This window comes from Pogoniulus pusillus, chromosome Z (assembly GCF_015220805.1).
Source record: "Pogoniulus pusillus isolate bPogPus1 chromosome Z, bPogPus1.pri, whole genome shotgun sequence".
NCBI lineage: Eukaryota > Metazoa > Chordata > Aves > Piciformes > Lybiidae > Pogoniulus > Pogoniulus pusillus.
The window spans coordinates 13,253,828-13,532,676 of NC_087309.1; the positions used below are offsets into that span (position 1 = coordinate 13,253,828).

Sequence of the window (278,849 nt, forward strand, 5' to 3'; positions counted from 1 at the left end):
GCTTGAATTGGGAGGTTAGGTCTCTGTGCACTGCACCAGGTTTATGAAGGTGATTGTCTCCTTGTACTCAACTCTGGTGAGGCCACAGCTCAAGTATTGTGTTCAGTTTTGGGCATCTCATTACAAGAGGGATGTGGAGGTGCAGGAATAAGTGCAGAGGAGGGCAACAAAGCTGGTGAAGGGCCTGGAGAATAAATCTGACGCGGCGCAACTGAGGGAGCTGGGGATGGCTAGTTTGAAGAAGAGGAGGCTGAGGGGACACCTTATTGCTGTCAACAGCTACCAGAAAGAACATTGTGGAGAGGCTGCTGCTGGTCTCTTCTCACAGGTAAACAGTGATAGAATGAGAGGGAATGGCCTCAAGCTGCAATTGGGTAAATTTAAACCAGACATTAGGAAACATTTTTCATGGAAAGAGTGGTCAGGTATCAGAATGGACTGTCCAGGGAGATGGTTGAGTCACCGACCCTGGATGTGTTTAAAGGTCATCTGGATGTGGTGCTCAGGGATATGTTTTAGGTGTGAACCTTTTAGAGCAGGATCATTGGTTGGACTTGGTGATCCTGAGGGTCTTTTCCAACCTGAATGTTTCTGTGGTTCTGATTCTGTGACCCACTTCACCTCCCAGCTCAAGTGCTGCGCTGACACAGCTGAGCAGTCAATGTCTGGTAGCAAAAAAAAACCCCACCAAACAACGAGGCAATAAAGCATAGATTTGCTACAAGATCACAGAATTTCAAGCAAACCCCTTCTTTGTTCCCAAGTCAACCATCTGCCAGATCACACTTTGTCCAACAGCCCTGCATCACCCTCCAGAACAGGTTTCAGGTGTTGCAGTCCCTTCACCAGTTTATTTTATTCAACCATGCCCACATCCCAGCCTCAAGGCCTGCACTGCTGGGCTGCCACAGAAGCACAAAAAGAAGGCAGGGGTTTGTGGAATACCACACTTGGCTCCAGACTCTTTAAGAGAGGCCAATAAAAACAGCAGCAGACTGGTTACATATTGCACACTTTATCCAGACAGAGGAGTGACCCAAGAAGTCCTTTAGCACATGGCTTTTTTATTGCTTTTAAAAAGATGCTTCTTTATGTGACTATTTTGGCCTGAACTGATAAAATAAGCATTGAGCATGTCAATATTTGGAAGTGTAATTTCTGCAGTTACTTTATTCCTCCTCATTATCTCTCCATGGTGGGAATGGAGTCTGTTTAACAGAGCATATAGCTGCAAAGAATTAAGAGAGTTAAGTCACTGGAGCTTTAAGTAATAAGGTTAAAACCAGTATTCCTTAAAGGGACACAGTCAAGGCTGGCAGTCAAATTTCTTTTAAAGCTTGCCAACAGTTTTAGGCTAGAGATTGTGTCAAACAAGACACCTCTCATCCCACAGATGTGCCATTCCAGCCCAATTCATTAAATACTACACTGCAAGGATGACCATCAGAAGGCCGAGGTCAGCACAAGGTCGTTGAAAGACACATACCTTCTTTATGTTCCTAAATGCCTCAAGTGCCCAAATGCAGGCAAGCAAAAAGGGAATAAAACCATTTTTTAAATCCTTTTAGCAATTTGTAACCTGTGCACCTTGCTCAACCATATTAAGACCTTTATAACTTTAAGCTGAGACAGCAAAGGCATCACCTAGTTCCAAAGCCCCTTCCATGAGCAGGGACACCCTACCTACCAGACCAAGTTGCTCAATAGCCCATCCAGTCTGACTTTGAGCATTTCAAGAGTTGAAGCCTCCACAACTGGTCTGGGCAATGTGCTCCAGTGCCTCAGTACCCTCATGGTGAAGAATTTCATCCTGAAGTCCGAACTAAATCTAGTTCCTTCCAGTTTGAAGCCATTACCCTCATCCCACCACATGCCTTTGGAAAAAGTCCTTCTCTAGGTACCTTGTAGGCCCTTTTTAAATACTGGAAGCCCCTGTAAGGTCTCTCTGGAGCTCTGACTTCTACAAGACGAAAAAGCCCAACTCTCTCAGCCTGTCTTCATAGGAGAGGTGCTCCAACCACCTGGTCATCTTCATGGATGCACTCTAACAGTTCCAGGTCCTTCTTGCTATTCTAAAACTTGCAAATAGCATTCCAACCCAAAGACTGTTATAAAGGAGAACAACTATTTTGGAGCCCAGATGCAGTTTACTTCTACAAACTAATTTAAAGTTCCCTGCAGTAATAGTGATTAAATCAAATGAAATATGGATTGTCCAAAGACAATCCCCAACAATACACAAAGGACATTTAATAGGGGATTAATTTAATAAAGCTGAAGATAATTATTAGAAAATTGACCAACAAGAATAAATTTTAATGGAAATTGTGATATAAGATGCAGGAATTGAGGGTTTTGTAGGGAGGCCACATGCCACTACTCCTCAAAGACAGTTGAGGTCCATTCCACCCCAAAGAGCTGCAAACCATAGTAAAATATACATGACAAAAGCATCAACACAAGTTGTGTGGCCCTAGATGTAGAAAGTTAGATGCAGATGAAAACCAGCATTTTGACTGATCTTAATCACAGAAAAAACACCCAGAAGGATACTGCCCTTCTGTCTCACTAAGCAAGCTAACTGCTAGTGGAGAAGCAACAGATATACAACAAACACTTGCCCAGGGCTCACTGCAAGTATTTAGGAACCAGGCATGTTTCAGCCCATCAATAACTGCAGATAATGTTAAACATCCAAGACACAAATAATAAAAATCAAAGGTCTAGATAACCACTGCATAGAGGTCAGTGAAAAATTCTGCTTTAAAAGCATCTGCTTTAAATGCATCCCAAGAGGTTACAAAATATGCTCCAAGGAATCATAGAATCAACCAGGCTGGAAGAGACCTCCAAGATCAGCCAGTCCAACCTAGCACCCAGTCCTAGCCAGTCAACTAGACCATGGCACCAAGTGCCTCATGCAGGCTTTTCTTGAACACCTCCAGGGATGATGACTCCACCACCTCCCTGGGCAGCCCATTCCAATGCCAATCACTCTCTCTGACAACAACTTCCTCCTAACATCCAGCCTAGACCTCCCCTGGCACAACTTGAGACCGTGTCCCCTTGTTCTATTGCTGGTTGCCTGGGAGAAGAGGCCACCCCCACCTGGCTACAATGTCCCTTCAAGGGAGTTGTAGACAGCAAGGAGGTCTCCCCTGAGCCTCCTCTTCTCCAGGCTAAACAGCCCCAGGTCCCTCAGACTCTCCTCATAGGGTCTGTGTTCCAGGCCCTTCACCAGCTTCGTTGTCCTTCTCTGGACACGTTCCAGCATCTCAACATCTCTCTTGAATTGAGGAGCCCAGAACTGGACACAGCACTCAAGGTGTGGCCTGACCAGTGCTGAGTATAGCGGCAGAATAACCTCCCTTGTCCTACTGGCCACACTGTTCCTGATACAGGCCAGGATGCCATTGGCTCTCTTGGCCACCTGGGCACACTGCTGGCTCATCTTCAGCCTACTATCTACCAGGACCCCCAGGTCCCTTTCTTCCTGGCTGCTCTCCAGCCACTCAGTCCCCAGCCTGTAGCACTGCTTGGAGAGCAGAGTCTAACACTTGAGATGACCTCAGAGCATGCTCGTTGGAGAACAAGTACTTACAGATCACTGAATGCATCAGACAAATGTCTGAAATGAGTTAGAGATCTGCTTACTATTTGACACTAGTTTGGAAAGAGTGATTCTGTGATTCTGTACAGATTTAACACAGAGAATTTTGAGCTGGGTTACTTACTCCTGATGAGGTAGAGTGATTGAAGTGCAAAATGACACCAAATGGTAGAAAGCCAGGTGTGCTAGTTTGAAGCAGGCCAGAAGGTTTTGGTGAGAAGAACTAGATTACAGGCTGTGAAAGGAAAACAATGGTGATGTCTACTTCACTCATAGGCTTGCTGAGATGTATGGGGACAAGAAATAAAAACAAAGATAATCACTCTCACTTGGGCTGCTGGCTGAGATGCATCTCTCTAACCTCACCCTTCATTTTGGACTAATCCACTTTGCTTCCTAACCCCCTGGTCGAACCTCCATTCTTCCTTGGGACTGAGGTAAGGTTGAAAGGGGTAGGGGGAAGGTGAAGGAGTGGCTGGGACCCCCTCCTGAGGACTCAGGTTTCTGAGAGGGGAGTTGTGTTTCTCTATTACCTTTTACCTTGTATATTTCTGTATATACTGTATATATCTGCTTGTATATTGTGCTAGCTGTAAATATAAGCTTTGTTCATATTTCCAGAGCTGGCTGAGTCTAGTCTGGGTGATTTCTAAAGTGTGGGGAGGCAGGGAACACCCAAACCATCACACCAGGGAAACACAGTTAAGCACTTGAGAGACCAGTCACATTCAGTGGGGCTTCCTATGTCAAATTCCTGCCATGTTTCAAGTTTTTCACTCCTAGATTGGACATCTACCACCTACACAAACCCAAGCAAGGCACAGGAGCCAGTGAAGAAGTAAATAATAAAAGCAGCAGTACACACAGCAGCCTAGTGTGGTATAAGGCAAGCCTAGGAGAAAAGAAAATCCACCTGAAATGCTGCTAAATGCAGAGGGATCTGTTCCAAACACACAGGATATACCTATAGAATAGGAATTCATATCACAGGAAACATCTGCCAAGTTCTCCAGGTCACAGTAGGCAAGCAAAGTATTATTTCAGTGTAGTCCCTTTGCAGAGATAAGCATAAGCTGGCAAGAGGAATACAGCCGATTTTAGTTCTGCATTTGAGGACAATGAACATTAAACACAATTTACATTTCTACAGAAACTTTAGAAGAACAATCAGGAAATGAAGACTGCAAAGCACAGCAAGGAGAAACCACTTGAACCATAGTCTTCAGATGTCTTTCTGCCTAAGAGACAAGCAGAGCCACACTTCCACACCAAGAGAAAGCCAGGTACTAGTAAGCCTTAACCTAGCAACGAGGCAGAGCAACAAGAGAAACCTACAACACTCCAACAGTAGCTCTCAATCTGCTTGCAAGACCAGACAATGAATTATCTGAATGAAAAAGCAAAAGAGCAAGAGTTGTTAGGTACATTAAGCTCTCCTGGAAGAGCACTGAGAACATCTTTTGCCAAGGGATTAAAGTGCTTTTTCTAAAGAATGAGTAGAATCTTCTCATAAGACATTAAAAAATGTACAGGATGGAATTTTGGAGGGCATCTATGAGATAAAAATTTGCCTTCAGGCAAAGGCATTTCATGTGTCTCCAAGTCAAAGTCTTGAAATAAGACTCTGGATTTTGAAAAAGGAGCTTGATCTTCTTGGACTTTATATGCCATGGGGTAAACTGCAACTACCTTTCATGACTGCTAGCAGTTCAAACACAGGGTCTTTCAGCATTTGGATTTAAATCCAGCACTTTGTTGTGTATTAAAACTTTGCTGCATATTAAGAACAACTTTAATGAGTTTGGCCTAACAGCAGGTGTGGATCTGCTGGGGGGTAGGAGAGACCTGCAGAGGGACCTCAACAGGCCAGATAGGTGGGCAGAGGCCAATGGGATGAGATTTAACCATGAAAGTGGTGAGACCCTGGAATGGGCTGCCCAGGAAGGTGGTTGAGGTCCCATGCCTGGAGGTGTTTAAGGTCAGGCTGGATGGGGCTCTGGCCAGGCTGATCTAGGGTAGGGTGTCCCTGCCCATGGCAGGGGGGTTGGAACTGGATGATCCTTGTGGTCCCTTCCAATCCTGACTGATTCTATAATTCTAAGTGCAGGGTTCTACACTTTGGCCACAACAACCCCAAACACCACTACAACAGGCTGGGGACAGAGTGGATGGAGAGCAGCAAGAAAGAATGGGCCCTGGGGGCATTGGTAGACAGTAGGCTGAACATAAGCCAGCAGTGTGCCCAGGTGGCCAAGAGAGCCAATGACATCCTGGCCTGCATCAGGAACAGTGTGGCCAGTAGGACAAGGGAGGTTATTCTGACCCTGTACTCAGCACTGGTCAGGCCACACCTTGAGTACTGTGTCCAGTTCTGGGCTCCTCAATTCAAGAGAGATGTTGAGGTGCTGGAACGTGTCCAGAGAAGGGCAAAGCAGCTGGTAAGGGGTCTGGAACACAAACCCTATGAGGAGAGGCTGAGGGAGCTGGGGGTTGTGCAGCCTGCAAAAGAGGAGGCTCAGGGGAGACCTCATTGCTGTCTACAACTACCCGAAGGGAGGCTGTAGCCAGGTGGGGGTTGGTCTCTTCTCCCAGGCAACCAGCAACAGAACAAGGGGACACAGTCTCAAGTTGTGCCAGGGGAAGTATAGGCTGGATGTTAGGAGGAAGTTGTTGTCAGAGAGAGTGATTGGCATTGGAATGGGCTGCCCAGGGAGGTGGTGGAGGCACCATCCCTGGAGGTGTTGAAGAAAAGACTGGATGAGTCACTTAGTGCCATGGTCTAGTTGACTGGCTAGGGCTGGGTGCTAGGTTGGACTGGATGATCTTGGAGGTCTCTTCCAACCTGGCTGATTCCATGATCTCAGCCTGAAACTGTCCACTTAGAGGGCACCAAGTGAGCAAGAAGCAAGCAAACACTCTTCACGTTCAGGAAGCACCTCTCCACATTCCTTTCATCCCATTGAAAATTACAAGGGTTTCCAAATAGCTGATAACCTCCAGATACTTTGATGCTGCGTTATTTCTTGTAACTATTGCAGCAACAGCGTCCACAGGCAAAGGAGCAAGAGTTTGAAACAAGAAAACAAATGACCACTTGTACACCAAAAGGAAAACATGGCTTGTATGTTTTTAAAAAGGCTTTAAAGTTTAAAAGTTCCCTCTCTGATTACGACACTCAGTAGAGATGTACAAACTCGAATCTTGAGTCTCAATGCAAAACAGTTCATTTAGTAGCAAAGGCTCTTATGGTAGTTTTATTATCCAAAATTCCTAAAGCATTTTATTTTGTTTCAACACTACATATACTGGCAGCTTCCTGACTAACTGCAGGTGGAGAAAAGGAGTTCATAACACTTAACACCACAAATTCTTCTTAAAGTATTATATTTTTTACTAATACTCTACCTTTACAACCTGTATTACTTCTGCCTTTAATGTCCAATTCTGTTCTTTTCCATTTTTGATCCACAGAAAGACAGGTAGGTTTTTCTTCAAATTCACAACCATTCCAGAACAATTACCCTATTGCAAGGGCTACCATTTACCAGTGTGCAACAAAAAGAGCTCCAGCTTGAGACCTTCACCCTTGAGGCAGAAAAAGCTGGAGGGACTGTACTCAGCCTGACAGAGAACACCAGGGTAAATTATTGCATTGAGGGGGAAATAAAAATCTTTTCAACACAAGGGAACAGTCCTGGCATTTGAATCATGGAATGTCAGGGGCTGGAAGGGACCTCGAAAGCTCATCCAGTCCAACCCCCCTCCTGCCAGAGCAGGATCACCTATACCAGATCACACAGGAATGCATCCAGGTGGGTTTTGAACATTTCTAGAGAGGAAAACTCCACAACTCCCTTGGGCAGCCTGTTCCAGTGTTCTGTCACCCTCACAGGGAAAAAAAAAATCCTCCTCATATTTAAATGAAACTTCCTGTGCCTCAGCTTCCACACATTGCCCCTTGTTCTGTCATCAGGCATCACTGAGCAGAGCCTGGCTCCATCCTTCTGGCACTCACCCCTTACATATTTATAAACATTGATGAGGTCACCTCTCAGTATCCTTTTCTCCAAGCTAAAAAGCCCCAGCTTCCTCAATCTCTCCTTGTAAGAGAGATGTTCCATTCCCTTCACCATCTTTGTGGCTCTGTGCTGGACACTCTCAAGCAGTTCTATGTCCCTCTTGAACTGGGGGCCCCAGCACTGGACACATTACTCCAGATGCTGCCTCACCAGGGCAGAGTATAGTGGCAAGAGAACCTCTCTCGACCTACTAGCCACACTCTTTCTAATACACCCCAGAATGGCACTGGCACTCCTGGCCATGGGTTCACATTGCTGGCTCATGGTCAACCTCCCATCAACTAGGACCACCTCAAATCCTTTTCCCCTTTGTTGTCTTCCAACAGATCAGTCCCCAACCTATACTGATACCTGGGGTTGTTCTTTCCCAGGTGCAAGAGTCTATGTTTGCCCTTGCTGAATTTCATTACATTTTGCCCTGCCCAGCCCTCCAGCCTGTCCAAGTCTTGCTGAATGGCAGCACAGCCTTCTGGTGTGGTAGCCACTCCACGCAGCTTGGTGTCATCAGCAAACCTGCTGACAGCGCACCGAAGACCAAAGAGCTTCAGGTTATGGATATTTCTAACTAGCCCATAAGAACACATGTTCTTATTTCTGTTGTCATTAACATCCATTTTCCTTGTTTGCTTCCTTCATTTGTATGCTAGTTGAGTTCAGTTTGTGTTTGGCTGGCAGCATCAGGATGTACATTTAAGTTCACTGAGCAGTATTCCAACACACCAGCTACTCTGAAAAATGCTTGACTGGATCAGCAAGCTTTCTAACTCAGACAGCCAAATCTCACACAGATTCTGAGGAGCGGGCCACAAAACAAATCACAGAATTAACCAGGTTGGAAAAGACCCAAGGTGCATTAGATAAAAGCTCCATGCCCTCGTGGGGCTAAGCCAGGTATCATGCACAGGCATGAGGAAAGATTCCTCCCACTGTCAATATCCCTGGAACAGCAAAGCATGTCAGACATTGATAGGGTGAAGAGGATACAGACAAAGAGATACAGATTTTGCTCTAATTATCCCATCAATAAGGTTTAAGCCAAGAACTTAGGAATACAACAGCACTGAAGACGGTGCATAACCTGTTACAAAGCAGGGAGGGTGAAAACTAGAAGAGAATCATCACTATTTTGAGATAGCAGGAACTGGAGACAAGGTAAGATGTAATAAAACTGAGTAAATAAAAGGGTAAGGCAAGTCTCAGGATAATGATGCAATCAGAACAAAAGGATCTGAAGATGAGGCACCTTTGACTACACAATAATTCAGCCTCAGTATGGTCCTCCTTTGCCATGACAGTTGCAAGCTGTGCTCAGACAGCAGTTATTTCTACACAATGGAAAGACAGGAATGTCAGAAGAAATTAAACTGAGGTCTGAGGTAAAATTAAAACTTGAAAATAAGGCCCAGAAAGTTAAAAATGCAAGACTGATGTGAAAAACCATGGACTGCTTCACTGGGATTAGTTTCATTTAATATGTGCTATTTTCACAAATACAACACTAAATGCAAACTAATAAAGCAAACTATGCCAAGAGGAGATTAACAGACATAATCCAGACACAGCTGCTCTGAAGAGGAGTATATGCAACCTCTTTTGCACTTTAGCAGAAGAATCAAAATACAAACAAGCATCCTCTAAAAGTCACAGTCATGTAATATTCAAGATCTGTTTTCTTCTTCACTTCACTTACACCCTCTGCACATTTTCCTGCTCTGAAAGAACCCATTAATTTGCTCCTACAACAGCCTGCTACCACTGGCTCACTTCACACATCCTCTCAACACTTGTGGATCAGCCTAGACTCACAAATTCGTGCCAGGTATTTCTACAGCAGATACAGTGCAACTATTTGGGGAATGGGTGGGGAATGCAATGAAATAACCCAAATTTGTTCTCCAAGAAGAAAATGTAGAACAAATGCACCACTAAACACAAGATGGAAAAGCCTGTTCTTTCAGGAACAGAGGCAGCACTTGGGCACACTTGGTAAGCACACTCTTAGATGCCACATTCATTAAAATACTAGAAATGTGCATAATGCAAGGGAAAATAAAGAACTAAATATATTGCAACGCTATCTTTCCGGCTTGCCAGGCTTCTTTGTTACACTGACACTTAGGGGTTTTCCCACATTTCCCTTTATCTGCTTCACTGCAATTCAGAGGCCGTTAACAGTGTCCCAAATGCCTATTCAAAGGGTGTTTTCTTGTCTTTCCCCCCCCCCCCCCCCCCCCCCATCTCAGGTCTACAGCATCCAACGCCACCTTACACAAGTCTCACATGCGCACCATTTATAAAACAAAAGAAAGCAGCTTCGCAGCTTTTTTGTTAACAGCTGCACTGCTGTCTCAGCAAGATGAGTTCATTTCAGTGGAAAGGGAGCATGCAAGTGGCACCTTCCTTTTGTGTCAAGAAGTGACAGTTAATACAAGATTCTTCTAACCTCAGAAGTTAGTTATTCTTTTACCTTAGCTCACAGTACCCGGGGTGTTTTTTTCAGACTGATCGACCTCTTGCTTACTGAGCTTCAATGGTTCATACTTGTAAGATCTCATCAGCTCACTCTTTTGGTCACACCTATTTCAGAAAACACGTTTCTTCTAGTGTAGCAAATCGACTGCATTCTGCATTCTTGCAATAAAGTTGCTCACTGTCATTTACCTGAATTTCTGCTGGTTATTTTTCACTGGGTGAGCATAGCAGATGGAAATGAAAGAGGTCGTTTTCTCAACAACTCTCCATCACACACAGTTACCAACAACCTCAGGTTTCTCCTATAAGTCTTTACATGTGATCAAACATAAGGCTGCTGAAATGCTTATGTCTCAAAGACTGCAGACAAAGAATGAACACCCTGAAAAGAAGGCATTACAGTTTCCAGTTCCCGTTATTTCACTTCTCTTACTTAGGAGATGGAGTGCAAATACATCTTTAACACAGGCAGCTTCAAGCAGCAGCAAAACATTTCTTCAAAGGACAGCTTGAGAACATTTTGAGGACGAACCATCAAAAAGAAAGAAGAAAAGACCTATAGCATCATCCTTGAACTAAGAATTAGCTTCAGTGAAGACATTTTGGCAAAGCCTTCAAAACAAACTAAACAAGGTTACCAGAGATGCTATGTGTGCTTCACACCTTATACAGAACTGCATTAAAGACACTTTCCATATAAACCTCACACTTGGTACACCTCTCCTAACTCCTCACACACAGTGTATGTTTAAGGAAAAGGGCTGAAACTTAACTGAGAAAGGCTCTCCTGCAAGAACAGCCCTCTCCTCAAAACTGTTCACATTCAAGACTTTCTGCTGGCATCTTTTTATTGACACTATCATCAAACCAACAATTCTGGTTCTGAAAGGTGACAAATAGCCAGATGAAAGAGCTGATGTATCCACTGATGTAAGCATAAGAAGAGCTGAACTACCAGCTGCACACCAGTGCCAGTTTTTCTGTCATACCTGGCAAAGGAATTGAGAACATTAAAACTATACTTCTAAGCCGCAGGGCATGGCTGGTGTCTGGGGACAGGCTGTGACCATAGCTTTCAGCGCAGAACGTTGACAGGAGACACGTTCCAGTAGCAGGAGTTCTGGCAGATGGTTTTCTCCAGGGATTTTTTTTTTCCCCCTCTGTTTTTCTTTCTGGCTTGGACTTTTTTGGCTGGTTGGTTTTGGTTCTCTTTTGCCACAAGACGGCAAGAAATCAAAAAGCTGAACAAAAGAGAAAGCCGCCAGCACTATAACCCAGCCTGCATGCCAAGTGTTGGCTTTCAGTAACCTGCCCAGCACGGGAACGAGACTGATAGCAGCAGGCAAAGATAATTAGTAACGTAAATGAAATAATAATGCACGTTTTAGGCGAGCACACGGAGCGCTAAAAACTGCAAAGCCCGTGGCAGCAACCTGCTGTCTGCGAGCACAGCTTTGCTCGGCGGTAGCGTTTCAACTCCTGCTCGAGTGAGCTGCCCAGGTCAAACGCTCCTGGCTCTCACGGTTGAGGCACCGGGCGGGACTGCTGCAGCTGGGCACGGCGCCTGCTCCCTATCCTATCCTCGCTTCGACAGCTGCCCTCGCACCCGGGCAGCCCCGGGGCGCAGGTGTCCGCTCCTGCCCGGGTACAGCTGCTCCGCCCTCGCTGCAACGCGGGCTCAGCCGCAGGTCACCGGGACGCCCGTCCTCGCTTCCAAGAGCCAGAACTCCTTGGTTGAAAATAAGACAAACCCCAACAATACCCTCGCGTGCGAAGCCCGTAGCGGGGTGCCTGAGCTACAGCTAACTTCGGGGTCTTGGGGTGGGCACCTCCAGCCCTCCCTTCTGGGGTACAGCAGCTTCGCCCCACCGTGCGAACATCCCGGGGTGGGACAATGTGGCCGCCCAGCACGGCCTGAGGCTAACGTTACCGCCCACGGTCCCCGAAGTCCCCGCGGGAGCCCCACCGCCCTCCAGCCGCCTCTAGCCCCACTCACCTCGCACGCACAACAGCGACATGGCGACAACCGCCGCGCCTCAGCTGCGACCCCTCCAGCTGTCCCCGGCTCTCCTCATGCCGCCCCGCAGCCACAGGACGCTGCAGGCGGCGGCGCCGTCAGCGGTAGGCGGGGCCGCCCCACCGAGGCAGAGGGCGGGGCACACACACCCGCCGCGCCGCCGCCGCCACCGCCACCCCGCGGCGGCCGACAGGGGGCGCCGCCGCCCCGCCCCCGTCGCCATGGCACCCGCCCGCGCCTGGGTCTGCGGGGTGTAGGGCTCTGCGCCCGAACCTGCCACATGGAAGGCAGGCGGGAGCCGGGCACGCTGGTGCAGCCTGCATCGAGGCGGACCGGGCCGGCTCCCTTTTCCGCCGAGTCGTCTGCCAGCCGAAAGAGCCGGGGACCGCCCGTGGGCGCCGCCTGTCTTCAGGGCAGGGTAGCAGGGATAGGGCCTTGGTGCCATCCCGCTGCCGAAGGGTGCCTCGGCGATAACCTCACCTTTGCTTGTCAAGTCTTTCTCACACTCTAGTGGATGCAAAGTCCCTGCAACTCCATCTTCCAACACACCTGGTTGCAAGTCTGCTGCCTGCTGTAGGAAAACAGTTGTGTCCAGAGAAGGGCGACGAGGCTGGTGAGAGGCCTTGAGCACAGCCCTACGAGGAGAGGCTGAGGGAGCTGGGATTGGTTAGCCTGGAGAAGAGGAGGCTCAGGGGTGACCTTATTGCTGTCTACAACTACCTGAGGGGTGGTTGTGGCCAGGGGGAGGTTGCTCTCTTCTCTCAGGTGGCCAGCACCAGAACAAGAGGACACAGCCTCAGGCTGCACCAGGGGAGATTTAGGCTGGAGGTGAGGAGAAAGTTCTTCACTGAGAGAGTCATTGGACACTGGAATGGGCTGCCCGGGGAGGTGGTGGAGTCGCCGTCCCTGGGGCTGTTCAAGGCAGGATTGGACGTGGCACTTGGTGCCATGGTCTAGCCTTGGGCACTGTGGTAAAGGGTTGGACTTGCTGATCTGTGAGGTCTCTTCCAACCTTGGTAATACTGTGATACTGTGATACTGTGTGGCCTGGCCAGTGCTGAGTACACCAAGCTGTGTGGTATGGTGGACTTGAGGGAAGGGATGCCATCCAAAAGGACCTTGACAGGCTTAAGAAACAGGCCAATACAGACTACATGAGGTGCAACAAATCAAAGTGCAAGATCCTACAACTGTGTCGGGCCAACCTCAGGCACAAAAACAAACCAGGTATGGAGCGGGTTGAGAGTAGCCCTGAAGAGAAGGACTTGAGGGTGTTGACAGATGACAAGCTCAACATGAGCTGGCAGTGTGCTCATGCAGCCCAGGAGGCCATGTGTATCCTGATGGAGGAGTGTGTCCACCAGTTAGAGAGGTGATTCTCCCCTCTGCTCTGCCTTTGTGACACACCACCTCAAATACGGCATCCAGTTCTGGTGTCACAACTGTAAGAAGGACAGAGATCTGTTGGAACAAGTCCAGAGAAGGGCCACAAAGATGATCCAGGGACTAGAACACAACCTAGAGAAGAGAAGACTTTGGGGGGACCATATAACTGCATTCTAATTCCTGAAAGGAGCTTACAGGAAGGCTGGAGAGGGACTTTTTACAAGAGCATCCACTGACAGGACAAGGGAAATGGGTTTAAATTGAAGGAGAATGGGTTTAAGTTTGATCTTCGGAAGAAATTCTTCACTACAAGGGTGAAAGGTTCTGGAGAGGATTGTGTAGAAAGGCTGTGGATGCCCCCTCCCTGGAGATGTTCAAAGACAGGTTGCACGGAACCTTGACTAACCTGGTAAAGTGGAGAGGAGTCCCTGCCCATGTCAGGGAGGTTGGATTAGATGATCTCTAAGGTCTCTTCCTGGGGGTACTGGTAGATAGTAGGCTGAAGATGAGCCAGCAGTGTGCCCAGGTGGCCAAGAGAGCCAATGGCATCCTGGCCTGCATCAGGAACAGTGTGGCCAGTAGGACAAGGGAGGTTATTCTTGCCCTGTCCTCAGCACTGGTCAGGCCACACCTTGAGTGCTGTGTCCAGTTCTGGGCTCCTCAATTCAAGAGAGATGTTGAGGTGCTGGAACGTGTCCAGAGAAGGGCAACAAGGCTGGTGAGGGGCCTGGAACACAAACCCTATGAGGAAAGGCTGAGGGAGCTGGGGGTGTTTAGCCTGGAGAAGAGGAGGCTCAGGACAGACCTCATTGCTGTCTACAGCTACCTGAAGGGAGGCTGTAGGCAGGTGGGGGTTGGCCTTTTCTCCCAGGCACCCAGCAACAGAACAAGGGGACACAGTCTCAAGTTGTGCCGAGGGAGGTCTAGGCTGGATGTTAGGAGAAGTTCTTCACTGAGAGAGTGATTGGCATTGGAATGGGCTGCCCAGGGAGATGGTGGAGTCACCATCCCTGGAGGTGTTCAGAAAATGCCTGGATGAGGCACTTAGTGCCATGGTCTAGTTGATTGGCTAGAGATGGGTGCTAGGTTGGACTGGATGATCTTGGAGGTCTATTCCTACCTGGCTGATTCTATGATTCTTCCAGCCTAGGATGTTCTATGATTCTATGGTTGTTGTATTCAGACATTACATTATATTAATGTTTATAATTACCCAAAAGTCTACACAGAGGATACAGGACAAGAGTCCTAGGTGGATGTTTCAAAGACACAACCAGAATTGTCAGCATTCAGACCTATTCAGGAGAGACTTTATTTCTGCCCAGCACAGCATGTTTCACTCTGTCTCTATTTGCTGCACAGAAGCGTATCAGCCAAGGAAACGTGTTAAAAACACACACAAAAATTCTCCTCAAAGTGGCTCAAGAGTAACTGCTTGAAAGGACAAACCATGATGTTCCTGCCAACAAACAAGCATAGTGTGTGCCTAAGGTGTTACCCAGAGGTAGTCTCAAAGGACTGGGAACACTTCCACTTAGCAGCATGAATGGGAGCTGTCAGTAAAGGAAGCTGCAAGTGCCAGCGGCAAGGCAAGGCAGGGAAGGAATCTCCTCTTCTTCTTCTTGCACCTGAAGTGGCTTCAATGTGCTTGCTTTGTTGTTGAATTTAAAAGTTCTGTTTTGCTTCTTTATGTGTGCTCAAATATAGCCATGGCAGGCTGTAAACGTCCAAATGTATAGACCTTTGAATTCTGGCTGTAAGTCCTTAAAGCCTACTCCACCTGTGAGCTGGGCACAACATTGGCTTTTCAGATAATTTCAGGGGATGTTAGTGCTTTACTTTGAAAAGCCCTTTATTATTTGTCTCCCATGTGTCCTTAAGGTAGGACACTGGACCCTCAGCCTTTTCACTTCTCCATTGCTCCTCTCTATTCATCACAGCCTCAAAGATCAGCGAAATATTTCCTATGGGGTCCCTGGGCTGCACTGATGAATTTCCTGTCTTCCTGTCTTCCTTTGCAGCCTTGTTGCAAATGAAAACTCTTAAACTATGCATGTGCTAATCTCTGACATAACCACACAATCCTGTCATGACCATGACCATGCTGGTGGACAAGAAGCTCAACATGAGCCAGCAGTGTGCACTTACAGCCCAGAGGGCCAACCAGATCCTGGACTGTGTCAGGGGAAGTGTAGCCAGCAGGCCAAGAGAGGTGATCCTCCCCTCTACTCTGCTCTGATGAGACCCCACCTGGAGTACTGCATCCATTACAAGAGGGATGTGGACATGCTGGAGCATCTCCAGAGAAGGGCCACTGGGATGCTCAGAGGGCTGCAGCAGCTCTGCTATGAGGACAGACTGAAAGAGTTGGGGCTGTTCAGTCTGGAGAAGAGGAGGCTCCCAGGTGACCTTCTTGTGGCCTTCCAGTATCTGAAAGGGGGCTACAAAAAAGCAGGGGAGGGACTTTTTAGGCTATCAGGGAGTGACAGGACTAGAGGGAATGGAGCAAAGCTGGAGATGGGTAGGTTCAGACTGGACATGAGGAGGAAATTGTTGAGCATGGGAGTGGTGAGAGCCTAGAATGGGTTGCCCAGGGAGGTGGTTGAGGACCCATCCCTAAGGGTGTTTAAGGCCAGGCTGGATGAGGCTGTGGCCAGGCTGATGTAGGGTAGGGTGTCCCTGCCCATGGCAGAGGGGCTGGAACTAGATGATCCTTGTGGTCCCTTCCAGCCCTGACTGATTCTATGATTCTATGATTCTGCGACCATTCACCTGCCTTTGCTGAGCACCATTGCCTGTGTCTCCTGCTCAGACAACTGAAGCCATTTGAGGCCCTGGTCATTACCTACTGTGTCATGCCACACCCAATACAGTTAGTCCCTCTGTTGTCCACAGCTTGTAAATACTACCATAAGACAAAAATTGTCTCATCGAGGGCAGTGCCATATGCATTTTAAAATCATAGTAGTGTGTTGTTAGCAAGTAAGGCAATCAAGCAAGCATGTTATAGCTATGATGAGGGATCTTACTACCAGCAGTACCTGTGAAGGCCGGGGTTATCACAGGTGCTATGAATTCCCTGCAGCTCTCAAGTCTGAGGAGATGGAGGTGGTTTACCACTCACCAACAAATCAAAAGAGAGTGTTCATTTCTCTCCCAGTTCATAAAGAGAGTGACTGCTGGGGTGTCTTTTTGATCTTCATTTCCACTTCAGATAGGCTGTGAGAAGAACTGTGAAGCTATGAAATTCTGCAAGGTACCGTTTATCTTTTTTTAAGTTATGCTTGTTCTTTGAAATAAATTTTCATATGTTTTACCAGCTGAAGTGACAAGGGATGAGCCCATCTCTGACAGCCTCTCAAGGAGACAAGTCAGGGCAATCTTTTTGCACTGAGGATGTCATCAGGGTTCCTCTGCCTGCATTTTGCTAGGTTGCCTACTGCTAGGTCTTTGTGCTCAAAACCATCAGCCTCTTGTCACAGCAACTCTCTAGCCTCATGTTAAACCACCTAGCACCACAAGATAATGAGAAAAGAGCAAATGACCTTTGGGACACCTGCCTGTCTGGCTGAGCTGCATTTGGGGGGCAGCCCCAGAGACCCTGTGATGTCATCAGATGGCAGCAGTGACTGCACTGATCTCCCTGCTCCCCCATAGTTCATGTGAGTTCATGTGTACAGCATGCAAGCTTCAAGGTGGCTTTGGTCTTTTACTTGGAGGTGAGCCTCTGTGGAGAGCCTTGGCTGCTGGGGTGCTTTGGTCCAGCACAGTGGCTGTCAAAGGGCTGCAGGGATAAAGAGAGTACCAGTCCTCTCGGCACCACTGAAGCCTCCTAGCACCTCCTGTGGGTACTGTGTGCTAGCTCAACTAGTGCTGGTTGTCTGGGAGAGAGTGCAGGGCACTCTAAGGCATCTTGAGCTGGAGGACAGCCTGTCTGAGGTAGCTGAGTCAGACGTGGAAGCTGGCTTACCATGCTGAAGTTCAGCATCACCGGATGACAGGAGTGGTTGCTGCTGACACTGCTTTCCAGCCCCCAGGGAGGCCCTACTGCAACCACTCCTGCCTATGTTTCTCTCACGGGCCTAGTGTGGCTAAAGCTCAGACACCCTGCATGCCTTTCTTGGCAGGACATGGAAGAGCAGGCTGGCTCTGCAGAGGAGGCAGCCTCCGGAGAGATGCAGAGGACAGGGCAGGTGGATGCTCAGCCATGTGATGAACGTCACATCTGCCTGCTCCCCCTGAATAGCACAGCCACCTTGACTCCGTGCCTCCACCGCTCCTCCTTTGCCTGTATCCGTTGGCAGGTTAAGGCGGCAGCTATGTGGCTGATCTCCACTTGCTGCGCTCAGTGCGGGCGACGCCGGGACGCGGGAGCACGGCGCTCTCTCCACCGCCCGTCGGCGGGCGTGTTGTGGAACGGAGTTTAGGGGAATTTATGGGGAAAAACACGCGAGGCCGATTTGTAAAGAAGATTAAATGATTTATTACTAAAACACTAAAAATCCCCTTCCCAAACTTATTTATAACTATCCCACGTAAGTTCTTGATTCGCGGTCGCAGATTAAAACAGAAAATGGCTCAAATGAAGAGAGTCTGTGGTTTTAAGAGAGTTCGTTTGAGTCTTGGGAGATCATTTAGTCTCTAGATAAAGAGTTTGTCAGTTACTCACTGTCCAAATGCAGTTCAGCAGGGTCTTAGGGTATTATTCTTAGAGTATTATGAATTTCAGGGTGTTGTCCGAGCCTTCTGCAGGTTCAGGCCGAGGTGGGCCCTGGCTTCCGAGGCTTACAAGGATCGGGCGCTGCCGAGTTCGTGCCGAGCTGGCTGTAATTTTAATGCTGCCGAGCGATGCGTGTGCAGGCAGAGTGTCATTCAGAAGAGCAGGGTTGAGAGCGAGAGGGTCCAGAGGTGCAGAGGGATGCTCGATTAAGGCAAATGCAGCATTTTTATAGGGCTCAAAAGAGGTGTGTTTAGCCAGTTCAGGTGATTTTACGTTAATTTTACAGATTGGTACAAAATTATAATCAATTCATACAATTGGACAATTATTACTCAAAACAACCTGTAGGACCACCCAGGGGTCAGCCCCCAACAGGTGGTCAGCGAGCTATGGGAACCAAGGTCTTTGGCTCAAAACATAGCTAATGTTTACCTTCTACCCCTCCTGGAGGAGAAGTATTCTCAGGGGCCCTGTATCTGCTGGAACAGCAGATAGAAATATTGTTTTGGTTTTTGCTATGGTTGGCCTTCATGTGAGTCATGACCCTGTGCAGAAATGGGGCCTACTAAAGGGCTCTATTACCTGCCATGACATGGTGGTCAGCTGCGGTGTGGGGTCCCGTAAGCAGCCCTCCCGCACCCTCCCAGCGGCGACAGTCCCGCGGCCTGACCCCGCGCCTGAGTGGAATCCAGTGGTTGGAGCACATACAGCTGCAACGCGCCCGACGCCCCTGTACAGCCGACTGCAGGTGATGGCCCAGTCCGCCTGCACCGATTAACTCTGCCCCACCTGCCTGCTGCTGCGAGTGCACTCTGCGCGCACTGGCGTCCCTGGGACGAGAGCCGCCTGGTGCATTCCCAGCACGGGGTTCAAAATCCCTTAACCAGCAGCCAGGCTATGGATGCTGATCACCTGCACTGTCAAGAGACGTGACAGTGATGTTTCTGGCTTATCCTCTTGCCTCTGCACTCCAGCACCCCTCAGAGGCTTCTCTTTCCAAAGCCAAATGCTTGCCAAAGCAGCTCGGCAGAAGTGGTCCCAGGGCCCTTGGAAATGGTGAGCTGCAAAGAACTCGAAACAACATGTGGAGGCTCTGTATTTGCAGAAACTTGCTACAGGCTGGGGACTGAGTGGCTGGAGAGCAGCCAGGAGGAAAGGGACCTGGGGGTACTGGTAGATAATAGCTGAAGATGAGGCAGCAGTGTGCCCAGGTGGCCAAGAGAGCCAATGGCATCCTGGCCTGCATCAGGAACAGTGTGGCCAGTAGGACGAGGGAGGTTATTCTTCCCCTGTACTCAGCACTGGTCGGGCCACACCTTGAGTGCTGTGTCCAGTTCTGGGCCCCTCAATTCAAGAGAGATGTTGAGGTGCTGGAACGTGTCCAGAGAAGGGCAACAAAGCTGGTGAGGGGCCTGGAACACAAACCCTGTGAGGAGAGGCTGAGGGAGCTGGGCCTGTTTAGCCTGGAGAAGAGGAGGCTCAGGGGAGACCTCATTGCTGTCTACAACTACCTGAAGGGAGGCTGTAGTCAGGTGGGGGTTGGTCTCTTCTGCCAGGCAACCAGCAATAGAACAAGGGGACACAGACTCAAGCTGTGCAGAGGGAAGTCTAGGCTGGATGTTAGGAGGAAGTTGTTGCCAGAGAAAGTGATTGGCATTGGAATGGGCTACCCAGGGAGGTGGTGGAGTCACCGTCCCTGGAGGTGTTCAAGAAAAGCCTGGCTGAGGCACTTAGTGCCATGGTCTAGTTGACTGGATAGGGCTGGGTGCTAGGTTGGACTGGATGATCTTGGACGTGTCTTCCAACCTGGTTGATTCTATGATTCTTGACATGGTCAGAAGAAACCTGGTCCATGTCCTTTGTCTAGAGCAGGGGCAAGACACCCAGAGGACCCTTCTACTGTTTTGTATTGGTGTATACTTGGGGTTTTTATCTAAAAACAGATTAATGCACTTTTGTAATGAGAAGAGAGCAAGCATTTGATCAACCTTTCCCCAAGGGGCAATATTTTTTCAAACATGTCCTTAGCTTAGCTTCAGTTGAACTGAAGCTCAGGGTGCTGTGTTATTCAGGAGGGTGTCAGCTGTCTCAACATGTGACAGGTCCTGTCTGGGCTCCTCAATTCAAGAGATGTTGAGATACTGGAACGTGTCCAGAGGAGGGAAAAGAAGCTGGTGAGGGGCCTGGAACACAGCCCTGTGAGGAGAGGCTGAGGGAGGTGGGGGTGTTTAGCCTGGAGAAGAGGAAGCTCAGGGCAGACCTCACTGCTGTCTACAACTACCTGAAGGGACATTGTAGCCATGTGGGGATTGGTCTCTTTTCCCAGGCAACCAGCACCAGAACAAGGGGACACAGTCTCAAGTTGTGCCGGGGGAAGTATAGGCTGGGTGTTAGGAGGCAGTTTTTCACAGAGAGAGTGATTGGCATTGGAATGTGCCATGGTCTAGTTGACTGGCTAGGGCTGGGTGCTAGGTTGGACTGGAGGTCTCTTCCAACCCGGTTGGTTCTATGGTAATTCAGATGTCACCCCACTGTCCCTGCTGAGACCCTTTGGCAAGCCTGATGGAGGCTTCTACCTTCTCCTGCACACAGCTGGAGCCTTCACATCTCTCAGCTTTTGGGGCCTCCCCAAGGTGGCCTGCCATGAGCCTTACATTTCCAAAAGCCTCTGAACATCATCCCCTTGTAATGCCTGGGCATTTCCAAGGGCTCTAACCTTGCATGTCACAAGAATCCCCCCAACCCTGGAGGCATTGTTCTCATTTTTTTTCTAGCTCTTTTTATGGACATTGTTATTATAAACTGAAATAATGTAATGATAAAAGCTCTGCACTAGAAAGAGAGGAAAATGCTTCCTCTGCTGTCTTCAACCCCTTAAATGTGACCTACCTCTTAGAGGTCTGTTTATACAAATCCATTAAAGGGACTTATCTACAAGCAAAGCCCCAAATTCTGTTGGTTCAGACTAGATCTGAATTTTGCAGCTGGAGGCGTGCTCTGGTAGAACAGGCAGCACACTCTGTCAGAGGCATATTTATTTTTAATGAAGAATTCTACTGGATTGGCAAATATATGTAGTTCTATATGTTAAAATACACCGTGCAGCAAGCACACTGCTGTAAGCTTCATGAAACTATGTACCACTCTGAACAAAGAATAAGGTGCTCTGCAAATTCAGAGAGGAAGCATTACTGCAACAAAGGGATAGCCAGTTTTCACTCCCTGCAGATCGAGAGTTAATCTTCCTAGGCTACTCAGATCCCAGCCATTGGCTTGGGCTCACCTGCTGTTGGACAAGAAAGTAATAAATGAGTGATCCCCCACTCACTGCAGCTTGCCAGCTGTTTTGTACCTGTCTATTTGCTAAGCTTCCCAGTTCATAGAGCAATACTGTAGCTGTGTTTACAGTCATAAGAAAATTGTGTTTTCTTCTTGTTGTTATGCCTTTTTTTTTTTTTTTAAAGTTTTGTATTTCTGCCACTGGTGTTTCAAGCTGAAACTTGGATTGTAGCATACCCACATAGACTTTATTTTATATGAAACACAGACTTTATTTTATATCAAGAGGTCTTAACTTCTTAAACCACTTTTGTATTATGTAACTTACAAAACCAACCAACCAGAAAACCCAACACCCAAACTGCCACAACAACAGCCAGCCTCCCCAGTAAAACAAAAAAATGTTAGTTTTAACATTCAAAAATGCTCCAGTTGGATGGTACCTGTGAAATTTGAAAGGTCAGGGCATCTGCAACTGCAGGGAACTGGAATGCCATTCAGGCATTGGCACGGGCTGTCCAGGGAGATAGTGGAGTCACCAACCCTGAACATGTGCTGGAACATGTCCAGAGAAGGGCAACAAAGCTGGTGAGGGGCCTGGAGCACAAACCCTATGAGGAGGGGTTGAGGGAGCTTGGCCTGTTTAACCTAGAGAAGAGGAGGCTCAGGGGTGATCTTATTACTGTCTACAACTCCCTGAAGGGGCATTGTAGCCAGGTGGGGGGTGGCCTCTTCTCCCAGGCAACCACCAATAGAACAAGGGGACACAGTCTCAAGTTGTGCCAGGGTAGGTATAGGCTGGATGTTAGGAAGAAGTTCTTCACAGAGAGAGTGATTTCCCATTGGAATGGGCTGCCCAGGGAGGTGGTGGAGGCACCATCCCTGGAGGGCTTCAAGCAAAGCCTGGATGAGGCACTTAGTGCCATGGTCTAGTTGACTGGCTAGGGCTGGGTGCTAGGTTGGACTGGATGATCTTGGAGGTCTCTTCCAACCTGGTTGATTCTATGATTCTATGTTTAAAAGTCATTTGGATGTGGTGCTTGGGCATATGGTTTAGGGTGAAGCTTATAGAGTAGGAATGCCCATCGGATTTGGTGATCCTGAGGGTCTTCCACAAACGGAATGTTTCTGTGATTTTGTGGGAGAGAAGTGATCAAGGCAGTCAGGGGCAGCAGCCCTGTAGCAGTTTAGCGCAAGGACTACACATTCCCACTCTTCCCACACTCCCCCTTCCATCTCCTCTCTCCTTACCAGGAGATAAGAAAAAGAGAGGATAGAAAAGGCAGAGGAGGGATTTTCAGTTGACTTACACTTAGTATTTTACTTCCCCTGCTACAACTGTGTCAGATTACACCAGTGCATGTGGAGAACAGAAGGAAAAGGGAAAGGAATACCTGTTGGAATCCTGTAGCAGGCGAAAACACAGCTGCCCGCTCAAGGACTGGAAAAGCCAGCCCGACCAGTCCCCACTTTCCAGGGACATAAATGTGCAGCCATAAATGCAGGAGTCATAAATTCACAACTCTGAGAGTCAGGAATACACATTTTATGTGGTTCAAACCACTACGTGCTCCACTCCTTACTCCATGCTATTGTGCATCATGCTCAACTGCAATTTACATCATAATACATACACAATTTACTGTGCGTTCTCACCGAGACCGAGGTTGTTCTGCGGCACACAATAAACTTCTCCATCTTCCTGCATTACCCACCAGGTGCTTCTGGGTGCTTGGGCAAAAGCAATACCACAAATGGGTTTGCTTTTACCTGGGGCAGCAGTAATGCAAACCTTCCTCCCTAGGATATTCCTCATATGTACCATGGGAACTTTATCACCTTCTACAGCATGTGGCAGCTTGGAGTGGGCCAGGCTGGCCCAGTTAATAGATCTCCTGGTGTCAGCCAGCCAAGTGGTTTGTGCCAAATGTTCATCTCAGTTTCTGAAGGTCCCTCCTGCCATTGCTTTCAGAATGATTTTCTATCTGGTTGTCATAATGTTCATCTTTCCAAGCAGCTGGAGCTTTGTAAGGAACATGTCCAGAGAAGGGCAACAAAGCTGGTGAGGGGCCTGGAACACAAACCCTATGAGGAGAGGCTGAGGGAACTGGGGTTGTTTAGCCTGCAGAAGAGGAGGCTCAGGGGTGACCTCATTGCTGTCTACAGCTACCTGAAGGGACATTGTAGGCAGGTGGGGGCTGGTCTCTTCTGTCAGGCAACCAGCAACAGAGCAAGAGGACACAGTCTCAAGTTGTGCCAGGAGAAGTCTAGGCTGAATGTTAGGAGGAAGTTGTTGTCAGGGAGAGTGGTTGGCATTGGAATGGGCTGCCCAGGGAGGTGGTGGAGGCACCATCCCTGGAGGTGTTCAAGCAAAGCCTGGATGAGGCACTTAGTGCCATGGTCTAGTTGATTGGCTAGGGCTGGGTGCTAGGTTGGCCTGGATGATGTTGGAGATCTCTTCCAACTTGGTTTATTCTATGATTCTAAGGGATGTGGTGCATCTACTTGATGCCCAAGTGCCTATGAGGTTGTTTCAAATATGAGCTCCACTATCAGGCTCTTTCTGAGGTGCCCTGTTGCCACAACACTTGTTTATCGAGGCCTAGGATGGTGTTCTGAGGGCTGGCATGGGGCACCAAATATGTTTCCAGCCATCCAGCAGTGGCTGCTTCTACCATTGTAAACACATAGCATTTGCCTTAGTGGGTTTGTTGCAGTGTGATGTCATCAATCTGCCAGGCTTCCCTGTGTTTATATTTCAGCTATCACTCCTCCAATGCCATGAAGGGTTTGTCTGCTTGGCCTGTTTGATTACAGTGCACACCTCACATTCGCAGATAACCTGTGCTATAGTGTCTATGGTTAAGTCCACCCCTTGATCCCAAGCCCATCTGTGTGTTGTATTTCTCCCTTGATGGCCTGAAGCATTGTGGGCCCATTGAGCTAGAAATTATTCATTCCAATCATCTTTGTGGCCCTCTTCTGGACTCGCTCCTTCAGCTCCATGTTCTTATTGTGTTGAGGGCTTCAGAACTGCATACAGCACTTGAGGTGGGGTCTGATGAGAGCAGAGTAAAGGGGAAGAATCCCCTCCCTTGCCCTGCTGGCCACACTTCTCTTGCTGCAGCCTAGCATGCGGTTGCTGTCTGGGCTGCACATGCACATTGCCAGCTCATGTTGAGCTTTTCATCACCCCAGACCCCCAGGTCCTTTTCCTCAGGGCTGCTCTCAGCCATTCACCACCCAGCCTGGATTTCATAGAATCATAGAATCAACCAGGTTGGAAGAGACCTCCAAGATCATCCAGTCCAACCTAGCACACAACCCCAAAGTTTCAGTGACCAAGATAGGGGTATAAGCCTGCACCTTAGTTTCCAGATGGGCTCCACAGAACTCATCACTTCCCCAGCAGCAGGCATCAGGGAAGGGGCTTTGCTGTCCTTCTAAGCAGTATAGATGGATGGAGTCATAGAATCAAAAGATTATAGAATCAACCAGGTTGGAAGAGACCTCCAAGATCAGCCAGTCCAACCTAGCACCCAACCCTAGCCAGTCACCTAGACCATGGCACTAAGTGCCTCATCCAGGCTTTGCTTCAACACCTCCAGGGATGGTGCCTCCACCACCTCCCTGGGCAGCCCATTCCAATGCCAATCACTCTCTCTGCCAACAACTTCCTCCTAACATCCAGCCTAGACCTGCCCTGGTACAACTTGAGACTGTGTCCCCTTGTTCTGCACTTGGGATTGTGATGATTCTCTGGAAAAATATTATTTACAATTAAGACTCTAGTCCTAAAACTGTAATATATACCTCCAAAAATGGTGTAATAATTGACATATATCAAACCAGAGCAACAAGTAGAAGACACAGTGTCAGGGTAACCTTAAGCCATTTCGTCAGGGTGAAAAATACAAGCATCATAAAAGAAGCTATGGTCACCAAAAGGAGTGAGAACCCAAAAAAACCAGGAGAGCTTCTATGAGAGCTTATATAACGCCACCTAGGGGATCTCTTTCACAACAGTGTTGTGTCTTGTGAGCGAGTGCCCCTTCAGTAACATCTTGAAATGATGCTCTCCCTGGACTAGGTCACAGCCAACAACCAATGCACTGAGAAACACCATAGAGATGCACAGAAACTTGCTGAGGAGCAAACCTCTCATCTATACATAAACCAGAATGTCGGGTTTAACACTCAAAAATGCTCCAAGAGGGTGAGACCTGTGACATTTGAGAGGTTCAGCAATAGACAAGGCTTCTGCGGCTGAAAGGAAAGTGAGGTGAGCAGGGCAGCCAGGGGCAACCAGCCCCCACTGAACAGTCAGACAAATGTGGGTCTGCAACGTGGGGCACCGTCTTTCCATTGTTCCAAGTCTTGTCTTCTTCTAAAGATTTGCCACACGTGGAAGTGACAGTGGCCTGGAAATTTATGGCATAAACTCATTGTGATGGTTTGGGTGTTCCCCACCCCCCTACTTTGGCAATCACCCAGACTATACTCAGCTGGCTCTGGAAATTGAATGAAGCTTATATTTACAGCTGGCACAGTATACAAGCAGATATTTACAGTATATACAGTTATAGACAGAAATATACAAGGTTAAAGGTAACATAGAAACACAACTCCCCTCCCAGAAACCTGAGTCCCCAGGAGGGCTCCCAACCACTCCCTCACCTTCCCCCTGCCCCTCTCAACCTTATCCCAGTCCTAAGGATGAATGGAGGTTTGGCCAGGGAGTTAGGAAGCAAAGTGGATTAGTCAGAAGAGGCTAGAGAGAATCATAGAATCAGCCAGGTTGGAGGAAACCTCCAAGATCAGCCAGTCCAACCTAGCACCCAGCCCTAGCCAGTCAACTACACCATGGCACTAAGTGCCTCATTCAGTCCTTTCTTCAACACCTCCAGGGACAGTGCCCCCACCACCTCCCTGGGCAGCCCATTCCAATGCCAATCACTCTCTCTGCCAACAACTTCCTCCTAACATCCAGCCTAGACTTCCCCCAGCACAACTTGAGACTGTGTCCCCTTGTTCTGTTGCTGGTTGCCTGAGAGAAGAGACCAACCCACACCTGGCTACAGCCTCCCTTCAGGTAGTTGTAGACAGCAATGAGGCCAGCCCTGAGCCTCCTCTTCTCTAGGCTAAAGATACAGTTCAGCCAGTTCCCGAGCAGACGTGGTTATCTATTATTTTATTTCATGTTCTTATGCATCTCAGCAAGCCTATGAGGGAAGTAGACATCACCATTGTTTTCCTTTCACAGCCTGTAATCTAGTTCTTCTCACCAAAAGATTCTAGCTAGCTTCAAACTAGCACACCCATGTTTTAATTTTCATTGCCTCTCAAATCAGACTCTCTAACTGTCCTGTGCAACCTGCCACCAAGCCACCGAAGTTCATGAGCTGAGGCTTTTGGTGTGCTCAAGAAGTCTCTGCAGCTATTTAGCTTTTCTCCCTGCATAGCATGGGTACTGGGGGAGAGTTTAGTTCTTGTGTCTCAGTTCTGCACCCATAAGATGGAGGTTGTGATAATTCTTTAAGGAAGGAGGTGTTAAAGAGATTAAGTGCACCATCAGCAAGGTTGCAGAAGACAGCAAGTTTAGTTGGGGTGTTGGTCTTCCCCAAGGTGGGAAGGCTCTGCAAAGGGATGTGGAAAGGATGGATTGGTGGACTGAGGTCAGTTGTATGGACTTTAACAAAGACAAGTGCCAGGTCCTGCACTTGGATCACAACAACCCTAGGCAACACTGCAGGCTTGGGGCAGTGTGCTCAGGTGGCCAAGAAGGCCAACAGCATCCTGGTCTGTATGAAGAACAGTGTGGCCACAGGTGCACAGAAGTGATCATGCCTCTGTGTCCAGCACTGGAGAGGCCATACTTTTAATACCATATGCAGCTTTGGGCCCCTCACTGCAAGAAGGACATTGAGGAGCTGCAGCATGTCCAGAGATAGGCAACAAAGCTGGTGATGGCTCTGGAGAACAAGTCTTAAGAAGAGTGACCAAGGGAACTGGGATTGTTTAGTTTGGGGAGAAAAAGGCTGAGGGGAGACAAATCCCTGAAAAGGAATTATAGAATCATAGAATCAACCAGGCTGGAAGAGAACTCCAAGATCAGCCAGTCCAAAATACTACCCAGCCCCATCCACTCAACTAGACCATGGCACTAAGTGCCCCATCCAGGCTTTGCTTGAACACTTCCAGGGATGGTGACTCCACCACCTCCCTGGGCAGCCCATTCCAATGCCAATCACTCTCTCTGCCAACAACTTCCTCCTCACATCCAGCCTATACCTACCCTGGCACAACTTGAGACTGTGTCCCCTTGTTCTGTTGCTGGTTGCCTGGCAGAAGAGACCAACCCCCACCTGGCTACAGCCTCCCTTCAGGTAGTTGTAGACAGCAATGAGGTCCCCCCTGAGCCTCCTCTTCTGCAGGCTAAACAACCCCAGCTCCCTCAGCCTCTCCTCAGAGGGCTCGTGTTCAAAGCCCTTCACCAGCTTTGTTACCCTTCTCTGGACATGCTCCAGCACCTCAACATCTCTCTTGAATTGAGGAGCCCAGAACTGGACACAGTACCAACTCAGGAGATTGGAGGGAGGTAGGTGTTAGTCTCATCTTCCTAGTATCAAGTAGGGAAATGAGAGGAAATGGCTTCACAGGTCAGTTTGACCCAGGTTCCCTTAAGACAGCCATAGAATTCTCCAGGAGGACCAGAGGTGTGTAGGACCCTGGAAATTACATTTTTTCTTATTCAATCCCATAATCCTTCTATCACTTTATAAGTGGGCAGCAAAGTCAAATATTTCTTTTTTTCTCTCTCTTCCTTTGGCTTTCTGGAGGGAGTCTTATCTGGGCAACTAAGGGGGAGTGACCTGTCAGCAGAGACAGTGGGCAGGGGGAGAAAACAAGCACGGGGGTTTGATGGTTTAGCTTTGTTAGGGGGAGAAGGTTTCGGGTGAATTCTTGTGTATCCTGTATCTGTATTGGGTGTTAAGGATCCATGCATTCTGTATCTTTTGCTGTATCTTTAAATATATTTTTTTTTCTGTATTCCTCTCCAAATCAGCAAGATTTCTTTAAATTTTACTTCCTTTTAAAAGTAAAATAATCTCAAGTCTGTCCATTCCATAAACATCGACACCTCAAGTTGTATTAGAGAAGGTTTAGGTTGGATATCAGGGAAAATTTCTTTACAGGAGAAGTGGTCAGGCATTGGAATAGATTACCCAGTGTGATGGTTTGGGTGTTCCCACCATAGCATCCTGGCCAGCATCAGGAACAGTGTGGCCAGTAGGACAAGGGAGGTTATTCTTGCCCTGTCCTCAGCACTGGTCAGGCCACACCTTGAGTGCTGTGTCCAGTTCTGGGCTCCTCAATTCAAGAGAGATGTTGAGGTGATGGAGCATGTCCAGAGAAGGGTAACAAAGCTGGTGAGGGGCCTGGAACACAAACCCTCTGAGGAGAGGCTGAGGGAGCTGGTGTTGTGCAGCCTGCAGAAGAGGAGGCTCAGGGGGGACCTCATTGCTGTCTACAACTACCTGAAGGGAGGTTGTAGCCAGGTGGGGGTTGGTCTCTTCTGCCAGGCAACCAGCAACAGAACAAGGGGACACAGTCTTAAGTTGTGCCGGGGGAAGTCTAGGCTGGATGTTAGGAGGAAGTTGTTGGCAGAGAGAGTGATTGGCATTGGAATGGGCTGCTCAGCGAGGTGGTGGAGGCACTGTTGCTGGATGTGTTGAAGAAAGCCTGGATGAGGCACTTAGTGCCATGGTCTAGTTGACTGGCTAGGGCTGGGTGCTAGGTTGGACTGGATTGATTCTATGATTCTATGATTCTATGATTCCCAGCTCCCCACACTTTAGAAATCACCCAGACTAGACTCAGAGGCTCTGGAAATATGAATGAAGCTTATATTTACAGCTAGCACAATATACAAGCAGATATTTTCACTATATACAGTTTTATACAAAAATATACAAGGTTAAAAGGTAATACAGAAACACAACATCCCTCCCAGAAACCTGAGTTCCCAGGAGGGGCTCTCAACCACCCCTGCACCTTCCCCCTGCCCCTCTCAACCTTACCCCAGGCCTAAGGAAGAATGGAGGTTCAGCCAAGAGGTTAGGAAGCAAAGTGGGTTAGGCCAAAATGGGGGATGAGGTTAGAGAGATGCAGCTCAGCCAGCAGCCCAAGTGAGAGTGATTATCTTTGTTTTTATTTCTTGTCCCCATACATCTCAGCAAGCCTATGAGTGAAGTAGACATCACCATTGTTTTCCTTTCACAGCCTGTAATCTAGTTCTTCTCACCAAGACATTCTAGCCTGCTTCAAACTAGCACACTCAGGGAGATAGTCACCATCCCTGGAGGCATTAAAAAGATGTGTACACAGAGCACTTACAGACACACTTTAGTGGCCATGGCAGTGTTAGGTCAAGTGTTGGACTCAGTGAGTTTTTTTCCAAACAAAATGATTCTACAATCCTATGGTTATAAATACCTTGGTGATTATGAGATGCTTAGATACTTTGGCTGCATAACCACTTGAAACAAACAGCACAAAGAGCTTTGCCAGCTTTCAAATTACAAATCCACATTCAAAAGACTGAAGGAGTGACAAGCATCCTTTGATCTCAAGGTAAAAGCCCTTTGTAGATGCTTCCTTGGGCACTGTCACTTTATGTAGAGCAGCTCTGCAGAAAAGCCAGCTGCTCATACCAGATTTGATAGAACTGAGCCCATTTCTCATGCCACTATCCCAACATCCCAAGCACAGATTTTCTTGTTTATATTGGGGCTCTTTGTCCTTGAGCAATGCAGTGGCATTGCAATGCAGTTGAAATCCTGGGCTACAAACATGCAGCATTGGGGTTTTACCTGTCCAAACAATGAGCAGCAAAGCCAGCAACAAAGGATAGTTGTCTGGCATTTGATCATACCAAACCTGTGTCCAGTTCTGGGCTCCTCAATTCAAGAGAGATGTTGAGGTGCTGGAAGGTGTCCAGAGAAGGGCAACAAAGCTGGTGAGGGGCCTGGAGCACAAACCCTCTGAGGAGAGGCTGAGGGAGCTGGGGGTGTGCAGCCTGGAGAAGAGAAGGCTCAGGGGGGACCTCATTGCTGTCCACAACTACCTGAAGGGAGGCTGTAGCCAGGTGGGGGGTGGCCTCTTCTGCCAGGCAACCAGCAACAGAACAAGGGGACACAGTCTCAAGTTGTGCCAGGGGAGGTCTAGGCTGGATGTGAGGAGGAAGTTGTTGGCAGAGAGAGTGATTGGCATTGGAATGGGCTGCCCAGGGAGGTGGTGGAGGCACTGTTGCTGGATGTGTTGAAGCAAAGCCTGGCTGAGGCACTTAGTGCCATGGTCTAGTTGACTGGCTAGGGCTGGGTGCTAGGTTGGACTGGATGATCTTGGAGGTCTCTTCCAACCTGGCTGATTCTGTGATTCTGTGACTGGTGCTGTCTGCTGGTGACTCCTCACTTGGCTCCCAGGGACACTGCTACTGTTGCTGCTTCCCTAAAAGCAGATGCTGTACCATGTTATTGAATTAAGGGACATTTAGGTGCTCTGAAAGCCTCTGTTTCAGGTTGAAATGATCTTGACAGCCAGAAAAAAAAACACTCTCCTTTGAACAATACATATTCTTGGATGCATTTTATCCTTAGCTGTCTTCCTCAACACATACCTGCTGTCTGGCAGACAGGAGCAGGGAACAGAGGACAGAAGAGACCACCAGGGTCAGAGGCCCCGTCCCTACACTCACAGTGGTCCTTTTCCAAAGTCCTGCCTCTTTCACAAACAGCCTGGGGGGTTGCTCCAGCCACTATCTCCAAAATACTCCCGTTCTTCATGCTTTTGCCAGCTAAAACTAGCTAGACAGATCCACACACTTCTGTGAGATGACCATCTTCAGATTTAACAGCAATAGGTGACACCCATTCTGCTATTCATAGTCCACTTTGGTCAGATTCATACTTGAACTGAGCTGTGCCTTCCCTATTACAAAGCGGAGGAGGGAGGACAACTACCTTATTTTAAAGAAATCAGTTACTTTGGCTTTCCAAGAGGACTCCCTTTTTATTTGGCAAGGTGCAAAGCCCCTCACCCCAGGCAGGCTTGTTTCCTGCCTTACATCTGTGCCTTCAGATTTTGTTCTGTTCATATTAAAAGACATTCAAGGAGGGCTGGGGGTTACTTTTCAGTAGGGAACCCCGGGGGATTAGCTTAGCTTTTCTAGTGTTTTTGTAGCTCCTAATCATTGAAGAGGAGGAACATTTGTCAGAGATAAAAGAGGAGCTGTTTGCCGAAGTTCAAGAAAAAGCTGTTGGTGAATGCAGCCAGAGTGATGGGAAGCACCATGGGACTGCAAAGGAAGCTCCTGGTCAAGCTGGCAGCTCATGGATTGGACAGATTCACTCTGTGCTGGATCAAGAACTGGCTGGATGGCAGAGCCCAGAGAGTGGTGGTGAATGGTGCCACATCCAGTTGGCAGCTGCCACTAGTGGTGTGCCCCAAGGATCAGTGCTGGGCCCAGTCCTGTTCAACATCTTTATTGATGACCTGGACGAGGGGATTGAGTCCAGCATCAGTAAGTTTGCAGATGACACCAAGCTAGGAGCAGGTGTGGATCTGTTGGGAAGGTAGGAGAGCCCTGCAGAGGGACCTGGACTGGCTGGATGGGTGGGCAGAGGCCAATGGGATGAGATTGAGCAAGGCCAAGTGCAGGGTTCTGCACTTTGGCCACAACAACCCCAAGCAGCACTACAGGCTGGGGACAGAGTGGCTGGAGAGCAGCCAGGAGGAAAGGGACCTGGGGGTACTGGTGGATAGTAGCTGAAGATGAGGCAGCAGTGTGCCCAGGTGGCCAAGAGAGCCAATGGCATCGTGGCCTGCATCAGGAAGAGTGTGGCCAGCAGGACAAGGGAAGTTAATCTTTCCCTGTCCTCAGCACTGGTCAGGCCACAGCTTGAGTGCTGTGTCCAGTTCTGGGCTCCTCAATTCAAGAGAGATGTTGAGGTGCTGGAAGGTGTCCAGAGAAGGGCAACAAAGCTGGTGAGGGGCCTGGAACACAAACCCTATGAGGAGAGGCTGAGGGAGCTGGGGGTGTGCAGCCTGGAGAAGAGGAGGCTCAGGGGGGACCTCATTGCTGTCTACAGCTACCTGAAGGGGCATTGTAGCCAGGTGGGGGTTGGTCTCTTCTCCCAGGCAACCAGCAACAGAACAAGGGGACACAGTCTCAAGTTGTGCCAGGGTAGGTATAGGCTGGATGTTAGGAGGAAGTTGTTGGCAGAGAGAGTGATTGGCATTGGAATGGGCTGCCCAGGGAGGTGGTGGAGTCATCATCCCTGGAGGTGTTCAAGAAAAGCCTGGATGAGGCACTTAGTGCCATGGTCTAGTTGACTGGCTAGGGCTGGGTGCTAGGTTGGACTGGATGATCTTGGAGGTCTCTTCCAACCTGGCTGATTCTTTGATTCTATGACCCTTCTAGAAGTCTGCTTAACCTGCTTTAGCACCCCAGGACCACAGTCAAGAGCCACAGAGTCACTTTCTTTCAAAGAGCACTGCAGGCATAAGCATTATTGCGTTACTCCATGAGGATACTGTGTCCCTCTTTGTTGGAGGTAGCTGCGCAGCAGCTGGCCAGGTTTTCTTCTCTCTGGTGTGACTTCATATCACAGTGTGTTTGCTGTCTGAGATCAGCAAAGAGAAAAGCAGGACTTCTACATGAAAACAAAAAATGACTCAGTAAGACACCACACAAAAAACAGGGGAGGGTGTTTAGCTGGACGAGCAGCACGAGCTTTGTCAGGGAGATTTTTGGAGTGCTCCTAGAAACTTATTTCTAGAGTAATGAGATGCATTGCAGGAAAAGACCAACACACAACACCCCCAGCCCTCAAGAGTGCCCAAGTGACTGATACTTCTCATGCAAGCAGGCTATTCAACCTTACAGCAAAACTGATCCATAGATGCTCCTGGGATCCAAGCAGGGTGTGTGTCTTTATACCATGTCTACACCCAGCACAAGGAGAAAGCAGGCAGGCACAGGAGGCAGGCAGGCAGGGTCGCCCTTCCCCAGGCAGACACAGTCAAGCTTTCAGAGGTGCCACAGCAGAATAAAAGCCCTGTTGTGAATGGTTTCTGCTACAGGCCTCCGTGGAGGGGTGAGCAGAAAGCAGGCATTTTGCAACTCCTCCCTCCCTGCTTTGGCCAGGATCCTCTCTGGTTCTCATTTTCAGTCTCCCTTTTGTCCCACTTTCCAGATGATTCTGAGAAGAGAAGTTTGTCCGTATCCTTAAATGCTCCATCAGGTATAACTGAGGGGGTTTATGCTGTTCTTGGTTCAATCATCGCAGCTCCAGCTGCATCACACCTTAGAATCATAGAATCAGTCAGGGCTGGAAGGGACCACAAGGATCATCTAGTTCCAGCCCCTCTGCCATGGGCAGGGACACCCTACCCTACATTAGCCTGGCCACAGCCTCATCCAGCCTGGCCTTAAACACCCTTAGGGATGGGTCCTCAACCACCTCACTGGGCAACCCATTCCAGCCTCTCACCATTCCCATGCTCAACAATTTCCTGCTCATGTCCAGTCTGAACCTACCCATCTCCAGCTTTGCTCCATTCCCTCTAGTCCTGTCACTACCTGATAGCCAAAAAAGTCCCTCCCCAGTTTTTTTGTAGCCCCCCTTCAGATACTGGAAGGCCACAAGAAGGTCACCTGGGAGCCTCCCCTTCTCCAGACTGAACAGCCCCAACTCTTTCAGTCTGTCCTCATAGCAGAGCTGCTCCAGCCCTCTGAGCATCCTCGTGGCCCCAAGTATCATTTAGGAACAGTTCACAAGTATTGATTTTTGCATATTTGAATGAAATAAATTAACCAAAAGCAATTACAAGAGCAAAATTAAAAACTGTAGCTAAGAAACCCAGATATCCTCTGTTTCTTGGTCTGGACATTACCATTTTATGTTGCAATCAGAACAGATGTCTGTGCTAGTTTGAAACTAGTTAGAGTGTTTTGGTGAGAAGAATTAGTTTACAGCCTGTGAAAAGGCAAAAATGGTGATGTCTGCTTCACTCATAGGCTTGCTGAGATGTATAAGAACAAGAACACAAACATAGATAACAGAGTTACTCTCTGTCTCTCTGGGGCTGAACTTCTCTCTCTAACCTAACCTGCCATCTGTGTGACTAATCCATCTGCTTCCTCTAACCCCTGTGGCCGGCCCTCCAAGCTACCTTGAGCATAAGGCAAGATCTAGGGTAAGGTAGAGGGGTGGGAGGAAGGTGGAAGGGTGGTCAAGAGCCCCTTCTGGGGACTCAGGTTTCTGGGAGGGCTGTTGTGTGTCTGTATTACTTTTTAACTTGTGTATTTCTGTATATACTGTAAATATCTGCTTGTATATTGTGCTAAGCTGTAAATATAAAGCTTCATTCAATTTCCAGAGCCTCTGAGTCTAGTCTGGATGATTTTCCAAAGTGGGAGGTGGGGGGAGGGGGGGACAGGTAACACCCAAACCATCTCAACGTCCTTCACAATCTCTTTGAGCCTCACCCAGGTGTTAAGGATAAAAACAAGGAATTCTTTCTTAAAAGAAAAAATAAATGGAGGAAAACACTGCTCTTCCAACATGCTTTTCTACCATGAAACAACAACAACAAAGAAAAAGGCCATAAGCTTTTTGCCCTACTTCAACAGAAATCCAGCCTAGCTGGTTACATAAAATTGCTTAGGAGAATCAGCTAAGGCTGGGGACAAATAGCCTGACACAGATATGGTTGTTCAAATGCTGGGGCTCTGATTAGGAGACTGCAATAATCCTGCCTCAGTCAAGATTTGCCTTGGCAGTGTCATGGCTATTAATAATTTATATGAGGCAGGAGTTATGAAAATATAGATAGTTATTGCCCCTAAAATCCCACCCCTAAATACAGATAAAATTTTAGGGAATTATTTACAGGTTCTGGGTATTTGGTTGGGAGATGCTGTCCACAGTGAGGGAATATTAACAATAGCCATTAGGAAAAACTCAGAAATAGGGAAAGGAAAAGCCACAAGCAGGCTTTAACTTGATAGCATTCTATGATGCCATAACTGAATGGGTAGATTCAGGGAGAACAGTGCATGTAGTCTACCTTGGCCTTAGCAAGGCCTTTGATGCTGTCTCCCATGACATCCTAGTGAGCAAGATGAAGAAGTGTGGGATGGAAGAGCAGACAACGAGGTGGATTAGGGACTGGTTATGAGGTGGAGTTCAAAGAGTGGGGATCAGTGGTGTCAGGTCCAGCTGGAGAGCTGTAACCAGTGGAGCCCCCCAGGGATCAGTGCTGGGTCTGGTGCTGTTCAACATCTTCATCAATGACATTGATGAGGGGACAGACAGACAGAGTCTGCTCAGCAGGTTTGCTGATGACACCAAACTTGGAGGCTTGGCTGATACAGCTGAAGGCTGTGTGGCCATCCAGAGAGACCTGGACAGACTGAGAGCTGGGCACAGAGGAACCAGATGAGGTTCAACAAGGACAAGTGCAGAGTCCTGCACCTGGGGAGGAATAATAACCTGCACCAGTACAGGCTGGGAGGTGATCTGCTAGAGAGCAGCCCTGTGGAGAGGGACCTGGGGAATCTGGGTGGGTAACAAGTTATCTTTGTGACAGCAATTGCCTGTATTGGTCTGATTGAAGCTTCCCAGAGACTCAAAACCTAACAGAACAATGCAATAATAAGATTCCTTCCCACCTCCCCCACTTTGGAAAGAAAGGAATTAGATGTAGAGAGGAAAAAGGGGTGAAACACCCAGAGAATAGTCTTGCTTCAACGTGGAAGTTAAAATTAAAACTTTAACAATAAATAAATAAATGGTATTTAAGGTAAGTGGAGTTACAAAGAGGTACAGGGAAGGGAAACAAGGTACAAAATAGATATACAACCAGATGGATGGAGAGAGATGCAGGCATTATGGGAATGAAGTAAGAAAATGGGCAGTATGACTCAAATGCTGGGTTACAGACCTTCAGAAGGTGCAAAGCATTACGGAGTGGACAGGAAATTGTAACCTTTTGTTACTTCATTCCCATAATGCCTGCATCTCTCTCCAAGTGCTTGAGAGAGTCCAGCACAGAGCCACAAAGATGGTCAAGGGATTGGGACATCTCTCTTATGAGGAGAGACTGAGGGAGCTGGCTCTTTAGTTTGGAGAGGAGGAGACTGAGAGGTGACCTCATTCATGTTTATAGGTATGTGAGTGCCAGGAGGATGGAGCCAGGTTCTGCTCAGTGATTCCCTATGACAGCACAAAGGGCATTGGGTGGAAGCTGAGGCATAGGAAATTTCGTGTAAACATGAGGAGGAATTTCTTCACTGTGAGTGTGACAGAACACTGGCACTAGCTGCCCGGGGAGTTGTGGAGTCTCCCTCTCTGGAGATATTCAGAACCTGCCTGGATGCATTCCTGTGTGATCTGGTATAGGTGTCCCTGCTCTGGCAGTGGGGTTGGACTGGATAAGCTTCCGAGGTCCCTTCCAGCCCCTGACATTCTGTGGCTCTGTGGTAAAACCGGCTGCACAGCTGGCTTCTTCCCCTTCTTCACCCTCACTCTCTCCCTGTGCTGGCTTCTTCTGAGAGTCTAAATCCTCTCTCTTGTTCATCAACAAAGACAAGGGTTGCATCCTCTCTCCCTAATCAACAAAGATAAAGACTGCTTTTGTTAACCTCCCGGACTCAGACTAGGTGCTTGTCTGAAAGCTCAGGGATGCAAGCACTGGAATGGGCTGCCCGGGGAGGTGGTGGAGTCGCCGTCCCTGGGGCTGTTCAAGGCAAGATTGGACGTGGCACTTGGTTCATAGAATCATAGAATCATAGAATCAACCAGGTTGGAAGAGACCTCCAAGATCAGCCAGTCCAACCTAGCACCCAGCCCTAGCCAGTCAACTAGACCATGGCACTAAGTGCCTCAGCCAGGCTTTTCTTGAAGACCCCCAGGGACGGTGCCTCCACCACCTCCCTGGGCAGCCCATTCCAATGGGAAATCACTCTCTCTGGGAAGAACTTCTTCCTAACATCCAGCCTATACCTACCCTGGCACAACTTGAGACTGTGTCCCCTTGTTCTATTGCTGGTTGCCTGGGAGAAGAGGCCACCACCCACCTGGCTACAGCCTCCCTTCAGGTAGTTGTAGACAGTAATAAGATCACCCCTGAGCCTCCTCTTCTCCAGGCTAAACATCCCCAGCTCCCTCAACCTCTCCTCATAGGGTTTGTGCTCCAGGCCCCTCACCAGCTTTGTTGCCATTCTCTGGACACCTTCCAGCACCTCAACATCTCTCTTGAATTGAGGGGCCCAGAACTGGACACAGCACTCAAGGTGTGGCCTGACCAGTGCTGAGGACAGGGCAAGAATAACCTCCCTTGTCCTACTGGCCACACTGTTCCTGATGCAACAACAGGTCTTGCTGCTTCTTAATCTCTGTTCTCTGGACCTTGACACTTCTATATTAAGCCCAGAGTATGGCTTTTGCCTATTCCATATGGCTTGCACTGTAGCACAGTAGCACTGCAGTTTATGAATAGCATTTCCATTTAGACTTCCAATGTAATTCTGTAATTCCAACCAATCCTGTGTGGAGTCTTCTTTAACTACCATGAAAGCAATTTTAGATCCTGTTTTCTTCCACTGCTTAAATGAAGACACCAAACCAGTGGATTAACCAGTCTGCTTCCCTCAACACAGAAGTGACACACAAAAAAACTCCAGGATGAGACAAAAGGAGTGAGATATGTAAGATTTGTTGATCAAATCAGATAATCATGACACAAATGCACAATTACCTTAGCCTGCTCATAGAACAAAAACACAGTAGAAAGCAGCAGTAATCAGAAGCAAGCAAGCTAAGAACCTGAGCCAGGGAACTACTCCCCTATCCCTCCCTGTCCCGCTGCCAACTCAGCAGAAAAAAGCCAACACCCAAAAGCTGGAAACCAAAAGCAGCAACTGGAACAGGAAGCCTCCCATGTTACAATCTGAACTTCAAGCCCCATAATACTTTTCTCCAGCCAGCACTTTGATTTTGAGGCTGGCAGGAGGCAGGAATAGCAGGAGACTAAAACACAACCTATGACAGCAAGACCAGGCCAAACCATCACAGTCAGTGCTGTGTTTTCTATCACTTTATATACTATTTCATTAATGTTATTGTTCCTCCTGGTTGTTTTTCCCTCTTTGTGCTATTCTATGAAACCTCCTTATCTGAACTCATGGGACTCAGACTTTTCCTCCCAGTTCTTGCTTGCACCCCACCGGTGGCTGGGTGGCATCTGTGTGAGTGGTTGCATGGGCTTGGCTTTCATCTGGCCCCAAACCAGGACCCCCTCCCTGCTTCTTTTCTATGCTGGTTTGAGGCTGATTGGAACATTTTAATGAGAGAAATTAGATCATTGGTCGTGAAAAGAAAGATGGTGTTTAATTTATATCATTCATTGGTTTGCTAAGAGGGATAAAAAGTCAAAACATAAACTATGTACTCTCACTTCGTCCTGGGATGTTGCCCTGTTCATTTCTCTGTCCAGTCTGTGTCGTTAGACCTAATTTCTTCCTGTTAACCCTGATCTGCTTTGATATATCACCTCTAATCCCGGCAGATAACACAAAAGTTTTGCTGGCTGCTGTTGGCTGCTGCTGGCTTCTGCTTTGTTTACATTTGTCAGTCTGAGACAGAGGTGGGGAGGAACACAGAGGGCGTAGCTTCTGTCCTTCTAGTCAGTTTTCTTTGTCTGGGAGGCAATTTGGATCCTGTATTGTTCTAACTTGTGCATAATTGTAAATACTTTATATATATATATATATATATATATATATATATATATATATAATATTTTTTTTATATATATATAAGGGCAACAAAGCTGGTGAGGGGCCTGGAGCACAAACCCTGTGAGGAGAGGCTGAGGGAGCTGGGGGTGTTTAGCCTGGAGAAGAGGAGGCTCAGGGGGGACCTCATTGCTCTCTACAACTACCTGAAGGGACATTGTAGCCAGGTGGGGGTTGGTTTATTCTCCCAGGCAACCAGCAACAGAACAAGGGGACACAGCCTCAAGTTGTGCTGGGAGAGGTATAGGCTGGATGTTAGGAGGAAGTTGTTGGCAGAGAGAGTGATTGGCATTGGAATGGGCTGCCCAGGGAGGTGGTGGAGTCATCATCCCTGGAGGTGTTCAAGAAAAGCCTGGATGAGGCACTTAGTGCCATGGTCTAGTTGACTGGCTAGGGCTGGGTGCTAGGTTGGACTGGCTGATCTTGGAGATCTCTTCCAACCTGGTTGATTCTATGATTCTATGTTTGTATGCTTCTATGATATTGTGTGTATATATGCTTGTATACTTTGCCATGCTGTAAATACAGCTTCATCTTACTTCCAAGCCACTTGAATTAGTCTGGAGAACTTCAAATAATGAGGAGAGAAGGTTCCTAATCTGCCACATTTTCTTACTCATCCCTTCCAATATGCCTGAAAAAGGCTTGGCTGAAGCATGTCTCAGAACTGACAACAAGAGCATGGCTGCAGGCAGTGCCTTTAACTCATGCCTGATGCTGGCACAAGTTTGCTGATCTTGTCCTAATCAAGGAACTGGTGATTCTCACTGAGAAAAGGGACACAAAAGCAAAACAGTCCTAAGGATAAGGGTAGCAACATGGTAATGCCACTGAGACCAGGTCAGGTGAAAGAGTGAAAAGCAGGATAGTGTAGGTGGAGTGCAGAGCAGCTATAGCCTCCCAACATCTTCAGGCAATTAGCTTTCCTAGTCTACAAGATGCCATTCCCTGCCTTCATTTATGTACTTTTTCACATCTGAGCACTGAAACCACACAGCTTGTAGTTACATCCATCAATGTGAGCTTGTAAGATCATGACAGAGGACCAAAAATCTGGACCGAAATCTTCCACTGCCAATTAATAGTTGGTTTGTCTAAGGAGGCAGAGATGGGTGTCTAATTTCTAAACATAAGTAGCCACAAAGAAGAAACCTATAGGCAATGTTATTTGCTTAGCCCAGAGCATTTTGGGGGCAGTAAGAAGCATGCTTTCTGCCCTCCACGCTTCCTGCTAAGTGTACAAAGCCAAGATCTCAAGTGCACGCACTCATTAGAGACCCTTTCCTTAGGGTCCTGTTCTTAGTCTCAGCATTCTGGCCCAGTTCCAGTTGGGTAATTAGACCATGATTAGGTAAGTATTTGCATATGCCATTCCTCTTCCCTAGGGATCCTGGCTCTAAATTATTTGATGCTTTCTGGATTTCTAGTCATTAGCAAGGCTATTTCCCTTGTCAGTGGGAGACTAAATGCTAGCAGACCTTAAGGAATAGCTCCACTATATATGGCTTGCATATTGCCAACAGTAGTCAGAAGTCTTCCTGTCATGTGGGGAGACACAAATGCAAGCCTGCTAGTAGACCTGAGCAGTAAGCAGTAAGATCCCCAGCAGGCAAAAAGAGCCTAGTGTCATTGTTATGCTTAACATGTAGCAAAGAACCAGACTGGCAGAGTCATTTACATGTGCTAGGGATCATTTCATTTCGTGATTTGTCGGCTGAAATTCTTAATGGCACTTGTTACAAGTTGTTTGCTTCCAGATGCTGCCTGCTTTCATGTTCAGATGTACATGCATTAACACAGAAAACCCTGCTTGGAAAATTGTCAAGTACTGGCAACCGCACAAACCTAGGAGTCATCAACATCCAAAGCACGAGAAATTGAAGACAGATAATCATAATTTCCCCCTGTCTTTTGATCCTTAATGGATAGCCATTTATCTCCCATAGAATATTCATGGACCTACAAAAATACTGATGGCTCGCAAAGATACCAGGTAAAGAGAGTTTTGCTGCTATCACAGAGTGTTTTATCTGTCATATTTCTCTTCCTCAGCAGTTCCCCCCTGCTCCGTGGCTCTCATCCAGCCGACTATCACCTCCTGTTCCCATCTGGTAACACTGATGTTGTTTTCTGCATCCAGAAGCTCGTTAAAGCCAAGCCATGGCTAACACCCACATATTCTCTCATCCCTCTACAGAGCCAACACAGGGAAGGAAAGCACCCCTACCTAAATCTACCTTCATATAAGGCATCTTCCCTATCCAGACCTACCTTCCTAGAGGCATCCTGCTTTCTCTAGAGGTCTCCCATGAAACAACCAAGCAGCCCAAGTACTGTCTTGGGTTGTTTTGTTTGTTTGGGTGGGGCAGTTGTTGTTTGTTTTTTGTAGAGTGTTGTTGTTGTTGGGGGAGGGGGGGCTGGGTTTGGGGTTTTTTTGCTTTAATGGTGTTTTGGGGGTTTTTTTGGTGCAAAAAGTCTGCTAAGACAACAACTTTCTGCAGGAGCTGAAGGTTTTAGTGCAGAGTACTTTAGTACCAAGCATCCCTGTTGATCAAACCTAATGTGTTTCTTTGGAGTCACTTTTAATCTGAGGGCTTGCCAGAAAACTACCCAGTTTTGGTGTTATCTCAGGAAAGTTTCTCCCTGTGGCCTCAACAATTTAGTACTGGCACAGCAAATTTCTGCAGACCAAAATCTCTAACTGCAGGATGCTGTGAAGGCAACATGAATGCTTGCAGGTACCAAGTTTTAGTACCAGTTGCATCTGTATGGGGATGAATAAGCTGGCATCTCTACCCTGTCTCAGCTTTCTGGAAGGAAAAGCAGAGCTCTTCTAGCACTTTAGGTATGTTTTGGACCATCAGATAAGCCACGACCCCTTTCCAACAGCAGGGAAAAGAGGGTTGTGATGTTTCTCAGAGCCTCTAGCCAAGAGCTGAGCGGACAGCACATCTGGGAGCCAGCAGCTCTCCTCATAGAAACAAAACATGACAAAGAAACTTCCCCTCAGCGCATAGGGTGGCTGTGAATCTCAGCTGAGGGGAAGGAAGGTCTTAGGTTAGATTAATGCTTTATCTTTGAGTATAGACATCAATTCATACAGCTCTTTGCTTCTCTGTCCCATGCTCAGCTTTCTTTGTCCAAAATGAACCTCAGTCTGCTACGACTTCCTCCTCACAGATGCATGCCATGGCCTCAAGTTCAATTTGGCTAGAATAAAGCTCACCACATTTATCAAGTCCTTTCATTGTGGAGTACAAAACCATTATCCTGACAGTTTTTCAGGCCACAACCAGTATGTTATCTTCAAAACAGGTCCTTCTCCACTCCGAGGTCTTGCAGAGCCTTTCAGCAGAACATTGCTGATCTTTCCCTACTCCCTCACAAGACTGGATCTCCTCAAAGCTGCTATTCTGAACTGTGCAGCAAAGGATCTTCTCCCAGCCAAATGCTGGACCTGTCTTTTGGACACCGACCTTCTGCATGTCATTCTTCTGCGTTTGTCATCCAGCTTTCTCAGTTCTCCACTCTCTGCTAGTCTTAATTTCTGAGGTTTTCAGCACTCATCCACACTCATCTTGCACTGCTCCCAAAATATGACCTGACTGGTTAGCTCAGCTAGTGTGCTCAGATCCCTGCAGCACCGGCTGACTTTGGTTTTCCCCTGTGCCCCTCAGTGTTGTCTGTACCTACTGCTGTATTTCAGATCTCAGCCTCTCAGACACAGGTTTATCTTAAAATTGTGAGCTTGCACTGCAGCTGCTGAAGCACAACCCCTCTGGAGTGGGTTGTTGCTGCAATTACTCAGACTGCAAGGACTGAAATACACACTTTGCCTGATTAAATCTGAATGGGGATTAGTGACAGCGGAGGAAAGGGCTGCAGCTTTAATTCATGAACATTATCCTCTTTTCTTCCCTCACCCATTTGGCAGCAGCGTGGCTGTGCAGATGAAAAGAACTACTTTTATGAGAGCTACACATTGCCCACCTCCCTTCCCCACCATGCTCTCCTGTGCCTTAATTTTAGCTGTAGCCAGTGAAGATGAAGCTCCAGAACCAGCCCAGCCATGATGAGAAGCCAGCTTCTGGAATTATCTCATCCCTCTGGAGAATGTTCAGGTAGCACACCCTGGGGACAGATACCTCAAAAGCAACAAAGTGCTTCCCACCACAGTGCAGCCACCTGCATCTGGAACACAATAAATATAATATCTTCCTAACCTCACATTTGTGCTTTCACATTGGAGAGCTTTGTTGATGAAAACTACCCAGGTTGTGTCCCTTTTCCTCTCTAGCCATATAGATGTTTGGCCATATGATGGCCAAAAGAGTTAAGGGCATAAGGTGCATCAGCAAGTGGCATTTGTCACCATGAGATCATATTTAGGTTGTATTTTTCTTCTCTCTTAACTAAAACCAAACCAGCTTTGCTAATGGCACTTAATTTTGGTTTGTTTTGTTCTGTTTTTTCAGCTCTAAGTGTGAAAGTTACAGAAGCAAGTCCTCTGGGTTGAAAACTGCTGCAAAAAGCCCCAAACCACATTGCTGTGGCATACTCCACCAACGTAGTTCAAACCCCACAATTGCAAGGGCTTCATTCAATCCCTGGCCATGCTCTCATCTCCCTGCCACACCACCAGGAATCTACACCCCAGCAGGTGATTTCCTGGGGCAGGGGCAGCTGTGGTGCTCAGAGGCAGGTCTCCTGCCTCTCCTTTGATTGTTACCTTGTTTGCTTGCACAGCTACCTGTGCTGGGCTCATGAGACACACCAAAACAGCCTCATAAGGGCAGGTGGCAGGGATTTTTGCATCATTTAATCCTCAGTCCTCCCAAGAGACTACTGAGAGATTGAGTATTTTCACTGAAATGAAGGGCAGGCACAGGGGAACAGAGCTGGGAGCCATGAGCTGAAGGGGCTAAGCAGGAGCCATTTGTTCCCAAACACCCTTTTGGAACAGAAATAACACCCAGAGTGGACATTTCTCTGAGCAGCAAACCAGTGGGCTCAGCCAGAGCTGGAGCTCCCATTCTGTCTAAAAGCAGCGTAGCAAAACCTCAGGGAGGAGGATTCTAACCCACTGGCAGAGGTGGCAGGTTGTGAGCAGCTGTGTTCAGGGCAGGAAGGTTTATCCTCTCTGCTACCTGCCATATGCTAAGCACAGGGATGTCCATACTGTGGTGCTGGGTATGTTTGCACATCTGAACACAGGGAGCACTTGTACACACATTGATGCTCAGACAGGGCTTTTTGGGGTGCTGATGGACATCCTGGAAGTGCAGAAGCTGACTCATGTTGCTCATCCCTGCCTGATAATGCTGGCAGATAGCACAACCTCTCCTTCAGATCTGTCCCTTTGCTCCAAGGGCTCTTTCTGACCTGTTCTACAGATGCAGATTCAAGATGTGTTTAATATGCACAGAGGGGAAGATCAACTGCTCAGTGAAGCAAGTTTCCACTAGAGCTTCCTGAAGAAGCTAGGACCAGACTCTTTTAAAATGAAGGTGCAGGGCCTGCGAAGTGGAGTCCTGCAATAGTGGGAAAGGTTAGGCGTGCCCAGCTCCCAGCTTCAGGTAGCTGAGTCTTGATTTATGGCAACAACAAGGGGGGGGGAAATCTGGCATGAGATTCAAATATAATCCAAAGGAAATTGTATTTGGTGCAGACCTCTACAAAAGGCTATCACATCAGCAGCATTCATATGTGTTCCCATGACAGATGAGTCAACAGAAGATTGGAAAGGGAAAGGGTCTACATTAAGATGGAACCAGTCCAGCAATGTAGCTTTGGGTGCTTTGGGGATGTAGGCAAACACCAAGCCTAAGCCAGGCAGCATCAAGAAGGTTCACTGAATTATCTCAAGGTGTGAGCTTCACATTTTTTATTCTTACAAAAATGCATCTGCAGAGCATGAATGGACAGAAGAAAGAAATGGGAGCCTACCACCCCTTTCTCATGGCTGTCTCACTGAACACATCCATAGGGAATCCAGTACAAAACAATCTCCAACCTGCAATAGGCAGATGGGAACAACAGGATGCAGGATAGTGGTGAGACCAAGAAGTCAGACCTGATGCAAAAACCCAGTTTCCACAGCATCATGACTTTGTAAAAATAGCTCACTCCATCCCTTTGATGGAAGAGCATGGACACCTTTGGTGAGAAGCCTGCCAACACTTTTAATGCATCCTAACACCCCCACATTGGGCTGGTTATTACAGATCTCATGCTTACATTGCTCCTTGCAGTAGTCAGGTACATGATGTGGCCTCATCATAGAATCATAGAATCAACCAGGTTGGAAGAGACCTCCAAGATCAGCCAGTCCAACCTAGCACCCAGCCCTAGCCAATCAACTAGACCATGGCATCCCATTCCAATGCCAATCACTCTCTCTGCCAACAACTTCCTCCTAACATCCTGTCTATACTTTCCCTGGCACAACTTGAGACTCTGTCCCCTTGTTCTGTTGCTGGTTGCCTGGGAGAAGAAGCCACCCCCCACCTGGCTACAGCCTCCCTTCAGGTAGTTGTAGACAGCAGTGAAACCTGAACCCTCTCTAATTCATGAGCTGCAGGAGTCCACTGGCATATTCCTTGTCCCCACATCCCATCACAAAGGCAATGTGAAGCAAAGCCAGGACAACGGAGATGCAACCTAACCATGCCCTTGGACAAGGCTGAGGCTGCCCCAGGGACGTGTCAGATCTGATATACAAGTAGGCAGCTGCATGGGTCCTATGGTGACCTGATGAGTGTGTGCTTGTAAGGGACACACTCTGCAAAGCGTACCACCCTCTGATTTGTGCCACCATGGACAGTTTGGCCAACTGACTCAAGATGATGCCCCCACAGTGGTCTCTGTGCCTGGTAGGGTTGTGTCCTGGGTAGGGTCTTGTCCCTCCCATAACGCTAACCCACAGCAGGGTGGAGGACATGCACCCCAAAGTCTCAGGGTGCAAGGATCACCGTGGCAGGTTACGCTAAGAACCAGCCCTCTCCCCAAATATTCTCGTCGTGGCCTGGCTGAAAAATAAGCTTGGTTTTGGCTGCCACCTTGTGCCAAAAGGCAGCATCTACTGACCATGCCAGGCATGGGAACGGATTTTTCACAACCCCAAAGTTTCGGTGACCAAGCTAGGGGTATAAGCCTGCACCTTAGTTTCCAGATGGGCTCCATAGAACTCATCACTTCCCCAGCAGCAGGCATCAGGGAAGGGGCTTTGCTGTCCTTCTAAGCAGTATAGATGGATGGAGTCATAGAATCAAAGGATCATAGAATCAGCCAGGTTGGAAGAGACCTCCAACATCATCCAGTCCAACCTAGCACCCAGCCCTAGCCAGTCAACTAGACCATGGCACTAAGTGCCTCATCCAGGCTCTGCTTGAACACCTCCAGGGACAGTGCCTCCACCACCTCCCTGGGCAGCCCATTCCAATGCCAATCACTCTCTCTGGGAAGAACTTCCTCCTAACATGTTGACTCACAGCCCTGGGTTCAAAAGTCCCATATCTCTGCAAAGCTTGGCCCTGCCATCCAACAGCAACGTCTATCCCAGGTGCTGGGAGAGGCAGTGCTGCCAGCTGCAGCACCCCAGAGTGCTGGCACTGCAAGTGGTGCATCATTGCTGTGAATGCTCTGAGTTGCAGAGCTCAGTGGAAGGGCCCAGTCACAACTTCTTAGTGAGTGATGCCAAAATTTAGGAGCAGACAGGTACACTCAGTGAGAAGAGATATTCTTGCCCTGTATTCAACACTGGTCAGGCCACACCTTGGGTCCTGTGTCCAGTTCTGGGCTCCTTAATTCAAGAGAGATGTTGAGGTGCTGGAATGTGTCCAGAGAAGGGCAACAAAGCTGGTGAGGGGCCTGGAACACAAACCCTATGAGGAGAGGCTGAGGGAGCTGGGGGTGTTTAGCCTGGAGAAGAGGAGGCTCAGGGGTGATCTCATTGCTGTCTACAACTACCTGAAGGGACACTGTAGCCAGGTGGGGGGTGGTCTCTTCTGCCAGGCAACCAGCAACAGAACAAGGGACACAGTCTCAAGTTGTGCTGGGGGAAGTCTAGGCTGGATGTTAGGAGGAAGTTGTTGGCAGAGAGAGTGATTGGCATTGGAATGGGCTGCCCAGGGAGGTGGTGGAGGCACTGTCCCTGGAGAATCATAGAATCATAGAATCAACCAGGTTGGAAGAGACCTCCAAGATCAGCCAGTCCAACCTATCACCCAGCCCTATCCAATCAACTAGACCATGGCACTAAGTGCCTCAGCCAGGCTTTTCTTGAAGACCCCCAGGGACAGTGCCTCCACCACCTCCCTGGGCAGCCCATTCCAATGAGAAATCACTCTCTCTGTGAAGAACTTCTTCCTAACATCCAGACTATACCTACCCTGGCACAACTTGAGACTGTGTCCCCTTGTTCTATTGCTGGTTACCTGGGAGAGGTGTTGAAGGCAAAGCCTGGATGAGGCACTTAGTGCCATGGTCTAGTTGAATGGCTAGGGCTGGGTGCTAGGTTGGACTGGATGATCTTGGAGGTCTCTTCCAACCTGGTTGATTCTATGATTCTATGATTCTAAGGTAACTCTGGACCCTGGGGCAACTACAGCATTGGGAGGCATTCCTGGGTGGCCCTGGTATCTGCCACCTCCCCAGGGCTGCCAGTGAGAGCAGTGGCAAGGGTGACCATGGCTCTGGGCAGCCCTGGCATAACCCACACTGGCCAGCTGTTTGTAGTTATCTGGATGGGTAAACAAAGTTTATCAGCTCTTTTGTTTGCTTTTTGTTGTTGTTTTCTAAGGAAAACACAAAAGAAAGGAAGGTTTTCTGCAGGGAAGCTGCAGCAGAAAAATTCTATGCTTGAAGAAAAGGGAGGGACCCATTCCTGAATCCTGGGGCATAGTGTATCTCTCCCTGGGGCCCACCTGAACCAGCAACACCCTCCTTGAAGCTCGTAACTGATGCCATCCTAAACCCACAGCCTGTCTGTCAGCTCCTGAGATGCATATGAAGGTGGAGGGATGTGAAGTCAAGATGACCAGAGTTGAATCTGCATGGCATTTGGTCACTAGCAGCGTTCCCCAGGGTTCAGTGCTGAGGCCTATTCTCTTTAGTGTCTTTCTTAATGATCTGGATGAGGAGATCAAGTGCACCCTCAGTAAGTTTGCAGATGACACCAAGCTGGGTGGCTGTGTTGATCTGGTAGAGGGTAGGAAAGCTTTACAGAGGGATATGGACAGGTTGGACCAATGAGCCAAGGCTAATCATATGAGGTTCAATAAGGCCAAGTGCCAGGTCCTGCACCTGAGTCACAACAACTCCATGGTAAGCTACAGACCTGGGGGTGTGTGTTTAGAAAGCTGTGACTTAGAGAGGGACTTGGATGTGTTGGTTGATAATCGACTAAATGTGAGTCAGCAGTGTGCTCAGGTGGCCAAGAAAGCCAATGGAGGTGTCCATGTCCAGAGAAGGGCAGCAAGACTTGTGAAGGCCTGGAGCACATCACCTACAGGCAGCAGCTGAAGGAACTGCAGTTGTTCTGTCTGGAGAAGAGGAATCTGAGAGGGGGCCTCATTGCTCTCCACATCTATCAAAAGGGAGGTTGGTGCAATGAGTGGGACAGAATTTTCTCCTTGGTGGCAAGTAATAGAACTAAAGGAAATGAAAGCAAGCAGCACAGTGGAGGTTTAGGGTGGATATTAACAAATACATCTTCACTGAAAGGGTTATCAAACATCAGAGAGGTCTGCCCAGGGCAGTGGTGGAGTCACCATCCCTGGAGGCATTCAAGCAGTGTGTGGACCTAAGTGCATGGTTTAGTATTGACCCTTCAGTGCTGGATGAAAGGCTGGACTGGATGATCTTGGAGGCCTCTTCCAACCAGATATATTATATGATTCTGTGACCAATTCACTGTGTGAGTCCAAGGGGTAAAGTGTGAGCAGGGTGAAGTTTGCATACCTAATGGCAAAAGGTGGCTGACAATTATTTATCTGGTGCTGAGCAGGTGCATACCACCCCCAGGCACTGTTCCAGCAGTGGTTATGGGGTAGCAGCTGAGCAACCCCTGAGTGCTGCTGTCAGGGACAGGAAAGGACATACACAAGCTGACCTCCTATTCAGAGCTAGATGTAAGCAGCACAACAATCAGATGTGCTGTGGTTTTGTACTGCAAAATCCAAGGCCTGGAGATCCCTCCTCTGGGTACCTAGCCAGGGCTGAGCATCTCTCTCACAGAAGCTTCTTGCCAAGAACCCTCTGCCTGACATTTTGCAGCCTGCATCCTTCATGCCTTCTTACACTGCCTGCAGACTCAGAATGAACTTCTTGAGTGTTGCCTACAACCCAGACCCCTTTTTGGCTCTGAGAAGCCCCCTTTGAATCTCATGCACAAAGCAGCAAAGAAGTACATTGGATAAAGGACCAAACTAACGTATACAGCTGTATAGCTTAGAATACTCTTTTGCTCCACACTGCCTGTGTCCCACCAGGGTCCCACAGCAGTCACAGTGCCACAGTGCTTCCCTCCTTTGCAAGGTGCTGGGCAACAGCTAATGGAAGAGAGGCAACTCTGGAGCTATGAATGTAACATGGGATTTGGGAGGAAGACAGCAGCCCAGATTGACTCTACTGCCATTGCTTGTTAAAGTCATATAACATCTGTATTTTCTCAGTAGAATCATAGAATCAACCAGGTTGGAAGAGACCTCCAAGATCAGCCAGTCCAACCTAGCATCCAGCCCTAGCCAGTCAACTACACCATAGCACTAACTACCTCATCCAGGCTTTGCTTTCAACACCTCCAGAGATAGTGACTCCACCACCTCCCTGGGCAGCCCATTCCAATGCCAATCACTCTCTCTGCCAACAACTTCCTCCTAACATCCAGCCTAGACTTCCCCCAGCACAACTTGAGACTGTGTCCCCTTGTTCTGTTGCTGGTTGCCTGAGAGAAGAGGCCACCCCCCACCTGGCTACAGCCTCCCTTCAGGTAGTTGTAGACAGCAATGAGGTCCCCCCTGAGCCTCCTCTTCTCCAGGCTGCACAGCCCCAGCTCCCTCAGCCTCTCCTCATAGGGTTTGTGTTCCAGGCCCCTCACCAGCCTTGTTGCCCTTCTCTGGACACCTTCCAGCACCTCAACATCTCTCTTGAATTGAGGGGCCCAGAACTGCACACAGTACTCAAAGTGTGGCCTGACCAGTTCCAAGCCCCATCTTTCTATGATTTCTAGCAAATACACTCCAGGTCTGAATGATGCATTGGTGGGTGCTGGGATTCAGACTGGGCACTACAGTCACTTCAGCTGAGTTGTGACTGTGAGCCCTTCTCCAAGCCATGCAAGTGTGCTCCTGCAGTGCTAGGAGGTAAATCACCCCACCTCCAAGAGGCAGAAGGCTCCTCTGAAAGGAAGCTCTCTGAGCCTCATTTGCATGTCCAGTTTTACAGTCATTCGGTTGAGCAGGTAAACCAAACACGTTCCTGTGGGGGAAATGGCTTGCAACTCAGTCCACGATCCCCTGGGGATGTCCCCTGCAGAAGCACTGTGGGGCACCCATAAGACAGCTGTGGGGAAAGAGAAGCAGAGTTTGGCCTGGCTATTCTCCATTGCTAACAACAGGGAAGACAGTAAATGTGAAAACCCTGGGAGAAAATACTGCAGCATACAGACAGCTGAGGCTGTGGAAGATAAAAAACCCAAAGCCCTTTTGCAGCAGTCTGACACATCATTAGGAGGGGAAGTGACACCCAAAGCTTCTCTCACACGCCTACCCCTTGGGCTTTCCCCATTTCCCCTGCCAGCTGGGACAAGGCCATGAGTCACCACAGGGCACCCACTCCAGCTCCAACACTGCTCCACACCCTTCTGACCCGGCACAGCTCTCTAGGGGCCCCTGAGCAACGTGGCAGCTGATTTCCACTAGCTTGCTCCAAGGGCCTTTTAAAATTCCCTGCAATCACCCCTTGGCAGGGCTTCAGGTCTTTCAGGGTTTTTCCTGCACTTGGCTCCCTTAATGCTTTATCTGCATGGACTTGGATCAGGCATTCATGACACGGGCAGCATGTGGGCGATGCAAGGGTGGCATCAGCCCTATAGAGGAACATCTTGTCCCATCAGCTACGGCAGACGATGTGCATACTTTTTGACGGTGCTTTTGTGATTGCAAACTCCACCCACACCAATGGGGACATCACCATTCCGTGCTGGAAACTATTAAATTACAACTGCAGCAAGAGCCTTGCTGGTGTCAGCTCCTCAGCCTGCTGGAGCTCAAGCACCCAGCAGCCTCTCAACCAACCTGGCAAACAGGCTGAGCGGCCCCAGCCGGCAGCCAGCCAGGGCAGCACTGGCAGCTCAGGAAACAGCTAACCCAGCAATGAACTCATTGGCATTCAGTCACCTCACCAGGGCACCCTTCAAAGGGAAGCCCCTCAGGCAGCAGAGCTCATCACAGAAAGGCGCTGTTCCACCTTTTGCCACCTGAGACATCTCATCTTCCTCCTGCACACCCCCCCCCCCCCCCCCCCCCCCCCGGCATATGAGCCTCTGGAAGGTGGCCCGTCATGGTGCAGAGTCCTGCCCAATGTATTAAACTTTCCTGCTTGCCTTTACAGACTCTTACGGAGTCCTTTGCAGGTCCCCAGGGTTTGCAGGGAGTGGATAAAGGCTACTCCTAGAAATCCCTGGGTGGGATGTCCCAGTGGTGTGGCTTGTGCAGTAACTTCCCTTTCATTTCCACCTGCTCCAAGCTACTGGAGGTTTTCTAAACAGCTATCACCATCTCCTGCCTGTATTACCACTCCCCACCAAAAGGCCGTGGCTGAGGTCCTGTTCTTTGCCAGGGAAGAGCAGGAGCACCTACGCCCCGTCCAGCCTGTTCAAAGAAGCTCCTTAATCCTGCTTCTGGAACAAGGCTGTGTTTTGGCCACCAGGAGAGGTTGCTAAGAATCATAGAATCATAGAATCAACCAGGTTGGAAGAGACCTCCAAGATCATCCAGTCCAACCTAGCACCCTGCCCTATCCAATCAACTAGACCATGGCACTAAGTGCCTCATGCAGGCTTTTCTTGAAGACCCCCAGGGATGGTGCCTCCACCACCTCCCTGGGCAGCCCATTCCAGTGGGAAATCACTCTCTCTGTGAAGAACTTCTTCCTAATATCCAGCCTATACCTACCCTGGCACAACTTGAGACCGTGCTCAGCAGGGACATGACTCGCAAGCTCTCAGCACTGGGAAGCGGGAGGTAAATAACTTGGGATATTATTAATCCTTTGCTGCCCACACAACAAACAGAAATGTGTTATTCTTGTCAAGGGCAAGGGAGAACAAATTTCTCCACAGCCAAGGAGCCAAATCAGTAAATCTTTCAGCTGCAGCTCCTTGGCAGGTTCAGCTGCAGATGAAGTTGTTCCAGTTCAGTTCCTGTTCATGTCAATAATAACTCATTAACCATTTGTTAACCCTGAACTCAATTCAGCCAAAGATCAAAAACAGAGCCTGTGGAAATGGGTGTGTGATGAAGACAAAGCTATTTTTATCCCATTTCTGGGTTCCAAGATGGGAGCCTCTACTCCCATCTTGGAACTGGCTGGCCGGGGAGGTGGTGGAGTCATCATCCTTGGAAGCATTTAAAAAGAGATTGGATGTGGCACTTGATGCCGTGATTTAGTTGATTAGATGATGTTAGGTGATAGGTTGGACTTGGTGATCTCAAAGGTCTTTTCCAACCTCGTTAATTCTGTGATTCTGTGACCTTGGTTGGACACCAGGAGTTTCTCTCCAGCTCAGCAGAGCTTACACACAGGCCCACGATGAAGAAAAGCTAAATATTGTCCTGAGAGCATGTAGGAAATGTGCTCCTGTGAAGGGCATAAGAGAATAGAGTCTTCTAGACTCTTCTTCCCTGAAACCAGCATCCACACACATGCAGTTTGAGGCAGTGTCTCCAAAACCACCAGGAATGCTTGAGAATCATGTGTCCCTGTCATCACATTTAATAGACATTAAAATGTTCCATACATTAAATACCTTTCCCTGGCCCACAGCTTGAATCAAGGAACAGCCAGGGGATATTTAGCAAGAAATCTCAGACAGTGAGAGGCTGAAGCCCCAGAAGATGAGTTCCTACGTTGACAGCTGCTCCATGGCCATATAGCATAGTACCAAGCTGCCTTCTCTCTGAAGAAAAGCATGTGTAAAACAGGGGTGTGAAAGGTCAGACTGTCCTGTTGTGCTCCTGCACGTGGCTATTCTCATAGTACCTGGTTTGGCTTTGCCCATGACAAGGAGTCATGTGGCAAAGATGGTGTAATGTGTTACTCTTGGGGAGATTCCACTTGGACATGAGGAAAACTATTCACAGTGATAACAACTTGTCTGTGAAATAATCTCTTAAGGTGTTGAAGTCCTCAAAAATGGAGAATTTTAAGTTTTGGCTGGACGAGTTGCTGGGTTATCTAGTCTAGAATGTGTTTTTGCCAGGAAAAGTTGGATCAAATGAGCCCTGAGGTCCTTTCAAACCTGGAATTCTATGACTCTATGACAGTACCCCCCAAAAATAATGCCCTCGGACTGGCAGCAAGGTGATTGGTCCATTGGGGCTTGGCAGACAGTGCATTTCTGGTTCAAACCCTGCTCTCTGCACACTGCCCCTGTCAGAAGGCAAGACCTTGGTTATATTTATCATTTGACAGTACCAGTCCCTGTTATTTTTAGAGTGGCACTGCAGCTGTGGCTTGCTGAGGGGCGAGGTAAATTGTCTGGGGGGTAAATGGTATTCATCCCAGCTGAGGGAGCTGGGGGTGTTTAGCCTGGAGAAGAGGAGGCTCAGGGGGGGACCTCATTGCTGTCTACAACTACCTGAAGGAACATTGTAGCCAGGTGGGGGTTGGCCTCTTCTCCCAGGCAACCAGCAATAGAACAAGGGGACACAGTCTCAAGTTGTGCGGGGGCAGGTCTAGGCTGGATGTTAGGAGGAAGTTGTTGGCAGAGAGAGTGATTGGCATTGGAATGGGCTGCCCTGGGAGGTGGTGGAGTCACCATCCCTGGAGGTGTTGAAGCAAAGCCTGGCTGAGGCACTTAGTGCCATGGTCTAGTTGACTGGCTAGGGCTGGGTGCTAGGTTGGCCTGGCTGATCTTGGAGGTCTCTTCCAACCTGGTTGATTCTATGATTCTGTGATTCATCGAGCTTCACTCAAACTTGTTGGAATCAACACTTCCCTGACCCACAAAGCCTGTGATCATGCTCCTGAGCCCCGGGCTCCTGCCCTTCGGGGCAGTGGGTCTTGCCTGGGTCCTCACCGTCGGTGGCAGAGCCCCCACGCCTCACAGCCGCTCCGAGGTTCAGCATTTCTGAGCAACCACTTCTCGGGAGCAGCTCCCCATCCCGGGTCCGGCACCCGCGGCGCTTGCACTGCCATTTCCCAGGCCCAGTCCGTGTGTGGCTGGCCGGCTGGGCCTGTGGGCACTGGCACTGATCTGCGGCAGAAGGTCCACCCGTGTGGTCTCACTCGGGACATGTCTCGCAAGGGACACGCCAAGAGGCGCACGTATTGGGGGGAGGCCACGCCAATCGGGCCGGCGGGGGCCATGTCAGTGCGACGGAACACGCCATGCCCGCGGGGCCATGTTAGCGGAGTAGAAGGGCCGTGCCCTGCAGGGCCCTGTGCCGGCCCAGCGCCTCTCAAGCCAAACGTTAGAGGCCATCCGGGCCGAGGGCTGAGGCGCAGTCGGACCCCGGTACCGGCCCCGCGCCGAGCCCCGCCCGTCCCTGCCGCCAGCCGCCAATGAGGAGCCGCTTCGCTTGGCACCGCCCCCTGCCCGCTACCATCACACACCCGCACGTGGAGGGGGCGGAGAGGGGGCGGGCTGTCTCCTCATACGTCACCACCTACTCGTGCACCCATTGGTCTGGCCGTCGCTCAGAGTGCCTCGCCCAGCGCCGTGCCCCGCCCAACACACCAATCAGCGCGGAGGAGGCGGGCACAGGGGGCGTGTCTCCGAGGCACCCGGAAGGAGCCGCGCAGCAGTCGGGGCCGCGGCGGCGGCGGCAGCAGCAGCAGCAGCAGCAGCGGCGGAGGGGGCGCTGGTGGGTCCAGCGGAGTCTCGGCGGGCCGGATCGGATCGGGCCGGGCCGGGGTGGACGCGGAGTAGAGCCAGGCACCGAGGGGGACAGCGGGCCACCTATTCGGCGCGGGAGGGGTTCATGCGCCCTGGCCCCGCCGCCCTGCACTTGGTTCCAGAAGGTTCGGGTGGGCGGGTGGAGGGGCGCTGAGTCTGGGGGCCCTGACCTGGCGGGGGCGAATCCGAGCTGGGGAGGGCCGCGGCCATGAGCGGGATGGGGGCTGAGATCGGGGCGGGGGCTAGATTGGGTGGGGCGGGGTGGGGTTGGGTGGAGGTGGGTGGGGCCCGTGACTGTGAGGGGCTTGTGACTGGGCAGTACCGGAGAGGCTATAAGCGGGGTGAGGGGCGGTAAACTGGGGAAGGGGCTCGCGACCAGGGTGGCCCTGTGGCCAGGATGGAGGCCTGAACCGCGGGGGCCGCGGCCGAAGCCGAGGGCGCATGACCATGCAGTATCGGGGAGGCCATGAACAGCACAGGGAGCTATGAAGTGGGAGGAGGGAGACGTGACCGGGGGTGGTCGTGACCGGAGGGGTTGTAGCCGGGACTACCATGTCCGGCAGAGGCGGTCTGCGATCAAGGGAAGCTGTGGGAGAAGGCGCTGGCAGGGGGAGAGGGTGGGTGCAGGGCAGTCTGCACTTGGGATGCCCCTTATCCTGGCCTCCAGACCCCCGCAAGGGCCCTCCCGGCAGCTAGGGAAAGCTGTGCTGTCGCTGGTCTCGCCCAGCAGGGCCACGTCCTCCTCGCCGTGACATAGGCAGGGTCAGCCTGTCCGCGGCTCTGCTGACAGGGTAGGGCCGCCTCCTCCTCCCGGCCATCAGCTCAAACCCAGCCCCGGCCGGCGCTTACTGCCTGCTCTTATCGCCGGCAACAAGAGGGACTTGGGGTTGAGTGGGCATGTGCTGGAGACCCGGAGCTGCCGTGGCCCACCGAGGCGGACAGGAGGTGTGGTTCATCCAGCCCCTGCTTGGCAGGCACCTGCCCCGTGGGTAAATCACATCCTTCACGGTGGGGCTGTGAACACATCCTCGGGGCGGATGTGACCCCCAGCACCGGCGGCCGGGGGCCTGCTGCCCTCTGTTGACAGCCACGGGCGGAAGGGGCCGTCGAGTAGGACGTCTGGGACGTTTACCCAAGCCAAGTCAGCAGCCATATTCCTGGTGGGCTTTGCAAGGTGCTCAGAAACCGTGCTTAGCAATCTGCTGTGTGCTAGCCGAAGTGGAGGAGATGGCTGCGTGCTGGGAGCTGAGGTGGTGGGCTTGCTTGAAGCCTACCTGCAAGGTCCATCCGTCAGGTCATGTGTGCAAGGGGCTTAGACTCATCCCTGGAGTTGCCACACGTCTTTTAAAGGAATGTGCACAGGGTTTGTTGCCTGCTGTGAGAAGTGGTAGAGGAATGCTGTGCTGCACCTTAAGAGTGGTTAAAAAAAAAAAAAATCATGTCTACTCAGCGATTTCTTTTTTTAAATGCCTGAGTTGGGGAGGTTGGGACCTTGTGGAGGGTGTAGCAGGACTGAACTCTGACACAAAGGAGAGGTTTAGCAAACTTTGTAACGCAGGCAGAAGGTGAGTGAAGTCGAATAGGTGTGTGGTAGTACGAGAGTTACTTTTGGCTGGGCAGCGCTTTAGAAGGGGTTTGAGGACCGGGAGAATTGCCTAATCGCATATAGCCTCGTCACCACCTTATTTCACAGCAGCGCTCCTCATCGTGCGGGTCTGCACTCGACACATGCTGGGGACTACGTGTCCCAGCATGCAGCTCCTTCCGCAGAAACCAGCCACCTCTTAGGCATGGTGGCAGCAGCTGTCCGGGAGCTCTGCCTTGTGCTATGGGCAGGGGGAGTTGTACAGCGTTTGTCTTCACCCCATCTGCAGCAGCTCCTGCTGTAGCGTTTTCCCAGGTTCGTATCGACTCCTGTGAGGCCCAGATACATTGATTTTTGTGGACCCTGGGGTGACCAGGATTTGTGGAGATAGAGGAGCTCACCTGTCACCCCAGCTGTGGAGCTGGAGTCCTTAGGGAACTGGGTTTGTGGACCAAGATCTGGCCTACAAGCGAGGCAGGGCAGGGACTATTTCAGCTTTGCCACTTGCTCGCCTTATTTCTGTTCCCCACATGAGAGGTTTCTTACTCACCACTGGGAGGAAAGCTGGTGGGATCACTGAATGGACTCTGGGAACCCTGCTCTTCAAGTCACATCTTGCTGAAGGGCTCCACTGCCTTTGTGGTGAGCTGGGCAGAACAGCTTTTGAAGATGTGTTCTTCATGACTGCCCTCTCCAGAAAGACTTCAGGGAATAACATCTCATTTTCATGTTACTGATGAGATTGCTGTTTCACTCCTGGTGGCTTCTCCAAGGTAGATGAAGTCCCCTGCCTCTACACTTTCCCACTGCTGTCATGCTGAGTTTTCCCAAACCTTAGCAGTTTCAGGTCTTCTGAGCATGCAGAGCAGGAGGAAAGAAGGAGGTTTCTTCTCTGGGTTTGAGTGACCTCTGAGGACAGAGAAGCACATCTGTGCCACTGCTCTTCCTGCTTACTATCTACTAAAAGCTGTTTGCCCTGACCTATTTCTTTGTGGCTGCACTGAGAAACAGAGGGCAGAAGCCCTTCATCCTTCTCCACAGCTTCTGAGTCTGAAAGTGGTTCAAGTGGGATAGCTTCTTATCTGATTCTTGAAAGCCAATGATTTGGCTCTTCCTGATGCCTTTACCTGCCCTTACTCTTCTGGGCCTGTCCACTGCTTGACTTACCAGGCACCTCTTGTACTGTGTGGAAATACACACTGCTAGGCCAGGCCAGGATGCTTCCTGGATGCAGAACAAGAAAACATGTCATTCAGAGGTATGTGACCATAGATGTGAAAGCAAAAAGTGAAGCTCTCTTGGTGAGAAATGTGGTGTCACACTGTCAGTGGAACTGTAATCAAATCATAGGAGTGTTCCATGGCTGGAGGAATTACTGACTCGTGTTTGAAGCAGGGCAGGTGTGAAGGGAAACATAGTAGAAATCCCAAAGGCAGACGTTTCTGCATTAATAGGTGAATGGGAAAGATGTTGTTGTGGGTTACTTGGCAGTAAGAGTTTTCTGTGGAAGGATTTTGCTTGGTGCCTTTCCAGCTTGCCTCACACCAAGGGATCTTCTGCCAGGCTGTCTGGGCCATATCATACAAAAGAGTCAACCAGGTTGGAAGAGACCTCCAAGATCAGCCAGTCCAACCTAGCACCCAGCCCTAGCCAGTCAACTACACCATGGCACTAAGTGCCTCATCCAGTCCTTTCTTGAACACCTCCAGGGACGGTGCCTCCACCACCTCCCTGGGCAGCCCATTCCAATGCCAATCACTCTCTCTGGCAACAACTTCCTCCTAACATTCAGCCTATACTTCCCGTGGCACAACTTGAGACTGTGTCCCCTTGTCCTGTTGCTGGTTGCCTGGCAGAAGAGACCAACCCCCACCTGGCTACAATGTCCCTTCAGGTAGTTGTAGACAGCAATGAGGTCACCCCTGAGCCTCCTCCAGGCTAAACACCCCCAGCTCCCTCAACCTCTCCTCATAGGGTTTGTGTTCCAGGCCCCCCACCAGCTTTGTTGCCCTTCTCTGGACATGTTCCAGCACCTCAACATTTCTCTTGAATTGAGGGGCCCAGAACTGGACACAGCACTCAAGGTGTGGCCTGACCAGTGCTGAGTGCAGGGGCAGAATAACCTCCCTTGTCCTGCTGGCCACACTGTTCCTGATGCAGGCCACGATGCCATTGGCTTTCTTGGCCACCTGGGCACACTGCTGCCTCATCTTCAGCTACTATCTATCAGTACCCCCAGGTCCCTTTCCTCCTGGCTGCTCTCCAGCCACTCTGTCCTCAGCCTGTAGCACTGCTTGGGGTTGTTGTGGCCAAAGTGCAGAACCCTGCACTTGGCCTTGTTCAGTCTCATCCCATTGGCCTCTGCCCACCCATCCAGGCTGTCCAGGTCCCTCTGCAGGGCTCTCCTACCTTCCAACAGATCCACACCTGCTCCTAGCTTGGTGTCCTCTGCAAACTTACTGATGCTGGACTCAATGCCCCGCATCCTGGTAATGCCTTCTTGTGTTTCTGATTCCTCATTCTGTCTGTCACACCTGGCAGCTCTGCTCCCTGGAGCCTGTTTTCTAACCATCTCTCTTGCCCTGTTTCTCCATTTTTCTTTCCTTGTAAGCAGGAAAGCCAGGTGAATGTAACCTCTAGAGAACTTGATCTCACAAAGTTTGAGATTTGCTTTCCAGAACACTTTTCAAGCGTGCTTGGAAACTTAAGTTCTCCTTTTGCCTTTGCTTTTTGCTTTCACAGTCTTCCTTTCTTGGCCTTGTGAGTGCCCAGCTGCCAGTTAACACTTTCCCCCCCTATTTGTTTCAGTGTCTTCATCTGGTTGTGAATGCTGAATGAAAAGCAGCAGAGCTCATACCCTCTGCACTTCAGAGGACTGGCTGGTAGTTTGCGGTCATACTCAGCTGTGTTGTGGTCTTGACAACCCTTCAGCAAGGCACCATGATGGTAGAAAAATACTTGTGTGAGAAGTCTCCAAAGGAGACCTGTGTGCTGCAAGAAGGCAGTTAGTGATTCAGATGGAAGTGCTTTTTAGTAGTGAATCCATGTCCTGGGCCAGGGCCGTTGTCAAGCCTGTGAACAAAGGTGCAGTGCTGACTTCTTGGGTGGTTTTGTGACTGTTTTAAGGGCCAGTGCACCAGTAAACTAGTGTGGGGTGCTTCCCTGCGTGGTGATGTGCAGGCTGTGCTTCTGGGGGACTGGCAGTATGACTGCCTTCAGCAGTCTGCCCGCTAGCACTGCAGCTCTGGTTGGAGATGAGTTGTGCTGACAGTGGTGGTACTGGAGGGTGGTTGGTTGTGCAGAAGGACAGGCTGGAGAGTGAGGACTGCCCCTAAGCAGCTTTTAGTCGTTGTGTCTGTGGCCAGGCAGATGCCAGACCTGATTTTGGGGAGACTGATAATGTTCCCTGGTTTTCAGAACCTGCTGGGTACAAGGACCGAGCCCCCACACAGTGCTGTCTTCACTAGTCTGTAATTACAGCACTGGATGCCTGGGGACAAGTATTAAACAACATCTTAGAGATGGTGTTGTTAGGCTTCTCAGAGATTTCTATTTAGCTGTCATTTTCTCCCTTTGCTCTAGCATGAGCAATGCTGCAGTGTTGGATTTGGCTGGGGCTGTTTGAGTTTTAGGGAGTGATGTCTCTCCAGCAGTGGAGTTCAGCCCCCTCTGCTTTGGCCGCCTGTCCCTGCAGGGTGGTTTAGTGAGTGCACACCACAATCAGAGCTTGTTCTTGTAAATAATGTCTGGGCTATATTAGAAGGGGTGTGGTTAATAGGTCGAGGGAGGTTTTCCTTCCCCTCTACTGTGCCCTGGGGAGGCTTCATCTGCTGTATTGTGTCCAGTTCTTGGCCCCCCAGCTCAAGAAGGACAGGGAGCTGCTTGAGAGAGTCCAGCACAGATCCACGAAAATTATTAAGGAAGTTGAACATCTTCCTTAAGAGGAAAGACTGAGGGAGCTGGGGATCTTTAGCTTGGAGAGTAGGAGACAGGAGACCTGATTAATGTTTACAAATATGTAAAGGGTAAGTGCCAGGAGGATGGAGCCAGGCTCTGCTTGGTGATGCCCAGGGACAGAACAAGGGGCAGTGGGTGCAAGTTGAGGCATAGGAGGTTCCATGTGAATCTGAGGAAGAATTTTTTCACTGTGAGGGTGACAGAGCACTGGAACAGGCTGCCCAGGTAGGTTGTGGAGTCTTCCTCTCTGAAGATGTTCAAGAACCGTCTGGATGTGTTCCAGTGTGATCTGCTCTGGCAGGGGGGCTGGAACTTCTGGGGATCTTTTGAGGTCCCTTCCAGCCCCTGACATTCTGTGATTCTATGTAGCCCATATCCTAGCACACCCACCTGAACACTGGCAAAGGCTCTGAGGCTGGGCAACATACAGCTGCACAGGTGGATAAGAGCAAAGCCAAGAGTACAGAAAGGTCTTTATTTCCCACTGAAATCCAGGCATCTTAGCAGCCCTCTCTGGGGACCCAACTGTGCACCCACTCAGAGTCATGTAGGGAACTGAGGTGACAGTTGGAACCCTAGGGGGCAGGCAGGGCTGCAAATGGAGTGGCAGCCTCAACACTGGCAAAAGCTGTATCACAGTCTTTAAGGTGCTGGGCTCTTTGAGCTCTCCCTCCTCTGTGCATAGGACACCAACTCACTTGGCTTGGATGAACAATTACTGCCTGCCCAGGAGGTCTTGTGTGGGCAGGATGAACAGTTACTGCCTGTTCAAGAGGTCTTGTGTGGACAGGATGTTTCCCAACAGAGCTGAGTGTCTCTGTGCACTTGTCTTTTCAGGTGGATGAAGACAGCTGGAGCAAGAAACCCCAAGACCACGCTGCAGGGACTGACAGCTGAGAGCTGCTTTTCCCATCTGCTTCAGCCCTATACCAAGGTTAGCACAGTTCAATCATCCCTGGCTTCTCTTCCTTCACACAGGGCTGTGTGAAGAAGCAGGGGAACCCCATGCTCTCTTCATCTTACCTCATAGGGGCAGCTCTGCAGAGAAGGTGTTGCTCAGGGGAGATGCTCCCACAGCCCAGGCTTGCTGGGTGCTCCTGCCTCCCACCTGGCTAGCCGTGTGGCAAAGGGAGCCTGGATGTGTGCAACTGGTGGTGTTAAGACTGATGAATCCTGCACACAGTTGTCAGGAGCTCAAGGGCAGGTGCATTTTAAGCCCTTGGGAACATGCATTCTGTGTTGCTTGCTGCACTTGTCCTTCTGCATACCAGGAATATTGAATGGGGGCGTTTCCCATCTGCTGTTTTCTGCTGCTTGCTGTCCTTCACCTGAACAAACAGAGCTGAGACTTCTCACAGAGGTTGTGGCAAACATGATCCTGAATTCTGTAAGAACTGGTTGAGCTCTCCCTGCTTCTTTCTGGGATTTTGCAGCTGAAGAGGCTCTAGACTGTGTTGTGTGAGTCTGAGAGTGACAGTGAAGCATTTAAAGAGGACTGGCAGTCTTTGTATTGCCACTGTCAAGACATCTGAAGGTCAGGCTATCACTGATCCAAGATAACCAGTCTGGAGATGGCTGTGGGCTTTCCCCATCCCAATGGCTCGATGCTGGTGTATCTGCCTAGGATCCAGGGGTGCCCACTCCACCAGCAGTGTAGTGTCATCAGGAAAGAAGCCTCCTTATGAGCACTCTGCCTCCAGACCAAGTTGTTCTCTCATCCCAGAGCTCAGGTGCAGTTCAACCAGGAGAGGTTACATGGCGAAGCTGCTTTTCAGGACATGTGGCTGCCCAGGCTTTGTGGCTCTTCCTCTAAAGCACGTGCTAGGGAAGTTTGGGGCTAATCCAAAACCAGATAGAGACTAGGTCTCAGGGCATCTCTTCCTTTAACCTGGTGCTGAATTGGTACCCACAGCAAGTAAGACAAGTGTAGATTTACCTGGGAAGCTGAATGAAGAAATCCTCTGCTTGTCTCAGTGCAGAGATCTGTGGACTCTCAGGCACACAACACAGTAGCAACAAAGTGGCCCCTTTGTCCAGCTGAGTTGTGGCTACCACTAATACCTGCTTCCTGCTGGGATCTAATATCTCTCTTAGTGATGGAAAAGAGACATGTTATGTGTCTAAAACCAGAGAAGAGATTTGCACTTCGTTCTGCTGGAACTGCTTGCAGTCCACTAAGGTCACAGCACCATCTCAGGTCTCCTCTGCCTTTTGACAACAGACATTTTAACACAAGGCTCACCATGCTGACTGAAGGACAGGATGCCATCTAGAGGGACTTGCAGACCCTTGGACAGACTTGCAGTGCCACTGCTGGGCATAGGATGAAATACTTCGTTGGTAAATTCAAAGACTGGGCAAAGTGGAGGTTGTATCTTCAGTGGTCAGCCTAAGTCTTTCAGCCTACTCTTACTCTATGTTGGCTGCCACTGCCCTTTGGTCTAACCAGCTAATTTAAGAGAAGGTCTTTCCACTGGAAATCCCAAGGAAGTGATGCATTTCCTTCAGAGATGGGGCCTTGGATTCCTTGTGAGTATTGGCACTGGAGTTACACGGGGAATCCTTCTTTGCCCTACCATCTCTGTTACAAGGTTGGGTGTTCAACGATCCTGTTCATGGGAGTGCTGGGACAGCTGAATCCTTATTTGGTTCTCACTGCTCCAAGAATGAAGCAGAGGATCGTCTGCTGAGGCTAATTTTAGGTCTGCAAACGTTGCCGGTGTCCCTCTGAGCTCCTATTTGTGTATGTTCCTGGGGCTCCTTGCTAAGTGCTATGTGAGAGTCCTGCATCCCTACGTGCAAAGGTTTTGCCAGGGCATAGTGTCCAGGGATTAGGGAGACCTTTGAATTCCACACTTACCTTAAGTGTCTAAGCAGTATCAAATGTATATGTGACCCAATTTTTTTTAGCCCTAGCACCAAACACTCTTCGGACCTTGCTTTTATGAGTGCCTACCTATTGTGTGGTGGGAAGAGGGCTTCAGCTTTCCAGCCTTTTCTTAGCAAAAACACAGTATCCTTCCTGTTTGCAGCAGTCTGTTTCTGTTGTCTTACATGGGCACATGCAGTGTGGGAAACAGTCACCTGTGAAACGTCTGAGTGCAAAAATGCTCCAAAGACCACAGCCAAGTCAAAGGAAAGCCCAGCTCTGTCCCTCTCTGTGCAGCTGGATGGCTGCTTGGCACCTGCCACCTCCAGCCCAGCACAGCATAAAGTGAGGCCTCTGGCCTCTCCCTTGTTTGTACACCCAAGACTTTTGTTCTCTCTGTACCTTTTTTTTTTGGTTTCCACCTGCTCATGTGATTTTGTTTTGTTTAATATTTTTTTTAAGCAGTGCTCAGCTTTGCTGAGTTTCGTGTTGAGGCAAGACACAGCTCTGCAGTTTTAGCCTATCTTTAGCCTGTGTAAGACGTGGTTGATGGTGTCATAAGGAAGTTGCGCTGTCTCCTGAGCTATGTGACTCATCCTGGATCAGGACTGAGGCTTTGCTAGCTGCTGCTGTAACCCTTGATGATGTAACCAGTTGTGGTGGGCCCAGCTAGATCCGGGGAAGGGTAGAATGGGGAGTGAAGTAAAATTTTTAGAAGTTCTTTTTTGCCCATTCCATTAAGTAGTTAAATTCATTTATTGAAAGATATAGGCAGGTGTTACACCTGAGTATCATTCAGCAGGGTCCTCTCTCTTCTCCTTCCATCTCGTGCTTTTGTGGGAGAGGTGAAAGGAAGAGGAGCTCTGCTTACATGCCAGGTTGGGTAACAGTTAAGTGGCACATGGTGATGGTAGATAACAACAGTTCTGGGGACAGGAAGCAAAACAGGATCCTGTTTCTTGTTCAAGCCACATCAAAGTTTGGTGCAGCAGAAGAGAACTGCCTGAAGTGGAAACTAACTGGGATTGGAGAGCAGAGATTTAGGAGAAGCCTGTCAGGCTGCAGCAGGGAGAGTCTGGGGATCCCATTTCCATCAAACCTGATCCTGCCGCAAAACAGAGTCCCAGCTCATGCAACATTCTGACCTGCGTTGTGCTGGGTTGGGCAGACAGTGTAGGATGGGAAGTGATACTGAAGTGACCCTGCTTGCTACAGCTGAATGGGGTGTGCAGCTAGAGGGACCTTTACATCCTCAGTCTGGCTGTACAGCTCTCATGCGTCACACCTCTGAACTAAGCACGATGGGCTGTGATGTGCCTGGATCCAGAGAAGGAACCTTACCTGTGAAATGAGTGAGTATGATGGATTTTGGGGGTGGGCTTCCAGTTCTGCCCCCTTCCCTTCCTCAGAGTGATGAGCAGCCCTTTAGGAGCATGTTGAGGCTTTTGCGTGTTGTGCAGCTGGTTTTGTGTGTGGGGCAGCAGGGCGGGGACAGCAAGGCTTGAGGGAGCAGAAACAAAGGAGGGAGGCAGGGGGATATGCTTGGGGGGATTGCTATGGCAACTCACCACTGGCAGCATTGCTGCACTGCAACTGCAGCATGGAGGAGTGACCAGGGATGCGTAATCTGATGCAGCCCTGTCCCAGCCATGCCATGGACTCCGCACCACTGGGCTTCTGTGTGGCAATCTGGCACTCTTCTCCTCAGGCAGCAGCCTTAGGGTGAGTGGATGAGGTTGTTTTGTCCATCTTTTCCACACCTGCACCCCTCACTGGGCAATGGGCAGGCATCTCATTTGCAGGCCTATTCTGTTTGAAGACTTGAGTTGCAGAGCAGGCCTAGCCTGAAAGAAAGCAATTTCTTAAGCGTTCTCTCTGCATCATGAAAGCAAGCAAGTCATTTTGCTGTCTTTGCTTCTCAGTTAATCGGTGTAAGTGGCTCCAGCCATGCCTGCAGCTTCCCAGGGTGCCTAGTGCTGTAGTGTGCCATCCACATTGCATGGCCAGTTTGTCTTGCTCCAGAGTGTCTGTACTCTGATAGAGAGCAGCCACTCTAGTGAGACTTCTGATGCAGTCTGAGACCATTCTCTGAAGCAGGTGAGGAGAGATTAAATGTTTCTGAAGCTGCTGTTGGGCATACTCTTTGACACATGCTGACAGAGAGCTGGCTCCTGTTGCTGAAGGAATCAGGGAACGTTGTGCTGCTCACTATGCAGAGAGGATAGGTCAGGAAAGCTGCCTACAGCCTGGCCATAATATGAATGTGACTGAGACCTGACCTGTCTTCTGTATTGTGCCTAAATGCCTGTGTGCAAGCCACTGTGAAGGGGCTGGCTGGCAGCAAGCACATGGGTGGCTGGGTGAGCTCTGCACCTCTCTCATTACACTTCTTGAGGGTCAGTGCTTGCAGCGAGCTACAACACTGTGCACAACTTGGCACCCAGGACAGAATGAGAGAGGAAAGAGCCTGTCCCACCTTCAGAGGATGCTCTGAGGTTAGTTGTGTGGGGCTGCTATGGGGTGGCACACAGTGCTGTAGTGCCTGTGGCCAGACTTTATCTGGGACTAGGATGTTCAGGCAAAACTGGAGGGGAAAGGATGCTTGTCTGAGCTGTGCAGATAGCCCTGTGCTCACAGGTGTCATGGTCGTGGAATGGCCCTGTGCTCATGACTGTCCCTTCTCCTGGAAACCATTTCATAATTTCCAGTCTGCCATAATGTCTGTCTCCTGCTTAGGGTGATTATAAAATCTGGATAGGCTGCTCAGTGCTGCAGTGCTACATTTCTAGTCCACCTTAAAACTCCCAAATAAGTAAGTTTGCAGATGACACCAAGCTAGGAGCAGGTGTGGATCTGTTGGAAGGTAGGAGAGCCCTGCAGAGGGACCTGGACAGCCTGGATGGGTGGGCAGAGGCCAATGGGATGAGATTAAACAAGGCCAAGTGCAGGGTTCTGCACTTTGGCCACAACAACCCCAGGCAGTGCTACAGGCTGGGGACTGAGTGGCTAGAGAGCAGCCAGGAGGAAAGGGAGCTGAGGGTACTGGTAGATAGTAGCTGAAGATGAGGCAGCAGTGTGCCCAGGTGGCCAAGAGAGCCAATGGCATCGTGGCCTGCATCAGGAACAGTGTGGCCAGTAGGACAAGGGAGGTTATTCTGCCCATGTACTCATCACTGGTCAGGCCACACCTTGAGTGCTGTGTCCAGTTCTGGGCTCCTCAGTTCAAGAGAGATGTTGAGGTGCTGGAAGGTGTCCAGAGAAGGGCAACAAAGCTGGTGAGGGGCCTGGAACACAAACCCTATGAGGAGAGGCTGAGGGAGCTGGGAGTGTTTAGCCTGGAGAAGAGGAGGCTCAGGGGGGACCTCATTGCTGTCTACAACTACCTGAAGGGAGGCTGTAGCCAGGTGGGGGTTGGTGCCACGGTCTAGTTGACTGGATAGGTCTGGGTGCTAGGTTGAGCAGGATGATCTTGGAGGTCTCTTCCAATCTGGTTGATTCTATGAAATAGGCTGGACTTGTTTGTAAAGTATTCCTGGACCTCAAACCCTAGTGTTCCTGAGGCAGGGCAGACAAGGAGGTAGAAGCTTGAACATGAAGCCTCTGGGAAAACTGCCTTTGGCAAGCAGTGATGTGCTTCCTCCCTCCTGCTTCCAGGAGGGTCCTTCCCTTTTCAGGGGGGAGTAGCTTGTTCTGCACTGGCAGCTGTAGCTTTCTTCCTGTGGAGGAAGATGGGGATGCTGATACCTGATGCTGCAGGTGATTTCCTATCTCTTCACGTGTGTCAGCTTCATCACTTGGTGTGAGAATTGATGTTGCAGTACATCATGGATGGTGGTCATTGGCTCAATGGTCAGAATCCACTGAGCCAAACCATAGTTCTCTCTAGACTGCATTTTCACAGCCTGTTGTTTCTGAGAGGCTTTCCTGTGGAGTGAGGCCCCAGGATGTGCTAAGAAATATGGGGTGTATGCAGAGCCCAACAAATAAAGGTCTGGGTTGTGCATATGTTGAGGTGTGTGTTAACAATTTCTCTGACAGAGTTGGTTTGGTTTTTGCCCTCTGGTTGGCACCTCACATGCCCACATCCTCACCCAAGACTCAACCTCCTGGGCACCACGACCTTGTGAGTTATAACCACATCAGCTTTGAAGTGCTGCTCCCTCTGTTCTGCCTGTTCATACTACACGTTTTTAAACAGAGCACAAAGGACCTGCATAGCACAATAGGTCAGAAAATCCCGAAGGCAATGGGATCACATTCTCTGCTCCAAGTCTGGGGAGGAGTTAAGCCAGGCAGTGCTGTAACAAACATTTAGGGAGAGGCAGCCAAGAGAGATTTCGCCCTGGCTGAGCTGCAGCACTGAAATTTGGAGGGTAAGTGTGTGGGTTATCTGCTGCTGTACTGTGCTACTGCCATTGCCTTAGGCACGTCTGGGACATGTATCTGCTAGCAGTCAGATCAGGACACCATTCTGAGCAGTACTGCTGTGGAAAAAAAATGACTAGTGGACACCAGGAGCAGCTTTAATGCTGCTGCTGTGGAAAGGGTGTTGGGATTTCAGCAGAGAGATCAGGGATCATTTAGACCAGGAGGAAGCTGTGACAAGAGCCTGTTCTGTGCTCGGCTGACACATGCCTGGACTCTCTGCACTGGGATTTTCTCAGTGCTGCTCAGCAGTGCTGCAGCTATGCAGACAGCATTGCATAGGTAGGTTAGCAGAGTCACTCCAGTCCTTTCTATGCCTGTGTTTGCATTACTGATGAGATTAGTGTAGCTAGGCCAGTGGTGGACAATGAAGGTAATCCTCAAGGTCCTCTGCTGTGGCTGCCAGCAAAATAAAGCACCAATGGCCTCAACAAGCAGGCCTGAGCTTTGCTATCAAATTTTCTTCTAGGAGCAGCAGCAGCTAAAAATATGAACAGTTTCATATTTATCAGTCTATTTTCTTTTTTTTTTTTTGTCTGGGATTGGCCTGCCAACCTTTCCTGTGGTCTGATTGAGATCCTGATGTGTGTGCAATGACCTTTGCTGGCTGTGTGGTAAGTCTGGATACAGACAACACTAAAATGGTTGGCATCAATCTGCCGCCCTGAAAGCGCTCCTCTAGCTGCTGTTCCTGTTCCCTGCGACTAACGAGTTGTTTCACGTCTTAGATTTGTTGAGGAGACAGGCTTACAGTTCCTCTCTTTCTCCTGTGCAGCTAGCTCCCTGGCAGCTCAGAAGGAATGATTTACTATAGATTACAGGTCTGCTTAATTCTGTTTCCCTACAATATCATACGGTTAGTGTAACTGAGGAAAAACACAGCCGTCTTTCCAGAGGAAGCCTGTCAGGCCACCCCTGTGGCAGCTCCTGGAAGCAAAGAGGAACAGCTTACCAGGAAATGCCTGTGTTTGTGTGCTGGGTGCTTTTGGGAAGGAAAAGGCATCTTGCCCTTGAAAGCTTCCTTGCTACACCACTACAAACGTTGCGGACGGAGCTGCACCAGTGCGAGCAGCCTGGGAAAGATCTGTCTGAAGGTTCTGCTCTGGGAAGAAAAGTCAAATTCTGCCCTTGAAAAAACACTTGGAGGTTGACTTGTTTGTTCGTAGTGTTTGGTCTTCTTTTTGGTTTGTTTTTCTACCAGAAATGTGTTGCTTGTGGAAATCCTTGTGAAGAAGGAGGAGGGAGTTTCCTTCGGAGTGATCCTACCTGAAACTGGATACATCTCAGATATATGTTAGCAGAGAAATTAAAAGATTGTGCCATGAAGTGATAAGGAACAATGGGTTTAATCTACTCTTATGTTGGCCAGGAAGGTAGAGCTGGGGCAGGAGTATTGGCAAGAGCATTACACTTTACTTGACAACCACACCAAATACCACCTGGACACATTTCCGCGGCATGGGGTTTAAAGGGTCTTTTTTTCAGAGTCCCTGGGACAGTGGACCAAGGGAACCAAGGGACATAAACCTGGGGAAGGATGCCAGGAGCTGTGTGGATGAGCAGTGCTTAATAGCTGTACATTTTGTGCAGCTTGAGCTCTGCTTTCCCAATCAGTGGCCCAGGTGAAGTGGGCAGTGTTGGACTCCTAACCTCACTGCACTTGTGAGAAACACAATAAAGAAACCCTATCTGTAATAGCACCTGTGAGATGTCTGACCTGGAACCCAAATGAAGAAGTCTTTAGTTTCTCTGCATGCTAGGAGGGTAGGTGGGTGGTGGTTTGCTACTGCATCAGACAGGGATTTTAAAGAGTGGTTGTGTAGGTCAGCCTGGTACCGTGGTGCTGTGGACCTGGCACTATGAAGCCTAACTGATAAGCATGCCCTCGAGGGAGGCTTTGGAGCTATGTGGTAAAAACAGAGAGGCTGACCCAGGACCCAGGTCTTTACCCAAACATAAGAGTCTTTAAAGAATGCAATGACTTGCTCTCAAGCAAGCATCTGCTCCCTCACCAGCCTTCTGGGAGCCAGGGAACTGGTGTGTCGGACTTTGTTTGCTTTCGGTTTTGTTCCTGTGTGGCATCACTGTTTATTCCCTGAGCCATACTAAGTTATATACACCTGGTGCCAAGCTCTGCCCAACCCTTCTTGTGCCAGAGAGCATGCCAGTCAGTCCATGAGGCCAGATGTCGCCCAGCAGAGCTGGATGCACTGCATATGGACTGCAGCAGAGTAGGGCCAACTTCTGCTCCGAGAGAGGTGTCAGCGAAGTAGGCTTGTGATTCAGATAGCTGCTTGTTGTAGCACATGTGGATAGTTTCATCTCTCCCTCTTGCTGGGGTTTTCAGAGGCATCAGTACCACCCTTGCCCTGCTCCCCACACTGTGCCTAGTGCTGCCCCCTTGCTCAAGGCAAAGACAGCATGCTGTGACTCAGTTTCCCCCATGGCCTGGGGAGCAGGGAAGGGTGGAGCAGGACCAGAAAGGGGCAGAGGGGAAGTTGCAGCAGCTGGTAGGAAGTAGCATGCTGGGGTGCTTCAAGGTGGCCCTACCCCACCCTGTCTGCAGAGGTAGTGTTTTGAAGAGAAGTTGTGCAAGCCATTTGATGTTAAAGGTCTCCTCCAAAGGAAATGATTTTATGCTTCTAAGAAGCTTGTTCTGTTTCCAATGCAGCCAGTGTTTCTGGGTGCTGTAGGGAAGGTCTCTTCAATCCCAGCTGCAGAACTGAGAGCCACAGTTTCTGGGTGCCACAACAGAGCCCTTGCCCCATACTACATTATTCAGTGCCAGGGATCATGTAGGATGGCACCTTCCATCCATTCTGCATTCCCATGAGGAAAGTGTTAGATTGTGAAGGAACTTGGGATTTTATTTGCCTTGTTGACACAAAACCCTTCAGAGGGACAAGCATGTACATGGAGAAGTATAGTGAATTAATGTATACCTTCTGTCTGTATTTTAACAAACTATCCCATTCCAGACTGATTTTATGTTCTGTAGGGAACAGGATGCTTCATATAAACTGAACTTGGGAATTATTTTTTTTAATTAAAAAAAAAAATGCCATCACAAAGCACCTACAGGATGGCTAAGGAATCAGGCCCAGCCAGCATGGGTTTAGGAAGGGCTGGTCCTGTCTCACCAACCTGATCTCCTTTTATGATCAGGTTACCTGCCTGGTGAATGTGGGGCAGGATGTGGCAAAGCCTTTGACACCATCTGCCACAAGAAGCTCCTGGCCAAGCTGGCAGCTTGTGGCTTAGACAGATTCACTCTGTGCTGGATCAAGAACTGGCTGGATGGCAGAGCCCAGAGAGTGGTGGTGAATGGTGCCACATCCAGTTGGCAGCTGGCACTAGTGATGTGCCCCAAGGATCAGTGCTGGGCCCAGTCCTGTTCAACATCTTTATTGATCATCTGGACGAGGGGATTGAGTCCAGCATCAATAAGTTTGCAGATGACACCAAGCTAGGAGCAGGTGTGGATCGGTTGGAAGGTAGGAGAGCCCTGCAGAGGGACCTGGACAGCCTGGATGGGTGGGCAGAGGCCAATGGGATGAGATTGAACAAGGCCAAGTGCAGGGTTCTGCACTTTGGCCACAACAACCCCAGGCAGCACTACAGGCTGAGGACTGAGTGGCTGGAAAGCAGCCAGGAGGAAAGGGACCTGGGGGTACTGATAGATAGTAGCTGAAGATGAGGCAGCAGTGTGCCCAGGTGTCCAAGAGAGCCAATGGCATCGTGGCCTGCATCAGGAACAGTGTGGCCAGTAGGACAAGGGAGGTTATTCTTGCCCTGTACTCAGCACTGGTCAGGCCACAGCTTGAGTGCTGTGTCCAGTTCTGGGCCCCTCAATTCAAGAGAGATGTTGAGGTGCTGGAAGGTGTCCAGAGAAGGGCAAGAAAGCTGGTGAGGGGCCTGGAGCACAAACCCTATGAGGAGAGGCTGAGGGAGCTGGGGGTGTTTAGCCTGGAGAAGAGGAGGCTCAGGGGGGACCTCATTGCTGTCTACAACTACCTGAAGGGACATTGTAGCCAGGTGGGGGTTGGTCTCTTCTGCCAGGCAACCAGCAACAGAACAAGGGAACAGAGTCTCAAGTTGTGCTGGGGGAGGTCTTGGCTGGATGTTAGGAGGAAGTTGTTGGCAGAGAGAGTGATTGGCATTGGAATGGGCTGCCCAGGGAGGTGGTGGAGTCACCATTCCTGGAGGTGTTGAAGCAAAGCCTGGCTGAGGCACTTAGTGCCATGGTCTAGTTGAGTGGCTAGGGCTGGGTGCTAGGTTGGACTGGCTGATTTTGGAGGTCTCTTCCAACCTGACTGTTTCTATGATTCTATGATCCTACTGCTTCCTCCAAGATGCGATTTTACAGGCTGCTGCTTGGGGTATGTGGGTCTGGCCTTATCTTAGACAAAGCAGAAATCAGGAGTGTTGTCACTGCACTACATGCAGGCTGCAGTGGTGACATTATGGCATCCCTTGCTCTCTCTTTTGCACCTGGTCATGGAACAGTGGCTTTACCATGAGCCAGGAGCAGAGAATTCCTTGCAGGAATGGCAAGGACAATGCTAGGGGGTCCCCCTGTTCCTTCCTTGAGGCCCCAATTGTACTTGAATGTTTTTTGTAACAAACCTGTTGAACTGAGAGCAGGCAGAGCAAAAACAGGAGTCTATAAATAATTGCTAAGCCCAACCCATAGCAGTGTTGCTGCAGCAGTGTAGGGCACAGAGTGCTCACATGTACAGTCTGGTGGTAGTTCGTACTGATGGTGAGGATGGTCAGAGGTATCTCCCCACTGCTGCCACAACGTTGTGTGCATCCAAAACATTCTGTGAGCCAACAGCAGATTTTCAGCACTGGTCTCTTGTAAGTGAAGAACAGGTCCAGCATCTCATGGGTGCTTCTGTGAAGCAGTAATCTGAAGCAGTGCTCTATGGATTAAACCTTGGTTGTGGGGTAGCAGGGACAAAGAGGACTTCTAAGGTCGATGTTGGGCTAAAAACCTTTCCCAATGTCTTGAATAACAAGGGGTATGAACACTCTCTTGCTGGTAGGGAGCAGTGGTTAAAGCCCCTACTGAAAGAAGAGCAGAGAGAAAATAAATTGTTAAAGTCAGTGAGAGCAACCTCCCACGGTGCTTTAAGACCAGAATGAAAACTGGAACTGTGTCCTGAGGTGAGTAAGTCTTGCACACAGGGCTAGGGGGCTAGGAGGCCAGGATCACAGACTTTGTGCAAATCTTCTGTCCTGGCATTTTTGGTTTTGCTTTTTCCCTCCATATTGCATTTGTAGCTGCCCCAACATGTGGCACCAGAATGTGCAGCATCAGGGATGTAGATGGCACTTGTGCCTCTCCAGCCTGCACTGAGCCAGTGAAGGCTGCAGAGACTAAAAGGCAATGCCTGCAAGGGGAGAATCTCTTCAAAATGCAGAAGAGGAGACAGTCCTGGATGCCTAAAGGCATAATTTTGCCTTGATGGAAGAGGGAAGTTGGCATTTCAATGCCTGCCCATGCTAAAACTGTATTTTTCATGGGTGGTTAAGCAGGAAAATGAAATTGTAGTTGCTTTCCTAACCTCCCTGTGTAATGTTGCCTGCTCAGGGTGCTCCTCAGGTCACAGCAGCAGAGTCCAGCAACAGGAACTAGGGAAGGATTGGATGGCAGAAAACTGTTTCCCTTCCTGCAGCAAGGTAGAAAAAGGCTAGTTTCCATCTTAAGCTTTGGATAGTGTTAGCCGGTTGGCCAGCCCACCCAGGATGTGTGTGGAGGGCTGCAGGATGCTGAGTCAGCAAGAACGTCCCTTTGCTGAGGCTGCGGGGCTGACCAGCGCTGCTGAGACGGTAGGGGTTTCCAGCCTGCAGGAGGAGCATCTGCCAGCTGCGAAGCACACAGGGAGCTTCCCAGCTCCAGTAAGCTTGAATTTGTGCCAGTGGTCAGAGAAGGCAGCTTAGTCCTTAAGATTTTAAGGCCAAGTTAGATGGCACTCGTCTGTTCAGCTCCATCCCCTGGCATGGGCCTGGTCCCCTCCCTCTGAGCTTTCATTTAAGGAAATTCCACATCTGGTCTTTCTGTTGGATCAGGTGATCTTGGATGTGACTTTTGGAACAAAGGGCTGACGTTTCATTGGGCCATGTCTGGGAGATGAAAGCTGGTCCCAGAGAATACTGCCTGGAAGTTACTGCAGCCACCACAGAGGTTGGCCTGGAGGCTGCTCTGGGGTTGGTTTTTTTTTGAGCACCATAAAGGCAGAGCTGCAAGGAGCACAGAGAGAAGAGCTCAGAAGTGTGAGGCTTGATTTGGGGCTCTCTATTCACCTTGTACATGGGCTGCTCTCAGAGTCATGCTCTGTGTGTCTGTCCTTGTAACTAGGAACTGCTTCAGCAGAGGCATCAACTTTGTGCCCTTCTTGCTGCTTATCATTGACATTGAGAAAGCCTGAACTTCTCCATCTGTTGCTGCCCAAAATCCTCTCATCATGTTGTCTGACAACACCTGAGCTGCAGAAGCATGCCAGTAACATAAATGTAGGTGGATGAGCTGGCTCCTCTCTGCAGTTCCCAGCTTGCTGACCTGAAACACACTATTTGAAGGCAACAAGGTCTTGTCCCTGTACTTTGGTGGAATGTTCTGCCACTCTTGACAGCCACCTGGGTTACAAAAAGGGAGTGCAAGGCAATTGCAAGGGGTCCCCCTTAGTGTGGAAGAGATGTCAGAAGAGATTTGTCTCCTCCCCTCTCCCCTTTTCCCCTCTCCCCTTTTCCCCTCTCCCCTTTTCCCCTCTCCCCTTTTCCCCTCTCCCCTTTTCCCCTCTCCCCTTTTCCCCTCTCCCCTTTTCCCCTCTCCAGGCTGTAGGTCACAGATAGTGGAGCTGACAGGAAATTGTCATGGTCTGGCTCAATTCAAAGCAGTCCCAGGCTACTCTAACTGGATGTAGGGCTTGTGCCTCAGATTCCCCTTTGCCTGGGGACTACAGCAATGAGCTGGCCTTGTCTAAAAGCTCAGGTAGGTTATTGCTGGTCTCTTGGGAGCTCCTAGAGCTTAGACAGAAGTCCATCACAGTGGTGGCAGGCTGATAGGAACATGGATGTTTTGAAATTGCTGAGTCAGTGCCACTGGTGGCTGGAAAGTTTTGTTCAGGTGCATGTCCAGTGCTGTGACCTCGATGATGCTGTGACCATGGTGTGGGCCCTGCTTCTGGCCTTGCTGATGACACACAGTGAGCACTATGGATCTGCCTGCCTGCCTTGCTAGAAGGGATCATGGGGACTGGAGCATCTCAACGACAGGATGGGTGGTGTGCAGGGGAAGCTGCTGGAGCCCATGTGACCCTGTATGACTGAAAAACCTACATTTTTCCCTGCCCAGTGCTTACATGATGCAGATTAGGAATGCAAACATCCCGGGAGAACCAGCAGTTCTGATTTACAGTACTGAACTTTGGCAGAAAACTCTGCTTTGTCCCTGTCGATACATGACATTCCAGCCTAAAAGCTCCTGGCCAAAGGATGGGTTGGTCTGGCCTTAATTACTGGGTGTCAGAGCCTCCTGACCTGGCTGAGGCTGTGTGGCTGCTGGAGATGTTATGCTTGACTGATTTGTTCTATTGCAGCACCAGCAAGTCTTGTCCTGAGTAATCTGCATGTGGCTGTAGGCAAAATGCTTTAGCTGGCCAAGTGCTCCTGGGCAACCGAGACCCTTATCAGCATGACTGACACATGGCATGTGGAGAGAAAAGGGTGAAAGAAGAGCCTGTATAGAATCATAGAATTGTAGAATCAACCAGGTTGGAAGAGACCTCTAAGATCATCCACTCCAACCTAGCATCCAGCCCTAGCCAGACAACTAGACCATGGCACTAAGTGCCTCATTCAGGCTTTGCTTGAACACCCCCAGGGATGGTGACTCCACCACCTCCCTGGGCAGCCCATTCCTATGCCAATCACTCTCTCTGGGCAGAACTTCCCCCAACATCCAGCCTGTACTTCCCCCAGCACAACTTGAGACTGTGTCCCCTTGTTCTGTTGCTGGTTGTCTGGGAGAAAAGACCAACCCCCACCTGGCTACAGCCTCCCTTCAGGTAGTTGTAGACAGCAATGTGTCTGATCCCAGGAATTTTCTCTTGTAGTCAATGGGAAATGGGTCCTCCAACTATGATAAGCAGAGATGCAGGGCTGCAGCTGGGTGTGCTGCACAGATCAGCACATTCTGTGTGTACTGGTGCTCTTATGCACTCCTTGACACAGGTGGATGTGTTCTGGTACCAAGCACTGCACACCTTACATTGTCTGTGAGGTGTGTGCTACAGCCAGCCCTGGGCTTTGGCACAGCTGTGGTGTGATGTTTTACCCTCGTCACCTCTGTCTGCTCTGGTACCCTCCAAGGAGGCTGAGGGTTAGCTGGAGAGCCCTTGGAAGGGAAAATGCTGAGAGAAAGGTAAAGAGAAAGGATGCAGGGCAAAGCCTGTTTGAGCTTCATCCTCTAGCATTAGGAGAATTGCTGGTTGGAGAAGCAGCCTGCAGAGGACATGTATCATCATGTGCATCACGTAGCTTATGCTGTCCAGATGTGGATGTCCAGTGGATGGGGCCAATCTCTTTTTGCTGGTCATCAGAAATAAGACAAGGAGCAATGGCTACAAACAGGAATGCAGAAGGTTTCACCTCAACATGAGGAGAAACTTCTTTGCAGTGAGGGTGACGAAGCACTGGAATGGGCTGCCCAGAGAGGTTGTGGAGTCTCCTCCTCTGGAGGCTTTCAAAACCCACCTGGATGCATTCCTATTCAGACTACCTTAGGTGATCCTGCTTTTGGCAGGGGGGTTGGACTCAATCTCTGGAGGTGCCTTCCAACCTCTAACGTTCTGTGATTCAGGAACTGGTCAAGCCTGTGGGCCTTGCACTAACAGTGGCACCAGCTGATGCTGAGTGACTGTAGCCATGCTTAGAAGAAATCTCTTTCTGGCTCCCAAGAAGCTCTCCACCCTGGAGAGTCAAACTGGGAAGAGGTACAGCCTTGGTGGGGCATGTTTGTCTGTACCCAAGAGAGCTTGTCCTGTGGGTCTCAGCTGCAACAGCACAGGTGTAACACTAGCCAAGGAAGCCATACTGCTGAAGGGCTAATAAAGCAAATGCAGTTGCCTGGAAGGCAGCCATGGAGACTGGAGGAAGCCCTCTCCTTATCTCAGCTGCTCCTTCTGCCTCCCCACCGTGGACTTGGGCCAGCTGTGTCATCTCTGCCTCTCCTGCTGCTGGGTGCCATGGGCTCTGTCACAGCCCAGCCAGGCTCTCTGCCTGGGGAATCACAGGGGAATGAGTCAGCAAGAAGCAGAGGGCAGGTGTTTGCCCAGCACTCAGCTTTAAGGGAGCCCAAGAGTCTGACAGGTTCCTTGGGTGATGGGGTGAGGGTGCCAGAGGGAAGCCAGAAAAGCCATAGGGTTTAGCAGGTGGAAGCAGAGCCTGTGGCTTGGAAACGGACTGGAGTCAGCCTTGACCAAACTCATTCGCTGCTCAGGTCTCCTCCAGCCACAGGTACATTGCAGTCCTGGAGTGACCCAGGACATCCTCGAGGCTGAGGCTTTCTCTAGAGGGACCAAAGACTAACAGTATGAGGCAGCAGAGCTGTAACCAGCTATCCCAGCCTCCTAGGCAGGGGGTGGATATGTGTCTCTGTGCAGGTAGTGGAGTGTCAGGCCAGCTCTGGGCAAGCTGAATATATCTCTGTCCTGGGGATATCCTGCCTAGTAACCTTCCCATCTGTTCTGAGAGGGAGGAGAGGGTGGAAAAAGGAATGATTGCTTCTGGGGCAGGGTGATAACAAATAGCTTTGGATTTAGTCAACATTCAGTGTATGGAGAGAGCTAAGGCAGGGACAGTGCACTGCAGATCTAGTGGCATGGTTGGTCACTGGCTCTGAAATACCTTGTGTGCCCTGGGATCTGATGAGGATCCTGGTTGGTATTGAGGGGGTTGTGGATGGCTGCTTCCCTCATCCAGAGACCTGCTCTGTGATGTTGAGTTTCCATGTAGCCCAGCTGGTCTCTTCTGAGTTTGGCTTGGGATAACCCAGGTGTGTTGTGGCAGGCACTGGTATTGCTACCAGCCAGAGCATAGATCAAATACTTAAACAAAACCAGCCCCCACTGGTCTTAGTGTTGAGCCTTTTTGGTTTTCCTTTTATTAAACACCCCCAAGGTGTGAAGGTATGCTACTCAGTGCTGGCTGCAGATACCTCCACTTCTGCTTTTTGCACCCTTGGTTGGGCATGTTGGACACTAACAGGCTCCATCAGCCTCTGGAGATGCGCTGGAGCTCTGGTCCTGCTGTGGGGCTTCAGTTATGATGCAGCAGGCAGAAGCTGAGAGCAATAGGTTTGTGCAGACTGGGAAAGGGAAGGCAGTGAAGGGACTCCCACAGCTGCTGGCAGCTGTCGATTTGGAGAGAAGCCAGACCTGGGCTGTCCTGGGAAGTGCCCAGGAACAGAATGAGAGGCAGCAACACACAAGGGAAATTCCAGTTAGATATTAAGAAGAATATTTTTCCATAAGGGTGGTTAGGCTCTGGAGCAGGGCTTAAGGAAGGGAAATAGGCTCCACATTTGGAGACTTTCAGCCCTTGACAGGGACAATCCCAAAGGAACTTGCTTGAGCTCAACCCAGGTGCCAGAAGGATTGGACTGAAATCTCTTGAGGTTCCTTCCCACTGTTTTTTGCTGTTTCTGCAGCTTTGGGGACATTTAGCAATGGAACATCTCATGATCTGCTAGACTGACTGGCATGGAGGCAAATGGTGGGCTCAGAGGGTGGCTCAGAGAGTTGTTCTCTCCATCCCCTTCTCTTGGCTTGGTTTGTCTCATCTGTACAGTACTAGCAGTGCCAGGGCATGGAGGCACTGGTTTAACAGCATTGGCCATCATGTTGCTTTGACCCCACCTATCACAGTATCACAGTATTAGCAGGGTTGGAAGAGACCTCACAGATCATCAAGTCCAACCCTTTACCACAGAGCTCAAGGCTAGACCATGGCACCAAGTGCCACTTCCAATCCTGCCTTGAACAGCTCCAGGGACAGCGACTGTGGTTTTTTCAACCTTTATGAGTAGAGAAAGACAGTTGGCAGTGAAGCATGGGGCAATAAACCATCTGCTCTGCTCTGGTGGCAGTGCAGAGCTGTAATCTCTAGGGGCATGCTGGTGTTCACAGAATCACAGAATTGTTAAGGTTGGAAAAGACCTCCAAGGTCATCAAGTCCAACCACAACCCAACTACCATGACCACTAAATCATACTCTGAAGTACCACATCTACAGTCTCCTTGAACACCTCCAGGGATGGCAACTTCACCACCTGCCCTGGGCAGCCTGTTCCAGCACCTGACCACTCTCTCAGTAAAGAAGCTTTTCCTAATGTCCAATCTAAACCTCTCCTGGAGGCTGGGAAGGATTCTTGTCCCCAACCCTCTGGCTTGAAGAGTTCCAGGTTTATCTTCTTTGTGGTGTCTGTCCCAAAGAATAGCATTTGCCATAAGTCATCAGTAGCCTTTTTAAAGACTCCAGCTGCCTGACCATCCTGAGCAGATGGAGGCTGAGAAGAGACCAGAAGATTGTCTGGAAAGAAAATATCAAGAGCAAGTAATTCTATTTCTTTGCCAGACTTGTATTCTTATGGTTGCTCTTTTGATTCTGTCCTTCTGCAGGGCTTGCTGCTGGCAGCCTTATCAGCCTTGCCCTCAGAAATAACTTTGCTCTATGATTTATTGTGTTTCCAAGCTTTGACCCTGGTGCCTGACACTGCAGAAGCCTGTGTCCAGTGCATAAGTGCTTGAAGTATCTTCAATATTTGCCCCATCCCATCTGTAAGTGTAATGAACCAGAGCAAAGAGGGTTGCATCCAGCCATGGTGCGTGGGCAGAGCTGACCTATAGGAGTAGTTACATCTGCCTCCCCATCTAGCAGAGGCTGGGAGAATGTTCAGGCTATCCAGGTGCTTTAATGTGGGTTTCCAAGGTCTGCAATATTCCCATGAGCCTATGTTAGCCCAATTTCCTTCTCAGGTTGCTTTTCTCAGCCTCTCACTTGGGCTCATTGATGCTGAGATGTCATATTCAGAGCCTTGTGCTCTCTCCCTTTCTTGTCAGCCCACTCTACTGCTCTGTGCATTCTTTCATTAGCAGGATACCTCTGTTACAACATCCACACCCATCAAGACCAGCAGAGCCTGGTGTGCTTTCCCAGCTGCAGAGGTAAATCACTGCATGGCTGGGGACAAGCTCATTACTGGTAATCTGGATAGAGCACTCTGTCTCCCTAGAAAGGTCAGGTCTTAGTGAATATCTGTGTTCAAGCAGCACAGCTGCCACCAGAGCTGAAGGTATTTTGGACCCAGTTGCCATAGTTGAGGTGGTTTCTGAGGTCTCTGAGCTTTGTGTTCCCATAGAAGCAGTGCAGCAAAACACAGGCTGCAACAGTGCCAGCAAGCAGAGTTTGCACAGAGGCTTTCACTTCTTGCAGGGACAGATGTGGTATCTCATGGCCTGTGCAGGAAGAGTTGTCTGGGGATGCAGCTGTGTCTCGAGCCCAACCCTGTTCACTATCACTTCTGTGAAGACTGAGGATGCTGATAGGATGGTGCTCCACTGCTATGTAGTCCCTGTAGGCTGCACTTGCCAGATAGCCCTGAGGGCAGGTCTTTTCCAGCCTCTGCCTGGCACAAAGCACCAGTTTAGCCTTGGCTTCCTCCATATCCATGCAACACTCAGGTGCTGGATGGATTCCCTGTTCTATGTCAAGGGTGTTTGCTACTGTGTGCGTTGCTCAGAGTCCTGGCAGCCCTGCAGAAGTCTGGCCCCTGTAGAGAGTGTGGTAAATGCACCAGACAAAGGGCTTTGCTGCTGGCTGGATGCCACAGGTAGACTGGGAGGTTTGCTAGCTTCATGGTATGAATCAGAAGCTGCCTGTGTGTCCTACTGCCCTGCATATGGATTTGCCTGCAGTCAGACACACCAGTCCTTCCTGTACCCTTGTTTCCCTTCACGCAGCTTGTGCAGTTGTGTTTGCCTCCACTACAGGCTGCAGTGTGGGAGTTCAGGTTATGGCTGTGATGCCTGTTTACTCATGCCACTGGGGTGTTACTCTCTCAACTTCAGTCTCACAGGAAGTAGAGGCTTCAGTTTTCGCTGGCATGGCAGAGGACATTGAATTCGTGGTGGAAATCTTCCTTCCCTGCGGTAGTCCTGGATGTGTGCAGCTGGTTACAAAGATGTTGAAAGCCTTACCCTTACAGCCCAAATCCCAGTCCAGCCCAAATCCCAGTCCAGCCTGTCTCACTGGTCTGGCTCACACTAGACTTGAGGCTTTCTAAATCGCAGCTGGAGAGGGGTGAACTGGGGTGGGGATGTGTAGCTATATATGTATGTGTGGTATCTCCTCCCACCATGTCACTTTAAGTGTCTAGCACAGGGAATGGACAAGATGCTGAATGTCCCTACAGCTGCTGCAGTCTTATCTGCAGGCTGCAGCTTGGTAACACCAAGCCAGAGGCCCAAGTGCCTGTGGCCAAGCACCTCCCTGAGCAGGCTCTCACAGTAAAAGGAAGGGTATTGCAAGAGAGGTTGTGCTGGAGATGGACAGTTCCATGGGGTAAATGCTGCATGCAGAGTCCTTGCTGCCCTCAGCACTCGGGCACTTTGTCTGCTCCCTCTTCCCACAAACACACCTTTGATGCCTGTGGCTGCAGCTTCTCCAGGTAATGCAGCATCCCCAGGACCTTCTTCACTGCTCTGTGGTGCTGTGGTGACTGGTCAGGGAGGTAGGGAAAGATGACCTTGCTGTGGTTGTCCCAGATGTGTGTTGGGGGGCTCATCAGTGATGTGTGTGCGAGGAGGCTTCAGCTGGCATGGCCGTAGGTGTGTGACACCTGGGGAAGGGGGGAGACTGGTGTAAGTTCAGCAATCAGGAGTCAGCAGAGCTTGAGTAAAGAGCTGGGACACTGGGAATATGCATGGGGATGGATGTAAGCAGGACAACGTGTAATGGTAGAGGAGGGCGTGGTGGTTTGGCTGTTACCTGCCCCCCCACACTTTAGAAGGTATCCCAGCTAACTCAGATATGCTCTGGGAATATAAATGAAGCTATTTATTTGCAGCTAGCACAATATACAAGCAGCTCTTTACAGTATATGCAGTTATAGACAGAAATATACAAAGTAAAAACAATACAGAAACACAACTCCCCTCCCAGAAACCTGAGTCCCCAGGAGGGGCTCTCAACCACCCCTGCACCTTTCCCCTGCCCCTCTCAACCTTACCCCAAATCCTAGGAAGAAAAAGAGGTTCAGCCAAGAGGTTAAGAAGCAAGGTTAGTGGCAGTGAGGTTAGGGAGATGTAGCTCAGTCTGAAGCCAAAAGCAGAGTGAGAAGATGGCAGAAAGTGTTATCTAATGTTTACTTTCTTGTTCCCATACCTCTCAGCAGGACTGTGAGGGAAGGAGACACAACCATTGTTTTCCTTTCACAGCCAATTATCTACTTTCTCTCACCAAAACATTCTAGCCTGCTTCAAACTAGCACAGAGGGCTAGGCAGGAGTGGGAGTGAAGAGGATTGTACTGCTGAGCATGCAGAGCCCAGCTGCCCTGTGGGGAAGGTAAGGGATGGTGCATCCGTGGTCAGAGCATCATGGCACAGAGAGAGCTGACTCAGTAAGGAGGGACAACGGGACTTGGCATGGCTGTCGCTCTATGTGGGTTGGCCAGGAGAGGAGAGGCAGGTGTGGGTCCTGTCATCTGCTTGGTTACCATGCTGTTTCCTCCCAGCTCACAAAGCCCCACTGAGGGTTACCTGTCAGGGGCTGACATTTCTATACTCAGATTGTAGTGATGAAGAACAGGCTGGGGTGTTTATGCCACAGTTAGATCAGACTTTCCACAGTGCATGGCCCAGGACAGGAAGTGGTTGGGTTGGAGATTACCAGTTAGCTATTGCCTTTCTGTTGGGATTAAGTTAAAGGAGTTGGGATAGAATTCCCAGTTCTGATACATACACCACAGCATCATTCTTTGTCTTGGGACATAAAATTGAAATGCTAACGTTTGTATGTTACTTAACATAGCAAGGGTCTTGTGCTGTTTAGACACAGGGAGTGCTTCCCTGGGACAATGTCCTTACTGAACTTGAAACGTGGCAATGAATTGGTGCTGCAGTTGTGGCCAGAGACCCCAGGCATTGTGCAAGCACAGAGTGGAAGTGGTCCCTGCCCCTCTGCTATGACCCATTTGCTGCTTTCTTGCTGTCCTGTGACAGGCTGCACAGGCATGTGACACTGTAATCACCAGCGGTGGAAAATTTTCCATCAGTTGCATTTGGCACTGAGCTCTGGACTGGGGCAGTCAATCTTGTGTGGCTGTCCGGTGGCAGAGGTCCCAGTCCTTTGGGCCACTGTCCTGCAGAGAGAGGAGAACTGGAAGGGAGCTGGCCAACATGCTGCTGAGCCTGAGTGGCCAGGGGCTTGCTTTCTCTGCGGGTGCATTGCTCTTTTCTCTGGTGTGACTGCCAATGCCGCAACGCCGGAGCTGCTTAGCTCTGCAGGTAGCCCCGGTGCTGAATCTCGCAGGCATGGGACTGGTGGTGCCTAAGCCCTGGGGAGCGGTACGGCAGCTAGCCCAAGGTGAAAAGATGCAGCTTTTTGTGAAGCACAGCCAGCCCAGAGGACATATTCCTCTGTGTCCAGCTGTTGTCCTGCACCTGCCTTGCAGACTTAAGCACTTCCTACCTGGATGTGCCTCGGAGAGCAAAGCCAGGGGGCTGGTCCACCCTCCAGCGCCCCTGCGCTGGGCACAGTGAGTGCCACCTAGGGCTCGAGCAGGGTGAGTAGCTGCGCTGGAGCCCAGCAGCATACTGCTGCCTCTGCAGGGATCCTCTTGGGCAGCGGAGAGTTTTCCCCACCCCCAGCTCTGCCGCTGCCTCTTTGTTTTCTGGCAGAAGCCTCTGTGCCTTTTCATTGCCGTTGAGGCGCGGAGCAGGAGCCTGCATGTGCCGCGGGTGCGCCTCGCTGGGAGCGTGATGCTGCCTGGCAGGGCTGCCGGGCCGGGCGTCTTCCCTGCCGAGCTCCGGAGGCCAGCCGGCAGCTTCGAGGATCTCCTCTCCGTGGGCTGCTCCTCCGGCCAAGCAAGGCTTCGAGCCACTGGTTTCCGCCGCAAAACCCTCTTTTGCGTTGGCAGCATTTCTGCACCTTGCCACAAGTGGAGTAAGTTGGGTGCGAAGGGGCTGGTCCGCAGCTTGGCTCCGCGGGGGCTCGGGCTCTCTGTTGCCGTCCTCCTTCGCCCTCAGTCCCACTGAGCAGGCACCTGAGATCAGACCAGCGCCAGGGGCTGCAGAGACGGATACGGCGGTGGCTGAGGATTGCTTGGGCTGTGCCTGCTTCTCTGTGTATTTGATCTCTCGACTTCCAACGGGGACTGAATTCCCGAACCGGATTCTGGGCTTGGCTCTTGTGAAGGGATCCAATTATTTAAGGGGTTTGAGCATCTTCATTTGTTGCCCATATCTGCGGCGCCCGGGTCTGCACTGGCTGGAATTCCAAGTGATTAGCGTGGCTGTGACATCCCTCCTAAGGCTGTTATCTTTACTCGCTGTCCCCCACCGCCCCCCTCTTCCTTCTCTGGCAGCAGCGAGCAAGAACGAGACAGGCAGGCAGAGACAAAGGTCTGTCAACCTGGGCTGTCCTCCCCGTCAGTGGCTGCTGCATGGGATTTCCTTGCCCTGTCTGCTGCAGGTTTCCTGGGCTCCTGGTTGAAGGCTGGAGCTGAGCGGCCGTGGGATATGTATCGCTGAGGTTTGAGCCTGCTGCTGCTGGGTGGGCAGGGGGTACTACTGGCGGTGGAGATCTGTGCGATTGTCCTGGTGGATTTTAAGCTGCTTTTCATTCTTTGACTGTGCTTTCCTGGGGAGAGGAGCAGCTGTGCGTGGAGGAGAGGCTGGCAGTGGGGGTTGGACGTTGGGGAGCGCCATACACAGGTGGCTGTTGCATAAAAGGATCTGCTTGCAGACCCTGTGAGCCCCCTTTCCCAGCTGCAGGCTATTGTCAGTGTCACTGTCTGCACGGGAGGCACCCGGGCAAGGTGTATGGAGGCAATCCATGCCAAGACATGGAACATCAGAGGGAGCAGGGGCAAGCCCCGGAGGTAGGAGTTCTGCTCCTGCTCATCTCGCTCCCGAGAGAGGTTTCATTGTGGTTATTCTGGGTCGGCCAGGTGGAAAGGCTCAGTCCTTGCAGCACCTGTGCATGGATGGGGCTGGGGAGACACTGCATGTCTGTGACTCCTCAGTAGCCTGCTGCAGCCTGGAGCCCCATCAGGTTCCTGCAGCGAAGTCTGCTCTGTTGCCAGGCGCTTCTGCACCCCATCAGCGTCTCCTCCTGCAGCATGGGAGAGAGGGCAGCAGCAGCATCTCGTGGACACAGATGATGTGGAGCAGAGGGCGGTGTTGGGTCTGGTCCTGTAGAAGGTATTTCTGGTGGTTTCTAGGAGCTTGCACTCCTGATACAAGCACTGCCTCTTGGCCCATCCTTTCCCTCTGAGCTTGAGCTTCCTCTCAGTTATTAGGACACAGCCCAGCACTGAGTGAGGCTCTGCAGCTGTGTAAATCTGGCACAGCAGGAGGCCTCCTGAAGACCCCCAAGAGCAGCACTTGCCCATGTGAAAGGGGCAGGGATATTCCTTCCCCTTCCATCCTCCCTCCTTCCCAGTTTTCTGCCCTGTGGTGGAGGCACCGTCCCTGGGGGTCTTCAAGAAAAGACTGGATAAGGCACTTAGTGCCATGGTCTAGTTGATTGGACAGGGCTGGGTGCTAGGTTGGACTAGATGATCTTGGAGGTCTCTTCCAACCCGGTTGATTCTATGATTCTATGATTCTATTCCCTCCCTCCCTCTCTCATTTCCAGCAAGCATGAGCTTCTTCCTCCCCGACCTGAATCCCAGGGGAGTGCTAGAGTCCAAGTCCACATTGGTTGTATTTTCCTTCAAGCAGTTTGCACCTCGAGCATCTATCTAACCATCTCTCTCCAGGAGTGCCACCTCTGATGTGGACAGTGCTGGAAGTGGTCTCCAGCCTCACATTTCTGTCTGTCCTCTGACAGTGGTATGCCTGATCAGTCAAGCTATGGAAGAATCCTTCTCTGATGGTTGTGATGGAAATTATTCTGTCTGCTGGCACTACTCAAGCTCTGCTCTTTGCCTGCAACAGAAAACTTCTGGATTTGTGCTTCTGCTGGTTAGAGTTCCTTCCTCCTTGGATTCTGATAGGACCAGTGTCATTGTGACTTACTCTTCAGATGGTCTGCCTCCAGCAGTTTCTGTTGCCCTTTCTGCTTTGTGCTCAGCTCTTACCAAGGATGATTATTTGCGCTCTTGTAATGACAGCTCCTCTTTATCCTGGCTGAGTGGTTCTGGCTTCACCCTCAGTGAGGCTGCAGAGGTCTCCATAGCACATCCTGGGAGAAGGAACAGGAGACAGGAAGCCACTTTGGCATTGGTTTGGGTCTTTTTTGTAATCTAAATGGTGCAAGGACCCTTCTCAGTCCTGACAGTCTCTAGACCAGGTCCTCTGTCACAGGCTGCAATGCCCAGACCAAAGCCTCTTGCCTACTACCCACATGTCCCTGTGACTGGCTGGCATTGCTGCTCCAGGAAGCCACATGTATCCCCAGTGACTGGCTGTGGGCCCCTTTGGGCACAGCTCTTGCTCTCTTCCTTGCACCATTGCTGTGCTACCAGCCCTATCAGACTTCAAGGGTTCTGACAGTCCTGCCCCAGAACATATTCCCTAGTGGGCAGAGTTGCCCCTGCACCTGTCCTGCTTCCTTTCTCACTGGTATAGTTACAACAGCAACAGATCCTTTTGCAAGCTGCAGCCCAGCATGTAGTACAGCTGATGCATCACCCACCCAGGGGACTATTCCTCACCCTCTATCCTGCTTTGTTGCCACCAAAGACTGTGGTCTGTTCATTCTGAGTTCTCCCTGGATGTGCTAATAAGAATGAAAACATCAGGTAAGCCAAGTCCCTAAGTCTCTCCTCACCCACTCTAGGCCAAGCTGTGTCATCCCACATTAGGTTCTGGTGGCCTGGTGGCCCTGCACTTTGCCTGCACATCTTCTGGCAGAGGCTGTTTCACAGCAGCTGAAATGTAGTGCACTTCCCTAGGCCTTCCCAGACTGGAGAGAGAGAGGAAAGCTCTGTCTAGCATAGCTCCAGACCCAGGTACAGGGAGACCCTAGCAAAAGCACAGGAGCCTTCCTATTCTCTGAGTGCTGAGGGAGGTCCTAGGAGCTTGGCAGGAGCAGGGCAGGGAACAGGGCAGAGAGCAGAAGGAGCTCTGTCTGGATTTCCCTCAGCAGGCAAAGTCCTTTAAGTCCTATCTTAGAGTCAGAGCACCAGCATAGGATGAAACACTGGCAAAGTCACCATCACTTGGGCTAGGAAGGGCCAAACCCTCAGCTTGGGCACATGAAGTCTACATGCTGTATCTAGGGGATACCTGTGCTGCTCAGCTGAGGAGGTGACCACCTGGATCTGACTCTTTCCCATCTGAGTGGCCAGAAGTAAGGTTCTGGAGATTGTCTGGCTCAAGGAGAGGAGAAGGGAGTGGTGACCAGCTGCTGTCTGTCCATTCCTGCTTAGGGATCCTGGTCTTTGTGTTGCTCTCCTGGTCTGTGGAAGGGTGGTGGTGATCTCAAAACAGATTCTCTAAGAGGCTGAGCCCTGCTGTGAGCTGGCTGTGTGCTCAGCTGGGAGGAACTGTCCTAGGAGACAGAGCTAAACAGAACCAAAAAGAACCCCATGGCTCGGGGACGGGGAATGGAAACCTGCTCTGGACACAGTGCCATACATGTCAAGGAGAGTAAGGAGCAGTGCTGTGCTCTAGCTGCTTTCCATCCCAGCCTGGTAACATGTACAAGGAGGTCCCAAAGTGTGCTTGGAGACATTTTTGAGGTAGGCTGGGGAATCCTGGCATTTTCCAGCATGATGTTTCCAGTAACAGTGTCTGGGTTGGCAAAAGATGGTGCAGTCCCTTTTGCTAGGCATCTGCAGTATGTCCCGTGCTGGCATCACCTGGTGGGTGGTGGTGAGGTCTTGGCTGGGAAGGATTTGTCATGTCAGCATGACATCTTCTCTTGATGGACCCATTCTCCTGAAAGGCCACTGCTGTTGAAGGGCAAAAGGCTGTGGCTGCAGAGGGACGTGGGAACTAAAAAGGATGCAGGTGAAACTGCTTATTTGTCCTGGTGTGGACACACTCAAGGAATATCTGTCTTTCTCCTGCTGCACCATGCTGACTCTTACTGCTGGCTGCTGATTGTGCTTCCCAGTGGTCGACTGTGCCACACAAGTTGTGGCACAAATGTTCCCCAGGGATGGAAGAGGAAAGCAGCAACCTTCCAGGCAGGCAGAACACAGCATGTTACCCCTTGGCAAATGCCCACAGCTACAGGCATTCACTTGCTTTTCTACCTGCCTTAGTGCAGGCTCTGGGAGGGGGTGGGAGGGCAGCAGAAGGAGCTGATCTTTACAAAGAGCTTTTGTTGAGGTTTTGGACCAGAGGTTTGTTATACTGCGGTATTGATTTGCCCTGTTGCCAAGTGGTGCTTGGGAGATGGTGTATTGTATCTCTGTTCTAGCTGGTCACTGGCACTGCCCTTCCCCAGCACTGCTGCCAGTGGCCATGACTGCCTGTTAATTACAAATCATAGCAGAAATGTCATGAACTAACAGCCTGTTTCCTAGGGCAGGCGAGGTCAGGCAGCAAGTACAGCAAGTGACCTGTGGAAGCTTACTTCCCACTTAAAAGATGATAGGATGCAGAATTTGCCAGACCAGGGAAGCAGAAGGGGGGTGCACTTGGGTATTTGATGCCTCTGAGCATTATTAATCTGCCTGGCTCTGTTGTTTCCAGCCTTCAGAGGAGTGCTTACTGCTGGGTTGGGATGCCCAGCAGGACAGATGGTGGCTTCCCTCTGAATAGCTGCTGGAGTGAGCCCCCAGCTGCATGGAAGGAAGGTGGGGAAAGCGTGCTTCACAGGGATGGGCAGCATTTTCCCCTTCACATTGAGGTTACTATTCCACAGCAATGGACTGCCACAGAGGGGCTGAGGGTGGGTGGAGGTGCCCAAGGACTCCTGCCCACTCTGAAGGTGTTGCACCATGAGCTGCTGCCCGGCTGACTCTCCTCCTTGCCCTTTTCCAGACATTAAAGCTGCAGAGCCAGTGGATTTTGACAGCAGGGGAGCTATGCTGCATCTGCAGATCTCCATTGTGCATCAAGGGCAGATCTGAGCAGGTGAGTGCAGTGCACATGAGAGGACTACTGTCTTTGTGCTGAAGGAAGCTGATGTGGGTGTAGAGGAGGGCCCATATGCCCCAAAATAGGCTTATTTCTGCCTTGCCTTGCCTGGACATGTTTTTCTGCCCAAAACAGAGGTAAACACATTAGATGGATAAAGGGGGCATAGCAAACCTGGTGCCATAAAGTCTGGCCTGCCCAGGGTCCCTGATTGTGTAAACATGTTTGTGTAAGCCCATGCAACCAGCTCATGCTTACCAGGTGCTAGGCCCATGCTATTGCCATATCTGGGAGGTTCAGGCCTGTGGCTATTGCCTGTTATGGTATTGTTTGGCTGACTGCCAAAAGCAAGGCAAGGTTGGATGTGGCACTTGGTGCCATGGTCTAGCCTTGAGCTCTGTGGTAAAGGGTTGGACTTGATGATCTGTGAGGTCTCTTCCAATCTTGGTGATACTGTGGTACTGTGATACTGTGATTTTGGTGTCCAAAGGGGCCATTAATATCAGCCAACATTTGATAAACAAGGGATACCCAGGTGAACAACATGCTCACTTGCGTGCTGACTTGCTCTCATTATTAAGCTTAAGCCTGCCTGTACCTATGGAGCTCAGTCTCCCGTGCAGCTGTGCCCCCTATTGCATGCCTGCTGCCTTATCATTGCTTGGTGTGTGCCACTGCTGCTGAGTTACCAGGAGCAGACTCCAATTGTCTGCACACAATCGGCCTGCATGGCCATCGTTACATCATACTCCTTCTGCACCCGAGGTCCTGCCTGAGAATCCCTGGGCAGAGTGTCCAGAAGAAGCCAGGAGGCAAGGGCAGAGACTGCATCCTTCGCTGGGAGAGCAAGGTCAGAGACTCTCCTTTCCCCAGAAGCCGAGAGGATTCCAGCCTCAAAGTCCACGGGCAGACTCCCCTGAAGATTGGACACTTGCATAGGCTGTGACGTAGCCCTGGAGGGTGACTGATAATTCATAAGAATTTGTGAGTAAATGCTTTAATGCCTCTGTAATTTCTATTTCCTCCTGCCATAGAGCAGAAAGAGCTTCAGCTCACCTGCTGGGCAAGCAGCATATTGACCCCAAGCGATATTTGCTGCAGGGAAACTCCAGGGTAGGTATAGGCTGGATATTAGGAAGAAGTTCTTCCCAGAGACAGTGATTTCCCATTGGAATGGGCTGCCCAGGGAGGTGGTGGAGGCACCGTCCCTGGGGGTCTTCAAGAAAAGACTGGATGAGGCACTTAGTGCCATGGTCTAGTTGATTGGATAGGGCAGGGGGATAGGTTGGACTGGATGATCTTGGAGGTCTCTTCCAACCTGGTTGATTCTATGATTCTATGATTCCTCTCTCTGTTTATAGTTTGAGTTGTTTGATAGTTATTAATAAGTCATGGTTTGATATTAATCCTAGAATGTCTTTCATAACCATGTAGATCCTTTGAATATTAAAATACAGTGGTTGGGGGGTGGTGAGAGTTCAGAATATTGAAGTTAATAAATATATATCTTTATAGAATATTATCTCACACCAATTAAATTCTCCCCTCTGCCACAATTGGCGTAGGTGGCAGAATACCCCTTGGCGACAGTGGGCCATAATTCAAGGCTGGTAGCCTCCTAGTTTCTGCATTCTCTACTGGGGATCTCCTACTGGAAGAAAATGATAGCAAGCTCTTCTCCTTGTCCTGTGCTGTGGGTGAGAGGGGTGGGAGGTAGACATGAAACAAGTGGCTACCTGGAGGTCCAGAGGTTGTTGGTGACCTGCAGTGTCTTGGAAAGCAAAGTATAAAATGGTTGCCAGAAAGAGACAGAGATCTGTTAGTGTGCACAGAATTTCATATAGGAAGGCATCCAAAATCAATGTAAAATACAAGCCAGCTGTAAGAGTTCACAGCTTAGCTTAAAGTGTTTGTGGTTTAAGTGAGGATAATGGTGATAGCACTGCCTGAGATGTCTTTGGTGTTACATGGCCTTTGGATTTGGGAGACTGGAAAGGGCTGAGCCTCAATGCTGCCTTCTCTGCTTGTGTGACCCTGCAGGCAGGAGTTACCCTCCTGCCCTTCTCCTAAAAAGCATCTAAATCAATACCTGCTTCTGCTTTCCTTCCCCTCAGAGGCACTGTGGAACCTGAACAGCTGGAGCAGACAGTGAAGAGGCTTGAAGGTGCACCGTGATGGTGGGAACCATCCCACGGCAGCCACGCCGCTTCTGGGGGGTGCCTGGCTGGCAGGCGGCTTCAGCTGTTTGTGCCAACAGCTGCCCACTGTGGGACAGGGAAGCTCATCCAGAGCAAAACGAGGTTCTGCTGCAGAGGGGTGAGTCAGGGTGACAGCTAGGACAGGATGCAGAATTGTGGGTTACACAGAGGCAGCTGCGGTTGCCATCGATTTCTGGTGGTCAGCTAGTGGCACCTAGAGCCGCTGCCAAAGGCCATGTCTAGATAGCTTTTGATTATCTCCAAGGTTGGAGACTCTGCAACATCTCTGGGTAATTTGTTATGGTGATCAGTCACCCTTGTGGTGAAAAAGAGTTTCCTGATGTTCAGAGGGAACCTCCTGTGTTTTGGTTTGTGCCTGCTGCCTCTGGTCCTGTCACTGAGCACCACTGGAAAATGCCTGGCTCCATCCACTTTACACCTTCCCTTTAGGTATACATTATATGCACACATTATATAACCACAAGAAACTCCTAGCCAAGCTGGCAGCTCATGGTTTGGACAGATTCACTCTGTGCTGGGTCAAGGACTGGCTAGATGGCAGAGCCAAGAGAGTGGTGGTGAATGGTGCCACATCCAGTTGGCAGCTGGCACTAGTGATGTGCCCCAAGGATCAGTGCTGGGCCCAGTCCTGTTCAATATCTTTATTGATGACCTGGACGAGGGCATTGAGTCCAGCATCAGTAAGTTTGCAGATGACACCAAGCTAGGAGCAGATGTTGATCTGTTGGAAGGTAGGAGAGCCCTGCAGAGGGACCTGGACAGCCTGGATGGGTGGGCAGAGGCCAATGGGATGAGATTGAACAAGGCCAAGTGCAGGGTTCTGCACTTTGGCCACAACAACCCCAAGCAGCACTGCAGGCTGGGGACTGAGTGGCTGGAGAGCAGCCAGGAAGAAAGGGACCTGTGGGTACTGGTGGATAGTAGCTGAAGATGAGGCAGCAGTGTGCCCAGGTGGCCAAGAGAGCCAATGGCATCCTGGCCTGCATCAGGAACAGTGTGGCCAGTAGGACAAGGGAGGTTATTCTTGCCCTGTACTCAGCACTGGTCAGACCACACCTTGAGTGCTGTGTCCAGTTCTGGGCCCCTCAATTCAAGAGAGATGTTGAGGTGCTGGAATGTGTCCAGAAAAGGGCAACAAAGCTGGTGAGGGGCCTGGAACACAAACCCTATGAGGAGAGGCTGAGGGAGCTGGGGGTGTTTAGCCTGGAGAAGAGGAGGCTCAGGGGTGATCTTATTACTATCTACAACTACCTGAAGGGACATTGTAGCCAGGTGGGGGTTGGCCTCTTCTCCCGGGCAACCAGCAATAGAACAAGGGGACACAGTCTCAAGTTGTGCCGGGGTAGGTCTAGGCTGGATGTTAGGAGGAAGTTGTTGGCAGAGAGAGTGATTGGCATTGGAATGGGCTGCCCAGGGAGGTGGTGGAGTCACTGTCCCTGGAGGTGTTGAAGCAAAGCCTGGCTGAGGCACTTAGTGCCATGGTGTAGTTGACTGGCTAGGGCTGGGTGCTAGGTTGGACTGGATGATCTTGGAGGTCTCTTCCAACCTGGGTTGATTCTATGATATGCACTGAAGAGACTCCTCTGAGCCTCCTCTTCACCAGGTTGAACAATCACAGACCCTTCAGCCTTCCCTTACAAAAGAGATGATCTAGTCCCCCACTGCCATAGTGTGCCTTTGCTGCACTCTCTCAGGTGCCTCACCAGTGCTGAGCAGAAGGGAAGAATCAACTCTCTTGACTTGCTGCCAGTCCTTTGCCTTATGCAGCCTAGGACACTGCTGTCCTGCTTTGTGGCAAGGGGGCCCGTTGCTGGCTCATGGTCAAGCTAGTGTCCACCAGGACCCACAGGGCCTTTTCTGCCAAGCTGCTTTTCAAGTGCTTGGCCCCCAGCATGTCTGGGTGCATGGTGATACCTTTCATCACTGCTTTTAAACAAAATCCCTGGTCTGCCATTCTTCCATCCTCATCGTGGCAGTCTCAAAATACCATCTATGGGCTCATTTTTCCAGGCAGACTTTGACTCACTTGTGTTAAAGCAGTTCCTGCTCACTGCCCCTAAGCCTTTGCACCACAAGAGCTGGCAGAACTATGGGTGTAGAAAAAGAGCAGAGCTTCCAGGCATGGGCACTTTGGAGCTCAGTCTGCTCAGTCAGTGACTTTTCCTGTATCTCCTCAGCTTTTGAAGCCATTTCAGTCTTTATCATGCCAGAAGACCTGGCCAGGATTCTCACAGCTCTCAATCTGGGCCAAAAAATCGAGGCACCATGTATCATGACCACTGAGTCAGGCAGGAGTGGGTAGGTGGTGCAGGAGCCCGTGGTGGACTCTGCAGCCTCTGGTACTTGTCAGCTGCTAACTGAGGTGGTGAAAGTCGTTAATTCAAGCTGGTGGAGTTAACTGTGGTGTTGAGTCAGGTTCCTGTACCGGCCGTGGGGTTGGTAGTGTAGTGCACTAGTGCTGCCTCATCAGCACATGTGGCTGGAACAGGTCTTCTTGGCAGGTGCTGGGAGATCTTAACCTGCAAATTGAACCCCAAAGCGCGTGCAGAGTTATGAAGTAGGCATATTTTGTTACAGCACTGGGTGCAGGCAGGATCACTCCACAAATCCTGCTCTTCCCATGCTGGCACAAGCCACAGTTTATGTCACAAGAGCATGCATATTCATAATAAGAGGTAAGGTTATTACAATTATTTCTTGGAGTTCATTAACATAGGTATTTTTCCATTCTCCACCCCAATTCCAATCCTGGTGGTCTGGAATGGTTATCTGCAATGAACACCCCACATAGTCTTCCTCACAGGGTTTTTCTCATCTCTGGTCAGCAGACCCTTCTTTGTTGCTGATGTCAGGATATCCCTGCTTCTCCTTTATCTCTTTCTTGCATTCCTTAGTCACTGCAGGCCTGGGTCTTTACAAGTTTGCTTATCACAGATCTCCAGCGAGTAGCTGCAGACACTTCTACAGTAGCCCTTGTTTAGGTTTGCAGATTATCAACTGGTTACTATAAACAAACATCTCTACAGAGTTTGGTATTTTATGGTTTGTCACAGACACCCTCAAAATGAGACCTTTTTACCAGCATCCCTTGGTTTTTCTTACATCAATCTCGTTGCTGTTCCCCAGAGGGGTGATTACAGGCCTGAGCCCCTGAGACTGGTCTGACCTGCCTGACTCCTGCACTGCAGAACAGCGCAGGCACATCATGTCCCTGGCAAAGGGCAGGCCCCCTTTCCTGACTTGTCCAGACTTGTCCCTGGTAGTCTTTGGCCCAGCTGAAGACTCCTCTCCATGCCTAGGCTAGGAAGGAAGTGCTGATCCTGCAGGGTTCCCTGGAAAGCCATGCCAGCCTGGTTTCTCTTCTTGTCCCTGGACAAGGACATCTGAGTGAGACTGTGCAAGTTACTGCCCACATACCCATAGGTCTCTTGTGGCCAAAAGCCTGGATGAGGACAGTGATCTCAGGCTTATCTCTATCATTTCGTTTTCTCTTTCCAGATGTTGTGCTGCAGTGCACTCTGTAGCAGAGGGCTCACCTCGACATCCTGAGTGAGGTGGGGTCCAACTCCCACCGCCCCATCCCTACACCCTGACCTGTGGCACTTTACAGCCCCTCTCCTGCTGCTGTATGGGCTACTCTGACTCCAGCTCTGCTCGGAGTCCAGGCAAGTAAGGCTCCATGCGGCACATCCACGCAGAGACGTCCCTGCCCACAAGCACGGACCCCAGCTTGCCCCAGCCCAGTGGAGAGGCACCCTTGGAGCCTTCCTCGCAACGCTGCACCCACCACAACATCCTTATGGGCTACAATGAGACAGAAATCAAGCGCCAGAAGGTTTACCAGGTCTCCATCTTCTCCCATCTCTCCAGCTCCTCTGAGAGCACAGAACAGTGGGCAAGCAGCCGATCGGCCGTCAAGAGAGGCTACCCTGAGCAGCGAACTCCAGAGGGGGTGCGAGATCCCAAACGAACTCACTGGGGTGGTGTGGGGGTGGATGGCAAGAATGATGGGGGCCCTGGGCAGGCTTCTCTGGAAGATGATGATACCTTCGAGGATGGTCTGCTAGTGGAGGAGCTATCCCTGTGTGGCTCTGCTCAGCACTTCTCCCACAGTGGGTTGTGGGTGGTGGAGCACCGGTGTGAGGGCAGTCCTAGCCAGAGCCCCAAGGCCAGCAGAGAGAACAAGCTGCAGGATGTTGCTGCCGCCGCCACTGCCTCCTCCTCCTGCTTTTCCTGGCCCCAGCACACTGCTTGCAGTACTTTGCACACAAGAGACAGTTGCCCTGTCTCATCAGAGGATCAGCCCACAGGCTATGGGGATAATGGTGAGAAGGCAAGTGGCTGCAACTTGCCTCACCATGATTTGCACAATATTGCACAAACAGCCTGGCTGGACTCTGGTGGGAAAAAAGAGAAGCCAGGGGACAGCCCAGCTCACAGCAGCAGGGCTGCTAGAGAAGAGGAATCGCCAGTAGTGGCCAACGGGTGCAAGGATCCCCCAGCTCCACAGACAGCAGTCAGCCCTGAGCCCAGCAATCTGAGCTCCGTTGAGAAGACACCCTGCGGAAGCAGCCAGCTCAGTGGAAGCAGCTGCCTGGTCAAAAGGAAGCTGCTGCCTGCTAGTGAAGTTGTGGCTGACTCCTGCTCTGAAGATGAAAGCCTGTCCCACCCAACAAAAAAGAAGAGGGCCCTGCTGTGCCATACAGTGCCAACAGCCTGCCGCAGCACTGATGCCAAGGGAGCCCCTTTCTGGAATCACTTGCTTCCCAAGGCCAAGGTGAGCATTCACTTGCAGAGGGTGGGTTTGGGGATTCCCAGAGCTTAGGGCTGTCCTCATGGGCACTGTGGTCCTTCACGGCATCACACCCTGTGACCTGTCCCAGTGCTGCAGCACTGGTATGAACAGGGCAACAGCTGACACTCAGGCCTGGAACATGGTCTGTAGGTTGTCATCAGCTCTGCACATCGGATAAGTGCTGAATCTTCTGTTTGCAACCAGCTCTTTAGCCTGGACAGCCTTGCTTAGACAGGACACAACCTTCCCATGACAAGGAGAGTTGGACACATGGTGTTAGGCCACAGTTGGTGTCTGGCAGCTTCCCATTAAGCTAGTGTTACCAACAGGCTTGGGAAGAGTGGCTGGCTTCTGCCTGCAGGATGAGGAGGAAGGCAGGGGTGTGGGGTAGCATGACATTCATCAGGGCAAGGTTTTGACAGCAGGGAACAGGACTGAACGTACTCTGGACAGGAAGTGGGAGCCCCAGTGCTGCGTGCAGAGATGCCAGTGACTTTTCTGTAGTTCTGGGGTGCCTGTGACACATTCCCAGGGTGCCACAAAATCTCAGAAATGGAGTCTCTGGAGGTTTGCAGCCACCCTTGCAGTTCAGGAGCTGCCTGGGATTCCTTCCTGCTCACTTGTCCTTCCTGACTGCAGTAGGTTCATGCTACAGGTGGCATGCTTCTCTTTTTTCCTGTGGCATCCCATGGTGCTGGAACTGATGGCAGAGCTCTAGGTTCTTTCTGCTTAGAGCAGGGACACTGTCCATGTAGCACAGCTCTATCCCTGCCTGCATGCCCTTTTTGGTGGTTGCCCCCCAGTTCACTTGCCCCCAGTGCTGCCCTTGCAGGGTGAAGTCCTCCAGCATAGAATCATAGAATCAGTCAGGGTTGGAAGGGACCACAAGGATCGTCTAGTTCCAACCCCCCTGCCGTGGGCAGGGACACCCTACCCTAGATCAGGCTGTGCAGAGCCTCATCCAGCCTGGCCTTAAACGTGTCCAGGGATGAGGCCTCAGCCACCTCCCTGGGCAATCCATTCCAGGCTCTCACCACTCTCATGGTGAAGAACTTCCTCCTCATGTCCAGTCTGAATCTCCATCTCCAGCTTCCCTGTTGTTTATCCTGCTCAATCATGCCAGCCCACTCCATCATCTTTCTGTGTTATGCTGCCCTTTGAGTGGCTTCCTTAAGGGAAAACCGTTGAAAAATTGACATCTTTAAAGGGAGGCTGCATAGTGGCTCTGTCTTCAACCCCTGCACCTTACAGCTGTAGGAGCCTGGCTGTGGGTGGGGGTGGACAGTAAACCCCCTCTGCCCAGGACTTCTTATGAATCACTGAGGATCAGAACTTTGGCTGGGCTGGTCAGGGAGCTCCACTGCACTTGTTACCATTCCCTGGGAGATGCAAGAGGGTGTTGGTGCATGGCTCCGTCTGGGAGGGTCTTGTCACTGGGGCTGGTCTGTCAGGACCAGCAAGGTGGGAGTCACACGCTGCACTGCCAGCTTGAGTACCAGCACCCCCATCCCCAGCAGAGCCAGTCTGGGGTCTGGGCAGCCCCACAACCCCACCAGACGGCCCACTTTGCTGCCTTACTGGCTGCCCCTGCAGAGACTGCTGACAGCACCCCATGGATGGGAGCCTGTCTGATCTGCTGGGACTCTAGTGAGGCTGTGGGGCACAGCAAGGGGCAGTGGCACCTCCCCGGGGGCATGGAGTTCGCAGCTGTTGCCATAACGTGGTTCTCCGCTTTGTGTCCCCTCCAGATCTCTGCGAATTGCACTGTGGTTGGGAGGAGGCTGAAGAGCGGGCTGCGCCTCAAGCTGTGAGTGTCTTGGCAGCCCTCTGGGCTGGGTGTGGGGGCTTAGGACGTTCAGCCACCCTGGCACCCTGCAGCCCTGTGGGAGGTTCAGATGGAGTGCCTCATCCCTGCCCCAGGCAACTCTGCACCATGAAACCACCCAAGGCTATAGAACAGTGGTACATTTTGTCTTTCCTCGGGGGAGTAAGGAAGTGGGTTCAACCTCCACCAAAGAAAAGGGATGGGGGACCTAGGGAGGTGTCCACATTCCCAGGAACTCAGGCAGCTGAGGGCTACTCTCCAGTGCAACACCAATCTTCTCTATTCTCTCACAGGCGACATCTCCAGAGCTGCTTCCGGAGGGACACCAGGTCCTCCACAGTGCCCTGGGCCACCACCACTGTCAGTCATGCTCTGCTGGGCAATTTTGAGGTAACAGCACCTGCCTGGGAGGAGGGTGGGTACAGGGGACTCCAGGTTGGACAGATGATAGGCATAAGAGGCTGTGCCTGATGGCAGCCCTGGTATGGGGCTCTGCTGACTGTCCTCAGGGATCTGCTGTGCAGTGGCCATGACATAGCCATCACTCACGAGCAGGATGGCTCAGCCAGCAGATCCTTGGACCAAGCCTAGGTGCTCTTGTTGCTTCTCTATGTTAAATGGCTGGGTTTAGCCCACCAGTTCAGGACGAGTCTGCCTCAGAGTGAGCAGGCAGGTCCCCTTGCAGCAGGTGGTCTCTGGATATGTGAGAGCAAGCAGACGTGGTTGCAGTGGAGATGGAAGTGCAGCTTCGAGGCGAGGGGCAGGACTAGTGCCTGAAGGTTCCTAATGCTTCTCTCCTCTCTCAGGAGTCTTTCCTGAAAGGGCGTTTTGCACCGTCAGGGAGGATCGAGGGGTTCACAGCAGAGATCGGTGCCAGCGGCTCCTACTGCCCCCAGCATGTCACTCTGCCTGTTGACGTGACCTACTTTGACATCTCTGAGCACAGCATGCCCTCACCTTTCCTGGTATGTGAAAGAGGGAGGGCAGGGACCATGGGGGAGGTGAGTGGGGACTGTGCCCTGGCACACATATTCCGGAGGCTGCCCCTCTGGCTCAAGCATCCACCTCCCCAGGAGACCCCCGGCTGTGCTGGAAGCAGTATGTAGCACCAGAAAGCAAAGAGGGAAAGAGGAAGGAACCCTTGCAGGCACATAAACAGGCAGGCTGCTGCTCAGCTGCTCTGTTACTTTTTTAAAGAGCAGACAGAACGAGACACTCTCAGATGAAGTGGAAAAGAAATACAGAGTGACATGTGAAAAGAACAGCACAGAAATTACAGAGAATATGTAGGGTACATAGAATCATAGAATCAGCCAGGTTGGAAGAGACCTCCCAGATCAGCCAGTCCAACCTATCCCCCAGCCCTTTGCAGTCAACTACACCATGGCACTAAGTGCCTCATCCAGTCTCTTCTGGAACACCTCCAGGGACAGTGCCTCTACCACCTCCTTGGGCTGCCCATTCCAATGCCAATCACTCTCTCTGCCAACAACTTCCTCCTAACATCCAGCCTAGACTTCCCCCAACACATCTTAAGACTGTGTCCCCTTGTTCTATTGCTGGTTGCCCGGGAGAAGAGGCTAACCCCCACCTGGCTACAATGTCACTTCAGGGAGTTGTAGACAGCAATGAGGTCCCCCCTGAGCCTCCTCTTCTCCAGGCTAAACACCCCCAGCTCCTTCAGCCACTCCTCATAGGATTTGTGCTCCAGGCCCCTCACCAGCTTTGTTGCCCTTTTCTGGACACCTTCCAGCACCTCAACATCTCTCTTGAATTGAGGAGCCCAGAACTGGACACAGCACTCAAGGTGTGGCCTGACCAGTGCTGAGGACAGGGCAAGAATAACCTCCCTTGTCCTACTGGCCACACTGCTCCTGATACAGGCCAGGATGCCACTGGCTCTCTTGGCCACCTGGGCACACTGCTGCCTCATCTTCAGCTACTATCCACCAGTACCCCCAGGTCCCTTTCCTCCTGGCTGCTCTCCAGCCACTCTGTCCCCAGCCTGTAGTGCTGCCTGGGGTTGTTGCGGCCAAAGTGCAGAACCCTGCACTTGGCCTTGTTCAGTCTCATCCCATTGGCCTCTGCCCACCCATCCAGCCTGTCCAGGTCCCTCTGCAGGGCTCTCCTACCTTCCAACAGCTCCACACCTGCTCCTAGCTTGGTGTCATCTGCAAACTTACTGATGCTGGACTCAGTCCCCTCGTCCAGATCATCAATAAAGAAGTTGAACAGACTGGGCCCAGCACATGACCACCCACTTAAGTCTTCCCCCCACTCAAAGTAATCTACAATCCCCAGTGCTCCTCTTCTCCCCCATCAGCACATCTGCCATCCACTGGCCCAAACAAGACCTCTGCAGGCCCCAAACAGGCCCACTCCTTACATGTTTACCTACATAGGTAGCTCCTGCCAGAGACAGAAGGCAGGAGGGAGAGGAAAGAAGGACGAGTTGGCCTTGCTGCCAGTTCATAGAGAGATAGCACAATTGTAGGATTGAATAACAATGCTACACTTTGCTGTATCCTTCCCCTAGACTCCTCTAGTCCCTAAAGGATTTTTAGCTCCATGGTTCCCAGCCTATGACACCAGCCATCTCATGGCAGTTGCTTTGCTGATCACCTCTGCGTGGCTTATTGTTCACCCCTCGGTCTGGAGAGGCACTGAACAGGGCATCTTTTTGCTGCCTCATGCCAGGCATTCCTGGTGAGGAGAATGTCCAGTCCTGTGCTGGATCCCAGATGGGTTCTCTGCAGACTTTCTCACTCTTACTCTTGCTCTAGGGAGTGATTGACTTGGAGGCCTTGGGAAAGAAGGGTTACAGTGTCCCCAAAGCTGGAACCATCCAAGTGGTGAGTTGTGTTCTTGGCCTCCAGTAGCACCATGAGGTGGGGGCCAGGTGAGTTCTGGCTGCCCACTGGGGTGGGGATATGCTCCATTACATTGTTTGGCAGGGCATCACCAGAAGACTTGTACAGAGGACAAGTCTTGGCTGTCAAGGCAATACAGTGAAGAGGAGCATGGGTACCCTTGGAGCACTGGTAGGGTGCTCCTTGGAGCACTGGTAGGGAGTGAGGTGATGGCAGATGCAGAGAAGGAAGAGGTTGGTGAGTGGAGGGACATGTGAGCATGTTATGCACAGTGAGGATGGAATGCAGTGGGATAGGAGAAGAGGAGTGGAGGTGGGTGGAAAGGACTGACCTGTGGGCCTCAGGCTGGTGTGGGGCTTTCTGGATCCTTGGACCTGCTGATGCTGCCTCCTCATGCCTCAGCCCTGCCCTATGGATCCATCCCTGTGCCCATCCCAGTCTCACACTCTGCCCCTCTGCCACCAGACCTTATTTAACCCCAACAAGACTGTGGTGAAGATGTTCTTGGTGACGTATGATTTCCGGGACATGCCAGCCAACCACATGACATTCCTGCGCCATCGCATCTTCCTGGTGCCCGTGGGGGAGAAGGAAGGAGCCACTGTGGCTCCCAGTGACCCACCGGGCACTGACCTGCCCCGCAGGGTCCTCTGCTACCTGATGCACCTGAGGTAGGCTGTGTGGGAAACCTGTCCCAGGATCTCCCCTGGGCTCTGCTCCCATGTGTCCCTGCCTCCCACAAGCTTGCAGGCCGGGGTGGGGGAGCAGTAGCTTGATCCCCTCATCCTGGGGAGGAGCAGGGGAGATCCTTTGGGGAGGTCAAGGCTCCCCACCTTGCATGGCCACTTTAACCAGGGGCTGAAGTAGGCACTGGGTGTGTCACCCACTGAGGCTGTCCTGCTCTTCTTCGGAAGCCTAAGGTCCCTCCACCCTGCTCTGGTCTCTGTCCAGGTTTCACAGTTCCAAGTCGGGGAAGATCTACCTTCATGATGACATCCGTCTGCTCTTCTCCCGCAAGTCAATTGAGGTCGACTCGGGGATCCCCTACGAACTGAAATCCTTCACAGAGATGCCGAGGAACCCCTGCTACTCTCCCCGGGCCTGACCATCCACCAGGGCCTCTGGGGAACCTCCAGCACAGCACTTTGGGAAGAGATGAGTAAAGAGCCAGCAAGCAACCACCAACTTGAATACTGCCCTCCCTGTGCCCCCATCCTCCACAGCACTATGGACACTTTGCCTGTGGCCTGCTGCTGGGCTAGGATGATCAAGGGGGTTTTACCAGGGAGGGGCAGAGTCTGGGGAGCAGCCCTGGCACTCTAGGGACATGCCCAAGCCTTCTGCAAGTGCTGCTCCCAGCTTGGAGACTTGGCTGTAGCCAAGATGGGGATTGAAGAGTTGGGCCAGGGGCTCCAAGTAAGGCTACCCGCTGGTCTGCTCTAGGAACACAAAGTGTCAAAGAGTCTGTATTTATTAGTATTTATTGTTGCTGGGAGCTCAGAGGACTGGAGGTGCTGTGCTGTTCTTCCCCCAGCCCTGTCAGTGCTGGATGAAGCCCCTGGCAGTGCAGGGCCACCCACATTGAGGCAGGGCTGTGGGGATTGCGAAGGTGACTGGGGATGGGGACACACTGGCCTGAGGAAGAGGGTGACTCCCAAAAGCCTCAGGAGAGTCAAAGGCTTGCTAAGCACCTGCCCTGTGGGGCTAGCCCCACATCAGGCAGCTTAGGAAGCCCTCTGTTTCTCCTGAAACACCTCTACGGGAAGACAGAGAGAAGCCTGTCGCTGGCAGAAAAGTGACCACTGCCATGGATCCTGGGGCTGAGAGACATGGTAGTCACAGGATGGGGATCTGGGGTCCTCTTCAGGAATAGGGGGACAGACCTCCTGGCAGGAGTTCTCAGAGCCTGGGTGTGCTGTGAATCTGAAAACAGGTGGAGATTGCCAAAAAAAACATCACTTGCACAGTCTGTGTGTGGAGGGTGAAAGACATCCACAAGACAGCTCTAAGCAGTGGCCTGCCAGTAGTGTGATTAGGGGCTGGAGCATGGGCAGGAGACCCAGGTTAGTTCCTGGGAAGAGGGGAAGGAGCCCTCAGGCTTGACCTTCACAAGGGGGTTTGGGGATGACCTGGAGCTGCAGCTTTGGAAACCTAAGGGCTGTGCCCCTGCTGGGATCAGACACATGAAGGAGGCAGAGGCAAAGGGAGAAAGGAACTTGCATATGCCTTTTTTTTCCCCATTACCTCTATGACCTGAGGTCTCTGCTAGGTTCCCAGTGTCTGCTCAGGCTGTGGGGTGGCCTGGTAACTCTAGGGGCAGGCTTTTACCCAATTATCTGCCAGACTACGGGGGGTGGGGGGGGCAGAATGACCTCACTGGGGTGGACGTGACCCTAGGGCCTCTATGGGCTGCTCTTCATTTTAACCAAAGCCCACTCCTACTTCATGGTGCTGCACCTGAACCACTGGCTGGTGGAGCTGAGCTGTGAAGCCAAATTGGACAGACAGCCATAGCAGGCAAGTGGGTGGGCAAGTGAGGTCAGGGGTGGCAGAGAGAATCAAGCCCTGCCAGCCCTGGGGGATAGGGTCTTGTACATCCACACCCACCAGCGTCCTGCTGTGCTCATCCCCACACCCCCCGAAGTCTGCCCTCTCCAGGACAATGGAGTCCTCCCAGCACTGGGTCTCGGTATCCCCCTTCCCTTTCACCTGCCCTTCTTCGCCAGGACACCAGGGTCGCGCCGGATCCTGCTCCGGATCCTGCTTGCCGTGGCCCGGCCAGGCAGGGAGGCTGTTCTGGTACCTTTGGTGTTTGTTTTTAACTTAATAAAAGCACGTTTGCTGAGGAAGCAGGGGCACCGTGGCACCCGGGGGTGTTGTAAATGGGACCAGTTGAAATCTGAGTTTGGGGTGAAAGGCAATGAGGCAGATTTGAAAGTTATGAAATATTTATTAATATACCCAAAATAATTCCCCCCCCCCCCCCCCAAACTTATTTACAACTCTCCACACAGGTTCTTGGATGCTGTTAGCAGAAATGTTTCACAGAATGTCTCTGCACAATGGAATTTTGACTGATTTCAGCAAATGTCTTTGATAGAGAGTCTGGTGGCTTAATTCGCTGCTTGTGAGGCTGATTAAAATCCTTTAGCAACTTAGAATCATAGAATCAACCAGGTTGGAAGAGACCTCCAAGATCAGCCAGTCCAACCTAGCACCCAGCCCTAGCCAGTCAACTACACCATGGCACTAAGTGCCTCATCCAGGCTTTGCTTCAACACCCCCAGGGATGGTGACTCCACCACCTCCCTGGGCAGCCCATTCCAATGCCAATCACTCTCTCTGCCAACAGCTTCCTCCTAACATCCAGCCTAGACCTCCCCCAGCACAACTTGAGACTGTGTCCCCTTGTTCTGTTGCTGGTTGCCTGGCAGAAGAGGCCAACCCCCACCTGGCTACAGCCTCCCTGCAGGGAGTTGTAGATAGCAGTGAGGTCCCCCTGAGCCTTCTCTTCTCCAGGCTGCACACCCCCAGCTCCCTCAGCCTCTCCTCATAGGGTTTGTGTTCCAGGCCCCTCACCAGCCTTGTTGCCCTTCTCTGGACACATTCCAGCACCTCAACATCTCTCTTGAATTGAGGGGCCCAGAACTGGACACAGCACTCAAGGTGTGGCCTGACCAGTGCTGAGTACAGGGCAAGAATAACCTCCCTTGTCCTACTGGCCACACTGTTCCTGATGCAGGCCAGGATGCCATTGGCTCTCTTGGCCACCTGGGCACACTGCTGCCTCATCTTCAGCTACTATCTACCAGTACCCCCAGGTCCCTTTCCTCCTGGCTGCTCTCCAGCCACTCAGTCCCCAGCCTGCAGTGCTGCTTGGGGTTGTTGTGGCCAAAGTGCAGAACCCTGCACTTGGCCTTGTTCAATCTCATCCCATTGGCCTCTGCCCACCCATCCAGCCTGTCTAGGTCCCTCTGCAGGGCTCTCCTACCTTCCAACAGATCCACACCTGCTGCTAGCTTGGTGTCATCTGCAAACTTACTGATGCTGGACTCAATCCCCTCGTCCAGATCATCAATAAAGATATTGAACAGGACTGGGCCCAGCACTGATCCTTGGGGCACACCACTAGTGCCAGCTGCCAACTGGATGTGGCACCATTCACCACCACTCTCTGGGCTCTGCCATCTGGAACAAAGAATGGAGAATACTCACCAGTCCTAATGTCCGCGGCCCAAAAACATAGGCAGGAAAATATCCAACAGAAGTCCTGTGGCAGACTCCACACAGGCTGCAAAGTGAAGCCCGCTGCTGGCTGAGGCGGCTGAGAGGCAGATCAGCGGGGAATGAACGAGCACGCCAGCACCTTTTCCCCCGTCCACCCCCAGTTACAGGGTAACGGCCGAGGCTAATGGCCTCATTGACCACACCATCACCCACGCAGGCAGAAATGCAGGAACCCACAGGCCGTTGTCTCCCGCAGAATGGGGGCGCATTCGCCTGCCCCGGGGCAGGGGCGCGGTCCCCATGAAACCCCTCGCAGGCAAATCATAGAATCATAGAATCAAGCAGGTTGGAAGAGACCTCCAGGATCATCCAGTCCAACCTAGCACCCAGCCCTAGCCAATCAACTAGACCATGGCACTAAGTGCCTCATCCAGGCTTTGCTTGAACACTTCCAGGGACGGTGACTCCACCACCTCCCTGGGCAGCCCATTCCAATGCCAATCACTCTCTCTGCCAACAACTTCCTCCTAACATCCAGCCTAGACCTCTCCTGGCACAACTTGAGACTGTGTCCCCTTGTTCTGCTGCTGGTTGCCTGGGAGAAGAGACCAACCCCCACCTGGCTACAGCCTCCCTTCAGGTAGTTGTAGACAGCAATGAGGTCCCCCCTGAGCCTCCTCTTCTCCAGGCTAACCAACGCCAGAAACTAAGTCGCCTGGGTGTCTTTTGTGCTGTTTCCCCGCCTCTGGCTGCAGTGCAGACGGGCAGGCGAATAAGACAGGCCATGCTTAACCCCACTTTGTGCCCGTGAGGACTGCTCACCGCAGGGGGTGCGCGGAACCATGGGCAGCAGTCTCGGCGGCCGGGCGGGCCGTCCTGGGCGGCGCACCGGGTAAGGGCCGGGGCCTGCCGCGAAGCTCTTCCGGAGTGCGAAGGGGATCGGCGGCGGCCGCACGATGCTGGCGCGGGCAGGGCTCCGTGCCGGGCCCGGGCTCCGGCTGCTGCAGGTGCCGCTGCGGCGGGCCTCGGGGGGCCGGGCTGCTCACCGGGAGGCCTTGGGAAGCCGAGCAGGGGGGTGTCCGCGGTGGAGGCGTGCTGAGGAGGCCGGGGGGAGGCTCTGGGCGTTGGGAACCTGGGCGGGTGAGCTGAGGGTGCTGGTCTCGGGGCTCCGGGGTAGTGCTGGAGTCGTGGCAGCTCGGCTGCGGGGAACCGCATGGGGATAAGGGAGTGCGGGGTGTGTAGAGGAGAGCTGGAAGGGAATGGGGGGGGGGGGGGGGGGGGGTTGAGGATGCGGGCGTGGTGGTGTTGTGGGAGCCTGGGAAACCGCGTGTGGGGAGCAGCGAGGTGGGCTGAGAGGGCGGAGAAGGGTTGGAGGAGAAACAGCCATAGCGCACTGTGAGGGCCTAAGAGGTGGGTTGTGGTGTGGAGGAGAGTTAGTGAAGGTGTTCGGGGGAGCTGGGTGTGCCATGTGGGAAGGAGAGGCTGTGGAGAGGTGGATGAGGGAGTGTTCAGGGAAACGGGTCCCTGACGGCGCTCAGGAGCTGGACAGAGCTGAGAAGGGATAAGGGATAGGATGTTGGAAAGGAGGCAGCCCCAGACTAAGGAAAAGGAGAAAGATCAAAGAGGACCTAACCGGGTTACTGGGAGCAGAGTGGAGCAGAAGAGAAGAGACCCCCTTACATATCTTCCTTCTCTATATTGCAGTAGGGAGGATTTATTCCTTCCCTGCAGTAGGGATGTGAGGTAAAGCGAGAAGTGAACAAAGCCCCATTATGGGGGTGGGGCCCTGTACGCTTGTGGGGAAGGTGCTGACAATTACACTGATCCCAGGACCCAGGTCTCATCCCTTACAGCGTGGGCTTGCTTGGGGCATCAGAGCTCTTTTCTGCCCGGGTGTAGGTGGGGCTGTGAGCAGTGATCCTAGACGGAAGGCAGGGGTGGTGCTGGGCTCCGAGGTGCCATCTGCCAGTCTCAATCCCTTTTCCTTTTTCCAGCGCTCTCAGCAGCTGAAGCGTTCAGCATGGCTGGCCCAGGCACCACACCGCTTGAACTCTGGCCTGCCCATGAATATTGGGGTGCTCTTTGTGCCACAGCAGGAGGCTTGGGTGGTGGAGAGGATGGGCAAGTTCCACCGAATCCTTGAGCCTGTAAGGAGCTGCTTTTCTCTCCTTCTGGATTCAGCAGGTTCTTAAAGCTGTAGCAAAATGTGTTCTTTGCCTGAGGAATGTGGGGCAGGCTGTGGATGTAGTCTAGCTGGACTTCAGCAAAGCCTTTGACACTGTCTGCCACAAGAAGCTCCTAGCCAAGCTGGCAACTCATGGTTTGGACAGATTCACTCTGTGCTGGATCAAGAACTGGCAGGATGGCAGAGCCCAGAGAGTAGTGGTGAATGGTGCCACATCCAGTTGGCAGCTGGCACTAGTGGTGTTCCCCAAGGATCAGTGCTGGGCCCAGTCCTGTTCAATATCTTTATTGATCATCTGGACGAGGGGATTGAGTCCAGCATCAGTAAGTTTGTAGGTGGCACCAAGCTAGGAGCAGGTGTGGATCTGTTGGAAGGTAGGAGAGCCCTGCAGAGGGACCTGGCCAGGCTGGATGATTGAACAAGGCCAAGTGCAGGGTTCTGCATTCTGGTCACAACACCCCCAAGCAGCACTACAGGCTGGGGACTGAGTGGCTGGAGAGCAGCCAGGAGGAAAGGGACCTGGGGGTACTGGTAGATAGTAGCTGAAGATGAGGCAGCAGTGTGCCCAGGTGGCCAAGAGAGCCAATGGCATCCTGGCCTGCATCAGGAACAGTGTGGCCAGTAGGACAAGGGAGGTTATTCTTGCCCTGTCCTCAGCACTGGTCAGGCCACACCTTCAGTGCTGTGTCCAGTTCTGGGCTCCTCAATTCAAGAGAGATGTTGAGGTGCTGGAATGTGTCCAGAGAAGGGCAACAAGGCTGGTGAGGGGCCTGGAACACAAACCCTATGAGGAGTGGCTGAAGGAGCTGGGGTTGTTTAGCCTGGAGAAGAGGAGGCTCAGGGGTGACCTCATTGCTGTCTCCAACTACCTGAAGGGAGGCTGTAGCCAGGTGGGGATTGGCCTCTTCTGCCAGGCAACCAGCAACAGAACAAGGGGACACAGTCTCAAGTTGTGCTGGGGGAAAGTCTAGGCTGGATGTTAGGAGGAAGTTGTTGGCAGAGAGAGTGATTGGCATTGGAATGGGCTGCCCAGGGAGGTGGTGGAGTCACCGTCCCTGGAGGTGTTGAAACAAAGCCTGGATGAGGCACTTAGTGCCATGGTCTAGTTGGCTGGCTAGGGCTGGGTGCTAGGTTGGACTGGATGATGTTGGAGGTCTCTTCCAACCTGGTTGATTCTATGATTCTGATCCTGCCCTTTTCCCAGGGTTTGAACTTCCTCATCCCTCTACTGGATCGGATTCGTTATGTGCAGAGTCTCAAAGAAATTGTCATTAATGTCCCAGAACAGTCAGCTGTCACCCTAGGTAAGGAGCAGCTTCTGTGTCCTGGCCCTGCCCTACTGCTGCGTCTGGGATGAGCAAGGGACAGCATGGGGAAGAGTGGAAGTGCGCTCAGCTCTGTCCCTGGTGACTCAGGCTTGCCTGTGCTCCTGGTGCTGTGAGCAGAGACATCCCATGAGAACACTCCTGCCTTCTCAGGCCTGCAGCTGCCCTTTCTTTGTGGGTTGAACACACCTGGGCAGGACTCCTTTTCACACGTGTTTCTGTGTTGAACCACAAAAATAATCTGTGTTTCTTCAAAAATTATTTTAGATCAGGTCAGTGGGCAGCTCTGTTACAGTTCTAGTATTAGGCTTTTTAGTTTTTTTGACTTCTGTAGATCTCCATAAATAAAGGTAACTACAGTGTGAATTGTTTTGGTCTGGAAATCTGAGGCTTCTTGAGTATTGAATTGTCACCCCGTGGTGTTTTCCAGGGAATATCAAGGTTGTTTTTACAAACCCTTTTACATAAGCAGATCCTTTTCAGCCAGTCTCTGTTCTGTGCCACGCTGCTCATAACCAAGCAGAAAGGGAGTGAGTCTGCCAAGTTCTACTAGTTCTGGTATGGGAGAGAGGATTGCTCTGTTCTGTCTGTGCTGCCTCAGTGAATGGGATGTGTTAATCTCTCCTGCAGATAATGTTACCCTACAGATTGATGGTGTGCTCTACCTGCGGGTTATGGACCCTTACAAGGTACTGTCCCTGCTGTGCTGATGCTCTGAGCCAGACTTGCAGCCTCTGTGACTGTGCTTGCCAGAGTTCCCATGTACTGCTCAGCCATTCACCTTGGCAGCCCCCTGGGCACTGCTTGTCTGGCTCTGCTGGCTCCCTTGTCCTTGCAACACATTTCAGCCTCTGTGCTCCTTGCTGTGCCCTGCGAGGTGGCTGGGCTGGGCACCTCAATCGCTCCAAGGCCCTAAGGCTCTCTTTTTCACTGGCAGGGGTGTTTCTGTGACAAGTTTCTCATCATTATGCTATGTTTGCACATCCTGCCTCATTTTGGCTCCCTCTTGGCACAGCCATTGACTGTCTTTTAACTTCTGTTCTCCAGGCCAGCTATGGGGTGGAAGATCCTGAGTATGCAGTAACTCAGCTGGCCCAGACCACTATGAGATCGGAGCTTGGGAAACTCTCCCTTGACAGAGTTTTCCGGGTGAGCTGGGGAAGTGGATTACAGAGCTGCTGGTATTGCTTGAAACTCTGGAGCAGTCTACACAGCCAGCTCCACTTAACAGAAAAATGCCCTTTGCTTAGAGGGCCTCTGGCTTCTATTTCAGTTGACCTATTCCTGAATGCTTGGAGGTGGATCTTGTTTCAGTTGTTTTTTTTTTTTTAACTGGAACTGTTTTTCAGTCTGCCTTGGGTTTGTTGGGAAGACTGATGGGTGGTGTGTGTCCAGACCCAGCTGGTCCAGCTGCATTTTCTTTCAATTCCAGGTTGGGGCACTACCCTCTCTAGGAGATAGTGACTCCTTCAAGTGATGCAGGAAGCACTTGAGGCCTTGCCTCACGTCTGTGGAGACAAGTTTTTCTGGCTGATCTTCACCCCTAAGTGGGGTGTCTGTTTTCCTTCTCACCTCTGCTTCATGCTAAGTGCTTGTTCTTAAGTCTCTGCTATTTCTTTTTTGCCACTCAGGAGCGGGAGTCCCTCAATGCCAGCATTGTGGATGCCATCAACCAGGCTTCAGACTGCTGGGGCATTCGATGCCTGCGCTATGAGATCAAGGACATCCATGTACCCCCCCGTGTGAAGGAATCCATGCAAATGCAGGTTTGATTCTCTGGTAGAACAGAAACTTCTTGCCTTTTGAAAGTGATAGAGCAGTGGAACAGGCTGCTCAGGGAGATTGTGGAGTCTCCTCTGAAGATACTCAGTATCCACCTGGACTTGATCCTGTATGACCTGATTTGGGTGACCCTGCTTTAGCAGGGTGGTTAGACTAGGTGATATCTAGAGGTCCCTTCCAACCCCTTCCATTCTGTGACACTGTGATTCTCTGAGAGGGCAGTCTGGAACAAGAGGGAAGTCTGCTTGAATGCTCCACTGCTGTTATCGGTCCAGAGCTGGCAGGGCTGGCCCCTCCTGTGGTGAGGGAAGCCCACTGGCACTTCAGCTGCAAACAAGGTTACTGAATCGGTAATTCCAATCCTTATTTCAGTGGTGGTGGCTCCTGCCTGGTACAGGCAAGCCCTGCCTGCTTCCTTTAAAAGCCCCATCAAGCTCCATCAGAAGCAAATCCCAGATCTGAAGATCTACCCTTGATAAAAGTCAGGTGGCAGATCTCCAGGCTGGAGAAGGAGGAGAGTGGGAAGGAAGCTATCCAGTTAGGTGTGGGCTGGGCTGCAGGGGGCTGTTGAGAAGCAGAACCAGCCTTCATCAGGGGTCCTGCCATGTTTTGTAGCTGTGTACTCATCTTTGGCTAAGCCGTGCCTGCCAAAGTGAGACACAGGAGTGTCCTCTCCCTGCGTTTGCTCCCTGGCTGGGATTTCCACAGTGCAGGCCTGGCAGGCTGGTGTCTGACCTGTGTTTGCAGGTGGAGGCAGAGCGACGGAAGCGTGCAACAGTGCTGGAGTCAGAGGGGACACGGGAATCGGCTATCAATGTGGCTGAGGGACAGAAGCAGGCCCAGATCCTGGCTTCAGAAGCTGAGAAGGCTGAACAAATCAACAAAGCTGCTGGTAGTGCCTTGAATTAGAACACCTGAGTCCTGGGGGATTTGTAGCCCTCTGCACTGAGGGGTGGTCCTGCTGGGGAGCAGACTGCATTGCTGTGTGTGTGCCAGGCTTCCTCAGCCTTGTTGATCCTTCCTTGCTGGGCATCTTGACCTGAGCCAGCTCGTGTTGCTGCCTAGCCACCTGGCACAACAGGAGATTGCCATGCTGCTGTTGGGGAAAAGGCTTCACATGTGTGAAATTTTCTGAGTTTGCTCCTTGCGAGTGTTTTGTGGCAGTTCTGATGCATGTTCTGCTGTGGCATGTTGCAGGAGAAGCCAACGCCATGCTGGTCAAGGCCAGAGCTAAGGCAGAGGCCATTCAGCTCCTGGCAGCTGCACTGGCACAGCAGGTGAGTGACAGCTCTTTGGGGCAGCCACTGCTTTGGCACTGGCACCAAGGGAGGTGAAATCATGTCTAAAGTGGCACCTGACTTTCTTTTGAATACTCTTCAGCATCTTCAGCAGCACTGAGTGTTGCTGTGGTGGGGACTGTGACTAGCTAGGGTGGGCTGGGAAAAGGGACATGGAGGAGCTCTTGGTGGTACATGACCTGGTGAGGGGCCTGGAGCACAAATCCTATGAGGAGAGGTTGAGAGAGCTGGGGGTGTTTAGCCTGGAGAAGAGGAGTCTCAGGGGTGATCTTATTACTGTCTACAACTACCTGAAGGGGCATTGTAGCCAGGTGGGGGGTGGCCTCTTCTCCCAGGCAACCAGCAATAGAACAAGGGGACACAGTCTCAAGTTGTGCCAGGGTAGGTATAGGCTGGATATTAGGAAGAAGTTCTTCACTCAGAGAGAGTGATTTCCCATTGGAATGGGCTGCCCAGGGAGGTGGAGGAGGCACCGTCCCTGGAGGTGTTCAAGAAAAGCCTGGATGAGGCACTTAGTGCCATGGTCTAGTTGATTGGCTAGGGCTGGGTGCTAGGTTGGACTGGATGATCTTGGAGGTCTCTTCCAACCTGGTTGATTCTATGATTCTATGACCTGCTGCTGAGCCTCAGCCCTCTCTGTGTCCCACAGCATGGCAGTGCTGCTGCCTCTCTCTCTGTGGCAGAGCAGTATGTGAATGCCTTCTCCAAGCTTGCCAAAGACTCCAACACCCTTCTGCTGCCTGCCAACACTGGTGATGTCACCAACATGGTAGCACAGGTCAGTGTTTTTGGCAGTATTCCGACATCTTGCCTGGGGGAGGTAAAGGTGGCAGCTCGGTGGAGCCTAACTCTTTCCAATCCTCCTCCCTGTCTCATTCCCTCCAGGCCCTGGGTATCTACTCCACGCTGACCAAACCACAAGCTGTGAAGACCCAGGATGAGATGCCTACAACCCGTGAGGATCCCCAGCCTACCCCCACAGAGATGTTTAAGGCAGAAGAGTCGAGCTCCAGTTAGCAGAGTGGGAAGGGTCTGCACCCTTACCCCGGGGCTGCTGAGCAATGGCAGTCCTGAGTTAGATGCTCCTCTTTTTCCTTCGGTCCTTATTTTGTATTTGGATTTAAATCATGTAATAAATGGTACCGGTGCTGCTGCAGTTCCTGGTGCTGGGCGCCCCAACCCATGACGCCTTTCTACCACCAGAGGGACACCGTTGTTGCTGAGCGGGCTGCTGCCAGGGGCACAAAAGACTCCGGGTGGAAAATTACCTGTCTCAGCTCCAAATACTGTTTTTTTTTTTTTTCCCAATCAAAATGATTGGATTTTCTATAAACCAAGAGTGAGTAATTTTAACCTCAGCCATAGTCTCAGTCTGCTCAATCCATAGAATTAGATAAGGAAGCTAAAACAGCTTAGCATTAGAAAAAAAGTTAAAATGCATCTGAGGCTGTAATACAAAACTTAAGTGCCTGGGAGAAGCTGATGAAAATTTTGCATGCATCTATTTCATGACATCCTTTTCAACCTGATTATTAGATTAGACTATTATGAGGAAATAATCTCTCTACTGAAGTTTATATTCTTTGTCTTTCCATTTATCTTGGAGTTTGCTCATTTTCAGTCTTTTCACTGAAACCATTCTTTCTATGTGGGACTCGTCTCCCAGCGTGGGAACCCAGGTTTAGGGACTCGATTTCTGTCATCAACTCCGTGAGTGAGGGCAGGCCCTCTTTAGTGCGCTCGTCGTGGCGTGCACCACAGGGAGGGGAACGCCTGCGGCGGTTAATGAATCGGTTAATTAAAGCAAAGCCTGCGCAGACCTGGGTGTGCTGGGACGTCTCCTCGCCCCGCCGCAGCCTCCGGCCCGCCAGGTGGCGCTGTGACTCGCGGCTCTGCCCCCGGCCGGCGGTCACCACGCACGGCGCTTCCGGGGCCGGTCAGGGGGCGGCTCTCGCCCGGCCGGGGCGTCCGCAGGTAGGGTGAGAGGGGAGCGGTGGGGCTGGGAGCGGGGCGCGGGTGGCCAGGAGGAGGCCGGGTGGCGGATGGGGATGTCGGGAGTGAGGCACTTTGAGGGAAGCCCAGGTGCTAGGTGGGTCAGGAGCAGAGTCAGGGAGCCAGGTGGCGGTTGAATGGTGCCGGGGGTCACAGGAGGCGGCTTGGAGTGTAAGGTGGCGGCCGCGGGGTCGCGGTGCTGCCTGATGCCTGAGGGTGCCAGGGAAGGGCTGGGGGCCTGTGAGGCATGTTGGGGGTGCTGAGAGGAGCCAGGAGTGCTAGGGAGCGGTTAGGCGTCCCAAGCAGGGGCTAAGGGTCCCTGAGCGCAGCTAAGTGTGCCAGAGGGGACCCGAGGGTGCCGGGAGCCGCCGGGCAATGCTGGGAAGCTGGAAAGGAACCAGAGTTCGCCGTGGTGCGGGTACAAGGAGGTGTGGTGCGTGGAGTGGTTACCAGAGCGTAGGTTGGGACCGGGTAAAGTCAAGTCAGGGCAGTGGCTGTGGAGTATCGGAGAAGAGACAGGTGTGAGGTATGTTGGGGTGCAGGGCAGCGGCCAATGGGGTGCCCTGGCAGGGGGCAGTGCCTGGCCCAAGTGGGCCTCAGTGTGCTACAGGAGGCTGAACCTGTCTGTCCTTTGCCCTAGGATGCAGCGGTGGCCGGTGCTGCTCTTCCTGGCCTGGGTCTGCGTTCTTTTTTGTGCTGGTATTGGGCTCTTCATGAGTGGCTTCTTGCTCACCCGAATTGAGCTTGCCAGCAGCAGTTCCTGCTCAGACCCACTTGTACCACCACCCTGGGAGAGGCAGAGCCTCCCGCCAGGCTCCTGCTGGGCACCCCAGCGCTTTTCCAAGGCCGTGCTGGTCATTGTTGATGCCCTCCGTTTTGAGTTTGCCCACTTTAACCCAGACAAGGCCAGCCCCCTGCCCTATGAGAACAAGCTGAGCTTCCTGCACCACCTCACAACCTCCCAGCCCCGCCATGCCCGTCTGTACCGCTTCCGAGCTGATGCTCCCACTGCCACCATGCAGCGCATCAAGGGCCTCACCACCGGCTCCCTGCCCACTTTCATTGACGTGGGCAGCAACTTTGCCACCTATGCCATCGAGGAGGACAACCTGCTGGCACAGCTGGTGCAGAACGGTAGGTGGATAGGGGCAGTGTCCTGCTGGGACAGGCTACATGCAAGATACTGGTCAGCACTCATGCGGGACCTCTGTTCCTTTCTCCCTGGGAAAGGAGCTGCTTATAACATCTCCACCCTGCCAACTAATTCTTTTGCCTTACTCAGATGACAGTTGTCTCAGGTAAAGCTGTTGTGCAGGTAGGATTTTTTTTCCCCCATCTTCTGGGATTAAGAAGTAGCTGAGACCATGACTTCATCAAAGATGAGAAGAAAGCAGGTGAAAGTTACTGTATTGATGGTGACTGTCACAAGGTCACCTTTAAGAGTAGCTGAATCAAGTCAAGGGCAGTCATGTTGTATTTGCACTCAGGTGTGGCTTGGTGACAGGAGCTGCTGCCAGGTATGCTGTGGGGGAGTCACTCAGGCAACAGGCCTGCTTGGCCAGCTGCCTGCTGCTGTTAAGTGGAAGCTTCAGCACATTTTCTGGGTAGTGGGGTGCTTGTTGGGTAGTGCTTAACGCAGCTGTAATGGCCTTGATAGCATGAGATGGTAGAATACAGAGAATGGGAAAGGATACAGTTTTGTGTTACCCAGAGAGATTAAGGGCTCAGAGTAGCACAAGTTTTTTGGATGAGATGGTGTGACTGAGTTGTCAGCTCCCCTGTGCAAGGTGGGAAAACAGTAAATCATCCAAATCTGCACTGGTACACTGCAGACCAGAGCAGCAGCCTTGGAGGAATGATTCCTGATGGAGAGTCTGTGCAGACCCAGAGAGCTTGCTGGTGGCAGACTGGGGAAGCAAGTGAGGGCAGTGTGAAAGCATCAGTGCATGTGAAGCATGTGTTTAAAGCCCAGATCTTAGAGTTTCTACTCCACTCCTGTTAGCAGCCATGTGCTTTACAGGCATGCTCTGCCTTCCCAAGTGCTGTGGTAGAGTGGGTGGGTAGCTGCCTACTTTCTGGCCTCTTGTAATCCATGGCTTTTTCTGCTGGGGGTCCGTGTTGAAGGTCAGCAATAAGTCATGACGTTGAGCAGGTGGATTTGGTGTGTAGGGCACTTAGAGACCTCAGAACAAGGCTGGTCACTCCCTGTATTCAAACTCATTTACAGCCAGGTGGTTATTTTAAGTTTAGGTCACTTGAGAGCATGGCTGAGAGAGGTCCCAGCTCTCCCGCCCCCGATGCCTGTCTGCTTGGGCTCTTTGCACTAGTGCAGGTAAACAGTGTGACTTCAGTGGGCTTCCTGCTCTCATTAATTCCTTTCTTGCTGCCTCAGGAAGGCGAGTGGTCTTCATGGGAGATGACACTTGGGAAGGACTCTTCCCAAAGAAGTTTTTCCGCTCATATTTCTTCCCTTCCTTTAACGTGAAGGATCTTCACACTGTGGATGATGGGATCTTGCAACATCTCTATCCAACTGGTAAGCAACTCTTTCTCTAGGGCCTGGGTAACCTTGTAGGCTGCATTGTGGTCCTGCTGCAAGTTTGGTGTAGAACTGATGATTTTCCTGTGCTGCAAAGTGGCAGTGGGCAGTCAGACACTACAGACTAGGGATTACAGTGCTTTAGCTGGATTTCCACAGATAAGCCAGCTTTCAGACTTGTAAACTGCTTCTGTAAATAACCTTTCCACTGTTTAAGAGGGTGTGCAGTTTGATGGGACAAGGTTAAACTTCGACATCTGTCCTAGAAATAAATACATTGCTAGGGCGAAGGAGGAAGAGCGGCTTAACTTTGACACAGAGCTTTCTGCACAAGTACACAGTGCTCTGGGAAATGCACAACAGTGCAGCTGCCTGCTGGGAGGCTGGAGCACAGCACTGCTCTTAGCAGAGCATCAATGGCTCTTAGTCATGGAAAGCAGGTGAAGTGTGAGACAGGTTTGTACGTTTTAGGTTATTTTAGATTCCTTCTTGAGGTCCTGAGACTGAGGACAATGCTTTTTGCTTTACCTCTGTATGAATCAGGGGTGCAGTGGCCATTCACAAGGAGTCCTTGTGCCATGTGGGAGAGCTGCTGTTCATTTACATCCAAACACATTGGCTTTCAAGCGTCAAGGTTCTGAAGCAGAAGGGAAAAGCTGGGGTAACTCTCCTGCTAAGAACGGCATTGGAGTGCCAGGCCTATCCCCTGGGTAGTATGCAGAGGGGCACAGTGGTGAGTCTGACCTGTAGTATCTCCAGAGGAGGAATGGACTTGTGGCTTTTCCCTTTCCTGAACATCCCTGTGGTTTACCTCAGTTTATGGCAGTTTGAGCTGAAGGTGACTTGGATGATGTAGAGCCATTCCTTTCCAGAGGAGTGGTAAACAAAACCCATGGATACTAGAGCACTTGACAGGCATTTTGCTTGCTTCAGTGTTGCACTGAGGCACCCTCAGACCAAGAGTGTACCTCTGCTAAAACCTTCACTGATCTACTTGAATCCTGGGAGCGACAGGGGCCAGGAAGAGAAGAAACCACAGTTTCTAGCTGCAGCCAGAAAGCTCTAGTGGGAGGATCCAGGTGTAGAGCCTGTGCCCAAATTCAAGGCTGATGTGTGATAAGGCTGCTCTTGTTCTGCAGTGGACAGTGGCGAATGGGACCTACTGATTGCTCACTTCCTTGGTGTGGACCACTGTGGGCACAAACATGGACCTGACCACCCTGAAATGGCTAAGAAGCTCACTCAGATGAATGACATGCTCAGGTGATTAACATGGTGGGAGGGGGGTTGCCATCTGGTCTCTTCCTTCAGCCAGTCTGGTGGGGTCTTACCAAGGAATTTGCAGATGCAGGAGGCAACAGAGGATGCTTACTTCTCCTGTTGACACAGATTGAATTTGCCCAGTAGCAACTGAAAACCCAGCTGTGGAACAGTCTCAGTTGTGTAGATACATGTTCACAAGAGGTTTGGTTTCAGAAGTAGGGCTGTCTTCAAGTCTTGAAGCCTTGATTCTCAACAAAACCATTAGGTATACAGCTGGAGTACAGCTGAGCTTTGCTCTTTCCACGTCTACACAGAGATTGTCACACAGGCTTGCCCAGTACTAAAGACACTCTTGGAGGACCCTGGCTAGGGAAAGACATGTTTACTGCACAGGCCCATGAGTTGCATCTTTTTGTCAGAGGGCAGAGTAGAATCCAGAAATCCTGATCACACAGCTGTGCTTCAGCTCAGCGTGCTGCAGCTTCTGTCTCTTTAGACTACACTAATTTTTGCTGCTTGAACTGGCCCTGCTGCACCCAAGAGTGCAGTATATATCATGTCATAACTGCTGCACCCTTCTGGGGCAAATTCTCTCTTCTTTTCCTTAAAAGTAGGGGATTGCTCACACAGGATGATATGATATACAAGACCAAAATAGAAGTACCTAAAATTTGTTCCTGTGGGGTTCCATTCTTCTGAATTGCACTTTGTCAAGATCCCTGAGGGCACTGAGGAACCAGCCACCTTTCATTGAAGGTCTAAGCAAGATTAGTCCATTCTGCTTTCAGGCTCTGAGTTTTAAGTTTGTCTTTAAGATGTCCCTTGCCCTGGTACCTGACTTAGCTGTTACAGCTCTGCATTACATCCTTTTGTGGACTTTCTTCACCTCTGTGGTGTGGGCAGGCTTGGCAAGGACATGTTCTCTCCCACCTGGGCGTTTTTTTGGGCCCCTGCTCAGGTAGGAGTTGACCTTCCTATCCTGGTGACAGGTCCTTGGTAAATCACCTGGGGAATGACACCCTTCTTCTGGTGGCTGGTGACCATGGCATGACAGAGACTGGAGACCACGGTGGTGACAGTGAGAAGGAAGTGAATGCAGCACTGTTTGTGTACAGCAAAACACCTCTCTTTGGCACTGTCCCTCCAGAGGTAAGAAGCTGATCCTTAGCTCTCCCTGCCAGAGATGGGATCTGAAGGAAAGCCACATAATGCAAGCATAATGGTTGGAATGGGATTGTTTATATTGAGGGGTGTGGGGAGCCCATCATCTTTCCATAGAAGAGAGCGGAAAAAGCTGACACCCTTGCATCTGCAAGGAGAGTTTGAGTGGGGCTGAGTGTGCTGTTAGACAGCCAGGGCCTTACCTAAGGACTTGCAGGTCCTAGCAGGCATTCACCCCTCTGCACTGCACTCAGGAAGATCAGAGCTGGTCCTCTGCCTTTCCCTGCATTTTCCCACTCTTGGCTTCCCCAAATTTCCCTCTGAGGAGGGATTTCTTTCCCATCTTCCTTTAGCCTGAGTGAAAAGCTGTGTTGCTGTGTTTTTTCTGAACATCCAAATTTTCCCTGTCTCTCCAGGAGCCTGAGGCTGTTCCACAGGTGAACCTGGTGCCCACTGTGGCCCTGCTGTTGGGTGTGCCCATTCCCTACAGCAGCATTGGAGAGGTGATGGCTGAGCTATTCTCTGGGGACAGTGACACTGTGTCTGCAGCCTTGCAGCAGCTCTCGGTCTACCACATCAATGCCAAGCAGGTACAGCCTATGGTAGGCCTCCCTGTTGAACTGGAGAGGAGAAGGCATGTCTTCTTAAGCACAAACCTCTTCTGTTTGGTGGAGAAGGGGTAGTGACATGGTATTACCTTCATGGGGAACTTACTTTGAAGGGTTACCTCCTGCTGTGTTTGCTCCAGTAAAGGGTAGCACCATTTTTTCCCACAGGGGAGGCTGGTAGAGAGGCTCCTTCAAGGATGAAGACAAGTAGAGACAGATCTCAGTAATGGAGAAGCAGGAGTAGAGGTGCATGTTTTAATGCTGCTTCAGTTTTGGAGTTAAAAGACTATTCCAGGCTGGTGTCAGGAGGTCACCTAACAGGTGGCAGTAACGTGGGGCAGAGACAGAACAGATTACACCAAGCACAACAAAAGGTAAATGACAAAATCTAAACGAGAGCATGTAATGAAACAAGCCCAGACAACAGAGCAGGCCATGTGCCAGGACAAGCCAGAGCCTTGTTGAGGGCTGTCTGTAGTGGTTCTGGGCATGCTAGGGGATCAGATTTGCTGCATGCATTGCAGTCTGCCTTTGAGGGACTCCTGGGTTGGTTGGAGCACAAGAATAGCTCCTCTGGTCCCCAGCCAGCTTCTTGGTGTGTAAGCTGGACACCACTGGTGTGACTTAGTGAGGGGCTGGAAATGAAACAGTTGCTGATGGGAGGAAACATTCAGCTTCTGCCATGTATTTATAGGGCAGAAGAGTTCTTTGTCATTCAAAGATGATAGTGTATGTTACTGCTCATTAGTCACTGAGGAGATCAGTCATCATCTGTTGGGAATTAACATTATGCAGTCCTGCCTGTTCAAATATTTGCAGTCGTTGGTCTGAGGATGTTTCTAGCTTGATGGTGTTGGTGTTGAAGAAACCTTACATACCAGAGAGGTCATGCAGGCCTGCGAGAGAGCTGTTGCATATGTTTTCCATTCATGGGCAGAAGCAAACTGATTCTGCTCGTGCTCTGAGGCATCTGGAAGGCATGTGAAGGTACTGAGGGGTTCAGAGTTTGAGCAGTTCTATGCAGCTGCATCTTTGTATGGGTCCCCTGCCATGGTAATGCCCTTTTAACATTTTTTTTTTTACCATTTTGAAATCATAGCTGCCTCTGCTTCTCTCCTCCTAAAATAGGAAGCAGAATGAGCTGTCCCTTAGCCTATGTCACAGTAGATTAATGTGCCTGTATTGAAGAGGAGGGAGCCGTTTGATTTGACCTTCTGTAAGGCCTTTAATTTTGTATATTGAATTTTACATATTGTCCTCAGGCAAGCACTGGTTGCAAATTGATAGCTAGTAATGACTCAAACTTCTAGGGCACGTTTGCTTTACTGTCACCAAAGGCTCTTCAGAAAAGCTGTCAGTGATGTGCAGCATTACCAGCAGCACACCTACAGATGAAGAACGGAGAGTAGACTGAAGCTGTTGGGATGGTTATGTCACTTGAGAGGGATGTCACTTTGGCAGAGGGATTGTGTTTCCTGCTGGTCACATCCTGGATTTGAATTACCAGCTTTGGCTGGTACAGATGGAAACAGATCTGTTCTGGCAGAGGTTGGCAGGCTGAGGCTATATCCACTCTGAAGGGGCTGTATGAGGTAGTGAATCCTATTGCTAGTGGTCCTGGTGCTGCTGCCTGACCTGTGTCCCCTTTCCTGCAGGTGGACCGCTTCTTGCACTCCTACTCACTTGTGGCTCAGGACCTGCCAGCAGAGCAGCTCCAGCATCTGCAGGAACTCTTCTCCAGTGCTGTGGAGGAACACACTCAGCTCTTGGCCCAAGTGCAGGGGTCAGCCCTGGTGCCTCCAGAGCTGGAGTCCAGGCTGGGAAGCCTCATTGGTCGCTTCCAGCTGTACCTCCGGGAGGCACGGGCTGTGTGCACCCAGTCCTGGGCCCGCTTCCATCCCTTGCGTATGGTGGGGGGCTGCACTCTTATCGCTGCTTCCTGCTTGCTCTGCTACGTGGCCTCAGAGCTGACCACAGCGTCAGACTCTTTCTATCGCAGCTGCCTCCTGTACCCACTACTCTGGGGCCTCGTGATGGCTATTCTGTTTGGGCTGGCCCATGCCTTCATCCAGGAGGGGCTGGATCTCCTTCTGGTGTCATCATGTGCAGCTGCTGCTTCTCAGTTGGGTTTTTTCTGGCACTGGTGGGGCCAGCAACCCAGGCGAGCCCGTTTGGCAAGTAGTCAGCCACTTCTGGCCAGCGTTGGTCTGAGACAGAGGCTGCAAGCACGGCTGGGGCTGGCGTTCCCTATGGGCATCCTGCTCTTCCGCTGTGGAGCCATGTTTTCAGATAGCTTTGTGGTGGCTGAAGCCCGAGTGGCCCCGTTCCTACTGGCCTCACTTGTGATGCTGCTAATAGGGAAGCTGCACTGGGATGGTCGCCTGACTCTGCCAGAAGGCCCCAAGCAGCAGTTGCTTGGCTTTTCCTCGTACCGCAGAGAGATCTGGTACCTGCTGTGCCTCGTGGCCATGCTCTTGGTTTGCGTGCGCACCTCCAGTTTCTTCCACCAGTGCCGTGAAGAAATCCCTCAGTGTCGGCCCTCTCTTTTCCTCTCCCCTCTTGCCAGCCTGAGAAACACACGGGCCAAGAACCTCTTCTACCTCCTGTGCGTGGCCTTGCTGGCTGGTCTGGTCTATGCAGTGCGGAGCTGGCTGCGACACTACGGCAACCTGAACAGCTCAGACCCCCTTGTGCTCTTTGTGCGCTGGGGTTTCCCCCTGGTGGTCCTCTGCATTGCCTGCTACTGGGCTGTTGCCTCCAGCACTGACGACTCTCTTGGCAAGCTGCAGGAGCTGGTGCAGGTGGCAGTTGTGGCCTTTCCGTGGGCTGTCTATGGACTAGCATCTCTGGGGCTGCTGCTCCTGCTGTGCAATCCCATGACAGTGTTTGCAAAGGACACACGCGAGTCAGCAGGGTCCATTGTCACTCCCTACCTGGGGGTTCCCAACTCTGAAGTCGACTTACTCCACGTCATCCCTCAGATCTACAAGAGGATGCAGGAGTCTCAGAAGAGCCGTCTGGAGCGGGGCAGCTGCAAGGCCACTGTTGCAGCATATGGGCTAGGCAGTGTGTACTCAGCAGCCCTGGTCATAGCACTCACCTTGTTGGGCTTCCTCTTGATGCTTCTACACAGTGAGCGGCTCAGTCTTGCCTTCCTGCTCCTCTTCCTGGAGGCCTTTGTGCTGCTGCACATCCACACGCGTGCCAGAGGCCTTGCTGGAGATGCTGGTGAGTCGGGGCTCACTAAAGCATCCTCTGGATAAGCAGCCTGGGCCTTACCTTACATGTGGCAATTTTGTCTTCTGTCCAATGGGAGAGGCAGGGCCTAGTCTCTGCTCCTGGGGCATGGTGGTGCACTCATCCTCAGAGGATGCTCCTGCCTTTTTTAGGGCTGCTTAAAGCCTCTTGTAGGAGAGGTGCGTGCAGCAGGGATGTAGTGTTTGGGGAGATGTAGTCCTTTGTGTCAGGGAGTGGGGCTCTACAGCCATCCCTTCTCTCTGTGGTGCAAGTAGCCATCACACCCTACTGCTGCTGACAGAGGGCAGTAGGAGAGCAGGAGCAGAAGTGATGCTTGTTCACTATATCAGTGATAGGAGCATAACTGTTTTTTCTCTCAAAAGAGAGGTCATGGAAAGAGAACCTGGGAGAAAAGTTAGTAGGCATTTTTTGACTGTGGATCTGTGTTGTTCCTTGGTGCTGATCTCTCTCTCTTTTACATTGTAATTTCAGAGCCTTTTTCGGTGCCCTGGTATGCAGTCATCTCCTGGCTTCTTGCTGCTTCCCAGTTCTTCTATTCCACAGGCCACCAGCCCATCTTTCCAGCCATCCACTGGAATGCAGCCTTTGTGGGCTTCCACCTTGACCACAGCACGAATGTCCTGCCTGCTGTCTTGGTGGGCGCCAACACCTTTGCGTCCCATATCCTCTTTGCAGGTAAATCAGTTTCCTCTGGGCTGTAGTGCCTGAGCAGACACAACTGAGCCAGCACGGGTTTAGGAAGGGCAGATCCTGCCACTCCAACCTGATCTCCTTCTATGATCAGGTGACCCGCTTGGTGGATGTGGGGAGGCCTGTGGATGTGGTCTATCTGGACTTCAGCAAGGCCTTTGACACTGTCCCCCACAGCAAACTGCTGGCTAAGCTGTCAGCCCATGGCTTGGATGGCAACACTCTGTGCTGGGTTAGGAACTGGCTGGAGGGCCAGACCCAGAGAGTGGTGGTGAATGGTGCCACATCCAGCTGGTGGCTGTCACTAGTGGTGTCCCTCATGGATCTGTGCTGGGCCCCATCCTCTTTAACATCTTCATAGATGATCTGGATGAGGGCATGGAGTCAGTCATCAGCAAGTTTGCAGATGACACCAAGCTGGGGGCAGATGTGGCTGGGTTGGAGGGCAGAAGGGCTCTGCAGCAGGACCTTGACCACTTGGACAGATGGGCAGAGTCCAATGGGATGGAGTTCAATAGCTCCAAGTGCAGGGTGCTGCACTTTGGCCACAACAACCCCATGCAGAGATACAGGCTGGGGTCGGAGTGGCTGGAGAGCAGCCAGACAGAGAGGGATCTGGGGGTGCTGATTGATACCCACCTGAACATGAGCCAGCAGTGTGCCCAGGTGGCCAAGAGAGCCAGTGGCATCCTGGCCTGCATCAGCTATGGTGTGGTCAGCAGGAGCAGGGAGGTCATTCTGCCCCTGTTCTCTGCACTGGTTAGACCACACATTGAGTATTGTGTTCAGTTCTGGCCCCCCCAGTTTAGGAGGGACATTGAGATGCTTGAGCGTGTCCAGAGAAGGGTGACGAGGCTGGTGAGAGGCCTTGAGCACAGCCCTACGAGGAGAGGCTGAGGGAGCTGGGATTGTTTAGCCTGGAGAAGAGGAGGCTCAGGGGTGACCTTATTGCTGTCTACAACTACCTGAGGGGTGGTTGTGGCCAGGAGGAGGTTGCTCTCTTCTCTCAGGTGGCCAGCACCAGAATGAGAGGACACAGCCTCAAGCTATGCCAGGGGAAATTTAGGCTGGAGGTGAGGAGAAAGTTCTTCACTGAGAGAGTCATTGGACACTGGAATGGGCTGCCCGGGGAGGTGGTGGAGTCGCCGTCCCTGGGGCTGTTCAAGGCAAGATTGGACGTGGCACTTGGTGCCATGGTCTGGCCTTGAGCTCTGTGGTAAAGGGTTGGACTTGATGATCTGTGATGTCTCTTCCAATCCTGATAATACTGTGATACTGTGAACTGACTGCTCTGCCATGTCTCGAGGTCTGCAAGCCAAGCACAAGGCCATGAAGCACCATCTCAGCAGCATTCTCACTTTCTCACTGTCCTCTTCTGGGTCTATGGATCTGCCTGTGGTCTCTAGCCTCCATGCATTTATGCTTGGCCAGCAAACTGGAGCTGGAATATATGCTTCCTGCATGTCCAGGGTGTTATGCCAGAGCCTAGACTGCTCACCTCCTGGGCCCCTGTAACTTCATTTGCCTTTGTCCTTGAGGTAGTCGGCTGTCCCCTGCTCCTGCTTTGGCCCTTTGTGTGTGAGATGCCCAGCTCACAGAGGAGGAAGCCCAAGAAGGAGCCCCGACAGGATCTGCAGGAGGTGGAGGAACATATGATGGAGATGAGGCTGCGGGAGTCTCCAGAGAAGTTCTCTGCTGCGCTGCTGCAGCTGGGACTGAAGTACCTCTTTGTGCTTGGGACACAGGTATGGAGAGAGGCAGAATGGGGGAGGCTGTCCAAGAGCAGAGTGGGCGGCTCTGAGAACCGTGGGGCCCTCCGATTAAAGAAAGGGGTCAGCCAGGGCACAGGCAGGCTGCAGCGTGATACATCTGGTTGCAGGCGCTAGAGCAGTTGCACAGGTCCTCTTCTCTGCCATACCACTTGCTCTGTGCTTTGGGAAGGACTCTAGCACAAAAGCCACAGCACAGATGAGGATGCTTTTCATACTGCTCTGCCCAAAACAGCCATATCTGTTCAAAAGCTGCAGGTTGTAATCCTACTGCAGGTTGTAATCCGACTCCCTGTCTTCCCGACCATGCATATTTGGTTTGCACCAGCTCTAGTTTTCATCTGATCTTAAGTTGTGGCCATGTAGGGAGTTAAACACCGAACAGTTAATCCTGTGAAAGAAGTGACTAGCTTCCGGGGCTTTAGGCCTTCACATCATTCTTCTGTGTGGTCAGGCCGCAAACTGCAAAGGAGTGGGTAGGCTCTGCAGCAGGAGAGCACGAGTGCCTCTCGGTGAGCTCAGGCGCGCCGCAGCGTCAGCCCTCCTCTGTACTGTCGCACTCTGGCCTCACGAGGGCCTGCGTGTATCCCAAGCTTCTGTTTCCTGACCTGAGGATAATATGGAAGGGAATCCTCTTTGGGATGCTTGATTCTGATGTGCACTGTACTAGCTTCTCAGGTGTGTGCAGTTTGGTACTACCTTCAGACGTGAACCTAGTGCTAAAGGTGCAAAAAATGTCTCTCCAGAGTCACTTGTAAATTGTCTCTCCCACAGCTTCTGGCCTGTGTTTGTGCAGCTATGATCCTCAGGAGGCATCTCATGGTCTGGAAGGTCTTTGCCCCAAAGTAAGTCTCAGGAGTTGTTCTGATACTGGATTAGTTTTCATATCCTTGACATCTTGACTAAAATTCATGCTGGAAGAGACCTTGTGACTGATCTTCTGGCTTCTAACTCAGAGGCTGTAGGACTGTCTTTAGCCAACTCCCACTTTAAGTGCAGGAGCTGGACTTGAGCTAAAGCTCAGAAATTTCTCCCTGTCTTTATTTCTAAGAACACACAGAGGCCACTTGAAAGATAAGAATATTCAGGTCAGAGAGAAAAAGGCAAGATACCAAAGCAGAAATAGTAAATCCTGAAATGCATGACTAGAAAACTTATGGATTAGTAGAAGTGTGAGGTGGCCTGGGTCTCCTGAGGGATTGAAAAGCTCACCTGGGCATTGTCCTGAGTAGCCTCTAAACCAGAGGCATGCTTGTCTTCCACCCTGCAGGCATCAGCTGCTGGGGAGTGAGTGTAAGTCAGGTTTTAGGACCTGGAGGGTCTACCAGCCTTTCACTATCAGGAAAATTAGTCTGCTAGGGTTGAGGGTGGTAGCTTGTCTTTGCAGGCATGCTGACTGTGGTATCCCTACTGCTTCTGTTCTGCCTGCAGGTTCCTCTTTGAGTCACTGGGCTTTGTGGTGAGCAGCATCTGCCTGCTGCTGGGGATCTCCCTGGTGATGCGTGTGGACTGTGCTGTCAGCACCTGGTTCAGCCAGCTTCAACTCAGGTAGCACTGGAGACATGGGGATCCTGACCTGCTCGTCAGCCCAGGCTATGGTCGCCTCCTTGCCTCCATTGGGGTAGGAGGGATACACGAGCCACCAGCAACAAGTGCCTGCTGACAGCAGTTAGAGATTATCCACAGCTCCCTGTCTCGGCACTGCACAAAAAGACCGGAGCCAGCTGTTCCCCACTCGCTGCCATGGTGTTTCTCAGTTCTGAAGGTCAGACCTTTCACTGGGTGTTTGTTGGTAGCAGGAGGACTCTGCTGCAGAAGCCAAAGAAGCTAGAGTTCTGAAGTGCTCTTCTGGAGAAACACCAACCTGTTGTCCTGCTGCTACTTTCCTGACAACTGTCCCTACTGTGCAGCTGGTCAGCTTTGGTGGCCAGAAAGTCACCACTGTGCATGTGCAGAGACAGTGACTCACGGAAAGGGGCCTGCTGAGGAGGAGAGAGGAGGCTGGGAGGAAAGAGGAGGTTGGGGAGGAGAGGGAAGGTCCTGCAGCCACCATTTCTCTTCGTGCATTCAGTTTTCATGCTGAAATCAAAGTGCCCATGCTTACACATGCAGATGGTTCCGGAGTGCCATTGGCAGCTGCTCTTCTGTAATGTCAGGTGGCGCTCTGTAGCAAGGCCACTCCTGTCCTCCACTCACCCCTGTTTTCCTGATCTTCCTAGTCTTCTGAAAGGCAGTGGGGAGGACTCTGGGCTCCCTCATACAGTCTGAAATAGACTTAGTTTGTTGATGTGTGTGGTAGCTGAGAGAACTGTGTCCATGACCAAGAAACTCTCCATTTGTGATCTTGGCCTGTCAGTGTCCCCTCAGATACTGGACATAGGCTGCTGGCACAGCAGCCAATGCTTCCAGTCTGTTCTTGAGTGCATGCTGCTGGATGCTGCCCTTGATGTGAGCTGCAGTGTATGGGAACAGCTGCTTGAAAGCCTTGAACAGGTGACAGCTCTGCTGGGAGGTGGCTTATCTCACTGGTGTCTGTGTATGTTCCAGGGGTTATGTTACCTTGAAAGAACCCCAGGCGCTGCAGCCAGTGGCGTTTATGATCCCATATTTGGTGCTTATCTCTTGCTTGACTTTGGTGTTCGGTGTAGGACTTTACACCATGTTTGAGCTCAGTCCAAACCTTTCCATTGGCTGCTCAAAGCCTGAAGACGTATTTCTTTTTTTGTAGACAGAGGTAGAGGACAGTAACCATGGTGCCTGGCCACATCTCACCTGGTTTTGCCCTGCAGATTTGATGGGAACTGATTCATTACTGCCCTGAACCACTCTCTGTGTGGCATTAATTGGTGCTATGAAATCTTTTGTCTTTTTTCCCCCTGGAATGGAGCAGAGAAATGCTTGTCTGAGATTCCTGCACTGAATTTTGTTCTGACCCTATTTGTTTCTTAACTTATGTGTTATGACTGCGTTTGAGATCCTTGTTGCAGACTACTAGCATAACTCCAGAGTCTTCCTATCCTCTGCCTTGGAGAGTGTCAGGGATACAGTCTTGTCACCTTTCACCATTTCATGTCTTGCCATTATGCCCAAGTGCCCAGTTAGTGGAAAACAGCTCTTGAGGGCAGGTGTAATTTTATGGTCTACCCCTGCAAAATCATAGAATCATTCGAGTTGGAAAAGACTTCTGAAATCAAGTCCAGCCATTATCTAACTGCCAAGTGTCATGCTAAACCGTGTCCCTTAGCATCACATTTCTGCATCTTTTAAACACCTCCTGGGGTGGGCATTTGACAGTGAAGAGGTTTATTCTAATACTCAATCTAAACCTCTCCTGGTGTTGCAACTTGAGGCCATTTCCTCTTGTCCTGCCATTTGTTTCTAAGGAGAAGAGACCAACATTCACCTTGCTACACTCATCTTTCAGGTACTTGAAGAGAGCAAGGAGGTCTCCCCTTGGCCTCCTGTTCTCTGGACTAAAACATCCCAATTCCCTCAGGTGCTCCTCATGAGACTTGCTCTCCAGACCCCTTAGTAGTTTCTCTGGATCTGCTTCAGCAACTCAAGGTCCTTCTTGTAGTGAAAGGCCTCAAAACTGAACACAGTATTTGAGGAGCAGCCTCAGCAGCGCTGATCACAGGGACAGGATCTCTTCCCTTCACCTGCTGGCCACACTGTTGCTGATACAGGCCAGGATGCTGTTCTTCTCCTTGGCCACCTGGGCACACTGCTCGCTTATGATCGGACAGCTGCCAGCCAGCACACCAGATCCCTCTGCTGGGCAGAGTTCCAGACATTCTGCCCCAAGCCTGAGCAGGGCATGGGGTTGTGGTGACCCAAGTGCAGGGCCCCGTACAAGGCCTTGTTTCACCCTCTGCAGAGCATTCCTACCTTCAGGCAGATCAACAATCCCTTCCAGCTTAGTGTGATCTGCAAACTTACCAAGGCTGCACTTAAGATATTGAAGAGAACTGTCTCCAGTACTGAGCCCTGGGGAACACCACTTGTAACTGGCTGCCAACTGGATTTAACTCCATTCACCACCACTCTTCGGGCCTGGCCAGCATCCAGTTCTTAACCCAATAAAGCATCCTTCCATCCAAACCATGAGCAGCCATTTTCTCCAGGAGGATGCTATGGGAAACAGTGTCAGAAGCTTTACTAAAATCCAGGTAAACTCATCCACAGCCTTTCCCTCATCCACTAAACAAGTCATCTTGTCATAGAAGAAGATCAGGTTCGTCAAGGAGGACTCATGTTGACTGGGCCTGATCACCTGCTTGCCCTGCATGTGCAGCATGATGGCACTGAGGATGACCTGCTCTATGACCTTCCCTGGCACTGAGGTCAGATGGAAAGCTCTTTAGTTTCCCTGGTCCACCTTCTGGCCCTTCTTGTAGATGGGCATCATGTTTGCCCATCTCTGGTTGGGTGGGACCTGCTTAGTTAGCCAGGGCTGCTGGTAAATGATGGAAAGTGAGTGAGCACCCCTGCCAGCTCCTTTAGTACCCTGGGCTGTATGCCGTCTGGCCTTGCAGACTTGTGTATGTATAAGTGATGCAGCAGGTCACTAACCATCTCCTCTTGGGTTAAGGGAGTGTCATCCTGCTCTCCATCCCTATCTTCCAGCTCAGAGGGCTGGGTATCCAGCAAACAACTGGCCTTACCTTCTTTGCCTCAGTCTTTAGTAGCCTTGATTACCTCAGCCTTTTCCTCTTCCTTGACTGTGATGTTTCCCCTTGCTTTCAACAAAAGGCAGAGATTCTCCTTAGTCCTCCTGTCACTAATACATTTGTAGAAGCATATCTTGTTCTCTTTATAGGTGAAGTCAAATTAATTTCCAGATGGGATTTGGCCTTTCTGATTTTCTCCTTGCATAGCCTCGTAACAACCTTGCACAGCAACATATCAACATAGTCCTTTATGAGTGGCCTGTCCCTTCTTCTACAGACCCTGAGTTGCAAACAAATCTCTCTGTTCTACCAGGCTGGCCTTTGTCCCTGCTGACTCATCTTTCAGCACATGAAAGATACTTCCTGCCTCTTTTGAGCCTTCCTTCCTGAAGCATGTCCAGCCTCCCTGGACTCCTTGGCCCTCTAGGGCTGCCTTCCAAGATACTGTTGACCAGTTTCTGAAGCAGGCCAAAGACTACCTGCTGGAAGTCCCAACTGGCAGCTCTGCTGACCCCCTCTTTACTTCTCCAACAGTGGAGAGCTCTGTTGTGATTGCTGTGCCCAAAGTGGTCTCCAACCATTACATCATCCACCAGTCCTTTGTTCACAAACAGCAAGTCTAGCAGGGTACCTTCCTGGGATGTCTTCCTTATCAGCTGTGCCAGAAAGTTATACTGTAGGAACCTTTGGGACTGTTCCTTCTCTGCTGTATTTCCAGCAGACATCAGGGAAGCTGAAGTCCTCCATAGGACTTGCTTGTTTAGGTGTGAGGGTGCAATTCCAGGGAGACTTAAAGTGCTTTGATACTGGATTTTCATTGTCTGGCCTCCCCCTGCTCTCCTAGCTCACAGACTGAAAGAAATGCTTGGGTTGTAAGGGACCTTAAAAGATCATTTTGTTCCAAACCCTCTGCCATGGTCACTCAAAGCCTGATCTGGCTTGCCCTTGAACATTTCCAAGGAGAGGGCATCCACAACCTCTCTGGGCAATCTGTTCCACTGTCTCACCACCCTCATAGTGGTGAATTTATTATTAGTAACTAATCTATATCTATCCTCTTTCAGTTTGAAACCATTACCCCTTGTCCTGTCACTACACTCCCTAATTAAAGAGTCCTCCATCTTTCTTTGTAGCCCCCCTTAAGTACTGGGAAGTGGCAATAAAATCTCCCTGGAACCTTCTCTTCTCCAGGCTGAACAACCTCAACCTTAGGTCTCCTGCCCTGTGGGCCTGTTCTGCTTAATTTCACACAGCCAATGACTGATTTGTGGCTGGTATGACTCCTTGGGTTGCCTCACCCACCTGGATGCACACACAGCATTGCTAGTGCAAGGCAAGGGTGTGGTAGTTTTTATATCAAAAATACAAAATGCGAATATTAATACTTTAAAATTAGTTACTGTTTACTAATGTCAACAATTCACCAGATCGTGTGAATTTCGTTTGGATTCTCGGCTGACAGCCTGTATTTACGCAAGGAGGAACTTAGAAACGCAGAATTAAACAGCCTACAGCAGTCAGATTTTGGAAAACAGGAAAGCGAGAAGACTAAAAGCTATCAGTGCAGGCAGGAACCCAGTTAATGAGCTGCTAATGGGGGAGAGGCCGCTAGGGGTTCACTGAAGGGACACTGCAGAGGCAGCCGCAGAATCGCAGGCTTTTTCAAGTCGTTCCCCTATTAATCACATCTTGGAAACTGAAACTTTCCAAGAGACACGAGCATCAGGAGTTTTGGACAAAGAGTTCGGTGTTGTGCCTCGCACATACATTCCCCAAAAGGCAGTAAGGAACGTGTTTGGGCTGCACAAGACACCTGAGGCCATGGAGCTGGATTGCTACCCCTTACTGGAGCCAACCCCCGTTGTCTTGTCTGCTCTGCCTGCTCCCTCAACTCAACTCCTGCACCCTACAGTGGCCAAACTAATCTAAGCTGAGTTTTTTTACCCTACCATAACAAAGGGATAGCAGCGTGCAGGATAGCAGAGCAGGAATGCATCAACCCGCCGTTACAGTTGGCTTATTTGCTGTGTGGTGTGACTCCTTCGTGGCCATATGGTTCTTGGTGCTGTGGGAAGCATGCCAATGGGTGAGAGTCGATCAGTGTGCAGAGGAGGAAGAGGACAGAGGTAGCAGCTACTCAGTGGAATTTCATTTAATGTGAGGTTAGTTCAGATAATGTGTTGCTGAAGCCCAGACTGATCTTCTTGTAACCTGGTTAGGGCCTGGGTGCTGGAATGCTTATGCTGGCAAAAATCCTTGTGGTCACTAATGCTGTAGAATTTCCCCCAATATGTCTGCAGCTGCCACCCAGGCCCCTAAGCTTCCTTCTCTCCCATATCTGGGACTAGCTCTTCTTTCAGCTGTCACCATAACGCTGTTGAACCTTTCTGTGCCTGTTGTTCATGGTCAGAACACTCAGCCAGTGCTTAGGCACCCTCTTCTTATCCATCCATCCACATCACCCTTCTGTCTTCATGATAAGGCTATCAGCTGAGGCCTGAGAGGCCAAAGCAGAACACAGAGAATAGCAGAGCTGCAGCACCATGAGTGGACATTTGTGTACAAGCTTGCTGGAAACTAAACAAAACTTACAGTGACAGAGCTGCAAGTACATTATCATCACTGCAGGCATGCCATGGACCATCTTGGCCAAGGCAGACTGGCTACTACACCAAAGAGCTCAGATTCACGGGGACAAGATTTGAGAGAGATGGAAATGCTCTCACTTTCTTTCACTGACTCTTGTAGTCTTTGCCAGCCTTCACCAGCTGCCCACAAGCTGATAGTTTGTCTGCCATTCTCCTGCGTGTGCTGGGCATGGCAGACTTACTGCTGGTACAAGGCATCATGACTTCAGGAGCAGGAGATGCTGCTAATTCTAGAGCAGATACTGCTATTTGCTGATTTAAAACCCTAAACAGCATCCAGAGAAAGGTGCCCACTGGTCCAGACCAAGGTTCCTTGGGAAACCTAACATGCTGGAGAGCAGGCTCTGCCCTGTGTTACCCCACTGAGGCTGCTGCCTGAGTCTACTTGGTCTCACCTGGAACACACACAGAATTGTGGAATCACGGAATCATTTAGGTTGGGAAAGACCTTTAAGGTTGTCAAGTCCAACTGTTAATGTAGCTCAGAGAAGTCCACCACTAGCTCGAGTCCCTAAGCACCACATCTACATGTCTTTTTAAATACCTTTGGGAAGGGTGACTCCAACACTTCCCTAGCCAGCCTCTTTCATTGCTTTGCAATCCTTTAGGTCAAGATTTTTTTTCCTAATGTACAACCTAAACCTCCTCTGGTGAAACTTGAGGCTATTTTCTCTTGTCTCTGGTTACTTGGGACAAAAGATCAAGAACCACCTTGCTACAAGCTCCTTTCAGGCTGTTGTAGAGAGTGATAAGGTGCTCCCTGAGCTGCCTTTTCTCCAGAGTGAACAACCTCAATTCCCTCAGCCAGAGCCTTCACAGACTTCATTGCTTTTCTTGGGACTTAGTGTCCCTGCAGTGAGGGCCCCAAGCAGTTAGTTTCTGGTCTCTGTGTCCCTTGCCTGAGTGTGACAGGGAATGTGTCATTGTCAGCGGAGCAGTTTCCATCCTGTAGTCCACAGAGCTCTGTTCTGGGCTTCTGCATGTGTTATGTGTGTCCTCTGTGGCAGGGCTCCTACCCAGCACTCTGTCATTCTGGGCAGGAAAGGAGCTCCATTGGGAAGCTTCCTGTGCTCAGGCCAGTGGCAGGATGGTGTTTCTTACAGTCCTGGCACAGGGTATGGGTGGAGTTTTATATTTGTGCTGCCTGAGAAGTGGTGACTAAAAGCTGCTGTCGCTATAAAAGGCTGTGACTGATCTCCCCGCTCTGGTTTATGTGGCTAGTGCTGTAGATGGCACTACTGCAGGGAGGTCAGGACTTGGTGTATCTGCTGCCATGCCCTTTTCTCCACAAGTTCTCCCTCTGTTCTTTAATCAACATTTTGGACTGCTTATCTATACCACGGGATTGTCATGTACTTGGTCTGTGTGTCTCCCTGTCCTGAAGGGAGGAAGCCTGTGGAGTACTGCCTTCTCCCCTGACCTTGGACTGTGTGACTTGCAGTGAGATTGCTGGTTATTTTCTGTTATTAACCTCTCTGTGCCTCAGTACCCCATTTTGGGATTAAAAAAAAAAAAAGGGGGATGGACCCAGTTCTGGAAAGCAATTTGGGAGCTCTGCATGCAGTGTGGTGCTACGCTTTCCTGGGTATCTCTACATATCTGTCTGTTAATGCTTTTGCTTCCATTCAGCAGCTGCACCTGGAAGGTGGAGGTGATGCTTGGGTCTCTGCTACAAAGTAGAGCCTTTCTTTCTTCCCACTTACCCCCAGCCTGCAACAGGCAAGTTGGTAATGCTTGTACCTGACTGACAGCTTCACCTTCGAGCTCCCACCATCCTTGTGGCCAGTGCCCCTCGAGCCTCTGCTTGCCATGCTCGGCTACCGCTGCTGCACCTCACCTGGCCAGGGAGGACTTGCTTCCTTAGTGATTAATTAATGAATCATGACTGGGGGGATGATTTGCTGACCTTGGGTGCCACGGGGCTCCGGGCGTCCGTGAAACGGTTGTCTACAAATAAATCAGTGAGATCCACAGCAGGTGGTGCTCGTCTCTTTTTTCATGTCACTGGTGCAGGCTGTGGATGGGTGGGGTAGGAGAGCCCTGCAGAGGGACCTAGACAGCCTGGATGGGTGGGCAGGGGCCAATGGGATGAGATTGAACAAGGCCAAGTGCAGGGTTCTGCACTTTGGCCACAACAACCCCAAGCAGCACTACAGGCTGGGGACAGAGTGGCTGGAGGGCAGCCAGGAGGAAAGGGACCTGGGGGTACTGATAGATAGTAGCTGAAGATGAGGCAGCAGTGTGCCCAGAGGGCCAGGAGAACCAGTGGCATCCTGGCCTGCATCAGGAACAGTGGGGCCAGTAGGACAAGGGAGGTTATTCTTGCCCTGTACTCAGCACTGGTCAGGCCACGCCTTGAGTGCTGTGTCCAGTTCTGGGCCCCTCAATTCAAGAGAGATGTTGAGGTGCTGGAATGTGTCCAGAGAAGGGCAACAAAGCTGGTGAGGGGCCTGGAACACGAACCCTATGAGGAGAGGCTGAGGGAGCTGGGGGTGTTTAGCCTGGAGGCTCAGGGGGACCTCATTGCTGTCTACAACTACCTGAAGGGAGGCTGTAGCCAGGTGGGGGTTGGTCTCTTCTGCCAGGCAACCAGCAACAGAAGAAGGGGACACAGTCTCAAGTTGTGCCAGGGGAAAGTCTAGGCTGGATGTTTGGAGGAAGTTGTTGGCAGAGAGAGTGATTGCCATTGGAATGGGCTGCCCGGGGAGGTGGTGGAGTCACCGTCCCTGGAGGTGTTGAAGCAAAGCCTGGCTGAGGCACTTAGTGCCATGGTCTAGTTGACTGGCTAGGGCTGGGTGCTAGGTTGGACTGGCTGAGCTTGGAGGTCTCTTCCAACCTGGTTCGTTCTATGTCTATTTTCCAGCGCCCTCAGAGGCGGCTTCGCTTACCGATGAGGTTTGGTCTCTCCTGGCCGCCGCCCTTCGGGGCTTGCCGCTGCTGCCTCTCGCCGCCATTGGTTATCCGTTAGCGGCCGCCGCTCCCGCGGTGTCTGCCCGCCAATGGCGGCAGCGGCTCTGCGGCCGGCAGCCAATCGGCGAGGCCGCGGCGGGAGCGGAGAGGCGCGGGGCCGCTGATGGCGGCGGCTATGAAGCGGCGGCGCGGGGAGCCCCCTGAGCCCGGCTGCCTGCGGGCGTGGGCTGCCGAGAGCCAAGCCCTGGCCAGCCGCTGGCGGGTGCGATGGGTTCTGTCCCTTCCCCGGGCTCTCTTCTTCCCTTTCCTCCCGCTTCTCCGTTCCTCCTCGTTCTTCCCCGTTCCTCCCCGTTTCCTGAGCTGTCGTGTCCACGGCCGTGCCGTCTCCGGTACGGGTGCCTTGGGAATGGTGCTGCCGGGGCCAAGGCGGTGGGTGACTCTTTCCCTTGCAGGTAGCCCGGTGCTCGGGGCGCGGCGAAGTTGCTGCGCGGGAGTTGCGAGAGCAGCGAGACGGCTTCGGCGAGCTGCTCCTGAGGATGCGGGGTGAGTGACAGCCCAGGCCGCCCTGCCCGTGCTCTGCCGGCACAGAACGTTAGGGGGTTGGATCCAAAGCATCCCTCCGAGCCTCCTGCTGGAGCAGGTCACGTAGATAAGCACCCAGGTGGGTTTTGAATATCTCCAGATAAGGAGACTCCGCAGCCTCTCTGGGCAGCCTGTTCTGCCACTCTTAAGTTTTGCCTTACGTTCACGTGGAACCTGCTGCGCTCCAGCTTGCACCCCCTGCCCCTTATCCTATCATTGGACATCATTGAGAAGAGCCTGGCTCTGTCTTCCTGACACTCGCCTTCTGTGTATTTATAAGCACTAGTGTAGTCACCCCTCAGTCTCCTCCAAGCTAAAGAGACCCAGCTCCCTCATCCTTTTACAGTATCACAGTATCATCAGGGTTGGAAGAGACCTCACAGATCATCAAGTCCAACCCTTTACCACAGAGCTCAAAGCTACACCATGGCACCAAGTGCCACGTCCAATCCTGCCTTGAACAGCTCCAGGGACAGCGACTCCAGCACCTCCCCGGGCAGCCCATTCCAGTGTCCAATGACTCTCTCAGGGAAGAACTTTCTCCTCACCTCCAGCCTAAATCTCCCCTGGTGCAGCTTGAGGCTGTGTCCTCTCGTTCTGGTGCTGGCCACCTGAGAGAAGAGAGCAACCTCTTCCTGGCCACAACCACCCCTCAGGTAGTTGCAGACAGCAATAAGGTCACCCCTGAGCCTCCTCTTCTCCAGGCTAAACAATCCCAGCTCCCTCAGCCTCTCCTCGTAGGGCTGTGCTCAAGGCCTCTCCCCAGCCTCATTGCCCTTCTCTGGACACGCTCAAGCATCTCAATGTCCCTCCTAAACTGGGGGGCCCAGAACTGAACACAGTACTCCCTGCTCCTGCTGACCACACCATTCCTGATGCATCTCACAAGGGAGATGCTCCGCTGCCTCTAGTTGTGCCCGTGGCTCTTTACTGGATTCTTTGAATCAGTTCTCTTTCTTGAACTGAGGGGTCCCAGAACTGGGCACTATTCCAGATGTGGCCTCACCAGAGTGGAAAGGGAGGCGAACCAGAACCTCTCTCGATCCACTAACCACAGCCCTTCTAAGACACCCCAGAATGGCATTGGCCTTCTTGGCTGTAAGAGCACATTGCTGGCACATTGTGGTCCTGTTGTCCAGCAGGACTCTCAGGGCCCTTTCCCCAAAGCTGCTCTCCAGCAGATCAGTCCCTGGCTTATTCTGGTACTTGAGATTAGCCTTTTCCAGGTGCAAGACTATACACTTGCCCTTGCTGGATTTCATTAAATTTTTCCCTGCCCAAGTCTTCAGCCTGTCCAGGTGCTGCTGAATGTCAGCCAGCCTTCAGGTGTGTCAGCCACTGATCCCAGTTTTGTGTCACCAGCAAACTTGCTGACAGTGCAGTCTGTTTCCTCACCCAGGTAATTGATGAACATATTGAACAGTACTAGTCCCAGCATGGACCCCTGAGGCACTGCACTAGACACAGTCCTCCAACTGGACTCTTTCCCACTGATCATGACTCTCTGACTTCTTTCACAGAATTGTCAGGGTTGGAAGTGGCCTCAAAGATCATCCAGTTCCAACCCTCCTGTCTTGGGCAGAGACACTTTCCATTAGATCAGGTTCCCCAGAGCCACATCCGGCCTAGCCTTAAAAACATCCTGGGATGGGTGTTGCTCACCTCCCTGGGCAACCTGTTCCAGCATCTTACAACCCTTAGGTGAAGAAATTCTTCCTAACATTTCATCTCAATCTACCCTCCTCTGGTTTGGATCCATTCACCTGGGTCCTATTGCTACCTGACACCCTGAAAAGTCCCTCACCAGCTTTTTCATAGGCCTCCTTCAGATACTGGGAGGCCACAGTAAGGTCTTCTTGGAGCCTTGTCAAAACTGAACAATCACAACTCTTAGCCTGTCTGCACAGGAGAGGTGCTTCAGCCCTCTGATCATCCTTGTCATCCTTCTTTGGACATGGTCCAGCACATCCATGTCTTTCCTGTAATAGAGACTCCAGAACTGGACAGAGTACTCCAGGTGGGATCTCACAAGAGCAGTGTAGAGGAGGAGAATCACTTCTCTTGGCCTACTGGCCACACTTCTCTTGATGCAAGCCAGGATATGGTTGGCTTTCTGCAACCCATATTGAACTTCTCATCCACACCAGCACCCCCAGGTCTGCTCTCAAGCCAGTCACTGCTCAGCCTGTATCAGTTCAGTACCTGGGATTGCCCCAGCCCAGATGCAGGACCCTACATTTGGTCTTGTTGAACCTCAGAGGTTGGCATGGGCCCACTTCTCCAGCCTGTCAAGGTCCCTCTGGATGGCATCCTTTCTATCCAGCATGTCTGCCACACCACACAGCTATGTGTCATTCCTTCAGTCAGTTCCCAATCCACCTCACTACCCAACTATCCAGACCACACTGCCTCAGTTTAGCTGTAAGGATGCTGTGGGAAATGGTGTCAGATGCTTTACTGAAGTCAAGATAAACCACATCCACTATTTTACCATCACCTGCCCACCTGGTTGTGTCCTCATAAAAGGCTATCAGGTTGGTGAGACATGACTGTCCCTTGGTAAAACCATGTTAGCTGCTCCTAATGACCCTCTTGTCCTTGATGTGCCTAAGAACAGGTGCTAAGGATAAGTTGCTCCATTACTTTTCTGGGGTAGAGGTGAGGCTGACTGGTCTGTAGTTACCTGGGTCCTTCCTCTTTCCCTTTTTAGGTCTGGGGTGACATTTGCCTTCCTCCAGTCCCCAGGCACCTCTGCTGTTCACCATGACTTACCAAAGGTGATTGAGAGTGGTCTAGCAGTGACTTCTGCCAGCTCCCTCAAAGTGCATGGGTGCATCCCAGCAGGACCCATGGATTTAGGGGTGTACAGGTTGCTTAGCTGATTCCCAACCCAATCCTCACCAACCAAGGAAAACTTCTCCTCTGTCATGTCTTCCTCTGGGGCACCAGGGGTGTGGGGCTCCTCAGGACAGTCTCCAACAGCATGGACAGAGATGAAAAAGGCATTCAGTAGCTCTGCCTTTTTTATTCTGTCCTCAGGGCACACACCTTATTTAGCACTGAGCCTGAATTGCCTCTAGTGTAGTTTTGTCTGCAGTATATTTGAAGAAGCCCTTTCTGCTGTCTTTGACCTCTCTTGCAAGCTTTGATTTCAAGAAGGCCTTAGCCTCCCTACATCCTTTGACAACAGTCTTATAATTCTTCCCAAGTCCCCAGCCATTCCTTCCATGATCTGTAGATTCTTTTCTTCCCCTTGAGTTTGTTCATCAGTTCCCTACTTTAACCATGCTGGTCTCCTGGCTCACTTTCTTGATTTCATACCCGTTGGAATGTTCTGATCCTGAGCTTGGAAGAAGTGGTCATTGAATGTCATCCCACTATCATGGCCCTCTTTACCTTCTAGTTCACTATTCCGTGAGATCTCCCCTAGCAATTGCTTGAAAAGGCCATAGCTGGTCCTGCTGAAGTCCAAGGTTATGATCCTGCTTGGAATTTTGTTCCTGCTGCACAAGATCCTGAACTCCACCATCCCATGATTGCTGGCAGCCAAGACTGCCCTCAATCTTCACTGCTTTAACCAGACCCTCCTCATTGGTGACTACCAGGTCCAGTAGCACTCCTTTCCTAGTTGGCTCATCCACCATTTGCAGCAGGAAGCTATCATCAATGCACTGGAGGAACCTCCTGGACTGTGGCTGGCTGAATAGACCTTCCAGAAAGCATCTGGGTAGCTAAAATCCCCCATGAGAAGAGGGCCTGTGATTGTGAGGCTGCTGTCAACTGCTTGTAGAAGGCCTCACCAGCTTCCTTGTCCTGATCAGGTGGGCTGTAATAAACACCCACAGCAGCATCACCCATGCTAGGCTGTCTCTTAGTTCACCCCCACAAGCTCTTGGCTTGCCTCTCATCCACCCTTGCATAGAACTCAATACATTCCAGGGATGGGGCCTCAACCACCTCCCTGGGCAACCCATTCTGGGGTCTCACCACTCTCATGGTGAAGAACTTCCTCCTCACATCCAGTCTGAATCTCTCCCCCTCCAGCTTTGCTCCATTTCCCCTAGTCCTGTCACTACCTGATAACCAAAAAAGTTATACCATCATAGAGAGCCACTAGGTTGACCAGGCAGGACTTGCCCTTGATCAAGCCATGCTGGCTGTCTCGAATCACCTCTCTGTCCCTCTGTCCCCCATGTGTTTCAGTATAGCTCCAGGAAGATCTGTTCCAGGATCTTCCCAGGCACAGATGTGAGGCTGTCAGGTTGATCATTTCCAGGGTCCTCTCTTTTTATAATTTTTACAGATGTGTGCAATGTTTCCCATCTTCCAGTCTCCAGGGACTTCACCTGACTGCCAGGACTTTGCAACTGCATCAGCCAATTCCTTCAGAACTCTGGGCTGTGTCTCATTGGGATGAACCAGGGGGACAGGTTTTGTGTTGGCCTAATCTGAATTGGGCCTGCAAAGCTATTAAGGCCCAGCCCTCAAACCTTGCTGGGGGATAGGTTTGGGGTTTCTGTGAAAAGTGAGGCAAACTTTGTCATGGGAAGATGGGGAAGGGGCTCCCTGCCACAGCTGCAGTTTAGAGGAAGCCTGATGTGAGGAAAGGGGAGAGAGATACTAGCACGAGAAACTGGTGCAAGAGGGTGGATGTGCATTGGAAGAGGCTAGGTTATTTATGCTCTTTTAGGAGAGCTGAAAGGTGTTGGTTCTGGAGGGCTGCAGTACCTGGATAACTGTAATGGATGTCTAAGGTAGTGCTGACAGCTGCAGAAGTGACATCTGCTGTCCCTCTAGGTACTGTAGCTTCCAAGCTGTTAAATCTCACAACAACAACAGCAAAATACTTGCTAGGGCACTTCTGCCGTCACAAAGCTGCATAATGACACCTTGCTGTAGATAGTGGTTGAGTTTCTCCTAACCAATTCATTTTCTTTGTTGGGTTGACTGTGATCACAGGGCTGCCACCTGCTCTCCCCACCCTGCCTCTGGAGCTTACCATACTCTACAACTTCCTGCTTTTTACTGTGGGAACATCTGACTCTGCTGTCGAAGGAATACGCCAGGGGCTCCTCAGGGGTAAGGAGGTCATTCTCTGTGTGGGGGTTCCTCAGGGTGGGGAGAGCATTCTCTGTGCTTTGGAGATGTGCAGTGACTGGCAGGAGCTAGTGGAAGGCAGGGAAACCTACCTCTGCTTGGAAAGGCAGGAGGTGCCATGGCAATGTGCATCTGCCTGCTGCCATCTACGGGGATGGGATAGATGGAAGTGAGACTTCTCAAGGCATAAGGTGCCGAGTATCTAAAAAGCTTTAGTGACAATACAAAAGGAGCATTTTCTGTAATTATGGTGCACTGACTGCAACATAAATTCAGTGAAATAGGCTACAGGCCAGACAGGGACCTGCAGTGTTGGTACATGCCTGTCTGGAGGCAAGTAACCTCAGGACACCTCAGAGCTGGATTTGTACTGTGGACCAACAGTCATTTGTTGGCCCCTAAGTGTGTCACTGTTAGCCTCTCTGAGAGCTTGATTTCTGTGCTGCTGAGGACAGGCCAGCCCTATAGTCCCAGTTCCTTCCTTGCTACAAGGAGCTTGGGCTTGAGGCTTTCCTTCTGGGACCGTATCTGTTACGAAGCAGCAACCTACTGTCTCATGGCTGCGTTTTTCTGTTTATTTTCAGTTCTGGAAGCTTGTGGAAACTGTGGCCACGGTTTTAGCACTGAGGAGCTGTGGCAGAAGGTGCTGCAGGAGGTAACTGCAGAGGAGCTGCAGGCACCTTTGCATCGACTAGGGGTCCTGCAAGCAGCGTGGTGGCTGTCAGACGGCCGCCTGAACAGCACCACCATCCTCGTCCGGCTCCTTAGCCATGCTGAGGTATGGGCACGGGTGGGTGCTGTGCAGCTCCTGGTTACCTGCACTGGAGAATCCACATAGATATAAATACCTACATGTTTGCTAAAGGAGGAGGAGCTGGCATAAATGCTGTTTGTCATAAACCCAGCTCTGCGAAATGTTGCTGTGGCATCTGAGGATCTGAACCCATCAGCACTGCTCCATCAGCCCAGTAATCCTCTCCCTGGCATCCCAGCATAGCCTAATGACCCTGAGTGTATTAATGAGCCACAGATTATCTCCTGCCTGTCAAGGCCAAGGTGCTAGTCAGAAGACTTGAGCAGGCAGGAAGAGGGGCTGCATGTAGACTTGCAGCCTCTGTAGGGAGTCAGCTGCAAGCTGTGGGCTTAGAGGAACCTTCCCTGCTGATTGTGAGCCTGCTGAGGAGTCCCACTGTTCAGATGCCCTCTGGCCCTCAAGACACACCTTGCTTTGAGGCAAGGCCGTGCTGCCCCCGGGCCAGGCAGGCATCACTGCATCAAGGGTGTTGGCACTGAAGTGAGGAGGTGGTAAGCCACTGATGTCAGCAGAGAGAGCTTCGTTGCTTTCTGTTGAAGGCTCCCTGTTGAAGGCTTTGATGAGACCTGTCTTTCTCCACATCTTGGAATCAATGCTTTCTGCTTTCCTTGACTCCTTTGTGTATTTACAGGACCTGGGAAGAGCTCACTGCAGTGAAGGGGAGAATGAACTCCTCTCCCTGCTCAAGACATGGCAGCTACCTGCTGAAGAGACCTCCCTTCCGCTTATACAGAGCACTGAGGACTTAAAAGAGATGCTCTGCACCACAGCAGCGTTCCTGCAAGGTTTGTGTCAAGGGAGTGCTCGTGCCAGCACACCTTCCCACGGCTCTCCCAGGACTCCACCTCTCTGCCCTCATTCTGACTTCTTTTCCCCAAAACAACAGCTCTTGGGGTTTTCATGGTTTTCTTTTGGAAGAGGGCCTAGGCTGAGCCTCTAGGGCTCAGTTTTGCCACTTGACATCCAAAGAGCTTCTCTGCTTTATTATCCAGCTAGACCTTCCTCTGCACTGTCACATGGTTCCTCTGCCTGTTTCTTCAGGTAGGTGTCTGGGTCCTTGTAGAAAGCTGGAAGGTTATTTAGGAGGATTTTCGTGTCTTCCATCTTCCAGCAGCTGCCTCATTGCAAGCATATTGTTCTTGTCTGATTTCAGTGCTGCAGGAGCCACAGAAAGGTGCTGTGCCTCTTTGTAGCCTGGTGTCACGTCACTGATGTTATCTGACTGCTGCGTTCTGTCACTAGTGTTTTTCTTTTGCTCACTGTCTTGCTAACTCCATCAGCTCTGGGGGCAGCCAGCACCACCTCACTGTGCTCAGGATGATGCAGTGCATTCCTGCAAGGAGGAGCTCCTGCCCACAGACCTCTCAGAAAACTTTTTTGGGTGGTGATAACACTTCCATCAGGGATGTGCTGGATGTGAACGAGAGGTAGATATGGGCGAGTGGTTTCAAAGGGAAGCTTGAAATAAGGATTGGAAGGAAAAAAAATAAAATGCCATAAATGCCATCTGAGATAAACATTCATCAATTAACATCCCAAAGTGTGCTGCTGGGACATGTCCCAGATGTGCTGGAAAAAGTTTTCCTCTCATTCTGCTTTAGTTTGCGCATACACACTGCTGTCACTGTGGATGAATGCACAGGTGGACCTGTCTAGCAGGTGCCAAGGCAGAAGTCTCTGTCTCTGGGCTTGGAAGCTGTTATTATTTATGCTAGATGTTTCCATTGAGTGACTTGTTCTTTTGAAACACTGTCATACCAAAGCTAAAAGCTTGGCACCATCCTGCTGTGTATTGCTGAGTGTGGAGGGCACTGGGCAGGTCCCTCTGGTCCTGGGAAGAAGAGGGATGTGTGCTTGGGGACCAGGTAGGGTGTAAAGTGGGGAGACACAGAACTGAGATGCTGGATCTGCCTTAGGGCTGCAGGAGCTGGATGCTGGGAACTTGTCCACTGCCCTCTCCCTCCTTCAGGAGGCTGCAGGAGGATTCTGCACCAAGAAGGTCCTGGCCCAGATTTACACCTGCCTTGGCTGCTGCACTCACCGAATGGTAATGGCTGGGCCTCTCCCCTGTTAGCAGGGCCAGAGAGGAGAAATGCAAACTACCAGGGTGGGGAGGCTCGGACTGACATCCACACTGCCTCTGTGTGGTCCTAGGCTGCTTGCAGGATGATGAGGTCTTGAGTAGAAGTTGCCCTTGTGGCAGCAGACTCAAGACAGATGCAAAATGCATTCAGGGACTTTGGTTGAGGATCACTGCAGAGAGGGTTGCCTTGAGCTAAGGTGCTGCCCTTCCTCAGTGGGGATTGCTGAGGAAACAGAGCATGGATCCAGATTCCACTGAACAGTAAAGATGTCACCAATACATTCTTGCAATATGCATCTCTTTTCATCTAACCAGGGCAAGCCTCAGACAGCCCTTCAGCACCTGAAACGGGCCCTCCAGATAGACTTCCAGTGCCTTCCTGCCCTGTCCCATGCAGCAGCAGTGTACCATCAGCTGGGGGAGACTGATGTGGAGCTGCAGGCCCTGGCTCTGCTCTATGAGGTTTGTTTGCTTCCTACAGTTCTGAGTTGACTTTTGCCCAGCAGAGCCTGCATAGAACTTCAAGCAGGCTTCTGCCCTGAGGGAAGCTGTTTGACTCTGAAGGGTTCCCCAAAGATTACAGTGATTAAGCCTGTGGTCAGGGAGAAGCTCAGTGAGATTTGAAATTCCTGCTCTGCAGCTGGCAGTTGGATGTGTCAAGACCACTGGGTCCTGGTTAATATTCTTAGTGGCCTGAGAGAAGAGGTTACACTCCGTGTGAGAAGGTATCAGCCTCTTAGTACCTAGTAGTAAATCATCCTTTTAAAAGATAGACTGTGGCTGTGAGTGAGTGCATATTAGCAGATTAGCAGTAGCAGGCTTGCTCTGTCTGGGAGGAGCAGGTCACAGCAGCAGGCACTGAGCTAACTTGAAATCTGTGAGGTGCAAGCACAGCAATGGGGAGGACTCTCTCTCGTTACAAGTGGCCCCATATCCAGTCTAACTAGGTCTATGGCTGCAATGGGAGATAGTGTTCCAGACATCTCAGAACACCTTGAACTAAAAACCTGAGGTAATCTGGGTGATCTTGCAAATCTCCTGATGCTGTGGGGAGATCAGAAATTCATGGAAGCAGCTGTGCTCTAGCAAGTGAGAACAGCATTGCTGTGCTTAATGAAATGCTGCAGTTCTGCCCATCTGCATGCTTCCCCAAATGCCAGAAAGTGGCAAGAGATTGCAGCTGCCTGGGGCTTGACTGTCATTGTGTTGACCATATTTTCTGTTCCTGTTTCACAGGCTTTGGTAAAAAAACCTCCAGCAGCTGCTTCCTCTAGTCAGTGTTTCCTAATCCAAATGGACCTCATCCACACGCCAGTTCTAGCTTCTCTCCTTTGCCCTCACCACCCCTCTCAAGTGAAGTACCTGCTGGCGCAGCGGTGTTTGCAGGATGGGAGGTAACAGCACCACTGGTCTGCTTGCAACGTGCTCTTGTTTGGGCTCTTGTAGTTCTCCTTTGTGCTCCTGGTAACTATCCAGTTAGGATAGGTCTGCTCAAAGCATGAATGTGGCAACCAGAGTGAGTGTGGTAGAGGGAGAGCATGTGGGCTGGTGATCCAGATTTTGCCTGGATGCTGTCACTTCTTGGAGTCCCTCTGCTCCTTCCAGCACAATTCCTGTCCCTACTGCAGGGTGAGTGATGCTGTGGAACATTACCTGGATCTTCTAGCTCTGCTTCAGGAGGGACTGCAGCAGCAGGTGGGTGTTGTGGTGAAAACACTCTCTTGGTGACTTGGTAGACAGAGTTTCAATGCTTATTCCAAGGCCCGGGCCCAGGTGTCACCCATGAGCTCCAGAGTTCAGTGTCAAGTTTGAGATGTGAAGGAAGTGAAGTGAGAGCTGGAATCTGCCATGTGGCATGTCTGCCCTTGGATTTACAGTAGAGAACATGCTCTTTGGACAAACTGCTTCCCTTTCCCTTTGGGGAACAGCTGTCAGGCTGGTTTTGGATGTCCTTCATTCAGGAGTAGGGCTTTGCCACCTTGACTTTGCTGAGCTGGTAGTGCTTCACAGTTTCTGCAGCCTCCATCAGGAGTGTGTCTGGGAGTGGGCCTAAACTTCAGGCTCTCAGTAAGCACAGAGTCATTCTGCTCAGGGTGGTGCTCTACAGTTCTATGCCTGGTTGTGCTGCCAGTGGTTTTGCTCCCCAGGTGCCCCTAGGTGGTAGCTCAGCTTTGCCCAGGATTCCTGAGGTATTCTTGGAAGCAGCATCTGCCTTGGAGCAGGCTGGGAGGCATCAAGATGCCATAACAATGTGTGAGGAGGTTATCAGCCGGACAACTGACCTGATCCCACGGATGCTTCGACCAGAGGAGACGCTGCAGCAGACAGAGTGCCCATCACCAGAGGCAGGGCTGTCCCAGGAAAAGGAGAGTTTGTGCTGTCTTACCTGGAGAGCAGCTGGATTCCTGCACCAGGGCTTTGCATGGGCCAAGCTGGGCGAGAGCAAGGAGGCCATAACACAATTCAGCAGGTGACAGAGCCTTACTGGGAGAAGGGGTGTCCTCCTCAGCAGGCAGTAGTGGCTGGCAGGGGCTGACAACTTGCAGATAGCTTCCCAGCACAGAATTGTCACCAGAGCTCCTCTGTCCTCCTGCCTGCAGGTGCCTTGGTGATCTCTTGCGAGTCCAGCTTTGTGGGTCTGGCACTGAACCAACAGGTAGGACACTGCACAGCTCGGACCTGTCCAGGACTTGGCTGGGTTTGGATTTGTGTGCTTGGCAGTGGTGGGTACTGGAGTTGCCTGCTAGCTGTCTGCTAACGTCTCAGTCTGCTGGGACAAGGGAGGGAATGTCTGGAGGATGCTGTCTCCAGATGTGTGTGTCTCTCTGCCAGAGAATCTCCTGCCAGAAGTGGAGGTGCTCCAGAAGATCAGGTTGTTCTCTCTCATCGGGCGAGGTATTCAGTTCCTGGAGCTGGGGAAGCACAAGGAAGCCTTGTTGGATTTTCAGCATGGTTTGCAGATCTCTCCAGGTAAGAGGCTCATTTTGGGATTTCCACGAGGTTGTCCTGGGCTGCTTTTCTGTCTTAGGCAATAAGGTCTGATACAGAGAAACAGAGAAAAATCAACAGCTAAGACTGTTAAGTAGATACTCTTTAATAGCTTATGTGCAGTGCTAGACACAGCACTGGACACATGGTACGTTTCCTCTCCAAATGTGTGTGTGTCTGAACACAAGTTTGCAGAGTTAATATACAGATAGCTGCTACATATTCATGCTATTTCCTGTTCATTTACATTCAGCTCCTCCTGTCCATACGTAGCAGTGTGCCCCGGTAGGGGTCTTCGGAATGCCTTCCTCTTAGTTGCACTTTTCACCTCCACAAAAGCTCTTTTGACTGCTTTTTCCTGTTCTTCTGCTCATGTCTGTAGGTCTATCCCTGGGCTGTTTCCCATTATTTGTACATTGCCTTAGATAAGCATTTTCACTCTGTGCTGGGTCAAGAACTGGCTGGATGGCAGAGCCCAGAGAGTGGTGGTGAATGGTGCCACATCCAGTTGGCAGCTGGCACTAGTGGTGTTCCCCAAGGATCAGTACTGGGCCCAGTCCTGTTCAATATCTTTACTGATGATCTGGAAGAGGGGATTGAGTCCAGCATCAGTAAGTTTGCAGATGACACCAAGCTGGGAGCAGGTGTGGAGCTGTTGGAAGGTAGGAGAGCCCTGCAGAGGGACCTGGACAGGCTGGATGGGTGGGCAGAGGCCAGTGGGATGAGATTGAACAAGGCCAAGTGCAGGGTTCTGCCCTTTGGCCACAACAACCCCAAGCAGTGCTACAGGCTGGGGACAGAGTGGCTGGAGAGCAGCCAGGAGGAAAGGGACCTGGGGGTACTGATAGATAGTAGCTGAAGATGAGGCAGCAGTGTGCCCAGGTGGCCAAGAGAGCCAATGGCATCCTGGCCTGCATCAGGAACAGTGTGGCCAGTAGGACAAGGGAGGTTATTCTTGTCCTGTCCTCAGCACTGGTCAGGCCACACCTTGAGTGCTGTGTCCAGTTCTGGGCCCCTCAATTCAAGAGAGATGTTGAGGTGCTGGAACGTGTCCAGAGAAGGGCAACAAGGCTGGTGAGGGGCCTGTAACTTAAACCCTATGAGGAGAAGCTGAGGGAGCTGCGGTTGTTTAGCCTGGAGAAGAGGAGGCTCAGGGGGGACCTCATTGCTGTCTACAACTACCTGAAGGGAGGCTGTAGCCAGGTGGGGGTTGGCCTCTTCTGCCGGGCAACCAGCAATAGAACAAGGGGACACAGTCTCAAGTTGTGCCAGGGGAGGTCTAGGGTGGATGTTAGGAGGAAGTTGTTGGCAGAGAGAGTGATTGGCATTGGAATGGGCTGCCCAGGGAGGTGGTGGAGGCACCGTCCCTGGAGGTCTTTAACAAAATCCTGGATGAGGCACTTAGTGCCATGGTCTAGTTGAGTGGCTAGGGCTGGGTGCTAGGTTGGACTGGATGATTTTGGAGGTCTCTTCCAACCTGGCTGATTCTATGATTCCACAGATTTACCTTCATCTAAACGTTACACTGTTGTTCAACAGCTTTCTTCCTGCATAGTAAGCAGGCCTCAAGCTTCTAAATTCAAAGTCCAATGTCTTCCCTTCTTTCAATTCACAAAGTAGAAGCACATTGTGATACATGGTCATAAAATGCCTTAAACTCCCTGGCTTACATACATTTATTTCTTGTTATTCTGGCTTCCAGACATTGCTTTAGAATAGGTAAATGTACAATTATTCTAAACAGATTAATATAAAAGCTCCTTCAGGTCTTATATTTTTGACCACACTTGATAATTTTTCTGGAATTATAGTGGGGTTACTAGCAGTGTTAAATACCTGAGATGATTCCCTGGAGAGGCAGAGCAAGAAGCGTATATCAGAACCCTGCCCATAACCTGTGCTCTGAGAGTTTGGAAGCTCCTTCTCTCCCTGCCCAAACCCCAGTCTGGTGAAGCCAGCACTCTTACAGACAGGATCTGCTTTGCCACAAAAGAAGAGCTGGGAGTCTTGTTTCACCCTTGAAAGCAGCATGTCTGTGCCTGGTAGTCCAGTGATTAGGTATGGAGGACTGCCAAGAGAAAGAGGTGGGGATGCATATATGTCCCAAGCACAGCTAAACTTCTCCTAGGGGTTATTTCCTCTGTTCAGTGCTTCAGCCATACTGATGTGCTGCAGGGCTATGAGTTTTGCCAAGGTCTGTTCAACTTGCTAGTTCCAAGACCTGACTGCAGATCTCTCCCTTTGGGGATGCGGAGCTGCGTGCAAAGAGAAGACTGAGCCATGTCCAGACAGAGGTATAGCTGCCTGTGCTGCCTTGGCTGCCAGCCACAGGGTTAATTACAGACTGTGAAGCAGCTGAGACAGCTTCCTCCCTATTACACCATCTCTCCTTGCTCACCTCCCTTGTCTGGTGGCTTCTGAGCTTTTGCAACACCCTACAGCTCACAGAAGCTCTGGGGACCTGCTTCTACCCTGCCAAGGTCTGAATCCTCCTTTGTGCCTTGCAGGTGACCCAGCTGCCGCCTCCTACCTGGTGGAGGCCTTGTGGAAACTGAACAGAAAGCAGGAGGCAGCCACTCACTGGCAGAAGTTCTCCCAGAGCTCCTCCAGTGAGAGTGGGAAAGGAAGGTGTGTAGAAGGATATGTGGGAATCTCAGCTGGCTCTACACTAGAGTTCCAGCTGCAAAGCCTGTTTCAGTCTGTTGTGTCTGATGAGCTTGCCCCCCATGTCTGCCTTGAGGGACAACGGGCTGTGGCTGTGCAGGCACTCTCTGGGTATCAAACAGGTGACCTGGGCCAAAAGGGAGGATGGAGGCAGGGGACACAGCTGGAGACTCTGTAGAGCACAGCAGTAGCACGCTTCTATAGCCAGACCACTTTGAGGCAGTGCAGCTGTCCCTGCTGCTGTCATGCTCCCTTCTCTTTCAGGCCTTGCCCTTTGTACCTGGTGTCCTGTCTGAAGCAGGTGATGTTCCCACACAGAGAATCCCTTGCCAGAAGCGTGCAAGATTTCCTCCAGACTGCAGACCAGGACCCTGCAAGTTAACCTTGTCAGTCTCCCAGACCCCTCCTGCTGAAGTTTGCCTGCGTGAAGCTTTGAGAGTCCTCTTAAGCTTAGCATGTCAGTGGGACAAAGCTGGATTCCAAAGGGACAGCATCTGCTTTCCTAATAAAAGCCTCGTCTCTGCTAAAGTTTTTCTGCACCCTTTCCCCAGAGCAAATTTTTGTAGTCGTGACCTTGACACTTCCGTGGGCTCACACGCCCTGTCCTGTGTGACTGGGAGGAATCCCGTGGGGGCTGTCGGAATGGTGACTTGGAAGGTAGTGGTCCATGAGTCCAGCCCTGTCAGTCGTGAAAAACACCTTCCGAAACCACACATAAATGGGGAAAGGGCTGGGGGGACGTGTGCAGGTAGAGAGGAAAGCGCAAGCCCCGCACGCACCCTTCTGCCTGTGAGAAATATATATTTGATCTGATCAATTCGTGGCAGGAGGCCCAGGACAGGGAGGAAGGGGGGGTTTGAATGGAGCTGCACTCCTCCTTGCACAACCATCACAAAAGCATACACTTGGCTTAAGATAACAGCAATAAGTAATTAGAAGCTAGAAAGCTTGGTGGAGGAGTAAGGCAGGTGGAAGAGACACTCTTTGCGCATGAGCAAACAGAGGACTAGTTTGGAGTTCACGGAGCGGACACTTGAAGAAGACCCCTTACTTCATCCCTGAGGACCCCTTACTTCATCCCTGAAGACCACCAGAGGGACCACCGAGTAAAAAGAGACATGCGTGGAAGAGACACCTCCCATTCTTAGAACTGATAAGCAAAACCCAACCTTTTCTTAGAATTAGTAATGAATATGTAATAGAATAGGGTATAAAAAGGGAACACTGAAAACAAAAGGTGTACGATAGGGTAGAGCAGAGCCTCCCCACGCACCCAGGCCTGTACATTGCTTGATTCCTGCAACTCTATTAAAGCCTTAACTTGCATAAACGCAAGTTTATGCCTGTTATTTATGACATGCCCATGGTAGACAGGACCGCGGGAGTGCTCCTACTTGCGCCGGGGCGCCCCCGACCCACCGGCGCTGCCTTTATACCCCTCCTGGTTGGCTCTCGCTGTGCCGCCCGTTTCCTTTCGCTCGGACTCTAGCCAATCAGGATGCAGCACTGTGGCGGGGAGCCGTCGGGGCGGAGCTTCCCATTGGCGGATTTTTGCCATTGGCTGCTCGGGCGGTGTTGCCGGGTAGAAGAGCCGCGGCAGGCACCGCCCTGCGATTGGCTCTCAGGAGTCGCGCTTAGCCCGTGGCGATTGGGAAGCGGAGAAGAGAGAAGGGCGGGGCGTAGGCGCTCTCACGCCTGTTCACTGCCTCTCCTCGTTCGTCTCTTCCATTGGCTGAGACTCTGGCAGGTCAGAATTTTGGATTGGTCATCGCATGCTGTTGCTAGGCAGGCGAAGCGACGCGGGGCGGAGCTCCCCTATCCGATGAGTCGGCTCTGAGGTACAGTCAGCGCAAAGCTCTTGGGCTCGTCGCATCCGTCTGTTCGGCTGCTGGAGCCTCGCCGCCGGCTGTCACCTCCGCCCGCCCGCCAGCCCGCACTGAAGAGCCGCCGCCGCCCGCCTCCCCTCGCCCCTCCCCCCCCAGCAGCGCCATGGCCTCGGGATCCGAGTAAGTGCGGGCGCCCACTGGCAGGCCGCAGCTTAGGCCCGACCGCCGCGGCGGCGCTGGGCCTGGCCTGGCCCGGCCTGGCGTAGCTTGCCTCGTCCCAGCGCGTCGTGGCCTGGGCCCTGTCGGCCCTACTATCCCGTTGAGTCATGCAGGGACTGCTGAGGTGGAGGCGATGCTGGGGGTGATGGGCCGCTCCTCGCTGCCTCCCCTCCCCCCCTTCCCTCTCGACCGGGCCTCCTCGGGAAGTGTCGAGTCATGGCGGGGGGGCGAGGCCTGGCTGGGCAGCGCTTCCCGCTGAGCCCGGACCACGGGACCGTTTCCCTGCCGTTCCCCGGCGTGGCCAGAGCCTAGGCTGGGCCTCAGGCAGAGAGGGCTTTGTCTTCCAGGCCCCAGAACGGCTGGCGGAGCAACGAGGAAGGGGAAGAGGCATGTCCCATCCTCCTCGCAGCAGCCCATGGGCCGGGGCTAGTGAGTGACTTAGCAGGAACAGAAGCAGACATGTTGTGCCATGCTGGCCTCTGGGGCAGCTGAGGCAGTCGGCTGTATTTTTGCCTGCGATGTCTTGCCTTAGTCAATTTTCAATTCCAAGCTTCGATGCCCCTCAAAAATTAGTTCAGTAGTAATGGTTTCTAGGTTCCCAGCACATGTGCACAAGCCACTATTACATCTTGAGAGGGGTGAAAATGGAAACTGATTTCCCAAACCCAAGAATACTTTTAAGTGATTTTGTTTTGCCTTAGCAGAGACACTTTAGGACCTTTTAGTATCTGCGACTGAAGTTCTGCATTTCTTTTTGCAACTTCTGAGATTTAGACCCACTCAGTTCTACTGAGTCAGCAAAGTGTCAGCTTGATTGGATTGATGGTTTCAGGGGCATAGTTTGCAGCTAGGTGAGCTGAACAGTACCTTTAAAAATAAATTCCTACTTTAGCATAGTTTCTTTCAGCATATCTGAACTGTGAAAAGTTACTTTGCGACTGGAAACAACTTGCCATTTTTGGGTCAGTGCTCCTGGCAGCCATCTTGCCGAATTGAGCCTTAGCATAATAAGTAGCGTTGCAAGAGGTAAGAGACTGTGGTTTTTGAAGAGATGCTTATTTTCATGTGCCTACCTGTTTGAAGCAGTGTTTGAGAACTTGCCATTTTGAGCGTGAGCATGAACTTGGCTGCTCAGTTGTCACATGTTTTTCCTGTAAGTGGTTACAGTCAAGTCATTCACTCCTTTGCTTTAATGGATAATTTTTTTAATGGATTTTTTTTTTCCTTTGAACATTTGGGGAAAGCAGTTCAGTCTGTAACGTGGATGTTCAGCATGGTAAGAAATCATTGTCAGGTTTTGTCTCAGAAATGAGTTCGTGAGGATATTAGTAAAAGGCTCACCACTATGAGGAAGGCATGGCTGGTTTCACTTTGATTACTGCAGGTGGGATTGCTCTGGGTCTTTTTGTGCTATATTTTTAGCACAGACTTGCAGGAACAAATTTTCATAGTTTAGTTGGGGCTTTGGAGGTTGTTAGTTGTTTTCAACATAATCTGTAATTGGTAATCCCTTTCTGCTCTCTTTTCATATTATGCACCATAGTACATCACCTCCAGGCGTTATTGTTTTGCTGAAGGAAAGTTCTGACATGCAGAAAAATTATTAAGTGTAAAAAGTACCCTTTGTAGTCCTTCACTGTGTCAATTGAGGCTGTTGGACTACTTTACTGAGAGAGATAAAAGAGTGAGAACGGGAAAAGGGACCTCATTATTGTTGATCTTCAGGGCCAGTACATATTTGCTTCAATTTTATTGATGTCTTCAGTTTATGCAAGTGTGGCCATTAGCTGTGCTGAAGGATTATATTCTCACTTTTGACCTCTTCAGGGTCAGGCTTGATGCAGGCTTTGAATATCCTAATTTCAAAATAGGTCTTAAGCTATGTCTTATGTTTTGAGACTCTTTGTTGAGTCAGTGAAATAAAAGAATGAGAGGGAAATTCTGTGTGTTAGGGAGCTGACAAAAGGGATGAGCAGAGGAGATGATTTCTAAGGGATTTGTGCCAGGCACTCTGACAGGGAAACTCACTGAGAAGCTTTAAAAATTACTTAAGTTAGCTGCTTGCCTTTGCCCTTTGCTGAAGTTTACTAGCACACATAGGAAGGTTGATGGGCAAGAGCCCCAGCCTATGCTTTAGGCTTTCCTGCTTAGTGTTTTCAGTTCAGTAATTGTCTAAGCAGATTGAGGTGTACAGATGTATTTTGCTTCCTTATTTGAGTTACAGTGTGAGGAACTCCTAACAGAGAGGCAATGAGGGCAGATGGTGATGGTAATAATACTTAAAACTGCCACTGGAAGATGGCTAATGCTTGTCTCTAGAAGTCCTGACCCTTGTCTGTAGGAGAAGTAGCATCACTCTCCTGTGTGTAGCTGGCTTTTAATTGTGTAACATATTTGTGATATGCTCAAAACTGTCAGGTGCAATAACTGAAGCTGACCCTACACATTTATTTGTGCTTTTTCTTGGAGACCTTATTCCACTTTAATGTATCCAAGCTTTTTGATTGCTCTAAGTGCAGTAAGGTACTGCCAACATTGATTCAGCTCTCATCTCTTTCTTAAGAAAGTGCAGACTCGGTTCTTCAGTAGTAAAACTTATTTTCTTGTATTCAGCAGAACCAGTAGAGCTCTTAGACTCTTCATCACTGTTGTGTGTTGAGTCATGCCTGGACTTATTCTCCGATTTGTATAGTTCTCATTTTTTTTGGATGGTTTTCATCCAAAAGCTTCACTTGCTACCCAGTTCATTTTCTGTCTATTTTCACCCTGTATCTGAGACTTTTTTTCAGACTACACAGCAATCTCAGCATCCTGAGGGATAGCCACTTATTTTCGTCGACAGTTTATGTAGCCAAACTCTGGCAGCAATTTCTTAGCCTTTGGATCCATGTCTGCTGTGCAGCAGGCTGTGAATTATATTCACACTTTGAACAAGATGAACAGAATATTGTTTGTATCAGGTATGCCTTATCTGAAGTTTAAAAATCTATCTGCTAAATTAATTTTCAGTGGCCTTGAGCAAACGCTGAGACAGGGTCCTCACAGGTAGACTATTTGTGTTGCACACTGTTACAAAGACAAGGTCCTGTCTGACCTTAGAGCATGCTGGATGTTTTCTTACTGCTCTCTCAGTTTTCTTTGAAATCCCAAGTGTTTTAGGACTCTTACCAAAACCACAATTGAAGCTGAAGATCACAGAATATCAGAATCACAGAATGTTAGAGGCTGGAGGGGACCTTGAAAGATCATCTACATCATCATCCACAACCCTCCCTGGGCAGTCTATTCCAGTGTTTGTCATCCTCACAATGAAAAAAGTTTTCCTCATGTTTCCATGGAACTTCCTATGCCTCACCTTCCACCCATTGCCCCGTGTACTGTCATTTGGCAACCAAAAAGAGCCTGACTCTCTCCCCTTGGCACTCACCCTTTACATATTTATAAACATTAATTTATACACATCACTTTATAAAGAGACCTAGCTCCCTCAATCTCTTCTCGTAAGGAGATGGAATTCATGAGCTCCTTCTAGGATGTGTCCAGCAGCCTTTCTTGTGTCTTGCTGAGTTCAAAGAGTGTAATATCTCAGACTGAAATGAGTGGATGCCAAGGTCTTACTTCTTGCACTTTTGAGTGAAGAAGGTACAAAGGCATCTTGCCTGGTTCTGGCAGTCAAGGAAAGACATGTTTTACAATGGCTAACTTTGTTCACTTAAAATAATGTTGTCTGTCCACAACATTGGATACCCTCATAGACTTACTTGACACTTTCCCCGTTTACATGTCAGGAGTCAATACTGCCTAGCTTGTCTTGAGAGGTCTTCTCTTGATAGGGGAGAGGTTCTGGCATGACTTCACACTGTACATATGTCACCTCTCTAAAACAGGCTTTTGAAAACAGTGAGCATGCCAACTGATGCACTGCTGTCATGATGAGTCTTTGTACAGAACTGCTTGCTCTGCAATTTCCAGTCAAGGTTTGACTACTACTTAGTATTTTGACCCTAAAAGAGTGAAAAATAGAGCCAGACTATACAGGGAGCACAGCTGCCCACAAAGTTTCCTGCTTTTGCTAATGTGTACCACTTGCTTAGGACAAGGGAAGACTTTACTTTCTTTGTCAAAATCAAACCAAAATACAGTTTTGTGTTCTGGACTTACACACTGGCACATCTGGAATACTGAGAGAAGGTAGTCAGGTGCCTACCAAGGAAAGTTAAACCAGTTAGCTGTCATTGTGACTAGCTGATGTGCAACTTCCAGGAACCCCATGGAAATTGCTTGCTCTTCAAGTTCACTTTACTTTCATGCAGTGAATTGTTTGTTGTGTTAGATTTTTGAAGGAAGACACTTAATCTGCATTTCTCTTGTTTCCATGCTGTTGATTTATTCCATTTTGTCAAGACAAATTATCTGTTCTGTTTCTTATAAGGTAGTGATCTAAGGCTGCAGTGATGGTATTGTTTGCCAGGTTTAACTGATAGGATTTGCCAGGTTAAACTTTTACAACTCTTCCTGTCAGGGGATCTACAACATTGCCCATTAATTATTCTGTTTATCTGGGATTTGACACCAGATAGACTTGAGCTTTTGTTTTGATGGCATTGACTTCTTTTAGACAAAACATCTTAGAATCAGCAGCGTCTCACTAAGCACTTCTTTTCATAGATAACTTCATAGCTGTTTCCATTTGAGGCTAGTACAGTAGTTTTGTGTCCTGACAGAAAATACTGTGCTTTGAACTCATTGTGCAGCTGGTGCCTGGAAAGAATTATAAACAATTGTAATTTCTATAAGACAAGGCAACAAATAAACCCGTAAGGAAATAGAGGTGAAAACAGGGGAGTGAGAGGAAAGTGGGGAGCAGTATCACTGAGACTCATAACGTGTTTTTTTCACCAGTTCTAAAGCGGATGACTTATCGACTGCTATTTTGAAGCAGAAGAACAGGCCCAATCGGTTAATTGTTGATGAAGCCATCAATGAAGACAACAGTGTTGTGTCACTGTCCCAGGTGTGTTTACCTGTAAAAGTGAAACATTTAACCTGGTAATTTGCAGGCTGCTTATATGTAGTAACTTGGAATGTAACTTTGCAACATGCATCTGTGTCAGAAGCTGCAGCTGTGAAAACCGAGGGAGGGTTATCTTGTTTCCTAACACTTTTGTATTTGAAATGTGCTTTGATTCAGTAGACCTCCTAGTCTGCCTTCAAGATAATCTCAGGGTAGTGGGAGTTGCTGTCCACGTGAATTTAGTGTGTTGCTTCTGAGGTGCCTGAAGTCTAGTAACTCTGCTTCGAATTCTTGTTTAGTCTAAAGCTTCTGCTAATCTAGATGTTACTGTTTACAGGCAAAAATGGATGAATTGCAGCTCTTCAGAGGAGACACTGTCCTGCTGAAAGGAAAGAAGAGGAGAGAGGCAGTCTGCATTGTCCTGTCAGATGATACCTGCTCAGATGAGAAGATTCGCATGAACAGGGTTGTTCGCAACAACCTGAGAGTGCGCCTGGGTGACGTAATCAGGTGAGTAAACTCGTTCAGTAACTATTGTTAGTCCTGGGTTGCTTCAGTGATTTGCATGCTGGCTCTGAATTGATTCAGCCAGTAGCAGAGGCACATCTTCAGTGGATATAACATAAATATTGTCAGGATTAGGAATCTCAGTTTAATTGAGTTTCTGACTGTATGCATATTTGGATTACAAAATTATGCTAAAGATTCTTGAAGTCTTTTCAAGACCTTCATGAGAAATAATCTCTAAATGCAGAGTCTATTTCATACAAACTTTGTAGAGGAGAGGAATGCTTCACCTCTCATACTGCTGGAAAGTGCAAGTTTTAAACACCACTGTAGATGGAACGCAACAATACTTTGAGTCAATCTGTGAATTTAAAATAAAGGTGAATTCTTACTTTAACCTGGTGTAAGGTTACTGTTGGAATAGTTTCTAATGTGAAAGTGTGCTCAGACATAAACCTAAAAGGTCATTCTCAGTCAAGTGGTATTGACAGACCCCTGTCTTCACAGTGCTTTCCCACTGTTGAGCAAAGACTCACAGTACCAAAATGGGGTTTGTCAGCAGCAGGTGTTCTGGTCTCTGTTGTAAATCAGAGAGTAAAAGGAATAAAAAGCTTTTCCCAGCAGTAGCTTGTTGTTGAAACATAGGTCAGATTGTGATTCTCACAGGTCTTTAAGTTGTATTAGCAACTTGTTCATATACCTTGGAAATGGTGAGAGAGGCTGCAGAAGAGCAGGGAGTTAGGAAGAAACTGCACAGTGGTCTTTTGACAGGGCTGACAGAGAAGGAATGTGTGTTGTGAAGCATAACTCTTGATAGGTGTGATTTTTTTTTTTTTGCCTTGTCACCACTGAAATGTTCTTATGCAGGTGGGAAGTCTTATCAGGGCTTTGAAGGGTCCATTCTGGCATTCATACTGGCCTGGAAAGGGATATCACTGACTTTGGCTAACTTGAATTTTCTTCTTCTGCAGCATTCAACCTTGCCCAGATGTGAAGTATGGCAAACGCATCCATGTGCTGCCAATTGATGACACAGTAGAAGGGATCACAGGAAACCTGTTTGAGGTCTATCTCAAGCCATACTTCCTGGAAGCATACAGACCAATCAGGAAAGGTAACTGCCTGTTACTGAAGTCCTGGTGGCAGCAAACGTAAGATAGTCCTGAGACCAAATAAAGAGGATTTCTGGTAGCTTGCACACACTTCTGTGAAGCATAAGACTGACATTGGTAGAAGGAGATTTTGCTGGTGCCAATTTAATTTTTCACTTACCTTTAGAAAAAAGGATGATTGCTGCTGCTGCTGCTTGGCAGAATAGGTTGGTAGTTCTGCAGATTTTGGTTTGGTGGGTGTTTTTTTACTACATGAGATGAGACAGCATCAGGAAGGACTCGGAATACAGGGGAAAATCTTATTAAACTAAGTTGCTGCCACTTAATGGAGTGGTGGAGTTGCCTGTATACTAATGAATTGGTTGAGTGTACCAGCTGGTACCCTGACTACATTCACTTCTTCAAAGTAATTTAATTAATAGCCATGAGAGTGTGTAGAAAACCAATTGCACTCCTGGAGTTGTGCTGTTAGTGTTTCTGCTGGAACAAATAGATCTTTGTACACTGTAAACACAAGCTAAAGTTACCCAGCTTCTGTAGTCCAGTTCAGCCAGGAGTCACAGAGCAATATTACATGTTCTGCCACTTCTGGAGACAGCCAGTTGCAACTAATAACAGCTAATTATAATAACTTCAAAATTATTTTTTATTAAATTAGGGCGTTTTGCCTAATTTAGGAATGTTAAATTGAAATGGAATGGAAAAGAAATGTGATTCCTTGCCTTTTTGTTTTGCATTTAGGCTGAGTATTCTTTTCTGTTGACTGCTGGTTTTGTTTGCTGTTTATTACTGCATGAAATTTGAGAACTTTCCTGGCTGGGGATCTTGGGTACTCAGTACATGCAGCTCTGAAGCAATGTTATCAATGCTGGCAGTATCTTCTGTTTAATCTTCTTTCTTGTCCTCTGGGGCTGCTGGCAGTACAAGACATAGCATTTTGCAGACACTAGTTGCAGCAGGCTACTGAAGTGTGAGGTTTTACAGGTGACATCTTCTTGGTGAGGGGAGGGATGCGTGCTGTGGAGTTCAAAGTGGTGGAGACAGATCCAAGTCCATACTGCATAGTGGCTCCAGACACAGTGATCCATTGTGAAGGAGACTCCATCAAACGAGAGGTGAGCAGAGTCCTGCCATGTGGTTCTCCAAAAGAGTCCTATCTGTCTGAAATCTGTTTCTGTGATGGTGCTTGACAGCAGCAGTGTTCACAGTTCTTGTTTTGGCATTTTGTGGATTGAATGCAAGCATTATAAACTCTGGTTTCAGAGGAGATGCTGCTGAAGGTAAGCAGAGAAATCTATTTCCACTCCTCGTCCTCATGTCAAGATTTCACCAATGTGTAGGTTTGCTGATGAGATGCCATACTTGGGCAGCAGCTGGTTTTGCATGTGCTTCCAGATATCTCATGTTGGACTTAGATGCATTTTTTGATTCCAGAGTTCTTCTGATGTGTAGCAGGGAGAGTTTACAGTGTTGCTAAATTTCATGCAAAATGAAAAGAAAGCAATTGGTGCTGTTTTTTTCAGTGAGACATTTGAAATCTCAAAATAGTTGACTTAAAAAAAAGACTGTAAAAAAAATCCCACTCTCTTGAGTGTCCCAAGGTTGAGACAGCCTGGATGAATTGTCTGTTCTTTGCAGAATCTAACTTCAGTATTACAGAGTAATAGGAAATTTTCCTACAGAGCAGGAAATCTCAGTTGAATGAGCTAATGAGGATGCATAACTCATAAATCAAGTCATAGTGAGTGCTGGTTTGTATTTAGCTGCCTCTTGAAAATTTCATCTCTATACGACTCTACTGAGACTGCAAAACCCTTTGAGTCCAGTTTGGGCTCTTCAGGAAACAGCAGAGACAGATAGGGACAAGTTCAGCCAAGACCATGAAAATGATTTAAAGATCAGAAGGAATGAGGAGAGGGGCTTGGGAGAGTGGGATAATGCAGCCTGGAGAGGGGAAGGCAAAGGCAAATGCCTAATGAAAAGAAGTAGATGACGAGGCTCTTTGAAGAGCTGTGCTCAGGGTCTGGTCTAGAGGCAGTGGTGTAAAGTGGGTCAAGGGAAGGTCCCTTGTATATAAAAGGAAAAGTTTATGCCTTCACTCTGGAGCAAGGCCCAAAGAGGGCAAAATCTCAGAACCTGGAGACCTCTAGTGCTTGTTAGGGCCAGAGGTAGTAGTTCCTGGTTTTGAGACTTGGACTCACTGAAGTTCTAGGCTCTTTATTGTATTTAACATGTCCTAATGATACAGATAACTAATGTCAGTAGAGGTTGGGACAGACAGACAAATGAATGGATGCTGCAGAACTATACCAGAAGAGTTGTCTACAGTTGATCTTACCCATATGTCTGGACCAGCTAAAGATAATCCTGTAACAATGAAGGAATAAGCATATTCTATGCTGAGTTTCATTGACTGTTACTGTCTTTGTTAGCCACCTCAGAGGGTCACAGAGCTTGCTTTGTGCCAGAGTCTGTAGGGAACCTGGCAGCAGGGGCTGTCATTCACAAAGGTGGGCTTCAGTGAGGTCAGCCAATTCCCTTAATGTGTCTGGGAAGACAAAGCTGAAGAACAATCGTAGACAACACTTGGAAGACATAAAAATGAGAATCTCTAGACAGGAAGGATATGGCCATGAGCAAAACCCTGGATTCTTGGTTTCTCTAGATTGGGAAGGGTTATGAACCATTTCTCTCCCTGCAATGTGCTTAATATGTCTCTTTCTGGATAGGATGAAGAGGAGTCACTGAATGAGGTGGGCTATGATGACATTGGTGGCTGTCGGAAGCAGCTGGCCCAAATCAAAGAAATGGTGGAACTTCCCCTCCGACACCCTGCACTCTTCAAGGCCATAGGGGTGAAGGTGAGTCCTTACTGTGCACCAGCTAGATGAGTGGGTTTGATCTAGCAGATAACTCTTGATATCAGAGGTTTATGATGCATTCACAGAGGGAATAAGTAATTCGTGGTTTGTGGGGGTTTTTAAATGCTGGAGTTAGGAAAGTATTACCTTATGTGTTCTGGACACCAGTTATTGGCAACTTGTGGAGTGGTGCCTTGAATCAGTGCTGTCAGTTACTGGCAAGGTTTTTGTTTGTGTGTCATGCAAAGTAGTGAAGGTGTTGATAGCAGTACTGGAATGACAGCTGTTGCATAAGTTTGCATCACAGTTTTGGACTGGATTTAATCAAATGCATACAGTTTCACTGTGAAGCTGCTTAAGCATTCAGATACTCGCTCATCACCTAAGCCTGTTGCCTTTGTCTTCAGCCTCCACGTGGAATCCTGCTGTATGGTCCTCCTGGCACTGGTAAAACACTGATTGCCCGAGCAGTGGCCAATGAAACTGGAGCTTTCTTCTTCCTGATCAACGGTAAGTTTTGTGGCCGCTTTGCTCCCAGATCTGCTGTGTTCACTCATCCATCTTACATCTGTTACTGATGTTTAACAGGGCTCATAGAGCCACGTGGTTTCCCTGACATCCTTCCTTACCTCATCCAGGCATGACTCTGAGGACACTTGGAGGCCGCTTGTGTGAAGTAGCACTTCTCTTAAGTTTATGTTGTAGCAGAGTGGATGTGAGACAGCTTTGCAATGCAGGGTCTTGCATTTATGTTAGTGAGAGCCGCACTAGGAGTGAAGTGCTGAGATTGTTGTAGCAATGTGAATGCAGGACACTGGCTTCTGTTGCTGCCGCCATGTTCTGTTCAGAAAAAAAGTGCTGGTCCACAATGGATTTCTTTCCCCTCAAGTAAAGCACAAGACGTGTTTTGTTTCACATAACATTAATTGGAAGGAACTTTGCTGAAAGCTAAAATGAGTTTTTTGAGACTAAGCTACAAGTGACAGAATCTTATCTTGATCTGTAGTAGTTGTGTGGGTTACTGATTTAAGTAATTCCTGTAAAATCTGATTTTTCCTTACTGCTTTTCTGTCCCATTTATCAGACATTGCTGGAATAACTGAACATTTTTATTTAAGGAGTGCTGGTTTTTTTTTTCAGACTTCAGTTATATACCCATGATGGTGATAGCATAGGAGTGTACAGCACAGCATAGCAGCGGCTAGCTGTAGGGTGGTGACTTGATTGGTATTTCAGGATATTGGGTGCAAATGGGAGGCTATAGCTAGGTGGGTGTTGGTCTCTTCTCCCAGGCAACCAGCAATAGAACAAGGGGACACAGTCTCAAGTTGTGCTGGGGGAAGTCTAGGCTGGATGTTAGGAGGAAGTTCTTCACAGAGGGAGTGATTTGCCATTGGAATGGGCTGACCAAGGAGGTGGTGGAGTCACCGTCCCTGGAGGTCTTCAAGAAAAGCCTGGCTGAGGCACTTGGTGCCATGGTCCAGTTGACTGGCTAGGGCTGGGTGCTAGGTTGGACTGGCTGATCTTGGAGGTCTCTTCCAACCTGATTGATTCTATGATTCAAACCATTCCACCTTGTCATATACAAAGAAGTAGAAGCTGTCACTGGGCATTAATAAGCTAGCCATTTCTTTACACACTTCTGTTGTATAATAAAAATAACATTCTCAGAGTTAGTTCTCTTTAAGCCTGGAGCTGTAGGCAGTATTGTAGGCAAGGCTGGTATGAACTGGATAGTTACCTGTAGTGAAATGCTCTTGATACTGCCCATACCAGTCACTACAGCTAGTGGGCTTCAGTCAGCTGGCCGCTTTGTGCTCCAGAGGCTTGTTTCTTTTTCTTTGACCTTCTAGAGGCATACTCTCTTTATTACTGCTTTGACCAGCATGATCAAAAACCAGTGTAGAGCTGTAAGCCTGTACTAGTGTTCATCAGTTGTAGGAGATCTCAGGAGAATGCTGTGTCAGTGGAATTGATGTGCTTATGCTTTCAATTTTTAATTTATTTGTTCTTTGAGAGGATTTGGGGATTTTGGTGTTTGTTTTTTTTTTTAAATTTTATTTTCAGTTTTTTTAAAAATTTAGTGTTTTGTTTTGTTTTTTGTTTTTTGGTTTTTTTTTTCTAATTCATTCAAATAATTTCAGAAGTGTAAATGTATACCTGTTTGGTGCAAGCTTAAGGCAGCTTTGGTATCTTAAAGTTTTTTTCCTTCCCTGCTCTGATAATTTAGCACCATATAATTTGCTTCTCTTGCAAGCTAGGACAGGCAATAAGAGTGTGTGGTGGCACATTACACAAAACCTTACCAAGTGTGACATAGGGTAAGGAAAGAGGCAGCAAGAGGTAGCTCTTTAACTGGCACTGCATTCTGTTAGAGTAGTCTGGAAACACCAGAATTATAGTAGGAAGTAATTCTGCATGCTTTTCTGTTCAGCTGCAAGTTTAGTGAACCCAGATATGTGATAGTATTTGCATTGTATTGAAATACTGATTGTCCCATGTAAGTGTTGCATCTGGCTGCCTCTGTTCTGGGTGCTACAGTCCTCCTGTTTTTCAGGTCCTGAGATCATGAGCAAGCTGGCTGGTGAATCTGAGAGCAACCTAAGGAAAGCCTTTGAAGAAGCAGAGAAGAATGCTCCTGCTATCATCTTCATTGATGAACTGGACGCCATTGCTCCTAAAAGAGAGAAGGTAAAGAAGGCCTGTAGCATGTGAATGAGTGCATCCTTTTTGGTAGCAGCTGGCATGAATCTGTATTTGCCAACAGGGTAAAGCACTATTCATAGAATCAACCAGGTTGGAAGAGACCTCCAAGATCATCCAGTCCAACCTAGCACCCAGCCCTAGCCAGTCTACTAGACCATGGCACCGAGTGCCTCATCCAGTCTTGAACACCTACAGGGACGGTGCCTCCGCCACCTCCCTGGGCAGCCCATTCCAATGCCAGTCACTCTCTCTGTGAAGAACTTCCTCCTAACATCCAGTCTATACCTACCCTGGCACAACTTGAGGCTGTGTCCCCTTGTCCAATTGCTGGTTGCCTGGGAGAAGAGGCCACCCCCCACCTGGCTGCAATGTCCCTTCAGGTAGATGTAGACAGCAATGAGGTCACCCCTGAGCCTCCTCTTCTCCAGGCTAAACACCCCCAGCTCCCTCAGTCTCTCCTCATAGGGTTTGTGTTCCAGGTCCCTCACCAGCTTTGTTGCCCTTCTCTGGACACCTTCCAGCACCTCAAGATCTCTCTTGAATTGAGGGGCCCAGAACTGGACACAGCACTCAAGGTGTGGCCTGACCAGTGCTGAGTACAGGGGAAGAATAACCTCCCTTGTCCTACTGGCCACACTGTTCCTGATGCAGACCAGGATGCCATTGGCTCTCTTGGCCGCCTGATACTGAACTTAACGCCTGATTTCACTTGGACCATTGGCTCTCTTGGCCTCCATATTGAACTTAACTCCTAATTTCACTTGGACCTGAGAAGAATCAGATAGAGTTCATGATGTTATCTTAACAGCTGGTGGCTGCTGTATCTGTTCCTGTGCAGCAGTAGCTCCTCTGCTTCATTGTGGAGCTTTTGGTCTAACCACTGCTTTCTGTCTCCATAGACACATGGAGAGGTGGAGCGTCGCATAGTGTCTCAGCTGTTGACTCTTATGGATGGACTGAAACAGAGAGCGCATGTGATCGTTATGGCAGCTACCAACAGACCTAACAGCATTGACCCAGCGCTCAGGAGATTTGGTAACCACAATTCCAGTCTCTTGTGTATCACACACTTTGTTACAGGCTGTGCTGCAGGAGCCATGGAGGGATTGAGCAGAAATTAACATTAAACATCTTCCGCATGTTACATAAACTGCTGACTTGTCTCCACCTGCTTATTCAAAAGTCCTTTCTAGGACTGCAGCATTTGGTATCATTTATGGTGTCATGTTAGGTTAGAACTTGGAGAAATTTAAAATGAAAAAGGGAAGGAAAAAAAAACACTTTGAAGTGGAAAAGTATACTAGCTTCCCTTAGAGTTAGCTATTTCAGGACATGCTGAAGGAATAAATGCTTAAATGGATGTTCGTGACTTCAGTTGCAGAAGGCTCTAAATCATCTGCTTGCTTTCTGGTCTTGTAGTTTTTGAGGTGCAGGTTTATGAAACTTTGTCTTGTGAATGGATGTCTGGTAAAAGGCCACTTGGTATAGTCTCTTAATAGCAAACCAGTCAAGTGTGCAGGGCACACCAACACATTAAAAGTGTAGTGAGCCATTTGCATGTACAGCTACAGCTAGAGAACAATGGCAGAGGTATGTCTCTTGACTTTCCATGTATTGGGACAGATAACATTTTTTCACTGCTTGGTTACAGCTGTGAAAGTTGTGACTTCTGTGGTGAGGACTCAAAGGTAGAAATATAAAACAGTCTCATAATATGTTGGCTTGAAGGCTTTATTTCCTGACGATGAGGCTTGGGAGAAGTTACTAAACTAGCAGTCCTCTGTGTCACATAATCCTGAACTCCAGTTAATACAGTATTACTTTTGCTAAACAGCTGCAGTCTAGCAGAGAGGCCCAAAGCTCTGGCATTTTCTGAGATTGTATGTTTGTAGCTTGTCATCACGTTCAAAGAAAGGCAGTAGCCACAGCTCCTCTCGTTTGCAGAATCAGCAGCCAAACACATGTTTTGTACTCCCCAGGTCGTTTTGACAGAGAGGTAGATATTGGTATCCCAGATGCCACCGGGCGCCTGGAGATCCTGCAGATCCACACGAAAAACATGAAACTGGCTGATGATGTGGATCTGGAACAGGTCAGTAGCATGCTACTAAGAAGCTTTGCCTTTGCAGGAAGGTGTTCCTGGTGCTCTGTTTTTTATTGTAAGCAATATTAAGACTTGGTCACATAAAATGTGACTTCATTTAGGACAGCATAAAACTGGGTGAGCGTCTGATCTCTGCTTCTGCCTCACTAGTTTACTTAGGACTGAAACTCCTCAGTCACTAGTTAAGAATGGCATGGCTAAGTGAAGCAGATGATTATGAGTCCAGTTGGAAAGCACATTGCCTTGTCCTCCTTTGTCTGTTTGCTGTGGTGTTCTCTTGTAAAGCAAGCTTGAAAGAGCTCATGTAGACCTACCTGGGTGAGCAGCCTGCAGACACTGGGCATGGTTCCTGTAATCTCTTCTCAGAATGAAGAACTGCAGTCCTCAAGGTTATATTTTGGTGCACCATCTGAATCTCAGTTGCATCTTTAATCTGAAATGGGAGATGGAACAGCAGTATTAGCATGTTAGATATGTTGCAGCATTTGAATCTTCAGCAGGGCAGTGATGCTGCTGTTCTCCAGAGCTTTGTTGCATTTCCCAGTGAGTTTCTAGAGCATGTGTTGCCCTTGCAGAGCACTTGCTTGTGTCCTGGTGAGTCATAGTCAGTGCTCTGCTTTCAGGTGGCAAACGAGACCCATGGGCATGTTGGTGCTGACTTGGCTGCTCTTTGCTCAGAAGCTGCTCTTCAGGCCATCAGAAAGAAGATGGATCTCATAGACCTTGAAGATGAAACTATTGATGCTGAAGTGATGAACTCACTAGCTGTGACCATGGATGACTTCAGGGTAATGCAGGAGCAGTCCTCCTGTGGGTTCAGCATCTAACTGCTTTGTCTGAAGCAAGTGACCATAGTGTCCTGTTCTGAGCCCTTGAGTTCAATAGAGACAGGGAACTGTTTGAGAGAGTCTAGTGCAGAACCACAAAGGTGATGAAGGGAGTGGAATGTCTCTCTTACAAGGAGGGTCTGAGGGAGCTGGGGTTCTTTAGCTTGGAGAAGAGGAGACTCAGAGGTGACCTCATTCATGTTTATAAATATGTGAAGTGCCAGGGAGATGGAGCCAGGCTCTGCTCAGTGATGCCCAACAACAGGACAAGGGGCAATGGGTGGAAGTTGTGGCATAGGAAGTTCGATGTAAACATAAGGAGGAATTTTTTCCCCTCTGAGGGTGACAGAAGACTGGAACAGGCTGCCCATGGGAGTGGTGGAGTCTTGCTCTTGGGATATATTCAAGACCCACCTGGATGCATTCATGTGTGGTCTTCTATAGGTGATCCTGTTCTGGCAGGGGGGTTGGAGTAGATGATTTTTTTGAGGTCACTTCCATCCCCTAACATTTTGTGATTCTGTGATAGTGTGTTAGAATTCTTGTAATACTGTTTCATTTAATGATAGTGGGCTCTGAGCCAGAGCAACCCTTCTGCTCTTCGGGAAACTGTGGTGGAGGTGCCACAGGTTACCTGGGAAGATATTGGTGGTCTAGAAGATGTGAAGAGAGAACTCCAGGAGCTTGTACAGGTAAGGGTTTCCAACAGGTTTTTGCCTGGTCAGCTTGAAAAATAATAATAAAATCCAGCACTACTTCAGATTCCTGTTTGGGCTGTGAGCACAGTAAATGTTGAGTTTCTTAGGGAATTTGGACAGAATGGTGCTGAGAGAGCCATGCTGTTCCATCTTGGTGAACCTGGAGAGGAAGGTGGTGAAAAGCAGCACCAGGCTTTCCTTAGCTGAATCTGCAGTGTCATCTTGGGTGGGTATTGCACTGCATGCAGAAACAGCAGTAGTTCTGATTGTCTTGAGTGGACAGCTACAATGGGACCACTGCTGAGAATCCTCTTGCGTGATGGTTTTATTTGCTAGAAAGTGGATGAAGATTCTTACACAAAGAGCTGCTAAAGGGCTTGCTGTTAGTATTAACATAGGGACAGGTGAGCAGTAATTGTGTAGCCTTCTGCAAAGAGAAAGACTTGCATTTAAAGTCATGAATGTTCTGTAGAAGCACTTGGTGGCTGTGTTGGAAAGGCTTGAGTTTGATAATTTTTTGTTCATTTGACACTGCAGAGAGTGAATTGGATTCTGTGAATAACAGAATCCAATTTTCAGTCTAATTTTCTGATGTTAAAATCATCACCTATCTCTGACCTCGTTGCTGAGGATAAAAGCTCACATCAGACACCTTGTCTGCCTCTGGAGAGCAAAGCAAATAGGTTAGATAATGAGCTGTTCCTTTTTGCTGCTGCTTTGCAGGGCAGAGTGAAGTTGGGGTTAAGTGTGCTGGAAAACTACTTGGTTCTTGGAGATAAATAGGCTGTTTAAGGTAGCTTTCTAATTTAGGCATGAACCATATAAAATCTCCTGCACTGAGCAGGCAGAATCTGACACCAGAAATCTCAAGTAGTGCTGCTGGTAAGGCCGGGGGGGAAACAAAACAGACAGATGTCCATGCCCATGGCTGGGGGTAGGACTGCATTATCTTTGCAGGTCCCTTCCCATGCAGACCATTCGGTGATTGTGAGGTACTGGCCTGTCCTGACTTGCCATGAGAGCTTTTTGTTCGTTCTGTTCTCTTTTAGTACCCTGTGGAGCACCCAGACAAGTTCCTCAAATTTGGTATGACCCCATCTAAAGGGGTTCTGTTCTATGGGCCACCAGGCTGTGGTAAGACACTGCTGGCCAAAGCCATTGCCAACGAATGCCAGGCGAATTTCATTTCCATCAAGGGTCCCGAACTGCTCACCATGTGGTTTGGCGAGTCTGAAGCCAATGTGCGCGAGATCTTTGACAAGGCAAGTGTTCCTTCCACTACTTCTAATACCTCTGTGCTCTGGTACCCTTGGAATTCTCTCTCCACTCTGTCTGCCTTACAGACTTGGTTCTTGTTTATGCCTCTTGTGTTTTCCCCACTTGCACTGACAGCAGGGACTGCTCTTCTGATGTCAAGGGATGCATCTTCTTCAGCACAGCTATTTAAACTGTTTTCTCTGGCTGCAGTTTGTGTCTGCTGTTACAAATGTGGTAAATGCCCCAATGCCTTCCTTGGCAGTGAGGCTAGAGAGCTGGGATGGCATAGATATCCTCCACATCCTTGAAAACTTTACCTTGGCACTTCATGAGCTGTCCTCATTTACAGATGTCCAGCATATCCTGTGGGTTCTTGTCCATCTTAGAAAGGTCCTTACTCCTGCTGCCAAGCTGCTTCATAGATAGTGTCCCCTTGTGTTCCAGAAAGCAAGTGCATGTGTTGCACTAGGAATCCTCGTCCTTGTGGTCAGGGAGAGTGCTGACAGAAGAGCTGAAATCCTCTTTCACCCTTTCTCTGAAAGAGAAAGGTGAGGTTGGGAGGCGAACCTCAGAGGTCATCCAGTCCACCTATTTACCCAGACCAAGGGAGACAGTATGGGAATTCAGGCAGGTTACCCAGGGACTCTGTTCTGAACACATGCTTAGAGTGGAGAATTCCTGATTTCTTTGTGCATCTGTGCCTGTGTTTGAGCTCTCTCATTTTGAAGATGGTTTTTTTTTCCCTTCTAACTGGAATTTTTTTGTGGTTCTTTGTGCCTGTAGTCCTGTGTCCTTTTAGTCTACAATTAAAGATCTGTCTACCTTCTCCCTATGACTACCTGTTAAGTACCTGAAAACAGTGATTGGATTTCCTCCTTCCATTGCATATATTTTGCCTACTGATACTCAAGTGCTAAATAACCAGTTGACATCCCCAGGTTGTGCAGGGAGAAGTCTAGTCCTGGCCAATTTGCCCCAGCTTTTCCTTTAGCCATTGGAGTTCCCACTCTTCTGCCTGGTTTGCAGCTTTGGGATTTTAATTGTCAGTCTGTGTGGTAGGAGGTTGTTCTGGAGCAGCTCTTCCAAACCTTCTTGCAGCATCGGTGCTCTGGTACTCTGGGCTGCTTTAATGGTGCCAGTACTCTGAGCTGCTTTAATGAGAGGGTAGGCAAAGTGTGAAATCTGAGTACTCCTGGTCAGGAGATTGTTCCCATTTGCTGCTTGTAGGCCCGCCAGGCAGCCCCTTGTGTGCTCTTCTTTGATGAGCTGGACTCCATCGCAAAGGCTCGAGGTGGGAACATTGGTGACGGCGGCGGTGCTGCAGACCGTGTCATCAACCAGATCCTGACAGAGATGGATGGCATGTCCACCAAGAAGAACGTTTTCATCATTGGTGCCACCAACAGGCCAGACATCATTGACCCAGCCATACTGCGCCCTGGCCGCCTGGATCAGCTCATCTACATCCCGCTGCCTGACGAGAAGTCCCGGGTTGCTATTCTTAAGGCCAACCTGAGGAAATCGCCAGTTGCCAAGGTAGGAGATGTCCTCTGACAGCATCCGGTTTGAGTCTACTGTGTGCTGCATGTGCTTCTCACAAGCTGGGGACAGAGAGTGCTGGTGGTTGCTCCACGTGGTGCAGAGCTGGGAAACATTAAGTCCGTGCAGGATTGAGTGGGAGGCCTGAGGCTAGGTATCGATGAAGTTAGGTGTTGGTGGTCAAGCACAGAAGGTCTTTGTCACATAGTAGAGTTCTGCCCACAGTATGGGAACAGGAAATCCTGTTAACAGCAACGTGGAAATGATTCCTGTACTCTGAAAGAAAAGAAAATGTAGAACATTGTGGCCAGTAGGACAAGGGAGGTTATTCTTCCCCTGTACTCAGCACTGGTCAGGCCACACCTTGAGTGCCGTGTCCAGTTCTGGGCCTCTCAATTCAAGAGAGATGTTGAGGTGCTGGAAGGTGTCCAGAGAAGGGCAACAAAGCTGGTGAGGGGCCTGGAGCACAAACCCTATGAGGAGAGGCTGAGGGAGCTGGGGGTGTTTAGCCTGGAGAAGAGGAGGCTCAGGGCAGACCTCATTGCTGTCTACAACTACCTGAAGGGACATTGCAGCCAGGTGGGGTTGGTCTCTTCTCCCAGGCAACCAGCAACAGAACAAGGGGACACAGTCTCAAGTTGTGCTGGGGTAGGTCTAGGCTGGATGTTAGGAGGAAGTTGTTGGCAGAGAGAGTGATTGGCATTGGAATGGGCTGCCCAGGGAGGTGGTGGAGGCACCGTCCCTGGAGGTGTTGAAGCAAAGCCTGGCTGAGGCACTTAGTGCCATGGTCTAGTTGACTGGCTAGGGCTGGGTGCTAGGTTGGCCTGGCTGATCTTGGAGGTCTCTTCCAACCTGGTTGATTCTATTCTAACATCTGGGTAGGAAATTGAAATTAAAGAGGAGCCTTTGCAGTTAGTTATTGCTGAACTCAGGTGGCCAGCACCAGAACGAGAGGACACAGCCTCAGGCTCTGCCAGGGGAGATTTAGGCTGGAGGTGAGGAGAAAGTTCTTCACTGAGAGAGTCATTGGACACTGGAATGGGCTGCCCGGGGAGGTGGTGGAGTCGCCGTCCCTGGGGCTGTTCAAGGCAAGGTTGGATGTGGCACTTGGTGCCATGGTCTAGCCTTGAGCTCTGTGGTAAAGGGTTGGACTTGATGATCTGTGAGGTCTCTTCCAACCCTGATGATACTGTGATACTGTGAACTCTGTCCTAGGCGAGAGCTGTGCCCCTTTCCTGGGGTGCCAGCAGTAATGCAACCAGTAGTGAGAGCTCAAGGGTTTTTGTGCCAGCCTTGTTTTGAGGTTGTTAGGAGAGCTTCAGAGGAGGTTGCAGTACTACCCCCTCAGTTGAGGAGGAGGAAGTCATTCCTTGGTCTGCCTGTGCCACATCTCCATTTCCAGCCTGCCAGTGTTTTGTTTGTCTGCTAATGCTCACAGCTGTGCAAACCATATCTTAAATCCACAGGTGCAGAGAAGGTTAGAGCTGCTTTGTGGACTCTTGGTTGATGTGTGAGGAGCTTGGCCTGTCTTCACCTGTAGTTAACTTTTTCCCAAACCCAAGAGCAAAGGGGTCTGACGAAAGCACCATCACCTGAGGATGTAAGGTGTTAATGAGAGGCCTTTCCTGGTATTTTACCTTTTTTTCCGCTAGGATGTTGACCTGGACTTCCTAGCTAAGATGACCAATGGCTTTTCGGGGGCTGACCTGACAGAGATTTGCCAGCGTGCCTGTAAATTGGCCATCCGTGAGTCCATTGAGAGTGAGATCAGGCGAGAACGTGAAAGGCAGACCAACCCTTCTGCCATGGTGAGTGGAGCCCTCTCAGCTTTCTCTGCTTGCATCTCCAGGGTGTAATGTGTTCCTGTCTGTCCCCCTCAGGTGGGGATGAGTGGACTGTCACACTGAGTGTGGAGCTGGAGCACCTTGTCCTCGTCTTGTGGGAGGTTGAAGCTCCTCCTGGGTCTCGTGCTCAGCATTGCTCAGAAGGCCCCTGATGCAGCTCTGACTCATGATCTGCTGCAGCAAGCACTGGAGCATCCTACACTGGAGGGAGGCTGTGGGCAGCTGTCGGGCACACGGGGCTGGGGCACACAGCTCACCTGGGCTCTCTGTCCGCTGCAGGAGGTGGAGGAGTATGACCCGGTTCCTGAGATCCGCAGGGATCACTTTGAGGAGGCCATGCGCTTTGCTCGCCGCTCTGTCAGTGACAATGACATCAGGAAATACGAGATGTTTGCACAGACTCTTCAGCAAAGCCGTGGCTTTGGCAGCTTCAGGTAACCATGGGGCAGTAGGGCAGAGCTTTCTGATGGATTCTGAGTCGCAAACTCCTCTTCCACCCTGCTTTCCCCGTCTCCATATGGACAGCAGCAGGGACAGACGTGGTGGGTGTGGGCTGTGCTGCAGGTCGGTTGTAGCTGCTATGTCAGTGCTCCCACAGCCCATCAACCCTTCTTCCTTTAACACACACCGCAGCCCGGCAGCCATGTGACCTGCTCTAAGGCTTCATCCCATCTCTCCTGCCTGTCCTACTTGGCATCAGGGTGTTGGCACAGAGGGAGGGGCCGGTGCTGGTCTGTGAGGAGGTCTTTGAACGGCATCTCTTCTCCTTTCCCCACTGAACGCAGGTTCCCATCGGGTAACCAGGGCGGCGCTGGTCCCAGCCAAGGCACAGGAGGCGGTAGCGGGGGCAACGTGTACAGCGAAGACAATGACGATGATCTCTATGGTTAACCTCCTGTCCTCAGTGGACCAAACTCCAAACCAGGCCACGTTGTACAGGATAAAAAAAAAAAGAAATTCCAATGTTCAGTGGACTCTTGGCTTTTTGATTCCTCAGTCAAAACAGTGTAGCTGCACGTCAGACTTTGTACAGGGGATGTTTTCTGCAGACATAAACCCAGACCGTTTTTCAGTTGGGAGGCAGAGAGTGAATTAAACAAGGAGGGGAAACAACTTAACTTTTCTGAGAAATTTCTGTTCCAGTGTACGTGGCAGAATCAGCAGCTTTAGCAAAGGGTACAACGCTAGCCTGTATTAAAAAAAAAAAAAAATTAAAAAAAGGAAAAAAATCCACAAAAAATAGTTTAAAAAAAAATAAAAATCCCACAAAACTCTCGTCGGGCTCTGGCAGTTCCTTTGTGTGGTGCTGGTGCTGTCTGTAAGCCTGTGTTTTGAGGCATGCCTTTGCTCTGTTGGTGTCCATCTCCTTGTGCACTTGCCTACAGCCTTCAGGGTTACATTTTGTTCTTACCACCTTTTAGCCCACGTCAAAAGAAGAAAAGGGTTTGACAGTGTCTGTCTCCTGCCATCGGCTGAGCAGCGGGTACCTGGTGTTGCTTTGGTGCTGTCTGTGAGCTGTTTGATCTGTTACCTTGGCTTCTGAGCAGCAAAAGATTTACCCAACAATGTCTGCCCTGCCTGAGAGCAGGCAAAAGGGGGCCCTGAGGCTGACTCTGGGCTTTGTGGTGCAGTGTGACATCACTGTGGTTAGGGAAGAGGGGAGCTTCAGCATGTTTCATTTGTCAAGTGGCAGTCTTAGACCTTCTGGTGCCAGCCGGCTCAGTGTTGCGTGCTGAACTCTGTAGTCAGTTCTCATCATGGTTCTCTTCCCTCCTTTCCACTTCACTGCCTTGCTGCTTGGTTTGTTTTCCCTTCTCTTGACTGAAAAACACTGTCCTGCTGTGCTTCTTTGTGTCTGGTGTTAGAGAAGCCCTGGATCTGGTCTTACCACCTAGAGCAGGTCAGGAGGCTGGATGTGTCCCAGTCCTGAGCCCCAGGGAGCTAAGGCAGCATGCTGCCTGCTTTTAGGTGTGTGGAGAAAGTGAGGGTCTTTGCAAAGAGGGTGGAAATGCAGACTGTGTGGCCCAAGATTTTCCCAGATCTTTGAGGCTGAGCCATGACGAAGAGAGCAAGGTATTGTGCCTCCCCAACGAGCTGATTGGGGCTAGGCAGTGGAAGCTTGTGCCCCAAAGCCTGGCACATCTTGGAGGGTTCCATAAAACCAGCTCGATGTAATCAGGGAAGCGTTTCAAGTGGCAGGGACCGTCCATGAGGGGGCATGTGTGCAGCAGTGGGGAGAAATGCGCTGAAATGGGGAGCGCTCTGTTTGTATAGCACAACCTCCTCTGGGGGTAGGAGAGTGAGCCCTCGGGGAGGGCAGGCAGCTCAGGTGCTCTCTAGTCCTTTAGAGATGTCTACCAACACCACGGACCTGACCTTGTGCCACTCTTAAGACACTGCTGCTCTCCCCATTAGGAATGGTGACAGCCCCTTGCTAAGACAGTGGGGCTGAGGAGGGGGTTCTCATGCTTCCTCTGCCCCACAGCATCCGTGTTTTGGGATAAGCTGCCCTAGGAACCTTTACTGCAGAGCTGCCTCCGTTTTGTGGGGACACAGAAGCTGACTTTCATTGCCCTACTGCTTCACCCCTGAGAATTTCATTCAGGGGCAGGGACCAGCAACCCGCCACTTTCAGCCCCATGGGAAGGGGGAAAGGCGTGTTCTGCACTCCTGCTGAAAGCTCTCCAGGCCTCCCAAAAGCCTTCCTCAGCACTGACAATGGTGTCTTCTTCCCTGACATTTTGGGACCATCACCACCCAGCAAGTGCTGGGAGAAGGTCCAGCCTGGCATCTCCTGTCTGCCATGGAGACTGGGGCAAGCAGGGCCTATAGGATGGTGTTGCAGTTCCTGACAGCCTCCTTCTTCCCTGCTGCCTCTCCAGATTTGGAATGCTAATTAAATCCAGGGGGGAGGCTGGAAAGCCTTATATTTTTTTTTCCATGACACGTGTGGGTTGAGGCTTCTCATGTAGACAGCACTCACAGTGAATCCCAGGGGCATCTTCCTCTGTGCTGGAATAATGTAAGCTTAGTGGAAGGCTGAAAGTGTCCTCCAAATCAGTGCCTGCAGTGGTCGAGGAGTTGATGAACCTCCAGAAGTTCCAGGACAGAGACTGGGTTTAGATGATTCAGTTCTGGAATCCTCAATGCAGGACAAACATGAACATGTGTAACGTCTTTGTCAGTGATGTGGACAGAGGAATCAGGTGCACTCTCATCAAGTTTGCAGGTGACACCAAGCTGTGTGGCACAATCGACTTGCTAGAGGGAGGGGATCCAGCCGGAGGAACCTGGACAGGCTGGAGAGGTGTGCCCAGGCCTACCTCATGAAATGCAGCAGGGCCAAGTGTAAGGTCCTGCACCTGGGTCAGTGCAATCCCAAGCACAGATCCAGGCTGGGTGGAGAATGGCTGGAGAGCAGCCCTGAGGAAAAGGACCTGGGGGTCTGGGGTGATGAAAGCTCAACATGAGCTGGCAGTGTGCACATGCAGCCCAGACAGCAACTGTGTGCTGGGCTGCAGCAAGAGCAGTGTGGCCAGCAGGGCAAGGGAGGGGATTCTCTCCCTTTACTCTGCCCTCGTCATACCCCACCTGGAATACTGTGTGCAGTTCTGGAGCCCCCAACACAAGGACACGGAACTGTTAGAGCGAGTCCAGAGGAGGGCCATGAATGTGATCAGGCTGCAGCAGCTCTGCTATGAGGACAGGCTATGAGAGTTGGGACTCTGCAGCCTGGAGAAGAGAAGGCTTCAAGGAGACCTTGTAGTAGCCTTTCGGTATCTGAAGTGGGCTACAGGAAGGCTGGGGAAGGACTACAAGGTCTTGTAATGACAGGATGAGAGGCAATGGGTTTAAACTGTAAGAGGGGAGCTTTAAACTAGATGTTAGGAAGAAGTTCTTTACAGTGAGGATGCTGAGACATTGGCACAGGTTGCCCAGGGAAGTTGTGGCTGCTCCTTCCCTGGAGGTGTTCAAGGCCAGGTAGGATGAGGCCTTGAGTGACCTGTGCTAGTGGGAGGTGTCCCTGCCTATGGCAGGGGTTTGGAACTGGATGATCTTTGATATCCCTTCCAACCTAAACCATTCTGTGTTGAAGCAGGTCTAAAGGAAAGTCACAACAATCATCAGAGAGATGAAATCAACTGCTCCTATGAGGACAGGCTGAAAGAGTCAGGGTTGTTCAGCCTGAAGGAGAAAAGGATCTGGGAACACCTTACTGTGGCCTTTTCAGTATGTGCCCCCTGTAAGTGAGGAAGATGGGGACTGTGTTTAGCAGGGCCTCTCATGGTAGGTCAAGGGGTGATGGTTTTAAGCTAGAAAAGTGGAGATTCAGGCTAGATCTAAAGAAGAAGTGTTTTACAAGGGGGTAGATACCCTGTGTCTAGAAACCTTTCTGGTCAGGTTGGATGGGGCTCTGAGCACCCTGAAGTAGTTCTTTTCAGAGACATACTTGCAGGAGGTCTCTTCCAACCGGGTTGATTCTATGATTATCAAGAAGCCTTTTCTAGGTGAGTCTTGTGGTCTAAGGCTGTAGATGGTAAAGGAGCTCAAGAAAGTTGGTCAATTTTCAAATGCCACTTCCCTCAAGCCCAAGCTAAGTGTGTTTGCTTGAGTAAAAAATCAGGTAGATGTGCTAGGAGACCTGCAGGGATGAGCAAAGAGCTTCTGAAGATAATCTCATAGAAGAACAAAGCTCACAATTCTTGGAGGAAGGAGCTTGTCTCTTGGGAGAGCTATAGAGAAGCTGTCAGGGCATGCAGGAGGGCAACAAGGAAGGCCAAAGCTCTCTTGGAACTAAAATTGGTGAAGTAAAAGTGAACAAGGGCTTCTTCAAATCTATCAGTAGTAAAAGCAAGAATAGGGGAGGTGTGGGCCCACTGCTGAATGAGAAGGTAGCCTTGATAACTTAAGATGTAGATAAGGCAGAGTTCCTAAACATATTCTTTGCTTCAGTCTTTGCTCCCAAGACTGAACCTGTCTTTCAGCTCCAGCCCCTAGATGAAGGAGAGGAAGCCTGGAGGAGAGAATGCTTCCCACTAGTCAGTGCAGTTGGCAGCTGTCACTAGTGGTGTTCCCCAAGGATCAGTGCTGGGCCCAGTCCTGTTCAATATCTTTATTGATGATCTGGATGAGGGGATTGAGTCCAGCATCAGTAAGTTTGCAGATGACACCAAGCTAGGAGCAGGTGTTGATCTGTTGGAAGGTAGGAGAGCCCTGCAGAGGGACCTGGACAGGCTGGATGGGTGGGCAGAGGCCAATGGGATGAGATTGAACAAGGCCAAGTGCAGGGTTCTGCACTTTGGCCACAACAACCCCAAGGAGCACTACAGGCTGGGGACTGAGTGGCTGGAGAGCAGCCAGGAGGAAAGGGACCTGGGGGTACTGGTGGATAGTAGCTGAAGATGAGTCAGCAGTGTGCCCAGGTGGCCAAGAGAGCCAATGGCATCCTGGCCTACATCAGGAAGAGTGTGGCCAGTAGGGCAAGGGAGGTTATTCTTGCCCTGTATTCAGCACTGGTCAGGCCACACCTTGAGTGCTGTGTCCAGTTCTGGGCCCCTCAATTCAAGAGAGATGTTGAGGTGCTGGAAGGTGTCCAGAGAAGGGCAACAAAGCTGGTGAGGGGCCTGGAACACAAACCCTATGAGGAGAGTCTGAGGGAGCTGGGGGTGTTTAGCCTGGAGAAGAGGAGGCTCAGGGGGACCTCATTGCTGTCTACAACTACCTGAAGGGAGGTTGTAGCCAGATGGGGGGTGGCCTCTTCTCCCAGGCAACCAGCAACAGAACAAGGGGACACAGTCTCAAGTTGTGCTGGTGAAAGTCTAGGCTGGATGTTAGGAGGAAGTTCTTCACAGAGAGAGTGATTGGCATTGGAATGGGCTGCCCAGGGAGGTGGTGGAGTCACCGTCCCTGGAGGTGTTCAATAAAAGCCTGGATGAGGCACTTAGTGCCATGGTCTAGTTGACTGGCTAGGGCTGGGTGCTAGGTTGGACTGGATCATCTTGGAGGTCTCTTCCAACCTGACTGATTCTATGATTCTATGAATGAAGACTGGGTTAGGGATCAGTTACACAAATTGAGATTCACAAGCCTGTCGACCCTGATGAGATGCACCCCAGGGTGCTGAGAGAACTGCCTGCTGTTATTGCTCTGCTACTCTCCATCATCTTTGCCAAATGGTGGCAGACAGGAGAGGTGCCTGAGGACTGGAGGAGAGCCAATGTCACTGCAGTCTTCAAAAAGGGCAAGAAAGAGGTTCCAGGGAACTATAGAGCAGTCAGCCTCACCTCCATCCCTGGAAAAATGATGGAGTGGCTCCTGTTGGAGGGCATCTCAAGGCACTTGGAAGAGAAGAAAGTTATCAGGAGTAGAGTAGTCAGCATGGATTTAGCAAGGGGAAATCATGCTTGATTGATCTGATAGTGTTCTATGATGCTGTAACCAAAGGGGTAGATGCAGGGAGACCAGTGGATGTAGTCTACCTTGACTTTGGCAAGGCTTTTGACACTGTTTCCCATAACATCCTTGTGAGCAAGTTCAGGAAGTGTGGGATAGAAGTGCAGACAGTGACATGGATTAAAAACTGGTTAAACAATAGAGTGCAAAGAGTGGTGATCAATGGTGCCAAGTCCAGACCGAGGTCTTTAACTAGGGGAATCCCCTAGGGGTCAATGCTAGGTCCAGTCCTGTTCACTGTCTTCATCGATGACATTTATGAGGGGACAGGCAGACAGAGTCTGCTCAGCAGGTTTGCTAATGGTACCAAACTGGAAGGCCTGGCTGACACACCTGAAGGCTCTGCAACCATACAGCAGGATTTAGACACACTGGAGAGATGGGCAGAGGAACATAATAAGGTTCAATAAGGACAAGTGCAGAGTTCTGCACCTGGGAAGGAATAATAAACTGCACCGGTACAGGCTGGAAGGTGCTGGAAGGAGAGCAGCCCTGTGGAGAGAGACCTGAGAGTGCTGGTGGACAAGAAGCTCTCCATGGGAGAGCAACTGCCCTTGTGACCTGGGAGGCATTAAGAGGAGTGTGGCCAGCAGATTGAGAGAGGTTCTCTTTCCTCTCTGATCTGTCTTAGTGAGACCTCACCTGGAATACTGCATTCAGCTTTGGTCTCTCCAGGTCAGGAGGGACAGGTACCTACTCAGGAGTCCAACAGAGAGCTGTGAGGATGATGAAGGGGCTGGAGCACTGCCCTGTGAGGAGAGGCTGATGGAGCTGGTGTTTATAAACATCTGAGGGCTGGGGATCAAGAGGGTGGTGGCAAACTCTTCTCAGTTATGCCCTGTGATAGGACAAGGGGCAATGGGTATAAACTACAGCACACCGAGTTCCACCTCAACATGAGGAAGAACTCCTTTACTGTAAGGGTCACAGAGCACTGGAACAGGCTCCCCAGAGAGGTTGTGGAGTCTCCTTCTCTGGTGACTATCAAGACCAGTCTGGGTGCATTCCTGTGTGACCTGCACTAGATTCTGTGGTCCTGCTCCGGTAGGGGGTTGGACTCAGTGATCTCTGGAGGACCCTTCCAACCCCTGACATCCTGTGATGTCCCTGCTCCTTGCTGAGAAGTTGGACCAGATGGCCTTTAAAAGTCCCTTCGAACCCAAAGCATTCTATGGTTCCATGAGTATTATTCTGCCACATGAATCGGCTGAAGCAGATCCAGGGGAAGGCCATGAAGCTGATCAGGGCACTGGAGCACCTCTGCTGTGAGGACTAGCTGAGAGATTTCGACTTGTTCAGCCTGGAGAAAAGAAGGCTCTGAGAAGACTTTATAGTGGCCTTCTACTCCTTACAGGGAAAGGTGGTGAGGGACATTTTCCAACAGCATACAGTGACAGCAAAGAGGTAATGGCTTTAAGTGAAAGACACAGATTAGTTGCAACGAAGTAATTGTTCATGAGGGTGGTGAGGCACTGGAACAGGTTGCCTAGAGAAATGTGGATACTCCCTACCTAAAAGTGGTGAAGAGCAGCCTGGATGGGGCTTTGAGTAACCTGATCCAGCAGAAGATGTTCCTGCTCAGGGCAAGGCAGCTGGAGCTAGAGGACTTTCACAGACCTTGCCAACCCAAACTGTTCTGTGACTCTGCTATGATTCTATGACATCTCCTCCCCTTGGGCAACCCCTGACCTGTGTCTAGCTCTGTAACAAGGGCATCCCCACTACCACAGGCATTCTTCCTCCACGGCTGTCCCCTGCTCCATGGATGTGCCCACCCTTCTGTCAGACACTTCTCCATGGCAAACTTTTGGTATCAGCAGAACTTTGCCTGGGTCAAACTTAGGCCATTGCCTCTGTCTCTGTCCCAAATGCCCTCTGAGAAGTGCCGGGCACTGGCATCCCTCCAGTTCCACCTGGGCAGCCCCGAAGGTGACTGTCATAGAATCAACCAGGTTGGAAGAGACCTCCAAGATCAGCCAGTCCAACCTAGCACCCAGCCCTAGCCAGTCAACTAGACCATGGCACTAAGTGCCTCAGCCAGGCTTTGCTTCAACACCTCCAGGGACGGTGCCTCCACCACCTCCCTGGGCAGCCCATTCCAATGCCAATCACTCTCTCTGCCAACAACTTCCTCCTAACATCCAGTCTAGACCTCCCCCACCGCAACTTGAGACTGTGTCCCCTTGTTCTGTTGCTGGTTGCCTGGGAGGAGAGACCAACCCCACCTGGCTACAATGTCCCTTCAGGTAGTTGTAGACAGCAATGAGGTCTGCCCTGAGCCTCCTCTTCTCCAGGCTAAACAACCCCAGCTCCCTCAGCCTCTCCTCATAGGGTTTGTGTTCCAGGCCCCTCACCAGCTTTGTTGCCCTTCTCTGGACATGTTCCAGCACCTCAACATTTCTCTTGCATTGAGGAGCCCAGAACTGGACACAGGACTCAAGGTGTGGCCTGACCAGTGCTGAGGACAGGGGCAGAATAACCTCCCTTGTCCTACTGGCCACACTTCTCCTGATGCTGAGGAGGGCAGCAGCCAGACTGGATGTGCAGGGAGCTGCCCATGCCATCTACACCCCAGGAGCCTCAAGGGGCCACAGAGCTCCTGGCTGGTCTCCCCTGTTCCTGACCCCTGACAACACGGTCAGCACAAGTAAGGCCATCTAATCAGGCAAACAGCTGCAATCTGTGCCTGAGCATGTCACATACTCATTCCCACCCACTCATCACCAGACCCTGAAGGTCCTGTGCCACCAAGCAGATTCTACCAGCCTCAAAGCTCCTGAGTGCCAAGCTCGTTACTCCCTTTCTGGCTGTCCCTGAAGGTCCCAGGCAGCCAGCAAAGCAAGCCAGGTGCTGTTGCCCACCCTGGCACAGAGCCCCGTTCCTGCTGCTGCTATGAGCGGAGTTCCACCACAACAGGCTGAGGCAGTGTATTTTTTCAAAATATTTTATTTCTCTCAATACTGACATTACAAAAAGAAAAGAAAAGGGGAAAAAAAAAAAAGGAAAAAAAAAAGAGAAAGATTTACAAAAAAAATCCACTAAAAAACATTCAGGTCTCATTGAAACTGAGAAAAACAAAGCAGCTTGCGTCTGCGCGCTGGCCTGTCTTCTCGCTTGCGGTGTCCATCAGGTTTCTCCAAGTATAAATTCCACAGGGACCAGTGGAGGGGAACTGGTGGTGCCCCCTCGCTGGCCAAACCGGGCAATTAAGCAGCGCCTGCCTCCTCCTCCTCCTCCTCACTCTGCACGGTAACACCGTATAGCTCTTCACCCAGCCCCTACAGGCACCCCGCGCTTAACACCCTGCCCCGAAGGATCCCACCTAGTCGAGTCAGTGACTTCTCTGAACAAACAAAAGGGCTCCTGGAGCGGTGTGTGGGGGGATATTTTGGCAGAGGTTTCTCTTAGTGGTGCCGTGGTGGAAGAGCTGTACAAAGCCAGGTCAAACGCACCTCCTGCTCCGTAGGAGCCTTTCTGAGGGAAAAAGAACTCTCACGAGGCAGGGTGGGCTGAGAAAGTTCAGAAATATAAAAATTCTTCTGATGGAAATTCTGAAGGTTTTTAAAAAAATACAGCATCTGAAAACGAAGCCACCAAGTAAGATTGCCTCAGGTGCCTTCCAGCTCCACCCTGATGCCCAGAAATACCTCCTGAATTAATTGTCCCTGTAGAAAAATATATACACACACGCACACACACACACACATACCCCTTTCTTCTTATTAAATCCCTAAGGTTGACCTCAAATGCTAGTGAAACCCACAGCTCTACTCACGTTTGGTCTGCGCTTGCACCCAGACTTGTGCTACACACACCCCCTATCACGAGGGTTTGATGTTCATGTGACTGAACCATCCCCAATAAAAAAGTCAAGGTGCAACGCGCCAGGGATCCCAAAACGGGCAGAGAAAAAAACCCTCACAGAGTTTATCTAACGAGCTCTATATATATGTATCGAAAAAGAAAGCAGCAATGCAAACTCAACACATCTGAACAAGAAAGCTCCACCCCGGGCTTCCCCTCCCCCCCCCCCCCCCCCCAATCCTTGTGGGCAGCGGGTGCAGGCAGGCGCTGCCCACAGGCACCGGGGACAGCCCCAGGCAGAGGCAGGAATCTGGATGGGACCGTCCCCACGTGCTCTGTCTCTTGGCACAGCTGAGGCTCGGTTGTAGGCTTGGCACAGGAGAGCGGACCACGGTCGGACTCGGTACCGTGGTCCCGGGTGAGAAACAGTCCAGCTACAAGGGGGCGAACCACGGGCAGGAGCGATCGGCACCGTGGTACAGCCGGCACCCCAGACAGCAGCAAGTATCAAAGTGGGGAAGAGAAAAATCATCACTGGGGGTGCCAGATTCTGCAGAGTCCTATTTACACTGCCAGACCCCTGCAAGCCCAGCCTCTCACGGCAGAAGTGGCCTGAGAAGCAGGTGATGTTAAAAAAACCCCTCACACTGTGATGCACCTCGCTGGGCAAAGGACCTGCGCTGCTCACCGTGTGTGAAGTGGAAAAGCTGGACCTCCGGGGGAAAAAAAACCACAAGTTTGGCAGCCAAGAGAGCTGTGATGGGCAGAAGCCTCTCTGCTGCTGGAGTAGAAAACCGGCCAAGAGAGATGGATGTGGGGAGGGATGAACGGTGGGGGTGGGATGGCCAGAATGTGGGTTGGGTGTTTCTTTTGGAGAAGGGAAGTGGTGTGAATGTTGGGGTTTTTTGCATTTGAAAGTGCTGTGGCACCTCTGCTCCAGGCGGGCGAGGTGCTGTGGCACGTGCGTTTGGAGTATTGCTGCTTGAAGGAGTATCCCCAGGCTCTAGGAACAAGGGAGGTGCTGCTTGAGAATCAGTCTTGTCTGAGGAGCGATCCTGTCAGGGAAGCGGATTTTGAACTCCACAATCAAGTCTCCTCGCTGGAAGGGAGCCTTGGGGAAGGGCAGCCCCTCCCCACGAAGTCTCTTCACTGTTCCTGGCTTGATGATGTCGCTGCAGGGAAGCGGGATCACCCGCCCATCGATGGTGGGAATGTTCACGGTGCAGCCGCACAAGGCCTGGTGAGAGAAGATGGGACACACTGACAGACGGGTCTGACACCCCAAGCCATGCCAAGAGCCACACCTTGTCCGCCCCACCAGCTGCTCCCTGAGTTAAATCACCCAGCTCCCTCTGGATGGTGCCCAAGAGCGTTGCTTGATCCTCACCAGTGCAAGCCTGAATCTCCTACTAGCGCCAGTCCAGTCTAGCCACTGTCAACTAGGCTGCAGCAGACGCGCAGGGGAGGAGTGCACCAGCAAGGAGATCCCGGGAGAGGGCTGCCCAAACCTCATGGGCTAAAGGACCCCTCCCCACCTCCTGGGCTCTCCAGAAGGCACCATCGGCAAGCACTCGGCTACTCGCAGCAACAAGACAGGCTAAATTTAGCCCCTTCCCAGCCTCAGGCAGCCGAAAATCCAGCTGAGATCACTGGATGCCTCCACGGTTCATCAGCTGTCATCCTCTAGAGCCCGGCAGCTCTGCGCGGCACTGGGGGTTATCTATAGCACAGGCTGCGTCCTGTCCCCCACCAACAACAGCCCCAAAAGACTGCGGCACAGCACTGAGCTTCTCTAGAATCTGAAGTACTGGAGGGTCCGGTCCCTGCCACCAGCCCCCATTGCAAAGCCAAGAACCAGCTTTGTGGGTGCCATCCCATTGTAGCCCAGTCCCAAGCAGCAGCCAGGGTGGTGGGTGCCGCGGCAGCCGCAAACCAGCCTGCATTAGCCAGCCACGTGACGTGGGAATGCAGCAAGAAAATCCTTGTGTCCTTAAATAACTCAGACAGCTCTGGCGTACACGTGGGCAGGAGCGTCTCCAGGCTTTCTGCAAGAGCTGAGAGAGAGAACTGCGGAGCGATGCTTCTGGAAGAGGGAGGTCTAACAGGGTACAGCCTTCGGCTTCCAGGTTGGAAGCTGGTGAGCTGCCACCCTCCAAGTCAGGTCCTGGGTGTCTTATCCTTCTCAAAACATCTTGCCCGGGGCGGGAAGGAGGAGGCAATTGCTGTTTCTCAATAGATGAGAGGGATGTTCTGCATTCCCTTCCCCAGGAAAAGTCATTGGTGGCAGAGGTGTAACAGGCATCAGGAGAAAAATAGCTTTCCATGCTGGCCACTGGCTCAAGGCTGCAGCTTCTGTGGTTAAGCCAGGGCTTTGCACCAGGGTGAGCATGGAGGGATCTGTGCCAGAGCCAAGTGGGGGACTTTGGTGACTGAAGAACAAGAAGGAGAGAGCCATGTGCTTGCACAGCTCATCTGTACAGTGTCTCCTCCTGAGAAGGATGCCCTTCAGGGATGAGCTTTTCTGCATATAGGAGGATGCCTATTGCCAGCTCTGTGCAAGCAGTGGGTGCTTGGCTGGATCTCCAGCTGGCTAGAGGGAAATCGAGGGATGATGTCCCCCTACCAATTCATCTCTGCCCCATGCTCATCAAGGATTCCAGAGCCTTCCTGCTCACTACTGCTCACATTATGGACTGCGGAAGGCTGCATCGGTCCATGTATGCCAAGAAAAGGGCACCTACAGTCACAAAATGGGAAGGAGAATAAGAACCCCCCTACAGGAGCTCATGGACAGGGCAAGCAGAGGGATGCAAGCAGGAGAGAGTGGTAACAGCGAAGGCAGACGGGAATGTCTCTGAATGCCTCCTATCTAGAGCCAAGACGCCGGAATCCAAGGCGCTTGCTCCGCCGTATGTCCCTGTTTTTCATGCTTCCTGCTCAGCCTCGCCAGCATTTGGAAAACCAGTTGCCGAAGTAACACCAGTAACCGTGGGAGCTGCCCCACTTCCTAGAAAGAGGCTTGGTTTATCCCTAGGCATGAAATCACCCTGGGGTTTGATAGCTGAGCATTGTGCTGTGAGAGCAGAGCTTTATCTAGGTCAGCGTTAGGTCCTCCTCCGCTTGCAGCGAAGCCACCAGCAGGGACAGTGCCACCAGTCGCATCTCGGCTGGGTGCTGATGCGTGGATGCCCTGAGCAAGGTGATGCCAGGTAAAGAATGCAAAGCAGGAGGCTGCTGAGGGCAGGTGCTTAGATAGGCAGCCAGGCAGGTGCAAGGCCCTGCCTGCAGCACTTGCCTGAAGATCTGCCTGCCAGAAGAGGCAGATGCTGAGCATCAGTGTCAAACTTCCCTCTCTCAGCCTCCCACTATGATATATGCCTGCAATTTTAGGAAGGGACACTTCACCACAGCCCACAATTCCCTTGGGAAGCCCTTGAACACCTCTGGCTTCCGCAGCAGCCTGGTGGCAGCTAACCCATGCCACCCCAGACTGGGGGCGATATGGCACCCAGTGGGGCTGGGACATGAGTTAGAAGAGCATCACCTCCCTCGACAGCCTTCTGATGGGGTCTGTGGGATGGAGAAAGAAGAGGCTCTCCTGTGCAAGCACCAGGTGGCTTGCTCTGCATGGCAGTAGGGTGCTGGTGAGGGGTCTCCAGCATGGCCAAAGTGAGCCTGTTAGCACTGACCTTCTGCTGTTCTCATGGCACTGGCAGAGATGAAAGTTCAGGCTAAAACAGGCAGATTTACCAGGGTGCAAGGAGAACATCCAGGGCTATGGCTTTAGGCTCACATGATGAAAAGGTTGTACTTCATCACATACTGAGGTGGTGGCCTGTGGACCTGGGGACCTCCTGGCATCTGCTCATACTCTAGAGCACTTAAGGTACTTCTTTCAATGAAAGACAAAAGCAGCAGAGTATCACTTGCACTGGAAGGTAGCAAGGTGGGGATGGCAGCCAGGCCGGCAGTTCCCAAGGATGCCCAGCATGTTGGGTTTGCCATGGAGAACAGAGACCAGAAATTCCAGCTCAGAGATGGGGAATTTGCCCAGCCCAGCAGTTTTCTGTTTTGTAACTGCATGGTGCAAAGAAAATGCCAGCACACCTGTCTTGCTCACAGAGACCTCAGGTGCCCAGCACCAGCCCTTCTGCTGTCATGGCACCAGGTGTTGGAGCAGGCTTTTCCACTTGCTGCGCAAAGGACAATGCCAGCTGAGTGTCTGAGCAGTGCATGAACCTGGGCTAACATGGTCTAGACATCAGCACAGCCAGCCTGGGGTTAATTTTACTGATAGGGAAACACACAGAAGGAAACATGTGAGGTATGGCAGGCACAGGTCCAAAAATACAGCAGTCTCTCCCAAGTATTTCTGGAGTGGCCAGGGGAGCAAGCCAGCAACCTCTGCACTTCACACTGCCCTGGAAATCCAATTCCTAAGCTTGCAGGTCGATTTGAGTTTGCTTCAGAATCACACAGCTCTGCCTGCCCCATGTGGCTGCCCCTTTCCCCCCAGCGCAGCCACTCGCAGCCCAATCTGAGATGCAGAGCCGCCACAAAGCTCTCCCGACTCGCTGGCACACTAACGAGCTCACGTTTCCATGCCTCAGGTCTGGCCCATTGAGCTCATTTCTATTAAATGCATTTGGGAACATAAATCTGTCTTCAGGAAAAAAAAAAAAAGAAGAGAAAATGGGCTCATTAAGAAGACAGGCAGCCTATACAGTTTGAAAGGAGCAGCAAATGGCAGCTGCCAAAAACATCAATGTTAAATGCAGCTGGGATTTATTAAAAGACAGCTACACAGCAGCAGCAGCCAGCAGCACATCTTGCACCGGGGTGAGCTCCTCTTCCTCTCCCACCTTTTCCCAGCTGGCTGGATCAAATGCACCCAGCTCTGCTGTGACCTCCAGGACTGGCATGCCCTGTGCTGGGTTTTGCTCACTGCTTGGATATTTATTTGGTTCTTTATTCCTAGACAAAGAACCTCTTTCTAGGAAAGCCAGAACCCAGGAAAACAGCTAAAGCATTGCTCAGGGTGGGCAAAGTGCCTCCTTTTTCCACCTGCCCCTGCTCTCTGCCCGTGGTGGGAGGCACACGATGCTACTGGTATGGAGAATCTGGGCTCTATTCCACTTGTGAATGCCCTGTGCTAAAACAGAAGGACAGGATACAGGGGGAAAGGAAAAAATGGGTAAATATAACCTGTATTGGCTCAAGGAGTAAAGCAGGGATCACAGCACCCATACCCTACACCTGGCATGGAGGTTGACTACCTCCAAACCAAGCAGGAGTTGGCCTTTGCAGCCCTCTCTGAAGAGGGCTTTGCTCACACCTTTCACAACCCACCTGGTCCTTCCTCATCAGTGCCAGAGCACTGGCTCCTATCTTGGTCCAGTGTGCTGCGATGCAGCACCACCTTCCACCCCGTGACATTTCCCACCCATACTCACCTCTTTAAGACTGATGTTTGCTGTGTAGATCACATTTGTCCCATCCCTCTTGAAATGCGAGTGAGGCTTGTCCTTGAGGATGAAGATGATGTCAGCAGGGATGTTGTCTGGAGTGGCATCCCCTTCTTTAGGGAATGTGATTTTGGTTCCCTCCTTCCAACCTCGTTTGATGACAATGTTGAGTATCTTGTCCTCAGTCCGCGTGGTCCGGCCATCAGCATTGAGCCTTCTGCGCGTGATCTTCATCCTCTTGGTGGAGCCATGGTAGATCTCTTCTAGGGACACTTTGAGCTCATGGATGATGGGTGGGTCTTGAATCTTCCTCCGCGTGTGCAGGGACTCCTGGTGCCTCCGGTGAATCCCGTTAATGCCACTGAAGCCGAACCGGCTGAAGGCACTGAAAGGGTCATCATCATCGTTGGTATCTGCATCATCCTGGTCGAAGCCATTGAACATGCGGGAGCGGCTGGTAGAGAAGAAGACGTCAAAAGGGTTGGAACCTCCGAAGAAGGATGCAAACGTCGCATGGGGGTCTCCATGGAAAGTGTAGTGGAAAGTGTTCCCTGAGCCGCCTGAAGAGCCACCTCCGGTTTTGAGACCTGGAAGAGAAGGGAAGAGGAAAGATGAACACTTCTTGCTGGCAGATATCACGCTGGGACCACACTTTTCCAGATGGGATTGTGGTCTTTGCTAGCTTCAGGGAGCCCTTCTAGTAGCTCCTGGGGGTGCAGGCCACCTTCTCCAGCTCAGCCATCTGCAAACAACATGGGCCAGAAAGGCACCACCTCCACCCACAACATACAGCACTGCTCCTACACTCAGCAAGTTCAGGTTTTCTCCTCATTCTCCCTTCTGAAGTGCTTCTTTGGATCACTCCACCCAGTTCAAGGCCTTTTCATGTAAAACATTTCCTGACCAGCCCATATCCACTTTTCCCCAAACAGCTCAGTCTCTATTGGGCTGCACTGATGACCACAGTCCAACAGTATCACATCCTGCAGGTAAGAACAGGCTTTGAGCTCAAGAAGCAACTGTCAGTCTGTGTGGCAGAGCAGGTGGATGTCAGCAGACCACCAGGTTGGAACACAGCTTCTTGCATACAGACTGCACAAAATGCCAGGTAAGCTCAACATTTTGGTGTTTTGGCAACCATTCCCATGGGAAACTACCCTGCCAGGTCCCAGGCTGAAACTAATGTCACTGCAACACCTACAAAGTTCCATGAGGTCAAGGCACATGACAAATGCCCCCAAGGGGGACGAACACACTCTGCAAAGCTATTTTTGACCAGGAGGGTTAGGAAGGGTTAAGCCAAGCCAAGCTCAAGAACTATTTTCAGGGCACACCAGTGACAGTGAAGAGCTATTTCTGACAGGCTGTCCCTCCTGCCAGCTTCTGCAGCAAGTGATAGGAGGGGGACAAGCACAGAAAAATAAGAGGCAGGGGGAAACCAGAGTGGGCAAGTTTGGGGATATTTTCTGATTAAGTTAATTTCCTGGGTAGGCCAAGGAACTTCTGCTTTACCTTGTCTGCTGCAGTGTATGGGACCCAGAATCCCCTCAAAATGCCAATCACCAAAACATTTTGCTCCAAAAGCCATAGAATACCAAGTTGAAAGGGACCTTAAGGATCATCTAGTCCAACCTTTTTGAGAAAAGCATGGTCTACATAAGATGGTCCAGCATCCTCTCCAGCTGAAAAATGGCATTTGATGAGAAATTAAAAACATGCTGTGCCTCAGTGAGGTAAGAAGGTAGATGCCCCTCCCTGTGAGCCTCTGTCCCTAACAGACTGTGCAGCCAGGAGGTTGTTCTTAACAGACTGTACAGCCAGGAGGTTTCACCTTTAATCCTGTGACGCCAGCCTGAGCAGGGTCCAATTCTGATGCCAGCCCAAGTGGGGTCCAATTTTGGCATTACCTCTGGGGCAAAGGCTGGCTTCTCACTTGAGACAGTCTCTTCTTATTTCACTGTGCCTGGTGCATCCATCATAGCCCTGACAGAACTAACAGGCAGAGAATTAACCCACCACTGGTTAATTCTCCTGGTGGCTCATAGGGGATGTACCTGCCCACTGGCTCTCAGAGAAGGGCTGCCTCTTTCATCCAGAGCCTGTTCCTGCCAGACCTCCTGCTCTTTTAAGCACCCAAGTCCTGAGCTGATTAATGCAGATGCTATTCAGTGCTCTCCTCGAATGGGGTTGTGCTCTTCCATCTTCGACTAATAAGGCCGCCTGTGGTGGAGTGGCTCTCCTCCTCCTCCTGCGTGCCAACCACCAGACAACAGCAGTCACTTGGTTTCAAAACAAGGACCTATTACTTAAATTGGGAAAAGCCTTGGATCCTGCAGGTCAGCCCGTACCAGGGAGGACAGTGGGATCGGTGCCCACAGGCAGAGAGAATGTGGACAAAAGCAGAACTTTTCTGCTAGGATATTTAGGTCAGTTGAAGGTTGTTAATGAACTATTTCAGGTATGTGAAGTAGTTCACTCCAGGGAGCGAGCTCCTTCCACTTCCATTGTCTTAGCTGGCTGCTAGGCAGCAGAGGGCAGGGAGACACCAGCCATCCCAGGACTGGGGGCTGGAAAAGTGGGGCAGCCCAGGAAGGAGTGGAATGAGGGGTGATATCTGGCACCCACAAAGCCTCTACTCTCCCCATTTCTGCGGCTACCAGCCCTGTTTGGGGGCAGGTATGAATCACAGGAACACCTCCACGTGAAAAACTTTCCTTGTCTATAAAAACTCATTTGGACCCCACAGCTCTGCCTTCAAGCGGGCAGTGCTCATCCCCTTACCTTCCTCTCCGTACTGGTCGTAAACAGCTCGCTTCTTGGGGTCACTCAGAACATCATAAGCCTCTGCAATCTCCTTGAACTTCTCCTCAGCGTTGGGATCTTTATTTTTGTCAGGGTGGTACTTCAGGGCCATTTTCCGATAGGCTTTCTTGATTTCATCCTCATTGGCACCGGTCTGGATGCCCAAAATCTTGTAATAGTCCTTCCCCATGACGGCGACGCTGCCGGGAGCCGAGTACTTATTCCTGAAAGCAAAGACAGCTCTGTGAGGTGAATGCTGCACCGGGGCAGCCGGGGATGGGACCCGCACGCACTTATCGCGCAGCCGGTGCTCCCTACGTCCCACCGGCCAGCAGCACCACAGCCACCACAAGTCCACGCTTCCCACTGGAGGTCAGAGTCCCGGTGCCAGGATGTTGCCTGGCTCCGGTTTTACCACTTCATGCCCCACGGTGGGGACAGGGAAACTCATCTCTGAGGCTGATGGGGAGAGGAAGAACCCGAGCAGGGCAGATCATTATTATAGGGTCTACGCCACAGCTAACGTCAGGCCAGGACCACGTCTCTGTCCCGTGTTTCCACCCGCTGAGCCAGGAGGGCTGAGCTATGTCTAAATGTAGCCGCTGGCCTGTGTCTGTCCATCCCCGTGTTTCTCTCCCAGCTGGGGACCTGGACCCGAGTTGGGGTGGTGACAGCACATCTTTGGAGGCTGAAAGCAGCGGCGGGGACCCATGCTGCCACCTTCACCTTAAAGGAACTTCCAACATTTTGCTCCTGAAAGCAATTGGCATTCAGCTGGAGGTAAGTGCCTCCGGCTGTCAGAGCCATAATTTGTATTTAGCGAAGAGAGAACGAAGCTGTTAGACAGAAGCATCTTGTGACGGTGGGAGGGCTTTTTTATTATTATTATTTTAAAAGGGAAAAATGCTTTCTAGCCTGACTTGCACTCCCTGAGAGCCTTCAGCTGCCTCTTGCAGCAACCAAGAAACTCGAGGCTCACTGGTGTCGGGGCCAAGGCCAGGGCCATGCCTTAGAAGCCATGGAAAACTTGATGGCCGTAATCTATTCCCCAGTCACGCTACTAGAGGAGATGGGAAGGCAGCTCCCCTGGGCAGAGGCTGAGCAAGCCTCATGCTCCTCTGAGAACACTGCTCCTCAACCTTCAGTTATTCAACAGCAAACTCCTGACCTCTCAAGACTGGCCTGTCCCACTCAACTCACTCACACAGCTCAGTGCTTGCTGCTGTCCCAGTCTTCTCCAGGAGCTGCCCGGGCAGACTCTGCTAAAGCCCTCCTGCCAACGTTCTCCTCCCTGCTCCAGTCCAGGTTGCATCCCATCTTTGCCCCAAACACTCTTGGGCAGCCCCAGCCCATTGTGCCTCACCAGCAGACAGATTTCTGCATGGGGTGTAAGCCTTGGCCCTCTCCTTCACTGTCATTCAAATCACCAGATAGTCTCTCCCACCCTTACTCTATCCACAAGCTCCAAGAGGAGGTCCTAGAGGGTCCCTTGAACCACAAAAGCTCGATAAGGGTGTCTGCCCCCCACCAGGGTGCACGCACACAATGTTGCACTGAGCCCCTAGCATCCCTCCCAAGCACCCAACAGTTGCCTTGAGTCATGCCTCAGACAGTGGAGAGCTGCTACATGTGCTTGGAAATAGGCCCCGTGCTTAGCCACCTTGACCCAAAACACCAATTTCTACCCTTTTTTGACCCAGTCACAGAGCAAGCGCTTTGCTGGAGGTGGGGAGGTAAGCTAAGGAGGAGAGCTAAGGTAGAGAAGGCACAGACCTCTGAAGGACATGAGGGGAGATGGGGGCACCCACGGACGCGTGCAGCACCACGTGGGGGCACAGAAGAGGTGGGAGAAGGTCCCTGGGGGCGTAAAGATCATCCAGCAGTGTCTCTTGCAGTAGCTCCTGGATGCCAGCACATTTTGTACCAGCTCCTGCGCGCAGAGCTGCCGCCACCACCCAGCCCACGCAGGCACTGGGGGCTGCTCTGCCCCCTGCCTGCCTCCCCCATCCGCCCTCCCTGTGAGGCCAGAGGGCTGCTGCAGACGCCAGGGTAAGCAACAGGTTCGAGCACCTAAAGCTAACCTGCCAAAATCAATGCCTCCCCTCTTCCCAGGGCAGCCTTCAGTGTGGGGCAGAGGCATCCTGCAACCAGCACCAAGACCTGTACTAGAATTTGGCCCATCTGAATGCCAACCCTCCCACAGCAAGAACAAGACAATCCCGTTGCACCCCGGCTTAAGACACAGAGGTGACAGACCTTTGATTTTGCTCTCAGTACCCAGATCTGACCCCACAGAGCCCAGTCTGACAGTTCCACTGTGACCCCCCTCTCCCAGACAAAACCTCACGACGCTTTCCACAGTTTCTACGATTCCCACAGAAACAGATCTCATCTGGCAAATCATGGTCGCCCTCCACAAGATCTACATTCTTGCCCACCAAGGGTCGTCGACCCAAGGTGGGAATGCCTGCCTGGGATGCTCTCCCAGCCAGGGGTCCCTCTGTCCCACCAGGACCCAGGAGGGGGTGATTTCGGTAAGGAAATGCATCCCCGTGCCACGCCGCAGTTTACCTTGCCAGTGAGGGCGGTGACCCGGTGGGTTACAGCACGCTGTGGAGGCGACACTCACAATGCACAGGGATGACGGTAAAACACGACTCTGTCCCCGCTGAGCCTCCCTCCTTCCCTCCTACCTCCCGGGGATCAGCTGCGACTTGCCGCTGCCTCTCTCCCATTACTCCTCTCCGCTTCTGCTCAGTCATCCTCTCCTTGTCTTCCCATTTAACCCCCTCGGGAGCGGCGGCGCTGGGAGGGGGTGCTGTGGGAAGGCGCCACAGGGCGGGTTTATGGCGAGCAAAGCCAGTCCTGTATTGCCCTCCCAATCTGGGCACTGTCAGACAAGTCAATACCGCCCAGCCTTGAAGAAGCCCACAAACTTTCCCTGGCCACACCGAGCCAGCTCAGCCTCCCTCCGTCTCTTGCAACCACAAAAAGAAAAGACTGAATCTTTGTTCCGGTCGTGCACATGACATCAGCCCATGCAACTGCTGGGCTAGCGCGCCAGCTGAATAGCGATCCTTTGACATAATGCCCCCGCTCGGCAGTTATCTAAGGGAACAAACCCACCCTGGCAACAGCCCTGAGGAGCTTTTTTGTTGTGTTTTCCCCCAGTCTCAGGGTACAAAGGTCACCACAGGACGCCAGAGATGGGCACTGACGGTTTGATGAGGACACGAGGTTGAGAGGAGGCAGGCCACTTACCGAAACTTTACGAACACATTCAGAGTCCACGCTGTCATTTTTAAAGGCTCCAGTTTTATTTTAAACATCGCGGCCGTCCACAGGCGCCGGCAGCTGGTGTGTGCCCGGCCGGGAGGCACCGGAGGGTGGCGAGAGGATGGCGGAGACAAAGGTGCCGGCTCGTGCCGGGGATGCCTCGGCTGCCGCCGCCAAGGGATGCTCCAGTGGCCATCCTCCTGCTCCAGCTCCTCTGGAGCACCGAAAAGGTAGCTCCTTGCCAGCCTGACGGTTACAGTAGGCTCTGACCCCTGCTTCCAGGACAGCTCCAACAAGACAGTGGATGTCAAGGCAGTGCTGCCCGGGAGCTGCCAGGGAGCTGCGGTTCTTTGTGCGCTTCCCAGACACGCGCAGGGGACCCTTCAATGGAGCCGCTTGCTGAACTGTAATTTTCCTTTTATAATTGGTTTCTTGATGCTTTCTCTCTAAGATGTTGGTAGAAGGCACTTCTGCCACCAGCTCTGGAACCCCCCTCCCTGCCACTGCCGCATGGCACTCAGCCACCCCGGTACCGTCACATCCCCCTGTGCACAGCCCCTGCCGAGGTGTGTGGAGCGCAGCCAGCAGCACCCCAGCGTCCCCAGAAACGATTTTGCTGATGCCCAGGGCGGTGCACCTGCCAGGCCAACTGGGGAGGGAGAAAAGTAGGGCGGCTGTGTTGGAAGAAAGTCACATTAACCAGTTTGCACCTCCCTGGCTTCCCCCTCAGATGCACAGAAGTCTCTCTATCCCTCTAAGTGGGTGACAAGAGAAGGGGTCCAGCCACCACAGTTCCAAACAGTGATTGAGAATGGTGCCTCCTCCGAGCCCGGCGGCACAAAAACTACTTCTGAGAAGTCACCTTCATGCACCCCAAGGAAATTCGTTGCCACGGCGTCCCCCGGTCGCTCGTCACCCTTACACCGAAAGCATCCCCTCTCCGGATGCCCCACACCAAACTAGGCAGCCCTACCAGGTCATCACTGAGCAGATCTTGCATCCTGCCCTCGGCGAGAAATGCCAGGCAGGTAACAGCCCCCTAGCCCGCTGCATCCCCAAGGACTGGGGGTCCGACGGCTCGCCGGTCACTCAGCGCCCGGGCGGGCGCCGCCGTGAGCGCTGCCGGTGCAGGTGCGTACCTCTCCGCGCGGCTCCAGAAGAGCAGGATGGCCGGCATGGCAGCGGATCCCGGGTTCAGTCAGGGAGCCGGCTGGGATCTCGGAGTGTTGGGCAGCAGGCAGAGCCACCCGTGCCCGTGCCGGCTGGCAGCCGCAAGCAACCAGGCAGCAATGTCATGACTACCCGCAATGAATCATCCCCTCCCCAGGCCCCCACACGCACCGCCCGCCTCCCCCTCCCCACCGACAGCCCCACCGGGGTGCCGGCACCTGCGTGGGGATGGGGTTAACCCTCCCCTCGCTGCTCTGCTGCACGCCCCCACCACCAGCCTGCGTGGGGATGGGGCAAGACCCTCCTCAGCGACTCCCATGAAGGGGACCCCCATGTTCATGCTCACAAGGTCCTGTCTCCTGCATTAGAACAAGGTCAAGTCCCCCTTTCTGCCTCTTCACACAGGATCTCCTCTTTCCAGCCCCACCAGGGTGCTCATAACGGTGTGGTAGCAGGGTAAAGTCCCTCAGTGTCTCCCCACGTATGGTCTCCCTTTCCCAGCCCCTTGGGGTGCTCACAGTGGTATGGGGATAGGGGTTAAATTCCCTCACCGCACCCCCGACCCCATGACCCCTGCCTACCCACACTGGGGAGCTGAGACCTGTGTGGAGATGGGGTTAAGAGCTCACACACACACAAGAAAAGGCACTTTTCGGAGCGATCCATTTAGAGGCTTGGTGAGGAGCTGTCACCAGCACAGGGAGGGTGACCCCTTGCCACCCCCATCAGCTCCGCTGGGATCCAGTCTGCCACAAGAAAATCTTTCCTTCATCACTGACAGATCTCCTTGAGGACACAGTCACCTCGACTTAGGACAGGGATTAACCCTTTCCTTGCTGCCCACTCTGACTCCATTACTGTTACCTGGAGTGGGTTCCCCATTTCCTCATCACTTAATGCAACCCCACCAGGATACATTGCCCCTAACGGCAAATCGTGAGAGGAGGGATTAACCCTCACCTCATTATCCCCTCCAACCCCACGGAGTTGTACTAAAGCCCTCAAAAGGGAGTGTTTAACTTCTTCCTCTCAGTCTCACTTGGATGCACTGCTGATGTTATGGGCTAAGGGGATTAATCCTTCCTCTCAACCCATTTGTACCCAGGGACACACATTGTCACTAGGTAGTGCAGAGCAGTTAACCCTTATCCAGTGTCCCACCTGGAAACCTTGTCAACCCCATGGGGGCAGGGGTGCCAGCCCCTTTCTCCCCTGCCTTCAGTCCCACAAGAAAACCCTGTCACACCCTGCGGGGACAATGGGGCTAGCTGCTAGTCTCTTCCCAGCCCATGAAGGGGCAGATGAGGTAATCTCTCCCAGTCCCACAGCAAAACACTGTCACCTCAGGGGCAGAGGGATCAATCCTGCCAGCTCCACAGGGACACTTTGTAAGGCTGAATCATAACCCCCTCACCAGGACAGCCTGTCCACCCCTTGCATCGGCAGGGACTAGCCTCCTTCCCCAGACCCACAGTGAAACCCTCCTACACCAGGGAGCAGGGGAGCTGACCTCTTCATAGCCCAGACCGTCTCGGTCACTCCACATGGCAGAGGGACCGATCTCTCCAGCCCCACCATGACACCATGTCACAGCATGGGGAATGACCCTCCCCAGCCCCACAGCAACACCCCACAGGACACAGGGTTAAAGCCTCCCTAGCCCCACAGTGACACCTTGCAACCCCACGTGAAGGGAGATTAAGCTCCCACAGCTCCACAGAGACACTCTGTCACTCCACAGGGCAGGTGATAAGAACCAGCCCCACAGTGACACCTCCCCGCAGCAGCCCGGTGACAGCCTGTAACGGTGCAGGGATACTGATGCACCCTAGCCCCACAGTGATACTCTGTGACTCCATGAGCCAGGGAGATTGAGCCCCTCCAGCCCCACAGTGACACCCTGCCACCCCACGGGTCAGAAGGACTGACCGAGACCCTCAGAGATACCTTGTCACTTCATGGGGCAGGGGGACCGATGCAGCCCCACAGCGACACCCTGTAACGCCATAGCGCAGGAGGTCTGACCCAGACCCACAGTGACAACCTGCCACTCCACAGGGCAGGGGTACCGAGTGTCCCCAGACCCACAGTGACAACCTGCCACTCCACAGAGCAGGGGTACCGAGTGTCCCCAGCCCCACGGGGACACCCTGTCACTGCACGGGGCGGGCACTGTTACAGTGACACTCTGTCACTTCAGCCCTGCAGAGGCACGATGTGTGACCCAGCCCCACAAACCCTGCACCCCACGATCCTGAGGGATTGAGCCCCCCGATTCCCACACTGTCACTCCAGGGGTCAGGGGGGGGTCTGCTCCAGCCCCGTAGTAACGACCTGTCACCCCACAGGGGAGGTGGACTGAGCGCCCCCCTGTGCCACGGCGACAGCCTGTCACGCCGCGGGGCAGGCGGGCAGAGCCAGCCCCACAGGGGCAGGCTGTCAGCAGGAGGTGTGTAGGGCGGCTGAGCGGGGCAGGTCCGCGGCCGCCGCCCCCGGCACTCACCGCTCGCGCTGTCCCGGGGCGCCGCGCGCTCGCTCAGCCGCCCCCGCCCCGCGGCCGCCACGTCAGGGGAGTCCCGCCCGCGCGCGCCCCGCCCCGTTGGGCCAGCAGGCTGTCCGTCACCGCTCACGCCCGCTCTCACTGGCTAGCTTTGAAGGAGAGGCGGGGCGAGGCGGGCGGGTGGAGGCGAGACCCGCCCGCTGAGCCCCACCTTCCCAATGCTGCCTTCCATTGGCCAGTTCAAGCGGGCACCGCCCCCTTGTGGATCTCTCATTGGTCGGGCGCCTGTTGGCAGCGGCAGGGTCTCTGGGGGGGAATCTTCTGGAAGGGTGTGATGTCACCGGGGCGGAGCCAACACCGCCCCCCTGCTCCCACGCTGGGCAGGGCGGTCAGGGGGTGGGGGTGCTCAGAGGTCAAGTGTGGCGATTTCACCGGGCGTAGGATGAGGGGACTCGTCCTCGTCCTGTGGCAGGCTTGAGCGAGGCCGGGGGTGTCCGCAGCCGGGGTGTGCACAGGTGCCGCTGCGGTGGGTCCTGTGCAGCTTAGGTCGCTCCTGCAGTGGGCTGTGGCTGGTCCGAGCGGAATGAGGCTGCTGGCAGGGCTAGGGACGCAGAAAGAGTCTGGGAAGCGGTGGGTAGAGCTGGGGAGCTCTCCTTAGCTTCAGGCTCGACCCAGTGTGGCAAAGCAGGGAACTGTTGGTGCTGGATGATCTTGAATTCCAGGGAGGGGTCTGGGCTATTTTGCAAGATAACAATGTAAGGGAAAGTCAGTGTGGATTGCTTTGAGTCTCGTTTGTGCCTTGAGATAAAGTGATTTCTAAACAGTCTGCAATGGTGGCCCTTTGGTTCCATGTTAATATCTTTGCCAATCTGTTCTGTTGAGCAGGCCAATGTACTTTTTGGATGTCTTCTGTTAATTCCACCATGAACACACAGAATGGGTTGGGTTGGAAGGGACTTAGTTCCAACTGTTCTGCCATGGGTGGGGATACCTTTCACAAAGCCAGGTTGCTCAAAGAACCATCCTGACTGGCCTTGAGTACTTCCAGGAATGGGACGTCCACAGCTGCATTACCAGTAGTAAGGCAGCACTCCACTTAGCATGGGGCTGGCTGAGACAGGAGCAAGACCTCAGTGGCTGCATAGAATGGTCAGAGTGGTCTGAGAGAGGTGATGAGTGAACCATCTGCTCACTGTACCTGGACTGAACACCCACGGTCATGAGGTCCACTGTCTGTAGCACTTTCCTTTGGCTTAGGCCCTTTAGTCCTCACCTTATCACAGAATCAATAAATGATTGAATGGTTTGTATTGGAAGGGACTTTGAAAACTGGTCCAACCCCTCTGCAATCAGCAGGGGACATCTGCCGCTAGACCAGGTTGCTCAGAGCTTCATCTAACTAGCTCTTGAATGTTCTCAGGGATGGGGCATCTGCCACCTCTCTGGGCTACCTGTGCCAGAGTTTCACCACCCTCATGTTAAAGAATTTCTTCCTTCCAAGGCACTTTGAGGTATGTTTTTCACCAGGAGATCCATCAGACCTCAAAGCTTGGGTCCTGTGTGAGGCTTAGGGGCTGTGTTTAAAATTGCTTCTGTTCCGCTCACTTCAGTCATCTCACCAGACGAGCTGTGTGGCTGAGCTAAATGTGCTCCCAGCACTGTCACTCTGCAATGCCCCATCACACATCCTATTCTGAGGATGGGGTATGTGTTTGGGCTTTCACTGTGTGAGTCCTTTGGGCTTTCCCACGTCCTGGCCAGGGTCAGATGTGGAGCAAGGCAGTTTCTGGTTAGAGTAACTGTTAGGACCTACTGTTCTGGGTTTTGTCCTAGGAAATTTGCCTGTCCTTGAGAAACAAATTAATCTCTTGCCCACACGGGGGTAAGACATTAATGCAAAGCAATGGTCCCTCTCAGGACAGTGTCCTGCCTTCAGACCTGTCTGGAGGCTGGCAGGGGAGAAGCAGCCTGTCCAGCAGATGCTGGATGGCAGTATGGATGGTTGTGGGTGCTACCATGTTTGTCACAATTAGAGGATGCTGTTTGTAACTGCTGCACATCTCCTCTTACTGGGGAGGTGTTTGAACAGGACATATTGGATTAACTTTTGGGTTCTTGGTTGTGGTTTGGTTCACAGCATTGGTCTCCCTGTCCTGTCCTAGACTGGAGTTTCTGACTCTCCAGGGTAGGGTGCAAGCAGCTACTGGGCTCCTCCTTTTTGCTCATGAGCTGCTTGTGGGGCCCCTCCAAGCTGTGAGAGTTTTCACTGCACTCCCAGCACAGAGGCTGAGTCATTGTGATACTAAACCAGCACTTGCTGTTACCCGGTCCTTCACTGTTGTTCAGCCAGCTCTGTACTCTTGGCGGGGAGGACTTGTGCTGCTTGTCCCATGCTGATGCCCTGGCCTTGCAGTGCTTTTGTTTTGGCCTTTCATTGCCAGGGGCATTGGAGGCCCCAGGGCAGGGGAGCTGGTGCTGACTGTCCCCATGCTCACAAACGCTGTGCCTTCTGTGCAAGCTACCCGGGGACAAACAAGGGCTGTGGTCCAAGGGCTGGATGTGGCCCCTCTGCTGCTGAACGCTGGGTAGGAGTGGGATCAGGACAGACCACAGCCTCTCTCCGGGGGGGCAGTGGGTGTCTTAACCAAAGCCACTCCTCCTTCGCAGCCTGCTTGCCTGCTAGCACGTCCGCTCCCTTTTAAAGACACGCCGGGAAAGTGCAGGGAGGGATGGCAGGAATAATTAAAGGTACGAAGCTGTTTCCATAGAAGGAACAATTACATAAACTGACTCTCTTCCGTCTGGGGGAAGAGATGACTGAGGGAGGCATGACAGGGAATAATGAAATCCTGTGTGGCTGGGGGAAGGTGAGCTTGAGTTCCCTTCTCATAACGGGGCATCTCATGTACCTCGGGGTGCGAGCATGTTTGGTGAAGTGTTTTGGGATTCATACCTGGAAATGATGGCCACAGGTGGAGGGAAGGTGTGAAAAGCTTGACGGTGGTCAAAAGGCAGCTAAGCAAATTCCTGAACAGAGAAATCCACAAGGGCTGGTGGGCCCAGTGATGGTGCTTTTGGTGTGGGAAATCCTGAGTGGCAGGAGTGAGCAGCACTGTGTGTTCCCCGGGAGCTTCAGGGGCTTTCCTAGGCTTTGGCCACTTGGCTCTGTCGCAGGGAGGATGGGGAGGTGGGGGCCTGCTTTCTGCTAAAAACATCATTCCTTGATGTCTGAAGGCTTGAGCAGAGGAGCCCACTGAGCTCTGCAACAAGTGCTGGATGCAAAGAGCCATACCATTGTGAAGGAGGTCTTTCCCCTGTCACTGCTGCTGCTGTCACCTCCTCCAAGCTGAATTTGAATATCCCTGTGTCCAAGCAGCTAAGGAAGGAGCAAAGTGCTACCCTCATTGTGCTCTGACTCCTCCGCTCAGTGTGGCATGAGGAAGTCTCTGGCGACTGCGGCTGGGAGAGCTGGGGAGATGCATTTGAGGACACTGGGCTTGGCAGCAGTGGGGTTTGTCCTCCGTTCTCCACAGCAAGAGCATCGCCTACGCATTCAGTACTGTCTCTTCTTCCTGCCTGTTCCCATCCTTGGAGATACCGCCTGCCTTTTCCAGCACCCTGAGTTGCAAGATGAGGAAAGGGCTGCAAGAAAAAGATCCATGCCCATGGTGTTTTTGTTAGATTAATTCTCTGTTCCTTCCCTGCTGCAGTGCTGGCTGTGGTCTGAGGTTGGTGCATCTGTAAGGAGATGCTGGTGGGGTCACCTTCCAGGTCACGTCTGGGTCTTGGTTCCTGCTGAAACTGCTGCCTGTGCAGGTGAGCCCTGTCCTGAGGAATCACAGAATAATAGAATCAAGCAGGTTGGGAGAGACCTCCAAGATCATCCAGTCCAACCTATCCCCCAACCCCATGCAGTCAACTAGACCGTGGCACTACCATGGGGATCATCTTCCTCAGGGTTCGCCTAGCCCAAGGAAACCACCAAACATGACTGGCTCTTAACAGTTCCTGGCCACTTTCTCAGTATCCCCAGCATGCCATGGGCTTGTGCCTGCTCAGCTCTAAGCATGGAATAATCCAGATGCAGGTGGTTCCCGGGTGGTCTTGCACTACAGACATACAATCACAAGGTTAGAGTGGGCTGCCTGGGGCTTCATCTAGGCTGGCTGTGAAAACACTCAAGAACGGCGACAGCACTGGAAGAGCTTGTTCCAGCAGTGTCTCCCACGTCCACGTGGCACTGAGTCTCACCAGAGCCTGCCTGGCCTCCCAGGGCACGTGGGGGGAAGGGGGCGGAAGCTGCACTTAGCCATAATGACAGTGTTTGGTTTGTCCTGAGGATGGAGATGCCGGCCGCTGCCGCTCTGCTCAGAGCTCCGCACCTGCGGGGGTGGTATAATGAGCCGTGTCCTTGTCTCAACCTGCTGCTTCCTCTCCCGGCAGCGTCTGTGCTGCCAGCTGGGCTATTTTTTCTTTTTTTCTTTTTTTTTTTTTTTCTTTTTTCCCCTTCCTGTCTCTATTCTCGAGTGGTTCCCAGCCAGTGCTGGCACACGGCCCTCGCTGGAGACCTCCTCCTGGGCTGACCTTTGCAAACCCCCTCAGATGAGCTCCAGGGCATTACTGCAACCCACACAGGGTGTGTGTGGGTAGATGGGATCAGCTCTTCATGGTAGTGGGCAGTAGAGTGTGGGAACACTCAGTTGTCTCCAGTCCCCTGCTGTTCCCACCTGTGTCTGAGAGCTGCTGGAGTGCCCAAAACCTGGAGGCAAGAGGAAAAGGGCAGTGTGAGTGATGCTGCAGTGATTTTGAGGGGCAGAGCTTGGGAAAAATAAGGCAGTCTGATCCTGCCTCTGGATGCCTTGGTTTGGCTCCTGCTCTGAAATGCCAGCTCAAATCTGGAGCATTTAGACTTTGGTTGAGATCACAGGGCCCTGGTAGCTGAGAGCCAGCAGCAGTGCTGCAGACTCTGGCATCCTCCTTGCTATCCACCTGCCACTCCATGCATTGCCCTGGAAGGAGGACAGCCATGCTGTGGAGTCTGAATAGCACCGGTCGCCTCTGGGAGCCCATCTGCATGTGGGGGACATGTGCTGAAGTTTGGCTTGGCTCCATTTCAACTTCCAGCCTTTGCTCTGCTTTCCTCAGCAAAGGCGTCCTGTAGCACTTGATGTTTTCTCCTGGGAATGGCTCTCTCCAGTTATTTCTAGTATATCAGCACACTGATCTCTTCCAGTTTCTCCAGCCATCCTGTCATTTGGGGAATTTTTTGCCTTGAAACACATCCCAAGTCTCTGCTTTCCAGGCAGAGACATCCATGTGTGTTCCCACTGGGTGTTCTGGCCTTGAAGGTCAAAGCTGGATGTGGGTAGTGTCCAGTCTGGAGGCAAACCCTGCTGCATCTCTTGGGAGTGCATCCATCAGGTACTTTTCCTTTTGCAGATCTGCCTGGCATCTAATCCTTAATTTGTCAGATGAGGTGACAGTGGCAAGATGCAATGGGCTCCTCAGGACACAAAGTGTTTTGCTAGTTGTCTGCAGTAGAAAGCAAATACTTTGGTGCTGCTGTATCTGTGACTTCTGAGAAAAATAAACAAACAAAACCCTTCAGACTCCCCCCACTCCCAAAAAAAAAAAAAAAAAAGACCTGGGAGTTGTTTGTCAGGGGAAGTTTTCTGAAAGGACAGGATGATTTGCCTTTATTCAGATCTTGCCTTTTCTCAGTTGCCTTCCTAACCAACTTCCCTTTGACTGCCCTGGAGCAAGGGCAATAGTAGTGCTCAGAGGGATGCAGGCAGTGTTACGCTGGAGGCAGAAGACTACATTGGTGCTACAGCAGTGACAAGTTGCTTCCCTTCATGCCTGTAGTCTGTAAATACCAACTATTCTGATTTTACTCCTTCCCAAGCATCCCATCTCCTTGGTCTGGGGAAATTATGGATGGTGGGTACATAAAGCTATAAAGACTCCTTGTACAAAATGAGAAGAGGAAGATTTTCAAGCACCCAAGGTGCTGGAAGATGCTGAGATGCCCCAGCCTCATCTTTGCAAGCTAGTGGGGATGTGAGGCTGCTTGCTCCTGGGCATCTCAGTTCAGTCTCCTGGAGCTTCGTGCTGGCCAGCCCTTGGTGGTACCATATGGCACTATGCCAGTGCTGTGGTGGCTGTGCAGATCTGCAGGTCACTGCCCACTGTTGGCACGGAATACCCTTGATCAGAGCTTTTTATCATGCACCTGAGACACCAACCAGTGCTGAAGCTGAACTGGGAGGGGATGTGGTAGTGAGCAAACTGGGGATGCTGGCAGGGACTGGCTGAGGATATGGTGGTGCAACTGGAGACCAAAACAAGAATGCTTTCCCACTCTGCCCATTTCTCACTGCAAGACAGTGCAGGGAAGTGGGATGAGGATGTGGGTCACAGATGAAGTGCCCAGTGGTTAACCATGTGTTATGGGTCCCCAGAGAATTGGTGTGTACTAACAGAACTAAGGTCATTAAGAGAAGTCCTGAAGGTGCAGGAGGAGACCATTTCCATATGCTGAAGCTCGAGTTGGTGGGGAAGAAGGCTGGCCTGGCTGAAGAGAGACATTTGGTTGCAACTCAGGGGAAAAAGGAGCTTATGGTCATTGAAAGAAGGGGCAGGCAACTTAGAAGGACTACAGGGTTATCCTGAGGCTATGCAGGGAGAAAATTAGAAAGGCCAGAGCCTACCTGGATGTTGATCTGTCTTCATCTGTAAAGAGAACAAGAAATGCTTCTCTTCAGTGAGGAAAGACTGAGAGACCTGGTATCGAGATGAAAATGTCAGTCTCTTTCCAGTGATGTCCTGTAATAGTATAGAATCATGGAATCATAGAATCAACCAGGTTGGAAGAGACCTCCAAGATCATCCAGTCCAACCTAGCACCCAGCCCTATCCAGACCATGGCACTAAGTGCCTCATCCAGGCTTTTCTTGAAGACCTCCAGGGATGGTGCCTCCACCACCTCTCTGGGCAGCCCATTCCAATGCCAATCACTCTCTCTGTGAAGAACTTCCTCCTAACACCCAGCCTATACTTTCCCCTGGCACAACTTGAGACTGTGTCCCCTTGTTCTGTTGCTGGTTGCCTGGCAGAAGAGACCAACCCCCACCTGGCTACAGCCTCCCTTCAGGTAGTTGTAGACAGCAATGAGGTCATCCCTGAGCCTCCTCTTCTCTAGGCTAAACACCCCCAGCTCCCTCAGCCTCTTCTCATAGGGTTTGTGTTCCAGGCTCTTCACATAAGGAACAATGGACACAAACTGAAATACAGGAGGTTCCACCTCAACGTGAGAGGGTAACAGAGCAGTGGAACAGACTGCTTGGAGAAGTTGTAGTCGCCTTATCTGGAGACTTTCAAAACCCACCTGGATGTGTTCCTGAATGACTTGTCCTAGCTGGTCCTGCTTTGGCAGGGGCAGGAGTTTGGACCAGATGTTTTTTAGAGGTTCCCTCCAATCTCTAACAGTCTGTGATTCTACAAATATATTAGGAACAGAAGGAGGACTAAGGAGAATCTCTGTCCTTTGTTGGATGTAGGGGTGAACATCACTATCAAGGACAAGGAAAAGTTGAGGTACTCGATACCTTCTTTGCCTCAGTCTTTAGTAGGAAGACCAGTTATTTGCTGCATACCCAGCCCTCTGAGCTGGGAGATAGGGATGTGGAGCAGAATGATGCCTCATAATCCAAGAGGAGGTGGTTGGTGACCTGTGGTGCCACTTAGACATACGCAGATCTCTGGGGCCAGATGGCTTACACCCAAGGGTACTGAGGGAGCTGCTGAAAGTGCTCACCAAGCCACTTTCCATCATTTACCAGCAGTCCTGGGTAATTGGGGAGGTCCCAGCTGACTGGAGATTGGCAAGTGTGACATCCACCTACAAGAACGGCCAGAAGGAGGATCTAGGGAACTACAGACCTGTCAGTGTGATCTCAGGCTGAAGACGAGGCAGCAGTGTGCCCAGGTGGCCAAGAGAGCCAATGGCATCCTGGCCTGCATCAGGAACAGTGTGGCCAGTAGGACAAAGGAGGTAATTCTTCCCCTGTACTCAGCACTGGTCAGGCCACACCTTGAGTGCTGTGTCCAGTTCTGGGCCCCTCAATTCAAGAGAGATGTTGAGGTGCTGGAAGGTGTCCAGAGAAGGGCAAGAAAGCTGGTGGGGGGCCTGGAACACAAACCCTATGAGGAGAGATTGAGGGAGCTGGGGGTGTGCAGCCTGGAGAAGAGGAGGCTCAGGGGGGACCTCATTGCTGTCTACAACTACCTGAAGGGAGGCTGTAGCCAGGTGGGGGTTGGTCTCTTCTCCCAGGCAACCACCAACAGAAGAAGGGGACACAGTCTCAAGTTGTGCCAGGGGAAGTCTAGGCTGGATGTTAGGAGGAAGTTGTTGGCAGAGAGAGTGATTGGCATTGGAATGGGCTGCCCAGGGAGGTGGTGGAGTCACCGTCCCTGGAGGTATCACAGTATCACAGTATCATCAGGGTTGGAAGAGACCTCACAGATCATCAAGTCCAACCCTTTACCACAGAGCTCAAGGCTACACCATGGCACCAAGTGCCACGTCCAATCCTGCCTTGAACAGCCCCAGGGACGGCGACTCCACCACCTCCCCGGGCAGCCCATTCCAGTGCCCAATGACTCTCTCAGTGAAGAACTTTCTCCTCACCTCCAGCCTAAATTTCCCCTGGCGAAGCCTGAGGCTGTGTCCTCTCATTCTGGCGCTGGCCACCTGAGAGAAGAGAGCAACCTCCTCCTGGCCACAACCACCCCTCAGGTAGTTGTAGACAGCAATAAGGTCACCCCTGAGCCTCCTCTTCTCCAGGCTAACCAATCCCAGCTCCCTCAGCCTCTCCTCGTAGGTGTTCAAGAAAGGACTGGCTGAGGCACTTAGTGCCATGGTCTAGTTGACTGGCTAGGCCTGGGTGCTAGGTTGGACTGGATGATCTTGGAGGTCTCTTCCAACCTGGTTGATTCTATGATTCTGTGATTCAGTGCCAGGGAGGGTCTTGGAACAAATAATCTGGAAGCCATTATGTAGCATATGCAGGGCAACCAGGAGATCAGGCCCCCTTAGCATGGGTTCATGAAGGGCAGGTCTTGTTTGATGCACCTGATCTGTTTCTACAACAACCTGCTAGTGGACGAGGGAAAGGCTGTGGTTGAGTTTATCGGAGCTTTAGTAAAGCCCTTAATTAACACTGTCTCCCATAGCATCCTCCTAGAGAAACTGGCTGCCTGTGGCTTGGATGGGTGGATCCTTCCCTGGGTTAAAAACTGGCTGATGGACAGGCTCAAAGAGTGGTGGAGAATGGACTTAAACCCAGTTGGTGTCCTGTCACAAGTGGTGTTCCCTGGGGCTTGGTACTGGAGCTGATTCTCTTTAATATCTTTAATGAATGATCTGAACAAGGGAATTGAGTTCACCCTCAGTAAGTTTGCATATGGCACCAAATTGTGTGGAACTTGTTGCTCTGCTTGAAGGAAGCAGGGCTCTTTAGAGGGATCTGGACAGGCTGGATCAATGGGTTGAGGTCAATTTTATGAGGTTTAGCAAGGCCAGCTGCCAGGTTTTGCCCTTGGATCACAACAACCCCAGGCACTGCTACAGGGTTTGGGTAGAGTGACTGGAAGGTTGCCCATCAGAAAAGGTCCTGGTGGTATTGGTTGACAGCTGGCTGAACATCAGCCAGTAATGTGCTTAGATGGCCGAGAAGGCAACAGCATCCTGGCCTGCACCAGGAATAGTGTGGCTGTCGAAGGGTCTGGAGAATGAGTCTTATGAGAAGCAGCTGGGATTGTTTAGTCTGGTGAAGAAGAGGTCAAGGAGAGACCTTACTGCTTCCTACAACCTACCTGAAAGGAGGTTGTAGTGGGGCTGGTGTTGGTCCCTTCTCCTCAGAGGAAATGGCCCCAAGTTACACCATGGGATGTTCAGATTGGATATTAGTAGAAATTCCTTTACTGAAAGAGTGGTCAGGCATTGGAACAGGTTACCCAGGGAGGTGGTGGAGTCACCATCCCTGGAAGTGTTCAAAAAAAGATGTAGGCATGGCACTTACAAGAAATAGTTTAATGACCATGGTGGTATTAGGTTGACATTTGGACTTGCTCTTAGAGGTCTTTTCCAATTGAGCCAGTTCTGTGATCTTCAAGTCAAGCAACTTTCTTATGCATCTGGCCTAGGGGACAGTCTATGAAGGTTTTGGTTTCATTTTGTCTCCCTGAGTGCCCAGTGGGCACTCTGGTATCTGAGCACAATCATCCTCTCCTGTCAGGGCCATTCCATGCATGGGCTTTTGCTGAACGTGTTGCTCTTTGCAAAGAAGAGACTGATCTTGCCCAAGTGGCCTCAAAGACATCCACCAAACTGCTGGCTTGCTCTTCCCACATTTGCTTAGGATGAAAGGGAGCTCCTGCTCATCACCTGCATCTGTTGCCACACCCCTCCCTGTAACACTGACTTAGGAGACCTCAAGGGAGTGAGAGCCTCAGGCTCTCTTCTCAAACCAGACCAATGGACAGAGCAAGGGGACTGGCTGTTCCCCAGCATCCACCAGTGCTTTCCAGCAGCCCTATCAGCCAGGCACCTGTAGGAACCTGATGCTCTTCAGTGTTAAGGTGTGCTGGGGCTGCTAAGGTATCTGGAGATCTTGCACAGCTACTGGAGCTGTGGGGCTGCATCTGGAACATTTGGGCTCTAATTCTCAAAGCCACATCCCGTTACCCATGGTGAGGATTTCAGAGAGGTTTCATCCTGGCATGTGGTACCCAGAGCAGCTGCATGGGACCAAGATAAAGGTGGTTGCTGTCATCTCTGCTGGACCATCACAGAGCACATACCTCTAAACCTGGTTGGGGATGGCAGTGTGTTAAGTTGAAAGCAAAATTTGGCTAATTTTACTCTGGAATTTGCTGGAAGAACCTGCAAAGAGGGAAAAGTTATAGTGCCGTGTAATTAGGGAGCAAATGAGGAGAACAGCAGTGTCTCTGCATGAGAAGGAGCTGGAAGAATTAACGCTTAAGAAAATACAGCCCCAAATGTATTCCCTGCTTTGCTTCAACCTTCAGTGAGGGCAGCAGCACTGAATGTACAGCCTGAAGGAAGATGGAGAGTGGGAGGGAGGCGGGGAGGAGAAATTGCTGCTACCGGAGGGGAACAGAAACACAGAGCTGGGCTCCTTCAATGTGCCAGGCTTGGGGGAAAGTGGCTGAGCTGCACCAGGGCCCTCGAGATTGTTTCTGCACACTGTGATGCTGGCAGGACTCCTTTTTGGTGAAACAAAGCATCCCTCGGCAGGAGCAGTACTGAGTGACCTGGGTTCATGAAGGAGGAAAAGCAACCTGTGCAGAATCAAGCCCCTGTGCTTGGATTCAAATTCTAGATAAGTTGAGGAAAAGTAATAATATTCAAAGACAAATGGGAAGAGCAGCGACTGAGGGGGCAGATGAAGACAGGGCACAGACACTGGGCTGCAGATGCTGGTGCTTTTGTGCCCTGGAGGTGTGGCATCCAGTGCCTGCATCCCTGGATTGTAGCAATGTAAGCAACTGTCCCCACTGCAAGAAAACTTCCAGGTCCAGCACTGATGTTGGCACAGTGGCAGTGATTAGAGAAAGGAACTGAGTTTGGTGCCCATCCTGCAGGTCCTGGTGTGTGGTACCTGCAGCTACACCTGCATTTCACTCCTGTGCATGAGGAGGGAGACTAGGACCAGGGGTACGTCGTGAGAGCTGGCAATCCTAGATGCCAGGAAGCTGGGTTGAGAGAAGGACCCCAACCAGGGAGTGATGCCATGCTTGTGGGTACTGCACACATTGGGCTGGTTGCCACTTTTGCACTGCATCTTGCTGCTGCTGGGAGGCTGCCAGGTGAGTAGGCTGGGGGTGGAGATGGGATGTTTTCTTGGACACCTTTTGGGGCTTAAAAAAGAAGTTATTCTAGGAAAAGAAATTATCTGAATATGCTCCATCTCTCTGCTCAGTGCAGTCACTTGCCTGGAGGTAAGGATGTCTGCTCCTAAGTAAGGAGCAGAGTAAGGTCATGCCAGGGTGCAGGTGGGCAGGCTGTAGACATTGTTCTGCCCTGTTTCTGCCTGGCTGTGCCTGTGTATGCCCTGAGTATGCCAAAGCCCAAACGGAGTCTGCAGAGCCCTGCCTCTCAAATTGTGCCAAGCGTGTGCACACATGTTGAGGGTGTTGGTTGAGTCTGCCAGGAGTTGCACACAGGTGTGTGCTGTGAGCTGGTACATCTCAGGGGAGCATTTGCTGGGTTAGCAAGGGCTGGAGCCCTCAGCTTAGAAATGGTGGTTTCTGTGCAGGCATATTTCATCTGGGTATGTCACTGGGCATTCATATGATACATGCCATGCACATACATGTTCCCCATGCTATGTGTGTGCCATGTCTTGCACAGATCTTGTCAGCTCTTGCTCAAGCATTTGGGGATGAAGCCACCCATCTGGCTAAAGGAAGGGGTTTTTTTTTTGCTGCAGAAGCAACCCCTGTGGCAGGGTCTTCTCCAAGCCGTGGGAGCACACATGGCTGGGAGTGCCTATGGTCACGCTAAGTGGGCATCGCTCACATCAGAGCTTCTGGGTTTGGAACAAAAGACAGCAAGAGGGAAGGAGGCAAAGGGGAAGGGGGCAAGGGGGAGGGGGGAAGGGGACAAGAGGGGGTGGGGAGTGCTTTCCCTCTCCGAGGAATGTGGGTCACAGCACCCTGCCACGTAGGGATTAACATGCAAAATTTGCTCCAAGCGGCGTTTCCCACCTGGAGAGCTGTGGTTCGCATGGAGGGACATACAGGGGCGCAGACTGTGCTGGCGTTTCGGAGCGGGTGGCGAAGGAAGGGGGGGGGCTGGGGAAGGGATTCCTGGAGGGCGTAGGGGTGGGCGCGCTCGTCTGCCGCACATGGCTCCCCGCGTGTGTGTTGGCATGTACGGGCAGAGCTTCCGGAGCGGCTGAATGAATGAGGCAATTCACTATTTCAGCTCTGCCTCTGCTGAGGCTTTTCCTTTAGAGGCAGGCAGGCAGGCACCGGTGCGTGGGCTCCTGCCTGCGTATGTGTGTGGGCTCCTGCCTGCGTGTACAGGTGGGCGTCGAGGGGGCTTCAGGAGATGTTTGCCACGTCAGGGAATTCACTCTGGGGGCTGGTGCGCGCCCCCACCCTGCTTGCTGCCTCGTCTGCTTGGCGCAGCGTTGTGTAACTTCTGATGCCCCTGCCGGATGTCCTTCCCTGGAAAATGGGAATGTTCCGGCAGCTCTCCCTGCCTGCTGCTGAGGAGATATCCCTCTGTCGAAATAGGGCAAGGAGACCAACTCTAGCGTCCCACCTACCCGGGGATGCTGGCAGCTTTCCTTCCCATCACGAGGAGGGCTGGACCCGAATGGCAAGCCAGCTCCAGCAGACAAAAGGACCGGCTGCAGGAAAAAGCCCTTAGCAGCCACAACCCGGAGGAACCATTTCTGTGGGTCTCACAAATGTATGCCACTCCAATCAGGTGTTTGCCTTGGCAGAGCTAAGGGAGATACAGATCTCCTTCCTGCCGGGGACCCACAAAGAATGTCTCTGTGTTGCTGTCACTCTCTAGATGCCAGGACCTGTGAGAGCTGGGCTGAGAACCAGCAACTCATCTCATGCAACAACAGGCAACGGGGGGAAGGAAGGGGCAAGGCTGGCAGAGCCTGTCGTGCAGTTCATTGGAGGTACCCAGGGGAGACAGGACAGCTGTAGTGCAATGGGCACCAGAGAGACAGCCAGGGCAAGGGGGGGGGGGATCTGCCTGACATTTTTGCCTCTCCAACGGCAGCCAGGTTGCCATGCCAATGCTGCCGTTTCCATGCCAATGCAGCTGTTTCTGTGCTGGTACTGCCGTTGCCAGGCTACACAGAGGGTGTTGGAAGAGGATGTGAGGTTGCTTTGAGGATTAAAAGATGGGAAATGAAGCCTGAGTGATACTGTGGCCTCTGAATCCCGTCTTGCTGCCAGTCCTGGGACCTGCCAGCTCAGATCAGGTCGTGACAGAGGTGTTGCTGTGAATGGCAGCTGATGTGATGGGTAGAGGTCACAAGGGCTGAGTCCTGGCAGGACACTGACCTTGCAGCACCCCCCTGGCATTGTTTGATGTTCCCCTGGCATTGTTTGTTGCTCAGAATGTGGAGGGATGACCTGATATCAGCCTGATATGCCCATGGTGGTGTTTTAGCAACTGCATTTTTATATATCTGTGAAATGAAGAAGCCAGGGTTATTTGACAACCCTAGGCTTACAGTCACTTCTTTAATCTCCTTTCCTGCACTGTCCTGGACTATGATCTTGCTCTTGTAGCCTATGGATCTTCAGCTGATGAGGCACACACTCAGCCTGATCACCACTCCCTGATTGTAACATGTACTTAAATTCTACACCATGAAAGTGAGCCAGAGACCCCTGAGGCTTGTGGCTGCAAGTTTCAGGGATTTTCTGGGTGCAAACATTCTCTCAGCCTGCAAGACCTGGGAGGCATCCAGGTTCCTTGTCCCTGCTCCTCATGTATGAAGAGCCTGCAGATTCTCACAGCTTCACGTTTTGGCTTTGTTAGGATGTTCATGCCCCAGTTAGGCTACAGAAATCTTTGTAATGCAGGGAGAACAGTTGCAGTCTGGAGATTAATGAGGCACTGTTGGCCCAGATGAAGTATCAGAAAGAGTTGTGGCTTTGTGTGATTGACTTGCTCTTCTCCATCTTGCTGTTGGCCCCTAAAGCATGGGGTGACCCAAAGAGTAAGGTTTGACACCTGTTTGGCTGTAGGAATGACTAACTTGGTGAGGTGCCTTTCTTCCTGGGAAGAAGCAATTGGTCCCAGAGAATGCTGACCCCTGGGTCTTGACATCCACTCCTGCCTTTCATTTTTTGTTGTGCGATGGGTGCTTATATGAGTACACTGTTGGGCCAGTCCAGGGCTCAGGAGAGATGCTGCATAGCAGGGCCATTTTCCCACCTTTCTCTCTCTGCTATTAATAATTCAACTCATGGATGCAAAGGTAAATTCTGGCAAGACCAGTGCCCATTGGTCCCCCAGCAGCTGGCCTGATGAAATGTGGTGCAGCCCATCTGCAGGCATGGGGCTGGCCCCAGTGCAGGAACGGCATGGTCCTGGGACCAGCAGAAGTAACTCCTGCACAGAGGCCACTCTCTGGGGAGGGCAGGAACGGGGCTGTGTCTGCCCTACGCAGGCAGCTGCTGGGTGTTTTCCATGAGGGAGAGATGTTGACTCTCCTGCCACGCTAATTGCAGGTCTCCAAGCTAGCACCTGGCTGTGAGGTTGAGGGCAGGGCAGGACACTCACTTGGCTGGAAGGATTTTGTCCCCAAATGTGGGGTTAAGGGCAGGGCAGGACACTCACTTGGCTGGAAGGATTTTGTCCCCAAATGTGGGGTTAAGGGCAGGGCAGGACACTCACTTGGCTGGAAGGATTTTGCCCCCAAAAGTGAACTGGCAGTTCTCAGACCTCCAGCTTTTGTGCTGTTTCTCCCCAGCCTGGTACCTGATGTCCCTACAAGGAGAAGGGGAGTGTTGCTAGAGCATCCCACCCAGCCTCCACCTTTCCTCCACCCATCTTCTTCTAGCCCCTGCATTCCAGCCTAAATAATTCCTCCTCTGCCTGGTGCTGTACAGACTGCTCTCCTGTCCTTCCCTTAGTCATCACTCAGCCAAGTGAGACAGATATAGATGCGTGCTGCTCCTCGCGGATCAGTCACTCCAGCCCCCGGATCGTTTCGCTGCTGGGTCACAGGTTGCCTCATGCTGAACACGAGGTGCCTGCTTCTTTGCTACCCACGTTATCACTGTCAGAGCCCCTAGTCCCTGGTCTGGGGAGCAGGTGGCCCCACTGATACTTGGTCAGTTTGTAAGTGGCCCAAAGAGAGCTCTGTGTCCCCATATGGCTACAGTCTGGGTGCCTCTGTTTGTGCCAAGCATGATGCTAGCTTTCTAGAGTGGCTCAGATCCAAGTCCTTGCTTTCCAGGTACCCGGTCTGCCTGCCTCCTTCCCTAGTCAGCCAGGCCCCTTGGGGCTGCCAGATTAGTCTTGAACTGATGCCCTGTTACAGGTGTCCCTGTCACGTGCCTTGATTCAGGGTGCAGGGAGGGCCAGAAGGGACTTGTGTGCTGGCTTTCAAGTCCAGTGGTGCATTCCAGGTGAAGAGGGGAAGCTGGGATGTGCAGCACACATGTGGTGTGAGAGGGATGCTGGGGCACACAAGGGCATGCTTGGCATTGTACCACTACCCACTGTGCTACCCAGAAAGACTGTCAGCATCTGCACTGGTGCCAGGTGCAGGGCTTGGACTCTCAGCTAAAATGGGAGATAGGTCCTGCCCTTCATGGTACCCCAAACCATTTTCCTTCTCAGTCCCAGGAAACAGACAAGATCAGTTGGCTGGGGCTCTGAGCAACCTGGTCTAGCTGAAGATGGCCCTGCTTGCTGCCATGGAGTTGGACTAGATGACTTTTAAATGTCCCTTCCAAACAAAACCATTCCACAATCCTATGACTGTTACCAAGCAGCTGATGGCCATCGCCACACTGGCCCTTGTGCTTGACAGTGATTGCTTGGAGGCCAGGCAGATGCAGGCTGCTGCAGAGTGAGGAGCAGCAGGACACAGGAGCCCAGGTCTGGGGCCACCAAGCCAAGTTCCACCTTCTGATCCCACTGCAAGGCCAGGGCAATAGGAGGAGGCAGGGAAGGAGTCGCCCAGAACCTGTGATGTTAATGCATGGCTCCTGCATGACCTTACACCAGATACTCTGCCTAGGTGCTGTGTAGGTTGCCAGGGCAAGTCACAGGAAAGGTGCTGCAGGGAACAAGATGCTCACCATGCCTGACACCACATTGTGACCTTCCTCATCCCAGAAGGGCATGCTTCTGTATCTTTTACACCCCATGTGCCCACGTGCAGCTGTGCTGTGGAGAGGGAAGCAGGAATAAGAGTGCCAGGAACAGGAGGCAGCATCTGGCAGCCTTGTGCTTGTCAGGGCCACCAAACCAGCATTGTGGGTGTGGCAGGAGCTGGTGGCATGGCATGCTGGTGGGAAGCCTTGCACAGCTCCGGTGGGTGGACCAGGCCATGAGCATCCTCTGGAGAGAGGAGCATATCTCCTCCATGCTGGAGTGCCTGCAGCCATTATGTCCTGTTGAGGCAGCTCATCTGCCTGCTCCTGACAGTGTGCTAAGTGAGGTACTGGGGGACACCCCCCCATTTACCTCTTTACCTCCCCTCATCCTTTATGGTTCCCTCCTGGCAGCCCTGTGGGTCAAAGAAGCAGGTGGACAATACAAACAGATGCTGATGGGCATCATTGTCCTGCCCCTGTCACCACAGCCAGAGCCTGGCTGCATTTCCATTGCTTAAGCATCCTCCTCAGCCCTGTGGCAGCACTGGGTGTGGAAAGAACTGGTGGTTGTTCCAGGGGTGTAGTGGCTCTGTAGAGAGGAGGGGGTGCCCATGTCTTCTACCAGGGGACACAGAGAGGAGGGGGCTCTGGCTCCCTGTGTACCTCACGGGGAAGGAGCACTAGACCCCAGGGTGCCCTGGGCCAGCTCCTCTTCTCTGAGGCCTGAAGTCTCCCAGGTTCTGGATGCTGGAGAGTGTGGAGCCCGCTCCAGGCTGCAGAACCTAGGGCTGCCTGAGTCAATTCCATCTCCTGTGCTTGTGGGCTCAATTAACTGTGGAGCAGAAGAGTGCTATGGGGTCAGAGCAAGGCAGCAGGAGAAGGAGTCACAAACCATGCTACAAAATGTCATCAGAGGATCAAAATAAGTCCCTGCATCCCTTCTCCTCTACCTGCGACGAGGCTGGTGAGAGGCCTTGAGCACAGCCCTACGAGCAGAGGCTGAGGGAGCTGGGATTGGTTAGCCTGGAGAAGAGGAGGCTCAGGGCTGACCTTATTGCTGTCTACAACTACCTGAAGGGTGATTGTGGCCAGGAGGAGGTTGCTCTCTTCTCTCAGGTGGCCAGCACCAGAACGAGAGGACACAGCCTCAGGCTGTGCCAGGGGAGATTTAGGCTGGAGGTGAGGAGAAAGTTCTTCCCTGAGAGAGTCATTGGACACTGGAATGGGCTGCCCGGGGAGGTGGTGGAGTCGCCGTCCCTGGAGCTGTTCAAGGCAGGATTGGACGTGGCACTTGGTGCCATGGTCTAGCCTTGAGCTCTGTGGTAAAGGGTTGGACTTGATGATCTGTGAGGTCTCTTCCAACCTTGGTGATACTGTGATATGCTCTGGTGGCTGTGGACCGGTGGCTGGGCATGAGGATGGAGACATGGCCAGCCCCTCCACTCCTCTGGGATGACAGAGGCATGCCCTTGTCCCCCGCTGCCTGTGTTGCGCGTTGCCTCCACGCCCAGCGGAGCAGCCAGGGATGCTTGTGCAGTGTGCAGGTCCGAAAATGGCCACACCTGCTTCCAGCGCGGTGCAGAGGCGACACCCCGTGGCCACCCGTCTGCTGGGGACACAGGCACTTCTGCCTTCTTCCTCAGACCCCCCCACGCCCCCAACGCTGTTCCGTGTCTTTGTAAGCGAGCTGGGTGATGGCATCAAGTGTACCCTGGTGAGATTCACTGAAGATACCAAACTGAGTAGGGAAGTGGACACTCGGGAAAGGAGAACTACCCTGGAGGAAGACCTGGATAGGCTGGAAGGTTGAGCTGACGAGAACCTGGTGAAGCTCAACAAGGACAAGTGTAAGGTCCCGCACCTGGGAAAACATAATCCAGGAGTGCAGCACAGGCTTGGATCTAAGCTAAATGGAGAGCAGCTTTGTGGAAAGGGATCTGGGAGGTCCTTCTGGGTGTGCTTCTGTGGCAAAGTGAGACAACAGGATGCTGGGCTGTGTCAACAAGGGCATCACCAGCGGAGATGAAGTCATTATATCACTCAGTGCTGGTCAGGCAACACCTACTGGGATACTCTGTCCAGCTTCAGTTCTTGCTCAACATGAAAAGAAAAAAAAAACCTATGTGGACAGGCTGGAGAAGGTCCAGAGAAGGGCCACAAAGACAGTCAGAAAACTGTCATATGAAGGAAGGCTGAGAGAACTCAGGGGGTTGTTTTCAGTCTTGAGAAAAGAAGGCTTAAGGGAGACTTTATCACCATATTCCTGTATTTAAAAGGTGGCTACAAGAGGGTGGAGACTTTTTTACCAGGAGTCACATGGGAAAGGGTAATGGGGACAAGTCACTCTTGGGGAGATTTCAATTGAGTGCAGATAGAATTGTTTCTTTTTCACCATGCAGGTGGTCTGTCTTTGAAATAATCTCCCCAGGGAAGTGTTGGAGTGTGCAACACTGGACACCTTCAGGGTTTATCTGGGCAGGATGCTGGGCTGTCTTGTCTAGACTGTGCTTGTGCCAAGCACATGATCTGGAGGAAGGGATTGAGTCCAGCATCAGTAAGTTTGCAGATGACACCAAGCTAGGAGCAGGTGTTGATCTGTTGGAAGGTAGGAGAGTCCTGCAGAGGGACCTGGACAGGCTGGATGGGTGGGCAGAGGCCAATGGGATGAGACTGAACAAGGCCAAGTGCAGGGTTCTGCACTTTGGCCACAACAACCCCAAGCAGCACTACAGGCTGGGGACAGAGTGGCTGGAGAGCAGCCAGGAGGAAAGGGACCTGGGGGTACTGGTGGATAGTAGCTGAAGATGAGGCAGCAGTGTGCCCAGGTGGCCAAGAGAGCCAATGGCATCCTGGGCTGCATCAGGAACAGTGTGGCCAGTAGGACAAGGGAGGTTATTCTGCCCCTGTCCTCAGCACTGGTCAGGCCACACCTTGAGTGCTGTGTCCAGTTCTGGGCCTCTCAATTCAAGAGAGATGTTGAGGTGCTGGAATGTGTCCAGAGAAGGGCAACAAAGCTGGTGAGGGGCCTGGAACACAAACCCTATGAGGAGAGGCTGAGGGAGCTGGGGTTGTTTAGGCTGGAGAAGAGGAGGCTCAGGGGGGACCTCATTGCTACAACTACTTGAAGGGATGTTGTAGCCAGGTGGTGGTTGGCCTCTTCTCCCAGGCAACCACCAATAGAGCAAGGGAGCTCAGTCTCAAGTTGTGCCGGGGAAAGTCTAGGCTGGATGTTAGGAGGAAGTTGTTTGCAGAGAGAGTGATTGGCATTGGAATGGGCTGCCCAGGCAGGTGGTGGAGGCACCGTCCCTGGAGGTGTTGAAGCAAAGCCAGGCTGAGGCACTTAGTGCCATGGTCTAGTTGACTGGATAGGGCTGGGTGCTAGGTTGGACTGGCTGATCTTGGAGCTCTCTTCCAACCTGGTTGATTCTATGATTCTATGAAAGGCTGGAGATGATGATCCTTGAGGTTCCTTCCAACATGATGTTCTGGGATACTAGGATTCTGTGAATGGCTGTGCACCCCAGCAGAGAGTGAAACCTCTCTGCAGAACTGGGCACTGCTTCCTTGCCAGAGTCCTCATGGGACAGCAGGGACAGGCTAAGCCAACTAGGGTGAACACCATGAAGTTCTCTGGTCCCCTTGCAAGACTGCAGGACCACCTGGGTGAAACGTGGCTGATGCTTTGACCACTGCCTCCTGCAAACCAGCAGATGAGCTGAAGCTGCCCTTCAGGACTCCATGATGCTGCCCCAGACCCCAGGATGGGTAGTGCAAGGGCTGGAGCCTTGGGACTGGGAGCTCCACCACTAGGGAAGAAAGCCTGTGAAGACCACCACACACTGCATGGCACCCAGTGATGGGTGGTGGCCCTGGAGTAACAGACATGGGCTATACAACAGTAGGAATTTATGTTACCACAGTATCACCAAGGTTGGAAGAGACGTCACAGATCATCAAGTCCAATCCTTTACCACAGAGCTCAAGGCTAGACCATGGCACCAAGTGCCACATTCCTTCCTCGTGGTGTCTTGGGGGTGGGGGCTGGACTGGACAGCTGGGTCCTGTCCTGGCATTAAGCCCCACACAGGCATCCTGGGTGTTTAGTTTAGGGCCACCAGGACTTTCAGTGGGTAGGTTTGCACTGCTGTTCAGTGACAGGCTTGCACCAGTGTTTGTTAAGAAGGCTGCATGAGAATTTGGGGAGAGATTTGTTCCACTATTCAGGTGGATTTGGAGGTTTCCATCAGCTTTCAGGGAGAACTTTGTGCCAGCATTATTAAGGGCAGTTTGCAGGCTGGGGAGGCTTTCTGGAGACACAGTCTCTGAGGTCACCAGTCTCAGAGGAGCAGATGACAGCTAAGAGACACCACAGCGTCACCTTGCCCATTGCCCACCGTGTCCTGCCACTTCTGCCCAGACATTGAGGCTGTCTGTGTAGGGCACAGGTGGCTGGGGCACACTGCCCCATGGTGAGCACTTGAGGGGATCTGCTGCTGCTGCATAACATGCATGCCAGGCTGATGGCACTATGTGGTGACACCAGCCCTTGTTGAGGGGACACAGGGCAGCCTGGCATCCTGATGCTCTTGTTATCCAGGTCCCTGGGGACAGCAACTGGCTTTGCATTCTGGAAGGGGTTCCAGGTTGCTGCAGTGGGTGGAAAAGTAGGCTGGGGCCAAGAAAACCACTTCTGCCCTGTACCCCGGGTAAGGACTGGATGCAGAGTGGAGGGGTTTTCTACTCCCAGCTTGCATTCTCTGGGGTGCTCAGAGCACGAGTTTGGAGTTCTGGTAGCGGATGCTTAACTGTCAGGGTCCTCAGGACCTGTGATCTGCCCCAGCTTGCTCTTCAGATCCAGCAGCTGGAGCTATAGTGCCGCAGTTTAACTGTCTTCTCAGGCAAAGGCTTCCCTGGGGCCTTACTCCACTGGCAGAGCTCATAGATTCAGCCACGCACAGCATCCTGGCTTCAGGTACAAAACCCATGGACTTCTTCGTCTGGGTACCCATCACTTCCCAGGTGGCCTCTCCTGAGAGCTTTCACAGCTAATGCAGCTTCTGTGGGCCCAGATGCTCACTGGATTTTTGCTGAGGGGCAGCTGGGCACCACTGCTGTGATCTGGATATAGAGCCATGAGGATAGACTGAAATGTCCAAGTCCAGCTTTCTGTCAGGAAGCTTGGTGGCCCTGCAGACCCAACTGATGCTGCCAGGGCAATTTCTCCTTCCCACTTCTCCCCTAGGTCCACTTCTCAGACCTCACTCTCCTATGGAAGGAAAGCCCCCCACCGGGCAGATGAGGCCCCTTTGCCACATACCAGAGGTCACCAGCAACAGCCACAGCTTTCCCATGACAACTCTGTGAGTATGGCTAGCACTGCAGGAGCCTCCAGACATGTGACTCACTCTCCAAACACCTCCTTCCAAGGACCCTTAGTGTCTCCATGGGGCTACCTTAGGTTTCCCATCACCACTGCAAACAGCCTGTTCCTATCATCCAGCCATACTTGTTCCCTAGTGCTCTGCAACCTCCAATGCCTCTGCAGGCAAGGAGGACTCTCATCCAGTGGATGAGTGTCCCTCCCACTGCAGGAGCTGGGGTGGTTATGGGGCCAGCCACGCACTCTCCCCACTGCCTGTCCTCTTGATGAGACATGGGGTGTCCTGAGTGTGCCGCATCCTTGGGCTGACCCCATGGCTTTCCCCTCCTTGCAGCTGTGGGACACTGGGGACATAAGGCCAAGAGTGCCTGTTGAGACAGGGACACAGAATCATAGAATCAACCAGGTTGGAAGAGACCTCCAAGATCAGCCAGTCCAACCTAGCACCCAGCCCTAGCCAGTCAACTAGACCATGGCACTAAGTGCCTCATCCAGGCTTTGCCTCAACACATCCAGGGATGGTGACTCCACCACCTCCTTGGGCAGCCCATTCCAATGCCAATCACTCTCTCTGCCAAAAACTTCCTCCTAACATCCAGCCTATACTTCCCCTGGCACAACTTGAGACTGTGTCCCCTTGTTCTGTTGCTGGTTGCCTGGGAGAAGAGACTACCCCCACCTGGCTACAATGTCCCTTCAGGTAGTTGTAGACAGCAACGAGGTCAGCCCTGAGCCTCCTCTTCTCCAGGCTAAACACCCCCAGCTCCCTCAGCCTCTCCTCATAGGGTTTGTGCTCCAGGCCCCTCACCAGCTTTGTTGCCCTTCTCTGGACACCTTCCAGCACCTCAACATCTCTCTTGAATTGAGGGGCCCAGAACTGGACACAGCACTCAAGGTGTGGCCTGACCAGCATTGAGTACAGGGGAAGAATAACCTCCCTTGTCCTACATAAAGCCGAGGCAGGGTGTTAAACACAAGAGGCAGCTGTGAGTGGCCCAGGAGTCGCTGAGAAGCCAGGAGCCCTGAAAGCACAGCGGGCAGAGGCTGGTTGGACACAGCTGTTTAATGGATGCTGCTCAGTACAGAGGAGGGGTTGCGACCCGTGCACCCATGGCCGCCTCCTTGCTCTGGCCCCACCTCAGACCTGGCATCCAAAATATCCCCATTGGCCTGGCAAACCATGGTAGTGGAGGAATATGTCATGGCATTGGTGTGCCTACCAGTCTTGCACTGAGGAAAATCCCTGGAGAGGGTACCTGTGCCCTGGCTGAGGAAGGGGGCGGGGGGGGGGGGGGGGGGGGGGGGAGAGAAGGGGGGGCTGAGTGAAACCGCTCCCATCGCATCAGGGGTGAGGGCAGAGGTGAAGGAGCACCCACCCTGCACATCCTGGAGCACCCCATCTAAGCCAGGGCATACTGGGCAGCGAGAGACTGAGGGTACTGCAAGAAAGGGGTCAGAGCATCAGAGCAGGAGGGGGACAGGTACTGGGGCTGCTGTGAGACCTGGGCATCCTGAACCCTAGCATGCATGGAGTGAGGTTTCCAGGAATCCTTAATTGTGGTTAGAGTACATCCACCCACCTTAGAGCTGCTGGGCTTCAGTCCTGCCCAGCGAGTGCCTCATCTCTGCAGCTGACACCCAGAGAGGCTTTGGGCTCTGCTTCCTCACTCCCAGCACTCATAGCCCCAGCAACATGGGGATGCTGGAGCAAGGCTGGTGTGGTACTGGAATGCTGAACTGCTGGAGGGTGGGGAAGGGCATCTCATGAGATCAGGGGTGCAAGAGGGGACAAGGGACACAAGGGAATGCTCCCAAACATTTGACCTTTCCCTTTCTGGTACTCCATCACAGGACATTCAGTGTTGACCTGAAATGTTCCCCATGGAGCTGCAGGAAGCTGGGGTTACATGGCTGCTCTGGACTCCACTCTGACCCCATAATCACCCAGAACTAGTTCCACAACCAGTGCAAACTTCGCTTCTCCTTGGGGACAGACCCTGCTCTGTAGCCACATGGGGACAGGTCCCTGGTGGCTACAGGTGCTGATAAGCCAGGAAGTGCTGTGGGGCTGAGGATCATGGGGGCTACAGGTTCCCTGCCCTCTGTGCCCCATGGCATCCCAAGGCACTGACCCTCTCCCCACAGTGGTTCTGTTGGGGGTACTCCCTGTGTCCCAAGACATCCCCAAGGACTGGGCCCCTCCCCACAACAGGGTCTGTGGGGGGTATGCCCTGTGCCTTGCTGCATCCCCAAGCACTAGACCCCTCCCCACAGTGGGGGGCATCATGTGTGCCCCATGTCATCCCCATGCATTGGACCCCTCCCTACAGTGGGGTCTATGAGGGGCACTCCATGTGCCTCGTTGCATCCCCAAGCACTGGAGACACTCCCCACAATAGGGTCTGTGGGAGGCACTCCTGTGTCCCATGGCATCCCCAAAGAGCAGGGTCTGTGGGGGGCATATCATGTGCCCCATGGAATCCCCAAGCACTGGAACTCTCCCCACAGTGGGTCTGTAGGGGTCCCCACTGTGCCCATGGCATCCCCAAGGGCTGGATCCCTTCCTGCAGTGGAATCCATGGGGGGCACGCCTGTGTTTGGTGGCATGCCAAAGGACTGATCCTCTACCTGCAGTGGGGTCTGTGGGGGGTACACCTTGTGTCCTGTGGCATCCCCAAGGGCCAGATGCCTCCCTCCAGTGGGATTGGTGAGGGGGCATCCCCTGTACCCCATGGCTACCCCAAGGACTGGATCCCTCCCTGCAGTGGCGTTGGTGAGAGGGCATCCCCTGTGCCCCATGACATCCCCATATATTGGACTCGTCCCTGTGGTGGGGTGTGTGGGGGCCACTCGTTATGCCCCATGGCATCCCCAAGCACTGGACTTCTTGCAACAGTGGTGTCTGTGGGGGGCACCCACTATGTCCTGAGGCATCCCCAAGGACTGGACCCCTCCCCACAGCAGGGTCTAGGAAGGGGTCCCCCTTATTCTCCATGGCATCCCCACGCACTGGACTCCTCCCCACAAGGGGTCTGTGGGGGGCACCCACTATGTCCTGAGGCATCCCCAAGGACTGGACCCCTCCCCACAGCAGGGTCTAGGAAGGGGTCCCCCTTATTCTCCATGGCATCCCCATGCACTGGACCCCTCCCCACAAGGGGTCTGTGGGGGGCACCCACTATGTCCTGAGGCATCCCCAAGGACTGGACCCCTCCCCACAGCAGGGTCTAGGAAGGGGTCCCCCTTGTTCTCCATGGCATCCCCACGCACTGGACTCCTCCCCACAAGGGGTCTGTGGGGGGCACCCATTGCACCCCATGGCATCCCCAGTGGCTGGACCACCTCCCCACAGAGGAGTCCGTGGAGTCTGTGGGCAGTGGAGCCACTCACTGCCCTTCTCCACTTCCCTCCCACCAATCAGAGACCCCCAGAGTCACACCCACTCCCTCAACCAATCAGGCCCCAGCACCCGTTCTCTTCACAGCCAATCCGAAGCGGCAGCAGCAGGGAGGGGGCGGTGGCCACTTCCCCGCCAGCCAATCGTTGCCCGGCTCTGCCCGCAGCGGGGGCAGGGCAGGTCTCCGGGGCGGGAGAGGCTTCGCCGCCGGAGGTGGCGGCGCGGGGGCTAGGCGGGGGGCTGCAGGTGGAGGGCGGTGCTGTTGGGGCGGGCAGCCAGGATGTAGACGACGTTTTCCCGCAGGAAACCGGGCCAGTCGACGGGCCTGCGGGGCAGACACAAGCTCACCACCCGCCCCTCAGCAGCCCCTCCGGAGCGGGGCTCCCGTGTCCCCAGCCGTCCCCGCCGGTACCTGGCCTCCTCACGCTCCGTGGCTGGCAGGGTCTTCTCCTGGCTCTTGCCGCTGCCGCTGCTGGCAGGGCTGCTCTCCGACATGGGCCCTACATGGCTGATGCTGTGGGGAGGGAGCGGGGAGGGTGCTCTTTGTCCCCTCTCTTTCCACAACAAGTGGTGGCAGTGGGGGAGTAGAAGGCGCCCAGGGTCGGGGCAGGGCTGCGGAGGCGGCGGAGGTGTCAGGAGAGGGAGCGCCCGTTTGCATGCGGAGCCCCTTTAGCAGGTGCTGGGGCCGTGGTGGAGTGCCGGTGTCAGCCGCACCCCGGGGCGGGCGTGCGCCGTACCTGACGCTGCAGGACGGTGCCTCCTTCTGGTGCTTGCGGAACCAGGTGTGCCGGGCCCGGCGGCACTCGCCTTCCCCGACGAAACCATCGCTGTCCTGGTCCAGGGCCAGGAAGGCTGCCCGTGCCCGCTCCCGCTCCTTGGCCGTCAGCAGCCGCAGCAGGGCGTTCTGGGGAAGGGAGAGAGGGGAAGGGGCAGCATGTGGGTTGTGGGGAACCCCCTAATTCCGTGCCCAGTGCTGTGGCAGTCTCCTGTCCTGGGTGCCATGGCCATGGGTGCTGGCCACAGGAACCAATCCAAGGTACTACAGCTGTGGATGTCAGTTGCAGTAGCCTGAGTGCTGCAGCCATGGATGCCGGTCATGGGACCTGGCCTTGGATGCCATGGTTGTGGGTGCTGGCAGAGAGAACTGGCCACAGAGGTCATCCCCAGGTGCCATAGCCATGAGTGCCAGTCATAGGAGCTAGCTCCAGGTACCCTGGGGGCTGGTCACAGGTGACACAGCTGTGGGTGCTAGTGGTGGAAGCCATCCCCAGTGCTGTGGCCAGGGGTGCCCGACTGTGGCAACCAGCCCCAGGTGTTGCCACTCTACCTGTGGCCGCAGCTTCTGCAGCAGCTGAATGGACTCGTGGAAGAGGAAGTCATGCCACTCGATGTGCCCCTTCTTGTCAGGGTCCAGGGCGGAGAACTGCAGGGTTGCCTGTTCCTCCTGCACCTCTGTCATGGGCTGCTCAAACTGCTGCTTGTGCACCAGGTGCTTGTAGTGAAGAAAGTCATCCAGGGTCAGGCAGGTCTCTGTGAAGGACAAATTGGCTGTGCAGTGCCCAAGGAGGGGGGGACCTACCTCCCCAGGTGCCTTCTCCAGCCATTCAGGACCTGCCATGGGGAGAGTCCGCACCTGGAATGATCTTGCAGTGCTGCAGGGTCTCCATCAGGCTGTACATCTCTTCCTCTGTCAGCAGGAGATTGAGGTTGTCCTGGAGTGGGTGAAAGTGAGGAGCCATGGGGCAAAGCACAGGGCTGGAGAAGCACCCAGCTGTGCCATGGCACCAAGGTCCCTTGAAGGCAAGCAGGTCTGGGCATGCAAAGAGGGATGGAGCTGTGTGTCACCTGGGTGCTGCAGTGCTTTACATGCTGTTTTCACTCCACCATAGCTGCTTATGTGCCCAGCAGCCCTGGTGTCAGATCCCCCCACCAAGGTGCTGGGGGCCGTTTGCTGGGGTGGCAAAGGGCTACCATGGGGTGGTTCTCCATCAGGCTAAGGTGGGTGGCAGGAGGTGAAGCTGGGCAGCCTCATTACCCTAGACTAGGCTGTGATGCAGGCCCCTGCTGATGTCCAGGGAGCAGGCAGCAGCCAGCAGAAGCCGCACGTCCCTCAGCCCAGGCACTCACGCAGTAGTAGCAGCTCCATCCTGTCTCAGTATGTGCTGTCTCTGTCATCTCGACAGCGCTGTCGTTCTGCAGGTAGCCCATGCGGCGCAGGCAGCCGTCGTGGTACACCCGGCTGCAGATGCGGCAGGGGAAGAGGCTCTCGGCTGTCCACACCTCGCAGATCTCACACATCTCATCATTGACAACCTGGGGAGAGATGGGCAGCTGCTCCAGAGAGGCTGCTGTCATGGGTGTCAGGGTGGTGCTTTGCTGGTGGGGATGGACAGAGGGGATTGAAGGGTGGGATTGTGTGGGGCTGGCACGGGGAATAGGTGGGTGGTGGGGTCGTAGGGATCATGGCTGGTGGGGTTGGAGAAGGGTGGGTGGGTTTGTGGGAGTGAATGGAGAGTATGGGGGCCAGCTGTAAGGTTGTGAGCCTATGACTGAGATGTGGTATTGTAGGTGTGGATGGCCAGGCTGTGGGTGGTTAGAAGTGCTGGTCTGTGGGTTGGCTGATTGCAAGCGTGGAGAGAGAAGCTGTAAGGCTGTAGGTGTGCTGGACTGTAGGCTTGTTGGGTGGGTAGATGGATGTGTAGGATCATGGATGTGGATGGGTGGGCTGTAGGACTGTGGGCATAGGTCCATAAAATGTAGCTGGGCTGGGCTGTAAGTGTCACAAGTGCGGATGGATGAGTTGAGTGTAGGTTGGCTGGTTGTAGTCTGACAAACACATGGATCTAATTGTCCTCTCTTCCTCAGTGCTGGAGCTACCTGTGCCCAGTAGTAAGCAGTAAACTGCAGTAAATTCTCTCACCAAGACACCTTGGGGTCCTTCCAAGGCACATCTGGCCAGTTGCACCCCTGGTGGCATCGCTTGCTGCGCAGTCTGGCCTCCTGTCCAACTGAGCCATCTTAGTGGACCTTTGCCATGCCTGAGGAGGCTGTCAGTGCCCAGGGGGCTCTGGGAGTGCTTGCAGATCCCTGGCTATCTCTGTGCTTGGCATTCCCAAGCACACAGAGGCTGGGTGAGGAGTGATTTGAGAGCAGACTCAAGGAGAAGGACTTGGGGGTGTCAGTTGATGGTAAACTCAATATGAGCTGACAATGTGCACTTGCTGCCCAGAAGGCCAACCTTGTCCTGGGATGCATCAAAAGTGTGACCAACAGGATGAGAGAGGTGATTCTTCCTTCTCCCCCTATACTCTGTTCCCATGGACCCCACCTGGAGTACTGTGTCTAGTTGTGGTGACTCCCAGCATAAGAGGGACGTGGAGCTGCAGGGGTGGGTCCAGAGGAGGGCCATAAAGATGATCAGAGTGATGGAAAACTTCCTTTATGGGGACAGGCTGTGAGAGTTGGGGCTGTTCAGCCCAGGGAATAGATGGCTCCAGAGGGACCTTATAGTGGCTTTTAGAAAGCTGATAAGTGACCTTTAACGATGGCTTGTAGTGATAGGATGAGAAAGAATGGATTGAAGCTTGAGGAGGGTAGATTTATGCTGGATATTAGGAAGAAATTCTTTACAGTAAGCGTGAAACAGGCTGCCCAGGAAGGTTCTGGATGCTCTCTCCCTGGGGGTGTTCAAGGCCAGGCTGGATGAAGCCTTGAGCAACCTGGTCCAGGGGAAGGCATCCCTGCCGTGGAGAGGAGGTTGGAACTGGATGATCTTCAGGGTGCCTTGCAATGTAAACTATTCTTTGAGTCTGACTCTATGAATCTCTGAGTCTCTGTCCCTGTCCCCATACCTTCCTCCCTGCTCCTGTGTGCTGTCTACTCACCTGTTCCCGCTGCTCCAGGCTGATGTCCAGAGGCTCATCATCATGAAGCTCCCTCTTGGGCCGGATGAAGGCAGGTGGTGTGAACCTGTTGGCTCGGTCAAACTCCTCCGGCTCCACACCTCGGCCGTCCCGCAGCCGTTCCCAGGCCGCCTTGGCCGCCTTGGCAGCACTGCTCTCCTCCGTCTGGGAAGGTCCTGCTGACACCTCCTCCTCTCCCTCCTGCACAGCCTGCTCCAGTGTCCCTCGGCGTGTGCCTCCGCCCTCTGCCCGCAGCCCATCCTTAAAGGCTGACACAGCCAAGCTGACCTTCTGCACCTTCTCCACCGTCTGCCTCCTGGACATCAACACCCCCATGGCTCTGCAGGGGTAAGGAAGGTGCTCGGTGTTAAGACCCTGAGGTGCTGCCCGCCCCTGCACCATGTCCTTGGTGCCAGAAAGGTGTCCTTGTTGCTTTCCCTTGTCTGTATGAGGAGCAACTCAGGGCAGGGAGAAACTGTCTCCTTTGCCAACTGCTGCTGGGTTCATCTGTGGTGGCCATGGGGAGGTGGACCTGAAGCCATGGGGAAATCTGGTCATGGAGGCTTTGAGTGTTGGTTGGGAAGCATGGCAGCAAGCAGGGAGCTGTTTTGGGTGCACTGTGCTTCACTCGTTTGCTTTGCAGGTTCTGGCTTAATAAGAAACATACTTAGGTCCTTGCCATAACAGACTAGTAAATCCTAGAGGAATAGGGACCAGCTGTAACCCTGCTCTTGGCATGCATCCCATTCTGTCTTGGAGAAAACTCTGGGGCCAGCCAAGGCTGAGTGATGTCCTCCCTGCAACTCTGCCCAAGTCTGGTGCATAGCAGGGCTAGAGCTGGCTCTCTACCTTCCCTAAATTTCAACTAGCCCCCCCTCAGAATCACAGAATCACAGGATTAACCAGGTTGGAAAAAACCTTCAAGATCATTGAGTCCAGCTTATCACTTAACACCTTTTAAACACCTTCAGGGTCGGTGACTCCACTGCCTTGATCTCTCTCATGCTCACACATGTTGCTGCTGCCCTGGTGACTCTGAATCCTGCATCCCACTCCAAAATGAGGGTCAGGTCTGGCTAGCAGCAAGGAGCCACATAGAAAGGCTGGGTAAGCCACAGAGAGGCTGTGAGGGTGCAGGAGGGAAAAGGAGCCCTGCATGGGTCTGGAGTGCATGGGTCCCAAGAAGGGCATTTAGCTGCAGGATTCAAGGAAGATAATCTTAGGTAAAACAGGGAGATCTATAGCAGCAGCAATAGCAGGTCAGGCTCCACCACCGTTGGGGGTGGGATGAAGCTGGAGAGAAGCATTCAGCCTCCAGTGGCTTGGAGCACAGCATCACCCTGCATGGGTCCTAACCCCACTGGAGTTGTGTTACAGAAGATGCTGCAGCTAAGAAGATCTCCCAGCTGGTGCCCAAGGACCAGGAGGCAGTGCTTGCTGCCTGTGCAAGTGGGGGAATGTTGGAGCAGCCATCTCCTGCCCTGCCAGCCTCAGCAGGGAAGTCCCCAGGTGGCAGGCTAATGAGCAGCACATGTGCACGTGCTGGGATCTCTCTGCTGCAGGGGCACACAGTGCTGTGGGCACTGCCACGGCAGGGAGCTGGGGCAGGGCAAGTGCAGCTGCTTCACAGTGATAGTGAGCAGAGCATGCTGGCAGGCTGCACCCCAACATGCTGCGAGCACAATCTTTGGTCTCTCAGCCTCCTGCCACCACCATGAAACAATCTGCTGTGGATTCCCGTGCTCAGAGACAGGTGTGCAGCACCTCTGTCACTTGTCCCGTGTGGGGGTGTCCCAGCAGCATGCACACAGCTAGACGGGGCATTTGCACCCACTGGCCCCAGTGCCTAGCTCAGAGCTAATTCCTAGCATGCTGCAGCTCCTGGGGCTGCGAAGGTGTGAGCACAGGAGAGCTGGAGGTACGTGTCTGAAGTCAGAGCATCAGCATCCCTGCAGCTGCACCAGCAGGAGGGCAGATACCTGGGTGTCTGTGCTCCTTGCCACACTGTCACCTCCTGCTTTGGATGGCCCAGAATCACGCTGGCATGGATAGGATCAGCTGTGCTGCTAAGCAGCATTGCAGATCTGCCTGCAAGCTGGGGGCACCACAGCGAGATCCCCCTTTTTGCAGGTCCCTGCATCACCAAGCATGGGGCAGATCCTGGCCCCATCCTCCCTGAGGATTGGGTATGAGAAAGCACAGAGGGTCTGGGCTTGCTAAGGAGAGCTAAAAGAGAGGTGTGCCCCCCAGCTTTCAGCACAGTGGTGCTCATGATTCCCAGCATAGTGACAGCATCTCCTTGCAGTGCCATGGGACTCTGGATGGTCCATCTCCAGCAACCTTGTGATGTGTCAGGGCAACCTAGGCAGCACTCAGCTGACTGGTGTATGGGCCTGATGTAATCCCCCCAAAATGAGGTTCCTTCAGCACGATTGCCTCCTGCCCCATATTGCTGCTGGAGAATCTCAGCCTTACTCCCTGTCTCCTGTCCTCTCCTGAGGCCACCTCAAGTGTCTCCTGCCACAATCAGTGCCACTGGCTGCTGCATGCCTTTAGTCTGGAGGACGTCACTCCTGTCACAGCTTGTGGCTGTTCTCAGTCCTGCTAGCCTCCCTGTTCCTGCTAATGCTACACAGTCAAACCCTGCCTGCACATCAGAGGCTGAACAGCCTCACTCTGCACTCCACCTCCAGACTCTGCTGCCTTTCCACAGGCTCTGATCCTTCCCAGATACCCCAAACCTGCTCTGCACTCTCCAGGATCACCTTTTCCTTGTGTCCTCCCCAACCCATTGTGTGCGGTGGCACATTGCCTGCACAGAGCCTGGCCCTGGGTGGATGTCCTGCCAGACATGTGGAATCTTCCCTCTCCCAGGGACCCCTGGATGTGTGGAGGGATGACTAGAGGCACCACTGCCCCATAGCAGCTCAGCTACGAAAGCAGCTCTTGTGTCCCTGTGTGTCCCTGGTGTCTCTGCTGCTATTTGTGGCCATCCCCTGAGGTGCCACTGCCCAGCTCACTTTGGCCTGAGGCTCCAGGTCTTTGACACTGCTGCCAGGTGCCAACATAGGGGCTATTTTTAGGTTGCCCCCAGAGAGGAACTACATTTGGGCACAGGCTCAAGCTGCCTGCAAACAGCCAGCTCCACAGAGCCCTGTTGGCACCAAGGGCTGTGAAAACAGGTGATGGGCACCTTCCCACCACTTTCCTTTTCCTTACTCCGAGACCCTGTACTCCTGCCTCATTCCCCACACATTTCTTGCACTTTCTGGCAGGGATTTGCTCCCTGTTACTTCATCTTTGCAGCAAAACACCCACCCAGAAAGTGCTTCATCCTCCAAGCACCCATGCACTTATCTTTCTCAGGCCAATACAGCTCTCCACGTGGGGAAACTGAGGCATGGAGGCAAGGCTGGTGCAGCTGGAATTTTTAGGTGGGGGTGTGGCACTAGCGGGACGTGGATAGTGGCCGGCATGGAGGTACCCTGGGGAGAAGGAAGCAGGGCAGGGCAGAGTATTTCAAAGCAAACAGCTGCCAGTTCCTGCATGGCTCCAGAATCTCCTCTCCACTCTAGCAGCAGGAGCACCTATGCCTTGTGCTGGGATTACAGGCTGCCGATCTGGCCGTGAGGGTGGCAGTGGGGGCGGGGGGAGGCGGCTGATGCACGGGTGGGTGTTTCGCAGTGCAGCGGGGGCGTTGTGGTGGCTGGGAGCGCAGGATGGATGCGTCGGGGAGCAGCGCAGGGTGGATGTGCTACGCAGCGGGGAGGGAGGGGGGCGGGGGGATGTGCTATGGTGTGGCTATTGGCACAGGGTGGGTGTAGCAGCTTTGCAAGGTGTGTGGAAGCTGGGTGTGTGTGTGTGGGGGGGTTGCAGCGGCTGTGGGCATGGCGTTGGTGGTGGCTTTGGGTGCAGGGATGTTGCAGCAGCTGTGGGTGTGGGGTGGCGGCTGTGGGGGCTGGGGCTGTGGGAAGGGGGTGTTTGCTGGGGGGGGGGGGTGTGTGTGTTTGGAGGCCATGGATGAAGGTCAGGCTGCTGCTGTGCTTGGAGGTGGCATGGGGAGCTGGAGATGTGGAGCCAAGGGGCCAAAGGGCCCAAGCGCCCGCAGAGTTGGGTGTTTCCTCCCTGCCTGGCCCCTGCTTGCCTGCCAGTGCATCCTCTGTGCAAAGCCCAGCAAACCAAGGGCCAGTGGGTGCTTGGGCTGGTGTATATGCCGTGAACAAGGTCCATGGCACCCCTGCACCTGCTCTTAAGGGGATGCAGTGGGGGTCTGCCAGGAGCAGGATCCCTCCTGGCCTTCCTAGTTGATGAAGATGGACAAACCTGATCCCCAGGCCTCCTCCCTGCCCTTGCCAGGCTCTGGGAATGATGTGCCTTCTTGGGAGCAGTATTATGGACCTAGGGGCAGAGGAATGGGGTACGAATGGGGAGGATACCTTGGGGACTCCATGGACCCTGGCACCCTGGAGCCAGGGCTCACTCTGAAGGGCACAGAGGAATCCTGGGGGTAGCTGCTGTGGCTCTGACACAGCCCTACCCATCTTGCCAGCTGCTGCCTGCCTGGAGTGAGTGGGACCATGCAGCACAGGTTCTCTTTGGGGTTCTCCACATCCCACCTCTGTGAGCTGGCTGGGGATGCCCAGAGGGATCCAGCAACACCTCTTTGTCCCCCTTGCCCTGGCAGACTGCACATTCTGGGACTGTGGCACTGCTGGAGCTGCTGCTGTGAGGCGACCAGGTTGCTGTGGGGCGGGGGAGTCCATGGCTGATGATACTCTCCCCTGCAGATCCTCCCCACCCTCTGCAGGGCTGTTGTGGGCCAGCGGGCAGGTCTGAGGGGGTTGTTGGCACTCTGGCTGTGCTGTGTCCCTCTCCTGGGGACATCAGGCTTGTGGCTGCTCTCCGTGCTGGATCGGGCTGCCTGTCCTGCCGCGCCATGGCAGATTTTATAGGTGTGTCACACGTTTTCATCTCTCACAGGGGGATGAAAATGCTCTAACAGCAGAATCCTTTTCCCTGCAGCAGAAACAGCTCCTGCCCAGCTCCACACTTCTCCTTATCTCCCTCCCCAGACCCTCTCTCCAGCATCCACATAAGGATTCTAAAGCCCAGGCAAGACCCTTCCACCCCATCCTCATCGGCACTTCCAAGCATCTCATCCCAGGAGCATCAGGACCCCAGCAGCACAAGGACAACCCACCCATGGGTGTCACGACATGCAGCCAGCCCTTGCCATGCACCAGCTGAAGCGCCAATGATGGCAAAAAAGCCACTTACCAGTGTCAAGATCTGTCTGAGGAGCACGAATCCTAGAAAGCAGTCCACACGAAGTCCACTGCCATTGCCTCTGGCCACAGCCTCCTCTCCACTTGCGGATGCTCACCGCATCCCGCACCCTGCGAGCAAATCCCCACCCGGGGCTGGAGCGGCGAGGCTGGGACCGGGGGAGCGAGAGGCTTGCGCTGGCTGCCGGAGGATGCAGGAGACAGCGAGATGCTGGGAGCGGATGCCCGTGTCTAGCGCACACACACACAGACACACACACACACGCACGCACGGAGGAAGCAGGGAGCTTGTGACTGGGGCTGAGCAGATGCAGCCTGGTTCGCTGCCCCTGTGCCAATTGCTGCCTGAGCCGTGTTAAACAGCTTTCTGAGGCACGAAGCGTTTTTTTTTTTTAACCAGGCTGACGTTGGCGGGGAGATACCAATAAAAGCTTTTGCTGCATCTCCTCTGGCCCCTAGAGGAGATGTCTCTTTCTTAGGGACAACCTCAAGGACTACAGAGATGGGGCTGCATCCACACAGGAGTGAAGGTCTCCTCTGCTCACCTGTCAGGGTCTTCCCTGGACCCAGTGCCGCAGCCACAGGCTACCATCAACTGCCTTAACCCAGTGCCTGGGTTAAAGGCAGGTGTGGCTGTCTTCACCATGACAGGGATCAGTGGGGGCACGGTGACTGCTGTCTACGTGCAGCCCTGTATGGCTGGTGTAATTCAGCAGTGGAGGTGTTGGTTGTCCTGGTCTTCACGAGTGTGTATCACTTGCATGCACACCACAGCTTGCAGAAGCTGTGATGGAGGTGATAGGGCAGAAGGAAGGATGCAGAGCTGGAGAGGAAGGCACAACCCTGCTGCAGCTGCCTTATATCATTCTGGTGGAGATGGTCACTTAGCGTCCTGACACTCACAGGGATAGGGCAAGGGCACCACTACCTGAAAGGATTGTGCTTCCTCCTCCAAGATCTACCAGCTGTACCTGGAGATGATTTAGGGTGCAAGAGCCTCTGTGTGCTCCTAAGAACAGCTTCCATCCAGGCTTGGGATTAGTGCTGAATGTTAGAGCAGAGAGGCATGGACAGTGCAAGCAGCTTCAGGGTTGAGCAGGTCCTCTCATGGACATGGGAGAGAGATGCTCTGCTCAGCCCTACTGCATTGTTCCTGTCACTGGGATGCTGCTGAGAGCCACATGCCAGCCATGCCAGAACCTTGCATCTTCTGTGGGGCAGGGCCTGGGCAACTTCATGCAGACCTGTTAGTCCTATGGAGGAGTAGACATGTGTATAGTGGTGCATGTTCTTGCTCAGGGGAGCAGGAGATCTTGGTAGAGCAGTGAGTGGCAGAAAGGGGGGATGTTTCCCATGCAGAGGATGTGAGGAGCATGGGGTGAGAGCTATGGGATGAAGGCTGAAGCTTGCTGGCTCCCAGGAGATGTACAGCACCTGAGGTCTTCCGCACTTGTTGAAGCGCGTGTGCTCCACTGAGCATCTCATGCCCTTGCAGTGCCTTGCCTCTCCAGGAGCAAGCGGCTGGGCAGACTAAAGGTTGCTCCCAGCACCATGTTTGAGATAGGTTTGCTCTACTTTGTGCCACGTGCTGGTGGCAGGCTATCCCCTGACTCCTTACTGCTGCTCTTTATCCTGTGTCAGCCCTTCCTAGACCTGTGGGTGCCAACACTGGTCCCACAACAGTAACACTTCCATTACAGACCTTTCCCACGTCTGCCTATCTCACCCAAGAGTGAGCCGAGACCATACACAGCTCATGTCACCCACAAGCAGAGCCAGAGGCTGGGAAGGGGAGCATCTGGGTGCTGTGCTGGGACCTGAGCCAGCACACGGCTCACTTCCTCACTGGGTGGAGGTGCACAAAGCCAGGCTGCAGACAGGATTTATCTGCTTTCTGCTTGTGGCTGTCAGGTCGTGTCTTGCTTCACTCCATCAGCTGCAGAAGCCTTGTGGAGAGCCTCTTCACCCTGCTTTGGCCTGGGGTGCCTGTCTGTGCTTCATCCTTCTCCAGGGATGCTTCTCTTTAGATTGAATCATATTTTGCATTATTTGACTGAGGAGGCATGGTGGAAAGGTGCTGGCATGCATGTGGAGTAGAAAAAGTGGAGGGCAGCAGTAAATGAAGCCAGAGTAAAACATCTCTGCAGACTAACCCTAGCCTCAGGACTGGGGAAAGGGGAAGGTGGAGGAGGAGGAGTGTGCCAGCAGGCTGTGAAGGATTTAAGTGCCTCTACGGGGAGAGCCCTGCCCCAGTGGGACTGTGTCTGACTGCAGTGTTTCCTGGAATAGCAAAGGTGGGACGAAAGCCCAGCTCTGCTCCTGCTCAAGCTTCTGAGTGGCTTTGGGCTCTTGTTCTTCTCCATCCTGGTGCTCTGCAGTCCCTTCTGTAGCAGAGCCAGGCGTCTAGGCACTGTGGGCAGGGCTAGATGAGCCTGGATTGGCAGGTCCTCACCAAAGCTTGGATGGACCAAGGCCCAGCTCGGGGGTGTGGTGTTCCATCAAAAGAGAGCTGCAGGTTGGTTGTCCTGGTCTTCAGGAGTGTGTATCACCTGCATGCACACCATAGCTTGCAGAAGCTGTGATGGAGGTGATAGGGCAGAAGGAAGGATGCAGAGCTGGAGAGGAAGGCACAACCCTACTGCAGCTGTCTTATATCATTCTGGTGGAGACGGTCACTTAGCGTCCTGACACTGTAGGTGTACACAAATAGTGGAGCCTGGTGCAGGGTCTTGTTCTCCAGGACACTGCAGGGCTCTGGAGATCAGGGGGAAATGATAGACGCCCACGTCTACATGCCTACATCCTATTCTGCAAGCCTCTGCCCTGTGGAAGATGCAGAATGCTCTTGTACCCCTTGGGGAGAACGAAGACAGGCTCCTCTGCCTTCTCCGGGAAGTCACAGCGTGTGGCTTGACACCCTTTAGAGCGTCAGTGATGGCAACAGGCTGGGAAAGCTCTTGGCAGAGCCAGCAGCGCTGGGCTAGTGGAGGAGGGCTGCAGGGGTGGAGGTGAGAGCTGAGCTGCAGGGGGAATGTGCGTTTTTGTCAGCTCCCCCCCTCCCCTCCGAAATCTCGCATGACGCCCGCGTGTAGGTCACTGGCTGCTGCAGCGACGCGGCGTGTGGGCTCACCATCTGCGGCTGCTTCTCAGCCCGCCGCCTGGGAACGCCGCCCTGTGCCACCCTGGCACGGCCCGGCTCCTGCCTGGCCCCCGGCCCCAAAGGCGCCGCCGCCCTGGGGGGGCTGCGGGCTGAAGGGTTTGCCCTTTGACAGAGGCACCGAAATTCTGTCTCCTGCCGAGAAGCAGGAGCAGCGGCAGCGGGGTGCCTGCGTGAGCCGGTACTCCTGCCAGTCAGCCGGGGGTGATGGAGAAGAGAACTTGTCAAAATAGTGAGGTATCTTTTTTCTGGAGATTACAAGTTTGGCTGATGGAGATAATAATGTTGACGCTCTGCGGGGAGTGTTTGGAGAGGCATCGGTGCACCTCACGGCAGCTGGTTCAGGAGAGGGAGATGATGCCAAAATCAGCATGAAATGGGATAAAAACCCGGCTGCCTGATGGGCTGCGGTGTGAGTGCAGGGAGGGCGTGGCAGAGCATCACCCAGCGCCGGGAGCAGGCAGCACAGAAACGAGGGAGAATGTGTCTGCTTCCCTCCAGCTTTCCCAGCCTCCACACAGGAGAAAGGGCTCAGGATCCCACCCAGGGACCTGATCCCTGCTGCAGACATTATGCTATCCTCCACTGGGACCCAAGCAGGACAGCTTCTGATGCTAGCTGCAGACAGCAGCTCCCAAGGCTGTCTGCCTATGGCTGTCCCTCAGATCCACTGACAGCTGTCCATCATGCCCATGGGTGGATCTCCATCTCTGACCCTGGGCTTCTGCACTGGGTTATTGTTGTCTGTCTATCACACCTCTGGTCGTCATTGCAGATGCCGTGCATGCTGCTAATAGCTGTCTGCCTTATTGCCACCACTGAGTACAGATCCTTGACACTACCTGTCACACCCCTGGCCATCAGTGCAGCTGTCCTATGGTGATCCCACACTCTGAGAGCTTGGTCTTATTGGTCCCTGAAACCTGTTTGTAGAGGGGGACCAAGGGCCTGTGCCCTCCACTTCAAAGGGTTCAGCCTGTTTACCCCAGCAGGCCAGTTTCCTGGAGCAGCTTCCCATCCTGGGCTGTTCTGACAACTTCTCTCTCCCACTCCTCTCTGCACCCCAAGGTATGTCCATAGGGCTGCAGTGCCAATGCAGTTATGAACTGCTGATGAGGTGGTGTATGCTCTGTGGCTGCTGCTCCCATTCACTCTGCTATGGTCTCAGGGACAGTGATGGGGACAAGGATGGGGATGGCAAGTTCCACCTTTCCCCTTTCACTCAGTCACCAGACTGCCCTGAGCAGGAGGTGCCAGATGGTGCCCAGCATGGACACAGCCTCTCCTTTGGCCCCATCAAAAGCTATGCAGTAACAGCCTGAAGTAGGTTAAGACACCATGGATGCTGGCTGTGTGCCTTGCAGCCGTGCCACCACATTTGCTTGCCCTCCCATCCTGGGGCCAGACTGCAGAGTCTTGCAGGACATAATTACTGAGCAGCCTTGTGTGCACCGTCAGGATACAAGGGCTGGCTTTGGCCCCTCTCTCACAGCTTTTTCAGCACCTCACAGTCCCCCAGTAAGAAAATGTGGAGCACAACATCAGAGTCTGCAACTGAGGTCTGCCCAGATCCACGTGGTAGCCAGAATCCTGTCAGAATCAGAGTGAGGCATTGGTTTGCATGTGTAGGAGGCATCTCTCCTTTGTCCAGATGCAAACTCAGGCTCAGCTCCTGCACCAGCCCAACTCAGTGCTCCCTCCTGGGGCACAAGCACATTGCTCTGCCCGGGTCAGATTTAGCTCCACCCTACCCTGGTGCAGAGCTGAGCACTGCTTCCTTCTCATATTTGCCCGTGTCTGATGCAACTCACTGCTGCATTCTCACTTCTGTTGGGCTGAGCCGTGGCAGCTTCAGGTCTGCTGGATGTGCATCCCTGAGTGGATGATGCATGACAAGAGCCTCTCCAGCTGCTGGCAGGAGGAGATCCATCCAGGCACAAAGAAACAACATGGTCTCGTGGTGCGGATGGGTGCTAAAATGCCCAGTGGGAGCTGTGAGGAAGTCACAGGGGAAAGGGAAGCAGGGAGGTGAAGTGTGCATCAACAACCCATCTTGCCTTAGCAGGCATGCCTCAGAGTCTGGGATCTGTAGGATGGTGTTCCCCAAAAGCAGTTACCTGTGCTTACCCTGGGCTGCCCTTCCTGGAGCTGCTAGATCCCTGCAGAGCAGCCAAGGCATGAAGCCCTGGATCTTTCAACCCTGTCCCTGCAGCTGGCAGCTCATCAAGTCTGTCCCTGATGAGATGAGGATGCTCCCTCCTGACAGATAATAGCTGAGCACTTTAGAGCTCTCTAATCTAGGAGCACTCTTGCAAGGCATTAGCTGAATGACCCTCTTCGCAGGCCGCTCCAGCCAGCTCCCAGTGAGCAGCTGTCACCTCCCTGCCTGTCTTCTCCACCTGCAAGTCCCCAGAAAGGGTCAAGGTGAGACCCTATGGGTCTCCTAATCAGGGACGTAGGTGTACCCAAATAGTAGAGCCTGGTGCAGGGACTTGTTCTCCAGGACACTGCAGGGCTCTGGAGATCAGGGGGAAATGATAGACACCCACATCCCTGAAAACATTCAATGTTTGGCTGGAACTCTAAGCAGCCTGATCCTGTTCATTGTTGGGGTGTTGGAGTAGATGACTTTTAAAGGCCCCTTCCAATGCTACCCATTCTGTGATTTTATGATCCTATGAGCCCTGCAGGTAGGGAGAAGCGTCGAGACTGGAATGAGACTTGGACAGCTGAGGCTGGACCATGGATGGGTGCAGAGTTTACAGTGGCAGCATCCCAGTACCTTGCAAGGACATGACCTCATACGGAGGCATGGACAGGGATGCCAGCCTTGTCTGCTCCTCTGCATGCCAGTCTTGCTGCCCCACAGTAGCATCACCCATCCCCACATCCTCCCTTGGCGGGGCCATCTCTGCTGCAGGTTGGTGGAGCATCTTCATAGAAGAGCTTTTCAAGTGGAACGGAAATGCCTAATGAAGGGCGACTTCATTAACCGGTGCTGTCATGGGGATGATTGCTGCCTTCCTGAGCTGCTTTATGAGCAGGGGAAGTTGAGGAGAGGAGAGGAGAGGAGAGGAGAGGAGAGGAGAGGAGAGGAGAGGAGAGGAGAGGAGAGGAGAGGAGAGGAGAGGAGAGGAGAGGAGAGGAGAGGAGAGGAGAGGAGAGGAGAGGAGAGGAGAGGAGAGGAGAGGAGAGGAGAGGAGAGGAGAGGAGAGGAGAGGAGAGGAGAGGAGAGGAGAGGAGAGGAGAGGAGAGGAGAGGAGAGGAGAGAGGAGAGGAGAGAGAAATGAAAGGAAAAGGAGAGGGAGAGGAGAAGGAAAGGAGAGGGAGAGGAGAGGGCTGCCTGAATATGTCTGCCCTGCTTCAAGGCTAATTGTGTGTTTGGGGTTTCAGATGAGGGCCCCTGTCTGGTGTTGCCATACCAACCATATCAGCATCGCTTTCAAACATTTACCGAGCAGGCTTGAAATGCAGGGAGGGGGGGATTAAAAAAAAAGAGAAGAGGCCAAACAGAGGGTTGATGGGAGAGAGAGTAAAAGGGCTGTCTGTGCCTCTTTCATTACAGTGTGCAGAGTCCCGCAGGGCAGAAAGCTCTGATTAAAATGGCTCTTGCTGGGATTCAGCGGCTTTTTGGGGAAGAAGAAAATGCCCCTGCCTGCTGGAGTCTGTCTGAGGCACTGTCGGTGGTAGGATCATCTCGATTTCTTCAACAGGGTGAGGGGAGGGCTGTACTTGCCTTGGTCTCCAGGCAAGTGTTGTGGTTGCTTGACATGGGGTCCCACCATCCCCAGAGCTGTCTGGATTGGGGTTGCAGCCAGCTGGTGTGACAGCTCAGTGGAGGAGGGAGTAAAGGTGGCTGCGGGGTGATGTGGAACAGATCTTACAGCTTAGAGGGGCTGTCTGCTTTGTCCCTGGTGTTAACTCAGGGTGCAGGACAGGACCCCTGTCCTCAGCAGCACTTGATTCAAATGACACTTGCTTGTCCTGCTTTCTGGACCTGGGTTATGTGTGTGCTTCTTGGCCACGGTCTGCTTTCCAATTCCACCTCTTTGCCACCCTTGTTGGCCTTGCCGTGTGATCTCCTGGCCAGCTGGACAGAACGTGGGTTGCTTTTGCTTGACAGCACTGAGCCATCCCTCACTTCCCAGCCCCACCCCTCAGCAATGAGTGGTGTGATACAAGCAAGGGAGCTGCCCTGGGCAGAGCAGGGCATAGAGGTGGGTGTGCATTCCCTCTGTGGCTCGCCCAGCTTCCTCCACAAACCCATTTAACAGATGAAAATTCTATATGCTGAGCTGTGCTGGAGCCTGAGCACGGTGCAGTTGTGCAGATTTCAGTCAAAGGAGGGCCACATCGTGGGCAGAAAGCGTTTGCTGCTGTAGGGACACAGAGGGAAGGGCAGCTTGGAGGAAGGATAACATATAAGGAAACCCAGTTTTTGAGTGTGACATGTGGCCTTTTTTGGCATCCTCTCTCGTGGGATGGTACTTGCTGCAGCATCTGAATACCTTCAGCCAGATTTTTTCTGTTCCTCCATCCTCTGGCTGGGCTCTGACACCCACCTGAACAATGTGTGAGCCTGGTGCCACAGGGCCATCGCCCTCACTTTGGAGAAGCAGCCAATCCCTTCTGCCTGCTCATCACTGAGACTTCAACATATAGGGCTGCTTCACTGCAAACCCCCGCTCCTCCTGTTCTGTGCTGAGCAAATCACTCCATCCCTTGCATCCTGACAACGTGGGCAAGTCTGCTCCTCAGACGTTTCTTGGTCTCTGGAGCAAACCTCACATTCTCTGCTCCCTCCTGGCCATGCACATTTTCCCTGGCCATGCTGCACTCCTCAGAGTCCCCAGCTCTCTGGAGACCAGTCCTTGGCCAAGGGAAGGGGTTGGAGGGAGGCAGAGAGCTGTTTCTGTTGCATCAGCTTTCTCCATCTGCTTCCACGTGTCTACAAGAGCTCCGCAGGCTCTGGCTGCTGTTGTGGTCAATGAGCATCAACCAGCACCGTCACCACCAAGACTCATCACAGAAAGCTACAGGGACCTGTGCCATGCCTGATAATGTGGGGCACCCTGCCCACTCCACAGCTCCTTCCTTCATGTTTTTTCCCCTGGAACTTGCCTGTCCTGCCTATTATTTCTCCAGTTCTGAGAGGTGCTGGGATTGTCTGTGGGATGTGGGATGGTTGCACCAAGATTGGAATCAAGAGAGTAGCTCAGGCATTCTTGAGGAAGCTCTGGAATTGTCTGCACTGCCCTGGGCTTTGCAAGCAGCTGTGAGGCAGCTCAGCGGGTGTAGTTAGTGTGGTGCCAGGTCTTGCGCTTATCAGTCTTGCTGAGCATCTCTGAGTGGTCCAGATGGCTTTCTTCTGGCAGAGTGTGGCCTTGGCAGCTCATGTCTGCTGCAGAGAGTGTGTGGGCTGACCCACTGCCTCCTTCTGTGCACCTCCCGGGACTGCTGAGCTCAATATCCAGTGCTGACACACCCAGAGCTTGCCACAGTGCCAAGCAAGGCTTCAAGGGGCAGAAAGGTAAATTCTTCCCTTCCAGGCTTGTGTGCATGCTTCTACCTGCTGCCAGCCCTATTTCGATGGAGCAAATTGGCAAGTCTCAGTGGGGTGCCCTGTGCTATGGAGTGTACCTGCTGGGAGCACCCTAGGGTGTTCCTTCTGGATCCTGCACCTTCCCTGTGGCATCACAGCTATGGACTCCAGCTGAGACAAGCTAGGACATCCCCTGCCACAACTGTCAGGACAGGCTGCATCCCCTTGCCTGCTGCCTTCTTTGCCTTGCTGTGCTGCAAACATCACAGTTTGTTCTCCATCCTTTCCAGGAGCTGTTTTGAGGGAAGAAGCCTCCAAGCAATTGTGCCAGTTTCTCCCTGACTGCTTCAGAAAGAGATGGGCAATATGACCTCCCTGCAGATGGAGGAAGAAGAGATGTGATGTGCCAGGACCCTACATGCTAACCCAGCAGTGTTTGAGCTCCTGTGCAGTGCTTTTCAGCCTCTGAGGGATGAGCCTGAAGCTTCTTTCCAGGCAGCTCTGTCTGTGAGTTTTACAGCTGCCTGGATCATCTCCAAAGGATTGATTTACTGTAATTCCTCTAGAAAGCAACTTTTGTGATTGCCTGCCTGGAGATCTCAAGCTGGACTTAAACAACAGGATCCTAAAGAGGCCATGAATAATTGAGCCTAATAAATATTAATAACTTGCCTGCATGGTGGCAGGGCATGTAATTGCAAGGAGGCTTCTGGAAGCACAGCTCTGCAGGCAAGTGTGTGCTCCCAGCAGGGCTAGGACAGAGCCCAGTTAACACTGATACTGCCGGGCTGTGCAGAGCCATGCGTGGCCACTACCCCTGCCATCCTCCCCTGGGGTTAGCAGTGACCCGGGGCAGAGGTTGTTGGCCACCACGTGAGTGTTTGGCTGCCCTAGTGGGCCTCTCTCTTCCATGAGATGGTCTTCTGGGTTCCTCAATTCAAGAGAGATGTTGAGATGCTGGAAGGTGTCCAGAGAAGGGCGACAAAGCTGGTGAGGGGCCTGGAACACAAACCCTATGAGGAGAGGCTGAGGGAGCTGGGGGTGTTTAGCCTGGAGAAGAGGAGGCTCAGGGGGGACCTCATTGCTGTCTACAACTACCTGAAGGGGCATTGTAGCCAGGTGGGGTTGGTCTCTTCTGCCAGGCAACCAGTGACAGAACAAGGGGACACAGTCTCAAGTTGTGCTGGGGGAAGTCTAGGCTGGATGTTAGGAGGAAGTTGTTGGCAGAGAGAGTGATTGGCATTGGAATGGGCTGCCCAGGGAGGTGGTGGAGTCGCCGTCCCTGGAGGTGTTGAGGCAAAGCCTGGCTGAGGCACTTAGTGCCATGGTCTAGTTGACTGGCTAGGGCTGGGTGCTAGGTTGGACTGGCTGATCTTGGAGGTCTCTTCCAACCTGATTGATTTGGTATTCTATATTCTATTCTATTCTGTATTCTGTTGAACGTGGGTAGACTTGCAGATTTCACTGCATCTTTTGGTAGGGATGTTCTGCATCTCTGAGCCATCCTCATTACTCAGGCATCCTAGAAGGCCTGGGACATCCACTTCAGAAAGTCCTGCCTGCCCCCATATACAAGCCAGGTGGAAGTATGTCCCAGATTTGAGTTAGTCTGTGGATGCTACCTGCTGTTTGTCCCCAGGCACTGGGTGACCTGTCTGTGGCCAGACTTCATGTAAGACTGTTCCATGCATTGCAATAAAAGATGCAGTGTGAAATCCATCTCCCATGGCCAAGTGTTTCCAAGGAGGCACAATCTAAGCTTTGCATGACCAAATGAGCCCTCCAACATTTGGGTGCAGGTGGGTTTGGATGAGTGAGGACATAAATGAAGGATAAGATACGCATACATTTGCTATCTGTGGCAAGACAGAGATGAGGAGTGTATATGGCCACATTTCTAGGCTGAGGTATGTCCTGCAGGGAAAGACTGAATTTGTCACTTGAACCCTTGCTGAGCACTGTTGAGCCATTGACCTGACTTTGTGCAGCTGCAGAATCCTGCCCAAAGTGGCTGAGTCTTTTGAGTGCAATGCAACCACAAAGCTTAAGACAAAATCTAGCCATTCTCCTGGGGTGCTCCAGGCCCTCACTGAATCACACACTTGAAATAGGACTCATGCCTGTCACTTTGCCAACGTTAGATCCAACCCAGCATTTCCCAGGCCTTTACTTTCCAAGGCAGATGAGGAAGAGAAGTTGAGAAGGGATCAGAAGCACTTGTGTGAGTCATAGAATGAGTTAGGTTGGAAGGGACCTCAAAGATCATCTGGTTCCAACACCTTCCAATAAAATAGGTCGCTCAAGGCCTCATCCAACCTGGCCTTGAACACCTCCAAGGAGGGGGCATCCACAGCCTCCCTGGGCAACCTGTGCCAGTGTTACATCACCCTCACTGGAAAGAATTTTCTAACATCTACTTTAAATTTTCCCCTTGCCAGCTTAAACCCATTACTCCTTGTCCAGTCGTTACAAATAGTCATAGAATCATAGAGTCATAGACTCAACCAGGTTGGAAGAGACCTCCAAGATCAGCCAGTCCAACCTAGCACCCAGCCCTAGCCAGTCAACCAGACCATGGCACTAAGTGCCTCATCCAGGCTTTGCTTCAACACCTCCAGGGACAGTGACTCCACCACCTCCCTGGGCAGCCTATTCCAATGCCAATCACTCTCTCTGCCAACAACTTCCTCCTAACATCCAGCCTATACTTCCCCTGGCACAACTTGAGAATGTGTCCCCTTGTTCTGTTGCTGGTTGCCTGGCAGAAGAGACCAACCCCCACCTGGCTACAGCCTCCCTTCATGTAGTTGTAGACAGCAATGAGGTCCCCCCTGAGCCTCCTCTTCTCCAGGCTAAACACCCCCCAGGGTTTGTGTTCCAGCCCCCTCACAGCTTTGTTGCCCTTCTCTGGACACCTTCCAGCACCTCAACATCTCTCTTGAATTCAGGGGCCCAGAACTGGACACAGGACTCAAGGTGTGGCCTGACCAGTGCTGAGTACAGGGGCAGAATAACCTCCCTTGTCCTACTGGCCACACTGTTCCCAGCCCCCTTGTAGGCCTCCTCCAGATACTGGAAGGTCACTACAAGGTCTCCTCGACGCTTTCCCTTCTCAGCAGTGCTGTGAGCAGGAGAGAAATGTGTGCACAGAGCATTTGCTGGAGCTCCCTGGATGTTGTAGTTTGGGCTTGAGACTCTGTCGACCTGCCCCTTTGGAAGCCACTACTGGCTTTGAATGCCGCAGTGTGTTGAAGGGTCTGATGTGACATAGAAAGGAATGGAACAGAAAAACCCTCAGCTTATGGCAAAGGCTATGGGCAATTTGGGCAGGATGCACCCACAGGTTTCTGCCTGAAAACCGTGATGCTCAAGGAGCTGAGAAGAAGACCTGCAAGTGCTTGGCAAGGATATTGTGAGGCTGTATTCACTGCAGGAGCTTCTCCCACACTGAGCAAGTGTTTCTTTTCCCCAAACTGCCTGACTGTTGAGACTGCATCTTGCAAATGTGGTTTCAGACAATAACAGCTTGCAATTATGCAGTGCTTTCAAAAACCAAGATATCCTGAATTTCGTTAACGTCTTTGTATGAAACTAGCTGAGCCTGCTGCTGGGATGCAAAGCTCCAGCCTGCACAGAAGCATCACAGCTGGGATCACCCAAAGCTTTCTTTGTGCTGGAGATGGCTCATCCTGCAGAAGATTTTAGTTTATTCCTGGCTGGCTTGGGACCCAGCACCTGCGCTGGCAAGGGGAGCACATTTCATGGTCTCTCACCTCTGCTTTCTCTGTTTTCTATTGCTATATGGTCTCGGGAGGAGCACTGCCTGGTGGTGGGGATTATCCATCCAGGAATTAAAGGGTCCTGAGCCCTCTTTGGGGAGGAGTGATGTGAAGTTAGGATTAGTAAAGGGATCAGTAAAGAGCACAGTAATTGCTGAAAGATCTGCTATGGAGCACGGCGCCTTGGAAGCCATTTCTGAGCACATGAAGTGCAAGCAGAGATTTCCCAGGGGAAAACTATGCTAGACCTTGAGGCTAACCTCCAACATCCTGGCAGGTGGCTGATAGCCAGTGATGACCAAAGCACCCAGGACCTGATACAGAGCTTGCCATCACTGGCAGGGACATTGATTCAAGATGAACCTGCGGCAAAGCCTCAGGTGCCACTAGATGCAGGTGGTTGACACCTGACACAGCCTCAGTCCAGAAGGGTTTAGATAAATGTGGGTCCTGACAACGTGAAATTGAGCAAGGTGGATGTAAAACACAATCAGCCCAGGCTGGGAGCACCGAGTGGCAGTACTGATGGGAAGAGCCTGGGGGTTATTGTGGGCACTTGCCTGAATGTGAGCCAAAAGAGCACTCTCGTTGTGAAAAAGGCAAACCACATTCTGGGCTACATTAGGAGGAATGTGGCTAGCAGATTGAGGAAGTTATTATCCTCTCTCCTCAGCGCTGGTGAGGATGCACATGTCGTGGGAGCCATTCTCGAATAGCTCCTAATAGCAGCTCTCTCCTAGCTTCCTCCATTGATAAAGAGAAAATACAGATAATGACACAAGAATTTTTGCAGGAGCAGTGAAAGGGACCCTGTGGTGTCATCCCAAGGTGCTTGGAGCACTTGCTGGGGAAAGAGAGATGATTATTGTCCTTTAATCCCAGCCTGCAGCTGAGCACCATGCAGCTGCTCCTCACTCCTTCCCCCTTGTAGTGGGGTGGAGGAGAAGCAGAAAAGAAAAGTAAAATTTGTGACTTGAGAACAGTTGAATAGTGGAAAAAAAACACCAAAATAGTAACAGCAATAATAAGTATATATATAACTATAGTTGTAAAATGTGTTATGAGAAGGAACATAACAAAAAGAGAGGAATAAAACACAAGGAGAAAAAAACAAGGAGAAGGGAGAATGGATACAAACTACAGCACAGGAACTTCCACCTCAACCTGAGGAAGAACTTCTTTACAGTAAGAGTCACAGAGCACTGGAACAGGCTGTCCAGAGAGATTGTGGAGTCTCATTCTCTGGAGGCTTTCAAGACCTGTCTGGATGTGTCCCTGTGTGACCTGCACTAGATTCTACGGCCCTGCTCTGGCAGAGGGTTGGACTCGATGATCTGCAGAGGTTCCTTCCAGTATCTAACGTGATCTGTGGTGCACAGCACAATTGCTCACCACCTGCTGACTGACACTGAGCAGGACATTGTTCTATGGTATGGAGTATCCCTTGGTCCAGTGTCAGGCAACTGCTCTGGCCTGGGTCCCTCCCAGCTTCTTGTGCACCTGCTCACTGGCAGAGCATGAGAAACTGAGTAGTCCTTAACTTCAGATAAGTGCTGCTTAGCAACAACTGAAACATCAGTGTGTCATCAGCTTTATTCTCACACCAAAACACGGCACTGTACCAGCTACTGGGAAGAAAATTAACTCTACTCCAGCCAAACCTAGGACAATGGTCTTTCTTGAGAGTCCTATACACTTCAAAGGAGACATCTGGGGAGTCAAGGAGCTTCACACCTAGATATTAGCTTATCTTTTGGACAAACACCAATTAAAGACTTCTCTAAAATGAGTCTGGGCCCTTCCCTTCCCTTCCCTTCCCTTCCCTTCCCTTCCCTTCCCTTCCCTTCCCTTCCCTTCCCTTCCCTTCCCTTCCCTTCCCTTCCCTTCCCTTCCCTTCCCTTCCCTTCCCTTCCCTTCCCTTCCCTTCCCTTCCCTTCCCTTCCCTTCCCTTCCCTTCCCTTCCCTTCCCTTCCCTTCCCTTCCCTTCCCTTCCCTTCCCTTCCCTTCCCTTCCCTTCCCTTCCCTTCCCTTCCCTTCCCTTCCCTTCCCTTCCCTTCCCTTCCCTTCCCTTCCCTTCCCTTCCCTTCCCTTCCCTTCCCTTCCCTTCCCTTCCCTTCCCTTCCCTTCCCTTCCCTTCCCTTCCCTTCCCTTCCCTTCCCTTCCCTTCCCTTCCCTTCCCTTCCCTTCCCTTCCCTTCCCTTCCCTTCCCTTCCCTTCCCTTCCCTTCCCTTCCCTTCCCTTCCCTTCCCTTCCCTTCCCTTCCCTTCCCTTCCCTTCCCTTCCCTTCCCTTCCCTTCCCTTCCCTTCCCTTCCCTTCCCTTCCCTTCCCTTCCCCTCCCCTCCTCCCCTCTCCTCCCCTTTCCTTCCCTCCCCTTCTTCCTTTCTTCCTTTCTTCCTTTTTTCCTTTCTTCTTTTCTTCCTTTCTTCTTTTCTTCCTCTCTTCCTCTCTTCCTCTCTTCCTCTCTTCCTCCCTTCCTCCCTTCCTCCCTTCCTCCCTTCTTTCCTTCCTCCCTCTCTTCCTTCCTCTCTTTCTTTCTTTCTTTCTTCCTTTCTTCCTTTCTTCCTCTCTTCCTCCCTTCCTTCCTTCCTCCCTTCTTTCCTTCCTCCCTCTCTTTCTTTCTTTCTTTCTTTCTTTCTTTCTTTCTTTCTTTCTTTCTTTCTTTCTTTCTTTCTTTCTTTCTTTCTTTCTTTCTTTCTTTCTTTCTTTCTTTCTTTCTTTCTTTCTTTCTTTCTTTCTTTCTTTCTTTCTTTCTTTCTTTCTTTCTTTCTTTCTTTCTTTCTTTCTTTCTTTCTTTCTTTCTTTCTTTCTTTCTTTCTTTCTTTCTTTCTTTCTTTCTTTCTTTCTTTCTTTCTTTCTTTCTTTCTTTCTTTCTTTCTTTCTTTCTTTCTTTCTTTCTTTCTTTCTTTCCTTCCTCCCTCCCTCCCTCCCTCCCTCCCTCCCTCCCTCCCTCCCTCCCTCCCTCCCTCCCTCCCTCCCTCCCTCCCTCCTTCCCTCCCAGGTTCTCCAAAATACGAGAATATCAGACTATTTCCAGTCACTCTGTGTTGCCACACAGTCTCTTGCCACCTGAAAGGCAGGAATATTTCTTCTGCTGGACTCTTTGCAGCCCAGAATGTTGCTTTAGCAGTTGCTGGAGGTGTGAAAAAGTGAGTGTCAGTAGCCTGGCCTATCACAACTGATAGTGCTGGGCTCTGCAAGGCAGTAGGCATCAGAAATGAGTATTTGCCCAGGACTCACTGTCCAGCTTCTGTGTTGCCCAGAGCCTGCTCCCATCAGCATTTTTTCAGCCCTTTTTTCTTTCCAACTATGGTCAGTTCAGAGTTTCTGTGGTTTGCTGGAGAGAGTCTAACAGAGGGCCTATGAAGATGATAGGGGACTGAAGCATCTCTCTGACAAGGAGAGACTGAGAGACCTGAGCTCTTTAGCCAGGAAAAGAGAAGACTGAGAGGGGATCCTATCAGTGCTTATAAATATGTGAAGGGTGGAGGTCATGGTGATAGGGCTGGGCTCTTTTCAGTGGTGCCCAGTCATAGGACAAGGAGCATTGGGTACAGACCAGAGCACAGGAGATTTCACTTGAACTTAAGGAAAGGCTTCTTGGACTCTCCTTCTCTAGAGACTTTTAAAACCTGTCTTGGTGTGTTTCTGTGCAACTTGATCTGGGTGTACCTGCCTTAGCAGTGGGGTTAGACTGGAGGATTGTATTGAGAGAGCTGGCAGCTGAGCTGGCCAAGCCACTCTCCATCATTTATCAGCAGTCCTGGCTCACTGGAGAGGTCCCTGAAGACTGGAAGCTGCCAATGTGATTCCCATCCACAAGAAGGGTCATAAGGAGGAGCCAGAAAACTACAGAGCTGTCAGCCTGACCTCAGTGCCAGGCAAGGTGATGGAACAGGTCACCTTGGGTGCCATCACCAAGCACCTGGCATATCCAGGCTGGTGACAAGTCCCTGAAGAAAGCCTCTTTCAGCAGGGGAACTAGAGCAGGACCTCATGGCCTTGGACACCTTTGTCCCCACCTTCTGCCTTCACAAGTGACTACAGAGCTAGATCCCCATATCCTTTCCCCTTTTCAAAGCTTTCAGGCTCCCTGGGCTCCACTATGCTCAAAAGCAGTCAGATGAAAGAGTATTTTCCCTTCGCAAACAGATGCAGCGACCTACTTGGCACTGGTCCTGTGAGAGCAGGCTTCAATTTAAAGTTGTTTCCATCTTACCTGTGAAGATGTTGATAAATTGATTTTTAAGATTTAAATTCATGGAGAGTGACTACAGCAGATAAATACAAATTTAAATAGTGAGACTAGGTTTATGACCACTGAGTGGCTCACTCGAGGACTGCAGAAATGCATGGTAAAGAAGGCAGTGTTTTTCTAAGAGCACTTCACAGTATCACAGTATCACAGTATCAACAAGGTTGGAAGAGACCTCACAGATCATCAAGTCCAACCCTTTACCACAGAGCTCAAGGCTAGACCATGGCACCAAGTGCCACGTCCAATCCTGCCTTGAACAGCCCCAGGGACGGCGACTCCACCACCTCCCCAGGCAGCCCATTCCAGTGTCCAATGACTCTCTCAGGGAAGAACTTTCTCCTCACCTCCAGCCTAAATCTCCCCTGGTGCAGCCTGAGGCTGTGTCCTCTTGTTCTGGTGCTGGCCACCTGAGAGAAGAGAGCAACCTCCTCCTGGCCACAACCTCCCCTCAGGTAGTTGTAGACAGCAATAAGGTCACCCCTGAGCCTCCTCTTCTCCAGGCTAAACAATCCCAGCTCCCTCAGCCTCTCCTCGTAGGGCTGTGCTCAAGGCCTCTCCCCAGCCTCGTCGCCCTTCTCTGGACATGCTCAAGCATCTCAATGTCCCTCCTAAACTGGGGGGCCCAGAACTGAACACAGTACTCAAGGTGTGGTCTAACCAGTGCAGAGTACAGGGGCAGAATGACCTCCCTGCTCCTGCTGACCACACCTTTCCTGATGCAGGCCAGGATGCCACTGGCTCTCTTGGCCACCTGGGCACACTGCTGGCTCATGTTCAGGCTCATGTATCAATCAGCACCCCCAGATCTCTCTCTGTCTGGCTGCTCTCCAGCCACTACGACCCCAGCCTGTATCTCTGCATGGGGTTGTTGTGGCCAAAGTGCAGCACCCTGCACTTGGAGCTATTGAACTCCATCCCATTGGACTCTGCCCATCTGTCCAGGCAGTCAAGGTCCTGCTGCAGAGCCCTTCTGCCCTCCAACCCAGCCACATCTGCCCCCAGCTTGGTGTCATCTGCAAACTTGCTGATGACTGACTCCATGCCCTCATCCATACTGTCTACAACTACCTGAAGGGACATTGTAGCCAGGTGGGGGTTGGCCTCTTCTCCCAGGTAACCAGCAATAGAACAAGGGGACACAGTCTCAAGTTGTGCCAGGGTAGGTATAGGCTGGATGTTAGGAAGAAGTTTTTCACAGAGAGAGTGATTTCCCATTGGAATGGGCTGCCCAGGGAGGTGGTGGAGGCACCGTCCCTGGGGGTCTTCAAGAAAAGACTGGATGAGGCACTCAGTGACATGGTCTAGTTGACTGGCTGGGGCTGGGTGATAGGTTGGACTCGATGATCTTGGAGGTCTCTTCCAACCTGGTTGATTCTATGATTCTATGATTCTATGTTAAAGAGGATGGGGCCCAGCACTGATCCCTGAGGGACACCACTAGTGACAGCCGCCAGCTGGATGTGGCACCATTCACCACCACTCTCTGGGTCCGGCCCTCCAGCCAGTTCCTAACCCAGCACAGAGTGTTGCCATCCAAGCCATGGGCTGACAGCTTAGCCAGCAGTTTGCTTAAAGCACTGACCTTTATTTTTCATGAGGTAGTTTCAGTTTCTGGCTTTCTTCAGGGGAGTAAGCCCTGAGAAAGTCACAGAAAGCAGCTGATGCTCTCTAAACCTGTAATTTATGTGAATATTGTAATCTCCACACAACTGTGGCTGATGAATATGCATCGTGCCATCTCTATGCGTGGCAGAAAGTAACCTACTTCTGGCCCCTAACCAGCTCTGTTAGGTCTGTCTGTCTTTCTGCCAGTGGTGAGGCTATGGGATTTTTGGGCAAGGTTGGGATGTCACAGGAAAAAAACCCATGAGTTGAGATCCAATCTGAGGGTTAAGAGACTGTCTCCATTCATCCATCCATCAACCATCCATCCACCCATCCATCCCATGGGTGCTGGGCATGCTGCACTGCATGTGTCTCCTCTCAAGGGGCACAGCAAGGCAGCAGACTTCTAGAGGGATGGGGAGGATGACTGCTACTCCACAGGCAGCCCCAAATTAACATAGAATCAGAGAATCAACCAGGTTGGAAGAGACCTCCAAGATCAGCCAGGCCAACCTAGCACCCAGCCCTAGCCAGTCAACTAGACCACTAAATGCCTCATCCAGTCTTTGCTTGAACACCTCCAGGGATGGTGCCTCCACCACCTCCCTGGGCAGCCCATTCCAATGCCAATCACTCTCTCTGCCAACAACTTCCTCCTAACATCCAGCCTAGACCTCCTCTGGCACAACTTGAGACTGTGTCCCCTTGCTCTGTTGCTGGTTGCCTGGGAGAAGAGACCAACCCCCACCTGGCTACAGCCTCCCTTCATGTAGTTGTAGACAGCAATGAGGTCAGCCCTGAGCCTCCTCTTCTCCAGGCTAAACACCCCCAGCTCCCTCAGCCTCTCCACATAGGGTTTGTATTCCAGGCCCCTCACCAGCTTTGTTGCCCTTCTCTGGACATGTTCCAGCACCTCAACATCTCTCTTGAATTGCAGGAGAGATGTGATAGATGCAGAGGAATGGCCAAGTAATATTTTAATGAGTGTTCATGTGAGGCAGGAATGAAATTCTGATGTCTCATTAGCATGGAAAGATGTGCCATCTGCCATGGGTGGCAGGTTCCCTTCCACTGCTTGATGGGAACTGCTTCTGCAGTGATGTGGGGAGGCAAGACCAATGCCCAGGAGAGTCCGTTCTACTTCGTCTGTGCCACCTGGGAGCCAGTGCTGGGGATTATCATGTATGAGAGTCTCTTTGCCATGGCTGATGGCTGCCTTGGAGGAAGGAGTGGTCCCTGTGCATTCTTATTTTGTCCGTGGGCTTCCCTGCCCTTTACAGCCTGGCCAAACAAGGCAGAATTGGTGGCAGAATTGGTAGCAGAACTGGCAGGAGGATGAGTTTTGATCCTACCAAAGGAAAGTGATGGGCTTCCTGTGAACAGCCTCTACCTGGACTCTTCCCTCCTAACCTGCTCACAGTGGCACGGCAGCATCATTGGGCTCTCTAGCACATGTAGCACCTGCAGGTCTTGATTACTCTTAAGGCCCCCAGAACAGAGAGATGTGGGGCTGCAAACCAGTCAGTGGAGCTGAAGGGCTGCTGCTTGGTTCTGCTTCTCCATTCAGCTACCCTCACTGTGTGCTAGATACTCTTCCTGGATTGAAGAAGAGTTTTGGTGGCCTCCTGGTTTGTCCATGGACCCCTCAGCCTTTCCCAGCTCAGTCTGCAAGGCAACAAGACCTGCAATAGGACCAGTGTTGATCCTGCCAAAGGAAGATGACTGCTTGAGCACAGCCCTATGAGAGGCTGAGGGAGCTGGGATTGGTTAGCCTGGAGAAGAGGAGGCTCAGGGGTGACCTTATTGCTGTCTACAACTACCTGAGGGGTGGTTGTGGCCAGGAGGAGGTTGCTCTCTTCTCTCAGGTGGCCAGCACCAGAATGAGAGGACACAGCCTCAGGCTGCACCAGGGGAGATTTAGGCTGGAGGTGAGGAGAAAGTTCTTCCCTGAGAGAGTCATTGGACACTGGAATGGGCTGCCTGGGGAGGTGGTGGAGTCGCCGTCCCTGGGGCTGTTCAAGGCAGGATTGGATGTGGCACTTGGTGCCATGGTCTAGCCTTGAGCTCTGTGGTAAAGGGTTGGACTTGATGATCTGTGAGGTCTCTTCCAGCCTTGGTGATACTGTGTGATACTGTGATAACTTCACCACCCTGTGCTTGTGAACAGTTGAGGACAGGAGCCAGCCTCATGCTTCAGTGTCTGTTGTTGTCCCAAATCTGGAGTTGAGGCAGGAGATGTGCAGCATGTTTGCACACTCAAATTAAAGCTGTGAATTGTCAGGCATTGGAACAGGCTGCCCAGGGAGGTGGTGGAGTGTCTGTTCCTGGAGGTATTTGAAAGATGCATGAATATGGTGCTGAGGGATGTGGTCTAGTAGTGGTTCAGCAGTAGTGGTGGGATTGTGAGCTCTAGCAAGTGATTGGACTTGGCGATCTCAGAGATCTCTTCCAACCTCAGTAATTCTATGACTCTATGTTTCTATGATGTGTGTGTGGCACAGAGGGACTGGAACTGTGGTTGGGGCTGTGCCTGTTCTCGTGCAGGGTCTTGGCAGTGAGCAGTGCTGTAGCAAGGCTGCTCCTTACTGCCAAAACTTGTCTGTCCACGGAAAACCCAGCCCTTAGCATGGCACAGGCTGTGCCCCTTGTGTCCACCATGGTCTCCCTAGTACTCATCTGTGGTGTCTCTGCTATGAATCTAGGGCTGGAGCTGTGACAGTGCATGTCACAAGGCACCCCATGTGCTTTGGAGGGCCAATCCTGGGAACATCCCCAGGAACAGAGACATGAAAGAGAGATGGGCATGTGGTGTCCTCCCACAGAGAACACCACACTGATGGCTCTGTCACCCCCAACTCAGCAGCCTCCATCCCAGAAGAGACCCCTAGCCAGTACAGCTCACTTTTTCAGGAGCAATGCAAGGAAACTGGAGTGCTCCTGCCATCAGACATATGTGCACAGGCTGCCTGTGCCAAGCTGCAGGGTGATGTGGCCATGCTGAGCAGCCATTATCTCTGCTCTGTGTGGGAAAAGCACTGGATAAGTAATTAGCTAGATGGCTGCATCCAAAGAATTACAGCCAATGGCTTAATGTCCAAACACAGTCAGTGTTGCCTCTCAAGGGTCCACACCGGGACCAGTACTATTTAATATCTTAAGCCATGACATAGAGAGTGGAATTGAGTGTGCCCTGAGAGTGTTCTGTTGCAAGCAAAGCAGTGGGGGCTAAAAAACAAAGAAGTGAAAAGGCATGTGCTTTAGAAAGGCAGCATAGGCTGGAGCCTGAACTGCACAGCCAGGAAGGGGATCTGACTGGTGGGCTCTGCAGAGAAGAGGGAGCAGCTGCCTGAGACATGGGTAGATGCCAGGAGCAGTGCATAAACCAGTGAAGGCTCCTGGGACGTATGTGTGGCTGACCACAGTGACGTTGCTGCTGGCTGCTGTGGATTATCTTTTACTACCAAAACTTCTAAAATCTGCTTCTGAAAGATAATGAAAAGTCTGCTGTGCAGGATGCAGGAAGGAAGGCATATAGCAGTACTCAGTGTTTGGGAAGAAGAAAGGAATGTTGTGATACTCCTTCCAGTTTATTGGGAACTGGAGGGGAAGCTAGAAGTGCAAGCATATCAAAAGTAGCTTCCCAGATAAACTGTACACAAGAGGTCTGAGAAAATGGGCTGAGGGATCCTAGCTGGAATGGTAGAGGCCTTGAACACAGCCTTGTGAGGAGAGGCTGAGGGAGCTGGGGTTGCTTAGCCTGGAGAAGAGGAGGCTCAGGGGGGACCTCATTGCTGTCTACATCGCCCAGAAGGGAGGCTGTAGCCAGGTGGGGTTGGTCTCTTCTCCCAGGCAACCACCAACAGAGCAAGGGGACACAGTCTTAGGTTGTATCAGAGGAGGTCTAGGCTGGATGTTAGGAGGAAGTTCTTCCCAGAGAGAGTGATTGGCATTGGAATGGGCTGCCCAGGGAAGTGGTGGAGTCGTTGTCCCTGGAGGTGTTCAAGAAAAGCCTGGCTGAGGCGTTTAGTGCCATGGCCTAATTGACTGGATAGGTTGGCCTGGCTGATCTTGGAGGTCACTTCCAACCTGTTTGAGTCTATGATTCTGTAATTTCTTCTACAGCTGGAATTTCCCTGGTGTTCCCTGGAGATGCTGGGGCAAGCAGGCATCCACCTGCTCAGGCACCCAACACTCCCCAGAGCACAGAGCATCCTTCATGTGAGTCAGGCAAACAGGGATGGCAGGGTTGTTACTACCAGTGTACTCAATGAAGAATGACTGCTTGCTTTTTCTGGGAAAAGCCTGAGCAGAGTGAAGCAAAGCAGATGCAACCCCCATGTGTGGTTTTAAATGGATATACTCATGGGAGTATGTCATAGAATCATAGAATCAACCAGGTTGGAAGAGACCTCCAAGATCAGCCAGCCCAACCTAGCACCCAACCCTAGCCAGTCAACCAGACCATGGCACTAAGTGCCTGTGAGAAGGGATCCCTTTTGCCCAGCCCTCCACCTCTGCCCCTGCACCCCTACGATGGTGAATAAATGTAAAGACATCATGAGGAGTAGCCACTTTGCCCTGCACATGGGAGCAGCCTGCAAGCTTGCTGCTGGAGGAGACCATCTCAACGTGGCGTGGGCATGGACTCAATGTTAACAGCTCTCTTGTCTGTGGTCCTTTGATCACCAGTCTCTGCTGAGTTGCTTTCCACAAAGAAAGAAGCCTAACATTGCTTTGTCTTTGCTTCTGGAGTACTGTGTGCAGATCTGGAGCCCCCAACAAAAGAAGGACGTTGAACTGTTGGAACGAGTCCATGAAGATACTCAGAGGGCTGCAGCAGCTCTGCTATGAGGACAGGCTACAGGATTTGGGGCTCTGCAGCCTGGAGAAGAGAAGGCTTCCAGGAAACCTTGTAGTGGCCTTCCAGTATCTGGAGGGGGCCTACCAGAGGGCTGGGGAGGGACTATTTACAAGGTCTTGTAATGACAGGATAATGGGTTTAAACTGGCAGAGGGGAGATTCAAACTGGATGTAAGGAAGAAGTTCTTCACAGTGAGGGTGGTGAGACACTGGCACAGGTTGCTCAGGGAGGCTGTGGATGCTCCCTCCCTGGAGGTGTTCAAGGTCAGGTTGGATGAGGCCTTGAGTGACCTGTTCTAGTGGGAGGTGTCCCTGCCTATGGTGAGGGGGGGTGGAACTGGATGAGCTCTGAGGTCCCTTCCAACCTAAACCATTCTATGATTCTATGATTCTTGCCCACCTAGCTCACAAAACCAGTCTCCAGAATCGCTTCCAGTTTACTTTGCTCGTTCCACCTCTTTCTGCAGATTCTGTGAAGGTTGCACACTTTAAATTCAGAGCACTTGAGTAACCTTGCCTGTGAGCTGCACTGATGTTACTTGTACTTCCCTGGGCTGGAAGGGATATTATGGGTACCCTAGGAAGTGTAGTGGAGGTGAGAATTCCCCTGACAGTTTGGGAGCTACAGGTTGCCCTGCCCTAAGGAGGGGAAGGAGGTCACTTAGAACCATAGAATCATAGAATCAACCAGGTTGGAAGAGACCTCCAAGATCAGCCAGTCCAACCTAGCACCCAGCCCTAGCCAGTCAACTAGACCATGGCACTAAGTGCCTCAGCCAGGCTTTGCTTCAACACCTCCAGGGACGGTGCCTCCACCACCTCCCTGGGCAGCCCATTCCAATACCAATCACTCTCTCTGCCAACAACTTCCTCCTAACATCCAGCCTATACTTTCCCCTGCACAACTTGAGACTGTGTCCCCTTCTTCTGTTGCTGGTTGCCTGGGAGAAGAGGCCAACCCCCACCTGGCTACAACCTCCCTCCAGGTAGTTGTAGACAGCAATGAGGTCCCCCCTGAGCCTCCTCTTCTCCAGGCTGCACACCCCCAGCTCCCTCAGCCTCTCCTCATAGGGTTTGTGTTCCAGGCCCCTCACCAGCTTTGTTGCCCTCCTCTGGACACCTTCCAGCACCTCAACATCTCTCTTGAATTGAGGGGCCCAGAACTGGACACAGCACTCAAGGTGTGGCCTGACCAGTGCTGAGGACAGGGCAAGAATAACCTCCCTTGTCCTACTGGCCACACTGTTCCTGATGCAGCCCAGGATGCCATTGGCTCTCTTGGCCACCTGGGCACACTGCTGCCTCATCTTCAGCTACTATCTATCAGTACCCCCAGGTCCCTTTCCTCCTGGCTGCTCTCCAGACACTCTGTCCCCAGCCTGTAGTGCTGCCTGGGGTTGTTGTGGCCAAAGTGCAGAACCCTGCACTTGGCCTTGTTCAATCTCATCCCATTGGCCTCTGCCCACCCATCCAGCCTGTCCAGGTCCCTCTGCAGGGCTCTCCTACCCTCCAACAGATCATCACCTGCTCCTAGTTTGGTGTCATGTTTCTGAATCTACAGGTGATCCTGGTTTCATGCTGAGAGATTAGGACCTGCAGCTATGGAGAAAGCAGAAAGGAAAGGGGGAAAGTATGCCCACCACAGCTTCTCTTTGCCTGAGAGCCACTGACACTGCATCACAAAACTGAGAAACCAGATTTGTGTTCTCTCCTCTTGCTGCTTAGTTCTCCCTTGCCCCTCACCCATGGACACTTAGTCACCCAAAAAGTTCCTCTGTGCCTGTGATTTTCTGGGACACTTTCACCCTCCTGACTAATGAGAAACAGTTGCCTCTCTTACCACTGTTCACAGCGAGCACATTCATCAGTGCTGCGCGTTCCCAGGGTCGCTTGGTCAGCATAGGGTCCCCAGTGATCTTCGAGCTGCAGCCCTGGCTGCAGGACCCATGCCTTTCACCCACATGCTTAATCTTGAAACAAACAGAGGACAAAAAAAAATCCCCAAACCCAAGCAGCACAGCACAAAACAAAAAGAAAAGGAGAACTGAAAGCACTTTGGCTTTTTCTCCCTCTGATTGTGCTCCTCAGTTAAATCAATTGCCCGGTCTCAAAATCTCTCCTCAGTAAAACTGAGCAACTTTTCTGGTTTAACTGGCCATGGTTTGGGTCCAAGCAGTCCCTTTTGTATTACTGACAAGAGCTTCAGTCAGTCATGCCTGGGAAAACTCACTTTGGAAGTGTCTGGCCATGCCAAGGAGGGGATGGGATCTTCTCTAGCTGAGGCTCTGCAGCTGGAACACCTGGTAGGCTCGCTGCACCTGGACCACCCAGATCCCTGCTCCCTTGTGCCCTGCTGAAATCCAGCCATGCTTGGCCTGACCTCTGTGCTTTCTAGTAGTGCAAGAGTTCCCCATGGTTAGCCACACACAGGCATTGCTGCAAGTGAGGCCAAGTGTCTGCAGCCATTTGGGACTATTGTAGATCTCCCCCAGCCTTGTGCTGTGCAGGCTCTAGGGAGGATGAGGGGTCTGGTGGCAGAGAGGGGGAGAAGAGTAGGACAGATCTTCCCATTCAACATGCCTGGAGTTGGACAGGCTTGCTCAGGTCCCTGTGCTGCCAGGGGGATGGGTCCTGTGCTTTCCACTTGCTTGATGGTGGCCACTGTGTCCCCACAGCATGTGGGCATCAGGCAGTGCATTGTGGCTCACTGCCGTGCTCTTGAAGGCAAACTGCCCAGGGAAATCTCTTCCTCACCTCAAAAGCAGTGATACTGGCAACCTTTGTCCACCACGCTGGTGGAAAAGAGCACATATCAACCACAAGCCTCACATATGAAAGCATCCAACTTCTCCCTTCTCCACAGCTCATGTCTGTCCCTTAGGATTGGTGCTGAATGACTGGGAGTGGACATGTTTGTCAGCTGTCCATCATATACTGCAGTCTCTCAGGACTTCAGATGGCTGTACCCCTTTCTTGCCCCATTGCAGTGACAGTGAGGCCAGCTGCAAGCTGCTTGCTTCTTACAGTGGGAAACATGGGGCTACAGATGGTCTGGGGGTTCAGAGTGGTCCCTTGAGCTTGTTAGTAGAGGGAGGACAACCTGTTTACTTTGACAGTGACAGCAGTTTGCTTGGTGGGTGGCCCTCAGCACACAGCTGGACAGACACAGGATGGCTTCTGTCATGTTGCCTTGGAATCTCCCAGCCATGAAAGTTCAAAGGCTGCAAAATCTGAAGTTAATCTAGTAATGAACAGCTCCAGCCAGCAGCTACTGCCTGCAGCCATGGGGCAGCATGAGGACAGGGACTCTGGCTGGGAGGCCTGGGATGCAGGATCTGTTCTGCCCTGAACTGGCTGCTCTCCTCCTCCATACCCTGCTGGGGTGGTGGGTTGCCCTGTCCTTGGGTGCTCTAATGTGCTCAGGAAGAAGGAAGGCAACAGCTGGGTTGACACCTTAGGGGTACAAGGGGCACAGGAACCCAGGCTCTGTGATGAGATGTGCTGTGGACGTGAGTCCTTTATGACAGACCTGGGCATCTTTTCTCCAGCCTTGCTGCCTCATTTAGCTTCCCCTTGGAAGGATGTGTGCCCCATGTTTTGAAAGCTGGGTCAGCAGTGAGCCCCTGTTGGGAATTCCCTGCACAGATGCCCTGGGGTTTATTGGACTGTGTTCTTTTGCACAGGACTACAACTGCAGAGGCTGTTTGCAGAAACAGTCTGGAGCTGTTTGCAAACCTTCCAGGCTGGGTCTTTGCCTTAGTCTCTGTGATTAGCTCAAATGGAAAGGAACAGCTGGGCAGCTGGGGAGCCTGGGAAGTGGGATAAACACATGTGAGATCCAAATCTTCCCAGAAATTGCGCTGTGTTAATGCTGAAGGACTGGAAGGACAGCTTTTTATGGAGACACTCTCAGAGCACAAAAAGGGAGTTGGCAGTGCACTGCTGGATTTGATGGTCTGGCAGCCAGAGGTGGGCAGGAGACCCCTGCCTGAGTTGTGAGACAGAGGAAGGTTTGGATGATACATCTCCTCTTGCTTCTTGTTTCTCTCAGCTTCTGCTTCCATGCTTTGGTGTTTAAGGCTGGAGGAGACCACTGGGTAGCCTAGACTTAACCCTGCACAGTGCAGACCACAGATGGCCATGAGATTATTCCAGGGCAGAGAGGCACTGCCACCCACAGGGAGAGACCCACAAACGATGCTATGGATCCCCTGGTAGATTGTGTGTGTGTGTGGTATGCCACAGGTGCTCCAGGTGTAGGTTTCTGCACTCAGATCTTTTCAATCAGGTCATGGCCAGCACATTGGTCAAGGGACTGTGGTGGAGGTGAACAGACCACAGGATCACAGGATCACAGGATGTCAGAAGTTGGAAGGGACCCAAAGAGACCAACGAGTCCAACCCCCCTGCCAGAGCAGGACCACACAATCGAGCTCAGGTCACAGAGGAACACATCCAGACAGGCCTTCAAAGTCTCCAGAGAAGGAGACTCCACAACCTCTCTGGGGAGCCTGTTCCAGTGCTCCATGACCCTTGCAGTAAAGAAGCTTCCCCTTGTGTTGAGGTGAAACATCTTGTGCTGCAACTTAACATCCATTGCTCCTTGTCCTACCACGGGGAGCAAGTGAGCAGAGCCTGTCCCCATCTCTTGACTCCCAGCTCTCAAATATTTATAGACATTTATTAAATCCCCTCTCAGTTTTCTCTTCTCCAGACTAAAAAGCCCCAGGTCACTCAGCCTCTCCTCACCAGGCAGTGTCCCTCTTAAACAGTCCCTCTTAAGCTGGAGAACCCAAAACTGAAGGCAGTGCTCAAGATGAGGTCTCACCAGGGCAGAGTAGAGGAGGAGGAGAACCTCCCTTGATCTGCTGGATAGGCACACTGTTTCAAGGAAGTCTTCAAAGAGAGGTTGAGGAGCCCACGGTGTCAGGTGGGCTTTGCTGACGTCCTGCAGCACTTCCTTTAGCATGCACAAAATGCCTGTTCCTGCAAAGCCTGATGACCTCAGGCACTGGCCAGCTGTCACAGCATTGGGATTTCCAGGAGGTTTAGGAGAAAATGTTGTGTCAGTGTTTCTCAGGGGTACAGGGATGACCAGAAAGAGCCACTTAGTCACACACTGGGGAGTCACTTAGCTCCCTAGCACATCCCCAGGCTGGAGGATGTTTCTGGCAATTAAAATGTATGAAACAAGATGGGATTTCCCTGCCTCCTGCCTCTCCCCCACTCTGAGATCTGTGTATGACCCAGGAGATCCAAAGGCAGATAACATAAGTGGGAAGAGAGGGTGGCTTGACCTCCAAGAGCTGCTTGGATGTTTGGAGCATTATTCCTCTTTGCAGTCGTCCAGCCAAAGTGTCTGTGTGTGATCTCAGCTGGATGCTTAGCTCAGGCTTGGCAGCCTGGAGATACCCTTAATCTTTTAATTCTCCATAATACATTAATACATGAGCAATTTCAAGTTTCAACAGGTTCTGGTAAGATCTATTGCCCCGGATGAAGAAGGCTAATAGCACAAGCATGGGAGTGGAGAAGGAGCTCAGTGAGAGGCAGGGAGGAGATGGGGTTAGTGTGATGAGCCTGATGTTGGAAGTTCTGGTCCCCAGAGCAGAAGTTACTTACATGAGAAGCTTGAGCCATGCAGAGGTGCAACATCAGCTGTCTCTCCTGGTGGTTCCAGCCTCCCTTTTTGGAGGGCATAGTGTTTTGTGTGCTTTCAGTTGTAAACAGGCTGCCCTGCCTTTGAATTTGCCTTCTGAACTCCCTTTCCTAAGCTGCTTAGGCCAGCTTTTAGGTGCACTAGTGCTGCCCTCAAACAGGGTGAGCCAGCTGGATGGTGACACACAACCTCCCTGGAGCAGCAGGGCCATTGCAGATGGGAGTAGAGAAAGACAGGGGGACATTCTGCACCCGAGAAGGGCTCAGGGCATCCTGCCAGACTGTGCTGAGGCTTGTGTCCTCATTCCCTGTCCCTGAGTGCTGTCATCCTTCTGACACCCCTCTGACAAAGGGAGCTGCGGGGCTGGCAGGGTCTTACTGCTTGGAAGAGAAAATGCAGATGGTGCTTCAGAGGCAAGCCTGCTTTGTCAGTATGAGATCCCTTTCTGTGATACTGGGGGACTTGGACAAACAGAAAGGGTGTATGTGCAGAGTCTGAAGCCCCTTATCTGCACCTGTGAACCCTGCAGCACTGTCAGTGTAATAAGTAACCACATCTTCTGTCCCTGACCACCTGAGAAACTGTGGAATGCTCTGAATTCTCTCCCTGCCTCTCTTGCTCTCGATTTTAGCTCCAACATTGTGTCATCTCTGCCTGGAAAGCTTTATCTGTTGGATCATGAAGGGATGCTACATGGTGTAGGGAGAAGGGGAGATATTTGGTTGTCCAGGCTTGTTGCAGAGGTCCTTTCACTGGGCAGCTAGCACACAGCACACGTTGGGCTTTAGGCTTGCAGAGCCCTGGTGGTCCTGCTCCCAGAGGTGGGATCAGAAGGTGAATATGAAAGAAACAGGAATGTCCTCAGGGCTTTCAGCACTGAGATGGCAAACTCCTCTACTGATGGTTCATACATCTTTCCTCTCTCCCTCCAGTGAAGCTGGTGTTTTGCAATGCTGGCAACTCTCACAGAGACCTTCATTACTGGAGCAGAGCCCTGCACAGATGGGAATGAGGGCCATGGCCCCTGTAGCCTTCCTGGGGGTGCAAAATCCCCTTGCTGATTGCAACCACAGTTCATTAACGTTGGCATACATAGGGTGGGATCTGGTCTGAATCTCATCTTGGCAACCCTGAGCTTCTCCAGACCTCTACGACATGCAGGGTCTGCTCTGTTGCCAAAGTGTCAGGACAGAACCTATTGTGGGAGGCAGATGTGGAACCTCTGGTCCTAGAATGGGGAGGTGGACCTTCAAAGCACATGTAGTGTGAGGCTGTGCAGAGCCATCCAACAGCTGGGCCACCACAGGTACCATAAGTGCACTCCTTTCAGTGCACAGGGACGTCCCTCTCTCCAGTGCCCACATGCCACAACAGCCTTGGCTGTGTTAAGACCACCTTGCTGCCTCCACTGCCCTCCTCAAAGGGGAAAGGGCATCACACTGATCTGGTCTCTAAGGGGAAGAGAAAAGACATCTGCCAGAGTACAGGGAGCACAGTATTTGGTGCTGGGTCTCTGTTGGAGATAGCACAGCCAGCCAGTGAGAATCGGAGCTTGTTGTTTCACGGATGGCTGCAGGCAGTATGCAGTGGGCTGGGATCAGTCTGGGGGGCTGGAAATTCCCTTTGAGGTTGGGGATCAGGCAAAATCAAGGGAAGAACTACAAGGCCAGAAGTTGGGAGACATCCTGACAGCATCTGTCTGCCAAGGGTCTGGAGACACATCACAAGGGGCAGAGACAGGACACACCAGCCCATTGGGTCAAAGCATCTCTGGGCTGTGGGAAGTACCAGATGGGCCAAGGCAGACTGCTTGTTCATCTCCCCGAGTCAGAGACAAAAGGTTGGGCTCTTCTGCAGAAGAGACACCAGCTTCCAGACAGTTTTTGTCCAAGATCTGTCATGAAGTGAAAAAGAAGTTTATCATTTGGGAGTCCAGGGAGATCATGGACATTTGGGTGCAGTTCATGCTAAGCAATCTGGAGCAGCCTGGGTCTGTATGGGCGACCAGAAGCACTCTGCAATCTCCATGAGTTCTCCATCCCCAGGAAGACCAGGGGTTCCTCCTGCCAGTTGTAGGATTTCTTTGTGATATATTGGCTAGAAGATGCCTCTGGTGTTTCCTGCTTTGTGGAGCATTCCTCATGTAAAATGGGTGTTGCAGTGTTGAAAAAGCTCATTGTTGCAGTTACTGTGAGGAATGAACTGTTGATCATGGCCCACCAGGGCGATGGAGAACTGCTTACTGCTCTCTGATCTGACCACGCAGCTTTGGGTCAGGACGTGTAGGAGATGAATTTGCAATGCTGGTAACTCTCACAGACACCTTCATTACTGGAGCAGAGCCCTGCACAGATGGGAATGAGGGCCATGGCCCCTGTAGTCTTCCTGGGGGTGCAAAATCCCCCTGCTGATTGCAACCACAGTCCATTAATGTTGGCATACATAGGATGGGATCTGGTCTGAATCTCATCTTGGCATCCCTGAGCTTTGTGGGGCAAACCTGGTGGGACACTATATCTGGCCACCTCATTTTAAGAAAGATGTTGAGGTGCTTGAATGTGCCCAGAGAAGGGCAACAAGGCTGGTGAAGGGCCTGGAGCACAGCCCTACAAGGAGTGGCTGGAGAAGCTGGGGGTGTTCAGCCTGGAGAAGAGAAGGCTCAGGGAAGACCTTATTGCTTTCTACAGCTACCTGAAAGGAGGCTGTAGCCAGGTGGGGGTTGGTCTCTTCTCCCAGGCAACCAGTGACAGAACAAGGGGACACAGCCTCAAGCTGGACCAGGGAAGTTTTTAGGCTGGATGTTAGGAGGAAGTTCTTCACAGCAAGAGTGATTGGCATTGGAATGGGCTGCCCAGGGAGGTGGTGGAGTCACCATCCCTGGAGGTGTTTAAAAGGAGACTGCATGAGGCACTTAGTGCCATGGTTTAGTTAATGAGAAGGTGCTAGGTGATAGGTTGGACTCAATGACCTTAGAGATATTTTCCATCCTGGTTACTTCTGTGAGTCTGTGACTGTGAAGGCTGCACAGCAGTCTTCTGCCTCAAAAGAGACAAGTATTTAAACAGGCTGTTCTGGCTGCTGAAACTGTGGTGAATGGACACACTGATGGGTATCAGGACTCTCTGGGTTGTGCCTGCAGAATAGGAGCTGACCTGATCAATCATGACAGTGCCCTTAGTTGATCACAGAATCATGGAATCAACCAGGTTGGAAGAGACCTCCAAGATCATCCAGTCCAACCTAGCACCCAGCCCTGTCCAGTCAACTAAGTGCCTCATGATAGCTCCTGGCCTGCAGTCAGACAGGATGAATGCAACCATTGCTTCTGTCCTTCAAGTCTATTGAAATAAAGCTCCCTGGCTATGTGCTTCAGTCTCAGTGGCAGAATGGAGCTGGCTTTTGAAGTCTGTGCCTGCAGTGATCTTACATGGGGCTGCCACAGCATCATGGGTGGAGCTGGAGTGGGCTGGTGAAGCTCTAACAAGGGAATAGGTAGGCGTTCCTGTGGGGTATGGCAGATGTACTGATTTTGGCTAGGACAGAGTCCTTTATGGCACCCAAAGTGGTGGTTAAAGAGTGCTAGATAACAACAAATTTGATTGTAGTGTGCTAGACAAAATTTTTAGCTGTTAGAGCCATTTGACTACGAATTGCCTGGCTCCTGTGCTTGCCGTGGAGCTTTCTTGCCTTACAGTGCATCAGAGTCTAGTGCTCATCAGTGACTGCTGTTTGCTTCTGCTGTGTGCTGTGCTGCTGTACTGCTTAGCTTACACTGCTGTTACTAGGAACAGCAGTGCTCCTGGGCTGGCAGATGTCCAGGATACTGCTGCTGTTTCTGTGCTACTGTGCTGGACAGGCTGAAACTCCAGTGTGATCTCTGATCCCAACACCTATGACCTGAGAATGACTCCACATGGGAACTGATGCACTCCAAGGTGCTTCTGGCCAGGCATATGTTCACATTACAGAAGGCACACACTGAAGTGTCTGTGTCAAAGGATAAGGCTGTACTGGAAAACTCAAAGCACCTGTGGCCATGGATAAGCCACAGGTGCTTTGAGTTTTCCCGTGCTGATAGATAGTAGCTGAAGATGAGCCAGCAGTGTGCCCAGGTGGCCAAGAGAGCCAATGGCATCCTGGCCTGCATCAGGAGAAGTGTGGCCAGTAGGACAAGGGAGGTTATTCTGCCCTTGTGCTCAGCACTGGTCAGGCCACACCTTGAGTGCTGTGTCCAGTTCTGGGCCCCTCAATTCAAGAGAGATGTTGAGGTGCTGGAACGTGTCCAGAGAAGGGCAACAAAGCTGGTGAGGGGCCTGTAACATAAACCCTGTGATGAGAGGCTGAGGGAGCTGGGGGTGTTTTGCCTGGAGAAGAGGAGGCTCAGGGCAGACCTCATTGCTGTCTACAACTACCTGGAGGGAGGCTGTAGTCAGGTGGGGGTTGGCCTCTTCTGCCAGGCAACCAGTGACAGAAGAAGGGGACACAGTCTCAAGTTGTGCTGGGGAAAGTCTAGGCTGGATGTTAGGAGGAAGTTGTTGTCAGAGAGAGTGATTGGCATTGGAATGGGCTGCCCAGGGAGGTGGTGGAGTCACCATCCCTGGAGGTGTTGAAGCAAAGCCTGGATGAGGCACTTAGTGCCATGGTCTAGTTGACTGGCTAGGGCTGGGTGCTAGGTTGGACTGGCTGATCTTGGAGGTCTCTTCCAACCTGGTTGATTCTATGATTCTATGATTCTACAATGGAGCAAGAACATCCCTAAGAAATAGCAGCCCACACATAAGGACATGCCAGAGCAGGTTCTCCCCTGGAAGTATTGTAGCCCATGGAGTCTAGAGCAAGGCAGGGGCAAGAGGAGGAGTTCACTGCAGTGTTAAATTTTATGGCCTGGTCCATAGGCACCAGGGCTTGAGATTATAATGGATGTACCATTATATTGTTGTGACCCATTATTCAAGTTGCATGCTGTAAGTATTACTGTATCATAGAACCATAGAATGTCAGGGGCTGGAAGGGTCCTCAAAAGATCATCTGGTCCAGCCCCCCTGCCAGAGCAGGATCACCCAGAGCTGATCACACTGGAACATATCCAGACAGTTCTTGAATATCTTCAGAGAGAGAGACTCCACAGCCTTTATAGGCAGCTGGTTCCAGTGCTCTGTCACCCTCAAAGGGAAAAAATTCTTCCTCAGGTTTACACGGAGTAGTATCAGGAACCACCTCAATTAGTGGTTGAGCAGTGCAAGTGGGGCAGTGACCCAATCTGAGCTGCCTTTGATGCCAAATAACTCCACACAACACACCCGCTCCTGTCCCGAGTGACTTGGTAACTGATGGGTCCTGAAGTCAAGGACTGAGTAAACTCAATGAACACTTTGTAGACAGTGGTCCAGGGCTGGCTGATAGAATAAGGGAATGATATATGTGTAGAAATCAAAGGACAGGAAGGAGTGAGGGGAGGTGGTTAAAGAGGATGCCCGGGATGGTGTCCACAGCGCCAGGTAAGGGGTGGAGATTGTACTGCTTTAATCTGGGATAGCTCATATGGCAGTGGGACCAAAAGAGTGCTGATAGCATTAGCACTCCAGTTATTGCTGGACAGTCTTTGCACAGTTTCAAGGCCTCTTTTGTAAGCTGGGGGTGGACAACGAGTTGGGAGGGGACAGCTGAACCTAATAGGCTGTCTCATACCATGTAGTGTCTGCTCATTAATAAAATATGGGATAAAGAAGGAGAAATAGGGGACGTGTAGAGTTATAGTGCCTTTCTTTTCTAGTAGTGACTACACATGATGAAGGTATTTATTTCATCAGCATGCTGAAGGCCTTCTTTGAATCATAGAATCATAGAATCAACCAGGTTGGAAGAGACCTCCAAGATCAGCCAGTCCAACCTAGCACCCAGCCCTAGCCAGTCAACTAGACCATGGCACTAAGTGCCTCATCCAGGCTTTGCTTCAACACCTCCAGGGACAGTGACTCCACCACCTGCCTGGGCAGCCCATTCCAATGCCAATCACTCTCTCTGCCAAAAACTTCCTCCTAACATCCAGCCTAGACTTCCCCTGGCACAACTTGAGACTGTGTCCCCTTGTTCTATTGCTGGTTGCCTGGCAGAAGAGGCCAACCCCCACCTGGCTACAGCCTCCCTTCAGGTAGTTGTAGACAGCAATGAGGTCCCCCCTGAGCCTCCTCTTCTCCAGGCAAAACACCCCCAGCTCCCTCAGCCTCTCCTCAGAGGGTTTGTGTTCCAGGCCCCTCACCAGCCTTGTTGCCCTTCTCTGGACACCTTCCAGCACCTCAACATCTCTCTTGAATTGAGGAGCCCAGAACTGGACACAGTACTCAAGGTGTGGCCTGACCAGTGCTGAGGACAGGGCAAGAATAACCTCCCTTGTCCTACTGGCCACACTGTTCCTGATGCAGGCCAGGATGCCGTTGGCTCTCTTGGCCACCTGGGCACACTGCTGCCTCATCTTCAGCTACTATCCACCAGTACCTCCAGATCTCTTTCCTCCTGGCTGCTCTCCAGCCACTCAGTCCCCAGCCTGTAGTGCTGCTTGGGGTTGTTGTGGCCAAAGTGCAGAACCCTGCACTTGGCCTTGTTCAATCTCATCCCATTGGCCTCTGCCCACCCATCCAGCCTGTCCAGGTCCCTCTGCAGGGCTCTCCTACCTTCCAACAGATCAACACCTGCTCCTAGCTTGGTGTCATCTGCAAACTTACTGATGCTGGACTCAATCCCCTCGTCCAGATCATCAATAAAGATATTGAACAGGACTGGGCCCAGCACTGATCCTTGGGGAACACCACTGGTAGCAGCTGCCAACTGGATGTGGCACCATTCACCACCACTCTCTGGGCTCTGCCATCCAGCCAGTTCCTGACCCATATCAGAGTGAATCTGTCTAAGCCATGAGCTGCCAGCTTGGCCAGGAGCTTCTTGTGGCAGACAGTGTCAAAGGCTTTGCTGCAGTCCAGGTAGACTACATCCACAGCCTGCCCCACATTCGCCAGGCAGGGAACCTGATTATAAAAGGAGATCAGGTTGGTGAGACAGGACCTGCCCTTCCTAAGCCCATGCTGGCTGGGCCTGATCCCTTGGCCATCCTGTAGGTGCTTTGTGATGGCACTCAAGATGAGCTGTTCCATGACCTTGCCTGGCACTGAGGTCAGGCTCACAGCTCTGTAGTTTTCTGGCTCCTCCTTACGACCCTTCTTGTGGATGGGTATCACATTGGCAGCTTCCAGTCTTCGGGGACCTCTCCAGTAAGCCAGGACTGCTGATAAATGATGGAAGTGGTAAACACCTGCCTGCTGATGGGAAGTAGAGAATTAGTTCCTTGTTTTGCTTTGCTGGTGCATGAAGCTTTCACTTTACCTGTTAAATTGCCTTTTTAAAAATTAAGCTGTGAGTTCTGTCACTTTCACCTGTCTCATTCATTCCTCCTTCCATACTGCTCATGGGGGTGATGAGCAAGCTGTAAGTTTGGCTGCTTACTGGGGCTAACCTAAAACAGCAGGCCAGCCCACTTTTAACCTAAAACTGTACCATCCCTGGGCTGGAGAGTGAAGCCAGTTGTTGTTGGAACACGTCATACCCAACTCATTTGTGAGCATTGGTCTAATAAAGCATTGGAGAGAGTGGGGAGAGATCAGAACAGGCAGAGAATGATTTGTATCTGGAAACTCTTGGGAAGATTTGGATCTGGCTTCATCTTCCTGATCAGTGGAGAGAAAAACCCAAGGGTCATGGGATAGACCCCATCTGCCAGTGCTGTGTCCTGGGGGCTGTAATAAAGTGATCTACTGTCCAGTGGGAGGTAGCTGTAGGCAATGGAACCAGAAGCATGTCCCAAGGATGCCCCTCCCTATCCACTAATGTTAATCTTATCATTTGGTCTTGTAAACCTTTTTCTAGCCTCTTAACCTTGCCTTGGCTCAGTCATGTAGGGTTTGCAGTGCTGGCAACTGTCACAGGGACCTTCATGCATGACCTTGCTCTTGTCATTCTTGTTGGAATTAGACGTGTGTCTCCCCTTCTTCTTGATGCCTGAACCAGGGTTTGGTCACTTTCCTAGAGCTGCCATCATGAAGTCTGCAGGGTTTTAGCAGGCAGAGAGGAGGTCTCCCAGATTCTGGCCCTGCAACTCTTTCCTAGCTGTAAAAGAATCATCTCACCTGGTCCCCAACCCCAAAAGGAATTTCCAGCCTCCCACACTGATCCAGCCCACTGCACACCACCTGCAGCCACCCATGAATGGAAGATCTCAGGTGCTCACCATCCAGATGTGGCACTTCAGGCAAAGCTCTGGCTCCAAATGCTCTGTTCCCAGTGTTCAGAAGTGTGCCCCTTGCTTCCTCCTGGAGACAACAATTTGATGGCCAAGTCAAATGGCCACTCTTGTTTCTGAAGGTCTTTGGTGCATATGGGTTAATTCCTGCTATGTGTGCCCCTGGCAGGAGGGTGATTTGCACTGCATTGTGCAGGTCTCCTTGGCGATACAAGGCATGACCTCTGCATTTCTTCTGCTTGCTTGGATGCTGAAATGAACCTCAGGTGGTTCCTCATGTCTTCAAGTGCTGGTCCCAAGGTTGAGTCAGCTATTAGAGATTTTTGACCACTCCATTTCTCTGCTCTGCTGCTCTGAATTACTTTTAATGATCAATTATATTTAAGTATTAAGTGCATAACTTCTTCTTTTAATTTTAATCTGTCAAGGTGAGACCTGTTTGTTATGAAACTGGGCCATTTCATCCCTTTCAGCAGCTGTTTCCTTTCCATGCAGACTACTGGGAAGGGCTGGGCTGGCCACTATTTGGATGTCCTCCTGGCACCAGCACTCAAAATCCAGATATGTGGCCCATGAAGCTGGCGGACAATGCAGCAAGTCTCTGCCTGGTGTCAGTGCCTGGCAGCTCCTAGCCCTGTGGGGCTTCATTTTCTTTCTCTTTGTTCTTTCTTTTCAATTTTCTACCACTATCTTTTTGAGGTCATGGGCCAGCAATGTGCCCTTGTGGCCAAGAGTGCAAATGACATCCTGGGGTGCATCAGTGAAAGTGTGGCCAGCACGGCTAGGAAGGTTCTTCTCCCCCTCTACTCTGTCCTGGTGAGACCACACCTGGAATATTGTGTCCAGTTTTGGGGTCTGCAGTTCAGAAGAGACAGGGACCTGCTGGAGAGAGTTCAGTGGAGAGCCACGATGATCATGGGGGACTTGAGCCTCTTCTCTAGGAAGAGAGACTGATTGCCCCGGGGCTGTATGGTCTGGAGAAGAGAAGACTGAGAGGAGATCTGATTAATGTCTACAAATACCTGAGGGGTGGGTATCAAGTGGATGAGGCCAATCTCTTTTCAGTGGCCAGCAGCAACAAGACAAGGAGCAATGGCTACAAACTGGAACACAGAAGATTTCACCTCACCATGAGGAGAAACTTCTTTACAGTGAGGGTGACAGAGCACTGGAACAGGCTGCCCAGAGAGGTTGTGGAGTCTCCTCTGGAGACTTTCAAAACCTGCCTGGGTGCCTTTCTGTGCAGACTACCCTAGGGGACCCTGCTTTGGCAAGGGGGTTGGACTCAATGATGTCTGGAGGTCCCTTCCAACCTCTGAAGTTCTGTGATTCTGTGAGGTGGCTGGCTGAGGCACCACTGGGAGCAGAACCCTTCTCTAGTGTTTTCTAGCCTTAGCTGAGCACATCTATTTCTGAAGCACATCCAGCTCCGATTTCATGTGCTGCTCTAATGTCTTCTGGAAACTCTTCAGAGACTTCTTGATGTTTCTCTGCATTTCTTTTTTGCCATCTTCAATTTCTGTGCCTCTGTTCCCCATTCCTGTTGAACGTGCCACATGTGCCAGCTGCTGTTTACTCTGGAGGCTAGATCCAGGCTCTGCAGCCTGTTGAGCTGAGATCGTGTCAGAAGCACAAGGCAGAATGAATCATAGAATCATAGAATCAACCAGGTTGGAAGAGACCTCCAAGATCAGCCAGGCCAACCTAGCACCCAGTCAACTAGACCATGGCACTAAGTGCCTCATCCAGTCTTTTCTTGAACACTCCCAGGGATGGCGACTCCACCACCTCCCTGGGCAGCCCATTCCAATGCCAATCACTCTCTCTGCCAACAACTTCCTCCTAACATCCAGCCTATACTTTCCCCGGCACAACTTGAGACTGTGTCCCCTTGTTCTGTTGCTGGTTGCCTGGCAGAAGAGACCAACCCCCACTTGGCTACAGCCTCCCTTCAGGTAGGTGGATGGTGGGCACCTGCAGCACAGCTCTGCCTGGTGTAACGCAGAAAGTCTGGCATCCGGAGATGGAGAAGGATCAGTTTCCTCCCTGGCAGCTCTCAGGCAGCTCTTTTCTCAGCAGCTCCTCGAGACTCTCTGAATTCACACCCTAGGATGGTGCCTTTGCACGAAGCGTGCGTGCGCCGCATTTGCGCATCGCAGCCCGGGCAGAGCCCATCCTGCCCACCCATCCCGAGCTGCGCAGAGCTCCTGGCTTGGCTGGCACACACCGTGCCTGGCTTCGGGGGCTGCAGCTCGCTTTGTGAGGAGGTGTGTTTTGTTATATCTCGCTTTCCCTGAAGCTTGGGTTGGTGCCAGCAGTTTCACCGAGCTTTGCGCGGCTGTACGAAGAGCTGAGGGATTTCTGGGTGGAGGACTAATGTGATTCTTGGTGGAAAAGAGAGTGCTGGGCCTGTGGCTGCTGGAAGAGCTGAGGACTTGCTGAGAGTGGCACGCTATTTGGAGGGCTATGCAAACTCCTCTTCCCTGCAGCATCTCCTGCTGCCTCACCTAGCGCCTCTGGCTAGAGCAAGTCTCCCCTTTCTACCACAAACCTCGGCCAACCCATGGAGGTCTCTGTACCACAGAGGGACAGGTTCTGAGCTATCACCACTTTCAGCACTCGTTATATTTCCTGGTGACATGGTGACAAATGTGCATGCTTGTGGCAGGCTAAGCCCAAAGGATTCCATGTGGTGGTGGGTAGTGACTTGCTCAGAAAGGCTGAGGCATAAGCAATGCTGACCATGTGGTTTCCATGGAAAGACAAAACACAGATCCTACCCTTGGCTGTGGGTCTCAGGGAGCACTATGTGTGGTGCTGCCACACAGCATACCTTGCAGAGAATGCTGCAGGAAGAGGGCCTCTTTCCGTGGCACAAGATGCCTTCTGGTCATTCTCATCCTCTTCCCCCTTCATATTTTCCAGCAGCGAGCCTGTCCTGCCCCAAAGTGGCTGAGCCTCTCCTGAAGGCACTCTAGCAACCAAAGGGTTAACTCCTTGCACCCACACCTAGCTGGGAAACCAAATGTCCACCTGGGATGTGTGTATGTGTGAAGACAAACTGACCTGGAGGCAGATGTCTTCTCCTGGAAAAAGCCCCTCTCCAAGCCCCGCTATATCCAGCACCTCTGTGCAGGGAGGGGACTCCCAGCAATCCGACTTCCTCGCCTTTCCCAGCATGTTGTGCTCATCCTGTTCTTCCCATCAGCCCTGCTGAAGGCCACGGAAGCCAGCGAGGAGCCTGTCAGGCTCATGTGCTGCCAGCTTCCAGCAATTCATTCCCACTTCCCAAGGACCGTTTTGCTATACAGCATTTCTATACAGTGAGCCTGGCAGGTAGCCCACTCCCTTTCTCAGCCATGGGGGCTTTCCACACTGGGCCTTGCAAATTACCTCTGTCCTGTGTCCTGGGAACTGGACCTCTGCAGGAAGGAATCTGGTGGTCAGTGAGTTGAGCTGAGCTGAGCTGTGTGACCCTGTTTGTGTTAGCAGTGACCTTAACTTGGAGGCAGCATCCAGAAGGATTTGGAAATTCCCAGTCCCCTTGGTTGGCTCTCTTCTGTGCCTCCAGACTGTGTGTATGCCCAAGGAGTCTCTGCTTCCAGTCCTGAGCAGAATCCTGCTGTCTGGTTAAGCAGGAGGAAAGAGTGGGCTCTTGAAGGGTTGAAGAGCAGCCCAGGGCTGGGTGAACAGAGAGCTGAGGGGTTAGGAACGAGGATCTTCTGGCACTATCACAGTATCACAGTATCATCAGGGTTGGAAGAGACCTCATAGATCATCAAGTCCAACCCTTTACCACAGAGCTCAAGGCCAGACCATGGCACCAAGTGCCACGTCCAACCTTGCCTTGAACAGCTCCAGGGACGGCGACTCCACCACCTCCCCGGGCAGCCCATTCCAGTGTCCAATGACTCTCTCAGTGAAGAACTTTCTCCTCACCTCCAGCCTAAATCTCCCCTGGCGCAGCCTGAGGCTGTGTCCTCTTGTTCTGGTGCTGGCCACCTGAGAGAAGAGAGCAACCTCTTCCTGGCCACAACCACCCCTCAGGTAGTTGTAGACAGCAATAAGGTCACCCCTGAGCCTCCTCCAGGCTAACCAATCCCAGCTCCCTCAGCCTCTCCTCGTAGGGCTGTGCTCAAGGCCTCTCCCCAGCCTCATCGCCCTTCTCTGGACACGCTCAAGCATCTCAATGTCCCTCCTAAACTGGGGGGCCCAGAACTGAACACAGGACTCAAGGTGTGGTCTAACCAGTGCAGAGTACAGGGGCAGAATGACCTCCCTGCTCCTGCTGACCACACCATTTCTGATGCAGGCCAGGATGCCACTGGCTCTCTTGGCCACCTGGGCACACTGGGATGATGGCAGCCAGGGAAGTAATTCAGAGATGAACTCCAGTCTCTGGTGCTGAGGTGCAGAGTGCAAACGTGGGAAGCATTTGGGATGGAGGCATGACTGAGCCCCTGCAAGCTGTCATGGTAGTATCAAGCAAGGCAGTTTGGTGTTCTTTGCTATAGTCTCACTGTTCTTGCACACATGTTGTATGATGGCATCAGTCTCTGATTAGGACACTCTTCCCTCTCCTTGCAGTCTGGAGGTCCCTCCACCACAGGGATGCACAGAGGGCTGGAGCAGTGCTGCCTTGGCATGGAAGAAGCTGGAGGAGCCATTGCCTGAAGCCATGTTGCAAAGGCTCTGTACAGTGCCTGACATAGACTCTCTGGCCAGAATGGGATTACCTGTAGATGTGACACTGCAGAGGGGCACGATGCCTGGTTGTGCCCTGCTCTTTCTTTCTTCTTCCATCCTGCACCTCCGTGCTCTGGGAGAAGGTTGGCAGCAGTAGGACCCCAGTCTGGTGAAAAATAGGTTCATGAAGTTGCAGGCTGGAGATCGTGACTGGCCAGAGTGGCTGTTGGAGGATGCTTGGGAGCCCTAACTAGTTTTGCCTTCAGCTCTGACCCTCATCATCTGCTCTGGATCCCAAAACTTCAGGCTGTCCTGTGATGTCCCTGCAAACAAGAATGCTCACCCCTCTCTCACTGCCAGAAGCTCCTTGCTTTCTCCCTAAGCTGGACAGACAGATGACAGGGAAAGACATTTGGAGAGGAAGGAGTGAGTGGGGACTTTGAGGAAAGGAAGCCAAGAGAAGAGATGTGGCACACCCCACTCCCACCCTCGAGGCTGATTTCTATGGGACCTCACTGCTCAGGCATGCAGCTACCTGTACACTGCTCAGCCAGAGCAATGGTCAAGCACATTTACATGTTGTTTGCTCCCTCCTGGGTCCTCTCCAATGCACCTTCCCTGGAAGGATTGCAGGATCTACTCAGCCAGATGCTTTCTTTGGGGTGTAAATCACACCAACCAGACAACTGTGAAAGAGTGATGCCTATGAAGGCAACATGTGCCCTGACCCTACTCAGCAGCTCAGGCCACGTTTGGGGCTGGCCTCTGGCAAGAGAATGCTGCTGTAGTTTCTTGAAAACACACAGAGAGCCAGGGACTTTCCAGGCGCCTGCTGCTGTGACTGGAACTAGGCAGAGAAGGGATCTGTGCTTCACACTGAGACTGCAGAGCTCTCCTGGGCACTGGTCTGCGCCCACCTGAACTGGTCTGTGCTGGGAGCAACCTGTGAAATGTATCCCATTCCTCCACTTGTCCTAATAACATGTAGGGTCCAGGAGAGACCTGGGCAGGGTAGGTGACTACAGGATCAGTGTTTCTCCAGCTTCCCAAGAGCAGGGACAGTGTTGCAGCCATGCCAAGGGTAGAGTTTCATCCACATGTCCAGCACCTGGGCACTCTTGCCTGAAAAGGCTGCGAAGGTAAGGGCTGGAAAGGTGACAAATGTCTCCCCTTTTCCCACCTTGTCCTTGTGCTGCCAGTAGTGCTTTGGTGTTGAAGTGGTGGGTGACAGAACATAGGTTGCTTCCCGGGATCATTTGCTTGTGCTGCTAGGCACCCCAGGGATATGCATCCTCAGGTGACCCATTGCCACCCACAGCCCAGGTCTGCTGCATGCCTCAGAGGCTGCTGCCTAAGGCCACTCCAACCTTGGTGATGCATGAGTGTATGGGAAGCTGCCTCCTTCCACCTGGGTACAAGGGTACCCCCCCAGCATGGAAGCTCTCTTTCTCTTCTGTGTGGATGACAGAAGCTTCCAGGAGTGCAGTCCTGCATCCTGCACTGCCTCAGCACCCAACTTGTGCCTGAAGAATACAGCAAGCTGCTTCAGCTTGCTTGTCTCCTTGCCCAGGAACTGGTTGCAGGGCAGTTTGTTAGTGAGATCCCCTGCCATGACAGGAGTGCAGAGGGCCAAGAGTATGGGCATCCTATCTCAGCTCTGCTTTCTACAGCAGCTCCGAATTCAGTCTCCCCCTGGGTTACTCACTGCCCTTGGTAACTCTTTGTGAGGTCTCTTATCCGGAATTGGTGGGATGCCCTGAGGCTATTCAGGTTGCAAGGAGTGGAGTCCAGGAAGGGGCTTGGCCCCCACAAGCATTGGGTAAACCCCACTGGTACTCTGCAGTGCATGGAGTCTCCTGGGACATAGTTACACGTGCAGCAGGAATGGGGATGGCCAAAGAGCTAGAGGTGAAAAGGGACTGTAAACAGTGGGGTGGTGAAGCCAGGGATGGAATGGTAAATAGAGCTTCTTGCTAACAGGGGCTGACTGGGAGGCTGGTTCTTCTCAGAGGAACTGTGAAGGGCATGGTTCTTCTCAGAGGGACTCTGGATCAGGGCAAGAGGCAGTGGCACCTTGTCCATCAATGCATCCATCAATTAAATAGCAGAGAAAATGTTTCCAACGTGAGAATGTTTCAATCACATGGACCAGGTTGCCCAAAGCAGTTATGAAATCTCCACCCTGAGTCTTTTACACACTATGCCCTGGTGAGCATAAGGAAATGCAAAGGTCTCTGACCACTGTCTCCTCAAAGCAGGAGTGGCACTACACTCTGTTATCCAGCAATGTGGCCATCACCTTGCCTGGTGGCAAAGGTGCCATGCGAGCCTGTCTTCTCTCCTCACAATTTGGTACCAGCACCACAACACAGAGTGGGCTGTGCTATCTCCCCCAGTCTCATTTGTAGTCTGGCTTTGGCATGTCCTAGGCCTACAGGTGTGTTCACCTGCTTGGGGAGGCCCTGGAGGATGGCTCAGGAGGCTGGGATTGGGGTCACACTGACTTCTTTCTCACCTCTGTGGGGTGGGTGGCTTGACTCAAGGAGCAAGGGGAGCAAGATCCTTAATGGCTTGGCCACCTGCCAGGGTCTCTGTCTGGTGAACAAAGAGGCAAACGGTAACACCCATCCTTCTGAGAGCAGGTAGTGGCAGGTTGTGAGATCAGATAGGAAACAAGAGCCCACAGACTCATCTAGCTGTGATGGGCGACATGTCTCCGGTGTGCTCCCCCACCTGACACTCTGTGCTGCCATGGGCAGCTGGGAACAAGACAGGACGCATCTATTAAGGGGGGCTTGCAACTTACAGGAATCCTTCACCCTCTCTCACTTCTCCATCGCCCACCCTTTGGCTAATTGGTGGGCTGCCTGCCAGGATGGCCGAAAGTGAAAGCAAAGCATCCAGAGATAAATAGGAGGAGGCTCAGCACGAAGCAGCAGTGTGTGTCCTGCTCTCCAGCCTTGTCCAGCACAGCACCCACCATGGCTCTGCGCCTTCTCCTGCTGCTGCTCATGCTGGCTGCTGCCCTCCTCATCAACCAGTCTCAAGGTGAGAAGCATGCAGCCCCCCTGCCTGCCTGTTATGGGATAGAGCAGGAATATAGGTGCTTGGTGGGGTCTGCAGCAGGGTGCTGGGTGGTGTGGTGGCAGTGCTTGGGAGGTGTTTGTGGTGTGTTTGGGTGTGTGCACAGAAGCAGGTGTAGGATCTGCAGCTGTGTGTAGGGATGGGGAGGGCATGTGCACAACTGTTTGTTCTGTGGTATTAACTTGCAGTGCTTCTTGGCTTGGGAGCACGTGTGTGTCAGGCAGCAGCACTCCAAGCTGCAAAATGCAGGCAGGAGTTCAGTCCTTTTGCAAGGAGCTGGTCTCTGCCTCACTTCCCCCTCTGTCCACAGTGTGAGTGGTGTCATGTGTCACCAGAGAAGGCTCTGACCTGCAACTGGGTCCAGGGCTTGAGAGGTGCCACCCTCACATGCTACCTCAGTGTCTCTCCCATGAATGAGACCAAGCAAGCCCCATTGCCACCAGGCACTGTGCTGGGCTGGGAAGCTGCCTCGGCTTGGTTAGAGTTTGAAATCCCATACCTGTTCCCTTGCTTCCAGGCATTAGCAGCTCAGCCTCAGACTGCTGTCTGAAGTACAGCCAGAAAGGCATCCCCAGAGGATTGGTGAAGTCCTACAGCATCCAGGAACTAGCGTCGGGATGTGCGATACCTGCTATTGTGTAAGTAATTTGCTGTGACCGTTCAGAGCAGTTTGGCTCAGAGGGTTTGGCTTCAAACCCTCCCCCTCCGTGTCCTACCTACCTATGTCTCCCTTGCCTACCCCACATCAGACCTTTCTGCCTGCAACCCCAGGTTTATCACCAAGAAAGGAAAAAAAATCTGTGCCTCTCCCACCGAGCCCTCTGTCCAGAAGCTGATTAAGAACATAGAGAAGAAGGTCAAGGGTGACATTAAGGACAGGAAGAAAGGACAGCATTTGCGTTCCAGGGGCAGATCCAAGAGGCAGAAGCGGCAGTAGGTCTAAATCAATCCTGAAGAGGTAGGTATGGGGGAGCAGGAGGCAACAGGGTGATGAGGTGGGAGTGCTGCCTCTCATCCCAGATCCCTCCCCATGGAAAGGTGGGTGTGTGACTCCAGAGCCCAAATCTGGGAAGGCTTCCAAAGCTGTGGCTGGAGCATAGGGGTGCTTAGGGCACAGCTCCT

The 278,849-nt window shown here is 51.6% G+C and overlaps 9 protein-coding genes and 1 long non-coding RNA gene across 15 annotated transcripts in view; 7 read left to right on the plus strand and 3 right to left on the minus strand.

Moving 5' to 3' along the window:
* Positions 1 to 12,246, minus strand: part of UNC13B (unc-13 homolog B) — a 292,568-nt gene extending 280,322 nt beyond the window's left edge. For both annotated transcript variants that reach the window (XM_064140891.1, XM_064140890.1), the window contains exon 1: positions 12,158 to 12,246. In XM_064140891.1, coding sequence (XP_063996961.1) covers positions 12,158 to 12,179 — 22 coding nt within the window. In that variant the 5' untranslated portion in view covers positions 12,180 to 12,246. The remainder of the gene's footprint in view (positions 1 to 12,157) is intronic.
* A 43,203-nt stretch (positions 12,247 to 55,449) lies between these two features.
* ATOSB (atos homolog B) lies at positions 55,450 to 103,421 on the plus strand. Of its 3 annotated transcripts, XM_064140450.1 has the most exons (12): positions 55,450 to 55,514; positions 61,926 to 62,022; positions 89,608 to 89,700; positions 90,469 to 90,687; positions 91,818 to 92,019; positions 95,421 to 96,699; positions 98,466 to 98,524; positions 98,836 to 98,932; positions 99,349 to 99,507; positions 101,326 to 101,394; positions 101,878 to 102,083; positions 102,364 to 103,421. In XM_064140450.1, the coding sequence occupies exons 6-12, from the start codon at positions 95,602 to 95,604 to the stop codon at positions 102,515 to 102,517; spliced, it is 1,842 nt and encodes a 613-aa protein (XP_063996520.1). In that variant the 5' UTR covers positions 55,450 to 55,514; positions 61,926 to 62,022; positions 89,608 to 89,700; positions 90,469 to 90,687; positions 91,818 to 92,019; positions 95,421 to 95,601; the 3' UTR covers positions 102,518 to 103,421. The 3 variants fall into 3 exon arrangements, with proteins under 3 accessions (XP_063996520.1, XP_063996522.1, XP_063996521.1); XM_064140452.1 differs by lacking the exons at positions 55,450 to 55,514; positions 61,926 to 62,022 and adding an exon at positions 84,593 to 84,610; XM_064140451.1 differs by lacking the exons at positions 55,450 to 55,514; positions 61,926 to 62,022 and adding an exon at positions 85,123 to 85,198.
* A 3,115-nt stretch (positions 103,422 to 106,536) lies between these two features.
* On the plus strand, positions 106,537 to 113,385 carry STOML2 (stomatin like 2). The gene is made up of 10 exons (XM_064140262.1): positions 106,537 to 106,646; positions 107,634 to 107,786; positions 109,029 to 109,128; positions 109,780 to 109,838; positions 110,197 to 110,298; positions 110,781 to 110,915; positions 111,679 to 111,823; positions 112,129 to 112,208; positions 112,879 to 113,007; positions 113,115 to 113,385. Exons 1-10 carry the CDS (start codon positions 106,596 to 106,598, stop codon positions 113,244 to 113,246), a joined length of 1,086 nt encoding a protein of 361 aa, XP_063996332.1. The 5' UTR covers positions 106,537 to 106,595; the 3' UTR covers positions 113,247 to 113,385.
* A 786-nt stretch (positions 113,386 to 114,171) lies between these two features.
* Positions 114,172 to 134,800, plus strand: PIGO (phosphatidylinositol glycan anchor biosynthesis class O). The gene is made up of 11 exons (XM_064140072.1): positions 114,172 to 114,203; positions 114,862 to 115,355; positions 116,614 to 116,757; positions 117,900 to 118,023; positions 119,013 to 119,172; positions 119,601 to 119,774; positions 121,448 to 123,020; positions 123,522 to 123,725; positions 125,283 to 125,485; positions 126,284 to 126,354; positions 126,941 to 134,800. Exons 2-11 carry the CDS (start codon positions 114,863 to 114,865, stop codon positions 127,059 to 127,061), a joined length of 3,267 nt encoding a protein of 1,088 aa, XP_063996142.1. The 5' UTR covers positions 114,172 to 114,203; position 114,862; the 3' UTR covers positions 127,062 to 134,800.
* A 1,091-nt stretch (positions 134,801 to 135,891) lies between these two features.
* FANCG (FA complementation group G) lies at positions 135,892 to 150,504 on the plus strand. The gene is made up of 14 exons (XM_064176567.1): positions 135,892 to 135,999; positions 136,190 to 136,280; positions 141,279 to 141,398; positions 142,001 to 142,194; positions 142,862 to 143,015; positions 144,147 to 144,277; positions 144,629 to 144,775; positions 145,550 to 145,707; positions 145,942 to 146,008; positions 146,461 to 146,783; positions 146,914 to 146,969; positions 147,146 to 147,283; positions 149,809 to 149,929; positions 150,230 to 150,504. The coding sequence occupies exons 1-14, from the start codon at positions 135,901 to 135,903 to the stop codon at positions 150,345 to 150,347; spliced, it is 1,917 nt and encodes a 638-aa protein (XP_064032637.1). The 5' UTR covers positions 135,892 to 135,900; the 3' UTR covers positions 150,348 to 150,504.
* A 1,276-nt stretch (positions 150,505 to 151,780) lies between these two features.
* VCP (valosin containing protein) lies at positions 151,781 to 173,755 on the plus strand. The gene is made up of 17 exons (XM_064176652.1): positions 151,781 to 151,971; positions 156,913 to 157,024; positions 157,362 to 157,534; positions 158,503 to 158,645; positions 159,628 to 159,758; positions 161,373 to 161,504; positions 161,912 to 162,014; positions 164,062 to 164,195; positions 165,110 to 165,245; positions 166,190 to 166,302; positions 166,938 to 167,102; positions 167,711 to 167,833; positions 168,889 to 169,101; positions 170,324 to 170,632; positions 172,288 to 172,443; positions 172,759 to 172,913; positions 173,265 to 173,755. The coding sequence occupies exons 1-17, from the start codon at positions 151,955 to 151,957 to the stop codon at positions 173,368 to 173,370; spliced, it is 2,421 nt and encodes an 806-aa protein (XP_064032722.1). The 5' UTR covers positions 151,781 to 151,954; the 3' UTR covers positions 173,371 to 173,755.
* A 9,205-nt stretch (positions 173,756 to 182,960) lies between these two features.
* DNAJB5 (DnaJ heat shock protein family (Hsp40) member B5) lies at positions 182,961 to 195,591 on the minus strand. 3 transcript variants are annotated; one of them, XM_064176558.1, is made up of 4 exons: positions 195,419 to 195,591; positions 190,983 to 191,227; positions 188,190 to 188,788; positions 182,961 to 183,973 (listed from the first exon to the last, which is right to left on the minus strand). In XM_064176558.1, the coding sequence occupies exons 1-4, from the start codon at positions 195,454 to 195,456 to the stop codon at positions 183,740 to 183,742; spliced, it is 1,116 nt and encodes a 371-aa protein (XP_064032628.1). In that variant the 5' UTR covers positions 195,457 to 195,591; the 3' UTR covers positions 182,961 to 183,739. The 3 variants fall into 3 exon arrangements, with proteins under 3 accessions (XP_064032628.1, XP_064032627.1, XP_064032629.1); XM_064176557.1 differs by lacking the exon at positions 195,419 to 195,591 and adding an exon at positions 194,265 to 195,409; XM_064176559.1 differs by lacking the exon at positions 195,419 to 195,591 and adding an exon at positions 193,575 to 194,062.
* A 25,679-nt stretch (positions 195,592 to 221,270) lies between these two features.
* On the minus strand, positions 221,271 to 233,179 carry PHF24 (PHD finger protein 24). Its single transcript, XM_064140060.1, has 8 exons — positions 232,802 to 233,179; positions 227,507 to 227,864; positions 225,750 to 225,935; positions 225,256 to 225,334; positions 224,950 to 225,152; positions 224,360 to 224,526; positions 224,035 to 224,136; positions 221,271 to 223,947 (listed from the first exon to the last, which is right to left on the minus strand). Exons 2-8 carry the CDS (start codon positions 227,858 to 227,860, stop codon positions 223,851 to 223,853), a joined length of 1,188 nt encoding a protein of 395 aa, XP_063996130.1. The 5' UTR covers positions 227,861 to 227,864; positions 232,802 to 233,179; the 3' UTR covers positions 221,271 to 223,850.
* Positions 233,180 to 239,515: 6,336 nt separating this feature from the next.
* On the plus strand, positions 239,516 to 242,180 carry LOC135173552 (uncharacterized). The gene is made up of 2 exons (XR_010301371.1): positions 239,516 to 239,652; positions 241,799 to 242,180. It is a non-coding gene; the product is annotated as an uncharacterized LOC135173552 (long non-coding RNA).
* Positions 242,181 to 277,578: 35,398 nt separating this feature from the next.
* Positions 277,579 to 278,849, plus strand: part of LOC135173287 (C-C motif chemokine 21-like) — a 1,560-nt gene continuing 289 nt past the window's right edge. Inside the window, exons 1-3 of the mRNA XM_064140086.1 lie at positions 277,579 to 277,691; positions 278,245 to 278,365; positions 278,499 to 278,685. Coding sequence (XP_063996156.1) covers positions 277,625 to 277,691; positions 278,245 to 278,365; positions 278,499 to 278,664 — 354 coding nt within the window. The 5' untranslated portion in view covers positions 277,579 to 277,624 and the 3' untranslated portion in view covers positions 278,665 to 278,685. The remainder of the gene's footprint in view (positions 277,692 to 278,244; positions 278,366 to 278,498; positions 278,686 to 278,849) is intronic.

Excerpts from the sequence above, each read along its gene's own strand:
- DNAJB5 (XM_064176557.1), bottom strand. The coding sequence starts at position 194,332 with ATGTTTAAAATAAAACTGGAGCCTTTAAAAATGACAGCGTGGACTCTG. Across the intron at positions 191,228-194,264 it reads AATGTGTTCGTAAAGTTTCG|GAATAAGTACTCGGCTCCCG; the intron begins GTAAGTGGCCTG and ends CTTTGCTTTCAG. Across the intron at positions 188,789-190,982 it reads CGACCAGTACGGAGAGGAAG|GTCTCAAAACCGGAGGTGGC; the intron begins GTAAGGGGATGA and ends CTTCTCTTCCAG.
- STOML2 (XM_064140262.1), top strand. The coding sequence starts at position 106,596 with ATGCTGGCGCGGGCAGGGCTCCGTGCCGGGCCCGGGCTCCGGCTGCTG. Across the intron at positions 107,787-109,028 it reads TCCACCGAATCCTTGAGCCT|GGTTTGAACTTCCTCATCCC; the intron begins GTAAGGAGCTGC and ends CCCTTTTCCCAG. Across the intron at positions 110,916-111,678 it reads AGGAATCCATGCAAATGCAG|GTGGAGGCAGAGCGACGGAA; the intron begins GTTTGATTCTCT and ends CTGTGTTTGCAG.
- FANCG (XM_064176567.1), top strand. The coding sequence starts at position 135,901 with ATGGCGGCGGCTATGAAGCGGCGGCGCGGGGAGCCCCCTGAGCCCGGC. Across the intron at positions 136,000-136,189 it reads CCCTGGCCAGCCGCTGGCGG|GTAGCCCGGTGCTCGGGGCG; the intron begins GTGCGATGGGTT and ends TTTCCCTTGCAG. Across the intron at positions 136,281-141,278 it reads GCTGCTCCTGAGGATGCGGG|GGCTGCCACCTGCTCTCCCC; the intron begins GTGAGTGACAGC and ends CTGTGATCACAG.
- ATOSB (XM_064140450.1), top strand. The coding sequence starts at position 95,602 with ATGCGGCACATCCACGCAGAGACGTCCCTGCCCACAAGCACGGACCCC. Across the intron at positions 98,525-98,835 it reads AGCGGGCTGCGCCTCAAGCT|GCGACATCTCCAGAGCTGCT; the intron begins GTGAGTGTCTTG and ends ATTCTCTCACAG. Across the intron at positions 98,933-99,348 it reads CTCTGCTGGGCAATTTTGAG|GAGTCTTTCCTGAAAGGGCG; the intron begins GTAACAGCACCT and ends CTCCTCTCTCAG.
- PHF24 (XM_064140060.1), bottom strand. The coding sequence starts at position 227,860 with ATGGGGGTGTTGATGTCCAGGAGGCAGACGGTGGAGAAGGTGCAGAAG. Across the intron at positions 225,335-225,749 it reads GATGGAGCTGCTACTACTGC|GACAACCTCAATCTCCTGCT; the intron begins GTGAGTGCCTGG and ends CACCCACTCCAG. Across the intron at positions 223,948-224,034 it reads ACGGAGCGTGAGGAGGCCAG|GCCCGTCGACTGGCCCGGTT; the intron begins GTACCGGCGGGG and ends TCTGCCCCGCAG.
- PIGO (XM_064140072.1), top strand. The coding sequence starts at position 114,863 with ATGCAGCGGTGGCCGGTGCTGCTCTTCCTGGCCTGGGTCTGCGTTCTT. Across the intron at positions 118,024-119,012 it reads CAGATGAATGACATGCTCAG|GTCCTTGGTAAATCACCTGG; the intron begins GTGATTAACATG and ends TCCTGGTGACAG. Across the intron at positions 119,775-121,447 it reads ACCACATCAATGCCAAGCAG|GTGGACCGCTTCTTGCACTC; the intron begins GTACAGCCTATG and ends CCTTTCCTGCAG.
- VCP (XM_064176652.1), top strand. Across the intron at positions 164,196-165,109 it reads TTGCTCCTAAAAGAGAGAAG|ACACATGGAGAGGTGGAGCG; the intron begins GTAAAGAAGGCC and ends CTGTCTCCATAG. Across the intron at positions 165,246-166,189 it reads CCCAGCGCTCAGGAGATTTG|GTCGTTTTGACAGAGAGGTA; the intron begins GTAACCACAATT and ends TGTACTCCCCAG.